The sequence below is a fragment of the Leuresthes tenuis genome, unplaced genomic scaffold, assembly GCF_036924035.1.
Source record: "Leuresthes tenuis unplaced genomic scaffold, fLeuTen1.0.hap1 SCAF_9, whole genome shotgun sequence".
NCBI lineage: Eukaryota > Metazoa > Chordata > Actinopteri > Atheriniformes > Atherinopsidae > Leuresthes > Leuresthes tenuis.
The window spans coordinates 24,417,096-24,705,453 of NW_027325363.1; the positions used below are offsets into that span (position 1 = coordinate 24,417,096).

Sequence of the window (288,358 nt, forward strand, 5' to 3'; positions counted from 1 at the left end):
TACAGAAGATTCATGAAGGAAATGAAAATATGTATTCATTCCAAACTAATCCCTCTGAGTCATGTCTTAATACCTATAGAAAGGATATACAGCCCTCTGCTGGTGATTGCTTTATTTTCTTTTAGATGTTTCTAGACAATAACATTTGAGCAAAGGGTGTGAAGACATCAGAAAATGACAGTATGTGAGAACAAAACAAAAAAAAATTATTTGTTAATTAAATTGATCAATTGATAATAGATAAACAGTAGTTTACACACGCAAACAAACACTGTTGGCAAAATTGTGACAGCCTCACTGTTAGGTTTAAGTTCCCCTTGTTCTGTTTTTGTGAAAGCTCATTTGAGATTCCTCCTACACTAAAAGATGCTGTAATGAATTGCTCATGAATGCCGAGGGGTGTCTGCCCTCTGCCCCTTTATGTCAAAAACATAAGACATTCTGAGAGTGGAAAAAACCCTTCCAAATCTGAGCAGCACTGAGGAGGCTGGAGAATGCTGAATTGAAACAAAGCCTCAGATGCTGCTGGATGCTGAAGAAAACACAGGAAGCATTATTAATATCATAAAGAGTCAGGCTTATTTAATCAGCCTTATATTCTCCTATTACTCTACTGATGTTCATTATGAACCCACAAACATGACTGTAAGACAGTACAGGACATTTACGACTCTGCTCTGTGTAAATTGCTTTATTATTATGAGAAATAATTGAATGTAGTAATAACCCACACTGTTTGGCTTTCTATGTAAACTCTGATGTAAATTATGTAAACATAAAAAGAGAGGACACATGACTATTAAACTGAAGACTCAAACAATGGAGCTATGCACCATCATTAGCTGCTGAAGAGCAAAATCGTACAGAAGATAAGACAACACTAAACAATTAACAGGCAAACTTATTATAACCTAAATTACATGTTCATATAAGATAATGACAGACAAAATTTGCCTTTGCTTGCCTTTGCTATTGTTTAAATTATTATTTTTTTAATCAACTTATAAATCAGTAAATTCTTCCTTGTCTGTGTCTGATGTGTCTTGACTCAATTATTACTGTTGCACAGGTAAAGCAGATACGCCTTTTTCTTTTATTTAATTATTTTGCCTTAACACAATGTTTTTGTCTGCCTCTAGGTTGCACTGTTGAGTTGTGATTTTAAGTTTAACCTTTTAATCACTATCTGAACACTAGATTATTCAAGTGTTCATCCACCTGAAAAACATTCAACAAACTGATGATCCAATCACTGATTGGCTGCGTTATCAACACTCAAAGCAAATAAATGACAAATTTGTCTCAATAGATACCTTCAAAGCCAGAAAACAGCTTCAAAGTAAGGCTCGAGACAGATAATCATTTAAGATGACACTCTTGAGTGACAAGAGAGGGTAATGAACTGCTGCTGTGCTGGATTTTGATAATGACATTTTCTGCTTTTGATTTGGACCAGAAGTTAATTTTAGTATGTTGCATCTTTAATGGACTTGACTGCCGTTTTGTTAGTTGTAAAGATCGCAGGGAGTTGGGTTTCCCAGATGCAGATTTAGCCTAATCCTTGACTCAAAGGCATCTTCAGACACTGCTGAAAAATGAGAGGAGACTGACTGTGGTTCAACAGGAAAACTGTGTATGAGTGAGAGGCAACCGATCAAAAAATAAATCACTGTTAAAGGCTGTTTAATTGGAAAAATGTATTTTACTCTTTTGCAGCCTATTTGTTTAGAAACGTCATGTGTGTTCATTTGCGTTGATTTTGGCCTCTTAAAAGTCAATGAATTTAATTTCTCATGTTCGAATGTGGATGTTTAAAACTTTAACAATGCTGACATTGATATTGATGACACGTTTCAAGACATTTCTGCAGAAAATAAGTGTTTTGTTTTTACCTAACGAGCCATCTTTGACAATATCACCATAACAACTTGTGAAATGATAACTAGTGTGGAGGAACATGCTTTCCGAAGGAAACACAGTGGAGTCAGGAATGAAACAGGTATAAATAATTGAATATTTGATAAATGCGTGCTGCAGAGTGTGCTAACGTTCTTGGAAAATAAGAAAAAAAAGTTTGTTTAATTTTTGTTTGTTATAAACCCTCAGGTGACTAACATTTAAACAAAAAAAAGTGGTCAATTATTTTTGGTTGGGCTCTTCCAGACTCCATGTGAAAAACCTTTTATATTCAGTATTAATCCTCCCAAATGCTAAATTTCAACATTTGAAGTTTTCTATGCTGTTATGCTTCTCAACCAGGAAACCATGGGACCACCGTGGGAGGGGTTGCATGGTAGAGAGAACAGTGTAGATAAAGGTGCACATTTAAAATGTGATTTATCACATTCATCAAGCATTCAACACTAGTTTGTTGCCAAAACTCACTTTTCTACAGTTTCTTTAAACTTTACATAAAAATACTTAAAAAACAATTTGACAAGAAATGGTTGGTTCTGCAATTCTAAAATATATCTTTATATGTGCAGCATTGAAGTTTGTGGAACCACAAGCAATTAAGGAGTAAAGCCTGGGTTACAAATGAATTATCACTGTCCACTAAGACTATCAGCATCTTTTTGCAAAGTATGCATTATTCAAAAAATGCGTCTGATTGATTGAGGTGGATTGACTTGGCCTTTTTTTTATGATAATCTCAGTTTGAGCTGCTGTAGTGAATGAGTCGAGATATCAAAGGAGTTCCTGCACAGACGGAGTCCAGCGCCGCTAAGGAGGCGAAAAGGTGAGACTGCATCTTTCTCTGTCTGCTCCAAGGACAGATGGCCAGACACACATCTCAGCCCAGACACAAGAAGTAAAAAGAGGAATTCATTCACACACCATGGTTGCCGTCCTCCATCCCCCCAAACCCCATTTCACAAGATATTCCCTCCTCTCTCCCTTTATCATTTCACTCATTCTTTTTTCATCTCTGTAAGACGCTTCATTTCAGATGCATTCATACATTTCCAATATCTTTATGTATGAGTCTGTCTCCCTCCCCCCTTCTCCTCACCTCCCTCACTGCCTCCCTTACCTCTTCCCCCATTTCTATCTCTCCTTCTCTCTTTCTTATCTTCCCATCTCTCCTCTCTTTAAACCTCCCTTCCTCTTCCTTCCTTCTTGGCTTCCTCCCTCCTTCCCTATATCCCCCTCTCCTTCCCTCCCTCCATCCCATTACTGTAATCCATCACTCTTCCATCAGCCACCATGCAAACAGGCCTCCTGGTTACCATAGCAACCACCTCCGGCCCGGCAGTGCGCAGCCCCTCTCCGATTGGCTGGCAGGACCTAGGCAGTCTCAGTCTGTCTGGGAGATGTGGTAATTGGCTGGGAACACACACACACACACACACACACATATGCACACATACTACATACACATAGTACAGTACTCACACTCTGACATATATTGCACACATATTCACACATGCACCCAAATACACACACATATAAACACTCCCGTACTTACTCTGGGCCTAGATAAATATATATACTCATATTCTATTGGGTATTAAAACACACATACACACAGCATAAACATCCTCAGAGATATGAAAGGGAGACTGAGGTCAGAGTAATGAAGCTCATAAGAAGATGAGAGCTCTAGGCTTTGTGTGTGTGTGTGCAAGAGATTTTGTGTGAAAGTGCATGTTTGCCTGCACACATGTCTAAATTTGTGTGTGGCACAAAGGCATTTCTGTGTGGGTTTCTGTATGCGCAGGGTGGCTGGGGTTGGGGGTAGTGTGCAGGCTTTTGGATAAGGTTGGAGCTCAGCCAAAACATGGATGGAGGAATTGGTTGGGTTTTTTTTTTCAGATTCTGTTTAAAAATACCTATATTCACTCCCAGGAACCAAACAGACCTCTAGATTTTTGTGTTCCGTCTCCTGGAAGGAAGCAAGGAAGGAAAAATTGGAACTGTTGATGGGCTTGACTTCATCCTGCTGCAGCTGCTGCACAGCCAGGTTTGGGCAACACAGCAGCTATGATGAATGTCTCATCTCCAGGAATACATCCCAAATAAAAATTGTACCTGCCCTGAATAGCAAAGTGTGTCCGCTTCTGCAGTGCTGCATGAAAACAATTCTGGATGATGGGGCTCCTTTGTCCCCCAATTCTAGTTTCTTAGGCCAGCTTGACAGAACAATGTTGCTCCTTAATGATTTCTCCATTTTTTTCCAATTTCATCCTTTTTAAAATAGGAGTGTGCAGTAAAAAAGAAAAGGGAAAAAGTCTGTTTAATTTATTTTATCTGAGAAGTGTTTAATTTAATTTGATAATTTGTTACTCTGGGTCTGAAAGCTGACTTTGAACACACTGTTCTACGATATTGAAATCTGCACAGTGAAAAAGGGAGAAAATGGTTAGTTTAAGCCTTAGCTCCCACCTGGCAAGTGTAATTGCATGACCTGTGTGCTTCCCATCTGAAAAAAAAGAAAAAAAATGATAAAACTGACTTTTAAGCTGCCCTAGTTGGCAACAATACAGACGAACAGAATAGACAGAGACACAATGCTGTCCAAAAACACACAATTAATCAAAGATTTTTACCACAGGAACTAGAGTAAATAATATACAGATACAAAGACACACAATGACAACTCAGAGGTAAAGCTCATTTTTCATTCTCATCTTTTTAATGGAAAAAAAATGAGTCAAGGGAAGAGAGAAAAATTGGGTAAATTGAGAGAGCTGAATGAATTCACAGAGAATGACTGAGAGCAGTGATGGCAGCAGTGCGGTCGCAGTCCGCATTTCAAAGCATTCCCAGGTACCAGACAGAGAAAGAGAAAGAGGGAGTGGAAGAAAGGGAGGGTAAAAAAATGTCCAAGAAGATTTAATCTTCCTCTCGAGGTAAAAAATACAAATCAAAAACTCATCTTTATCCAGTGTTGTTAACAACAGACAATCACATAAAAAAAATGTAAAGCATAAAAATAACAAGTGCGCCCGCACTCACGCACACATATACTTACAATTAGCTTAATATTTTTGAGAAAGGAAAAAAAATCAAATAAGTGCAAGCAAGATCACAGAACAGCAATTTACAACAGAGTGTGAACCCTCTGATGGAGTCTCCCCAACCGTTTCAGGTCAGGACAGATGGGGGTAATGGTATCAACTTGAGGCCTTGTGGTGCCTGGTGCGGCTTTGTTGACCCCATACCTCCATGCTTATTTCATCACCCTCACCTTGCTTTGTCCATTTGCACAAAGGGAAGGCTCAAGTCTCTTTAAATACTCACACACACCCCCAATACCCCAACATGGCTTCCTCAGAGAGTACAATCAAAATTACTTTGACTCCACCATGCTTCTCCTATCAAGTGCCAAAATCTTCAAATATAAAGGCTTTTCAGTCACTACTGACATCTTCATCACCCTCCATCCAAAACACATACACTTCCATTATTTTCGGTCAAATAATCATCTTTAAACATTTCCACTCAAGCACACTTCAAGTCTAAATGTTAGCTCTGATTGGTTAAAGTAAATAAACCGTTTTTCATTGAATACTATTGATTTTGTGAGAAAATATAACACTGATTTAACCCTTCATAAAATAAAACTGTGTAATCCAAGCGCTGTGTGTGATTTCCATACAGTCAAGTACACTTTTGTTGTAATCTGTAGTCAACATTCCACCCCTCTACAGTGCTGTGCCATGCAACTGGTTCCATTGAGGAAATAGTAAACATTCACCAATTTGGTTCACTTTGCTTTTTCACCGACTCTCCAGTCATAGGTGGTTATGCACAAATAGACACACATAATTACACACAGAGGCATTAACACACTTCAGGAGAAAATGCACCCACACTGTGCAATATGAAAGCCAGATATTACAAAACCAAACAAGGAAACAAACTGGAAGGTTTTTTTTCTTATTGTTACTTAGAAAACCATTACTGACTAGTTCCAAATATAAAATCAAAAACATTTCAGCAATCATTCATGCAGCAGTTGGATAACAATAAGATAAGGGGCAGCACAGAATTTGCACATATTTGCACCTCTTTCTGTATCAGATGGCCAACAGACCTATAGTTTAGGTAGATTCTCAAAAGTCAAGTGATCTTGAAAATGTACGTTGATGCAGCATTGAGATGAGACATTCATTCAAACTAAATCAACTAAGTCAACTAAATCCAAGCTGTTTCATATATTGATTTGCACAGAAGAATGAGTATGACATGGCAATTTGTTGCTCTTAATTCAATCTCATATTTACAGTTGTCTCCAAGCTTAATGGTAACAAATCTGTGAATGGATGGATGTCATCTCTGTACAGACAAGCAATTTAGAAATGTTGAATGCATACTCTTAACTTGCACTTCAGTTATCTGACATGTTCATTGAAGTGGCCTTAAGAAACCCAGTTGAACTGGTTGAGGATAATAAAATGGGTCCTTTTTTGTCTTTTTTTTGCAAGCTTCCAAAAATGCATGCTGGCTGGTGCACTAAGCCCATTATGACAAACTCAGCCTGAAGATTTATACTGGTCTTGAACATGCAGTAACAGACTGGCAGAAAGCAGAAATTCTTTAACAACATCTTCTCTCACCAATATTTACTTTCATATAACAGATGCATCCATATTTTTGTAGAACAGAAAATAGATTTCTTTGCTTCCTATTCAACTTGCCACTTATATTCTAACCTATGCAGCCTAACACAACAAAGATCGAGCGAATACTTTTATGCATTACTTTCATGAGAACCTGAGAATTTCAACCATTGAATAATGTTGTTGCTATGGTGATAGGTATCCAGAATCCTAAATGCAGATGTTTTGATCGGGTGTGAATCATGTAAACACTCAAATAGGGAGTATCTGCTTTAGGAATCATAAGACAGATGCCACTGTACTGCTGAAGATTTTGACTGGCATTTAAATTGGTGAGGAGCATAGCATTTTGAGGACAAAAGTCAAATTGCGTCTTATTTTGGGTAAGTCACTATGTTGCTGAATATTTAATGAGAACATGGATATCACTGAAAAAGTTTGGGTCAAAATTGATTTTACCAGAGCTGTTAAGCAAGTAAAGGACAAGCTAAACTCCACAACAAATATTATAGATTAAACATTCTGTAAATTGTTGTAAGCAATATTACAATATTATTTTATCATTTCTCTTATAAAGAACACAATTTAAGAGGTTTTAGAGGGAAAGCTTTAACCTTTAGCCATACCTTAATTAGCTTGTTGGGGCTATGGTTTTTCTACAGTGGTCTTGAGGAAAAACCAGGTGATGCAACTTTCAAAGCTTTATGAATATTGTGACACCACCAACTAACAACCAGCACCTCCAGGCTCCCCAAAGCAGCTCTCAAGCACTCATATTGATTATACCAAGAAACTATCTGAAAGAACTGCCTGAAAGATTGCTCAAAAGGCAAACTATAATTAAAGTAAAGTTGGACTTTGAAGTGCCATTAAAAGATTAAGCAGATATCTGAAAGAAATTTTGTGGACCAATAAAATTCAATCAGAACTTTTAAGCTTAAATAAGAGATATGTTTCACACGTCATTTCATGACGAGAACCCCTCTCTGACTGCTAAACACGGGAGTGGGATCATCATGCTTTGTGCTCGTGCAACAGCCAGCAACACATGGAACATCTAACTCATCAACAAATTCTCATTTTCAATTCAAAGTGGGCTTAAGTGTTTCAAGAGCCCTTTCACATCTTTTTCTAGCGCATGGGGTACCCTTTTAACATCGCTTTCCAATGCACAGGAAGCTGCTCTACGGCTGCATATTGCTAGTTATTCTGTGAAAGTAAGTAACACATACGCTGGGCCAATAATAACTAAGGGAAACTTTCCAAAAATGACACGTGTGCCATGTGTGTTCTACTCTGATGTCTCGGGCACGAGACCAGTGGTTAGTGTGTCTTGAGTTGGGAGTGGAAACAGGTTGCAATGACAGAAGAAAGGATTTACTTAAAAAGCAGCAAATTCGGAATTCAAACAACATGTTGTAATGTAAAAAAAAATCTGGAGATGAAAAGAGGATGGATTCTTCCACATGATAATGATACCAAATGCCTCAAACTTTATCATGGACAAAAGCCTAGTTTATGCTTCTCCGTAACGTCGTTGGTGTAGACGAGACGCCGTCATTGAGCATTCGAAGTTCTGCGTTGAGGGAACGCGTTGCTCTGCAATTCACCATGCCGCTAGAGGGGTGTGGCTGTGTGTTTGTGTGGTTTCAGGGGTTATAGCCAAATCCTTGCTTTTTCAGTTAACAACACTAAACAATGGCAACCGAGGTGGAGCAGCAGTATTTTCAGTTGGAGCTCATCAATATTGAAGAACAATTGCTTATATTGCAAATGTTGAAGCGCAGGCGACAGAGAAGACGTTTGCGGAAGTGGTCTGTACGACCACTAAACCGGTCGAGGCTGAACGGGTGAATTTACAACACTGGTTCACCCATTGAGGGACCTGGATGAACAAATGCACTTTCTGTACTTTCGAATGTCAACAAGCCGATTTGACAAGCTTTTTCGCTGTATACAACCATTAAAATCGGAAAAAGCAACTGCTGGAAATTACGTTCAGAGCGGACCAATCACAGCCCTTGCGGTCCGCATCAACTCAACGCGTAGGAAGGATTTTTTGGAGGTGCACGTCAGGCTACGGCGTCGAAATGATGGAGAAGCATAAACTACGCTTAACCCATAAGGTGCAAGCTATAAGATTTGGCATTGCCCTCACAGTCATAATTTAAAGATCATTGAATATCAAGGGATAAATCTCAAAATAATAGCATGATCAAGGGGTCCATGATCAAGTTACCTCCAAGTTACCTTTTTGTTATGGTGGATTATGTGCCCATCTATACTGTTTTTCAGTAGTCACTGCTAAAAAATAGTCTGTCCCAGAACCTCAATAATTTGCAAAAAATACCTTAAACACCTGTTTGTCTTTGCTGAACTTCCTGAACTGCCTGAATGGATAAATGCTTACTCTCCTTACATTCAAATCCTCTTTCTGCTACACTCACTCTTTCACCGATCCCTTCTGTTATGGAGCTTGCTACAGTTACTGTACTGCCCAAATAAACCCACACAAACAGACACGGGCACACACAGAGCTTAAAACACACAAAGGTTGGCCAAAGAGTTCATGTCACAAACACATTATTGCGAATTAAGTGTGCTTTCTTTTCCATTTCAATTAAAAGTTTTTAAAAACAATCAAAACAACAACATGCGAATAAACAGAATAAAAAAACAGAATTGTATAAAATGTGTTTTTAGGACTCGGCATGAGCCAGACAAAGATCTGCATTGTCCACACATCTATCCCACATTCTGAACACATACATAATGCACACCAAGCACCAGGAGTTTTTCAGTCTTGCACTGGCTTCACAGTCATTGTTTGATGGGAGGACACGGTGAATACAGGTTAGGTGAAGGATTTGTAAGAGGTGCTGGGTCTAAATTATTATTTTCAAATATACTGCTTGATTTGGGAAAGCTGATTTGAGAAAAAAATCTTCTATCAGAGGACCACATCTGTGCACTAAAACCTTCAGTGTGATCCCCAAAATGCACCATTAATTTGTGGAAACCCCATGCACGGAGAGAGGGAAGGGTGAGATCAAAGATGGTCTGAGCTCCTGACGGGATGCTCCTTGCTTTTCACGGAGGGGAGTCCTGTTAAGAGTGTGCAGTTCAAAAATCAGTTTTAATTCTGTACAATTCACTTCCCTTTTGAAACTGCAGAAAGCAGGCAGCCTGCAAACAAGTACCAGAGCAGAGTTCAGCGTCTTAGTTCTGCCAAAAACACTGAGGGACCGAGGGAGTGAATAAAATTTTGGTTTGTGTGGACATTTCACAGTTAGCGAACACTGAAACACACTGATCCATGGTTATCCGGCCTCTTCACTGCCTTGTCCTTTGCCTAACACCTAACCATCTTAATAATTCTCACTCACTACATGACTGAGTTGCAGCTGAAGATCATTAGGGCTCATCCGAGGGCCCTTATGAGGGTTCCTGTGGAGTAGTCTGCCTCAGAAGTGCCCTTGGCGGGCTGAAGTGTGTGTCTTGCTAGCAAACTTATTGCCAGCTGATGAATTCCTCTGCTGAGACAAAGATGGGATGAGGAAGGGGGTGCTGGAGTTGGAGCATGGATTCAGGACTAGCAGGGAATTAGAGTTACAAAAGGGAGAAACAGGAGTTGGTTTGCTGCTTGAGACACTTTCAAGAGTGGGCGCAGTGCTCTGTGTGCTTGGTCGTGCCAAAGGTCACCGGGACAGGCTGTAGAGAAAGGGACGATGAGCAGATCAGAACAAGGGAAGAGGTGAGGACACTGAAGCATGGAGAGGAGTGACAGAGAGGTGGTGTGGGAGAGGATGAAGGGCCAAGAGGATGAGCTCCGCAGATTAAGTGAGTGTGATGTAGGCTGAGGCCTTCTCCTTCAGTTGTCTCAGACACAGATGACAGCTCCAGCTCCCTGTAAAACACACAGGTCACATCACAGATCAGAAGTTCAAGCACAGCTATTGTAAAGCCTTGTGGATTAATCCTGCGTTTCACACAGAGAGTTAAGTAACACTGCAAATTAAAGCTCTGTGTTGAAACACCACACGCTGTGACTGTTTAAGTGTTTCTGTGGATGCAGGGGATTTGACAACTGGTTTGGTTTGGAATTTGACTTGAGATTTGTGACATTAATCAACTTGCAAATGATGGTAAAATGTACCTCTCAACCTCCACACTTCAAAATTAATGTAAATCCTATGTTGTGCAAGCCCACACGGTAAAATATACACCAGTTTAGCATCCATGTATCGGTCTCCATGAGAAAGTTAACCACAAATAAAATGTTATGGCTGACTTTCGAAACTTGTATCTTGTAAATCAAATGCATTGCATGTGTGGGTAGATCTTGACACTGTTGGTGAGTGTTGAGCACAAGTGGCAGTGCTAGTGTATCTTCAGCCAAGTGACACTTTTGCCATGGAAACAGATTATCTTTTACATGACAAATACATGACAATGCCATCAAATATCCTGAGGCAGCCATCTTATGTGGCAAAAATTGGTTTGATTCAAGTAGATGTTGCTTGAATTGAATTGAACAAAGACATGCAAAGTTGTGAGCGTTACATTTGCTATTTAAAAGGTTCAAGACAAAAAGAAATAAGAGCACTTTGACCAAAGTTATCACTATCAGTGTGACTGTCTCCCCATAGATAGAACAGACATTACAGTACGACCAAACACAAGTCTGAGGCCTCTTCATACAAAAAAACTCCACATGCCTGTATGAGAGTAGAACTGTTATACATACCCTCTGGTGGTTCGGACATGGGGGGACTCAGACAGTACATGTGGTAGCCTCTGTCACAATCATCACAGAACAGCAGCTGGTCCTGCAACATAAGAGAACAACAGATGTCATCACAAGGGGGCAGAAATTAAATTAAAGCTGAAGACCTAACACATGTAACGGCAGTGTTTTAGAATATGAAATTGCTTATGTTTAAATAAAGCAGCCGGGGTGTGATCAGCATGACTTGTGATTATTTTTGACTTGTGTGATTCCACCTAATTATTTAAAACAGCGTGAATCATGTGGAACTTTCTTTTTGGCAGACAGTAAAGAGTTGAGGAAAAGCAACTTGGCGTGTGTGTCATCACTTCCTGCATTACAGTGTAGACACAAACACACTTGCTTATTAATGTCTGTAAATGTGAAATGCAACAGTATAGCTCAGTGATTAAAGACCATCCCTCGGTCACTTTCAATTGTCATGCACCCAAGTGTATGATTAAGTCAGTATTTAAAAAATTGGTTTCAGGGTTAAATATCTTTACCGCTTCCCATAAATCTAAGCAAAAAGTTACAGGTTTATTCCACATCATGTGCTACTACATGTAAGTTACAGTGTGCATATGTGTGTATGTATGTGTGTGCAGCCACTTTTGTTCATAAAAAACATAAAATATGAAGAGAGATCCTACGTCATTCTCGGAGGTGCCACACAGGCTGCAGGATTTGCACTCGATGCACTGCCAACGATAAGTCCTCACTGCAGCCGTCATATTCACTGTGAACTGCAGACAGGATGGGTGGCCTGGGTGCACACACACACACACACAAAAATATAGCACACACAGACACAAGCACATGGTAACAAGTTTTTGACTATCACTGTCTGTAGTTTTAGGACAATCATTTACCACCCAGATATTTTATCTGTCCATCAGTCTGTCTATGTCCTTCTGGTAAAAGGGATTCAGCTTATAGGTGTTTTTGCAGATAACCAATTCAACCCCAGTGTAAATAAAAACAGAATGCGATGATTTACAAATCTCATAAATTAATATTTTACTCGCAATGGAACATAGAAAACATATGCAATGTTTAAAGTGAGACAATTTATTATTTAATCTAAATATATGAGCTTATCTTGAATTGAGAACAATAGCAACATGTTTTTTTTTTAAATCTGGGAAATGGCAACATTAGGCTGGGAAAGTAAGTGGTACTAAAAAGAAACAGCTGGGGTAGCATGTTACAACTAATTAGGCTAAATGGCAAGAGATAACATGATTGGATATAGAAAGAGCACACTAGAGAAGAAGAGTCTCACAGAAGTAATTGATCTCCAATCAATGTTGGATGGCAACGGGATTCATCATCATAAAACCCAAAATACGACAAAGATCCAGGACTGTTCAGCAGTTAAGAGTCTTATATCAGACAAGGATGGGACAACATTCCTCTCCCAAACGTCCAGCAGCTGGTCTCCTTAGTTCCCAGATGTTTACAGATTGTTGCAAAAAGAGAAGAAGATGCTACACAGTGGGAAATGTGGCCATGTACTGACATTTTTGGGATGAATTACAATCATCAAATTCAAGAAGAGCTAATATTTTTCATGAACTAGTAAAAAGACTCACTTTCAACATTTCATTTGTTATCTTTGTTCTATTTTGAATACTTTATTGGTCTTTATTTACATTTTAGGCAGCAGCTCAGTTTCTTTGGAATTGGGTTTGTCATTTTAAAATGACAAAAAATTCCCAATAAATTTACATTCAGAAAGGGAAACAAAAATAAATTGATTCAACTGACGTTAAGTCGTTTCATCAAGCTGTCACATGACCCATAAGCTTCTTCTTGGCTTTATAGTGAAAATGATTAGAAAGTACTACCATTCTAATCAAAATGGTCCAAACGCCCACATCATTTATGCTATTCAGATAAGACAAGACACGCTCATTTTCCACAACACTGCCAGGCTATCTAAAATGAATTTTTCTGTCATTTTATCTAATAATTTATTTCTTCCTCCTGGAATTTATCATTATATGATCATGATGATAGAAGAATGACGTCAATCCAACCCCACGACTCTCAGTTGTCTTCTTTATGAGCAGTTATAAAGAAGGGGACCATACCAATGTTTTGCATTAGCCCATTCATTACAAATCACATCAATCTTTTTTGTTCTCTTCTTTTATTTTGCAGATGAGAAGAAACAATTGAGGAGAGCATGTATATGTATATACAGTACATGCAGTCAAATGCACCATTGACACTACAATCTGTGGATTTACATATAGCCAGAATGAACAAACACAACCCACTGAAAAAAACAAAGTGAAAGTCTTTCCAAAAACTGTACTCAAATAGAACAAATACCTTCTGGTGTTCACAAGCAACATACAGCCTATCACTCTTAAAAACTAGTTCAAGCTCCATGCAACAGTCAGATACTATCTCAGAAGAAGAAATAGACAAAGTTTTATATCACACTTTGCTAATGAACAGGGTCGAAAGGTTTTAGGTATCAGGACATAATAGAAAAAAAAACATCCATTCTTCTTGAAATCAAGCAAATGGGAACTTCAGAAGAGCAAAACGACATGACATATGAAACAGTGCCTTTACAGTATTTATTTAACAAAAAATGCAAAAGCAGTGTGTGAAAAACTAAGTACACCCCATGCTTTAACAGCTTCAGCATCAATAACTTTTCTGTATGACGTTATCAGTCTCTTAGGTTGTTGTGGAGGAATTTCAGCCCAGTCTTCTTTACAATGTTGCTTCAGTTCACTGAGGTTTATGCAAAGTTCTGTTAAGATCAGGTTGAGGTCTGGATTCTTTCACAGAGGTGCTCACACTTGATGATGATCAATTAATCAAATGCATTTGATTAGCAGCACTGGGCTGCTACTGACCCTCTTAATTCCAATGGGAGCAATAAGAGTAAATATTTCATTTTCACACTCTGCATTTTTGTTTAGTTTTTGTTCAAAAAAATAATAATGCTGTAATATGTCATGTGATGTTGTTCATCTGAGGCTGTATTAACCCAAGAGATGACTTTCACTATGTCCTGATACACCTTAAATCTAAAATAAGGGTGCACTTTCTTTTTCATCTGACTGTTTGTGCATCTGTTTCTCCTTCATTAATTTAGTCTTATTCACTCAGGTGAACAAAATCCTATTCTCATATTTACTCTTCATTACAACTCATGAAAAATCATTTATATTTTCGTCATCGAGTGTTGATATTTTGGGAAGTGAGTTCAGAGGCATATATGCTGCGAAAGAAGTGGAAAAGTGTGATACTTAAAAAAACTTACACCACAGCCACATTTACCCAGCAAATCACACTGCTTTAGCTGTTGTTTTCCATGTGTTTTTTTACTTCCAGGCAGCCATTCTTTTCTGTTAATTGCCATACAGTGCTCAAATTGCAGAGACTTGAGATGTTATATTATCTTCAATATAAGGAATTCTTCTGTTTTTGCCATAGCTGTGTACTGATACAGCATTAAAAAGTGCGTATTCATGACATGTGCAAAACATGTTTGATGAACATCACCTTTAAGGTTTCTTAGTGTTGTATATCAGACATAACGGCTGCCAAAAGGTGAGAAAAACACCTAAAAAGATCTGGAAAATTACATTGAATTATTATCAGTTAGTTCAGGTAAAATGTACATGATTTGTATTTGATGGGCTCCAACAAATAACAATGGTATGGTCCATCAATATTAAGCTTCGCAAAAAGAATTAAAGTTTGTATTTGCTTACATATAAATTCAATACTCAACAAATGAAACATGTCAGAATGGTGCATCAACAGAGGACTGCCTTCCTCCTGCTAATTAGCCCCTTCATCGGTGCCCTACCTGAGCGTCCACAGTCTGCACAGGAGATAAGGTCTTCAGGGCAGCCAGTTTTCTTTGAGCCTCCGAGACAAAAGTCGCAGTAGCCATTGGCTATGACTGAGCCGTCCGGTGCTTTCTTGGCTGAGAAAAGAAGGAGAAAAGAGAAGTAGGTAAGAAATATGATACTTCACTTTATGGCACTCCTGAGAAAAGGAGGATGAAGAGCAAAGTGAAAACTCATAAGTCAGTGCAATGAAATGTTGTCCTGGGGTTAAAGAAGCTGTATCGGTCTCTTGACAGTAGGACAGATTGAAAAGGGGAAAGCTCTAACAGATCAACTCAGCAGCCATCACCGGGGTGTGCTGAGAAGCACCATCAATAGAGCATTACATTGAAAGAGTGTGATTACAGATAAAAGGCTGAGATGTAAGACAAAGATGAAGAAAAGAGACGTGTCACTAAGTCCCTGTTGTCTCTCTCTCTATGCTTTTATGAAAAGAATAAAATGAAGTTAAATAACAACAAAAAAAATCTGGTACAGCAGCCAGAGACTCTCCAAGCTCCAACTCACCTAGAAAGAAGTGGGGAGTCAGAGAGTGGGGCACCCGCTGGGAGCCCCTGGAGTCTGGTAAATATTGTCGGGAGTAGAGGAGGAGAGGGAGAGGGAAAAAAAGAAAAGTTGTAGGGACAGACCTGCTGTCAAGCAGAGCAAAGAAAGACGAGTGCTCCATGTGAAGCAGTTTCATGACAATTAATAAAAAAGAGAGAAATTCTGTCTGCCTTCCTGTGAGCTGTGCACATACAGTGTGTTGGCATATTTATGTGTATGTGTGTACATCTTCCTCATCTACCCCCCTCCAAATCTCTCCTGCTGACTGGTCTGCCTGTTTGTCTGCCTCCTGTCCATCTCACTGCTGTTAATTGCATAATCACTTTAATGGAAGCAGTCACATAACCACTGCAGACTATTTTGTATGTAGGCTTTCTTCTCTAAGATGTAATGCAGCGGACAGGTCCTTCACAATGAGTCACCAGGCAGCACAAAGCCACAGTGAATACAATACAACACAGGAACACACTTATAAACCGACATACAGATGCAGGTAGAAGACCATTCATCCTGCTGAAAAACACAAAAATGGACAGATACAACATGTATAGTTACACCTAACAGATATGACATTAGTTTATCAGTTTCAGGTCTCGCTTTGCAGGAAGGGAAGGAGAATGAGGAGAGGGTGAATTTGATGACATTTGACGGTGTTATCGGGAGGGAGAGGTGAGAGAAAGAGATTGAGTTTCTCCACAAAAAGGGGCAGATTTAATCAACTGAGAAATAAAAAAAATATTAATAATGAAAAACAGTGCCTTAATAAGGATGAGGAACAGTCAAACAGACAGACAGCGAACAGGGGAAGGAAGGGAAATGGTAATCTTTAGCTGCTTCTGCAGAACTTAACGTAGCTGAGTTAACACTGTATCATTGTTACTGCGCATAACAGCATAGGACATTAGTGCTGGGCTGTACACTTCTATATGAGTTGTAATGATAAATACCAATATAGCAATGTATACATATATGTGACTGACTGATGGCATGGAAGACATAATGAGCTATCCTTCTGTCCATCTTTCAACTAAGACTTCCATCATTATAATTCCGAAAAACCTATTTAGCTTCTGATGATGTTATGAAATACTGAGTATGGAAAAAATGTTTTAAAAGATACCTGCTCGACAGCTATGGCTTGAATTATTTCTCCTTAACTGAAAATTATCGGTCAGTCACTGTACTCTTTGTCAATCACACCTTTGAAATTAATTCCTTATAAGAACTACAGAGAAAGACAACGGAGCAGATTCGACAGAACTCACCAAAATGAACAACATGTTCTACACCTGTCTAATTGACATTAGACAGTACCCATCTGTATTCAAATTTTGCAACATTGAGTTTCAACCTACATATATGCAGTATATGTATACATATGCTAATTATATATAAGTAATTGTAATTACTTGTGAAAAAAAAATAAAAGTCTTATTGTGTTGTTTTTGATGAATAAATAAGCACATTTAAAAAAGAAAGCAAAATACATAATGGACAATATTAACCTCCTTGAGGAACCAGATGTGCCTGAAAACTCAAATCATTCCTCGTAAGATAAATAGATTGGAATGATAAATGAATGAAAACTAAACCAAGATTACATTATGAATATAATTAGTGTCATACCTGTGCGACAAACACCATCCAACATTCCCAGATTTCAAAACACTATCAATTTGCAGTCTAATTGACAAAGTGATTTTCTCCATCATATGTATGTCATAAACAATGTCAATCTAATCAGAAACTGTGGGTGTTTTTCTTGTTTTAGCCACTTTTTTTCCCTTGCTGGTAACACTCCACAATCTGGAGCAAATAATCCAAATATGGAGGAACATTTTGTGAGGGGAGAGAGCCAAATATTGGCACATTATTTGGAGTAGAATGCCCATTTGGATTATTTTTTGGAAAACTTAATTAACTTATTGCCCTTGGTTTAAAACCTGTACATCATTTACCCTGTTATGGTAGATTCAAATCATTGCAACTCAAGCAATGATAATATCATCTTCTATCACAGCTTAACCAATGTTATTACCTATTAACTAAATGGCACCAAATTCAGTTTTCAGTACCTACTCTGGTGCTTTTCTGTAGCAGTATTTAGATCATTTGGCACAAATCTGAACTTTATACAGTTACAGACTCACTACGCACCCACTCGTGTTAATTTGAAAAGATCTGCTTTTCATTATCCTAACCATTATTTGATGAAGTCTCTACATGTTTTCTCCAATAGGCTTGAGTCCAATGAGTGCGGAAAAAAACTACACACTACAAAGAGGACTGCAAACCAAGGTGAAGTGAAAGGTAACATTCATGTCTCATCCCTATATTTTGTTGCTGTGACTGACATGACATGACTATTCAACTGAATCTACTGGTGTTTTGATCTGCATTGGCAGATAATATCCAGTGGAAGCTGAAAATTGCCTGGTATTGTCAGCCTACTATCAAGAATGTAAGGTGGATGTAAAAAATGATTAAATAATAAAGATAGCATGGATAGAAACGTATAAGTTAAAAATGCAACTGTGAAAATGGTTGTTAATTGAAAAAAGAGAAATTACAAAGTCATTTGATTAAAGTTAATGTGATTAAAACAGTTCTGATGTGAAAGAAGAAAAAAGAGCCATGTTTCATCTCAACTGTTCTCATTTTTCAACCTTTATTGTCTGTATCAGACAGCCCAGTTGGCTCAGTTCCTTCAACGGGACTAAAAACATGTGAGGTAACAAAATAATAAACATATCTGTTAAGTGCAAGTTAAAAGAGATCATTGTTAACAAGATCCAAGAATACAGCAAATATTTCTTAAAAATATTGTGACTTATAACGCCAACTGACTTCACACAAAATGAACACATAGCTCAATGTATTTAAAAGTACAGTTATATTATAATTATATATAAAACTATAATTTTTCTAATTCATAATTTGTATAATTGACTTTATTAGATAGGATAAATGAGGGGGTTAGACTTTGTAGGAAATCCAGGTATATAGAGTCTCTTTTTCCACAACGTGCGAGTGGTTCATCCAGGTAGAAACAACCTGTAAATATAGCTGCAAGCAGCGATGGCGGGGTCTAGCACAATAGCAGGTAAGCCCGCGGCTGCTCAGGAAGGCATCATGAGTCCATAGACCAAGTTTGGTGTTTGAAATGAACTCGTCTTCATCCAGGGATTCCAACGGTACCTCATTTGTCCAATTTGAACCAACAGCTCCAAAGCTATGAGCAAAATGCAGTTTTTCTACTTATAGCGCCCCCTCTGGGTGGACGTTCACCAGACTTCTTGGGCCTCTTACAGACTTGATCATGAGTCTGTGTTAGAAGTTTGATGTCAAAAGAGCAAATGGTTGCTGAGATACGGCCTCACGTCCTGTTTGGCCCATCATCGCTGAATTTGATTGGCTGCTACGGGCAAACGGAAACGAAATAAAAAAATCAACATAATAGCTCTTGTGAGGCTTGGTCTGAACATTCTATATCTCAAGTCCCGTGGAAAGCAGACAATCTGGGTGACCTGTAATGCGTTTTGAAGGTTTTTGATATAATTCAAAATGGCGGACAATCCAAGATGGCGCGCATGACGTCATGAGATTGATTGACCTCGGCTATATCCAGGAACTCCAACGGTATCTGATTTGTGATATTTGGACAAACAGGTGTAAAGTTATGAGCAAAAATGCATTTTTGCTAAATATAGCGCCACCTATAGGTCAAAGATCACTAAAATTCTTAGGCCTGTTAAGGATCGAGTTATGAGTCAGTGTCATAAGTTTGATGTCAAAAGACCAACCGGTTGCTGAGATATGGCCTCACGTCTTTTTTGACGTTGTCGCCGTTAACTTTGATTGGTTGTACTGGGTGAACAAAGTCGAAATTGAAAAATCCGCTTCGTATCCTTTGTGCGGATTCGTCCAAAGATACTGTGTGCCAATTTTCATGAGAATTGGTCAAAATTTGTGACCTGTGAAACTTTTTGAAGGTTTTCAACAAAATCCAAGATGGCGGAAAATCTAGTTAGACGGAAAATGACGTCATATGGTGCGTTGGAATCGTCATGATCCAAGGATTCCAGCAATATGTTGTTTTTGAAATTTGGATCAACGAGTCAAAAGTTATTTAGCTGAATGGGCTTCAAACTTTGACATGTTGGTGGCGCTAGAGAGTTTAGAATTTGGGCACGAAATTTGTTGAATTTGCTAATGGGACTGTCCTAATTAGATGTGCCAAATTTCACAACTTTTTACCATTGCGTTAATGGAGCTGCCATAGACTTCAATTGCAGCGGAAAGTAGAAGAATAATAATAATAATAATAATAAGAAAAACTACTAAAACAATAGGGTTCTGCAGCTTCGCTGCTAGACCCCTAATTATGTTCGAAGAATATGAAGCCTCTGGTAGTTGTATCAACAACTACATATGAAGTGTAAAAATGAAGTTAATGAGGATAAGGGTCACATTGTATAAAGTCAATTACAGTCCTGGTCTTGGCTGTTTTCTTACCCTATCCAAGTAGTTCTGATTTATATGGAGTCTAATTCCATTTCTTTTAGTAAGGTCTATTTTCTCTTCCTTTTCCACCCTCCATCTCTGCCCAACTCCACCAAATCTGTTTTTTTTTTTTACCAAATTCAGGTAACCACGGTGGCAGGCACAGACAAAAACAAAGAGTTCCTTTACAAGATGGCGATTCTGTCCCAACATGCAACAGAGACATACCTTCATGTTCTCCATTAGCTTTGAACGGGCGATATCACTAAACTCTTTCTGTCTGAACAATCTAGTGGACAAGACGGCCAACTTTGCTAAAGAACAAGATGATGAACTTGACTGTGAAGTTCCTGATCCATTTTGAATGAGCGACACAATAAAGTGTATTGAAAACAAAATGTGACTAGACGAATATATGTATGTGTAAGTATGTGTATTTATTTATTAATAACCGGAAATCTGGTGTGCTGGCCTGGGGCCAGTGTTTGTCTTCTTTTGTTGGTCAAATTTCATTTTATCTTCAATGCTTTTATTTGGGCTCACAGCTGCTGATTGGGCCTCACAATCGCTGGTGAGATAAAGTAGACATGCACACATGTGGATAGTCACACAGGCACTCGTGTGTATGAAACACGCTCTGGCTGCTTTTTATCTGCGTCTGTGCGTATCTTTGTTTGCTTTGTATTTTCTGTGTGTGTGTGCCTGAAGGCCCCGGAGAGTGAATCAGCAGGTCTTGACGTACGTGAGTGAATCGGGGCTGCCCGCTGGCCTGCCTGCGTGGAGGAAAAAAACTCCATCAATGATTAAACGCCTGTGGCCATGTTTCAGAAGCTGCCTGCAACCACAGACACGCCATTGCTGGCAAAGGGAGGGAGAAAGAGAGAGAGGAGAACAGTGATGGAGAGAGAAAATAAAGAGGAGCGGAAAGTGAGGTAAAACTAAAAGAGATATCATGCCAAGCAAAAAAAAAGAGAGAGAGAAATTGAACCATAGAAAGACTGGCAATCGACAGGTATCCTTCCCTTTTTTTCCCTTTCACCTAATTCTCTATGTACTTTCTTCCTCTCCATCTCCAAATTTTTCTATTTTCCCCCTCCATAACTCCCTCCTTTACCTGACTGTCCTCTCTTCTACCGCCCCTCCTCTTCTCTTCCAATTACCAGGAGGAGTATGAGCAGAACCGCACACTTCACAGCTTTCAAGTGTTGAAGAGAGATCCTCCCGGGAATTATCCAGCAGGAGATGAATCCTCAAATGCTCCTCACCCCATCTCAATACCTACCCTTCCCCATCCGTCTTTCTCTGTCCCCAATTTTCTCCTCTTTCCTCCTCCATGCTGTTCCTTCATTAGTTTGTGTTGTTATTTTACCCTTTGAGCTCCTTTTTCAGCTAATCCCCCCCAATTCTTTGTCACTGTTAATAGAATCTACATTGTTTCGAATTTTGTCTTTTTCAAATGACCTTATCCAAATCAATGCTTTCAGGGGTGAATCAGCAATTTTTTTTACAAAACAACACTAAAAGCATTCATACTACCTGGAACATTACTGTCCTTGAAAGACATACAGTATATGTTCAATACAAAACAAAAACTTGGACTACACTGGAAGTAAGTGAAATGTTCTCAACTTCGATTTGGAGGCTTTATTTCAACAGTTCTATTTGAAAACCATACACTGTGCAGGCTGAGATATTAAGACACGGAGAGAAAAACAGGTGTGCTGAGATTAAATACTTGTGATTAAAACATTGTGATTTCATGTCAATACCCCTATCCTGAGAAAAATGATCACCAGCTGGATTAACTCTTATACCTATCTATCTTATATCTCTATGTTCTTCTAACCACGATTGAAAATGTCAAAACTAGTGCAAGGAAAGATGAGAAGGGGAGTTCTAAAAGGACTTTGGAAAAAAACAACTGTGCTGAGAAGAGTCGGCTGCGACTGCCCGTGGCTGCAATGTGCGTCTGCTTTGGTGGAACCCCAACTGTTTTATGCAGGCTATGTACAACCTGGCTAAAATGTCACTTCAGTGATAAACCTGTTAATTTGAAACACAAGAAGGAAATACAAAACAGACAAAAACTATATTGTTGTCATCGGTTGCTCACATTCACTGTTCTGTCCTCATTTTCATCCGGATGATTCCCAAATAATAGGATCATTTGATCCTATAACTGATCATCTCTTTTAATATGGGGGAGATAGGAATTATTGAGCATTATCTCCTTTTCGTGCATTAAGTGTAGTGCACCTCATACTTAAGGGGATAATGTAGGAATCACTGAACCTACTTTACTTAAGGCTTGGAGAACTCAACTGGCTCTTATCATGGCAGCCATTTACATACTTCTGAGTAATTTCTCGAAGGAACCTTCCTAAAAAAAAAAGATGATTCAATGTTGTCTCTGTTTAGACTCTGTTCATGGCTCTTAAACACCAAACTGACATTAAGAACCAGTGGCGACAAGATGCCCCCTGTTGTGTCTCCTCACATCACCAGCAAATCAAATAGCGCTAGAACACATCACAAAGACGTACAAACTGTGCCTGTGCAAGAGGACATGCAGTAAGTCACCAATGCAGAGGCAGACACGAGAATGTACACCATACAAAAAGAGAAAGCAGAAGACTGTGTAAAATATTAACATAACAGTGTGTCCTTGGATCTTTAGACATTATGGTAAGATATATGATGAACTAATTGAACACAGGTGGTGTGACACCTGGCAAGACTCTCCATAAATGGCCAAGGTAAAAAAAGAACTGAGATGACCTAGAGCAAAGCATTACAAAATAAAAGAGGAGGCTCGTTGTTGGCTCTGGTCGATACTCTGTCTGCCCTCCTATGACCCCTTGTGTGTGTATTCAGCTTTAGATTTTGAAATGAATATGAGCTTGAGTCATTTGTGGTTATGGGCCACAGCCTATCCTCCCAATATCTCTTCCCTCTTCCTTCCTTTTCTCCTTCTCCTGTCTTTCCCTTTTCCATCCAAGACTCTAACATGGAATCAGCGCCACAACCTGACTACAGCTAATAAACACTTCCTTTGGCCGACCACAGAGGAACCCTCATAAATTTAGCATTTTTATAGAAAAGGGAACTATCTCAACGCACCTTCTACACACACAAACACACACACGCACAAATCAGACTACCTGTTGACTTTTCCTCACTTTCCCCTATGAATTTTTTTTTTATGATTGGCTGATATTTGGCTCATCTCTGCCTATTTCTTGATTTGAACATTTATGCATAACATTTAAATGGCATTTACTTGAACCGACTGAAGTGATTTATCATGTTTTTTGTAAATGTCTATGCATTTGTGTAAAGATAAGTGGACCCCTTTAATACATAAAAAGAAAAAAGAAAAACTCACCATGGAAACACAACTTAGTTAATCAAGAGATGTTCAGATTGGAAATAACATGATGTGAGAATGTTTTCATCATTTCATTGTATCTGTTCTTTACAATTTACAAGAGCCACAAAGACTCCAGTACTGCAGGTGTAGATGGGAAGAAGAAAGAAAGAAGATTAGCTAGAAATGCTCAGAAACAGGAGAAAAACAATGGGAAGGGAACAGTTTGAATATTCTGGGTATATAGAAAAAGAGAGTGGCAAAAAAAGGAGGCAAAAAGGTGGCTCAAGTTGTATCGGAGCAGCGGTGTGTGAAAACACACACTCTGCACTCCTGTCGCCTGGCTGCTTAATGAGGAGAGCCTCTCAGGGGTAGCACACAAACACAATGAGGGCACATACACATAGCCAAGAACAAGCACACAGACAAGAAGACCCACAACCACAAACATACAGTATAGAGTGCACATGCACACAAAAAGATTTACAACCGAGTCTTTGCATAATAACTTCTGCCGTCCAGTTTCACTTCAGTCCCATCCCCCACTGGTTCTCTTTAATGTGATGAATGATAGTGCCTCTAACCTCTGTGCAGCCACACACACACACACACAATTACAGTCACAAATATTGTCCAGAGTATAATGTGAAACAAAGGGATACAGAAAAGGACAGCAAACATGGCCCAAACCACCAGCATATACATGCACACTTGCACACACCAAATCCCAAATGCTCAAGGAGACATTTTCAGTTTTTTTTTTATGCAGACAAGGAGGCAGAGATGCAGTCAGATGGAAACCGTCAGTCACAGATGAAAAGTCACTTGCTTCCACTCTCTCTCTTTCTCCATCTTCCACCTCTCAGTCTTTCACCCATCCTCTTCCCCTCTCTTTCTCCTTGCACTTTCATGCATTCTCATTACTGCTACTTCTCTCTCTGCTCGATTCCATCTCTTCTCCGCGCTTCATTGTCCTTTTTTTTGCTTTCCCTTCTATTATTTGTCCTTTTTTTTCTTCCTCCTGCTTTACTCTCAAACAGGGAAATTGGAGCTCTTTGCTGCAATCCATCTGTTGTCACACTAATGCTTGCACCAGTACTATGCTCTATATTCTGTCTCTGTTTTATCCCCCCATTTCTGCTCTGTCCCCATCTTTGTATCCACTCAACCTACCCCACCCTTCACCCGTTTACACACACACACACTCACACAACACAAAGACACAAGTGCTACCTCCACTCCTGTCCAGTCAGCAGGTTGCATAACTCCCAGTGCATTGTGGGACTGAATGCATGCGTTTGTGCATGTGTTTCAGAGTGTGCAATGTGAGCTTGTTTTCAGAGATGACATTGCAAAGTAAAGAGGACGGAGGCTGTTTTGGTGCATAGTAAAACTTGATATATGGTTTCATTGTAATCTCACTGACCCAAGGAAGAAAACGTACATGTACGCACACGTACACACAATCGGTCAGGCTCTGCAGTGTTCTGCTATGTGCACATTAAGCAAATAGACACACATGCAAATAAACCAAATGCATGCCCGCACACACTACTACCCCTACAAACAATGCATGTAAAGAACTCAGACATAGAAAAACTGCCTATTGCTGTGTGTGATACTTTGTGCACTTGTGTTCACATTTCCACACTTTCAGAAAAGGCCACTCAGCCAGCAGCACAAGCTAGTGTTCCTGTTGATAAAGAGTTAAAATGCAAATTATTAATCCCATTTTGTTCCAGAGAGAGAGAGCCGTCTGGGAATGTGACTGTGAAATCCTGTTTGAATTGTGCCCAGCCTCTCATGGTCCACTATGCTGTGCGTCGTCCCGCACTGTTCTGTGGAAATGTCAGAAATGACCACGAGGGACAAGGCAATATGGATAAAGGGGAAAATTTCACAAAAAATTGCAAAGCTGCATCCCATTTTTGTGGCATCTCTGCACTGGAATAGGAAGTCTGAGTTTCTGTAGTTGGTACCATTTTCCTTGTGTGTCAAGTCATGGTGACTATTGCTGCTTGTGCTAACCACCAATTAGAATTGTATTTCAAGCTAACACGTATTGCAAGAGGAACATTTTTGTGCATCAGGCTTTAATGCTGGTGCCTCATCAGTCAAACATCTAATGCAATGACTCTGTGATATTTTTGTTTTATTTTAAAAATATCTGTGAGAAATGATGTTGTGATGCTGTTGATTGTTATGTTGTCCTCTTCCGATGTACAGTTACTTTTCTGTTCAGTCACAGACAGAAAAACAGACAAGAGATGGAGGAAGAGGATTGATTTGGGGTGGGGGTGGTGGTGCAGGGGCTTATCCAAACATGGCCAACATAACTGAGGGACCACAAAAAAACCAACCGGCAAGCCACAGCACCACATCTTAAGACAGAATACCAAATGAAGCAGACTCCAATATTACCCTGCCTTCACCACTCCAACTGTCAGGGGGAATCTATATGATGAATCATGAAGAGATTTTTCTTTCTTTTTTTTCTCAACTCTCTGCTTCTGGCTCTGCTTCTCTCTTTGTCTGTTTTCTCTCTCTCCTCCCATTTTATGTTATTTTTAATGAACTCCTCTGTGCCCCCCCTCCGCTCTTCTTTCCACATCCAACTTCTTCCATTCTGCTTTCTTTCTCTCTCCTCCCCCAACCCCACTTCCGTACCTCCCTATTTCTGTTCTTTCCATAACTCCCCTCCATAGCTCCTCTACTCCCTCACTCTCTTTTCAATGTACATAACAGTGTACTCTTTAGGAGGGAGCCCTGTCGGTATCTATGGCAACCTGATTGCTAGGCAACAGCCATTTCTCCCTTCCTTTCCTGAGCTGCGCAGCACCGGTAACAATTAACCAATCAAAAGCTCAGGAGGAATGTCAGAAGGAAAGAAAGTTTAAAACACATGTACTGTCTAAAAGTCAGAAGTGTGTAATTGCACATCAAACCAGCCTTGCTTAGGAAATTAAAATAATAATATGTGATTATGCAGCGAAAGAAAACAATCTAGTCTAGCATTTGCTGCACATGCAAACATAAATGATAGGCACATATGTTCATTCAAAAGCAAACTGTCCACATCTTTTAAAAAAAGTTTAAAAGATGACTCTTCGTTTCCTTTCTTTGGGAAACATCTAACATAATTTGATATACATAGTACATGTATTTGATGTACATGGTACATGGTACATCAAATTACCATGGGAAAAATATTCAGTATGACATTGGAGGTGAGGTGGGTGAATTTCATTTATTGATTAAATTAATAAGTAATTATTAAGTATCATCTAACACAAATATATGTTTGGCATTTCCAGCAAACCAAAATTAAAAATTGGTCAAAGTTCCAATTATACTTAGTGTGCAACACCTTCTCATTACTAATCCGTCACATAGTGACCATTATTCAAGACTCCTTTACCTTCACTTTCCAAAGCACAGAAAATTGTTCTACAGCTGCGACAGCGGGTATCCTTCTGTGGCAGTAAATCACAGACTGTTGTTGGCTGGGCCAACAACTGGCAACAGGAAAAAGACATTCTTCAGTACTGGCTTATAGACAAGTAACAGAGAATCCATAAGGAGGTTGGATAACATGAGACTCTGAGTCCAACTTTTTGACTTTCTTTGTTCTACTGCTGTACTACTTAATTATACATTAAAAGTACTCAAGGTTCAAAAAAATTTCCAAGAGCAGTTGTTGCACTCTTAGAAAGAGTAAGGAAAGTCCAAATCATTGTGAGGGGCAGATTTTGGGTGTTTTTTGGTATTTCTTTTTCTCAACAGTAGAACATGTTATAGTGCAGGAAGTGGGTAAGCAAATTACCTATACAGTGTCCATTACAGGCATAACATAGCCATTCTGCAATTGAAAATATATATTGACAATGTAAATGCCTGTCTGGCCTGAGTGAAGAGCTGTGAAAATCCACAATATAGTGTTCACTCAGGTTGTTATATGTTTATGGGGCTTGATTTGTTTAGAATGGCAAAAATTCACTGCTCTCCTGTCACCGTTTTGGGCAGCTGCTTGCTTGGCTCACCCAAACTGAGAACGCTCAAACCATTTTCAAGAGACGCACAAGCTACATTACTATTAAATCCAAGTGAAATTCTATCGTGCATTGCTATCAACAACTAAAAGAATCGTGTAAAATTTTGGAACGGGATAGACACACGACTCCCAAGCAGACAACTTGTGCTCTGGCCCAACCTTGACACTTGTCTTTTTCACTTCCTTTTTTCTCCTGTCAATACTCTTTATTCCACTTCTTATTTTGACAACTTTCCCTCGACTAATGTTTTTCTTCGTTACACATTAAAAGTGCTTGATAAAAATTGGCCAATAAAGTACTGGTTGAAGTCATGAAAACATGGTTAGGCATTGAGATAGGCTACAAAATAGAAAACAATTTATTTTAGAAAGCTCACTGACATTGTCTGAGTTGTCATGAAAAAAACTCCAGAAAAAGAATGACCAAAGGTTGTTTTCCTTTCTGCATTGCAGAGTTGGCAAATACATGCCACTGACTGCAAAAACTTTAATATAATTATGGTGTGTAGCTTGTGGCTTGTGCTGTAGGACAATGCAAATTAGGGATTCAATATTGGCAGATAATCTTAAATGACTTGAATTGGTATTGGTAGCAAAAAAAATATTGATCGGAACAGATCAGAACAGATGGAGAGAGGCCATTTTAACTTCTCAACATCGCTCCAATAGATGTTTTAAAATTTGTCCTCTACTTTTCAGTCTGCAGATAGCAAGGGGAAGGACAGGGACACCATTTTGAAACACAAGGCCAAAAAGTGGAGAGAGGGGAAAAAAACAACGACCAACAATGGTGAGTAGGTACAGAGGGATGCTGACCTTCAAAAGGCTCAATTACATGTCTCTCTCTCTCTCAGACATACACACACACATGCACACGCACATGCACACGCACACACACGCACACACACACACACACACACACAAGCATATACACATTTGAAATTGGGCATGATTGGGCCATACACCACATTCACACAACTCTGTGGCACAGACAGGCACAAACACAAAGAAATGCACACGCATGTCTGTGTGCATTTTTAAAAACACACATATAGAAACACACACACTCAGAGTGTCCCTGCTGCTCCACACCGTAGGACCGTCTGTCCGTCCAGATAAAGTGGCCTCTGAATCTCAGTTCTGATTTGAGAGGGGGGGATTTAATGACAACTGCACCTCTCTTCCTCCTCCTCCTCTTCCTCCTCCCTCCCCAACTGTCTCGCTCTGTTTTCCATTTATTCCTCTCTGTCTTTTCTTTATTTCTCTCATTCATTCAATCTCAGTTGCTGTTTCTCTCAGTTTGTGTGCTTCTTGCAATCTATCTATCTGCGATTTCACCATTATTCCAATCTATCTCTTTCTCTGTTTCGCTCTGTCTCTCCAATTTTCGATACATACCCACAAAACCAGTTTTCAGGTGGACACAGCAACCTCTAACACAAGCCACCCCCCTCCTTCATGCACCTCTCCTCAGCCTCCTCATCTTCCACCCCCACCCTTCCCAACATCACATCAATGCCAAGAGAGACCTCGATACCTCCACCCTGCTCTCCGTCTCTCTACACCTCCAACCTCTTCTTCTCCTGTTTGGAGGAAAAGAAACACTATATGTGGTGCAGTCATGAATTTTAATGCAGATGCTCAATCTGAGTAAATACTATATCGGCTTGTATCCAGATATTTATATACATATACACACATATATATGGGGAGGCTCAGTAATAGCGGTTGACTTTAGTGATGGTATAAACAAAACAAAGGAAATAATTATTAGAGAAGCCAAAGCTGATGGATGAAGCAAACTACAGCGAGAGAAAATGGAAAACCGGGGGGTAGGGGGGTGTTGTTAAGTAAGGATGCAGAACAAGATGAGAAGAACAAAGTGGTGAAAGATGGACCAAGAGAATGAGCTGGAAGGAAAATCTTATCTCTTCGTTGAATAATCTGTCATTTATCACACTGATGGTAAAGCACGGGGAGACTATGGAGCTGAGTGAGGTTCAGAAATGACACACTTTTATAGCTTCTGTGATAAGTTTCTGTGGGTGTCTGCTCACACTTGTGTTGTGGATGCTATAGTGTCTAGACAGACAGAGTATAGCATAAATAATGCATGCAGGGTTCCATCTAACGGAGCTATATTAATATTATTACATATGTGGCAATATACTGAAGGGTGGAGGGTGGTGGAGTCTCATCCAAGACACTCAGCAGATTGGGATAATGTATAATGGTGCACACACACACGCACACCAGTGAGCCAACACACTTACATGTATTAACACACTCACAGAGCCTTGCAAATGCATGAGCACTTGTGCAAACGCACACACCATCCAAAAAGGCTAAGCTTCCTTTTTCATTTCAGCAGAGAAGATTGCATTTTCTGAAGCAGCGTGTGTGTGTGTGTGTGTGTGTGTGTGTGTGTGTGTGTGTGTGTGTGTGTGTGTCAGTATGTGTGTGTGGCTGTTTGGGAGGGAGTGTGGGGGATATTAAACGATTCAAATGCTGTCTCTCTTGCTCTTTAACTGTAGAGACCTAAGACTGCAGTATGACCACACAAACACATGTATACATATATAGATGTATATATATATATATATCTGTTTTGTTGAACAGGCCGATTTTAAAATGCACACTGCCAATTAACTGAAAGGCAGCATGATTGCAGCATGGACATTGTTGCAGTGCAGCATACACAGACAATGTGGATGTGTGTTTATCTGTGTTCTATTCTGAGCAAATTGCTTGTTTTATTAAGACCACGAGGAACAAAGACAGGGGGTATTTTGTCTGTGCGCTCTTTTCAAACATCTGCAGCTATTTCTCTTGCTTTTTTATTGTGAAAAAGTACAGCAATTTAACTAGAAATTACTGACCAAAACAAGATCTCCTGTAGCATAAATTAATGCTTTTGTTCTTAAAATAAATGGTCAAAAACAAAGTGCACAGGCAGAAGTCAATACTGAGCAAAAAACCCCAAGATGATAAAAAACCAGACCCAGGGGATGAAATAGCCCCAAAGTAACAAAGAGTGCAAGTAATTTAGATTCTGCAGCTGACAGCACGGATGTTTTGGGTCTGATTCATGAACTCTTCTTTGAAATCTGAATATCTGCTGTACTTGTTGCTAACAGGCATTTATTGCCCTCAATGGCATATTTAACAGAATCAATGTTTCTCCAGATTTTGCATTAGGTGACTTCAGGAAGTCTGCAAATTCTGAAGAACTGGCAAGTTTAGTTTCAGCATTTCATTTTATCTGATATATTATAGGGTGCAAGTGCCACAGTGATATAGGGTGAAGGATTCCAAGAGGAACTTTTTCAAGATGAGCTTTGTAACTCACAAAGCATCTTTATGCAAATATTACCTTCAGTGGACATGCAGCAGGACAAATTTGAATTGGCTTGACAAAGCCTCTGAGAAACAGGCCCTTGTTTAGTAAGTGCTGGCTTGCTGGAACAACAAAATGAAACAGAGCCATTACGTGGGTTAGACCAGTGTTGTACCAGATGCTGCATGTTTACAAAGGTTATAACTTGTCAAGTCAAGTGTGTTGTTGCTTCATGAGGTCAAATGTAGGGAAGCTCTGTGAGATTGGGCACATTTGATGCTTTAAGCTAATAACTAATGCTACCATGCTAAGAAGCCTACAGCATCAATACTGATACAACCAGATGTCACAACAGAACATGTAATGTTGCACAAGTACACTGGCCCATGGACCAAATTTTGCAGTTTGACATTTCATTACATGATGAAGCACAATTCAACAAATTTGACCGGCGACAAATGCTAAAAGAAAAAAAGAAGGGTAGTCAGAGGCATAACGACCAAACTTAAGAGGCCAGTTCCACACCCACCTTGTGTGTTTTTTGTTTGTTTTTTTTGTCCTTTCACTTTTCTACTTCATTCTCATTTAACATTCAGCACTTTTCTTCTTTACTCTCACTTGCGAATGGTTAGGATTAGGTGTTACATGTACATGGTCAGAATTAGAATTTATACACGTGGTAAGGGGTTACACATTTTACTATTCATTGTTCACAGTTCCAGTCATGTCACACGAATGCTGCCCCACACAAAATTACAGGCTGAGGTTAGGTGGTCAGATCTCACAATTTTAAACCATGGATGTGACAACCTAAAATGTTCTGCATATGTAGACAAAAGAACCGACTGTGTCACACATGTTTTGATGGTGCCGGTCTCTCTTATAAGCTCTGAAAGCTAAAAATAATTTTTTGTCAGGTTTATTATCTTTAATTAGCTTTGTGCTCATATTTGCTCATTGGTTCCACAGCTGAGGCTGTTTAGAATCTCAGCAGGCATTGTTGAAAAGCTAAGTAACGAACAAAAGGTCATTTTGACTTGCTGACGATTGAAAATAGAAGATTCAGTGTTGCACAAGTATAAAATTCAAATGGTTTCCGAATACAATTTAACTGATATTCTGTAGCTTTAAAAAATCTCCATGTCATTCCAGACAATCAATGCAGTTAAATTGTTCAATCTAGACCAACTTTTACAACATAACACTTGACAAAAACATCTACATCCCTACCTCTGCATAAACACAGTTGCCTACACTGAAGACATTAGCAAGCAGTACGGTGGATCTTCATTACTATCTCATGACAACATGCACCACTGAATTAAAAGACACTTAATAAGCTTTTGAGCCCTACTGAGTGCTATAACCGAAAGAACAAACTCTAGAAGTAGAGATACAAAGAGTGTCATGGAAATTTCCCTGACAGTAGAACTGGTATTTGTTCACAGGCAGTCCATTAGAGCTGATGAGTGTTGATTGAAGAGTTGTTTGTTCACTCATTGAACTGATGTGTCCTTGCAGCAGTTGTTGAAACTGCAGCAAGGTTACAGCGTGTTACATTAACTAAAGCTGTTTTCACACAGGCGCTGCCCCTCTGAAATGTCTTTAGACATTACTCAAAGCAAGTGTATGTAAGAGGGAAAGTGTCCAAATCAGTCAAATCGGACACTGTTCGAACCTCATACAGCCAATCCCGTTGTACAAAGGTTGTGCAAGTAATGTTTGATGGAGCCTAAATATGAGCACAACAGGAATGTGGTGGTAGAAATCAAGGCATGCAAGCTGATGATATTAGCTGCTCTTTACTGTTTTTCTGATTGTCTGTATGTTGCTGTACACTCTTTTGTTAATATTGTCTAAATACAAGTATGACTGATTTCAATACAGAAACAGTTATTGCCTCCCCCTCTATCCACAATGTGCTGTAAAAAACACTCACGTGGGGGGTTTTTTTGAACATATTCTGCATCCTGTAAGCTATACCCAGGCAACAATCTGAGCATTTTCTGTAGTAACAACATTTATTAGGTGCCACTCTGTGGCCATCAGAGTGAGACCTTCAGTGCAGGGTGTAGTGTGTCCTATAAAGCAGGTCTTATAAAATTACCCACATTTGTCTGAGTTAATAATAAGGTGCAATCATTAAAAACTGCCGTAAATGTTCTTTACCTGATGATAACCTAACCCTTGTTCAACCCATTTAAAATGGGAGGAAATCAGAGAGAAGTTATGAAATCAGCTGAACTCACAAATCCAGTAAGAGAAAATCATCACACAAACAGGAGCACCCTTTGAATTTCACTCAGTCAGCACTGTATCTATTTATTATGCTCCAGGACAATCAATAGTTCTTCATTGCACTCTTATTATGAAGGATAGTTGGAATGATTGTGAAACCTCAACACCAGAACGTCATATCTATTCTTTCTTCATTCACTTCAAATAAAATGGATAAGGGATGAAGATGGATAATTGTCAGTAAGTTGATCACACAGCAGACTCACGCTTGTGGTTGTTCTTGCGCTGGAAGGGCAATGTATGTCGCTCTGAGTCTTCCTCACCCTCTTCATCCGCCAAGTGTGTGTGAGTGTAATGGTAGCTCAACCCTGGGCGGTTCTTATATCGCTTTCCACAGACTGGAACAAACACATGCAGCGAGAAAGCTGAGTTTTCAGTATGTGTGAGTTCCAAATAAAAGAGATGCGAGAGGCAGAAATATAAAAAAAAAGATACAAGGCTCACTGTCACAGACGTAAGGCTTGTCTCTGTCTTCAATGGCAGGCAACTCTTGTCTCTTTCTCATGCCCCCGACACCACAGGCCTGCAGAAAGCACATACAAGTACATGTAAGAACACATACATGTAGAGGTAAACATGTATGATGCAGGTAAAAAATCCTAACTTTCTTACTCGTCACATGAGAACATACATACAAAAAATAAAAAAAGTATAACAATCCTCATTTGTGTGTCCAAGTGTGTCTACAATCACACACACGTTTGCATTCTAATCATCTGCTCACAGTGTAATGCTCCACTTCCAGCAGGAGGGGGCTGATGACACCTAGCAGGGGATCAACAGTTCCAATTAGCAACCCTGGTGTCTCTCTGCGAGTGTGAGTCTGTGTGTTTGCACTGTATGTGTGTGGGATCGTGATTTTCAGAATACATTGTTAACACTTGATTATTTGCCCATGGGATGCCCAAAAAGAGTGGGACAAAAGACCTGTCTGCTCCAATCAAAGTTGTAAAAAAACAAAAGGAAGACAGAAAAAAAAGAGACCATCCCAGCATGATATAATCTCTGGATCTGTTTGCATTTAATTGTATAAAGTTTTGGTTTGTCAAACGACTCATTATAGATCCTTGCATACAGGGAAAGCATAAATAATTAAACTGTGTTCAAAATTATGCTCAGAGCTACCATTTTCTGAGATGCGTTAACACAAAAGTCACAGTTTCAGACCTACCATTGTTCGACTCTGAGTTCAATCCGAATCATTTGCATGATGTTGACTTCACTTTTTAATGCTGACAGCCACCAACCTCTCTATCAGCTAGTTGATTAAGGGAAAACTGACCAGGGAAAAAAGACATGAGAAGAACGAAAAGTTGTTTCTGTCCTACCCGTGCTTTGGTACGATTCTTGCGCTTCGGCACGTCTTCCTCCATTTCATCCACCTCAAGTTCATGAGGAAAATCCCCAACAAGCAGTTTCTATGTTGTTAGAAAGAGAATGTTGGAAAATTACTTTTTGACTTCCACTTCCATTTACATCAGTCATGTCAGTCTTTATTTGCTTTCACTCTGCTTTGCATGAACCCATACGTTGTCATGGAAAGGCATGTTTAAGGTTTTGATAACCACCTTAAAACCTAAAAGTTAATAATAAATGCAGCCAAATGTATCATAGTTTCTTTGCAATGGTGTCTGATAAAACCTGAATAACAATTTCCTCAATTAAACAGTCACACTAAGAGACTTTGTAAAGCAGTTTTATAAAGTTAGGCGACTCACATGAGCTACATAAAAATGACTGATAAAACTAAACTGCAGAGGCAGATATAGCCTTTTTTTGGGGTCGAGCTCTATAAACAGCGGAGCTTACACTTCCCATAACAGAACTCGATAGCTTCTTTTATTAGACTCTCCTGTGTCCTAAATGTCTACACCCTGTGTAGCACACCTTGTAATGAACAAACTGAGCCTTGTATGTAAAATTCGCTGAGTGGCCCTTTTAAGACAAAATCTCTTGTATCCTTGGATGAAAAAAAACAGATTTTGTCTCAAAAGAAGCTTGATAAAATCAGATTATCAAGGATTGGAAAACAGTGATAATGATGGAAGACTAAAGTGTGGACACAGAGACTCGATAGGGCACAGTGGATTGCTGACCTGGAAACAAGTGAAGCCCCAGGTTTAGAGGCCCTATACACCATTCTATCTCTCAAAGGGCCTCGGTAAGTGCTGTTCAGTCAAGTGCCGATCGATTAGCCATCCGTCTGAGTTCAAGAGCAACAGCTTTGAAATAGTTAAATACTCCAGCCATGTATATCTATCTAGATAGATAGATGGACACCCCATTAAAACCGCATCCTTTTTTAACATATTAAGTCTCGAGCCAACCTAATTTTTTCACATATCAACAGGAAAATAGGAAATGGTGGCAGACATGTAAAATATAAACAGAAATAAAGTATTTAATGTAAAATAGAGTTCATACAAATTTAACTAACTTAAAAGTCGATTTTCAGTATGAACACTTTTATCTTTCAACACAGCCTGAACCTTCTTAGGGAAGCTTTCTTGTAATTTCTTAAATTCATCTTCAGGAATAGTTTCAGGCTTCTTGAAGGACATTCCAAAGATGATCCCACACTGCTTCAATAATGTTGAGGTCCATGCTCTGGGGAGGATTCATCCCTCCATCAGACCTATATCACTGATTTTCAGGGCAGTTTTAGTTTCATTTGATATATCTTTGCCTTTTCTCTCTGGTTCCCTTCCTTAAGAATGGCTTCTTGACAGCCACCCTTCCTTCTACCCTTTATATCTGAAAAGGCTTCAGTGAATAGTAACTGGATCAACTAAATGCCCAGGTGCATCTCTCAGGTCTTGTGTCAGGTCTTTGTTGGGTTTTTCCCTATTTATTTGGGGACATCACTTTCAGACACCGTTCATCTGCTGTAAATAGTTTTTAGGCCTGCCACCTCTTCTTCTGTCTTCGACTCCCCCAGATTCCTAAAATATTTTAATGACACACTGCACTACATGCCAACATATGTCAAGTTTTTGACTAATAGCACTATGGGAGTCATTTGGTCAGTTAGTACACCAGCACATGCATTACTACTTAAGAAGCACAGAAATAGATCAATGCAAACCACATCAGATACAAATGATTCGAATGACATTATAGAGCATGTTTGGGGAAATGTTTGTGGTATCTCCATGGTGAGATTCAAAGACTTCTCTGATGCCTTCAGGAAGGAGATTGTAGATGCAGGTGCTATAACAGGGCATGACTAATTCACCCTCAAAGAGTCTTTTATCAGTTCTTCTAAGTATTCTTGAGGAAAATATGAGACCACCCATCCAAAAATGGAAATTGAGGCAGAAGTGGGCAGTGCAACATTACAATGAACCAAAATATTCCAATAAAGCAACCAATTTATAGCAAAAAGAAAGTAATTACAGAGTTCTCGAATTGCCTGGTTAAGAGATACTGTGGGGGGATCTGCTAGTCAATGTCAGAGACAGGTATGAAACGTGTCATTGTTGTTGGGATGTTAGGGCTTAAAGCGTCTAGTAGGAATCTATTAAATAGTGTTATTGCATCACTTTTTACAGGGTCATAATTTACATCATATTCATCTATGGATATTACATGAAAAAAACATTTATATGATGTTTCTTGGTTGAGGAATAACTTTTTAATGGGATGTTAAGGACTGATAGGACTCTAAGTTTTTACTCTTAGGTTAGCTTGAATGTATAGGAAGAAAGATAAAAATGTTTTTCAAAGTTACTCATTAAAACTCATGAGAGGGAATCCCTGTAAACCCACAAGCTGCCGCATGATCACACAGAATCGAAAGCACATGCCCACACACTCTGTGCCAGGAGGGAGCTGTCAGAGTCGCGGGAGCCTGTGTCACCGCCAAAACACACGCTTCGAGAGAGACAAAGACAGACACAGACAAAGAAACACAAACACAGTGGGTAACACAGACAGATAAAAAGAGGAATACGGCCTGCACTTTGAGGGAATTTTAAAAAAAACATTGAGAAACGCAAAGCACTAAACAGACGGTGGGAGAAAAGGAAAGAAAGATGAGGCAGAGCCTCACCTGACATTCGCTCATTGGCTCTTCTTCCTTAGTTTCCACCTTCTTATCCAGGGTTTCCCCAGCGAGCAAAGACTCCAACACAGGACCATCTGGGATCCCCCCTTCCTTCTTTAGAGAAGCCTCATAGTCTGGGGATTGAAACAATTACAATCAGGAAACAGCAGAGATCTCAAATTCATGTTGTCATGCACAGCTGAGCTAACGGTGCCCTGGGGAAACTATACTTGGCTGCTTCATGAAGCAACAAAGACTGCAGCTTCTTTACTGTACACATTACCATTATAATAACTATGATAGCTGTATACTAAAAGGATTTTTCCAATCAAGACTCAAGCACAATGGTCAAAGACCCCAAAAAGCCATTAACAATTATTCATTTTACTCTCAGAACACTAAATACACCTTACATAGTACACCATGTAAAAGTCAGTATCAGTATAAAATTTATTTGTAGCACACTTTCAGAAACAAGTAGAGTTGAACAAATTAGAATTCTGTGTTACTGTGCCATAATTTAATTAAAAAAAGATTGAAATTGCACTCATAAAAGAAAATTAAAAAAACCTAAAAATAGGCTATAAAGATAATAAAGAAGTTATAGATGTAACACCCAAAATAGTAGGATGAAATTGAGAATGTATTACACTATATATCTCTCATACGCCACAATATTTGCTGAATAGGATTTATGAATCATTTGAAGTAATCAAATTCCTGGAAAACTACAGCATTTAAAAATATTATTGACATCAATCGCTCAGGATAATTTTGCCTCATATTTTAAAGTTCAGCAGAACTGATGTGGCCTGATCCACCATCCAGTCAGAGAACAATGGGTTTTCATGTGGTGGAGGTGGACCTTTAGCTTCTGTTTTTACTCACTCACTTTGTTCTGTTTATTCTGTAGAATGTAAAGAAAAACTGAATTCACTTATTCACATATCTCATGAACTAACAGTTTATTCACAATAGAACACAGAAAACATCACCTGTTGAAAGTGAGACATTGTACTATTTCTTGAAAAATATCAGTTCATACTTAATTAGACGTTACCAACACATTGTTCACAAGTTGGGACGGAGCAACAACAACTGGAAAAGTAAATGGTACTGCAAAGAAACAGCTAGGGAAAAATGTTTAAACTAATCGTGTTAATGCAACGGGGCAGTAACATAACCGGGCATAAAAAGAGCACCTTAGAGAGGCAGAGTCTCTCAGAACTAAATGTGGGCTAAGGGTCAGCAATCCCCAGAAGTTTTTCATGTAACATTGTGACTAGTTTAATTATTCCGGTATCTACAGAACATAATATAATCTAAACATTCAGAGAATCTGGAGACATCTCTGTGTGCAAGGGAAAAGGGCCGGAAATCTGCATTAGATGCTTGTAAACTTTCGAGCTCTCAGGTGCTACTGCATTAAAAACAGCAACAGTGTTATTATGTCAGATGATTCCCAGAGAATTCGCAATTTGTGCATGAAAATGCTGGTAAGAGCTGTTGCTTTATTTTACTTTCTTCTGACCTCTATGTTGCAGTCTACTCACTCAAGATATTATAGGTATGTCAGAGTCCATGCAGTATTGATAACAGGTCATCCCTACTGACAAGTAGGGAGCATCCATAGTATGAATGCTGTGAAAACTGTATTCAGAAATTTTGCATCATACCCTGCCACCTGTGTCCTCTACACTCCATGGCATACTTACAGTTCTGAGATAGCATGTCACTCTTAAAAAAAAACTCACACTGTACCATGTGTGAAAATGGCAGTAGATAGTAATAAAAGTTCTTGATTTACTCCATCCTATTTCATACTTACCAATCTTAAACTCGATTGGTACAAGCCGTGGGTCCTCCAAAATGTTTAGCCGTCTCTTCTTGCGCCAACAGCGAGCGGGGTATGTGTACAACTGACCTGGAGCATGACCTGAAACAGTTTGAATAGACCCTTTCACAAATGTATTTTCAAACCAGGACAGATGCAGCTTTGTTGTACATCATGTGTGTTCTCACACATCAAGCCTTCATCGCAAAACGCATCACTTTAACCAATGGTGCTGCCATCACACGGCTGATTATGTGACGCCGGTTTGATGTGTGTAAAGACACAGTGATGCTATCTATCTATCTATCTATCTATCTATCTATCTATCTATCTATCTATCTATCTATCTATCTATCTATCTATCTATCTATCTATCTATCTATCTATCTATCTATCTATCTATCTATCTATCTATCTATCTATATATCTATCTATCTATCTATCTATCTATTGTAAAAGCTTCCAAACCAAAAATTTAATCATTGTTATGACTTTGTTGGTTTTTGGAAAGCTTCTGAATTTTGTTTATGAAACACAGACACATTTGGTGAAATCATAAGAAAAAATGAAAATACACTTCAAAACTAAAAAAATAAATGAATCAATTCTTTAAAATTTCAGCCAAAAGTAACATACTGCCAGTTACCAGACATAGCCTACAAACTAAAATTGTTAATGCACCAAACACACATACACACACACACACACACACACACACCAGTGCATTCTCTTTGGAGTAGTTGGTGCCAGCGGCATATCATTGCCTACAGGGGTGTCTGATTCACTGCCAAAACACACTGATGTTACAGAGAAGTATAAAACACTAAGGAAACACCTTCTGGGGAAAGCTAAATACGTGAGGAGGTGTGAAGAATAGAAGGAGAAAAGGGGTGTTGGAAACAGAGAAGAGGGAAAGACAGATAGAAACAAGCAAAGGACAGAGGGAAACTGGGAGACAAATAAAAGTAATGAAGAACTTTTGTAGCTACATGGTTGGCAAGCACAATACACACAACAATGAAGAAGAATATGCCAGAGAGCTTCTCAACCAGCCACGTTAGAGTGCCCAAGTAAACACAGACACACACATGCACACACCTGGTCCACGGTGGTTCTTCTCCATCCAGATATAACAGTTGCTCTGGGCCACACCGGTCTGGGAGTCCAGGAAGGGGAGACGCATGGAGCGCTCTGCGCACAGGCGGGCATTGTAGCTGCGACAGTGTTCAATGGCCTCCTTGTAAAACTCCTCACCAAGACTAAGGGCAAACAAAAAGGGGAGGAGAATGAAGGGGTGAAGGACAAGGACGAAACACAGTCCAGCATCAACCAGAGAAACTGTGTCAGTGTGTGTGTGTTTTTTATACATTGTGGGATTCAAAAAATGCACACAAACTTTTTCTCTAACGTGGGAACAGCATTTCTTTCCCCAATGTCATTTTTTGAGGGTGAAAGCGATACTTGAGAATTTATTTACATTTATCTCTTAAGCTCTCCATAAAGTTGTGGGATGTACTTTTGTTAAAACAAACTTGTGCTTGAGCCCTGCCACATGCACAGCTATACATGTGAATGTGCTGTCATACTTTAGAGGCTGACAAAAGACACTTAGAGAGGCACCACAAATGTAAAGAGATAAGGTAGGGTAATGTTATGGGAATTAACAAGAATCAAACGTAAATAGTACATCTTCCATATGTAATGATATATGTGATGAACAAACATGCTCACAAAAAGACAAAAATGCTCTAGTTTGAATAATATAATTGTGGCAAATGTATGAAATCAATATATGTGCAACATAATGCACATTGTATACAGTGCCATGTATTACAAGATCTGTGTGTGAGAACATGTGTATAGACATGCCATAGAGATTCAGTTCAATTAACCCTGGTCACAGCAGACGAGCTTTCAACTGTGCACATTGCTGAAGCCACACACTCACATGCACATGGTGTACAGTAAGAGAGTCACATCTCTTCACTGCAAGAACAATGTATGCAACATATTTTCTCACCTATAGAAGTGAGAGTATGATTAACATTCAGTGTAATTTTTTTCTCTATGTCCCTCCCTCTACCCCTCCACTCATTCCCCCCTACCTGTTCTTGATGACTGCACCTCCTGATTGCCTGCAGGGGGATGAAGAAGAAAAAATCAACAGATGTGTGGTGAGTCACTCCTTCACCCCACCCTATTTCCTACACAGTTTATTTGGTTTCTCATTCTTTCGCACTTTCTTACTGCTTCACTTCTTTTCCTGAAATGTCTCCTTCCATGTTCAACTTTCACACTCCTCCTTGTTCTGCTTCTTTTCTCTTTTTTGTTCAAATTTTCATCCCTCTTTGCACTTCTCTCCCCCTTCCTTTTCTCTCTCCTGTTAATCACTCCTCTCTCGTGTCTTCCTGCTGAGCGTAGACATCAAGGTCACTCGGCTCAACAGACAGTAGATACGGGACACACAAAACTACATGCTCACGCACACATGCACACACATTGAGCTACAGTGCAAGAGAAGAAAGCAGCCTTGCAAAAATAGTTCACTGAAGCTGATGGCAGCTATTTGTTATTGGTTTATTTTGCTGTGCAGCCACTAAAAAGCAAGACTGATTAATTTATAGTGCAAGAGAGCCCGTAGTATATTAAAATGTGGTTGCACTTGATTGCACACTGGTTTATGTATTGTAATAGTACAGAGCACTTCAACTATTTGTCATTACCCTCTTATGCACACACTGCTCGTCCAAAAACTCACACACTCTAATATTTCGTTGGACCGCCTTTAGCTCTGATTACGGCATGCATTCACTGTGGCATCATGTCTACAAGCTTCTGCAATGTCACAACATTTATTTCCATCCAGAGTTGCATTGATTTTCCAAAATCTTGTAGGGATGATGGGAGAGTCTTTTCCAGCACATCCCAAAGATTCTCAATGGGGTAAAAGGTCTGGACTCTATGGTGGCCAATCCATGTGTGATTGTCTCAAGCTCCCTGAACCACTCTTTCACTATTTGAGCCCGATGAATCTGGGCATTGTCATATTGGAATATGCCCATGTCATCAGGGAAGAAAAAAATCCACTGATGGAATATTCTGGTGATTCAGTATAGTAGTAGTCATTCTATGGGCTTATAATGTTCCTGAACCTAGACCTGAACAACTGAAGCAACCCCAGATCATAGCACTGCCTCCACAGGTTTGTACAGTAGGCACCTGGCATGATAGGTGCATCACTTCATCCGCCTCTCTTCTTACCCTGATGCGCCCATCACTCTGGAACAGGGGAAATCTGAACTCATCAGACCATATGACCTTCTTCCGTTGCTCCAGAGTCCAATCTTTATGCTCCCGAGCAAATTGAACCCTTTTTTTCCCGATTAGCCTCACTGATTAGTGGTTTTCCTAAAGCTACACTGCTCTTTACTCTTGAGTTCCCTTCGCATATTGTGTTTGTGGTAATGCTCTTACTTTCACCATCAAACATAGCCGTGAGTTCTACTGTTGTTTCTTTACGATTGGAGTTCACCAAACGTTTGAGGGATCGCTGATCACAATCATTCAAGATTTTTTTCCAACCACTTTCTTCCTCGAAGATGATGGTTCCCCACTATCGTTACAGTTTTTAATAATGTGTTGGGCAGTTCTTAACGCAATTTTAGTAGTTTCAGTAATCTCCTTAGATATTTTCTTTGCTTGATGCATGCCAATAATTTGACCCTTCTGAAACAGATCAACATATTTTCTCTGACCACAGGATGTGTCTTCCGACATGGTTATTTAAAAAATGAGAAGCTACTCGTTGCATCAGCTAGGGTTAAATAACTGGTTGCTAACTGAAACATAATCTTCCATGTAGTAGTTGTCCAATGGGAGGCTCTTACCTATTTCCTTAGTTAAATCCAGGTTTTTTGGGGGATGGGAGGTGTATTATAGCATGTTTACATATAACTGTCAAGCCCCATTTTTACCCTCACTTTATTTGTAATGGCTACAAGGTCTTTTTTTCTTTTTCATTTCATCAAAAACAGTAGTTCAGTAGTTGCTTATGGGTAGCATGGTAAAGCAAAATAGTGTCCCGATTTTGGAAACCACAATCCCCTCGGCACTCCAGCGCAGTTTCAAGCTTGGGAATATGCATCAGGACGGTTGGTACATCAAAATGAGTCAGAAGGACACATACTTAAAGTTCACAAACTTCTTATGTTGCTTTAAAATGCATGTAAACATGTTAGTCTAAGTATGTATACATTTAACTAGACTCAAATGAGCCAAGGCACTTTAGACATGCTCCAAAGATCATAGAGACTCTCCGTCAAGCGACTGTTCACCATCACTTGACGCATTTCCAGACTGTCACCCTGCTCTATTAAAATCCTGATTTGCCAACAGCATCATTATCTGACATTAAAACATTGAGCATGAAGTCCACCTTTCAGTAAATTTAAGGCAACATCTGTGCAGTGAATCCGGCGATACTTACATGTACCATGATCTTCCACAGAGAATGTGAGAAGCAGCAGAATGTCTTGGGGCAGAACATTACTTTACATTACATTATTCACTCATTCCACAGCATTGCAGAATTGGACATACTTCAGTCAATAACTCAGTTCTGCTCCCTTGCATATATACTGAAGTTGCATGGATGATGGGGCAATTAAAAGACCCAGTTAAGCTGTAGCCATAACTGGACTCAATTGTGCATTTGTAATTGTGCTCCATATTTGGAAAGCTATTTTAAAACTCATTGAAAGTTTTTTTTAAAAACTGGAAAGATGCATGTGGCATAGTCACAGATGCAGTACGTTCTATTGTTTTCCTGCTTGAATTGTGTCAATTGTGACCTTTGACAGTTTAAAGACATCGATGATGGCGGCACTTTCAGCAACTTAGGATTTATACAACTTGCCAAGAAAACCTGTGTGTCTGTCAGCAGAAAACTACAATGGATATTTCAGGCACTTTGGAGCAGGATCAGCTCACAATCTCTAAAACTGCACAACAGGGTCTTGCTGGAAGATATGCTCTCTGAGAACAAATCTGTTTTCACATTAAGTAGGTAAAATACTACAGCCTCTTAAGCCTTTTGGTTCAAATATGAAAGTAAGAATTTCAAAGTGCAGAGTGAAAAAAATCCTCTTGAAGGCCGACAGCTGGACTTCCAACTTGAATTGTCAGACGAGCTTCACCAAACACAAAATCCAAGACAATAATATTCACATTACTGTCTATCTATTTTTCTTTCAATCAATCACACACACAGATTTTCTGAACATCTATTATAGTGCTGTAGTGCAAAATACTGTATGCCATAATGCGTTGTCATCAACTTGTATTGCTAATAATAGCTTGCCATGTCAGGTCACTTGGAACTGGAACCCAGTCAACTTGGATGTGATGTCTTTACCAGATCTGAGTTTTAACTTCCGAAGCAACTGAAATAGAGCATTTGTCACTAGAGCATAAACTTGTGTTGTTCTGGAATGCAGGTGATGCTGTTGTTATTGGAAAGACGGTCTGAAGACGGTAACGAAGGTAACAATTCTGATCAAGTTAGTTCTTAATGCTACATATTCTGGGGTTTGAGCCAAGTGAAAACAGGCTATATCAAAAAGCATCTGGCAAACAATTACAAGAAAAAATAAGATATGTCAAAACTTAGGGCCCATCTATTATCTGGTAATGACTATTACATTTGTTGATGTAAAATAATTGCGAAGAACAAATAAAGCAAGCACATGCTCAAGGATCTATCTTGATCAAGAAAAAAAGAATTAGCATTTGCCCAATCTTTTAAAAAACAGAACAGGGCAATCTTTGTTAAAATCTAATCAGTTCCTTCTTTGCCCAAGGCCTGAATTTCTGCCAAATTCACATAAATTTGTTAAATATTTTCTTAGATACCAACTAATTAACAGATAAAAAGCTAACTTAGAAGCTTAAAACTTCAGAGTTAATTATTGAAGTCTGCCTCAATAGCACGCTGTGCAATGCTATGGAAGTACAAACACAGCATGTAATCACAATCAGTGCCAAATAAAAGCTGAATTAGGTTTGAAAAGATCGGACTTCATTCACATGAAGAAAGATTGTCACAATGTCAAGTAAAATCAGCAGTCCTGGGTGGAAATAAGGACAGGTTTAGACCCAGCAGAGACTGGTGAGGTCTGGGAGCTTGTGTATGGCATAATCAAAACCTCCTAAACCAGCTCTGCAACATCACATGCCATCACTGGAGCTGTGACATTTAAAGGATGTGACTTAGGCGTCAATATACTGCTCCTATGTACACCAATGTGTCACTTGGAATGAGCAGCTTGCCCCCTTCTGAAAAGAATATGCTTCTTTACAGTTCTGGGTTTGCAGTTGGACACACAGATGACCATTGTTTTGGGGGTTTTTGTTCATTTTAGAGGTGCATCACCAAAACTTTGACACCTTAAATCCTTACTTGTAAACAGGCCCACAGAAGTACCTGCTGTTTGTATATATGTAGTCATGAAGAGGGAGAATAAGCCCTTACACGCACGCACGCAAAAAGGTGCTCAAACAGTCCTACACACAAGAGACACAGACTCAGAAAACCACACATGCTGTGTTTTAAAATATGAAGGTATTAAGCCCCCCCTCCATCCCTTGACAATAAACTGATACCTGTAGAAAATTGTGTCTTTCAATTTGGGTACTTAGAATGCGGTAGGGGAACTGCATAACAGTTTGCCTGTTTGGAGCATTGAAGTGGAGTCTGAGCGGAATGAAGAGAAACGAGAAAGAGAAAGTTGGGAGACAAGGCTTGATGGAGGAGAGAAAAGAGAACAAGTTTGGTAGAGAGAGAAGAGGATCTGACACAGAAGAAAGTGACATCCAAAGTGAGAGAGGCAGAAAATATAAGTGGGCAGGGGGAAAAAATGGGGACTGGCGGTATTACGTTCTCCAGTAACAGAGCACAGTGACCTGTGATTTTGGATGTGGTTCACAGATAACAGAAGACATTTTTCTGGACTAACAAACCTTCAAATTAGCCAAAGGCAATGAGAGTTTGTCAGCTCTTAGGTTTGATTCAAAAGTCAGATTGAGTGGGTGGCAACAGCTGAGAGAAAATGATCAGCACACATTCCCTCAAATGCAGTCTCTCACTGTACTGGCCAGCCTGGAAAGCAGAATTAATCTGAATTGCAGAGGCATAAAGCTATTATTAGTGCAGCAAGGGGCACCCTCATGAACCTGTAGGTGCAACACAAATTCTACCACCTAAACTAAGCCAACATGGATAGTTAAGTCAACAGGAGACTTTCTTCTGCAAAAATATTAAAGAATTTCAGCATTTTGAGAAGTACTGCCTCCCAAACAGCTGAACTATTTCTTTTACACAGACAAAGAAGAGAGACTTAGCTAGCTACTAAACAGATGTTTATCAGATGTTTATCACAGAAGATTTAGACATCGAAGCTCTCACAGCTGCAAATCTCTGGCTTGTGGCCATTGTGGTCCTGCAAGCCAAGCATTCGCTGAAAACAGACCACAGGAGACACACTGAGAAACCAAACTGCCTATCATCAAAACCACACAGCCGATGAAGGAAAGCTGAGACAGAATTATACACCAACACACACACAAACAGTGAGCCTATTCCTTGGTCAGCATGAAAACTCCACTTTTACAATTACAATCATTGATGATATCTTTCCACATTTAGTTCTAGGTCTAATTTTTTTTTCAATTAAATCTTACACTAGTGGATATAAATAAACTCACAAGCACAGAGAGAAATACTGCAGCTTTAGTAATGAACTGGCGAGGAGCCAACTCTCCAACAAACTGGAGCTGAAGACCAAAAAAGTCAATGCAGACATGACATACATGACAATTTTGTGGATCTGCACTGTGCAAGGGCACAAAAAGACAAAGGACAACTGTATATGCATGCATGGACAGAGATACACACAAAGTAATGTAAGCCTCAAACACAGATTTAAGCAGTGTAGACACAACAAACAGGATGTACAGCAGTAAGCATGCAGACAGAAAACATGCATGCATACACAGTATAGACAATTATGTGAAGCTTTAAGCACATGCACACATGCCAACTCAAAATTAGATAAGGAAAGAGAATGAGAATGCCTAGAGCAGGCAGACTGTGTGTTTGTACATGTGCATGAATCCTAAGCCCACACTGAGCTGTCTGCCTCAGCCTCCACAGAGCAAGCAGCAGGGAGGGAGAGGCCTCCACAAAAACACTGAAGGAACTGGTATCACTGGGAGCACACACACAAATAAACATTCATGTGCGGTCGACAGGCAGCAGATACAGACCTATCCTAGAAAGCACTGCTGCCCCACCAGGCCCACCCTGTGTGAGCCATTGTCTGAATCTCTTGGTGATCCCTCAAGTCCCTTCCAGCTGAAGCAGTCCACTTCAGTGCATACTGAGTCTCAGTCCAGTGCATCCACACTCAAAACACACACACACACACTGCCAGCAGCAGTTCCTGACTGGGGTACAATTAACCATACCAATTAGCCAGCGCCCTTACCATTAGGGATACAGAGGGCTCCCCCTAGAGGTGAAACCACATCATTGGAAAAGCCAAAAAAGAAATATGAGGGAATAAAAATGAGTCCACAATTACAAGAAATACCCAAGCCAACAAAGGATTTCAGTTCGGTGGTTTCCAACTGAGGGGATTGAGGTAATTAAACTAGAAGGAAATGAAGTAGTTTGCATGTAAATGGCTTTTAAAAGGGCTGAGGGCAGATTGTGTTTTGCACTGTAGATTTGTTAGCAACTACCGACTCTGTGGTTGTAAGCTGCGCACTTACGTGTGCGTTTGGGTAAGTTGTAAGACAGTAAAAACGCTTGTGCCTGCATGCTCAAGTCTGTGTGCCAGCTCTACACACCTGCCTCGTCCACCATTGTCCATCTGCGCAGTTACTAACGCAGAGACGCACATAAACACACACACATGCATGACCCTACGAAGCTTTATGTGTGAGTGCAGAGAGGAGAACTGGAATCAGGCCTCCTGCTACTGTTCTGTTCCTCCCCTCCCCCCACGACGGCCTTTCCACGGCTGAACTCAACAGATTAAACTATGCAATATCACCCTTACCAAGTCACCCCTCCTCCTGCCTCCCCCACCCCCAATTCAATTTCTTCTCCATTCTCCCCCTCTCTCAGTCAAATGATTTCTCTTTTTTCTCTTTTCTTCTAGTCTCTGTGAGTGTCTGTGTGTGTGTGTGTGTGTGTGTGTGTGCACAACACACAGAGACATTCTACCATTCCTCTGATGTTCGAGGCTGCAGTGGTGGGACACAATCTGGCTCAAACATACGGACAGAGATTTAAGGTAACATAGTTCTTTAAAAAAAACGGTAAATGTTAACACACACACTTCAGAGTACACACACTAATGCCGCCCAGTTCCAATGCAAGTTTTTGTTTGCATATGTCTATGACACAGTGCTTGTCGCTTGTCAGTCAGGAAAAGACAAAGAGGCCACACACTCGGTTTGACAGTGACAGACAGACAGATGGACAGACAGGAGTGTGTGTGTGTGCGTGTGTGTGTGTGTGTGTGTGTGTGTGTGTATCTGTGCAGGAGATGTCTGCCACAATACCAGCTGGAAAACGTCAGTTTCCTCGTGTCGCTGTCACAATACCGGGTCTGTTCATGTGTGTGCAAATGTGTGTGCTCACATATAACAGAGAAAGGCAGGGTGTGGAGAGCAGACGTGTGGAGCCATGCAACAGATTGTGTCATTTCTGTCAGCGCTTTTATGTTACCTGCTGCTCTGTGTGATTTTAATGATGAGTTGCGTGTTCTTTCCAGTGTGTATTTCTCTCATTTTCCACTGGGTGTGGTTATCTAGGAGTCATTAAATCTTTGAATCGCAGGTCTTTTTGTGCATGTGTACGTCCGTGTTCCCTTTTTTGAGTGTACTTGCGTCCACAAGCAAGTTGTTATTTGTGCACACCTAGTTACATATTCTATGTATTTGTATTTGTGTGTGCATGCATTGCTGATCTAAGTGTGTGGGTGTATATAGTCCATGGCTGGCTGCAGTGGGTATTGAGGGTAGTACATCAGGGTAAGGCAATCTGCCTCTGAACAGCTCCTTCAGGTGAGATTTATCACCACTGCACTTGGCCTCTTATTATGGCGATGGATTCCCTACCTCTGAATCTGTGTGTGCACATGTGAGTGAATGTGTGGTAGGCTACAGTATGTGTGTGAGTGTGTGTATTTTGTGCCACACACAGCCCCCATCTCGTCCCAACCTCTCCACCCCAGTCTACATCCTTATTAAAGTGCTGCAGAGGAAAGCAATCATTGGTTTTTTGTTGACTCCACCCTCAACAACTCCTGTTAGGAACCCACTAGACATGCACAGGGAATAATATCAATGGGGAATGACAAGAGAAAAGGAATAATGTTCAGAGAGGAGAGGAGAGATTTGGGTTAATTTAGTCTCTTCTTTTCCTTACCAAACTCATCGAAGACTCAAAGTTGCATCCAAACAGAGCTACAAATTCCAAATTCACTGGCTGGGAATCACGCAAGGTCCCCAAGCAGTGGCGCTGACTGACAGTCAGTTAGGTAGCACTGGAGAAATAGGTCATAGAGCTAAAAATACTTATCTTTGCTTCTCTCTTTCCCTTTCTCAATCTCTTAATGCTGCCTTCTTAAAAAATACAAGTAAAACAGATAGAAAGTCTAAATAAGAGGATGATGAAAGGGATAACATGGAAAAAGTAACATGCTTAAAAACATCAGACTTCAGGCGTGCTCCCATACGAACACAGAAAAGAAAACTAAGAGCAGAAGAGGAAACGAGCGAGTGCAACAGTGTGTGAGCTTCTGTGTCTATGCATGTGTGTGTGTGTGTGTGTGTGCGTGTGTGTGTGTCTGTATAGACACTGGTGAGTGAGAGAATGAAAGAGAAAGAAAGATCTAGAAATGGATGCTCAGGCTGTGGCTTCAGCCGTCACACGGGGCTGTTTGCACGCAGAGCCGGTTATTACATGGAACTCATTTAGCTCGGCTCAGTCAGGCAGGGCAGAAATAATATTACACAGGCCCTGCCACAACTGCCTCCAATACCACAGCACACGCTTATCTGCATCTCCCCCTCTAACTAGCACAAAGAAGTAATATTGCTGAGAAATATGTGACATCCATTGCAATTTTGAAAAGTTCTGCCTCCTGTGCCTATAATTTGATTGACATAAAGCCAGAATGCTTCATTTAATTTCACTTTGTTTATAATATTTTGTCACATTTGACATATTTCATTACCTTTGTCATCCAAATGAAATGTACACATTTACAGGTCTGTTATTTGTGTCTTCTTTGCAATGCCACAAATTTGAAACAATATACAGTTTGGTAACAGTACACTATAAGCCTGCTCTGTGAGTAGATTGTTCAAATCTACAGTAAATCCCTCTAAAGGAACTCTTAAGTATAAGCTATCTAAAAAGATTTAAAGGGATCTAATAAAACACATAGAAAGTTCCTATCAGTATTTCTGTTTAATGTCAAAATAGCAACATGACATTGATTCAAAGTGGAGAGAAGTGTAGTGGAAGTGGAGGGGTGGGAGGGCCTCCATGGTTTGAGGCCAAAAAGATGGGGAGATGGAAGCAAGACATAGAGGAAATGGCTGAATAAAAGGGAGCGGGAGAAACAAGTGATGGATGGAGAAAGTGATGAAGAAGGAGGGAAGCAAAGAGGAAGATGGGGCAGCAGAGATGATGGGAGAGGAACAGAGATGGAGGGAGAGAGAAGCAGAGGAAAGAAGGATAGAAAGAGAGATTAAATTATTCTCTAATCCAGCGACGAGATAGACAGGCTGGTAGGGAAATGCACAGTAGATTGGAGCTGGCTGCTCTCCTCCACTGATTTGCCTCTGCGCACACACGAAGCTCCCACTGTACTTCCACTTCCACACACGTCAGCTGGCAATCATGCTGCATTGTAAGGCCCACTATATCTGGCTGGATTTTGAGCATCAGTAAGAGTTAACATACATTGATTCAATTGTGATTTATTGCTGAGATTCAACAAGATTTCAAGACAGTTAAATACATAACAGGCATTGTCTCTGCTTCCGGCTCACAACCAGCCACCTTCTTAGGGGCTGACTTCGAACCAAATATTGCTAGTTGTTTAGCCCATTTTGCAGGATAGATTTCTAATTTGTGACCAAGTTTGTTTGCAGACATGACAATTACAACAGCTTGTTTAAAAGCTCATTTCAGTGTGGTAACTAGAAAGTACTTAAAGCTATACTGCGTAACGATGCCATTTATTTAGTCGTGAGATGTTAAAGACAGCTTTGATTGCTGTTGACTTGTGTAATAAATACATTCAAGCTTTAGATTTTCACAGATGCAGTACTGAAACAGTGATCTAACATCCCTGCAGAGCCAATACCGGCTGACAATTTGGCTGCTTTGTTATATGGTTCATTTTCCCCCCCTTTGTCTAACTTACAGCACTTAAAAATCAATGTAAGATCCTCATTTAAAATCAGGCTCTAGTCACTGGCCTTGAGCCTGGTGTTTCCTCTGCACTCCTTGTGCAATTTTTGCCATCCTTTCCTCTTCTTCACAGCACAACTTCTGCTCCCTCTCAGTCCTAGTATATACTCCATGCAAATCAGTCAATTTAATCCTCTGACATGGTTTCACTGAGGGGCTCTGGGAGCAATCTGGCCACACTTTTGCTTTGCTTGAATGAGTATGCCATGGAGGAAAGCTGGTAGAGGGATGAAAAAATAAGAAGTGGTCCTCCTAAAGGTTCAACATACAGACTCTCATCCACTTCACCTGTCTTATTCTGTCCCATCATAATGCAACAATGTCGTATACTAGCTTGTGTTACTATGTTACAAAACTGAAAATGATTCACCTTACATATGATTTTACCATCTCTAGGATCTGTGCTGTGTTCAAATAAAGACGCACTAAACAAAAACATTAAAAATGCCATCACAGCCAATCAGAGCAGTTACCCAATCAGCACCATTGCCATACGGCTTCCTCTCTCCTGTGAAGTGCTCCTCAGAGGAGGCATGCACTGGCCAGTCGTTCATGGCGAAATGTCGCCTGTCCGTACCTCCGAAAAGCCCACAGACAGACAGACAGTCTATATAACTGCTCAGGTAATCAATCCAACGTGCGCGCCTGCCATCGCACACAGGTCTCCAGACTTTTCTTTGTTTCAAACTGCTATAGCTGGAGCGTTTGTGTGCTCAAGCACGTCACAGTGGGTTTGTATTGGGGCTATTGTGGGTTATTTTGGCAGGATTAGTGTAAGTACGCGCTGACAGACGCACATCAGCCACCTTTCTGGCCGAGAGCCCAGGCAGGCAGCAGCCACCGTCTCTGCATTCCACTGAAAGCAGTCTCAGAAAGAGAAAAAAGCGGAAAAAAGAAAATATCCCGAAAACCCCTGAGCACAGCGGATCATTTCTGGGTAAACTTCACAGTGAATCCACCGGGTTGAATTCCCCTTCATACAAATAAATAAAATACTATGGTGCATGAGTTAATGTAAAGCGTAGGAATGCGATTTGGATGCATAGATGGATGGATCATAAGCGGAAGCCGAACGCGAGTCTGCCCAGAGTATTTAACTCTGCCTATCCATCTCCGAGGGTCCGATAGGTAACGCTGCAGACGAAAACCTCCCCCATTCTTCCCCTCTCTGTCCGGAAAAATGTGCACACATGTAGTGTAAACCTATCTAGGCTCCGGCGAGCCCGCCACCCCTGCTTGGCTTTGACCGTGGTCTTGGCTGTCTACGCCGACAAGGGACATACCGGGTCACCCAAATCTACCTCCAGCATTCCTCCATATCCCTGCACACACGCCGCTGTTGGCTCAGGAAGAAAAAATTTTATGAATAGCATCGGTGCTCACAATAACACATTAGCCTACTCATTAAAAAACTATATAAGCATCAGCTTTAAACACAAGTTTTCTTTCAGGCTGATTCGTTGACATTATCTTACTGTCTGCTGTATGCATTGCATGTATAAACGTGTTGATAACCATGCTGAGAATAATCAGATAATCTAAGGCGCTGAAAATTCACTGACAGCGTGCATAAACAGAAAAAAAAGCAGAGGCTCAGTAAATGTGTTGTACTTACGATTTGAGGGGGTTCTGTACCGCTGTAGCCATTTTGATATAGTATGATAGAATGCAACACTGCAGAGCCCGGTATTGTACATGTAATGTAGCAGCTATTTCAATTTCATTCATTCTCTGGGGCTGCGGCTAGAGCGGACAGCCAATGGCAGGCGGGAGCGCTCCGTGACAGCTTTGGGGAAGTGTAGTTTTTTACGCATGTCAACATGACACGCATGGGGGCAGAGCTACTACAATTACCAGCGGGGATAGCGGTTTCTGTGGACCACAGGCCCGCCTCGGACTTGTAAAGGCAAAGCCCCCACCCCCACCACCCCCCAATCTGAATTAACAGGGGTGGGGGAACGTCTACAGTTATGTCAAGGTTGGGTTGTAGGGCCAGTCAGTCTGGGGATGGCAGGTAGCATGTAAGAGTATGAACATTGTTGCTTTAAAGCCTATGGGTGATGATGGGGTACGTTTGAATACAATTTCTTGTGTGGTGGCTGCTGATGAATAAATCAAAATAAAAATTATGTGAAGGAAGTTCAACCAATCCTGCTTGTGATCTGGTATAGCTATTTAAAAGGAATGAATATACTGGGTTCGAATGAAATATGTAGGTGTGGTAGGTAGGGTCACCTACCTGTAAGCCTACAACATTACAACATTATCACTTGGGGGCTCAAAAAACACAAATTAACCACTTGTATATATGTTAATTGCAATGAGAAATAATTGTGAGAGCCTTGATTATTGTCATTCTTATTATAAAGTTTAATAGTGTATTTAGCAAGTTGATATAGCAGTTTAAGGGTAGCTCATTTAAATGCTAAATTTCTGCATAATCTTACATCAGTGGAGGCATGTAGACAGGCCCATGCTTAATCTCACATTATCTATGCCATGTCCTGCATTGAGCAGCTTTAATTATTAATTTATCAGGGGTGATGTGTTGGGAGTGGGCCAATAACTGATTCTCTCAGACATTTGTCTCTCATGCTTACCACACTATCCTTGTTACGCGTTTCGCGTCATTTTCTTGCCTGTTGCTGGATCCAGCCCACACAACGCATTAATTTCACGTGGACAGCGGACAAATGTGTTTACAAACAAGATTTTGTTTCCTGTGGTCTATGAATTTGAAGTGTGCCCAGCTTTAATTATGCAAAACTAGGGGGGGAGAAAGGACATTTAAAAAAGAAAGCAAGAAAGGGGTGATATAGATATATATATAAGGGAGGAAAAGTCTTGTCGAGCCCAGCAAGTTAGCTCCGATGCTGGAATTTCTGTCTCCATGTCATGTTAGCAGCAGTGGCGCCACTCTGAAGCCTTTCAGTGACATGTGATATTTATAGATCTGTGCTAACAAATATTTAATGAACATTAGCCAGCAGCTCTAATGTGGTAGCACTGCTCCAATAAAACTCTCTGACAGATAAATGGAAACTTTGATTTCGCGCGAATTGCTGTAATTATGAACAAATTGCTTAGTAGGAATATGCATAATTTATTGCTTAACGTTCCGGAGCAAATATATAGACTTGAACTATATTTTCTTTGAATGATTAATCCAAACGTAAAAACAGAACACAATCTGCTCATGGACGCGTACATGGGCCATCTCATTTCATTTTATGCTTTGCTATTCGTTGAGTTCAGAAGTTTCATGAATGGCAAGGTTGCATGCTGTATTACATTCTCACCACAAGGTGACGCTAATGTTCCAAACAAATGTATAAACAATACGTCTTACGTAACGGCCCTACGTGCTCCTTGGCTCCTCCCTAGACGTCAGCAGCACACGCGTTGTTGTTGTGACTGACGAACAGGAGTCATGTTGAACTTTCGTTTTGCCTTTCGCCGTCACAAATATGTTTTAAGTTATTGAGGGGCGATGTCGGAAATATTAATGAAGGAAATGGATAGTTTATCGATAGGTCCAGTGAAGCCAGAGGGGCGCCATGATGCCACCCGGAGCTTCCTGCTTGTGGACGAACAGGAAAACCTGAAGGTAAAATGAGCTAACGTCAGCTGAGCTAATAGCCGCTAACAGCTAGCTGCGGGGCGGAGAAGAAGATTAGAATCTCTTTAATGAAAGCCAATACCTATATTTTGCTACAACTGAGCAGTTATGCTGATGATGTATGAGCTTTCGGAACACCAAGATGAAGTTAGCTTACTCTTTTTAAAAGACTAAAGGAAGCTCTTGAGCAATATATTTCCTTATTAATGATCTTTTGTAACATCGTTGTGTGGGGTTCCTATCTCTTTGGCTAATGTATTCTAAAATAAAAAGAACGGAATGACCTAATCAGAAGCTGAAGACAGCAGAGCAGCATATTGGATTCTCATTGGGAAATTCCCTGGTGATTCATACAGCACAGCTGACCCGCAGGGAGGCAACCTCACGTTGTGTTGTTGCCACCGTTGAGCAAAGGGCAGGAGATTAAGGCTTTCTTTCTACTTTTGCACCCAGCTGCATTAATTGATGATTGTATGTTAAGGCTCAGCAGCGCATTTATGATGATTACAGCTGTGATTTCTGGGATAAAGTTCAGAAAAGCAAAACTGTGTTCTTTTGTTAGACGCTGCTGTCGCGGAGTAATGTACTGCTCATGCAAATGAAATCAAATCGAGTCATCAGAGGAGCCATGCCATGTTAAAGTGGCCAAGTTATTCATCTCCTGTACACAAATGGCTCTTCTTGGTTTTCTTCCTCATCTTCTTTTAGGTCCATGATGAGACTGAGTTTGTGGAAAAACTTGGCTGTGCAGATGTTGCAGGTGTAAAAGTCCTCTCCATCTTTGGCAACACCGGCGATGGCAAGTCCCATACGCTCAACCACATCCTGTTTGGTGGTGAGAGTGTGTTCTACACCTCCAAGTCTCCAAGCTCCTGCACGGTGGGAGTGTGGGCTGCTTACAATCCTGCTCTCAGCTTGGTCGCCCTGGATACAGAAGGCCTGTTGGGAGCAGCAGCCAATCAAAACCAGAGAATGCGACTGTTGCTGAAGGTAAATGTAGTGGTAGCTTCTGCCTAATGAAAATAAAACGCCTTGTTGTCAATTGCTTTAAATGATTCTAATGCGAGCTACAAAAATGACTCCACAGTCCCTGTGTTGTCACAGATCCTGAATGGCATTTTGGCATCCTGAAGGAGCACACAGGTATAAGAGATGTACACTGTTTTGGAACTTTGAGCTTACATTAAATCCAAATGTGTATTTTGGACTCATGTTAAGGAATTCCCTGGAGATCTGACATTGATTAAAAAAAAAAAAAATTAAAAATATGCAGAGTAGTGCTTGGGTGAAGATAAGTTGCTATTTATCCAGTATTACGTGCTTAATTAATTCATATATAGTTCCCTTTGTCACTTGATGTTATTTATGTGTTGTGTGTTCTGAAACACTTTTAAGAGGTTGCACCTACGCTATAATTCGAATTAAAATCCCCTGATTCGCACAAATGAAAATACGCTTGCTGGCGCCGGGTTTTGGTTGATTAGAAAGGGATGAAAACAGCTGTGTTTGCATCAAGTCTGACTTAGCGCACTTTCACCCCGATCTCTGCTTAGGCAATTATGGGCATTAAATAACACATCTTGCCGCCTTCTCCTCATGACAGCCCCTCTAATCGCCAGGACTAACTTGGCTGACTGCTCCAATACCACTTGCCTGATTCTTAATAAAGGTTCAAGTCCTGTCTCCATGGTGATACACTCCGGGTCGGGAAGCCGGTAAAACATTTACAGGCTGGATGTCATACCAACCTGCAGGAAACTCGCGCGAGTTAGTAGTTTCAAGTCCGTACTTTTGATGGAAACACACATGATTCGAATTTCTTTTAATGCACATTTCCCAATGATTCGAATCACTTTTGGATGGAAACATGACTTATGAGACTGTTGGTTGTAATATTTATTCGTACCATCTTTGGGGTAACTTGTTTTAACAGACTCCATGACCTAAAATGGACTAATTTAAGGAATATACTTGCTTGGGCTGACAGGCCTGCAAAATGTTTATTCAGTTCAATTTAGTTTTATTTTTGTAGCACCAAATCATAGCAATGTGCCATCCAGTTGAAGCCAGATAAAATCCCAATTATTTCTAATACAATCATAATCCAGTCAAATTAATTCAATACAAAATTGTTTAAATTCTTACAGAGCCAGTTAGAAACCAACAGATTGCACAGAAACTTCTCTTTGGTCCAATGAGCGTGTAAGAAACAAACCTCCATCAGAACCAGACTCGGGGAAGGTGTCAATCTGCCTCGACCGGCTAAGGGGTTGAGTTGTGGGCAAGAGTCAAAGTAACATCCACGAGAATGCAGGGTGATGGTTTTCTTAACATAGCGTTACATTTGAACAAGATGAGCCATGTTACTCACTTATCTGACTTCTCTGTGTATTTTCCCCACGTATAATCCAGGAACTTTTTTTTTTGTGTGTGTTTTACACCTCCAAACTACGATGGAGTTTTGAGTTTGGTGAGATCTGTACATTTTGGAACCTTTCCTCTTGCTTACCAGACATTTCTGCAGTCTGCCAAAAGAAAACAGCCACATCCCTGTTTATCAGCAGTGGAGTCACAACTGACTGGAGTTTGTCCAGCTATAACCTCGTTTCCTTTGAATTTACATGTTACACTGGTTTTATTTGTAGTCATTTCCAAAATTGTCAATAAGATTAAAACTATAAATGTACTCTTCAGTGAACATGAATTAACCATCTTTCTACAACTGTCATATTCTGTACAAAAAGAGATTTTCCTGAACAAATGATAGGTTTGTGCTATAGTGAAGCATATTTCTTCATTTGGCATCTTTTTTTGTTTACCACGCTGGAGTTTGTTGTGTTGCTTCGCTGATGCAGAGTCCCTCAGACTACACGGTCAGCATTATTTAATCTCACTATCCAATCTGCATTTTCCAATATTTTCCAGTTTAGGCATTTCATTGGCTAGACCATACAACTTTGGATCTGGTAAATCCAATCTCCCATCGCCTAAGGAGCACACATTTTTCTTCATTTTAGAAATTTGTTTTCATCACCTCCGTTAAAGACCGTTTATGTCACCATAATGGTTATGGAAGTCTTTATTGTAATTGGAAGCATATTTGAGAATTTCAGTACCCCTTAAAGCTGTGAATAAGGCTTTAAACCTGATAGGTTTTATCTGAAAGTCAATTCAGCCGGACAAGTCGTTGCCAGTCCATGTTGTAACGTGAAGATGCCATATCCAAACAAAAATGTGTCAATAAACAAAACAGTCTGCCTGTATCTCTCTTCCCTAAACTGGCCCTCTGCTCCACACCATGTCAGGCATCCAAAGGGCATTTATATCCCAATGCAGGACCCTAAATGAGTTAATGACAGCTCCCAAACAGAAGCTCAGCTAAATTGTTTAACTAGTAAAAACAGTAGTAAGCACAGATACTCCTGGCAAAAAGTATGGAATCGTCACTCATTCATTCAGCTTTTTTATTTGGTAAAATGGTAAAACACAGAAAAATAACTTTTATGTAATAGCTCATTAGAAATTGAGGTAATTTTTCTACCTTTTTTTTCGTATGAATTAGAGGAAAAAATATGGAATCACCGTGTAATTTGCATTTCTAAAACAAATACCTGCACAAGCCTGAATATGCAAATAATTCTCCAGTTAAAAGAGAGTGTTTATAAAGTTTAACAAGCTGTTGCACCTGGCTGGTTGTCAGGAAGCATTGCCCCAGTAAGAGAGGTGTCAGTGGAAACAGTTATAAAACTCCTTCAATCAGCTCCTTTAGTGTCGGATCAATGGCTAACAAACCCCTCTGGTTAAAGATCTGTGACTGAAAAAAAGATCTCTCTAAACAGTTGGACTTGTGTAGCAACACGTGAATAGGCCTGTCCTATCAAAGTGTCGTTATCATCACTCACTGAGACACAACACAACACAATTGCAGCCATTTTCCCAACACAGCCGGTGTGTACTGACATTGATCGAGACGGATTTAGTGGCGCTTATCACGGCTTTTTTCAGAAATTGTCAGAAGTCATGGTACATGGTATCACTGCCAAAAACCTCAAAGAAGTCTGATTATTGATTCATGCAGATAAGAAAATTACTCCAAAGCAATGGAGCTTGTGAATTTGCTGGATAGCTTGAAGCTGACCCTCCATGTAAATGAAGCCACTCATCAGCATGATAACATTCAAAAAGCTTAGCTGGAGATCCTACTGTTCCACCGGAGGTTAATGCAGACTCTTGCACACTCTTGATCGTAGCATTTTGTCCCTGTTTTTAATATAAAGTCATAGGGTAATACATCTTCATAATTGTAAAGCACAATAAACTGCATTTCTTACTTTTCAATGGTTATTCAGAGCTAGAGTTTAGTTATTCTTGTCATTGACTGTTTATCCACCTGTTTTGATGCTTTAAGCTAATAAGAGAAGACTTTGCGGCTAATGTGTTCCCTAATTTTTTAAGGTTTACCACATCTTTCTTGTTTCCTTGGTAACAGCCACAAACGTTACTTCCATCTTATTGCCTTGTGCATCTTCTTGTGTCTTTACCAGGTTTTGGCAGTGTCTGATATAGTCGTCTATCGCACACGAGCAGAGCGCCTCCACAACGACATGTTCCACTTCCTGAGCAGTGCCTCAGTGGCCTACCTGAAGCATTTTACCCCAGAGCTGAGGGCCTTGTCCAGCCGCTGTGGTCTGGATGTGCCTCTGTCCTCTCTTGGACCTGCTGTCATCGTCTTTCAGGAGACTACACACACCCAGCTGCTGGGCCACGGTAAGGGAAAGAAATACAGTAAACCATATCCCTTTTTAAAAATCTTTGCTTGCAGAATGATTTTTTCCTGGTGTCAGCTTTTCCTCTTTCATTCTCATGTTCTGATATAGACTCCAAGGTGGCCGGTCATGCTGACACGCTGCTCCAGAAGCGTTTTCATGACCTGGGTTTGGGGACTGAGGCCTTCAGCTCGGTACAGTATGTAGGCACTCAGACCATCACACCTCCCACAGACTACAGCAGGCTGCTGGAGGCCGTCAGGCAGCAAGTGAAGAACACTCACACACGCTCCCCCCGCCAGCCAGGGATAGTATTTCATGCTCTGGAAGTAAGTAGTACACTACAATCTTAGACCTTTAACAGATGGATGAAAAAAAGAGGCTTTCTTTTAATTAGTCTATTGGGTAGTCTCTCTTTATCTCCCTTTCTGCTCTCATCTGGTTTTATGTCCACTTTTCCACTCTCTAAGCCTTCCCTTTTATGTTTCCAAGGCTCTGAGTGAGCGTTTCTGTGGGGAACTATCAGATGAAAAGATGACACTGTACTCCTTCTTCCCAGACGAGTACTTCACTTGTTCCTCTGTCTGCCTCAGCTGCAAGTAAGTCAGTGCCTTCGTCTTCACCCAAGGTTTTCAAAGAATGACTGCAGGCTTTCCTTTTAAAAAAAAAAGTGCTATTAAATCACAGCCCCCCCCAGGAAAGGGGGCAGAGAGACCCTCACTTAATGGCAAATAAAGGCCACTAACACCCAAAACACATTTAAAACATGAAAAAAAAAACCTGAGACGGGACTCTTCCTTCCTTCCTCTGAGGGTTGGAAGTCAAAGTTCAGCTGATAAATAAGGCTGGCTGTCTTCATTACATTTGCAGTCATTTTGTCAGTGAAAGTGGCAGTCTTCACATAACTCTGAGTTAAAAAAAAAAATTTTAAAAAAAGAGACAACGAGGTCGGCCTATCTTAGTGATAACACCTGTCTCCAACATTAGCATAATATGGAAGATAATCTAACTACTTCCTTTCTTTAGTGTTTCACGCCAGTTTGTGAGATCATCTGCATCAAGATGCATTAAAGAAATTTCCGTACCTCTAACCGTACCTGCACAACTCTTAAAAGGGAACTCCGATATATTTTAAACTTTGACCTTATTTGTGGCATGAAATACATTAATCTACTCACCGAGAACAGTTTGGCGAAAGTCGGCGTCCTTCGGAATCTATTTAGATAACTCGTGATCGGTGTATCTCCATATAATGGAGTGAACAGGGCAGGGACGATGCAGCCTCTAAATAAGGTATTATCTGTCTTTATTTCACCAATACTTTAAGAAGAATGAATGAACGAACGCGTACTATAGCTCTGTTAGCACGTAGCTACTGTTATGTGGCTACTTGCAGCTATAGGAGAGCTAACGGAGGGAACTCTACACACACCTCTACTGGGACCACTTCATCCACAAGCATGGCTGCAGCACAGCTCATTCACTCCAGTAAGAATGTCCATCTTACTCAAAGTCGTCGTTCACGTTGTCAAAATTTGATAAATATCCTGCCATGTTGCACAAAACTAGCAGTAGCAAACTCCGTGTGAAGTTAGCCGACTGTCACAGAGAAAGGAGTAAATAAACTGTGTTCCGGTTGGGCGTGTGGATGAAGTGGTCCCAGTAGAGTGCCTAAAGTCTAGGTTTAAAAATACCGGAGTTCCCCTTTAATTTGTTTAAAATCATTTCCCTGCACTTAATATACAAAGGAATGTGTGTGTGAGATGTTTATATCACATCTGTTTTTGTTACCAAGCTACAAATGGTCTAGCTTTGTCACCCCGGGTGCTCTGGCAGGGATTCCACCTGTCAAAAACGAATCCAGTTTACTCAGCCTGCACTGGTTCAACGGGCATATGACCCCAAAGTATTTTTCACCTTCAGGAATCTCTCATAGTTAGTTCAACTTTTCCATCTGTGAACATGTACGAAATCTTTTTCAGGTGTTGAATTAAAGATTTGTAATTAATTCTGTAAAGGCAGACCGCTTTTGTTGTTCTTCTCACCCCGAGTGGGGCATAATTGATGTCTTCTCCATGTTAGTTGGAGAAAACCATGCCACGCATTCTGAAAGGATTTTCTCCTGTATTAATAGAAAAAATCCCACCGTTGAAATAAACCGTGCCCTCATCACTGACTCTTGACTTCCTTCTGTCTGAACCTCCAGCATTCGCTGTAAAAATGGAATGAATCATCTAAGAGACAGGGTCCCCCACATGGCAGATGGACTCTGCCAGTATGCACACCAATATAACAACAAGGTCCTCATCTGTAAGGTAAGACAGGATCGTCACAGCGAGCTCCTGTTGTGTGAGACCTTTCTCTGTTTCTCTGCTCTCTCTGATTATTCCTTAAGACTGTCTCACGTTCTTTCTCTTAAATGTTTTCTGTACTACCTTCTGTGTCTCCAGCGGTGCTATGAAGGGGGCAGAGAGGTGATTGTAGTCCCCAAAACATCCGCCTCCTCAGACAACCCATGGTTTGGACTGGCCAAATTTGCCTGGTCAGGGTAGGTAAACACACATATACATTCCTTTCATTGCTTTTCAAGCAGTTATCTCATTTTCACCCTCTGTTGCCTTGTTCCCCTCTTCCTCTGCCTCTTCCTCCATCTCTTTTTGTCAGATATGTGTTGGAGTGCGCTAGCTGTGGTGTAATCTACCGCAGCAGACAGTACTGGATGGGAAACCAGGACCCCGAGAGCGGCGTGGTGAGATCTGAGGTCAAGCATGTCTGGGAGGGGGTGAGTATTCTGCTTCTTTCTTTTTCATCTTCAGAGCTTTTTGCACATATTTACACTCTTCAGTATGTAGTCATGCAGAAAGAAGATTTCACAAACAGCTGAAATAGTAGAGAGTTTTGGAAACTGGAACTGTATCTGTTTTGTGTTACACATCCCTCACATAACTCTGACCAATCAGGGATGACCATGTATGAAATGCTTGATTGTCTTGTTGTTTGATCCCTGTCTCATCTCTCAGTCCGACACCTTTCTGACCAACCACCAGAATGCTGCCCAGAGGGTGCTGGATGGTATGAACTATGTGATTCAGTCGGTGTCTGAGTATGGTACCGGCCCCACTAAAGCTGTCGCAGCCTGGCTCACTGACCAGGTGGCGCCTCCATACTGGAGGCCCAATGCAGAGATCACAGTAAGTATTAAGAACTAAAGCAGAGGCTCACAGTTCTTTCATCAGTAATGACTTGATGTGTGTTATTGTGGTACCTCCTACCTCTCAGGCCTGTCATGGATGCCAGAAGGTGTTTGAGGAGGCTGAGAGGAAGCATCACTGTAGATCATGCGGTGAGGGTTTCTGCCATCCCTGCTCCAGCCATAGGATGCCGGTGCCAGAGAGGGGCTGGGGAAGTAGTCCTGTAAGAGTGTGTAAGGCCTGCTACCGGCAGGGAGGGCCACCTGACAGTAACAGTGAGGGTAAGACACAGATACAGTCGAAAGATTTAATTATATTAGAACAAAGAGGAAATATTCTCAATGCTGCTTTTTGTGTTTTAATTTCTCGGTCTCTTCTATATGTTCATGCCCCCTTTATTCAGTGTGTAAGGTGGAGCCTCGGGGTCTGATAGCTCGCAGGGTGACGGAGGTGGCCCAGTCTACATTGGACATGGTAACTACAGCTGTGGACTACCCTCTCTGTGAGTACAGCTGCATCTTTATCAGAACACATTGTTCAAGATAATTCTGATGACGGGCAAAGCTTTGAATTGTATTAATGAAGCTATCATTTAGCACATATTAGCACATATCCGCATGGGAATGTGCAGAGTATGTCGACAAGTAGATTTCTGGTTTTGGTTTATTTATCGTCTGAAAAATATTGACAAATTCATCTTTTAGCAGACTTGAGTTGCATGCTCCTAAATATCGTCTGGGGAACCGGAGACGTGGAACACAATGGCAAAATAGAATCTCGAATCCATCGACTGTCATGTTCTCATCACAATGATTTGTTTTTATTAGTTATTTTGAATGTCTTTGTATTCATAAAATGACTGGCGCACAGAAGAGAAATCTGGATATCTGCTGGCAACTCACGAAATATCAGAAAAGAAAAAAATGACTTTTAAGATTGACTACAGTTGAGTTTACGTGTATATACTTTGTGTTAAGAGGGATTGAATATGCCATGGCAGGTTTGGTGAGCCCACAGTTTGGGCTGATCTTATTCTAGATGCTTGCCATAAAGCTGGACTCCTCCTTTCCTGAATTCTGTCAGTCTATCAGACAGTAACTGTTTTCACGCATGCCCTGAAGTCCTGACATTTTCAAGAGATGTTGCGAGGCAGTGGCATGTGCAAACGCAAATGTCCACATCATTTTCATTTCTTTCCACCTCGTCCCCCCCAGTCAAATCAGCAAGTAAGACAGTGTCTGAACATAGCAACAAACCTGCCTGAACATTTACTCCTGATGTGCATGGATGTAAGAATCGCTGCTTCATTCTTCTCCTGCTGATCTTTATGCTGCCTTCTTCTCGCTCCTCACTGTTGTGGATGCACTCAGATACATGCAGCACTGGTACCAACACAACAAGGAGCCTCTTCTGCGTAAATGTGGCAATTTCCACAGCGTAATTTCTGTGTCACATCCTGCATCCTGTGCGCTCTGGACAGTTGAACCTTCCAGATCCACCACCCTTCCTTATATTTCCAGCTATAAGAATATATCTCCAGCAGAAAGTGAGAAACACGAGTGAACAGCAGCTGCAGCAAAAGTCTGGAACAAAATGTCCTCACACTTTGCTGAAAATCTCCTGTGTTCATGTCTGTGTACAGCTGTAGTTGGGTGGTTATTTGGAAAACGACTACTTAAGCAGTTATTAAGTTGAGAGCCTGTTTAATTGTATCAGTGATGCTGCTCAGACAATGTGAAGGATGCATGAACGGACAGTTACCGAGAAGAAAACCACTGCAGGCACAAAAGTGGCACAGAAACTGCACAGTTAAAGTATACCAAGAACACCAAAGCCTGATAGATGTTGGCTGCATCTTCTCAGTCAGTTCAAACTAAATCAGTTTGAATCAGATGGGGTCAAGCTTGGTTAATATTGAACTCACCAGACCCCCCCACAGAAACTGAATGGAGCCAACTGCAAAATGCAGAGGTTGGAGTGGTGGCATGAGTGCAAAGGTCCTGACCTGGTGAGCAACGTGCTGTGTGTTTAATCCAATAGGACACATTTGGAGCACTTTATTTAAAGTAGGAGGAGGAGTGTGTGTGAGGAATGACATCACCATTTAGTGTTAGAACAGAAATGTTCCCGGCTAAGCTGTATATTCTGTAACGATATGCGGTGTGTATAATCCCTGCTGAAAGGCTGAAACTCATTATTTACTTTTCCATCCGTCCTCCTCAGGTTTTGTGAAGGATGTGGCTCGACCAGACTACTGGGTCCCAGACCAGAACATCACCCAGTGCAATCAGTGCTCCAAAACCTTTACCCCAGCCATGTCTAAGCACCACTGCAGGGCCTGTGGGCAGGGTGTGTGCGGTCCCTGCTCCACACACAACAAGCCGGTGCCGTCTCGAGGCTGGGACCATCCAGTCAGAGTGTGTGACAGCTGCCACGCCCGCACAGACAGCCTGTGACCACCATAAACAGGAATACTTCTCAAAGGGCACCCAGTCTTCCCCAGATGATCCACAAAACACTGTGAATCCCAGCAACGCTGCTGCAAAACACCAAGAGGGATCAGCTTCTCAACGCTATTTGACAAAACTGGAATCCGCTTTGTTTCTGTTTAACTAGATGGGCCGCTCAGATGCTCGCAGTGATCACCATCTGGATTGAAGACTGTTTGCACTGACAAAGTATCTGCTCTCCATCTGATCTGCCTTCTATAACCAACTGATTCTGTATCAGTTACCAGGCCAACAAAAAAAAAAACAAAGCTGCTATAGATCACTTTCACTACAGCTCCAATTGACAAGTCAAACTTCTTTAAGTCTAACCAGACCAAGGCAAGCTGCGTATATATTTTTAACCGACTGCTTTTAAAATTTAAGACATTTAGTTCTCTTTACATCACAGCGGAGCTTAAACTCTTAACAGCAGTCAAGTGTTGTGTTTATCCCTGCAGCAGGCTGCCCGTTTTCAGTTTGAACACTTTGTTAGCTTAAAGGACAAGTAAAAGGGATCCACTTGGCAATAGTAGATTTTAACATTTAAAAGTCCCTGCTTCAAAAGCCCAGCTATAGCAACCAACCTCGTGGTCTCGTTTGACTCTTGCACAGACTTTGGAAGAGCTGAGATGTATAAGATTATTTCTTTTATTGTCCTGGATTGACTTCCTCTGAATTGCCTCTTTTGCACATCTCGGCAGAGAGGAGTATCAAAATCACTGTTAGAAAAATGTAAATTGGGTTGTTCCTGTGGTAGCCAAGGCAAAAAAAGAAGCAAATATGTAAGACACAATTTGTCACAATATGTGCCTTAATGGGAATGTTATTACCCGTTTCTGTAGTCCCTGAGGGTTGTTTGGGGGGATTACTGCATATGTGCTAGAACTAAAGATACTCGTTTTGCCTAATCACAGAGAAATGTCACTTAAAGCCTTGATCCTTAAACTCGTATGCAGTGGTTTTTGCAATATGATGAAACGTATCGAAGAATAGAATCTGTATCTCACCACATTTAGACATTCCAGTGTTTAAAAACACATTTGTATTAATGTAGATATACCTGAAGTGTAGCAGTGATGCTTGAGGAAGCTTTCTTCAAATAAAGAATCACAATCACATTAAATAATTTATTATATCGTTTATTATATAGAAATTTGTTTGAAAATGACACAGTCAAAGGAAGTTTCTCTGTGTAACAAACTGCATGCTTTAGTGCTGTTTTCAGCGTGGAAATAAACTAGTTTCAAAGGTTTTCCAGCCAAATCTATAAACTGACAATCCTGATTTTTTTTTTTCTTCTTTAAATAGAAGAGGCTCATCAAATAAAGACAACCAAGGAAAAGTGTGCGTCTACATGAATAACTTATAGCTTTCCTTTTTTTTTCACAACTGAACCTTGTAGATCAATGTGAAAATGAAGGCTTGTCTGAAATCTCACCACTGAATCCACCATTCTGTAAATTATAGAAACTCAGCAGTTAAATGTGACATATTACCCTGAAGACTGCAGAGACTAATGTGTAAGTCATGGACAAAGTATTTAGACAGCACAAAAGTGCAATGAATCAACATATTTTACTAAAATTTAGTACTGATAATACATTATTTAACCAAATCCTAAGTAATGTATTAATAAACCTTTATTTAAGTAAAAGCAGTAGGTTTAAACATTTTTTTTTTCAAATTCAATATGGCCTGTACGTGCTGTTAAAGAAACAAATCTTGGTAACTGAAAAAACTGACTGCTGATTTTATAAGAATATAGGTCTGTAGCTAAGTTGAAAGATGGCCGTTATAGCTTTGTAAAAAAAAAAAAAAAAAAAAAAAAATGTCTGGATAAGGCAGACTATCCAACTCAAGACTACAACATCTAGTGGTGAGTGAGGGTTTTAAGGTCTGTAATGAACCTCAGCGCTCCAGGGTGGATGGTATCAGAGGCATTATGAAGAAGCATGCATGTAAATTACATCACCATAATCCAGTGGCGAAAGTGGCTGCTACAAGTCTTCTGGGGTCAAAAGAAAGATGGGATTTGATTTGACACAGCAAAGACGTGGAAGTCGACAGTGAGGGCACTGACTGCGGCTCTGATGCAGGCTTCGCCCACTGACATGGCTGACATAAATGTAGATGCCTTTAGCTGATGTTTGTTTCAAGGCTGTCTGTGTTTAACCTGCTTGTCAGCAGGTAAAAGTAACTCCGGAGCCTGATAGAAGCCTTGCATTGACTGCCAGTTTGGCTTCATTGTGTTGTTGCAGGGAGAAGACACTGTAGGAGCTGCTTTGGATATATCTCACCACAGAGAGATGGCAAATGTGTCTGTACGCTTCTCAGCTCATCCTGCGGCTGCCATAATCTGCTTCATCTACAGTAATGACGACTGAGTGAGGTCCAGAAGCAGACATAATAACTCAGGTTATAACATGATGGGGTGGAATTAATTGGATCATGAGCATATAGTCTTTCTCTACACTTTGACTTTATTTAGCTTTTGTAAAGGTTTATTTTGGTCTCATCTTTGTTTCAAACAACTTTGGTGACTGCCTCATACACGATAAATTGTCACTTACAATATGTGAACACGGATCTCCATCTAATTTCCCTCCATCTCCCTCTTTGCTAACAACCTCTCATTGGATAAAGGTTATCTAAAGTTCATGGTTCTTTGCTCGGTGCACTAATGTGCATTGAAATATATCTGCAACGCAAAGCTCATTTCCTTCAAAAACCAATTACATTTTATGTCAACATGGAGGTAGGGACATCAGTGGCGAGACTGTAGAATCTAATATGAATTATCTGGGGCTAAATAATCCTAAAGTGATGGGATTTTAAAATAGCTTGTCATATATTTGTGACTGTTATCTTTATGTCCGTAGATCATATTTATTTTATGTAATTCTACAACTCATATCTGTCCAGCGCTCATTTCTCTACCAAAAAACACTCGCACATGATGCTGTTGTAAAATTGAATTAGACTGAAGCTGTGGAAAAAGGCTGGAAGTGGTGTTGGTGGTATTGCTGCGTTTCCCTCCAAACCAAAGTGGAAAGATCATGCAGGGCGAGCTTTAACAAGACACATCCAGTCAGTTTATTGCAGTATGGCATGAGTATGTCCTTTTCTTCCTAAAGAAAATGATAGTGGCTAAATCTTTTTTTGTTTTCTAACCGTTGGCATAATGAAATGGGCTCTGCCATGAGTTAAGCAGACATTTTTGGTAAACTCCTGGTTATGTTTAAGTCTTCTTAAGCAAGACTTGGCAAGAAAAACCGAGACTGGAAGCGCTATATGGCTACTGAGGCTATATGGTCTCTATTCTTATACATTGTTAAATAAGCATTTTGAGTTCGAGAATCAGATTTTAAGGCAGTTGGTTAATTTGAGCAGCATTTAAAAAAAAAAATCAAAGTTGAATAATGAACCTGTAAAGTTATTTTCACATTATCTGCTGTAGTTGATGCCTTGTTGTTCTTCTCACAGAGCACATATAGAAAATTTCGAAAATAAGAACAGCTGAATTACATTTGCTATTTGATATGTCTGTACAGTATTTTGTCTTTTTTTTGTTCCGTTATGCAAACAGAATCTGTTTTAGTTGCAGCAGCTTCAAACAGGTGGGCAGATCCATATTGTGCTGCCCAATTTAAACACAGGGGGGCGCTGGATGAGCATTAATAATGCAGCTGCACCAGAATAAATTTAATGTGACACCGCCTACAAGTAACTGTTCTGATTAGCTCCCAGCAGGGAATTTTACTATTAAGCTCTCCTATTTGGAGATCAGAAATGAGCATTTTTTCAGCCAGTAAGTTATAGGATTCTCCTCACATACACACACACACACAAGGAGGAATGTATGTGTATAAGGGATGCGTAATCCACGGCAGTTTTGAGCCACATGTAAAGCAAGAAGATGTGATTTTTATTGTAAGTGACACTCGTCCAGTACAGAGCTCGTAAAATTATTCTTTTAGCAGCAATGTATCATCACCATACAGAGAAAAAAATTTACAAGACAACATAAGTTGTGAGAAGTGTTGTAAATTACACAAGACTCTGTCTTTTTTAATTGAGGCATGATAATAAATATGCCACTTAGAAGCCACACATGAATATTGGATGATTTACTCATACTGCCGACAATCTGTCAGTGGCGTGATGTCAAATGGTGATTAAGCATATAACTAAGCACTGAAGTGACTGGGTTTATTTCAAACAGTTGTAATCTCCCTTAGGCTCATTAGGTATGAGACAGCACACAGGGAAGCCCCTTCTGATTCAGTAGTATTGCAAATAAGTGATTTACATTGCTGTTCGGATGCTTTGAGCAAAGAAAACAAAGGGTGAAAGCAGATTGGCTCTGGTGCTCCCTGGCACCCGATGCTGATGAGTGACAGTTGCTGGCAGGGGGTGGTAGAAGCTGACACTCATTTCACTGTGTGTGTGTGCGGGTGTGTAAGAGAGAGAGCGTAGACACGTCAGTCATGGATCCAGCCTCAGGACCTCTGCTTCGTAGGACCGAGCAAATGATTATTACCCACAGCTCTGATGAGAATCCCACAGTAGATAGTATATGGTCCTACATTTTGCTTCATTAGGAGTGTGGTCGCATTTTAATTCTTGTGTACTGACCAAACTGTCCATGACGAGTCTCCTCGAAGGGTTTGCCTACATTGTGGGCATTTTTATGTGTGTGCAAACACATACACACACACGAAAACACACACACGCTCTTGTCAAGAAACAGTAAAGAAGGCCCTTTGGTTTGAGGCCGCCTCAACTCCAAGGCGAGTGTACACAAATGCAGACACAAACAATTAGATCTCCATCGGTACAGCACTACTTCAATCAAGCATTAAGTTTTCCATTAATGCTACTGATCCTGTTGTGCTAATGGAACTAGCTTCAAAATTGTTGATAAATTCCTGCTCTGATCAATAGCCAACACATGCAAGTAATAAAAATGTAATTACTTCCAGCTGGCTTGAAGAACTCCAAAGTTACAACTCCTACACTATATACATTATGATTAGTAGTGTGACCTGTGTGCGTGTGTGTGTGTAATTCCTGGTATGAGTTATGGAGTACAAACAAACCTGAGAAGAGTTTGAAGGGAATTCAGGTAATATCAGTGAAACTCAAGTGCTAACAAATTTAAAGCAGCACGTGCAGTATATTTGTGTCTTTGGGATGAAGTAGTGAAAAGAATGATAAATTAGTGTGTATGTGTGTGTGTGCACGCTGATCTGACAATGGAAACACGGTCCATTACCCAAACACCATCACAGGGTCAGTTCGTACTCTGATTAGATGTTACACATACACACAACACATTAACTGAAAGCGGTGACTCAAGCTCAACTACACAACCTACAGTTAGATATTTTCTCCCCAAACTCACAGATTTAAGATAGTAATGAAATAGTTTGTTGTTGCAAAACAGCTAATCCATAAGGATTATATTGCCGCCTTTGTAAAGTGTTGTGTATTTGAAGCAGTTTTGCTGATACCAGAACTTGTCAGGTGACATACATTAATCTTCTACTTTGTCACCATGGCAACCACACACCACCATTTCCTATATTAGCTGTTTTGTCCAACATCAATTGGACAGACCATAAGTAGGTGGAAGAGAGGAGAAACTGTGGCTGCACAACAGTTGAAAGTGAAGGATGTAACATCTGCAGTTGTTCAATTTATTCAGTCTTTAGTTGAAACCAATGGGCACATTACTGGGTTTGTTGGGAGTGCAAAAAATGCTAAATGATCTATGCATTACTCAGTCTTAAAAGTGTACTGACAGTAGTCACACCCTCAATAAACCTGGAGAGCTATTGCTCAAGACCACTTTAAAAAACAAACAAAAAAAAGTTAGCTCAAAACTCAAAAGTTTGGCTTCTTTGAAACAAAATGTGAAGAAATGAGAAGTGTCTCAAGACTTTTGCACAGTACTGTATGTAGCCAAGTCTCGAGGTATGTCATCCCAGTGCTAAAAGATCTGACTTTGACCCCTTTCATAAGCAGGTGGCCAAAGTGGGGTAGAAAACTCCCTTTTAAGTGAAAGAACTTGGACAGAACCAGACTTGGACTGAGCAACCACCTGCTGGTTGAGATGAGGGGAGTGTGAAACGAGAATAGAAGAGCATCAAAAATGCCTGACACATCATCGTGAAAATGATGTTTTTTCTAAAACTATTTATTGATTTGTCATATCAGTAGCATGTTGCACTGTAGCTGATTTACCAAGAGCTGGAAAAGAGTAGGGCTGGAAAAAAAAGTTCCAGAACACTGCAGATTACCCTTTACTCTTCAGTAAACCCTCACTCATTGACTGTCATGAGATCAGAGGGCAAAGGCTGGGAGAATTACTGCAACCACTGCTCGAGAGCTGTGTGTGTGTGTGTACATTTGCTCCGTTTCTCATGGCCCTTACAAAGAAAAGAGGCCTTGTCTGGTTCCATTAGTGGTCTGAGTTGCTGCAGCAGCACCACTCAACCCAGCTGACTGTAGGACAGTGCTGATAAGACAGCAACACATCCAGCAGCAGTTGGGAAAGAGACGGTAACAAGTGGCAGGGAAAGATAGGGGTAAGAGTTGAATAAAGTGGAACGCAAGTGTAATAAGCTTATGAGCTGTCACCAGCCATTTCTAGCTCCTTCTTCGTTTGATATCTCATGGATGATTTGGATAAATATGATACAGGGTGGATTGCTGGTAGTTCTTTCATCAGCACACATGCTGCGACTTTGTTTTGTTTGTTTATGCAATGCTGCCTTAAGATTCCAGCTATTCACTGTTGGAATTTGGTCTCGTGCTTGCTGTCAGTGTTTGAATCTTTTAATAATATATGTTTTGTCTTGTAGAGGATAAAATACAAAGATTTGTTTCAGTTTTTTACTGAAAAACGTTATATTTAAACAGCTGAACTATTTTTCCACACAGTCTTAGAGTGGTGAGGTCCACTCAACTATTAATACAATTATATGTGACATGTTCAACCAGGTGTTCTAGGTGTGCTACATTTCTAGTGTTTGTTTTGGGTTTTTTTCACCATCCGAACTTTTGTTTTTCACATTTTATCTGTATTAATCCACTTCAATCTAGCTGATGAAAACATGCAATTGTTTTCCTTATTTAACTTTTAGAAACTAGACACGAATTAAAATTTTAAAAGTAAGAGTTGGATTAACAGCAAGAGACAGCAGCTGAAATCCTGGAAGTGCGAGTTGTGCTTGAGGACTTCACATACAGGAATGAAAATGCCACGAAAGGTTGACACCAACAAAACAAGAGCAGATGTAATATTATATTACTTTATTTATCTTTTGTACAATGTAATTACAATACAAATATGTTGGTTTAAATACAAAAATTCTGTAAATAAAGATTAAAAATAAACTCCACTGGTTTGCTTTGTTACCATCACTAAACTATGGTTTTACAATCAAGTTTATGAGGTCATTTAGTTTTGCTTTAATGCAGAACACAATTTACCTACATTTATAATTTGGAGGGCGTGCAAACGAGTCAGGGGCTAAAATATACTTACATTGTCACAAAACAATAGATTTCATAAGCAAATTGGTCTCATTCTGTAGAGAAATAAAGGTAGAGAGAGCAGCTTGGATTTGTTCAGAGAAGAAATTAATGTAAAAACAAAAGGCTAAATCCTGGGAGGATCTGAAGTGGTGTAAAGTAGGCCTGCTGTCAATGAATTTGGATTCTCTGAAAAGTCAGACCATCAAATGGGACTGCTGCCACAGGAAGAGACCAAATAAGTTAATCAAAAATAATGAGCAGGGAATGTAAAGAGCTGTAGGACATATTCATAAGTAACGTAAGAGGAGCATCTGAGATCAGCCAGCAGTTTATATAACAAAGAGAAAACACCTGTGGAAAGCCCTTCAGTGATAAACATTTTTCCTTTTTGTAATGCTGCATCTTCTTAAATACAGCCAAACTCAAATTTCCGAAAGCTTTTGTTGACATTATTGGAGTTTAAACTATATCATGAGTTGCACATAGTTACAAAAAATCTTGTTTATGACATTGCAATAATATAATAAGTAACATTTATTTTAAGTATGATCAGAATTGTGATTCGAATAGGTTCTGGAAGATGAGGAATATGCTGCAGAAGTGTAAACGGCTCAGCCTTTAAAAAAAGAAAAAGCAGACAGTGCTCATGTTGTGTGATAAGTAATGAATGTGTCTTTGTTCCTCAATATTTTCACACAATCTGCCTCCCTCGTGTGTCCTTTTTGTCACGTCTCATCTTATTTTCCTTCCCTTAGACTTCCCTATTCACTTTCTTTAAAAGGTATGGCTTCTTGCTCTCCCTCATTCTCACGTACAGCTGCTCCTTTCTCTTTCTCTCTTCTAGCAAACTGTTGGCTCTTACATTTTTTATTTCGTAATATGTCAGCTGAATCTTTGTTTTACATTCACTAATCGTGATTATTTCATTGCTCATGTGGTTTACTTCTTTTCACCTCTCACCATCAGTCCCAAAATCTGTTATGAGTGTAGCACTATGACAGCAGATACAGAGGTTGCAAACACAATCATATTGTACAATGAGACTATACCCTGTGTTTGACACGTGTAAGAATTTATGAATGTTGGAATGTAGTGCATTTGTTTTCAACCAAGTGCACAGTGTTATAGGAGCTTTTTTTTTTTTTTTGTCACTGAGTTGTTAAAGTTCCTTGGGTTTGTCTGTTGAAAATGGAGTCCAAAGAATCGCTGTGTGCTATGTTGTCCAGAGTGTCTGTGTGCTGGTTATCCTGAAGCGATTCCTCATGTTCTGGTGCCCGTTTTCTTCGGCATTAGCAATAGAAATAAGCAACACAGCCAAGTGAAGCCAATACTAACACAGCTGGCCTCAGCAAATGTGAAGCATATATAAGTTGGGGGCAGACGGGTGTAAGAAACATGCCGCTATATACACTGGTCTGACATCTCACACTGCACAACTGTACTGCAAGCCCTGACTATTTGGTTCCTGTCACATGATTCCAATTCCCACAGTGGTTCTCCTTTTCTACAGCCGAATCTTACCTGTTAACTCACTGTTATCTGTAGTTTCACTGCACCTTAAAAAATACATATGGGGGGTTTAAAAAAATAACCAACATGCTCCTGAAACATTGCTTTAACTTTTGGATTTTTAAGTACACAATAACTTGTTAAAAGGAAAAATAAAATACAATAAATAAAATAAATTTTGGCCATAAATCTCTACTATTGGTCAGTCAGTCCTTTCAGACATCCAAAACTTATGCTGTGCTTCGTAAAGATCAGCATCAGTCTGTTCATGAAATCGCTTCCCCACATAGTTGGGATGTAGCCATATCTGCTAAAATCTCCACCTAAAATCAAGCAAAACTTCCAAAAACATCTCATGGGTTTGGAATGCAACTGAGTGGAGTCCTCTTTTAAAGAAAGAAACCACTAAACTTTGTCCCCTCGCTGTTCTCTCAGAAGGGTCTCGTGCAGTACATCCAGGGGCTTAGAGCAGGAAAAGCCAGAGTGGAGAAGTGAAAGCAGGGAGGAGACGCAGGTAGCGGGTGGAGAGGAGGAAATCAGTCCATCAAGGTAAGAGAGCTTGAGACCTGATTCTTATAGTGCAGCCCAGCAAACTGCTAAGTTGTTCTCTGTCTCGCATGAGAGCATAAAGAAAGCAATTGAGATCATTGTAGCACTGACTCCTCTGAGAGCTTTCAGCAATTTGCTAGGCAGCCACAGGGTGGATGCTGGGTCAACTTAAAGGACCTGCATCCCATTTAAGCAAAGATGCTGGATTTTAGTGCCTAACTTCCTTGGGCTTTAACTCCAGAACTAGTGCTACGGCTTTGGGAGACCAAATCTGGCTCAGAGCTCAATCTCAAAAGTCTTTTGCAGATTGTTAGAGAAAGGGTTGGCTGCGGCAGCTGGCGGCTTGTTCCCTTGTGGCTGAGGTGCTGGTTTAGTCTCCAGTGCCGCCCACTTGGCCTCAAAACGGTCATCATCTTGGGAGTCGCTGACCACCGGTGCTGTTAGCTGACTGCCCTCTGGTGGCCAGCTGCTACTGCTGGCACCATTCCCACCACTGATGGAGGTCCCATTCTGGAGGGCCATTGTTGCGCTGCTGTGTATGGGGAGGCCATTAATGGCTGTTGATAGAGGTGGAGTGGAAGAAAATGTAGCTGTGGAGAAACCTGGAGTGTGCCCAACTGCACCTGGTGCTCCTGGATAGGAATGGTGGTGTCCGACTGCTCCTAGTGCACCAACTTTGGATCCTACAACAGCTGAGCCCATGGTGACGCCTGAGCCTGACGAGCCTGTGGCGGTGCAGAAGACGTTTGCCACCATTTGTGATGGTGTGATGCCTACTACAGGAACGCTGGCGTTGGGATAGGTCATACTGCTAGCCAGACCTGGCATGTAGGTCTGCATGGGCACAAAAGCAGGTTGGACAGGCTGGCTGGCAAACATTCCCGCAGGAGCTGGAGTTGCATCAAAAACCAGGGGGAACGGTTGCATGGAGCTTGGAAGGGAACCGGGGGGTCCAGGAAGAGAGGGCTGTAACATAGGGGCCCCGGACATGCTCGGACCCGACATGGTGGGGATGGACATGGATGGAAGAGACATAGGGGGACCTGACACTGGAGGGCCTGGTATTAAAGGAACAGATGATATTGACATAGGTGGGAGGGGAATCTGGGTTTGACCTGAAAGAGCAGAGGGGCCCGAGATAAGAGGTTTGGACAATGTGCCCAGGGGCATAGGGACAGTGGATACCGGGGCAGCTGACATGGTTGTTTGAGTGGATATCTGATGACTGGTCATGGAGGGTGGCCCAGGGATAGCGGGGATGGTGGGGCCTGGAGGAGGCGTCTGTTGGGCTTTGACAGCTTTAGAAACTTCTTCTAACCATCTCTCGGCTTCTGAGGGCGTGCGTTTGTGGCCACTCGCCACGGAAACCGAGGGAGGAGAGTGGAGTGAAGCCTCAGGCTGCACCCAAGATGAAGTGGCTGAAAAAGAAAAAGCAAGAGTTTTAGAATGCTATCACCCCTCCCACACACACACACACACACACACACACACAACTCAGTGTAGTTCAGTGAACTAATGTATCAGTCTAACTTAGTTTTTCTTACCCTGCATCGGTGCAGGTGGTGGAGGCAGAATAGGGGGCACAGTGCAAGTTGACGGTCCATTTGCAGACATAGAGGGGTTGATGTAGAGCTCATCCGACGGCTTGGTAAAAGAGTTGTTGATCTGGCAACACAAAGCAGTAATACTACCATCGCCCTCATCTGGTAATCCCATGTCCATCTCTAGTACTAGCAAGAAAGGAATACACAAAGGGGAGGGAGGGGGTAGTGGGGGGTGGTGGGAGATGAAAAGAAGAGGGTGGAATAGGAAAAGAGGATGATGGAGTAGTGAAGCAAGCAAAGAGAGGAAAAAAGAAATATCTATTAAATTGTGTAACAGACAAAATTGACACCAAAAGCAGGGAAAACTGGAGCAGATTAATACTTTAATAAAGGTTTCTCAAAACAAATGTGTGTAGTGTGTATTTCAGTTGCTTTGTTGTGTCTTGTGTTTGAGACAGCTTCCAAAAGTAAATTTGGCTTTCTTTCACATGATTTTAAACCAACTGTAACTGACCTGTACCCGACCAGAGAAGGATTAGATTACTGTCCATCTTTGTTTTGGAGTACAGCTTTAAACCTTTCCAGCACAGACTGCCGATATAAATAGAGGTTACTTTTAATTCCCCATTCTTTGTCCCCTGGATATTTGCTTCAAACCCTTAGAGACAGCAGAAGCAGAAGATTTGTCTTTATTCCTCTCCTCCCCTCCCTTGCTGTACCCTTCCTTGTAAAAGAGAAGAGTTTGGTGATGGCTTTCACATTGGAGTCGAGTTTTATAACATGGACAAATAAAAATCTTGCATGTGCAGGATGAAACTGAAGTGGAAGAGGCATTAAAGTCGGATAAATGAATGTTATTTACCACAGATGGGCCCATTGTGGAGCAAACCCTACTGCTGTGCCATTCAAGCCCATTCTTCTAATACATCTATATCTCTTTAAATGAGTGTATTGTAATGGCTACAGGCCTTGAATTATATTGGAGGGTGCAGAGGGTGCTGGAAGCATGTGTAAGGTCTCCCACTGAGGATTTATTTGTGCTTTGTTCCGAAACGATCGACCCTATGATCCATCTCTTTTCCTCTTCATGTCCACATCCCACAGAGTTCATAGTAGCTCAAAGCACTTCACATGTGTGTCTGTGTGTGTGTTTGTGAGTTATTCTCAGTGCAGTGGCAGGTTTAAGGGCTGGTAGAGGACTTGCTGAAGGCTAACTAGGGTAGCTGATTGACTGCACGAATCAATACACACATTGTCTGGAAAGTCACAAGGGAGCAGGGAAGCAGCGGAGTTGGCTGTTCCTATTTAGTCAAAGCTTGTGTGTGTGTGTGAATGTGTGTATGAGCACTGCGTATAAACTATGGGACTCAAACTGCTTTAGATCCAACACCACTGCATACATATGCTGCCCTTCGGTGAAAAATGAGAGATGGAAATCAAAGGGTCGACTATGACACACGGATTCTGAGTGGCTGTTGAATGTTGTGGTTTAATATTCCAGTAACTGGAGTGACTCTCATCTCTACTAATGACTATAATCAGCCTTGCTGCTGAGCACTCTGATCCTGTGGCGCCACAACTGAATGGGTGTGTCTATGCCTGTGTGTTTCTTTACATGTGTAGATGAACCTGTCAGAGCTAAGTCAATTCTCATTAATTGTCCAGGAAGAACTTCGGAAAACTGCTTTCTATCTTACACACACAAGGATAAACAAGACTAAACTGCAGGCTTTACTTCTTGTCCTCCTTGAAAATATTAATATGAATGCATCCAGGATGAGCTGCAGGTTTATCCGGTAATATGATCTCCCTAATCTCTTCAGATAAGGGTCAGTGATGCAACATTGAAGCTAAACAGAAAATGTAATAAAGCTCCAACAAACAACCATGACGCAGGAGGATCGCAGAGTGCCCATGTGTATTTGTGTTTATGTGAAGTCAGTGGCAATGTTCCTTGACCTCTTAGGAGTAACAAAAATCAATTTGGGGATTTGAGTTTGCAGAATTCATTTAAAAAAAAAAAAATCCTTTTTGCATACGTAAGAGCCATCTCTTACGTATGCAATCCCATCTGATTATCTGTGAGGCGCTTTGATACGAGATTTAAATTAAATGTAGATCAGTAAAATCTAGACACAAAACAGAACAAAGCAGATGATGTTAGTGTTGTCTTGGCCTTATTTGATTCAATAACATCTGCAAGGTAATATCATTAACTCCTATAAAAAGACAAAATTAGGTTCTTGTCTTTTATAGCTTGGTGAATATGCTTCATATCAGACATCTGACAAGGAACAGATCTGAATTAGTATATTAGTGAAATTTTCCTTGGCTCCTCTTCCTTAATTAAATAGTTACAAATCACTATAAAATGTACAAGAAAAAATAAGCATGGTCTAACCTGTGTAATAATCATTTTCACACAACCTACAAATTGCATATCAAAGTGGGTAAAAAAAATTGATACAATTATGGCAAACATGACAAAACAATGCATCCTGTGTACGTTGAAGTCGTTTCAGTCCTGTAAAGGCTCGGCTCGTATTACTGTTAATGAAGGAGTGAAGTGGGCACAGGATTAAACTCTGTAGTTTAAACACTGTTATTGTTGAGGAACTTAAGCCCTGTTGGTGGACACCTACATACCATAAGAAACAGATGTTACTAAGCTCTGAAATGTCAGCAGGTGTCTGTATTTGGCAACAGTTGCGAATCCAACTTAAAAAATGTCTCACCAGGGTTCTTGGCCTGGAAGTCAGTCTTTCGTTGCAGGGTGGACGGCAGGTCGTTGAGGCGGAGCGACAGCTGTCTCTTAAAGGGAGAATTCTTCTGACTGAGGGCTGGAAATCCCCGGAATGAGCCTTGGCGCACCAGCTGCTCAATCGGCGCGTGGCGGCGAGGGATGGCGTGAGGCCCGCCTGGTTCTGGGCGCTCCATAGGAGACGCTGTCCCCTCGGGTGGGGAGGCGGTGCCAGGTGGGAGGGCTGGGATGGCAGAGGGCTGATCTGGAGGAAGACAGGGATGCAATAATCAGTGCTGTTAAATAGAGCTCCTATAATCTATCAATATCATGACTTCTACTCAAAGTGTGTTTAAGCAACATGTTTGCCCTCAATGTGCTTGATATTTTAAATATGTGGAACTAAGTCTCACCTTTCTTCTTATCCTGCAGCTTGTCATCTCGCTCGCTGCTGCTGCCCTGCTGGCTGGAAGATGAGTTGATGCGGAAGGAGCCCTCACGCACAAACGAGGTGCGACTGGCGTCGAATGACGCCGTCACGCCACACTCCTTCTCTCTTCGCTGTTTCCTCTCCAAACAGGCAGCAAAGGCACAGCCAACTGCATGGCTCAGTCTCTCCCCCTGGTACAAAAAACATTAAGTTGTCAAAACATCTAAAACAATATAAACTGTACAACAGTTACAATTTCTGTGACTGAACCTTTTGTATCTCCACTGTCAATCTGACTCAATTACATCCTTGAACATTCACCCACTGATGAATCACAGCATTCAACAACTGCAGGACTTTCTGTGTGCAACAGAGCTGTTTGAATTATTCATTTATTTTAATAATGTCTATGTCTATGACAGATATTCACACACTGATGGATACATTAGAGGTATCTTAGGGTCCAGTATGCTGCTTAAGGACACCTCAGCATGTAGACCAGAAAGCCAGGGTTTGACCCACCAATATGTCTTAAATGTATCTTCTAATTTTTTTTACGAGCAACCACTGAAAATGTACTGCTGCTCCATAAAATCAAGACAGTTTCACATTGATGGAAGTGGAGGCCAACGTTTACATTTCAGGCTGCCAAACAGATTAAAACATTATCTGCCCATCAAAATGTTTTTTTTTTTGTCCAAATCTCTGACAGAATAAAATTACTGAAAGAAAAAACTGCAAAGTCACACGCTTTAAAATGTGTTTTTCTATCTTTATTTCATTACATTATGAATTTGATAATAGCCTATCAAATATAGTGTCTAAATATTGTAATTTAACTAACTTCAGCAAAGCTGAACAATAAGCTATTGTATTTAATAATATGTAGGAAGTATCTGTTAAAAGCCCTCTTTTGAAAAGAGTTTCTGCTAAGATTGAATGCCCCTGGACCTTCCTAGATGTCCCAGCTTCACAATTTTGTATTTCATACATACTTTCAACCACCAGTGACCTCTTGCTACTATCCTTAAATGAAAAATCATAATTTACGACTTAAAGCTATCATTTGTTTGGTGGTTGGCCAACAATCAAACTCACGTTTCATAAAGCTTATTAGGCCTGTCTGTCTTAGCAGTGACAGGAGAGGTAGTTCAGTTTAGGATGGGCGTGTAGAGATATGCCGAGTGTGCGGTGGAAACAGAGACAGACAGAGATGGGCAGATAACCCTACAGGCTCTTGTCTAATCCCCTCTTCTAATCCCGCAGGTCTGTGCTCCCTTCTCTCGTGTTCACATTCATAATCCAACCCACTGTGTACTTTGAAAAAATGCAAACACAACTGATTATTCAATCAGCTTCAAATGTACTTTAAGACATTAGTGCTACAAAATGGGCTTTAGCATGGCAGATTGTAGTGAGTGTTAGTACTGAATTTAACTGCTGTTTTAGTCCATAACTACTTTTATTACTTGATTAAGTGTTAAGTGTTTAAAGTGTCACAAAAAGTGTTGTATTCTGACCCGTAACTGAACCATCAATCCACCCAAAAGAGTACAAGTCATAACATACAGTATATAAATGAGTAAAATAATACATATATATATATATATTTATATAGATATATATATATATCCTAAAGACTAAAGATCACCAATTAGAGAAAAAAAAAAAGTTGCTACGTCAATTCCATCTGAATTATAATCTCATTCAAAATGCCCTTGACATTTGTAAAAATCTAAATGACTTTAAATCCAGCCTTGAAACAAAACCGTTTCAATGGCGTGTTTTCATGGTCAAAAAGAAAAAAGACAACCTGTTATGTTTTATTTGATATTTCTAATAGCAAAGCTTTCTTAAACACAAATTTCCCATGAGCCCAATACAACTGTGAATAAAATGAGTGACTGCTGTAGGTGATTTTAGACAAGGAACATCAAAGCAAGAAAGTTAGTGTGTTGATAATATTGTGCTTAGGGACAAAGGTAAGTTATAATGACACCAAAATACAAGCTGCCATGCTGACACATTTTCATAGGAGATGTATTTTTTTTCTGGTATTGCACATGTGTGAGCTAACCAGCTAATACATTTTAGTTTAACCTCAAAAGGATTCCAATACTAGATGATTTGTCCTAGAATTTTTGCACTAACTTTAAAACAAAAAAACCCAGAAGAACAGAGGCTAGCCAAGAAATTATGTCAGGAACTGGCAATGTAGATAACGAGGGTTGTATAGAAGGTTAGCTGTGCTCTCACCGAGTCTTTTAGAGCCATGAAGCAGTGGCACATCCACCGTCTGGTTGTCCCGTCTCTGCAGATGTAAGAGAAGGCCTTGTCGTAGTTGCGGTCAGGGGCGCAGAATGAAACCTTCTCTATGGTCTGGTCCACAATGAGGTCCTGAGGGTGGCAGACAGAGGAAACAACACAGGTGACAGGGTGGAATCAGACTGGACATATAATACGGTAAAATTGAATCAAATGAACATTCAATTGTCAGCTTAACCGGTGACAATCAGGAAATAACAGCATCAGATTTTTGCAAATCAGCCACCACCACCACCACTACTCAGCCACTCACTCTGAACGTATTTACCCATTCACTGATGACAGTTAGAAAATAACTAAAAACTAATGACACCGAAACCTCTTTAAATCTCCGGGATGTTTCCACTACTTGCCCTTCCTTTTATAAAAGGGTTATTCAGGCAGCCTTAGTGTCCACAGTCACTAAAGACGAAACTAAGAGGGGGCCCCTGCCTTTCTCTTCATGCATTAATGGGCCCCCGGCTCACCATTTTGACTCACCAAATACAGAAGAAGGAAAACAAGAGGCGAGAGGGAGAAGAAAGGGAGAATGGTTCACACACTTGTCCACACACTTCCTTCCTCTCTTTCAGTGCCACAGAAAACAAAATGAGGGGAGGATGAGGAGAGAGGAAGAGGAGGAGGTTGGGAAAGAAGGAGAAAGGAAGGAGGGATGCGAGGAGAAAGAGGTGGAAGAATAAGAGTCCATTCAGTGTGGGCCAATTAGAGAATCTAGGGGGATGCTGGTACCGAGGTGAAAGGCTGAGCGGAGACCAGTGTGTGTGTGTGTATCTCTGTTGTAATAAACTTCTGTGTGCTTCTACTAACACATAAAGCTTTATGTATTGCTGTGTTTTCTAGAAATGTATGTACTTAGAAAGAATATTTCGGATGATGTCTGTGACATTGAGGAGGAGAGAGACAGACAAAGCCCTTAAACAACTGAAAGGAAAAGCACTGTTCTACCGTTTGTGACTCAGGCTGTGTCATCTACGGAAAGCCTCTCAACCTTGAGCATAAAAAAATGCTGAATGGAGCGAGAAATAATACTTTACTGTTTCTTCCACTGATGATGCATTTGAAAGGTCCTCCAGAATTGTTGTGTGTAACCCCCATGCAATAGTCAACCTTTGGCACACATTGAGAGAGTGTGGGAAAGGGTCTGAATAATAGCTCTATAAAGTTAGTATGAGTGCACTGTCTGATTCATAGAAAGCTGGTAAAGAAACATGTCCAAAAGGCACTGAAAGAAGAGGAGGGCAATGCCAAGAGCCATTAGCACTAGGTTTAATGTTATATCCACTTTTTATGCTCACCTGATTCTCTTATAGAGTCTTTATTGCTACCCAGTTTATTGGTGGTTACATAACTAACTAATGTAAAGCAAAATTCAGTCAGCATTAATTTCCTTAGGCTTTGTTTTGGTTTCCACTCTTTCACGCAGAGAACTATCTGACTATCTAACAGCTAAATGCCTTATCAGCTTGTTGCTTTGTCTGGAAGACATTTAATGCGGAGGCAATAAGGTACAACAGCCTTTTTGCTGAAAACGAGGTGCTTCCAGAAACTCTGCAGACATCAGTGAAAGTGAATCTAAACACTTGACTAAAACACACGGACAAATTTGAAAAATCATCAATATTATCATTAAAAAAAAGATCCATGGCATAACTGTTCTCTGGGGTTTCATCACTGAGTTGTGATGAGTTACATCTTTCATAGCTGTCATTGTTTCACGATTCATTGTTCAAATAAAAACAAGAATCATAGCAGCTTTAACCAACCTTGTAATTATAGTCTTAAAAGTAGTTGTGAAAGTACTCCAATTTTTGTTTGAAATCCACCTTCCCATTATAGAAGGAGTGAAGATGTTTGTAAAGGAGAATATAATTTAGAAAAGGTGGTAGAACATGAAGAAAAGGTGATGGATCAGCTTGAATACAGTTGTGTTTTGCATAGAGTATCTCAGTGTTAAAGCTGGTATAATGCTTTGACTTACTGTCACAAATCCTATGAAAAGACCACAACTTCTCTAGGGTCACTTTCGCCCTCTGCCTCAAGCCTACTTTTTTCCTGCTCAATATTTATTTTCCAAGATTCACGATATAGTTTCATATGTTTTTCCACTGCAGTTTTTTAGCAAACGGGAGTAAACAGCACTTCTGTTAGAGACAGCGTCATTTGAAAATAAACTACAGTGCCTATGTTCGTGGTAATAAAGGAGCATGTCAAACAACGTAACAGTGCATGATGGCCTTGGGAGAACACTGGAACAGAGGATTCTGACTGAAAAGGGAAAAAAAGGAGGTGGTAGATTAAAGCGGAGAGAGAAAAGTGGAGTGGGACTTAGTGAGTGGGAGAGGTGAGGTTACGCGTGTGGTGTCTAAACAAAAGAAAAGTAAAGTGAGGAGGCCTCTTTATTGGGCCCGCTGTTCTTTATTCTGCTCAGCGTTCAATAGAGCCACAGCTAACTGCACTAACTGTAAGAGGCCTCCCTCGTTGCCAGACACACAGCATGCGAGTCAGTGTGTTTGTAGGTGTGTGTGGTTCTATGTTTACTCGATCTTCCCTCCCCCACTAAGCACCTTCAGCAGCCATGAGTCACACATGTAGCTGTAAAGCTGCACACACATGTGCACAAAATAGCCTGGAAGAAAAACAATAGATGAACGGTGAATCCCTTTGTCCTCAGCCGGAGGAGACTACAGTTCAGACATTTGTATGTGGTCTGAGGATGGAAATGTGAATAAACTGTAAAATATGTGTTAGTGATAGCATGTTGGTACCAAAGACATCGGAACATCTGCCTTAAGAAACTCTCCTAACAGTTAGTGAGGTGCTAAGCTAAAGGCTACCTTCCTTTGACCAACTAAATCTGTAAAAAAGCTGAGACGGAAGCTGTGGATAAAATACCTGTGGGTTGTGTACTCTACATGAAGAGAGGAGACAAAATGATCCTTCTTGTCCTTGTTGCCAAGTGAGTGATAATGTATTAATAAAAGGAAGAGAGATGAGGACTTTAACAAGGAGATGCAGGTGATACATCACAAATACGTTTTCTTACCTTAGTTTTGTCATCCACCACCCTGAGTCCATCAGCTGAAACCCACAGCACTGCTTTTACTGTCTTTTTGCCACTCTAGAATGAAAAAGAACAAACAAGCTTCAGCCATGTGCCCATTCTCCCAGATGATGTGAGGCGTGATCAACAAGCTTGTAAGCAAACAAGCATGTAAAGCCTTTTTTATTGCTAACCAAAGCAGTGTAAAATGATGATTACATCCTTAAAGTAGATGAGGTAGTGGAGGGTAAAGAGTGGAGAGTCTGGTCGATGTAAAAACTGTGCCAGCTGGACCATTTTTCCAGATGAGGGCACCAGGCAGTGGTAATAACACACTCAGCACGGGCCCCGCTAAAAATACATAAAGTCCATGTGAGCGTGGAAGCGTGCGTGAGAGTGCACGAGCGCATAAGTCTGCATGTGGGTTTGTGCAAGACAGCGCATATAAGTATGGAGCATGGGAAATGACTTTGAAACCAACATTGAAGCAAGAAGGAGTCACAATTTTTGCATAATAAATAAGGTAACAAGAGCAAGGTGTACGAAGAGAAAACTAAATGAAGAGGCGGAGCAGGGAATCAAAGAAAAAGAAGAAGCAGAGTTAATCCAGTTGGGAGAATGAAAACACGAGACAAGAATTGATATGTGAAACATTTCTACGGTGTGGGATAAACTGGCCGTGATTCTTTTAAGTTTTCTTCGAGGTGAAGTTTGTTATATAACTTAAACTTCCCTCTTGGGGAATGTAACGGTGACTAGCTGGTCACTCCGTTCACACGCTCCCTTGTCTGCATTCATCGTCCTATGGGTATAAACTGGAAGTATGTCAGTGTGTTTATATGTATGCATATTTAAACAAGTTTCATTCTCTGCTGTCTTTTCCATGTTAGCATCGGAGGGAAGACTCTGACAAGTAGATAGACAAACAAATATGGACTAAGACCCACCAGGGAGATGAGTTAAAACAGTGAAGAAGAGAAAATAATGAAAAACATGGATTTATCAGCTGAAAGTATTAAAAGAGCCTGTGTTTATGTTTAATTGTTTTTCTATAATCAAAGGATTAAAAAAATGAGAAATTAGCTAATAGTTGGGTAAGCGTCTAGAGAATGCATTATGCCATTGGTGAATCACCACAAACAGAAAAAACAAGTTTGTGTGTGTGTGTGTTCCATTGGCCAATACACCGATGCATGAGCTTTGCGCAACTATGCATGTAATGAGTTCTAGTGAGGTTTGTAATCCTGGAGTGAATCTGCAACCAACTGCATCCTTCACAACAAAATCCAGCTCAAGTAGAACATTTTTGTGTGCGTGTTTAAATATGTGAGGGATACTTACAACTTTCAGCTTTTTCACTGCCTCCTCACAAACATGCATCCCTCTCGACTCCTCCACCTCCACCAGCCCCAGGTACTGCAGCAAAAAGAAAGCAGAGATATCAATAACTGTAACACAGCAGATGTGCACTGCCAAGTTTTCAACAAAACTTAGCTGACTGAGCTATGTCAGGGCTAAAGACGCACACAATAGTAACATAAAAGCAACCACATCCTCATTAGCCTCAAGATTCAAGAAGCTTTATTTATTCCGAGGGCAATTGCTCTCAATCAGTATTTCAACAAGTGCTTGGAAATTGACAGGCAAGTAGCTAATATGCATCGTACTGGATATGCAGCTGTATGTTAGTGCTGATAATGAGGGCAGGAAGAGAGAGCCAGAGGAGGATGGAGTCATTTATAGCCTCATATCCTCTTTTGTTGTCTCTCCAGTGCTCTGCTCAGTGGCGCACACAGTGCCCATGGGGACACAATTAAAGCTGCCATAGCTGCACCAGAGTCAAAAGCCAAGTAGCGTGGAACCAGGAAGATGAGCTTTCAGAGAAAGGAGAAAGTTTCAGTAGCATTTGTTTCTGAACTATATTTATATATAAGTATATGCTGTAAACAATATGTGATCAAGTTAGACACATATACTCACATATATTGTAAAAAACACTTGTCTTCTATGTAAGTGAGATATACTGAGATCCATTTGGGATGGACTGCGTTTAGCTGTAATACCACTTTGTACCACTAAAGACACTGTCGTGTCTACTCTCCCCTCGAGCTAACAAGAGAAAGCAGTAGTCAACGTTCGTGCAGTTTGTGAAAAGCACAATAATCACAACAATGGCAAGTGAACAATACCTTTGCCACCCCACCCTAGTGCAAAAAAAGGCAGCAAGACTGCAAAATCACAAAGAATAAACAACCCAAAACCAGAAAATCTGATGCAGAACTTGCAATTTTACTTCTGGACTGGTAAATGAAAAGCTTGCATTTTGAATATTGTGGATGCAGCTTATGTTGCTTCTCAGCTGATTCCATGATGTCGTCTTGCTGTGTCTAAGCACGCACTGATGCAGTGCTTATCCACATGTTTGGTATGTGTGAATCACCGAAGAGGAACAGCAGCAGGTTTACGAGGATGTATTTTTTCAAATTATAAGAAAAATAACAGTAATTTTACAGTGACATGGTTTAAACAACATGCTGCTGTCATCAAATATGGAGTTTTAATTCAGTGTAACACATCTGGTATTTATTTAGAGTCAAGATAGTAATTGGAAATTCATATTTGATATGCCACCAATGCTACCAATAAAACCTAACCTACCTAAATGAGGCTGCTGTTCTCTTAGCTTGAGCAGGACCAATGAACAGGCTCATATCTATCAGATAACATTGCTCTCTTGACTGGTGCTGCTTGTTTGTGTTTTTAAAAAGAGATGCTTGATTGTTTGTCGCAACATATGGTGAGTGGTCAGAGTTGATACAGGGTGTATGCCTTTTCATTCTGTCTTTTTCTTTTCTATTTTTTTTTGGGGGGGGGGTTAAGAAACCTGTCTACTACTTTTCATAAACTCAAAAGGTGACAGTGGCAGGAGTTAAAAACACAAACATCCTGTTTTTGTTCCTCTCGTACAGTTCATAAACTTTTAGGGAAGTATAAATTGTGCGTGACTCTTTAACACAAAAAGAAACTGGAAACTGAAAACTGAATGCAGATAAAGGAAAGATGGCTGAAGGAGCATTGGGGAATAAATTACTTTATTTTTATACATTAACTATTGCTGTGAAGCTCAGAGCGCTATTCTAACATCTATCACATTGCTGGGAATGAACACCACATTTACACTTCATTCTCTCTCTGTCTTGCATCTTTCTTTCTCCTCTTGCTTCACTTTTCAGTCTACAGCATTGTCTTCTTACCTCTTTTATCTTGTTCCATCCCCGTCTTTCTCTTTTCATATCTCAGAATGTGTTTCCATCCCCTCTGTGTGCCCTCATCCCTCTCCTTGTCATTTCCTGCGGTGTCTGTAATCTATAACTCAACCTTGCTGTCACTCCTCCTTCTTTGTGCTCCATTTCTTTCCGTCATTGTCTCTTCAGCACTTCTTCAAATCACCTCAGCTCTCATACAGTTGATGCTCACGCTGAGACTGGTTATCAGGAAATTGGGCCATTATTAATGTCACTTTTTGTTTTTACTGCACTAAAAACCTCGTCGCACAAAGAACAAAAGCACAATCACTAAGATTTATAACTACTACTTTGAAAAGAACAAAAGCTGCTTCCCCTCCAAAGGCATGCTTGGTAGGCTTATTTGTGATTCCAAGAGGACAGATTTGTGATGGTGTACCCCACCTCTTACTCAGTAGCAGCTGGAATTAATTTCTACATGAATGAGCAGATGTCTGCTCAAAAATGCAAATAGCTGCTGGCAAGAGACACGATTTTAGTTGCTGAAGCATCTTGCTTTCTATTTTTAGTCCATTTATAGTGCAATTAGCACTGACCAGTTACATTTACGCAGACTATAGTCACATGCAACTGAACATATAAAACAAGTTCCTTGATTTAACTGGGATAAGCTGCAGACCCTGTGGCCCCTTCTACAGGAACAAAGTCAACATATAGCAAGTGCATCAATATTTAATCATATGGAAATCAAAACAATGTGGCGCTACCGTTCATGTGATCCAAAAGTTGTAAATAGAGCATTAAACAGTATTTTCCTTTGGCAGATTCTGAGTTTGCCATTCTTTTGTGATTCAAAGACAAGGTACTGACAAATGTTACTGTTGAGTGTCTATGCCTGAACCTTTTTGTCTTTCTTTAATTATTTTGTTCAGACTAAGTGAATATATGGGAATCAGGGTAATTTTCATACAGAGCTGAATTATAAATAAGGAATAAAGTCACCTTTTGACAGTCAACATATTTTGCTCAAAAGGCACTTGCTTTCTACAAGAGCTTTTTCTCTTGGAATAAGATTTACTGACTGCAAGTTAACCCGCTGGAGAGACTTTATCTCTCATTTGGCTTGGAATGACTTGGTGTCCCCCTGAAAGAGCTGGAGGAGGTAGCTGGAGGTCTGAGGATTTCTGCTTAGACTGTTGCCTTTTTTTATCAGAGTTTTATCAGACCCCAGCAAGATGAATATCTAAAAAAAAAAAAAACTTACCCGAACAGCAAAGTTACATTTGCCCTTGCGTACAGCTTCCTCATCAGCCTGCCACTGATGTGGTCTGCTGGCTTCTGGCACATAGGTGGGCTTCTTCCTCCTCAGACTCTGACGAAGCTTGTTCATCTCCGGGGTCACGTGCTCCCTGGAACTGCAGACACAGAAAGGAACACTGGTTAAGTTGAGCCGCACATCTCGGACGACTAAAGAATATCTCAGAGATTTGCTTGCATAAAGACAAACTTTATTAAAACCAACCAATCCCCTCATGCACATGCACAAAACTGGCAATGAAACCAAAGCACTATCATAAACATAATGATCATTAAAAGCTATTTATATGCAACAGTGGCAAATTATTAACAATACAACTTAAAAGATTTGCACTCAGGTCGTCATGTGTTTCATTCAGGATTATGTGAGTGAAATGGGAAATGTTTAATTGATTAGCTTAAGCTCGTTATGCTGTAATCATCTCTAACAAGGCAGTACATTAATGCCGAATGCCCTTTCCAACATGATGCTCCATTGATTCTCCATACACAGACAGACTGTACAAACCACACAGGTAGAATGTTAATGAACACAAAAATGAGGCACAGGGCATGCTTTCATCTCTCCAAGAAGCATCAGGAATGCTGATCAGCAGATCACGCACACGCAGATAAACACAAGGACACACCCACACATGCTCATACACCTCTATCCCTCTCTGAACAATCCTCCTTCCACCACCTAATTAGAGCTTTGAGCCTGCTGGCCTGTTTAGCTATGCTAATTTCCCAGCATAATGAAACACAACGCCATCAAAACATGACCTGTTTAAAAATAATAATTACCATTTCCATCCCTCTACAGCCACATTTCCCTTTTATATGAAAATCTAGGGTATCTCTCGTGTGCATCCTCTGTCCTCAGAGAGGCTGAATTACCGGCTCTTTGTTGCTTGTCAAACGTTTTAATCTGAGTAGCCTCTTGTGTTTAAATTCATCCTCAATACTCACTCAAACTAGTTCTAAGTCATTTTGGTGGCAGACTGACCGAATGACAGAAGCACCAACTTCAGCTCTTAAATTAGAGATTGAGCTCTTAAATTATTAATATCAAACAGTTTTTGCATAACATGCCAAAATAAAGACAAAGTGTAAATATATATATATATATTTATATATATTCCCAGTTAAGGGAAATGAGAAGTCTTTATCTCTGTTCTTCACTGCTTTTACTCCTCCAAATTTCTCGGGTTAATCAGAATTGAAAGAGAACTTATTTCCTTACCACCTGGTTTCTCTGTAGACCGTCATGTTGGTTTTTAAAGGATGCGACAGCACCCTTATCTTACACTGAAGACATGTCATGTCCACACGTAGGTTCTGTAGACTGTTTATTGAAATGATCCAAACCGTTCTCTACTCTGTTGCACACAGTTCAGGAGCTACATGCAAATATATACACCCTCTGGCACATCACTTCTCATAATCACAGCCACATTGCTGGTAATGGGTCTCACATACACACTCAGATGTGTGAGCAATGCAGAGTATTCAAATGCAACAGCTCAAGTGGCTTCACTCATTTCCTGAATGTGAGGCCTGCACCCTCTGCCAAGAGCAGGCACAGGCGCGCACAAACACACACACACACACACACACATGCAGTTCACTATACATGCATTGAGGCTTGTGCCAGTCATTTCTAGGCAAAATGCCATCTGACTGGCACCTGGCAGACACCAGAAGTGCTGTGGCAGGTGCAAATGTGTGTGTGTAAGGAGGTAAAAGCAAACTGATGCGTAATGGCCCACATGGGATGTAAAAAGAGTGTTATGGGGGCAGGGTGTGGGGGAGGTTCTGGTTAGGGAATACCGGATGCCTCTGCAAGTGTCCTCATATGGTCTGGGACAGTGAGAAACGAAGAGGAGGAGCAGTGAGTGAATAGGACTGGCAACTGATGACAGGCTGCTAGGAAGAGACGCAGAAATGAAAGGATGTAAACTGAGGGTACTCAGTGTAACAAGGACAAGTGTAACAAAACAAAACAAACTCAAGCAAAACTAGACAAATTATACCTGAATAGGTATACATATCTCCATATCGTTTAGTCAGATGCTAGCTATGCAGTGTATTGTCTCTGGTTCAGTTAGTGCTGGATTAGTATTTTATGTAGGCTGAAAACAGGTGGTAGAATCATTGGTTGATTTCTATAAAAAAAAAAAAAAAACTGAAAGAAATCTAGCAGAGAAACTCTCACACTCCAGACATTTACTGTAGTGCTCAGCATCAGAGCTATAGGTATGAAGCATTATGACAGCAGTGTGTTCATCCCTGTCATGTTATTTATAAAAGACTCAAACATAAGTTCTGATCTCATCATCATCTTCCCTGCCGCACAGACAGAGCCTCGGTTGACCACATCAGACCCGTTTCAGACTTGGCAGCCTTTCGCTGCACAGGTACTGATTTCACACATATACGCCACAGTCAAATGCCTCAAAAATGTAAATAAACATAAATCAAGCCATACAGAGAAGCCAGAACTGTTTACAGCTTTTTGTGAGTCCGAGTAAAAAAAAAAAAGCAGTCCAGTAACTTCACCCTGCTTTGTTTCTAGACATCTTTGGTCTTTGGAGATTTCTATGCCATCTTTTTTAGCATGACAACAAATTCATGTGTCGTTGTCATGACAGCGGCCATACATCCCACAGCTGTGGGGGGTGCACCAAGAGCAAAGAACTGCCAGACTGTCTGGCGCTACTTTAATATGTAATGTAAATAATCTTATTAAGTTAACTATTTATTGTTAAAAATTCATTGGCAAGAATTAGCTTTTTTTTCATGCAGTATAAAGAACACTGTTGACAAGTTTAATTTGTTGATTTGTTGAGTTAAAAAGTAAGTTTCAACTTAAAAAACAAAGCTGCCATGTGTGGATCTGAAAATGCAGCTTAAACCAGACTCCGCTGAAGTCTTTCTCACAGTGTGAAATCTGGTTTTAAATACTGGATAGACGTTAGGGTGGGGACATGCAAAGGCCTCTCATAGCTGTGACCTCACCCTGTGCAACATCTGCATAAGTAAAAAACAGACAGAGGGGTGAGCTGGCAGGCCGACAGGCGAGGACGCAAAACATCAAAATAAATCTATAAATCAACAGCACAAATCAAGTCCCTGTGCAGTCACAAGCCCACGCAAAAAAACCCTCAAACAAGAGGCCAGTGCCAAAAAACACATAGTTGATCCCCATCCAGAGTTTGAGTTAGCAGCCATCTGGGATGTATTGTTGCAGAAAAGATGGCAAGATGCTCATATGATGTTATATCATAGACATTCAGATTTGTTCACCCGAGACGACCTCTCATCATCACTTCTTCCTCAACGTGTCCACCCTGTTCTTCTCTTCTTCACTGCTGTTTACACCTAAGATCTCTCCTTTGCTCCCTTCTTGTCCAGAGCTGATGTTTTAATTTTCCTAACTTTCTGCTTATGTGAAAGGGAGGAAATGGGTTTCACAGGGATGAATTTAGCGTGAAAAGCTCGCCTACACAGACACAGCCTCGTAAAAAAATGTTTTCAAAAATTGCACACTTTGCTCCAGCTTGTTAAGTTGGTATTTTAACTGTTAATTGGTTTCAAGGACTGCTCTTCACGACGTGGGTGGACGTGTTTTTTTTTTCAGTCGTGTCAGTTTATTTGTGTAAAAGCTGCCAATTTCACATGTCATGAGTTTGTGTCACCTCTGCATTTACGCCACCAGATAATCTGTGTTATGACTGCGTGTGTGTCCAGCTGTGGTTAGTCCTTGCCAGATGCAAGTCTGATATTTTTGTCACTCCCTTTTTTTTTTTGGTACTTAGAAGAACTCTCCCCGATCCAGATGTTCTGTTTTCAACAGTGACTCAGAGATTTTTGGAAAAATGGGACACAGTCCTCCCTTAAGCGTCCTCACAACCAAATGCTCACAAAACACCTAACACGAGGAGGGAGAAAGAAAGGGAAAAGGGGGGTTGATTTTTCCATGCACATACACACACACACACACACACACAGTACGCACACTGCAAACACAGAGAATGAGTCACTGCCACTTCGCATTACAGCAAGCCACGTGTCTGTGAAGCTCCAGAGAAACAAGGAGCGGACAGATAGAGGTGGAGTAAGTTTCCAAGTAAGCGTGTGTGTGTGTGCGAGTGGTAACTGTCTTGGCTTAACAATCATCAAGCCAACCACTTATTATTGACACCTGTTTCCCCTCTCTTGGTCTTTTTGGCGGTACAGCTGAAGAACAGTGTTTTGTCAGCTCTCTGAGTGTGATTCAGGGTAAGTTTAAAGTCATAGTGGTTAAAAAAAAAAAGGGGGTCAGCATTACCACAGCTACACACAGTATAAAAGGGATTATTGTACTTTCAAGCTCAATATTATTCCTCACATTATTCTGGACAACTCAGCATTACACAGTGTTCTGAATGGAAAGTTTTTTGCTATCTTACTGCTCCATTTCCAATTCTTTTTTGCATTTTTTTTAAAGCAGTTCAGTTTACAGCACTTACAAAATGCACAGACCTATAAAGCTGCCCACTTCACCACTAGACGTGGCACTGACATGGTACTGACTTGCCACCAGTTAAATTGTTTATCAGTTCTTTTGCTTATCATTTTAAGCTTAAAGCAGGCATATTGCCACCTAAATGTGTCAATGTTCAATGATTCCCCTTCCATGCATGTATAGTGGGACAGGGACAGTGGTCCAATTAAATGGCCGGATCGAACTCTGACCGCAGCTCGACAAAACAGTGCATGTAAATGTACTAAGTGTTTAGGTAGTTGGTACAAGTCAAAGTGCCATCCACAGTAATGCCAGGACCTTGTGTTTACCGTCAGATCATTGCTGTGTGACAAAATGCTAAGTTGTTCATTTCCCTGACAGTATGGCTGATCACAGAATCTGCACAATGTTACTCCCACTTTCTGATAAGGTTTAAATTAAATTATGGTAAGTAACAGTTTGTTGTGTGGGAATTCAAAACTCCTTTGCTTTTGCTTTTTTGCTTTGCTATTAATTTTTCAAACTCTCCTACGAATATAAAGCTCAAGAAAGTAAAAGCACTTTAATCTTTACCAGTTGGAGGTTAGAAATTCTTATTCCCCATTTGTTATTTAATGCCCCATCAGTAGCCAATGTTGTTTTACTGTACAAAAATTAACCTCTACACAAACATCTGTCAACCAAACACAACAGTTTGTTACCCTCAAGGAAAAATAAATGAACACAGAGGAATGGAGCAACCACGAAGACCATGGTTTATCCAGCCCATTTGTATCACCAATATTTACCAATATGGGCCAGTTCAGCACATGATTCACTACTGGATTGTGGCTAAAAGAGGGATCAATACCAGCTGTCCACTGTTGAAATGCTGATGACAGAAATGTAGACATTTGAGGATGAACAGTTTTGCTTGTGCTGGTATTAGCTCTCAGGCAAGGTACCGCATTCTCTCTCATATGGTAATAACATGTAAGTGTAATTTGTGCTTACATGGTAGCTTGAAGCTGTGGGACAAATCTTAAATAAGGCACAAACCATGGAAAAGAATGGTGGAAGGGAGATGAGGGGCTCATTCCACTTCCTTAAACCAGTTGCTTTGAAAATAGCTGTAAACTCGTGAATGAAAAAGAAGCCGTTGTACTGTCTCTCTGTGGTAATCTGACCAAAGCATACAACGGACATTCCACTAAAACCACAGGAAATTGTTTTAACTTGTGAAAAGAGGGCATAATATGTCTCCTTTGAATGAATACAAAGTCTTTACACTAATACACTCCACATTCTCCTTCATCATGTTACAACCACAGCTAAATTTCTTCTTTTCTTTTTTAGTGGTTAGTTGTTGCATGCGTAATCCGAGACGTCACACAAACAAGTTAATAGGATTAACTCAAAATCACAAACAGATGAGAGACAAGCCTATCATGGTGACACATACACTCATTATATTGTAATGTAAATACAGTACCTGTAAAGTTTGGACAAGTTGACTTGGTGTATTCAAACTCTTAAATTATAGTGTATATGTAAACATACACACACACACACCAAAGGCTGACCCAGTTTCTGGGCCCTGCAGAGTTCTGCTGACACTGCGTGACCCACATAGGGACATGGACACTATCATCCAAAACGTACTGTTTTTTCCTTCCTTCCTTCCTCTTAAACACACACAGTCAGTGACAAGTGGTTTGTATATGAGTCCATGTGTGTGATTAGAAAATAAAGGAGTGCAACATAGCGGAGATAAACCAGTGCATTTGTGTTTAGACTGAAGACTGACCCAGAACAGGATGGCCTTATTCATTGCATGCTTTCTGATGTTGTGTAGAAGTGTGCATGTGCACAAGTGACAGACAAAACAGCCAGAGAACAATGTCAACCCGGCTGAAGAAGAGACCTTTCAAAGGTCAATATCATCACTGGAAAGCAACTTAACACCAAAAACAGTTCAGTCAGTATTCAAATAGGTAATTTCCACTGAAATACTGGTCATGTCTCATCTTAAATCACAGTGTTGGATTATTAAAGCCTATATGAAATATTAATGCCTTCAGCTGCAACAACTATAGCTAGAAAATTTATTTTAAAAAAAAAAGAAAAAGAAAAGCTTCTCCAGCAATAGCACATAAAATGCAGCAGAGCACTGTGCAAGTATAAGCTGTAGGTGGCTTATGGAGGATACTTCTGATAGTGAGGAGGCAAAAATGACCAAACTACATTCAGAATGGCTCTTGCTGTTGCAGTCATGAGCAGATGCAGACTCATGTAGAGTAGCAGCTAAAGCACATCCATGTGTTCATTCATCAGTCTGACACCCACTGTTACTATTGTCGCTGTCACTGTACTCCTAGTCAATACTGCTGGTCACATCATTTAATATGACCTTGATTTATTTTCTGTGCAGCACTTGTGCTGTTAGATTTCCTAGCATACTTCCTGCTTTGTGTGCAAGGATCATATTTTCAAAAAGTAACTAAGGAATAGCAAAGCATGTCTAGAATCATTTCTTGGGCATTTCTTTCGTTATTAATAAAACAATAGTCACTGACTTGTTAACTTGATTAATTCAGTTCACTCTGCACTACATCAAACTGGTCATGTTTTCAGGTACCTGCTACCACCATGTGTTCTTTTTTATTCTATTGCTGTTTGCTCTGTATCACCAACCACTCATATTGACTGTTTAGATCAGCTAAGATCACTCATCGATGTCATAGTTAAATCAGTTGTATTAATTAAAAGGAAGAAAAGTATACCTAAGTGTGGGTGTGCATGTGGCACAACATCAAAATACTTAACAAATGCCAAGCAGAGTGACTAGCTGGGAGATACTTGACCTGTCCTTTCCAACCCACTATTGAAACATGATCTTTCTGGGGGTTCTGCATAGAGTGGACCATTACGGAAAGCTGTCCTCATATAATTACTGTCAGTGTGTGTGCAAGTGTGAATGAGAAATAAAGCATTTGAGCTGGTGGTCATCTTGATTAATGTGATTTAATGGCTCAATGTGACTCAGGCTGTATTGCAGAGTGGAAATTCAGGGCATGATCACAGCAAAGGGTGAATGTAGTGTGAAAGAGAAGCTGTCATGGTGACGATGGCCACAGAGGTGACTCATCTTGCTGATCCAGAATAAGCCGTTTCATTTCCGCTTTATGAAGCTGACAGCCATGAACAACTCACAGTGACTTGCTGTGTAATCATACTGAGTTTGTAGTCCAAAGAAAATGTTGAACAGATCAACTTTTGCTCCTTAGATACAACATCACAATTAGTCCATGATCAAACCATGTTGCAGGTCAGTAAAATTTGATGGGATATTTTCATTTAACATCATTGCTAAAAGATTTTTGTGAGTGGAGCTTCTCAACCACTGGATTTCTATTTAGCAATGCTGTCACATACTAAGCTCACAGAAGATAACCTGGTGTTCATAATGTCATTATTACTGACAAAAATGAAGCTCACTTCTGCAAAAATGTAAATGAAACCACAAAAGTTGGACTCTGTCAGAGGTATCATAGCAGAAAACTGATCTGCTTTATTAAAAGATAACCAGGACTAGGGTCAATCCTCTTATCAGAACTCTTCTATTAAGCAAGTTATATTATCTAGGCATTAAAATGAAAGAGTAACCTTAATTAAGTCTTTGCTAGACTCTCTTTGACTCTACAGAACAAGATTGGTTTTGATCCCCAACAACCAGTCGAAGGCCTCCACATGTATGGAACGCCATGCAGATGCTGACCTTCACCTTCTCCTGAAGTCAATCATATGCCTGTTTGGTGAGATGGGCTTCTCCGGAAGAAAAAAACAAAAACTTTCTGTGTTCATGAGTTCTGTTGGACTCTGTGTAACGCTGGAAGCGGCTTGTTTGTTGATGTGAGAGGGCTGCATTTATACGATAACATTAGCTAGTGTTGCACATTAAGAGCTTTTATACAAAAACACCTTTAATGGGTTGCTGAGGGTAATGGGGTCTGAAGAGCTCCCCAAAGGACAAGATACCTTCAAAGTTGTTTTTTGGTTCCTTTTTCTTTTGCAGATAGGAAAGCTGAAAGACATCAAGAGATTGGTATAAGATTCAAAATCACACTAGAATTCCTTTGTTGCGCAATAAACCCATTTCCTTGTATCTTATTCCATTCTAAGGCCTAGCATGATAACTTTCTTTGCGACAGGAACTAAAAAGAAAAAACAAAAGGAAGCTCTATGAACAAAGCTTGTTCTGAGAGCGTGGAAACAAAAAAGGAAGGGTACTTCCTCCAGCTGGAAGTACTATGAACAAGTTCCTGCTGTCCAAAAGCAGCTACTGCTGGTGATGGAAGACCACAATACGTGTTGGTTGGCACTGAGGGGAACCAACCTGGAACATAAATGGAAAATGAAAAATTTGTTCTGAGGGATTTACATAGAAACGGTGCAAAGACTGTTATAGACACCAGAAGAAAACTGGAAATTTCAAAAACCAAACATTGCATTAGAGCACAAACGCCTTATAACAACTGTCAAGTACAATGTTGGAGGGCTGACGATTTGGGCTTACTTTGCCGCCACAGGACCTGGGCACTTTGAAGTTACTGAGTCAACCATGAATTCCACTGTAGACCAAAGCGTCATTGAGTCAAGGATCCCTAGCACAGCAGCAAAAATCTACATTAGGATCTCCAAAACAAAAAGAATCAGGGTGCTGAAATGGTCCAGTCAAAGTCAAGATCTGAACCTGTTTGGAATGCTGTGGCGGGACTTTAAGAGAGCTGTGCATAAACAAATATCCACAAAGTTTAATGAACTGAAGCAACATTGTAAAAAAGAGTGACCCAAAAGTCCTCTACGCTGATGTGGGAGATTGATATCGTCATACAGAAACTAATAAAGTTATTGCTGCTAAAGGTGGTTCTACACCTTGTAAAACACAATTTATTGTTCTGTTTGCCTAACTTCAAGATTTGGTCAGGACCAGATACATATTGTTTATGTCCTGACACATAACATCTTAGAATTAAAACGCTTTCTTTTTCACATGACAGTACAATTACAAATTAGCACATAAAAAAAAAAACACATGCAAACTGTTTCACATTCTTACAGTTTTGCATATGCAACTCATACTGCACACCGTGTCTGCTCCATTTCCAACTGAAATTCGAACAAACTTGATATCACTATGATAAAGAACCAGAGAAATAAACGTAAGAGAACAATCGATGGAGGCAGCGGATTAGCGAGGAGGTCAGTCTGGCAGAGCTGGGAGTCTGAGAAAACATCCTGCAATTAAAAGGATCTGCTTCCCTGTCTTTTGCCGCAAATAGGATTTGAGTGGAAATTTCAAATTACATTATGATAGCCCTGTAGAGGATGCAGAGAGGGGCAGAGTGTACTTTCAGACATGTACATATGCTTGAACTGTCTCCTTAACACCAGGAGCTTCCAGTTATCCTTTTCCTCCACACGTGTTACAGTGCTTTGGCGTTGGTTGTACGGGTTTGTATGCATGTTTCTACTGGGTGACTTGTGTTGGCTCCATCTTTTTTAAATTTCAAAAAGAGGTGTTTTTTTTTTTCATCCTTCAGTTTATATAAAAAAAAGTTTAACATGCATGAAAACATACCTATGTGCCAGAGCTTATGTGCACGTGTGTGTATCCGAATGAGTTCCAAGATGCAAAAGAGAGGCAGATTAACATAACAATATCCAAATCCTCCTCTGCCCTTGGAACAGCAGGCAGTGAGGGCACAGATCAGGCATACTTTATCTGTGCTTATTTATGCAGTTAGAAGAACATATTGGCATCTGTGTCGAAGCACGTTCACATTTGCATGCCTGTGTGATTGTAACTGTAAAAAAAAAACTGTGCATCTGTGTGTGTGTGTAGGGAAAGCTAATCTAAACACAGGGCAATCAGGCATGAAGTGGAGCAGTCCAGTCGATATGCTCCAGTATCATATTGTGGTGCCATGTAACCACTTTGTATTCCCTCCTGTCAGTCTAAACCAAAGCCAGAGGTCAGCTTATCAAATATACTACACTTTTAAAAATGGCAGCAAAGTGTGAAGAGCACTTTCATCTCCAGAGTCGGTAGAAAAGACTAAATAACCTGAGTGTATTCCAATTCACACCTCTTCTTTACAGTTGGTAAAAACGTGAAACTCGAGCTTCAAAAATCATTTGTGAACGCAAAGAAGCACTTTCAAACACAATTAAAACCATGTTCCCAAGCTGAAGGGCCTTTTGTTGCCGCTGTATTGTGTCAGTGTCTCAACAACTCCGCCTTTGAGTTTAACTGTTCAAATTTAACGTCACTCTCCCCTGTCACAGAAGAATGCCAAGTGTCCCAATGTGGCTTTGCTGGCTTGGTTTGAAGAAGTTGTGTGTGTCGTGTAAACTGCTGCATTAACATTGTTCTCATGTTTCTTTCTCCTCCCTCTAAACCCCATTTCGCCAAACTCTTTAAATTCTTTTGGAAACCAAGTAAGATCCCAAGTCGATTATCAACTCCTGCTTCCTCTGCTGACAAAGGGAGGAAATTCATATTTCTTCCACTTTACCTAGACTTTTCCTCACATACACTTTCTTCCTTCTCATTTATAACCACTTTAAACTCTCACACCTGACTTTCATTTTCACACCCCTCCTCTCATCTCCACCCCCCTGTTGAGCCTCTGTTATGCTGATTTTGAATTTGTCCTCATTTCACATATCACGCAGGTCTCTGTCTTGAGCACTGTTCTCACTCTTTAGCCTCGTTCTCTTTCCTTTTTACAAGACGCATGAGAGCTGCCCTCCTCAGTTATCAAATCATGAAGGCAGGACAAGAAAATTAGCAAGAAAAAGAGAGGAAGGGTTGAATGCCAGAGGGAATGTAAGCAAAACCCACCCCTTCCATTCAGCTCAAGAAAAATTTGGACACACTTTCCTAAAAAGTTCAAGCACCTCTTGACAAAACCCTGGTCGCTGCGTTTTGTTTGGTGAGTCAAAACTAAAATGATCTCAAAGAGGCGTATAGATTCTAAACACTTGAAGCGAGACATGCATGTTATATAAATGGAGTGCTTGAGCAGAGTGTGCACACCTGCACATAGAGTTTAGGACCTTGATGGCCGAGTCATCAAAGGAAAACATCCCCTTCATCCGCACCACAAAATTAAATGTCAAAGGTTGCAAATGACCGTCCACACAAAGCTGATCCGTTTTGATGAAATTCCAAAACTTTGGCTGCATTGAGCAAAGCCGTGTTTGGACAAAAAGGTCACCGCATTTCATAAAAAGAATGATTCATTTAAGATAAATAAAAACACCTTTCCAAATGTTGAGCATGGAGGTGGATTCATCATGCTTTGGGCTTGTGTTGGAGACAGTGAGCACGTTTACATGACACGAGGAAAAAACAAATAACTGCATTAATCTGATCTAGACTGGGCTTTTAAAATGCATGTAAACCTGTTGGTCGGACCAAAATCCTACTAACAGACCTAGATGATACGGCTAGATGATACCTAACCAGACTCAAATGGACCTAAGCGATCCACACATGCTCCAAAGTTCTTTTTATATGATTCAGACTGTGATACTTGCCAATAGGAGTGTTACTGAGTACCCACAATGCAGTGGTCCCAAAGTTGAGCTTAAAATCATTTTTAAGGTACAGAAATGAGTCATGTTTTTCTGAATTTTGGAAACAAGGCAATCTTTCACCCTCAAGGGGGGGGGGGGGGACTTTGGAATGGCCCTGTTTAGCAGGTGTCCACGCACAAGCATGAGCACAATCATATCCACAGATGCACACGGCACATGCACAGGCATGAAAACTGCAAAAATAAATGTTGGGTATTGGTATCAATTTAGCAGGTTTAATCTCTTCCATATGGGCATGGGGTCTAATGCATCTGCTAAGGCTATTAACTGCTATGAGCTCTGTGGATACAGGCTAGAGCTATTATCAGTGATTGAAAACATCACCGTGGCCAATAATTCAACAAAAACAGGAAATTCACAAACAAAAGAAGGAGGAAAAAAGACAGATATCAGAGTTGTCAAAGCCACAGAATTTTTTTTTGTTGACCTCTATAGAGCCTGCAGATTTCTCCCCTGCTGAATTAGGGTCAACTTGATGGACAGAAAATAAGGTGAGGCTGAAAGAAAAAACCTAAGGTGCTCAATCCTTTGGCAAGTACTGACCCAGTTAGAAACAAAATTACAACCAAGTGCGTAACCATACATCACATGAACAGGAAAAAATGTTCAGTGTATTCACAGATCAATTCAAAGTGAATATGCAAGTGTATGTTGGATGTGAGCTGCCAGGTGCTGAGTTCACGGCCCCTTCTCTGAATCTGACTCACCTGAGTTCGATAGCCTCCCCCATCTCGCTCTGAAAGCTCATCAAACACAGGAACGACAGCAGATGAGAGACAATGCAGAGATGATAAGCTGAGAGAGAGAGGACTCTCTCAGACTAGTGACCGCAGCGATAACAGCGCAGAGGAAGGATGAGAGGAGGAGGGCGGAGAGAGAACATGTGATGATACTGCGTTCAGAGCAAGGGACGGAGAGGAGAGTGAGCCCAGAGCGAGGGAGAGAACCACACCTCTTCTTAAGGGATTAACTTAGAAATAGGAGCCCTGACACACTCGCAAATACGCACATGGAGATGCACCCAAACACAGCCGAACAACCCACGAGCAGGCGTTTGATGTGCTTCTGGTACACAGAATACGGTAAACACACAGATGTATGAACACAGTAGCACTAAAAATAAGACAATCAATGTTTGGCGCTCCAAATCCCGGGAGCAGGGAGAGGAGGGAGCGGGAGGACAGAAAGAGAACGAGGAAAGGGGAGGGGTGATTAAACATGTCATGGGTGGTGACACAGTTTTCTTTGCTCTCCATCTGCTGTGGGTGCACTGGTCAAGAGTGTACTGGGGGAGAGGGCGAGAAGTGGAGCTGGAGCCCGGGGACAGGCTCTGTAGCTGGAATTAGGGAATAGGGCCAAAGATGGAGGATATGTTTAATGTGAGCACTGGAGCTCGGTCATGTACTGTGTATTCACAAGGGTGTAAGTGGGCACGTAGTTCAGTGTTGGATGCTGGAGGGAAGGTCACAGATGTACAGCAGGCAGGGTTCCCGGCAGCTGATTAAGAAATGGTTCGCTCCCTTTTGCAAAATGTTGAACCCTACAGGACCGCACCCACTCAAACAGATGGTTGTACAAGTATTTGTAATGTTTGGAGTATTGTGGTTTCTACTCCAGATTGTCTTGCCAGGAAAGCATTTGCTGGCAAAGCTGGAGAAACATATGGATGATCTGAATTTGTCAGAGCTTTTTCTCAAGATTGAGATTAGATGTTAAAGTGAAAACTAGCAGGCACAGTCACAGCCACACAAATCTTGTGTTTACAAAGGTTTGACTGTTACAGAGGTTTCTGGGTCAAGCTGTCAAGTGCCGATTTATAAATTGTTTAGTCTAAAGTTGAACAGAACTTTTATATGAAACAGTCTTAAGCCAGATCAGGAAACTTTCACAAAAGGTAATCTATCGATTTAAATTCTGGGACACGACTTTCTCCCTCATCCCCCGTCAGAAAAAAAGAACAGTGGCTAAAGGTTTGATTACAGCTTAAGATAAAACGAGGTTAGGATTATGATAAACCCCATCATTTACTCAGTGTAACTACCAATCAGAAAACAATGGAACATAGTCTCAGTATATCACTTTACAGAGAGATCGTCACATTTCTACTATGTTACTATATTATGGAGTTTTGGCTCTCCTGCTGCACACTGCTGTTAAGAGCCAGTATAGAAAAGAGCAGTGACAAGATGAGAGCCGGGGGAGTTGGCTTGAATGCCAAATACAGGAGGAAAATTATTGGGTCTCAGAGGAACTGGACTGACAGAACAGGATGAGCTAAGCAGGCAGAGGACTGGCAACTGAGTTTAACTGGAGGACTGTGAGCTGTTTCTAGAGGTGGGGGATTAAGGGCTCACACAGATGTAAACATGAAAGAGAATCTGACCTTCAGGCCGTGGGTGGTTTTTCTATGGAGCTTGAGGAAAATTACATTCCTGGACTTGAAAGGATGGTTGGAGAGGAAAGGCCTTTGGCTGTTGGGGGTTGGGAAAGATTAGAGGAAAATGACAGCATAAAAAAAACAAGCAACCTTGTATTTTGTTCAAAGTTGCTTTATCTATATGGATGGATTAGTTTTAATCCATCTTTACCAACTTGTCATGTCTTACTCTAAAACACATGGTAATGGTAAATGGTAAATGGACTTGTACTTGTATAGCGCTTTTCTAGTCTAGCTGACCACTCAAAGCGCTTCACTACATCTCTCGAATACAATACAGAAGTGAATAGACGTGAACAGGCAGTCACCTATGCTCAATTACCTTAAATCTAATTGTTACAAGTGATGGAACTCATTCCCAAAGGGTATGACTTGATTAAATCAAATAAAAAAAACATTATCCTCAACTCTAGCAACAGTTTGGCAGCTACCACACTCATAAAATCAAATGTGGATCTATAAACTGGCCTGATCACATAGATGCATTTGAGACACCATCTGAGGTCAGTCAGGGTCTAACTGGATCTGGAAAAGAATCAGACGGTGGGTAGCCGGATCTGGGGCTGAGTCTAGAGATACTACAACTCAAAGTAGTGTTGTGTGTTCATGCTATCTCCCTTTTGCTCACACATTGCCCGGTTTCCATGATGCCGTTTCATCCCCTAAGCTGTTTGTACTCCAACACCCAGAGCCAGAGATCAACGATGGATGACACTGAAAGGGATCAAAACGTCCTTGTTGTGCTCTGGCTTTATTCGCGTGTTTGTAACATACAGCACTCTGGCTATTTGTGGCTAACTGGAAGCAGTCAACGCCATATCTCTTTATGCTTATTATTGTCAATTATTTCCCTTTCACAGTCTGCTGACAGAAGTAGCATTCCATACTTACAGCCCTAACATCACTGTGATTCTGATGTACTTGAATGCCCCCATGGGGATATGTCTAAACGTGTGTTCAGACTAGACCACAAACAATATCTGCACAGATTATATGCATGGATTGTATTCTAGTGTTTTCTCCACATAGCTTAGGTAACTTCTCCTTGTAGCTTGCGCTAACCTCTCATTTCATCGGTTCCTCACATTACCTGTTAAGCTCCACAGAGGAAGACATTAGATGATGCTCTGCAGGTTCAAAACAGAAATCTTTGGCCATAGATAGCTTAAAATCAGCCACAATGGCTGATTTTGCTCAATATATTAATTCAGCACGTAAAAAGCATCATATGGACACATTAACCAGGCTAAAAACTTGATTTCTATCAGAGGTGCCATATTATGAGACTGCCACATACTCACATCGTCTACTTCATCTGATGTTTTACATCAGCAGCAAGCATATAACCAGTTAGTATCCAACATTTATGACTAATTTTCATAATCAATAGACCATTTATCTTGATCACCATTAACTTGTCCTCCTCCTCCCCTCCTTTCTTTTGCACCCCTCCAGAGAAGAGGAGGATGAGAGAGAGAGCAAGATCTAAAAATACATGCAAACAGTAGAAGACACAGCAACAGACGAAGACAAAGAGGGAGATAATTTCTACCAAATCGGGGGAAGGTACAGTAGCTATTATCTCTATTGTTCTGTGACCATTCTACAACTTTGAACATATGTTTCTGTGTGTGCGTGTGTGAGAGAGAGCGAGCGTCTGTTTGTGCATATTCATCTATCCAAATGTGTATCTGTCTATTAGACAGACACTAACATAAGCCTATTAAAGCTGCTGTGCAGTTATGAAACATGATGACCTCACTAGCCAGGTGGTAGCAGACACACTTCCTGCTCGCAATAAGTAAACCCTCCGGCATGTGGTCCGTGTGAGCAGCTCCACCAGTTGGGAAAGGAGACAGAAACATAATCGGGCTGTCTGCATGTGTGGTAGTGTGTGTAATATGTTTATCTTTTGCAAATGTGTTCAGTCTGAGACTGAGGTTTTACAGCCATGTTGCCTCAAACAGCCTGTTATTTTAACCAACACGATCTGAAGATAAATTAGACTCCTTCTGACACACACTCACAGAAACACACACAGCCACGATTAATGATCCGTGGAATTACAAACAATCATCAGATCTGGCTGTGCAAATAAAAATTCCTCCAATTTACCACTGAGCAAAAGGGCCTAAAACTCAGACCTTAATATAAACAACTGCCTACTTGCTATGGCCTCACTGAAATCTGTGACAACACTAAAACATCTCAGGTGCGATGGATTCATTTCTATCACATAGAAATTGTGATAGAATTGTGATGGCCATCACAAGATCAGCTGTTCCTCTGGGTTTGAAGAGAAAGCTGAAATTCAGACTTTCATGGACAAAATTCAAAGATGTACACAATCTGTGCTCCTGTTTTAACAGAATAAGCACTAATAAATAATTAAGCCACGATTTCTCAAAAATTAAAAATGGTTCAAAATACATAGACTGCGTGTATGTATGTGTGTGTGAGAGTGTGTTGTTCCACTGCGTGCAATGATTGGTCTGTAATGCAGCTGTATCAAACTGAAAAGTTGGGGAAAATGGAGCATATGGAGAATTTTGTTAAAATCCTATGATACTGGCCGCTGTCTGTCATGATTTACTTGGCTGTTTTTGGGAGTGTGTATTAGGCTCTTAATAGAACACTGGTATATCGTAACCTCATTATGTTCTTTACTGGTATACGTCTGCAACTGCCTGACTTTTTCATGGGGTCAGCCATCTGCTTTTCAAAATATTCAAAATCTTCTCGTCTGCAGGAAACAAGCTAATAAACCAGATGTCAAACAGCTGCAAGTTTTAATGCAGATTTAAATCTTCCAACAAGGCAGGTTTGGTTTGTTCATTCAGCGACTTGTTGTGCAGATCTAGGAAGAATATGTTTGTAACAATTATTGTTCAGCTGATTTTGAATGTTTTCCCGACTCGTTGCAACAATATTCCACAGGATCCTTGGCTTATTGCGTCAGGTAACAAGTGTGTTTCTTTTGTTTGTTTTTACTACAAATGAAAACGGCTGTTTTAGCTCCACACCAAGTATTGAAATTAGGTTAAAAAAAGAACTTCTTAACAAAAACTAAGCCAAATGCAGAGGCAATGTGTGACATAGTAAGTACACCTTACTGCTTAGGAATTAAGAGGCTAAGAACCAGCCTGGTGCTGCTGATCAAATTCACTTGATTAATTGATCATCAGTGTGAGCAACTATGTAAATGCAGAGGTTTAGTCAGTCTGCAGGTTTGGAGCGTTCAGGTGTGTGTTAACACAATGCCAAGAGGGAAAGACTGCAATGATCCTATGAAGAAATCAATCAATCTGGGAAAGGTTAAAAGGTCAAATAGTTTGGAGTCCATCATTTTACAGTGAGAAAGATTATTTACAAGTGAAAAATATGACCGTCGATCATCCCAGGAGTGGATCAGAATGTAGGAATTTCAGTTTCAAAGAAAATAAAAAATGTTACAGTTCATGACAGTAAAATTATAAAGAGACTGAATAACTATGACTTATTTGGAGGGGTTCCCAAGATAAAGGCCTTTGCAAAGTGGCACTTGGAACAACAACAGAGTTCGGCCATAATGCAAGGTCCCACGTTTGGCAAAAACCAAACATTTTATGAGACTATCCGCTGCGCGTCATGATATATTTAGCCATTTTTGGGAGTGTGTATCAAGCTTTAAATATGTCACTGATACATTAGAACCTCATTAAGTTGTGGAGAGTTTCTCAGCAAGCTAGCCTTAGACTCCAAATGTTGAATACTAGTTTAGGTTAATGTCTGAGAAAATGTTGACAGTTGTACGCAGAAATGAGGGTACACTTTGAGACACTAAAAGGCACCCACAGCTCGTCTTATAAACCGAGGGAAAGCTGTGGTTTTGTGGTATTCACATTACATACAGTCATTAAATGTTTTTACAATGTTATCATAGAGATATTGATGAGTACATTGTAACATATGCTAGGACATGTTCAGTGGTCTTCTTAGTTAAGGGTATTCCCAACTGGGTTCTATAAAGAAATAGATGGATTATCTTTAAGTGTGTTTCCGTTTACACCTTAAAAGGTGTAAAAGGAGGGATTTGTTGAGGGTTTAATAATGTAAAATATGCATTGTGCTTATACAGAGTTGATACACTCCCTTTTGAAGGGAACAAACATTGATCCCACAGTGTGAAGGCTTAAAACAGGAGTTGAGTGTTGAGAGAAACTGCTACATGCTAACAGGGGGAGTCGAAACAGGTGGGATGAAGCTTATAGTGGAAAAGTAGCGGACACAGGGAGATAGGGAGAAGTTCTAGGGACGAGGCATCTGGATGGAGCAGAGATGGGGTACAAGGCTGATATCGGACCAAGGACCAATCAGGGAAAGCCAACTCTAAACCACAGCTTCTCCCCATCACATTGTATGGAAATATAAAAGCATATTTTGAAAAAAATGGTACCCTTTTTCTGATCAGACTGCCTGACAGACAGAGGTCCACAGCACTGAACTCGAACCTTGAACCATTTAATAAATTCTGAGCTAGACTTGGAGTTTGTATATCTTCTCTCAGACAAAGAAACACAACGTTATTCTTCATGCTTCGTTAGTAGATTTGATCCAGGCCAGCTTATCATTAAACTATCTCACTGCTTCACTGACTTCGACAGAACCAAACACAAGCTATCCAATCCTTCACCGATAAGAAAGCCGGATGCATTTTGATGAGCCAACAGGCAAAAAAAAAAAAGAAAAAAGAAACACCTTTTTCATCCTGTTACAATCCACCCAGATGGACATCCTGTCTAAAAGCGAGTCATGACAGCCAAATCCACTACTTTATCCTGACAAGCTGCTCAATTGATTCCTACCTCTGGTCAATACCACTCTCTTTTTCTTCATTCTCTCTTCTCGCTCATCCAATCTCCATTAACTCATCTTTCTCTACAGACCAACACACTGCATTACAGACAAATCCTCATTCACTAACTGTAAAATGACAGAAGAGTTTGTGAGTGCACCTTGTAGCGGCTTTGAACACACACAGAGACTGGTTTATGTTAACCGATCAAGCTTTAGGCTAGATAATATGATCAATAAGTCTCCATACTGTGCGACGTGTGTGCATGCGATTGTCTGTAAATTTCTGCACGAGTCTGGTGTTTGGGGCCAACGACATGGCCATGCCTCTTTCCCTGATTCCAATTTCTCTATCAGCATGGCACCATAACTCTGTCATGCTACAGTAGACACACATACATGCAGGGCCATGTGGAAACCTTGCTGCTGCATGGCAACCAGATCCCATAGCAACCAACATTGTGGGGGTTTTTTCAATTCTTTTTTTTTTGTGGGCTAGGAGAGTGAGAGGAGGATGTGGGGAAAGGGGGAGTGAACCATATTTGGGAGGAAAAACTCTGGAAAAGAACTAAAATACAACAAGAGAGGAAGTGAAGAAGTAGCATGAATACACAAACACACACACACACTTGTTTCTTTCACTGTGCTGAGATCAGATGAGGGTGAGGAGAGGGAGACAGACACTGACAACATTGTGGGTGAGAGGAGGCCTCCCTTCTCACTGTTCACAACAAGGTCAGCCGAGCGAGGAGCAGAGATGGGGAGACAGAAGACAGAGCGGTCATTCTGTGAAATAATCTTCTGCTGTAATGGCCACCAGCTACAGTGGTAATATGAGGTATCAAAATATGTACCTTAATTAGGGGAAAGAAGCAAAGCGGTCATTTAAGGGGGCCCGAGAAATTACTTTAAACACACGAGTGCTTATTTCACAGCCTGTGCAGCCGACCACTCTGACAGTGTAATGAGAGAACTCTCTCCTTCAATTCTTCATCCTGATGTCGACTCGTCGTTGTTATTGGATTACAATAAAAAGGATAAACAAATCATTGCTTTACACTGCAGCCTACACAGCGTGTACAAAGGATGTAACAAAAGACTTTTCTCCCACATTTTCATATCGTCATATTCGGTAAAAGAATACATGTTGCACAGTTTCAATCAATCAGCTGCTTTACTGTTACTGATGTGATGATGTGACAGGACATAAAAGCTCTCACGTACATGGACTCAATCATATTATAGGATTATTATAGTAAAACCACAGCAATTTATAGTCTCTTGGATTTAGTTATAAAGTAAAAATGTCCTTGAAGTCATTTTTTAAAATATTATTGTTATTAATCAATTAGAACACATTAATAACACGTTAATTTGAAGTGATTAAAACCGTAAGATTACAATAAGATGTACTTTTTTATACAAAAACCACCATCTACTGTGCATAAAGTATCTTTCTTTTTTTTTTAAATCCTTCATGTCATCAACAAATAAAGTTTGTAAACCCTAACCCTTAACATGTGGAAAATGAGATGAATAAGTTAAAAAAATGTAATGTGATGTAACAACATGTAATGACTGAAACAACATAACAAGTTTCATGGTGCTAGATGCACATAAGTTTCAATTCCAAAATACAAAACATCATCATGATACTATGTTCCCTAATGAGCTTTATGTATTCATAAACCTATATCTCAGTTTAAATTCTTCAGTCAAGAGCAGTGTTTAAAGGCAAATCAATGTACAATTTACAGATAAACTACTAAGATTTTTGATAATCATTGTTGCTATCAAATGAAAATAAAAATGACATATAAATGTATTTCCATAAATAATTAGTACCCTTTATTTCTCAGTATCAGAACAATGAACCTTACAAGAATATAGTTTTACTATAATGTGTCTCATTCTCATACATGGACACCACACACTGCTGATAAACTCCATCTGCTATCAGTGCTGCGGAGAGGAAGGGAGAAAGCACAAGGCTTTGTTGCCTGTGTGACAGCGTCTCTGCTGGAAAGCAGAGGTATCACTGCCATGGTAACAGAGCAGCTGCCTGTGCCCATATTGCGTATCTATGTGTGTTTGTGCGTCATTCTCCAGGTCACTTTCACTAACCTCTCACCTCTGACCTCTGGTCCAGACAGGAAGAGTTTTTCTTTCTAAATCCAATTTGCTGAAGCATGCACAAACGTGTAGTGAATACAAAAAGCCCCGCTACCTACGTGTGCTCACTATGCCAAATCAGATGTTGACTGTCACTACAACGCACTCATGCATAATGCACATTTATGCATGTTAAGCAACAACATACAAGGCCCCAAAATCTAAAATCAATAAGGCTTTTAAAGCTTTTAACATCTGCCCCGACGCTCTCTGGCTGTCGGTTTTTGCTCGATGCATTCCTGAACGGGAAATACTAGGAAGATGACTTCATGTTAATATGATAGCCTGTCTAGAAAATACAGCTTCTGAGTTATAGTTGAAATAACATATTGCAGTTTGCTGCAATCTTCTTCGCCAAAGATCCATTCTAAACAGCCGAAATGCAGCTTTTTAAATAACGTTTCTTACAGAAGGTCCAAGCTTGCTCTATGTAAATATATACGCATATATTATTTGTCTGTCTGTTAATCCATCTGTCAAACTATCTACGTTTGCCTGTGTGACACCAACCATCTGTCAGCCTGCCCTCAAATCTGTCCTCAGAGAGTCAGTCTTGCAGCATTTTCTGGGCCACAAGGAGACAGTCACATCCTTTTCTGTTCTTCTACATAACAACAATCCTCCTTACAGCAACATCTGGTGACACCGAAAATGTCTACAGAGGAAGAGAGAAAATACCTCCAAGGCAGAGTTGATTCATTTAAATAAATTTAAAATGCACTCAGTGTGGGACATCATCGTGGCCTGCTTTGCTGTGGTTTGGGACTTTTGGTTTCTGTGTAGAGGCCAGACAGAATGACCTTCACGGGGTGGTCGTGTCTTATCGACCGGCACTAAAAGCCGAGGCTGGAACGCAGAGACACAGGCAGAGGAAATGGGTCCAAAAATTCCAGCAGACATGCATTGTGGTGGCACTGCAACACACAGCTCCTGTGGGCTACTGATGCCAGAAAACTTGGACTGGCATGTCTGACAACTCATTTTTGAGTTGATAGTCAAAGACATGCAGAGGACCGTAGGTTTGTCCAAAAACATGTCCTGTGTGAGCTTTCTGAACAGAAAGGTTAAGGCGAGAGGTTGATTTGGAAAAAAGAAGGGTAAAATTTTGAAACACAAATTGAGATGTGAATAAAAAAAAGACAAATTAATAACAACGAGACAAAAAGAAAACGAAGAGTCGGGGCGATTAACACAATATAACAGCGACGAAACCAATTAAGGTTGATGAGAAAGACCACAAAGAAAGGGAGGAAGGAAGGAAGGAAGAAAGAAAGGAAACAACAAAGGACAACAAACTGTGAGGTTATCTCATATTTCAGCTTCGTGGAAACATTCCATGGTGACTTCCAGAAACATGTTATAGCCCTCAGTATTAAGAACATCGGAAAAAGGAAGTTGAGGCAGATTTTGAAGACGCAGAGTAAACACAGCTGAGGTGAAGAGACTGGGCCGCAGAGAGAAGCAGACGACAAGGACAAGTGGACTGGTGTTTGGGCCTGTTGCTAGAAAACAGGAACTCAACAATGGCCACTTTGACACAAAAAATGAAAGGAGAGGGGAAAAAAGGAAGAGAGAGGAACCTCAACATTTTTACAGTCAATTTCTTTTTGGAATAGTAGCCTCACTTCAACCCTGTTTTCTCAAACCCTTCCAGGAAGTGAAACAAAACTTCATCAAAAGCAAAGTGAAGCCACGCTTCACTAAAGTGTAAAGTGTGGCGTGACAAAAGAGAGGAAAACCGAGGAGTGTGTTTCTGTGTGTGTAGTCCACTACCCCCCCGAGTCGCTACAGATTACAGACACGCACCACAGATGGCCAGCGTGTCTCGTCTTTTCACTGCCACCACCACCGAGAATAATGGCCAGTGGTGGCCCCTCCTCCTCCTCCTGCGCGCCCTTTCTCTTTGTCAGCACGTGTGTCCGTCAAATAGAAGTGTGTGTCTGGAACAATGGCATCCAGACAAAGGGCCCGCCTACCCCCCACCAGGATGCTGAATAGGGGGGCACGTGGGGCTTGTCATCGAGGGAACAAAAGCATCAGGGCAGAGGGGGAGAGAGAGGGTGTGGCACCCAGGCACCGATGGGAAGGTGCAGCATGGGTGGCCTCGAGGTCAGATTTGAACTTGAAGGATTTTAGTTATTTTAATGGCGGGCATAATATCAAGCATAATAGAGAGAAATCCGCAAATAGGCCAAGTGATATTTAATATTTTAACCCAACAGCTGTTCTGTTTGAACAAAGTCTATTCAGTGAGCAATAAGTTATTATGAATTCACCAGATGATTAGCAACAGCTCCACTTTCTGGTTTGAAAGTTAATACAGGAAGTTTCATGTTTCCGTCCATCAACTGTGCATTATGCATGTTACATGAGCACCTACTGTGAGAGATCTCATAAGGAAGTGCGATATCGTGTCAAGTTATGTTGCCACACAAAGTGGACTTGCAACCGAGGAATATTAGGCTACTGCTGTTAATTTCTAACTTCCAGGGAACCAGTGATTCCGCTCGTTTCAAAGCAGCAGAGAGTCTGTTCGAGATCAGTTACACATTACAGTTACATCCCTTTGTAGCCTTTTGTGGGTGCGTAGCAGGAAAGTCGGAGCAAGAACGTTAAAGCTCTGGTCACTGGTGCCTTCCATGAACAACAGCAATGCTCTTAGTATTAACTGCTAAGATGCACCATTTGTAATTTGGGTTTATCCAGTGGGCTACTTCGGTTCAGGAACAAATACACACAAAATCCAACTTCTCAATTAAGTTTTTGAACATATCAACATGTCAGAAGGCTAGCATTAGCTCAAAGCTAAAGTAAAAGTGTTTTCTCAGAAAGATGCTCAGTTTGATTTAAGGAGATTTCTTTTTCTGTCATTTTCTTCTTATTTTTGCTTGCTTTTTCCTCTTTATCAACCACTTGATTCTCTGTATCCCGTATTTGCACTATTGAACTAGTTTGATACCAGAATAAAAGTATTCATTAATTTACTGGCACTTTTCATCAGTCAACACTGAGATCTCACAACTCAGCCCCACATAGTTTGCCAGCCACCCTTGATGATAATCTGTAAGGGATGAATCATTGCCTGGGAGTAATTATACATCTCAAACACATTTTAAGTCTTGGCAAGTAGGTTTTCATTCCACATATTCGGTAAAAAGTAACGTCATTGATTTACTGTACTGAGCAAAAGTCTTAAGTCACACTTAATTTATTTGTATTTTGCTTCCAAAGAGCTTACTTATAATTTCTTAAAGTGATCTTAAGCAATGTTCTCCAGTAATTATGAAGGTCTATTGTCTTCTTTGGACATTGGCTCCTTTTTTCACTCATTTTCAGACCAGTCCATGACCAAATCAGTTTAAGGGATCAACCAGTGTTGTGTCAGCACATAACAAAAAGCTTAGCAAACAGTCAAGTTTAGCCATTTTCTTACTAGCAGCTTGTCTTAAAGATGCATGATTTGTTCAGAATTCTTTAGTTGCATTAATGAAAAACACCAAATTTAACACAGTTTGGCAGACATGAAGAGGGATTTTACTTTTTCCACCAGCGAGGTAAATTCTAAAATCCTAAAGACAAACTGGACAAGTGGAGGATAAAAGAAGAAGTAGGAGGCCTCAGAAACTATCTACAGCAGTTGAACAGTATCTGAAGGAGAAGTCCTCAAGAAACAGGAAAACACAGGACCTGAGAGATGCATCTGGACCTATAGCTGATCTATCTATTGCTCACTGAAGCCTCATCTCAAAACTTTTGCACAGTACTGTATAACTCAACATTGATTAGCTCACAGCATGCGAGTTGCACAGTGGGCTCCTAGGTACTGCATCTGACACAGATGGGGAGGCTTTGCCCTGCAGATAAACTGATGCTCATGAACAAACATTAACCAGAAGTCAATCCTGAAGGGCCCAGTCACAGCTGGTGGATTTACTCCAGCCTCAGGCCTCCACTTGCTCCAATAGGGCCCTACAGATACACCACCACTCTTGGGACAGCTTTGATGCAACTTATTGGATTAAGTCCTAAACAGGAGGAGGGTCACGAGGTGCTCATGTGCATGTGTGAGCGCTCAAGAACATGCACGCTTCTTTGTAAGTGTAGTTTTCCTTTGTGGTGGTAAGGGTGGAACCATGGCAGGGGGAGGAGGGGAGACTGCTTGGAACAGCTGGGTTGAGTCTGCAGGGGGACACACTTGGGGGAGAGGTGGGGGAAAGTTGGAAGACAGAAAGAATAAGAGAAGGAGAGGGGCATGTAAGTCCAGGCAGGCTGCTGACAGGCTCTTTTGAGGCAGCAGCTGGTTAGAGTGGGGGTCTTACCAGCTGTGCCTTCGCTGACCTCTTCTCACAATTCTCCACCTCCTCTTCCCTTCCCAAACCCACCTTCCCTCCCCCTACAAAATGGAATCCTCACCAAATGCAGCCAGAAATACACACACATACACAAACACACATACCATGCAGGACCATCTGTCATTAGGAGGACAGTTGTCTCTGATAGCTCCAAACTGGTGTGGAGACAGTCTTGGTGAAAAAAAAAAAACAAAGCCCAGGAGATATAGAACTATTCTTAAACTGGCATCTTGTAATGAGCCTCCTCTGACATCACAAATCCATTGCATCATCACGACCCAAAGGCTGTGACTCAAAAATAACTGAGACAGAACAGGATCAAAATTAGCAATGTTGAAAATAGGACGCATGCAGTCTTTTACAAATCTCTCCCTTATCTTCAGACATAATTCACATTACAAGGATTAAGAGTAATCAATAAACTTGATACTTTGTCATCTTATGAAACAAAAAACTGAAAGTCATGTTATATTGACTTTTCTTATTGTGTATTTGAGATAAAGATACTTAAGTATAGTGGGTGACTCATTGCCATAATTGTCTAAAAGTATGGAGTTAGTCCAGTAATAAATCCCAAACATTCTGACTCACCACCTCCCTCCTTGCTGCCTCCATTATGATCTGCATCTGGCCTGACATCAGATCAGCACCAACCAGTTTTGATTTATACAAAAATGGAAAAAGTTACTTTGACTGATGCAGGCAGCATCACTTCAGAGGTGCTTATTCAGAGCAGCACTAAATCGAGCGCATCCGGAGAAATTGATTGTTGCTCTGTTCGTGTTTTTCTCTCTGCAGTGTGTAGCTGTGTAGCAGTGAATCTGCTGTATGTCAGGAGGACGACCCAAAGACAGAGAGCGGAGAATAAACAAAGAGGAGCAAGCTGATTTCTTCAGATAAGCTGATAAGCTGAAAAAGAAAATATTAGGCTCACACTCAGGGAGAGGAGGAGAGAGGAAGAATAATGCTTTAGCTGCGGAGAATCTCTTCGGATTTTTGTTTTACAGTTTTACTTGATAGGTTCACAATCCACTGGCCGCTCTGCGTGGGACACTCACAATAAAAATGTCTGTATTCGCAATAATCTTAATAAGCAAAAATGAAATATTTGGCTGGTAAAAAACTACTTCCGCAGTCAATTTTTTTTATTTAAGCTTTAACTTGAGTTCATCTGTATCTAAAAATGGCTGCTGGCTGAAGAGTTTAGAACGGGCAACATCAGCAAAGAACAACAGAACTGTCATCACATTTTTGACAGAAATTTTGCAAAAACTGCAATATGTAATAGCATCTTCATCCAGCTTACTCAGCCCAATTCAAACCAATTAGAGGAGCGGGGATGTCCCTGAGGTAATATATCTAAAACTGTTCAAACTTGGCAAGGATTTGTATTTATGTAGGACACAGCTGCCTGTAGTAAGATGCTGATAGGTTTTCGGGACTTTCAGAGCTCAGAGGGAACGCACTCTACACAGCTCTGGGATATGAATGTGTGTGCATAGCATTTACAGCCCTTGCACAAACACATTCTTCTGCAGCTTGTGTTTTCATCCATGTGAAGCCTCTGCAACACAGTGTTGACATACTGTAGGAGCTAACTGAGCAAAAATGACATTTTGCCAGCATGTGCAACTTTTTTTTGGGCTTTTCCATATAAAGTCAGGAAACATCAAGGAAGAGTTCTGTATTTTGGCGGGTAAAATCTTCTCCTCTTCTTTCTTCTGTTCTCCTATCCCTGAAGGGTTAACTGTGTGAATATTAAATAGGGACAGATTGTATTAGATAACACAGACCTACATAAAGCCATGCACAGATTCACACTCACACAGGCAGATTTATGACTTACTAATTCGCAGTAGATGAAGTGTGTCCTTGAAGAATATGTCACAAAAGCTTAATGACTTAAGAATGCTATATGCCAGTCAGCCACAACACTAAAACCACTGACAGGCAAAGTGAGTAACACTCCTCATCTTGTTACAATACAATGTTCTGCTGAAAAACTGTGCATCCTGACACTGATACATCTCACCAACCCAAACATTCGTACAGAGAAACCATCCATGGCAACACTGCTTAGGAGGGGGGTGAAAGAAGATGACATAGAGTTTGAGATTGGCCTCTAAAGATCCCCATCGCCAGATACCAATCAGATGGGATCTGATGACATCTGTGGAAAACAAGCCCAATCGGTAAAGACCCCTTCTCACAACAAACAGGGCCTTTTATTTTATTTTTTTCCAAATCGCTGTTTCACAGGGCTGCACGGTGGTGTTCCAGGTTTCATGTTCTCCACAGGTGACCGTTAAGCTCACTTTGGTCTATCTTTAACATTAATATTCATTTCTTAATACTGAGATGTTTTAATGTGTTTTGTCTCATGATGAAAACACATCAAGAAACGTGTGTAAAAATTTATATTTCTGTTTCATATCTAGTGGATGATACACATGGGAGGCAGGAGCCCACACACTAAAGGCAAGCCCATATGAATTTCTCCAAAATTGAGGCTTGGGCCTCAGGCGAACACTAAAATGATTTTTTTTTTCTTTTTGATGTTAGGCAAGGTGGAAAAACCAGAGAAGTACACAAGGGGATTGTAGAAAAACTTGGGTGTGAAATAAATCAGCGCTGAGTGCAGTAGACTCAAGTATAATGAGGACGTGAAAGAGTATGCATAATACATGTGGAGGAAGGACTCTGTGTGTGCCTCAGCAGACAGACCTCTGAACCTCTGAATGTTCATTCACAAGACGCAGAAGCACACAAGCATATCACATAAAGAGCAACATTATCATAAAGTTAATACAGGGATCAGGCTGTAAGACATAGTGTGGATGAGGAACTGTGGTGTGGCAGCCATCGCACAACTACACTGACATCATACATAAACATCCCTACACTTCGCAGGCAGGCAGCTGCTCTGCGAGCTGGTGATCTGTCCATCAAAACAAGACTCCGCAGAACAGGACAGGTGAGGAAAAAAAGCAAACATAAAACAGCAGGTCAGTTTGTCATTCTTCCCTAAGCTTACAACCAGCCAGTCCAAAAAGTCATTCAAGATGCATTTGAATAGAAACAGGTGGCGCACTTTGTAGTAATATCATCATCTCTTGATAGAGCCACACCTCAGTAAAATAACACATCTTCCATACAGCCTGTGTCCAAGGAATGAACTGCAAGAGTTGGCTGCCAGGATGTAAACACAGTCCATGTGAAGAACAAACCTGCACGGAGTGTGTTACAGTGTGTGTGTGTCAGTGTGAGCTGGAAGAGAGAAGAAGAAGAAGAAGAAGAAAAAAAAAAAAGAACTTCAAAGCTGGGCTACAGCTGAGTAAAGGGGTTAAAAGGGGTTGAATTTTTCCTCTGGCTCTCAGGAATGTGGAGCAAGAGCAATAAAACATTGCCTGAGTGGAGCACAGTGAGCGTCATTAGATGGTCAACACACTCTCACGCACATACACGCACGCAGGAACAGAAAGTCTGGACTGTCTTAGTCTGCTCGCCCTGCTCATATCAAGCAGCCATCTGGTGCACTGGATGGTCCAGGATGTGACTGAGTCAAGCTGTTGTCTATCCCTGCAGCCGTTTATTTCTATTCTTTTCATTACCACTTATTGTCTCAGCCAACCTTCTCTCCTCCTCCATCCCAGTGTAACAAATACAACCCGGTTACTCTTAACCATCCCTGGTAGAACAGGTAGAAAAGGGATGCCAAGGGATGGAGGAAAGCTGAGTGAGCATAGTAAATGTAGGCTCATCTCCTCTGTCATACTGGCTTCACAGAGTGAAGTGGTGGTACAGGGTGATAGATAAAGGGAGACAGGCTTCACTAATCACATCACAGTGTTCCCATTACATCAAATAATTTCCACGCTGGCTGGATGTCGCTTTGGCATCCCCACAATATTTCTCTGTGATCCCAGGCGGGAGCAGACAGAGCCTGTGGGAGTACAGTCTATATACTTTCTATTGATCTCCTTGTTAAGGCTTGTTGAGGCCTGAGGTCCTCAAAGTCTCACCCATTAAAATATGACTGTAAAAAGAAAAGGAACAAAAAGAAGACGCTATGCCTTTTTCCTTGATTTCATTATGCTTGTAGAGTCATTTCAGATATTGCACAAAAGAACGTTAAATAGTTCCAGCTTTGAAGAAAGAAAATCATTGTTAGTGGATGCGTTTGCTTTATTAATTCAAAAGGATCTTGAGTGTGGTTGAGACAGGAAATTCTTGAAGACAGAGAAAACTTTTTGAAAGAAAAGTGTGATCATTTTAGTTTTTAAAGACAGATAAGGACATTATCTGCCAATAAACTGGGATTACAGTTTCACTGCTTCTGTATGCCTCTCTTTTATCTTTTTTTTCAGCAGTAAGGCAATTTACACTGCCGAAGCAGACATCTGAAATGTTATTTCTGTGGCATACGAAAAAGATTAACCTGCTCAAAAAGCTGAAATATTGACTGTGCAGTTTACTCAGTGGGATACTCAAAGTTCACTGTCTTTCGAAGAGTTTAATGAGCAAATCAGTGCTGCTCTTGTATCTCTCCATTAAGTTAAAAGCTACAAAGAGACCATTAGCTTACTTTAATTTGCAAAGCTATCACTTTTCCGTGGAGCAAGAGGCACACTCAACACGATGTAGTTTCAAGACTAAAACTGTGCACAAATCTGCCTTTAAGCATAAAGCTGTGCATACATATAATCTTCCTCAATAAACCTCAATCATTGCGAAATTGTACACGTGCAATAGCCTGATTTTCACTCCCATCTTTTGTCATGAATGGATACAGACACTTCCTTAATAAACCTCGGACTTAAAATCAATTTCAATGAATGCCAAACTGAGGCACTCAATCGAAAGGTGGCAGGAACTGTTGACATGTGGGTGAAACAGGCAAAGCTTGAGCATTGTTTACACATCTGGCATCTGAAGTCCTTCAACAGTGTGGTACATACAAATGTATAAAAATACATCTCGTTTCTGTTCAGTTATTTTGGGCAACTATAAGTAAGACATAGTTAGCGTCGTACAGTGATGGAGGATTTAGCAAACTTGGTTCTATCAACAACTTTTTCAGTTTAATGCTGCTTATTTCTGTTCATTTATTTTGTTTGTAAGATAACCTGTAATGCATAAGTAAGCCTTTTTAGTGCTGGGAAGATTGTATTACCTTCAGGAAAGGCAACTGGCTAGCTGTTGTCCTCCTTCAGTCTTTGTGCTAAGCTAAGCTTAGCTGAAGTGGCTAATGAATGTGGCCTAAATTTTAACATAAAGATGCGAATGATATCTCAATGCCTTCAGATGCTGTTCTCTTTGTCAACAAGAAGAGTCCATTGCATGCCCCCGAGGAGTATTCTTAAATGCAGATGAGTGTTTTAAACGTTTAGAGCTAAGTTTAGTCACATGTTTGCTGACATTGCAATTGAAGTTCAGGTTTTCATGGATAGTAATTTAATATACTGTCATTTCTGCTTTCGAATTTTCTTTTAAATATTCTGGTATTTCTGAGGAAGTGTTAAAGTTCCCAGCAGCCGCATCTTTTCTTTACAGCATTGTATTTCATCCATTATTCAGCGAGCTAAATTGTTAGCCTTAGTGTGATGCTCTGCTGAGTCGTTCTCGCACCAACCACCACTTGAATGCACCATATCCAACGAGCTTTCAGTAGAAAGCATACAGGTCAAATTCTATTTCCATTAAGGTTTTTTTTTTATCTTTATTGTTATTAACTTTTGTACCTTCGTTTTTTTTACTTTGACATAATGTTTTGCCTCTCATATCTGAATGTAAAGTTTAGAAGACGCTTTTTTACCTCCATCACACTGGCTATCCATACACTACTCTGTGGAGGTCACGAGACACCAGAGAAAAGCAAATATGTATGTGTAGTACTTGAGTGCCGTCCTGTCCTTTTAAATTGTGACGTAAATCATTTTACAGTTCTCACTGGTTGTTCTCCGTTTGTCCCAATGCAATGAATTAAGCTTCTGTAATTTCACATTTTGGAATTCCACAAAGTAGGGGAGATGTAAATGACAGTGCTCATGCTTCAAAGTCATTGTATTTTGATTATGTTTAATGAGTGCCTGTAGTCCTCTGTCTCTGACTGCACTGAGCTTTCCAGCCCATTCTTCCTAACAGTCATGCAACATAATACTTGACTGTCTGGCAGTACAGGAGGCCCTGGTTTTAGCTGCGTACTGATTTACAGTCGTTCTGGTTGGCTGAACTGCCATTGAGAAACCCTGACATTCTACTGGACGTGCTGGGCTTACTGGGTAGACTGGCTACTCATCTTCCTACAGTTCAGACAGACAAAGGCAAGCCTGTTCCTCCGGGAGGCAGCAGGCTGAGACTGCCACTTCCCCTGACCAAAGGAGACAGAGGGAGAAGTGGGAGAGTGAGACATATGAAGAAATGTGAAGATGGGGAAGAAGGCGGAAAGACAACAAGCATAAAAGAAGAGAGTAAAACTTGACTGATGTTATAAAATAGGATAATAAAAAATGTGACGTAGGAGAAGCAGCGGTAGGGAAGAGAAGAGGTTCACAGGCTGCGGACTTAGGTGCATATTGTTCAAAAGGGTTCTTGTATAATGACCTAGAATCAGTTACGATGGAACTTTTTAAAGCCCATTTCACAAAGTATTTGCCTAAGCCCCTAACTATGACTGACAAAGTCCTCTCTAAATGCTAACGCTGTCGAAGATGTCCATCTTTCACATGCTTGGTTCTTTTTTTTTGTACAAAGGTATTTTCCTGCAACTTGCCTGTGAAACAGGACACCTCTCCCTCCTCCATTTTGCCCACTTTTAATCTCTCTGTTTATCACAGAGCACCTACTATGGTTCTTCACCTTTTCTCCTCTTGGCCTCCACCTTCACCCATCTGCTACTGCAAATACCTTCTGTCATGTGAAAAGCAGTTTGGAAGATTTGGATTGCCTAGACCTCATTTTTCAGATGTCCTCTTTTCAGTGTCTGTACTGAAAAGGTAAAATAGCTTTTGAATCAGACAGAAAAAAAATTGTTGCTTATTTGAAGCACACAGACACATGATCCTCAGGACTGTGAGAAAACTGTGGGATAAAAATAAGTTAATAAGCTAACTAGTGCCAGTTAGAGACTAACTTTTGGCAAATATTGAAGTCTTTCTTTATAGAAACACATCAACAGTGATGTTTCCCATGGTATCTCTGAAACTGATGTCAACAATCACAGGAGAAAAGAGACAATGCTGATCCTTTTTAACCCATCTGCAAGACCAGATGCCCAGACAAAAATAAAACAAGCCAAATTATCTCAGAAAATCAGTCCTGTGTGTGTATATTGTAACCCTCAGAGCATGCTTCTACTGGAAATGGGAAAGGATTTAATAGTCTTGTTTCAGCAGGTCTATATGGCTTTTTCATTTTCCTTAATAGTTTTAAATTTGCTATTATTGGTTTAAAAACGGTATTTTTCTCTTGTTGGGATGTTGCAAATCCCTGTGCATCTCTGTGGTTTCTAAGGTAGGCGGGCTTCTCGTGTCTCTATATCATTTCTTTTTCATAGTTCTTATAACTAACCTCTTTTTTTGTACACTTTTGCACAAAAGTAACCAAAGATGATTATAGTTTAATCATATGTCACAGAACATGCCGTTTCTTTTAGCCCCTGCCATGGAATCGGCACTTTCTCAGAACGTAACTGTCAGATGACAGGTACAGATGAAATGCAACATGGCCAATCACGGTTCCAAATGAAAAAAAGGTTCTTAATGTCTGCCTTAACGGAATAACCAAAACCGTTAAATCCAGGCTTTTATGGAGCATATACATTACCAGTTGACGAATATGAACACACTTACCCCTTTAATAAAAGGCCATTTGGAACAATAATTGGCCATGTTGCATTTCATCTGTACCTTTAATAAAGGGGTAAGTGTGTCCACCCTTCTTGTTGCTATGGTGTATTATGGAGGAAATACAACAGGATTTTGACATGCCCACCTGAATAATTCAATTCAGGTGTTCAAATAATTTCCATGGCCACAGGTGTATAAATCCAAGCACCTCGGCATGCAGACTGCTTCTACAAACATCTGTGAAAGAAGAAGAAAAAAGAAGAAAGCTCTCAGGAGCTCAGTGAATTCCAGCGTGGTACCATGATAGGATGCCACCTGTGCAACAAGTCCCGTCGTGACATTTCCTCGCTACTAAATATCCCACAGTCAACTGTCAGTGGTATTATAACAAAGTGGAAGCGATTGGGAACGACAGCAACTCAGCCACGAAGCAGATGCTGAGGCACATAGTGCGCAGAGGTTGCCAACTTTCTGCAGAGTAAATCGCTACAGACCTCCAAACTTGATGTGGCCTTCAGATTAGCTCAAGAACAGTGGCCCCCTTCTGTTTCAACATGACTGCGCACCAGTGCACAAAGCAAGGTCCTTAAAGACATGGATGAGTGAGTTTGGTGTGGAAGAACTTGACTGAGCTTCACAGAGTCCTGACCTCAAATTGATAGAACACCTTTGGGATGAATTAGAGCAGAGACTGTGAGCCAAGTCTTCTCTTCCAACATCAGTGTCTGACCTCACAAATGTGCTTCTGGAAGAATGGCCAAAAATTCCCATAAACACACTCCTTAACCTTGTGGAGAGCTTGTCCGGAAGAGTTGAAGCTGTTATAGCTGCAAAGGGTGGGCAGACATCACATTAAACCCTATGGATTAAGAATGGGATGTCACTTAAATGAATATGCGTATAAAGGCAGATCAGCGAATACTTTTGGAAATATATATTTATATTCACTACCAGCTGGCTATTACATAACATCAGCATTCCTGTAAGAGGCACTATTTCTGTATTTTCAAAAAAGCCACTGTGTAATTCAAAATTACTTTATAGCATTTTTATCATTAGTAGCATCAGCTGTCCTGAAAGGGATTTATTGTGCGTCTGTGGTAGTCAATATACTGTTGATCTTGTATGGCTTGTCAGTTTTTTTAATCTCATAAAGCATGATATTTCTGTAAACTTTAGTTGGGCTGTGGTTATTAGGCTTCATGCATGCTATTTCTTTCTTTCTGCTTTGAGATATTTTTATATATTTATCTGTCGTACATGCTTTAAAAGAATTACACATCTTGTCCCAAAAGTTATCATTTCCTCCATCCTTCTCATTCTTCTCTTGCTTATGATCATGATTCCAACAGCTGGCAGAGGGGGGCACATCTGGCATGCAGATGGCCACTATAGACAGACAGGTGACTAGAAACAAATGTAGGGGGCTGTGAGTGGCAAGGATGTAAAAATAACTTCTATATAGGGTATTTTAAGGGGTAACAATAACAAAATGTGCAATGAAAGAAGAATAATCAGGGAAGACGGGTTACAAAACAAGGAGCAGTGAAAAAACACATGGTAATACCTGCAAAAACCAAGTGTAGCAAATGGTGAAATAAAGGAGGATGGAATGGAGGTGAGTTAAAGATTACAGATGAGACGAAGAAGACAGCAAGAGAGCAAGGAAGAGAGGCACAACTCAGGAGAGATGAACTGATGGAGGCAGAGGGGGAGATGAAAGGAGGACAGTCATGTGGAGTCAGATGCTCCTAATCAGCTAGGTTGCTTGTCAGAGCTTCTCGCCATAGCAACCATGAGTCATAGCACCGGTAAACAGAGAGAATGTTTTATAAACCTAAAGCCTCGCTGGCACATTTGCTGCGGCATCACTCTACATTTTACAAGCATAAAGCCCTGAGGTGAGTAACAAACAAGAGGGAACAGAAGATAACGCACGCACCCCGGAGGGGGGGGTATCCTTTTCTTTCACTTGACCCGACACTTGCAAAGGTGACTGACATAACAGTAAACAAGAGAAAACAATAATAAAAAAAAACCTTTGTTTGATGTCAGTGGTGAATTTTAATGGCAAAGTTACTACATGCAAAGAATTTTTGGACAAAGCTACAGACACTGTTTAGTTTTATGTGGTACGAGTGATCCTCTTATGTCCTTTTAATTTACAGGCATTAGTCTTAAACATTTTCTATCAGTTTCTTTTTTTTCTTATATTTTCTTGCCATTACATTGACACAATGAGAAAATTAAACCACAAATTTTGAACTAATTATTTTGATCCCAAAAAATGGCCTATTACACGATGACTTTTGATTTTTTTTTTAGGATGAAATCATAAGTTTCACATAGGTTTGCCTTGGGGTGTACTTTTGCTGATATTCAACTTTGTCGTGGTACAAGACGGAGCTGCACAGAGTCTGATAAACGGCCTCAAGTGATGTTAAGCCCATGTCAGCTGACAAGCTTTTCAGTCAAGCTCTACTAAGTACATGGAAAGAGAACATTTCAGTTTGACAAATGCCATGCAAAATATTCACTTTCCCCATGTGATATTTCTAAAGTTTGTGAAGACTTTTCACTTTTTTACAGTTTCCATCCAGGCATGTTCCTTGAACTTTATTTTGTAAGGTCTTGACATATTTTCTCACACATTCACTTAGGGAAAATCCCAATTCCTTCCCTTGGCCCTATGCCAATGTTTCACAGGGATAAGGTGCCCCTTCCTTTTGGGATCATATAGCCATAAAGGCCCCAATGCCATTTGAGCATATAAAGTATGCGTCAGAAATGTCGGCACCTACTCTAGTTGAAATCAAGCAGTGGTGGTCTTTCACTTGAAGAGTTAAATGACCACTTCTCATTGGTTCTTAAAGTAAAAGTGGCACCTTATCCCAGTAAAATGGAGTGATAGAACAAGTGGTAGAGCCAAAGGTGGAGGAGGACGGAATGGGTTTGAGCCGTAGTATTTCCAGACAGACATGGATTTTCCACAGCGACTGATTCTTTTTAGCTGCATTTAACTTGTGACAGCTTTCACACATGTAAGGTTTGTTTCCTATGTTCCCTCCATAAGATGAAGACCGACATCAGCTGCCCCACATCACTCTGTCTGTGTGTCTGTTTAAGACAGTCCTGAAGAGCCTTACAACACACACCAAACAGATGCCCATCGCTTTAAGTGCTGTCACTTGCTCCTCCATCCCGCCCCCACCTCACACCCACACTCTTTTCCTCTCTCTCTGCTCACCACTCTTCACATAGCACGGTGAATAGGCCCCTCTGTCCTCTGGAAGATTTAACTTGGGTTCTGTCTGTTGTTAACAATCTCTCTCCCTCTGAGTCACTCTGATATAGTGCAGTGGAGAAACCAGCATCGTTGGACCTATATGGACTGTTTTTTCGTAATCCTGCGCTGCGATAGAAAAGCTCACCAGCAAACATGCTGAACATGTAAGCAGTAAGCAGAAAGTCACTGTATGTGGGCAGAGGATAGTGGAAATAACACAACATTAGAAACTAACAGTGTTTGCCTTCCTCTGATTCTTTACAGTCTCAACAGACCATTTGTGCTCATTTACCATCTCTGTATAGGTAACACAGAGAAACCTGATAATGCAGTCGTGACATCCTAGAAAAGTTAAAAGCATCTACACCCTACTCTGTCATATTTTGTTATCCAATCTTGTGTTTTTATTTTATTTTTACACTCTGTGTGCTGACTCTTGTTCTATTAGCTGCTGGAGATTTGATTTCTCAGAGGGAGTCATCCCAGAAGGATCAATTAAGTTGAGTCTAAGTCTCTAAGTCTAAGTCATATGTTCACACAGTTAAATGTAATCAGACAAAGCCAAGAACAGATAAATGAGGTGAGGATGGCGGATCTATAAACTGGGACCTCACTTAATCAGTTTTCAATCCCAATAATTGAAGCAGCCTCAAACAATCAAAAAAAATCTATTAACCCTTTTTTTTTTCCTATTAGATACCATATGCATATTATATGTGTACATATAGTATGCACGTATACATCCCCTTCAAGATTTTCACCTTTAGCAGCAGATATATACAGAATATACGCCAATTCATCTGAGAATGTGAATGTTAGTTAGGCTTAGCATAAAAACTGGAGACACGAAAACAGCTCCAATGTCACTGTCAAAAGACATTCTGCCAAAAGCCCCTTTTTATCTCACCACTGGGGACACAGGGGCAACAACAGGTTATGGTTTTAGATGTGTTTTTAATTTTTAAAAAAGTAGCATATATATTGTCTTTGTATTTATGCTAAGCTAAGCTATTATATTTAGCTATATTTAGGCATAAATAATAAGTATGAAACCATCAAATGCAGTTATAATGAAAACTTTATGAAAGTGTATTTAATTAAAATCGCATCTGGCTGGCATGTTATTCCCTATAAATCTTTTTTTTCCTTTGTTTGTTGAGGTTTTCAGTATTTAGAATAAGCTAAGCTATAATAATTCTCCTGGCAGAAGCTTCATTGGCATGTAGACATGAATGAGACATACATTTTTACTCATAAGGAATGTAAGTGTGAATATGCCTATTTATCAAAATGCCATAATGTGAAACTATATCTTTACCCCAAATCTAGTTGAGTCCATGTTTTCCTTTTAAAAATTAGTTATTACAAACTTTTTTTGAATACACTGTTTTACTGTGACAGTAAAATTGCTCACCCTGAAGAAAGAGATATGGGATTAAAAGGTTTCAATATCTGACGCTCATTCAGTGGGAGCTCGGTGTAATTTGGGGCAATCCATGAGCAAACAACTGACGTGGGGCAACCAACACAGTTCCTAAAAGCTTGGAAAATTACATAGATCAGATCAGACCCACTGGAAGATAACTAATGTTTCAGAGGCTTGCAGAGATTTGGATTTTTTTTTAGATACAAGTCCTTTTGTTTTTTTTTTACAGTTGCATCTGAGCTTCAATAGCTAAATGGGTTGTGATGAAAAAATTAATCAAGATGTCAGTGAGATAAAAATATACCACCCATTTCCATTTTTTTGTTTTTCCTCAGAGAAAACGCCACCAAAGCTATCAAAGATATAAACTGCTGATTGCCTGGGAGACAAGTATGCACACATGTATGGCCCAACACACAGAGCTAACACACTGCTGCTGTCACACATGAATCCCCCCTAGAAAGGCACTCAAATCCATTGCTCCAATCATTTATCAATCCAAAATAACATAATACATACTAGTAAGAGCACATTATATGTGCAGAAACAGACTAAACAATTGGCCTATGTCTTTGTGAGCACACCATTAGTGTTTGCAGTAATGGAACTATATAGGAAAAAGGAGTGGTTGCGTTTAACAAGGCTGCAGAAATCAGATAACTCCACTCAGCACATACTGAAGGCACTCAGGCATTAGACAGCAGAGTTTGTGTGGAAGACTGTGTGTGTGCAAGTGAGAAAGAAAAAGCAAGACAGACAATGACGAGGACGGAAATGTCAGAAGGCATGTACAACCTCTGGATCAAAGTTCTGTGCAGATTGACGTGATCATATTCAATAAAAAAAAGAAGATTCTGTCTAAACTTACAGACAGCCTGCCTCCCTCTGTTTGGTTCATCGTGTTTCCTCTCTTTATTTCTATCATCTCATCTTTCCTATGCTCCTCTCTTGTTCAGCTCCTAACTCTGAGCACGTCCTCCTCCACTCATCTCCTTCCATCCATCTTCTCTCCAACATCTGTCTGCTAATTCACATCTAATTTTCTTATTCAGGTTCTTTAATTAATCCCACCAGCTTGACTGTGTAATCAATTTAAGGAATTTAGGTTGAGGTTATGGCTTCGTTCATCAACACCCACACATCTACATCAAGCAAATGTTGTGTACACAGGAGCCCGGTCCTGTAACTGCGGAACATTGCAGTAAACTTAAAAAAAAAAAAACAGCTTTCATAGTTCCAGTCATAATCTTTTATGGCTGGAATCTTTCACCATGAAGTCTTAGCAGTCCAGGCTTTAAAGATGCAGCACTTTCAAAAAGATTACAAACTGTTCATAAACCAGTAATGGACTGTCTCTAAACTGGACCCAGAGCAAACACGGTCAGTCTGGCAACAGTAGCAGTGCCGGAGCTGGAAGTGGAGCTGCTTGTTTAGCAGACCCACCCTGACTAACACAAAGGGGGGCAACGCCCTCCTCCTCCACCAGCCAGCACACACAGCTCCCTGATTGGCCAGTAGGGTGACCTTTGATCCCCGTTGTATTGTGGTCGCAGCAGGGATAACCCTCCCCCCTTCTGTGTGCGCGTGCGTGTGCTTGTATGTGTGTGTGTGTGCGTGTGCATGGACAACAAAAGACAGCTAAGTCCTAATGCAGCAATCAGAGCAGTGGAAGAGGGGAAACAGTCTAAGGGGAAATGGAGTGTGTGTAGGTGTGAGAGTGTGCATACACGCGTGTGTACGCTGCTGTGTTGAAAGGGGGTGGTGGTGTAATTATGCTCTGCTTGTGATGGCTGAGTTGCCGTCGTGATTAGTTACATCACAGTCAATTAATGTCCACCTCTGGACTTCTATCTTTTTCTTGTTCTCAGATCGCCAGCTGCAGAGCAGATCTCGCATTTCCTTAGCTCAGAAGCAGTGGTGTCCTTCCAGTCACATCCTCAGACCAAACTCAGGCCACAGTCCATTCATTAGCCGACTTTTAACACAAGCATCGGGGAAAGGACATATGTGAATGATGACAGAAACCACACTCTTTATTCATCAAAGCCTTTTGGTTTCCACCAGTATGGAGCAATAATTTTGTAACAACTTCTGCCATGACATTGATTGCAAGTGTGCTATAATAATGCAAGTTATGTAAGGCCAAAATGATAAAATGATGGCAACGGTGGAGAAAACAAAAATGGTTGCTGATCGTTTTTTTTAGTTTTTTTTTTTTTTTTTTTTTTTTTTTTTAAATCAGACTTCAGGCTGATTACATACACAGATATCTAAAAATGGAATATCATCATTGGCCCAAAATGACAGTCAGTACAGGTCAAATTTGCTGTGTGGCTATTGTCAGTACTACAGGTGCAGGAAGGAAAGAAAAGCTTATCATTTTGTTTTAAAACATGAAAATCATGAAAATCTGTATGACATGTCTCACACGTAAGTTGAAGTAGGTTTTCCGTTTGCCTTTGAATGTGTTCACTTGCAAAGCATCAATGTGCCAGTTCCAGGTTTCACAAATCAGTGACAAGCCTCATGCCTGTAGCCTGGAGACCAAACTTTTCACTCCTCGGTAAACATCCTTGAACAAGGTCATACGGAGGCAGTCCCTGAGGAGGAGCAAGGGAGCGGTGCAGCCGAAAACACCTCCGTAGTTACTGTGGTTTATTAAAGTTCTTCAGGTAAAAAGGATTTGGACACTTGCTCCTACTGTGGACTTGATTTCTTACCAGCCAGAACCTTGGCAAATTTTTTGCATTGATGGAATCGATCCAAATGTCACTCTGGGGTCAAAAAACCTCAATCCAGTCTTAGAATTAGAGCCTCCCACTAATGCTAACCTTCCATTGATCACACCTAAACACATTTAAAGCCAAACTTCTCATTCTACAACCCAATCTAAGGCCAAATATAGAGAATGACATGTCCCAATCCAAAACCTCCTTTTCAACCCTGCTATCCATGGAAGTGGTCCATGGCTGGGAGGGGTGGGGGGTGAGAAACATACTCTCTTAATACATCTCATATGACTTTGTCCTTGCTCTGAACCACTTGTCAGGCAAGACCACCCCTTAACAGCATGACTGGCTGTCTGAGGAATGCCGTGTCACGGAACAGATGGAGACCCACAGACAATAGAGTCGTACGCACTTACTGGGCCCTACATATATATATATATATATAAATATGAAGGCATGAGCCAATTGTCTGAATATGTGTGCCTGCGAGAGAGAGAGAGAGGCAGAAAGACTGTTCTTCCAGCATTTTGAATGGCATATTGAGGAAAGTTTGCTCTCATGAGCCCCCCATTCATCTCACGGAAGAAGGAGAGATCACATACATTTCTCCAACAAAGAAACGGCACCAAAAAGCTGTGAAAATGATGCAATTAGACCCAAAAGACACAATTCACCAAACAGCATGATGCAATGAGGAGAGATAGAGGAAATCATGGAGAAATGTATCAAATGGTCTTAAATGCTGAAAACTTTGGTTGACTGTTTCAGTGGCCAAGCTGTCCCGGGGGGGGAGAGAGGGAGGGGGGTCATTAAGCATCACCTTATATGAGTCAATAATGACGTAATGATCCTCGTTTCCGGACAGTAACTGCTGAAACAGGTTGACAATAAGCTGTGTCTATATTCCAATAACAAGACTGCAAAGTTTTCATTTTCCATTTGAAGCCTACTCCAGGGCAGCTGAGGCCGCCTGTGTGGTTGTAGTTGTGTGTAAGAGCCGATCAAGGTCCTACAATGATACAGTCGTGCTCTTCGGTTATGGATCACGGCTTTAAAGCATCAGAAAGCCTGGAGGTGCCACAATTCATTCATTTCACAAATACGGGCCCGCCGGCGAGATACCTATCAAACGCGACGCAGTTCTATCCGAACCACAGCCTGTAATGAACCCGGAACACACCGGAAATTCGGTATGCAATCGATCTGGGTGGTCTTATTTTGAATAGGATCGACAGATTATAAAGACATTACCGGTTTACCTAATAACCCTGAAAGTGTCAGTAGGGATGCCAGATTGGACGTGAATCCAATGAACTCACCCAAGAGAACGACGGATGATCGGCTCCCCGCTCTGCTTCTGTGTAAATCCAGGACCCCGGGCAGAAATGTGTTATTCAGAGGAGGAATCTGGTGTAGGTGATTTCACAAAATCTTCTTCATCCGCGCTATGAAAGCGGTGTAAGGAGGCGACGCTGAATCAACCTGATCGGTGCAGGAAAACTCCTCGACAAACAGATTCAGAGCAGCGATTCTGTCTTACTCATCCAGTCAAAGCGATTTTTTTTTCGGGGTTCCGAGGGTGATTTCGTTGGAAATTGGCGTGTATGTAGTAATCTCGGATGCTTTGGTTGTTGACTGTGCACTTACTGGGCTGCTTCTCCCGGCTCCACCCGCTAACCCAGCCTTCGCAGTGCGCCCATTGGCACAGACCGCCGGACATGCAAATCCACTCTTCCCATTGATGTTTTCCAAAAAAGAAAGAAAGAAAAAAAAAACCTAAGGTTCGGTTTCAGTTATTCTCCTGCGCCACCGTGTGGCACATGCCCTGTCAGTCTATATATACCTGCAGGAAAGCTCTCCGTCTGCCACGAGAAACCCGTTTCATACCAAAAAGGCAGCACAGAACTAAACTGAAAGAAATGTTCCTGGGTGGCACCTCGGAGTTTTATACCATATTATTCTTCTATTGCACTGGGTCAGTCAATTAAGAATGGAATTGGCCCTCAAACATGTGTGTTTACCAAAGGGGGAATATATCCATGTGTACAATTATTAGGCAGCTGGACAACCTGCCTGATTTCTCTGAACTTTAAGTTCCAAAAGTATCAAACAAGCAACACAAAATGGCTTTTTCAAATATGCAATGACCGATACAGCCCCGTTTCTTTTCAGTATATGCCCCAAATCTCCCATTCGTGTTATGAGCTGTTAGGACCCACATCAGTTTGACCAGATTCAAGTGAGGAAGCAGATCAGGTCATTTCTCTGAGATTTCTGCCTGGTAGCCAGGCGTGAGATGGAACATTGTCCTGCATAAAAATTCATGGTTATCTTTAAGGCTGCAGACTTATTTTTGCTCGGGAAAAGTGGCTTTCAGAAACCGGGACCAAGTTTGAGAGTTGAGTGATAATCCATCTTCAGCATGAAAAACGCCCGTGCCAGCACCCCTTCTCTATCTGGCTGAGGCTTTACTCAAAATGGTACTCGTTTGCTTAGTAACTGTACGTATATAGTGTACTTGTCCTTCTTTTTTTTCTGCTGTAGCTGATAAAATTCTGAAATCTTAAAATATGATTATACATAAAGTTTGTGGAAATTTTCTAGTGGGGATAGATCAGGACTGCAGGTCTGCCATCCATGAAAAAATATGTTGTCTTTAATGAGGACTTCTTCTGTAAGTGTGCATTTTTGTATTGACACTGCCATCATAGAAGAGTACCGTAAATGATCTTTGCCAAGGGCACTGATACAACCCTATACCATCACAGAGCCTGGCACTGGGACTTGTCGCTGATGACTTTCTGGATGGTCTATCGCAGTCGGCGCCCCTTTCTGCGACGACATATCTGGAATGCTGATCAGTCTGACCACAACACACATTTCCACTGTCAATGTCAATCCCAGATGCCTCTAAGCCCAGAGGAGTCAACGGCACCTCTGGACAAGATCATCACAGGGAAATCACAAATGCCACTTAAAACATTAGTTCTAATTGGCATTAGTGATTGTGGCTCCATAATGCAGTGCTTTCTTGTCCATGTGGTTAAATCAGCTATTGAAGAATGATGCAGAGGGATAAACTTAGGCTTAAGCTCTAGCACTTTACACTCTCTAAATTCCTCCAGATTCCTTTAATCGTTTAACAATATCAGACACAGTATGAAAAAGAAAAGATGCCAATCCTTTCTAACCTTTCCTTGAGAATCATCGTTTTTTTAAAAACGTTTGAAAGATTTTGCACATATTCTTGGACAAAGTGAAGATACTCTGCTCATCTTGGTTCTTGTTTTTGTACCCAATTTTTTTTTCTATAGCAGCTACTAATTTGCTCATCCCAGCTTTCTTTGAAATTAATTGCAGACCTGGAAAAAGACAATTTCTTTCAAGTTGATGAGACATAACTCAGGTTTGTGTTATATGCAGTTAAGAAGAGTTATTGGAAATGTATGAATGACACCTTTTTTGTCATTGTTATTGTTTTTCATTCATCAGCCTGATATCTTTTTTGTACAAACAAAATGTTAATTCTAAATTCTGTGTCTCCCTCTGTACGTAATATTTTAAACTTTATTATTGAGCCGGTATTGGTAGAAATCACTGCACACTATGAGACACACATGAGGCCCATTGTAAACCTCTGAGACTGAACGTCAAAAAGAGCCGATTCTGTTCCAGAGAACTGTGGCCAGCTGCCTCATACACGCAGAGAAATGCTCCAACTTTCCAGAGGAAAGAAAAGAATGTGCCTTTTCTTCTCTCAACATGTGCTGCAGTCATTAAACGAGGCCGTTTCCCAAAAGTCAGAAAAATAAACTGTGATCTTGATGCGCTGTGAGAGCCAATCACACTATAAGGACAGCTCAGCAGATGTTCTGTGTAACTAAGCTCAGTGAGAGAATGCGAACATGGATTAATGGAATCAAGAGTAAAAACCTGCAACTTTCTCCATTAGGTTTAAATGTCAGAGAAAGCCTCTGACCTCAGTGAGAAGTCTGCCGACAGATCAGTTGTGCTCTAATGGCTTTTTTTGGAAAAACAAAATGGGCAGTACCACCTTGGAACAAAAAATAGCTCCTGCAAAGCCGACATCACATCAAGCCTTACGGTATTTGAGCTCATTTGACTATTATTGGGCACAATGTCAGTATAAGGAAACAGTGTGGTCGAACATGGCCTCCAGTCAGTGACATTTCCGAAACAGGTCGAAAACTGAAACGGAAAGATCAATATGGAGGAGAAATAAATCCTTGGCTTGTAGCCTCTTGACACCTGCCAGGAAAGTTCTATTTGTGATGGTATCTCTCAAGCACACACACACACACATAAAAAAAAGCTTTCCCAAGTTTTATTAAATAAAGAAAAAAAACATGCACAGCACACTACAGTAAAGGAAATAGTACACAATAAATGTGTGAACAGGTTAAAATAAGAGCAATGGCGTTTTAGGTCAAGTACACTTTAGAACGCAAGGCCATTATTCTGCGGGGTTCCATTAGACTGTCTAATTCCTCTGATAATCTGCTCATCTAGTCTGGCAGCCATCACTTTCAGAGGAAAGCTTTATTCACCTACTCTGCCAGCAATATATTCCTCCAACAAAGAAGAGCACTTGGCAGCCACAACTATTCTGTGCAGGGCTTATTATCTGCACTGGAGACATGATATTCATTCTCTTATAAATATCGTAAGGCCTTGCTGTCAAAGTGAGTTTAGGTTGGAATGAATCAATTCTAGCCATGACACAGAAAATGGAGAAATTGCAGCCTTGTGGTGTGCGTTTGTTGTGATAGAAATGATCATACATAAAATAATCAATCATCAGAATCTATTGGGCTTCAACATGAATTACTCCCTTCATTTTCTCAATGTTTAATTTGACAATTAGAATTTTTCTGATTTGAGCTCCGTCACACCTCAGTGAGATGCTGAGCTGTGGGGTAGGACACCCCAAATTATATCTTCACACAGATGTAAGTGAAGTGCAGCACAGAGAGACAAGCAGAAGAAGTCAAGAACACGCACGACCCTCATTAGTCCATCTGCAGTGTATAACACATCAACATCAAGTCCCATCCAGTGTCTCCACCTGTGGATTCAAGACTTTTCAGCTCCTGTGTCCGAACGTCAACTCTGAAAAAGTTCCAGGCTAATGAAGGCAGAGAGCTTGTCCATCAAGCACTAGCCTGCGCCACCAACCGCGCCTGCCTCCTCTGGCTGTAGGCGTTGTACACATCCAGGAACATGTCCTTACAGGCTATGCTCGCCTTCAGCTTGGAGCAGATGAGGAAGGAGCCGGCCATCTTCCGGTGGAGGGAGTATGTCTCCTCGGGGGGAGGAGTGAGGCGGTGGCGCAGCATGACGGGGACGAGGTTCTGGATACGCTGGGTGGTGCTCTGACTGCCAAAGTCGAAGGGCTCAGCAGACGCGAAGGCTTCGCCCAGGATCATCACTGCCTCCACGTGGGCATCTTTGAAGGCCTGTTGCAGAGAGGATGAAGGCATAAGAGGTCCCTCATTATAAATAAGGACAAAGCTGTGTCAATACCTTACTATTTAGCATTTGGTAAGCACTCAGTGAATTAAGGGTGTGGTTTGACTTATTCAGAAACATGCAGATGATAGCAGTGATAGAAGAGGGATGGGATACAGGGAAACAATGTCAAGCACGAGGAACACAAACAAATGGAAGAGACATATTAGAACAAAAATAACCCACCTTGGTCTCAAAGCCTGTCAGGAACTTCAAGTCCTTCGATTTGGAGAGAACTGTGTCGCGATCTCCGACGGAGGCGGCGTAAACCACCTGAACACATGCCACACAAGCTCAAAATAACCATGATTGATGCACACTTTGGTCTGAGTGCTGCCAGTAGCTGCAGATTTACCACATGCACAAGACTGCTGCCAAATATAGCCAAAACTCTGATGTTCCAATTATTCACAGAAATCATGTTCAGTAGTGTGCATTCAAGTGTTTTACAATCAGCCTACCTGTATGTAGTCATCTGTGAAGTCTTCCTGGTAGTCTCTGCATGCTCCGAAGTCTAAGAGAATGATCTGAAGAAAAGAAAAGAAGAAGAAAATTAACTTGATGTTGAGAATCTGCTTCGCATAATAAAGTTCTTGAAGTAATTAAAAGTTGCACAGGACGCCCCTTTTGTCATTCGTCGGTTACTTGAAATGTGGATTCTTCTCACCTTGTTGGTGTCTGAGTTGTAAAAGAAGTTGGACCAGTTTGGATCCGTCTGCATGAACCTGAACTCAAACAGTTCCCTCAGACACAGCTGGAGGATGTTGAAACAGATCTGGGGAGCAGAGAAGAGACTTGTTGTGCTCATGTTTCATCTTTTTCACCGAACTGCACACGCCAAATCTAAACTGTTCAACATAGTGTTCTCACAGCGATAGTTTCATCTCACTGCTGCCGTCGTTGTAACAGCTACCAACTCGTTTCTAGAAGCATCTGGTCTGTCATGGACTCCTCTGATAGCGGTACTTTCCCGTTTAAAATCCCTTTAAAATATTCAGTATTTCTGCATTCCTTATTTGAAACTAAATATTTTCACAGTCTTGAGAGTAGATAAAAAGACTCAAATCAAACAAAAGCCACATAAGTATCAGACGTAATTTCTCATCGTAAATGATCATTCATTTATTGACTAAAAAAAAAAAACTCAACATCAGATAAATGTGAGTAGCTAAAGTTTCTGAATTTCTACGGCTTTGGCCATGTTAAACACAGATTGTTTTTTTTGTCCACGTGTAAATGCAGTTTGTGGTTAATGTAAATGAAGCTTTCTGAAAACATTTAGAAACTTCAGGTGTTGATAGAGGACAATCGACAGTTTTTTCTTTGCCGCATTAGACTGTGGCCTGTTATCCCCTTTGTTGACATGGCTTTTGCACATGCTTGTACATAAACGTTCTGTTGCTCTACACCATGTTGAAAAACTGAGGCATCACAATGCACCATCGATATAGCTGCACAAAACCAGCCGCCAACGTTGCCACTTTTGGATCAAGTTACCTCGAATGACTTAAATAATTAAGTGAATGTTGCTGCAGAATGATGAGAGAATTTGCTCTGTTGCCTCTGAGCGACCTGCTCCTCCCACACACTGAAGGAGAAGACAACTGCACTGAGATGAGACTGTACTACAGTCAAAAAAGTTCAGCACACTGAATCTTTTAGTATTTGATAAGGCGTTAATTTGATGTTAAAATTAGAGTCCGGTGTCTTCAAGCAATGGGCTGACAGTTAGGTTTGTTGTATCTGATCCTCACAACGTATGTAGAAGTATATTTTAGGATGACAAAATTCATTTTTGGACCACCTCAGAACAGAACATCGCCACCGGATTGCTAAAGATCAAGCGGACAGGCTACAAGGACTGCGGATCTGATCCCAACCGTTTTGCAGGTCTGATCAACGGAAAAGTTAATTTGCTAAACGTTGGCTTAAATTGGATCATGCAACGGGACAATTAACCCAAACACACTCGCAAAGCTGCAACAGAATGGCTGAGAAAGGAAATAGAATCTAGGTGTTGCAATGACCCAGTCATAGCTGAGACCTCAGCCTGATTGAAATGTCGAGGTTGGGCCTCAGGAGAGCTGTGCATAAACTAAACTCATCTAACCAAAACAACTTTGTAAAGAAGAGGGATCAAAATCCCTCCAATCCCAGCAATGTGACAGACTGATCATGTTAGAAAAGCTATTATTTGAGGTCTACTTAGTTTTTGCTGCCTCTGTTTTATGTCACCTGGTAAGAACCAGATGATTAAAACCATAGAATTGAAAGCAGATTTAGTTTTTTCACAGAAAGAAAGCCCAGTTCAGCATCAGCATCACAATATCAGACTATATTTAGACAACCCTCAGATCTATCATTCATGCTCTGTTACCGTCATGAGTAAACCACTCACATTTCAAGGAAAATACCCCAACAAATGGGATCTGCGCGCTTGCTGAGCAGAACTGTACCTGGTTTCTTGTTTCCTGGTCCAGGTCCACACAGCGGTCGAGTGGAACTCCTTGCACCAGTTCCATGGCCAGCATCCTGCGCCCTGACAGCTCATCGATCACCTCTGGGACTTGGAAAAACTCGTCTCCTTCCAGCAGAGACCTACAGACCAAAACAAGACAAAAAAGAAAAAGTTCATTAGAAATTAGTTAGGTGGATTAAAAACAGAATATAGCTTCAAACACGTAAAATAAGAAAAGTCAAACACAGTGTATACAGTTAGCTGCAATGCAGTACGAGGTGACAAACCACTACACAGCTGCCGTGTGAGTTTAACGGCTTAATAATTTGCATAGTGCTACCTGAACTTCTTGGCACACTGCGCTTCCCTCTTATAGTCGCACTCCCACGCCAGTTCTCTCTGAAGAACCTCCAAACTGCTGTCTGCAAACAGACCTGTGGAGAGACGGAGCAAGACTCAGCGGGGACCAGCAAATAACGCAGACCGTGTCATATTAAAAACCCAACAGCGCCGTCTCATGCCAAGAAACAAGCACACAAAAACCATTCAAATGATGCGTGTTGAGCTGTAAGAAAAAGGAAAACGGTTAAATCAAACCTCGGTGTGGCATTGATTTTAGCATCAAGTGTATTTCTGCACCTCTCTGCAGCTTTGAAAATTAAAGCTTCAAATGCATGAAATCCAGACACTGACTGTATAGCTAGAAGAGCTGCTTGTTCCACACTGAAATGAATCCAGAGCACATGGAAAACCTCTCCGTGTACGATCAGTTACTATGACTACCAAACAGACCGTCTGCCAGCAGTCACTACGCACACATTACTTTCAGCAGGGGTGGATAAATTGTAAACCTTTCTTCATTTTTGACACTCTGTGTTTTAAATGTAGTTGGCATGCAGAGCACTTCACTGACGATCACATACCACCATGTGGCCATTAATGAGAATACATCTAACGTTTTGTGGTTTGGGAAAAAGAAAACGCAGGAAGCAGCCTCTTGGTTTATGATGCGCACTTTCGTGTTGTCACTCAGCAGTAACCATCGGCTAACTACACCGGTTTCTATCTGCGGTTGCAGCACCACCTCGTGGTCTCATCTGTAATGATTACAGTGCTGGGAAACTTGTTGCAACAAAGAAAAAGCAGAATTTTGATGAAAATAGCTGTATGTTCATACTGCCACAAAATGGTTATACTCAAGCTAACCTCAGCAGATGGATTTGAAGTAGATAGTTTAAGATGCGTAGCATGAGTGTATTCTTTAACCTGAAACAACAGACCATGACAAATGCCTCAGTCTTCATCAGCAACTGAAGTGACTCTCTGTCCTATGACTACAACTTTCCAAAAAGAGCTGAGATGCTGTGTAAAATGTAAACTAAAAACAGCTACCAACCCTCTCCAGCCCACGTTGAATTAAAAATAGAACAAAAGTCTCTCTCTCTTCATGTAAATCAGAGCAGATCTCATTATCTAATGTGCACTAATGCACCCTTCTATCGCCACAGATTTTGGCTTTTTAACCGTGGGCTGATAACAAGCCAAATGGTCCTTCTCCTCTTTATTCTGGATGACACAGGCACCATTATTTCCTCTGATTTTCCCAGACTGCAGGACCGTGTCCTGCTTCATCCAGTCTCTTTCAAATGAGCTCAAGCCCAGAGAAGGCACCCATGTCTCTTGTGTATATCTGTGTTTTTCTTTGAATGGCGCTTTTAACTTAGCATTTGATGATTCAACAACCAACCGCGTCCACTGACGAGAAAGTTTTTTAGTACAAAAACGAACCCCATGAATCTGTGTATTTGAGCCCATAAAGTGATTTCCACAGCAGAACTGTGTCTGTTTTTAAAAAGCTGCCTGAGCATAGCAGGTATATTGAGATTATCCCATACTTCTATCATTATGCAACATCCATGATTAAATCCACACATTTTTGCTCCTTTATATTGAGAAACGTTATCCCTACATTAACGAGCTATTGCCCACAGCCATTCACCAACAGTTGATATGGTACTTCTGACAGATTAAATCTCTGTAGGAAGGTATTTTTAACACAGGTCTGACCAGAAATTTTAATCTGAGCTGGTATTTGCCAGGGGAAAATAATTAAATAACTTTGCAATGTCAACATTTGATACGTTGTCTTTGGCCAACTTTTGATCAAATAAAGCCTTTTGGTGAAAAGCCTGTGGTGGAGTTTAGGAATAACTCTTGTTAGTTGTTCTCAGAGAGAGAGGAACAAATAAAAATAAATATTGATGCAGCTGTTACCTTCTGGCATTGCCACGCTCATTCTCAGCACTGACATCAGGTTGTCTATGTCACTTTGGATGCTCTCTGCCACTCCAGGGTACTGGAAAAGACAACAGTAACAGACACTCAAATCAATATAGACACTGAAACAGAGACTGTGAGGGAAGAAGAGTATCTTTTATGCACGCCAGAGTCCTCTCATACCTGGATTTTCATGGCAATCTCTCTACCATCCTTCAACACGCCGTGATGCACCTGGCCGATGGAAGCTGCAGCAAACGGTTTATCCTCGAAGGACGAGAGCTTCTCTCTCCAGCCTGGCCCAAGCTCCTCGTCCAGAACTTTCTACTCAATCAGAAACACACACTGCAGCAATGTCCTTTGAGGCTTTTAGCACCGTTTAGTGTCCAGCTGTGTCAGGGGCATATAATGCTTACGTTCATCTGCCATGTGGGCATGAAGTCTGCGCTCTGCCGCACCCTCTCGAAGATCTTCTGCAGCTGGGGGTTGATGAAGGTGTTGTCTGAAAGAGGAAAATAAACTAAGAAGTTGTAGGAAAACTGGCTAACTGGGAGAACACGAGAGAAGTCATTGTTCCAGTGAGTTACCTTGTATGCTGAGCATTTGGCCTATCTTGAGTGCAGCCCCACGAACCTTACACAGTGTGTTGACTATTCTCTCAGCGTTGGCCTCCGATAGGAAGGGCGAGTCTAGCAGGGCATTCATGTCTATAAATCATCACACATACAGAGTACGAGAGGTCAGAAGAGGTGCAACATATTAAAGCACAACAGCACGAGCGGGTTAATCTAACCTTGCAATTATCTTCAAAGTGTTGCATTAAAATGAAAACGCTGTGGACCTGAAAAACTGGGGCAGTGGTACTTCATTAAAGGCTATCTAGTGTTAATTTAAGACTAAATAAAGCCCCTGTTTCAGCCCTTGTTAAAATGCTTGATTCAAAGCCAGTTTGTAGCCAGACAGAAAGTTCAGGGCCGACCATTTGACCGCTGAATCAGCTCTAAGCACAGGATCAAAGGTTGGAAGAGAGAGAAGTGAGGATACTTTTACCTCCTTTTTGTTTGCCTCCTAGTGATTGTTTGGCCACTTCTGCAATGGCGCCAATCCCCAGTCCTACTGCCAGGCCTGCAGCAGACACAAAGTAGCAAAGGGTTCTAAATGTGGATGCCTGAAGAGCACAGAGTTGCTCCATACACTGCTGCTTCCTGAAAGGTCAAATCTGAAGAGTCTGCTGAGAAGCATGTTTAAAAAGCACTGTTGAAATAATCTATACTATTCCCTTCTCTTTGCAAACATGAGCATCTTTTCATCATCACAGTTATGCAGACGATACACAACTTTATGTGTCTCTGTCACCAGGTGACTGCAGCCCAGCAGACGTACTGTGTCAGTGTCTGGAGGAAATAAACTCCTGGATGAGAGAGAATTTTCTACAATTAAATGAAGACAAAACTGAGATTGTTCTGTTTGGTAGCAAAGAGAAGAGGGTCAGCATTGGTAAATACCTTGAAACTCGGGCCCTTACAATCACTGACCAAGTTGATAACCTTGGAGTGTTGATAGACTCAGATCTGACTTTCAGCAGCCACTAAAGCTGTCACCAAGGCAGCTTTTTACCAACTCAGAAACATCAACAGAATTAAAGGTTTTCTCTCCCAAAAAGACCAGGAGAAACTCATCCATGCATTCATCTCCAGTAGACTCGATTACTGTAATGGTCTTTTAACTGGACTTCCCAAAAAGAGCATTAAACATCTGCAGCTCATCCAGAACGCTGCTGCTAGAGTTTTAACCAGGACTAAGAGATCTGAACACATCACACCAGTTTTAAAATCTTTACACTGGCTTCCAGTCAGTCACAGAATAGATTTTAAAAGCCTACTGATGGTTTACAAATCCCAGAACGGTTTAGACCCAAAATACATCTGTGATTTGTTCAGAGAATATGAACCCAGCAGAGCTCTTAGATCCAAGGACTCAGGTCAGCTGGTCCAGTTCAGAGTCCAGACTAAACATGGAGAAGCAGCATTTAGCTGTTCTGCTGCAAACAAGTGGAACAAACTGCGAGTGGAGATTAAACTTTCACCAAATGTAGACATTTTTAAATCCAGGTTAAAAACATTTCTTTTCACATGTGTCTATGCATGAAATCTGCACGGTATCTTTTAGCTTATCTAGACTGTTGCTTGTATTTAATCATTTTATTCCTTTCTCTTCATATTCTTTTACATATTTTTAAATTCTTTTTCTGCTCTCCGCTGCAATGCTTTTATTTTATATAAAGCACTTTGAATGGTTTTGTACATGAAATGTGTTATACAAATAAATTTGACTTTGACTTGGCAGTAAGAATTTACAGTGTATCTATACATTTCAAATAAACTGCAAGAGTATTAAAAGTCCAGTGAAGGGAAATAAATGTCCCATTAGAGCTGTGTTTCAACAATACTTTAGACTTTAACCATCTTCTACAACAAATGGATTTTCTTTCATTTGTTACTTTTCACTGCAGGTGTGAGATCACCCACAGAGATGCCATTTATATCGTTCTCATCATCTCGCCATTTCCTAAAAGGTTTGGATGCTCTGGAAAGCTTAAATACAAACTAGATGCACTGCAATTACAGCATATCAAATGCTGAAAACTGACCCGTTTTTATCAGATCACATTTTCAATTTCATAACATACCCAATGTCTGAGCTGATGAACCCAGAGGTGGGAAAGAATATTTTTTTTTGTAATAATAGCATTTAAAGGCTTTATTTCAAAATGAGATGCTATCAACACTTTAAGATGAGTCTATATCTCAGTTTCAGTGTTTTCAACGTTGTCTTTGCACTATTTCCAGTTACACAAAGGGTTTGAGTGGTTTGTACGCAGGTGTAGCTAATGGATAGATGGATGCATTCTGTTTTAACTCACATTTTAGACTGCATCCTAACTTTGATGAGGAAATGAAGAGACAAATAAAAAGTCCACCATATTAAACGCAAACACGTTATTCTTACCTCCAAAATTAACGAGCCGGCTGATCCTTGTAGCGGGGACCTTCCTCTCTTTGGCGTGGTCACTCAGCTGAAGGAGGGTGATGACAACAATTACTGCTTGTACTCAGTCATTTTGTTACTATTGCTTGCTGTCTTATCTAAGGCGACAGGACTTTCATGGATCTAGTGCAGCAATTAAATTAATGTGATACGTGTGAAAGCTGCAGAAAAAACAACATAAAAACATCTGTGATAATTACTTGCTTCTGCATAAATAATACTATGAAAGCATCACTTGTTGAACTAATTGTAATGACGGTTACAGACTCATTATCAGTATCTCTCTCTTTATACAGGAGTATAATGTATAATTATGCAAATGTATAATCTAAAATGATCAATTTGAACAATCTCTACTGAATTAAGTCTAAAGATGGGAGTCCTAAAACCAACCTTCTGTCTGACTGGTTTGACCAGCGCCTGCTTTGCCTCCCTGGCTTTCTTGATGTCTTCTGGTGTGAGTTTGGCCACTACCGTGTTGTGGACGGACCTGGTCTGGTAGTAGTACCGCTGGGGGCCGGTGGAGGTGTGGAAGAGGCGAGTGCTCTGTCCAGGCCAACCGGTCCCTCCTGCTGCTGTACCTGGAGCAGGAAATGAGGAGGGAGGCATGTTTCACTCAACCAAAACATCTTGGTCGTGGCTGTAAAATCCTTTTGAAGTCATATCCCTAAACAGCTACTTATGCAAGTCCTGTAAAAGGTGGGACTGTTGTGACTGTATTCTGTTTCTAAGGTACACAAAGAAAACTGAGGCCGGGGGGGGTGTGTGGAGGTAGTGACAGGGAGCCATCTGTGTGAAAAGGATGTGCTGTTAAAAAGCTCCATCTGTGTCATAATGGACTAATGTGTGTGAGTGTAGTGATAAGGATGAAACATTACATCCAGTGTCTAATGTAGAATCCTAAAAATACTTGAATACTGAAAGTCCAACACTGACATAAGCACATTTTCAATATATCTGAATATAAAGAGATCATCTCTGGCACACTTACAGCTGGATTCAACATGTTTTGCAGCGGATATACTGTCATCCAAAAGATGTGTTTTAGAGGGAGGGCCTCACAAAAAATTTAGTTTTTAGTACTGAACCTGTTCTTGAGCAAGGAGTTGTAATTCATTTGTACAAAACATTTCACTACTCCTATGGATATGAACTGACTATTTCAGCCCCACATTATGATATCCACGCCTCGTTTGCAACCATTTACCTCTCCCTCTCACCCTTCTACTCTGTTCTAGAAAACTACTAAAAAGTTCACCAAAGTAAAACAAAAATATGTATTTAAACAAAAAAAAATCCAACATCCAGCAAGAATTGGAAGACATTTGAGTTTTATTACTAGAACAACTGGTTCTCTCAGTCCCAAAGCTAAAGCGAACAGAATGTGTGCAGCAGCAGTGATAAACATGCCCTTCTAACAACTTTTCTGCAAAATGTTGCTGGCATCAAATTCAAAATGAGTGCATGTTTATCAAATGTCATCACTTCACCGTTTGTTTGTTTTCAATCAAATATAGGGTTTACAGATAGATAGTTTACAAATCATTCCATTCTTCCTGGAAACGGGGTTGTGCAACAAGCTTGACGTGACAATACCTGTGTGCATCCCCGACGTAGGAACAGCTTCAGTCTGGCTTTGCTCCACCGCATCGGGAGGGAACTCGGATCCCATGGCCCACTTGGCTGCTTCATCCGGGTCCATATTTTCCCAGCCCTCCGCATCCGGGAACACATCCTCTTTTATGGACTGCAGCAACACAAACGGCACGGCTCGATCACTCATCTCACCAAACGAAGTCACAGTTACGTACAAACCTCAGCAAATTCGTATGCTATGTCATCGTCAAGTTATCACTGTACCTAACTCACCTGATTGGAGCTGCCCATAAAAGCATTCACCAGTCCTTCCACCACATCCTGAGCAGCTGTGACTCCTGCACCCAGAGTAGAGTTGCAGGCCATTAACCGGAGCTGCTCTCCCTGGGTGGTGACCAGTGCAGAGCCCACTTTACCAGCACCACGGAGCACCTGCATGACCTCTGACAGCATCACTTTAAACACAGAGGGGGACACAAGAGGAATCCAATTATACCGTAGCTTGAGTCTGAATAAAAAAAATTAGAAAAACTTAAGGTTGGACAAACATATCAAATGAACTCTAAAAATCCCACTTATTATAATTGTAATGTGTGTCGTGGTACAACTATCCAGGATGATCTTCACCCAGTTGAAGGGTTTAACCTTGGATGTATCTGGACGCTCATGTTTCAAGACATGTGTCGCCCCCACGTGTTCTCTTATAACACCGCGTCGCAGTAGTCACTGATGCTTATTTTCATTAAATGCACAGAAACACAACTCTCACACACTCTTGAGTGCGTCAACTAGCCCATTGGTTAGCTCCTAATGCTCAGTTTGCATCTACCATATTGAGAAGCTAAGGCAGTTGCAGAATGAGGCTTAAAATCGCAAGCTAGCTACAGCTACATACTTAATTCTATGGTTCACAACCTGTGAAAAATACGAGTAAACTGTATGGGCAATACCACTACAAAACAAACGCGGGTACTTACTTTTCCCGAAAAAGAGTTATCCAGCCTTTTCTCTGTGATTGTCCTTTTCCACCGCTGTGCAGTCTGTTTTGCAACGAAACCCCACCCGGAAGTTGGTCTTTGACTGACTCGACTGGTATCCAATCATTGTTACGAATAGGCAGGGCCTAACTCACAGGAGGAGGGGCGTATTGTATCAACCAATTGAAGAGTACAATAACGCCCGACGAACACTGGCATCAAATCTGTTTGTCCTATCACCATCAGAAAAAGGCGGGCCCAAGAGGGAACAAACATCCATTAAGAGTTAAGGGGTGGTATCCTTTAGGAGGAGAATTCCTACATGCACGTGTTGCGAGGTACAGTTACCAAACTGGACATATTTACATAAACTTATACACAGAATAGATTTGTCTTTTTATTTTTTTTTAAATCAGAGATTTCCCGCTCTAGCTTAGACATTTTTGTTAAAATTCTTCATGTAGTTGCCTACGTGCTCTTTCCACGCTATTGTGTTTTTTGTTTGTTTGTTTATGTGTGGACGACATTGTGCATGCCAGAGAGTAGAAGAAAAATCCAACAACATATATTCTTTATGTGTATTAACGTATATTTTAAAAACATACCAGCTGTAATGATGTTGAGCATGGTGAGCTGCCATGGCAACTCGTGTATTTAACTGACATTGAGAGCCATGGTGCATTACATAAAACTCAAATGCCTTCTGCTTGTCAAGTTTTCCTGACGATATAATTAATCATGTAAAATAGAATAAATTAGCGTGCTATGTGTTTTGTGCGGTACATGGGGCGTAGAATGAATGTCTGCAATTCTTCAAGTTTGTTCTTCTCTTTTTTTTATATAAGTATTTAGAATTGGTACATCACGGAAATAGTCACATGATAGAAACAACAGTGAAGGTCTGCCCCAAACCAGCGGAACACAGCGGTCCACCAGGGTAAAGCAGGCCAGAACAGTAGTGTTGTTCTTCTTAGTTCCTGTTACTTTTTGCTTCATTTTATTGTTAACCGTGATACACCTGTACTTTAGCAGTTAAGACTCGTTTTGTGCAGTTCCCCTCAGACCCACACAGAAAAGACCTAACCTGTAGCATGGTCGCTTCCAAAACAGCTCCCAGTTGCTCTATGCTGTCTCAGAAGGTCCATCAGAGGACCATTTGTCTTTGGTTTCAAGCAGAAATTACATGAAATTGTTATTATACTAATAATCTTTAATGCCATGGTGACAATGCATATGGTGCCAACTGTAAAAACCTATGGTGTTGATATAATATTAACTGTACCAGTAATTATTGGGTATAGATATTCTCATGATAATCAATCTATAATCAATCTATCTAATAAATAATTATCTATCTATCTATCTATCTATCTATCTATCTATCTATCTATCTATCTATCTATCTATCTATCTATCTATCTAGATATCATTATTACTGTCATATTATAATGCCATCAAAATGATTACTGCACCTGTTATACAAATATAACAGTATAGTGATATATAATAATGGGTATAGTACTATGAACATTTTATAATTTAATGATAATCAGTCACAAGAATATAATAACAAACATAAGAAACTACCAAGACGCACAGAACATAAGATGTAAAAAAAACATGATATAATAGTCCATAGAGTGGAACTGATTCATTTCTTTTCCAACCTTATGTGGATGTAGATAGTGCTGTCATCTGCATGCTGCATCATGCAGGGGTGACGGCATTGTGAGGATCCAGTGCCTGTGAGTCGCTGCTCAGGATGTGTGTCAGCTTGTCTCTGTGCCTGGGGAACACCCCATCTGATGTGGTGGTTTGTAACATGGGAGCACCACAGGAGACTGTTCTGTCCTCTTTCCTGTTCACACTGTTCACCTACAATTTTTTTAACTTTGTGGGTCAAGCCACCTGAAGAAGTTCTCTGATAACCACATTTTTGTGGAGTGGTTTTGTGAGAATCATTTACTCCTAAGAGTAAATGTCACCAAGACTAAAGAGGTCATCTTCAGCGGGACAAGCTCTCGTACCCAACCCAGAAATATCATGGGGAAGGAGGCTGAAGTTACAGGGCAATACAAGTATTTAGATGTATACCTGAATTACAGACTAGAGCGGAGGATTGAAACAGATGCAGTGTACAAGGAGGTGATGAACAGACTCTACTCTGTTCAATCTGTACATGCTTCCATTAGGCCAGCTAATACACAGTTATAATGTGTCCTACAACATCTATGCAGATGACACTCAGATCTACGTGTCACTGACAGCAGGAGAACACGGGCCTGTAGATACATTGGGTCATTGCATCGAACAGATCAGTGTGTGGATGCAAAACAATTTTCTCCAGACAAACTCAGACAGAACTGAAATCATTGTCTGTGGCCCACAGAAACAAAGAGAAAGTGTCACCTTTGAGTCACCTTGAGACTCTCTCTCTAAAACCTAATAATCAAGTTAGAAATCTAGAGGTAATATTGGACTGTGACCTGAACTTTAACAGCCACATTAAATCAATAACATCAGCAGCTTTCTACCATCTAAAAAATGTTTCCAGAATCAAAGGAATAGCGTCTAAACCAGACTTAGAAAGATTATCCATGCGTTTGTCTCCAGCAGGTTAGACTACTGTAACTGCTCACTGGGCTCTAAACGGGCTGTAAGACGGCTGCAGTACATCCAGAACGCTGCTGCTCCAGTCCTGACTAGAACCAGGAAATACGACCAGTAGTCCACTGCTCAGATCTCTGCACTGGCTTCCTGTCGCTCAGAGAATAGACTTTAAAACATCTCTGCTCGAGAACAAGTCTCTTCATGGTCTAGCACCAAAGTACATCTCTGATATGTTAAAGCTATATGAACCAACTCGGACTCTGAGAACCTCAGGGAGGGATCTCCTGCTGGTGCCCAGAGTCAGGACTAAACAAGGTGAGGCTGCGTTTTAGGTTTATGCTCCTAAAATCTGGAACAGTCTTCCAGAGGATGTGAGACAGGCCTCAACTCTGACAATGATTAAATCCAGGCTGAAAACAGTTGTTTTTGGCTGTGCATATGACAACTGAAAGTATTTTATCTGCACTCTTCGCTTTTAATTTAATTAATTAATGATTATGTTTTATGGAATAATTTTAGTTGCCTTCTTGTGATTGTATGTAGCTGTAAAGCACTTTGAATTGCCTTGTGTGCGAATTGTGCTCTACAAATAAACTTGCATTGCATTGCCTTGCCTTGCCTTACTCTGAAGAAGCTTAGAAATTGTGCAGTAAAGTGCTGGAGATAGTCTAACTGCCTGCGGTGGCGAGCGCCATCTACTGCTCTGTGGTCTTCTGGGGGAGCAGCACCACTGCTGGACTTTAAACTGGAAAAATTATTGAACAGAATTTTGAGACATTTAAGTCTGTGAAGGACAGAAAGTCACTGAACAAAATACTCTTCATCATGGACAATCAATCCGACTTCCTCTACAACACACCACAGGGACAGAGGAATTCCAATGCCCCAATTTTGGAGCAATTGTGGAGCATGTTCACGTTTGGCTTCCTCTTTGCATGATTTAACCTGCATTTGTGGATTCTAAGATCATACAATAATCTAATTTTCGGAATGCACTTTTCTCTATGCATTATAAATCTTTGTGTTATTGTAAAAGTTTACTGTAACTGAAGGGATGGTTCGGGTCTTTGTTAGATTTTAAGAGAAGTCTCATAACTGTTGTATTCATATGTAATGGCAAAGCGGAGATAGCATTGATTTCTGAGATAATGGTGATAAGATTAATCAGAAGTGCTGTGAGAAATCCATTAGGAACGAGTGACTTTTGATTATTTTTTTTTGATTGTGCATTTTATCTTGTGCATTGTAGACAGTGACAGCTAGAGAAAGACCCTTTAAAGACCACATTGACATATAAAATACGCATACATTGCAGTGGTATCTGACCTTCTTCTTGACTCACATGATAGTGCTTGAAGCGTTTAATTCTCCCCAGCCTGTTAGAAATGCCGGTGTGTAAAATGTTCCAATCATATGTGTCACACACATATATTTCTCAGACAGAATTTCTGGTTAGCGAGCCTTGTAAAGATGATTGTTAAGCACTTCTGATGCTGGGAGACTGATTTGCTCAAAAGTACCTGAAGCTATTGAGAGTTAAAATGAAACTTAGATTATCCCGGTTAATTTCGGTGCCAGTAGAAAGTTAGTGATGTTAGAGTGTATCGTGCTGAAAACGAAAGAAATGCAAACTGAAAGAAAAGGCAGAACAAATTATGAAAATATGCCAAAAACATGTTTATAACTGCATGAAAATGTTACCTCCTTGATGAATTAAATTATGGCTCAAAAAGGCATCTTCAATTGATTGAGAACGGACACACAGCGAACCAAGTCTTCACACTATGAGTATGGTTTAAGTGGATTTAGATTTCCCCACCTGTGTATAACACTGTCATCTTTTAACGTTGCGATTTCATTGTGTGGTCAGTGTAGTGCTGTGGGGGAGTGGCGGGGCAGTAGAGGGAGGGAGCTGTGCAGACGCCATATATGGGCACACCACCGACTCTGCACTGCCATTGGCTGTGGGCCCTATGCTGCTGCTTGTCAACAAGATGGCCTTCCTCCTCTCGCCGTTTTGACACTGATTATTTTGGTATCCCAAGAACATACCGTAAAAGCTTGTGTCACTTCTAAATAGATAATGGGAGAGCGATTTTTAAGAGTCCTAACAAGGCGCACAGTCCACTAGTCTGTGTTCAGAGAACTGACAGGCACACAAGCCGCGATACCGGCCACCACTAGACAAGGTTGATAATAGAAAGTAGCTGTAGGCTAATGTCGACGTTAGCCTGCTAGTGAGCTAGCTTAGCTACGTGGACTCGGATAGTCAACTCGTGTCACCTGCATTTGACTAAACAGACTGGTTTGGTAAGAAGAAAATACAGCGAAGAAATACTCGTCACCGATTGTCTGCAGATCAAGAGGATTATCTGTGGAGGTTAACATTGGCAAGGTAATTCAACAACTAAACTATGAAGCGGAGAGATTTTTTTCTTTTTTTTGACCGTAGCTTGTTAGCAAGGTCTGTCATGTTATTATGCAGGTAAGTTGTGCTTATCAGTTAGCCAACTCGTTAGCACAGGAAGGACCTGTTAACGCTCTAAGTAGTCATTGATATGCTACACGATGGTTTAAAGTTTCACAAACCCAGTTGATTTAGACGTTAGTTGGTGAACAATAACACTGTAGGTTGGCAGGTTCTGTTTGACCGATTATGCGCTGGACATTTGCGTTACTACGACGCTAAGTAAGCTAACAGTTTAACCAGCTAGTCTCCCAGGTATTTGTTGGTTAGACGCTCAAATGGGATTGCGACAATACAAAATAACTGTAGGGTTGTCGCTGGTATTTTTGTTGCATCCAGCTTTTTGTTGTCAGCCGGGAGCTTGTAACATTTCAGTTCGCCTGTGCAGGGTCATGAGGTTATCGAAAACACAGACAGAAAAGTAATCGTTAAGTGACTCGTAGGCCTTCGATTTAGACGTATACTCACAACAACGTTGGCGTTTATGTTGCTATAACTCCATAGTGTGATACTGCAAAATAGACTACTTCCTTAAATGTTGTTATTGTAATTAAAAGTCATGTTCAGACATGTAGGCTAAAACCTTTGTGACATTCTTAGGTAAACAAAAAGACATGTCAACAGCTTGGGAAGTATCATAGTACATCCTTTAGTACGTCAATATATGAACATGTTCTGTGGTGATTACATTATCAGAGAATAGGTCAATAACATGATAATCACAACGAGCCCAAAAATGAAGCTGCACAGTAGACTTAATCGCTGCCTTCTATGACACATTTTACTTGTTGCAAGGAGGTTTATAACAACAGATATTTATAACTACGTGAACATGTTTATAAAAAATCAGTTTTTATGACAGTGGCACAGTACAAGTTAGCGTTGTTATTGCTAAGGTGGTGTTAAAGTGGTTGATATGCCAGTAATTAACTCGCACAGTATGCTGTTTGATGGGGTTTTGTTAGACAATGCATGATTGAACCTCCTTAAAGGTGTTCAATAGAAAAGAGCACTGTGTTGACACAATGGCTTTGAGGATTGTCTTATCAAAGCTTGCTTCAGAGTCTGACTTGTGACAGTGTTAGAGCAAAAAAACATGCGTATGTGCGCGCACACACAGTCACAAGCCAGTCAGCCACTTGCCAGCCACTTGTCCCAGTTGAACTGACAGACTGCCCTCATGTAGCGTTCCTGGGCAGATTGCTGGAGTAATGCACTCAACTCCATTGTTCTGTTGACAGTGTGAAGCAAAGCTGGCCGGCTGGTTGCTTGTCTGTTGCATTGTCTTCAGAGAGGCGCATGCCGAGAAGGAGACTGAGCTAAGATTCTTTTGCATGCTTCTGTACAGTCGTTTATAGGATTTCTGGCATCTCGAGTCATAATACAGTTCAGAAAGGAAAATGGAGGAGAGCTGGTGGATTCAAAAGGGCTGATCTGGAATTAGTTTTGTGCTTATGAGGCTGATTTACTTTTGTTTCAATCTATGTATGCATATACTTACTTGCCGCAAGAGAAACTTTGAACGTAACACTCGGTTCTAAGTGGAAAGCTTAGACATCGATGCCAAACTTTCTAATCCAACGTGTTCAACTTTAAGTTGGCATTCAATTGGGATCTTGTGCATTGTTGTCTGAACGCACACATCAGATGCAGTTTAGTGAAACCATTATCCTGGTTAGGGTTGATTTGTCAGCTGACATTACACTGTCCAGCAGAAATTCTGTTTCACTTGAACGGGCCAAAACAAGGCATTTTTACACATATTAGTTCCTTGTTAATATTCCTTTGTGTGCATATTTGCGTGGATTATCACATTTTTTACTGTAGCAGTAATGTGGGCCTGTGACTTTAAAAACTTGTGTATTCAGACACATTTTGCAATCTTAGAAACATTTAATCGGTGTTCAACACAGAGGAGGAATGATGTACTCTGTATTATTGACATAATTTACGTACGTAGGTAGATAGCAGAACTGCTATCTAAACTCTTGGTCTGGTCCAATTAACAAATCTATCTGGTTTAAGCACAGACCAGTGTGAAATTTGATTGGACCTATTTTGCCTGTTACATGTTGTGAGAGCTTGATTTGCACCATCCTTAAATAAGATTCTTGTTGACATGTCTGCATACTTTAAGAGCTGCTCACTTCTGTATGTGGATTTGAGTGTTAATGCATATTAATGAAATTCACTTCTGACCCAACGATGCAGTCCTGGGCACTATGGTGGAGCTGTGGGGTCACTCGCTGCCGCTGTGCTTGGGCAGGATTTGAAGGATTAGATTGTTGCAGAAAGCTTAGAACCAAACTTGAGGCTTTATTTGCAGGAACTGTTATTAAATGGTAAATGAAAAAGCAAAAAACATCCAACTTGGATCAACTCACGGGAGCAATGCAGTGCACCGAAGACTGAATAAGAGACGCTCCTTCAGCTGTGGGATACTCTGCGGGAAAGGTTAAGTCACATTGACTTCTGTTTTTACACCTCTTAAGACATTTGGAAGACGCTTTTCAGATTTAATTCAGCTGAAAAGTACTGGACTGTGATGTTGGCTAAGAATGGCACCTTTTCAAAAAATGAGATCTCACCACTGCACAAATAAGGCTCTATGCTGTGTGTCATTTTAAAAAGCCAATGGTCTGTAACCACTTTATATCTTTGATCCCACATTATGATCCCACACAGTGAGTTTCATTATAAACTTTTCTTCTTTTTTTTTTTTATACCTTTTTATGTTGTTGGATGACTTTTCAGTGTTGAAATCTAACTGAACTGAAACAGTCCAGAAATCGCTGTTTCCTTTTTAATGGCCTGTGACATTTTTGTACTATTCTGTTCTGTAGTCTGACAACAGAGACCAAAACAACCTTTGAAATTCATTATGGAGTTTCATTGAAACAAAACACAGTGAGCAAATATCGAGAATAACAAGTGACAGGATGGGGTTTTCACCTGATGACAGCGACATGAGTAACCTGACTGTGAGTGTGTTGCGCCTCAGCAGATTTGACCTAAGGTGTGTTTGGGTGACTTCATAGTAGGGTGCAGCTGTGGGTGGACTGTCTATCATCTGGCTCCTCTTATAGTGTCTTCCAATATGGTAACAGCGATGCAGTGCATTCTGTGAGAAGAAAAGGGAGAGGCGCGGATGACTAGTAAGGTGGAGTGGTTTCAAATATTCTTGATGAGGTCATAGAGACGAGGCCAATAAAAAGGTTCTTTAGGGTTTTTGTTTTTTTTCTCTCCTCACAACGGTATAATCTGTCCACTCTTAGTTGAGTTGTTGCTCTGTGATTATAGAGGAAGCATATGTAATGGTTCACCACACTGTGTGGGTGGTGCTTGCTCTTTGCACCTTTCAGCCAGTCCATTAGTCCAAATGTACAAAGCACTTCATAGGCTGCTTTTCAGAGAAAAAGGCACAAATGACCCGTTTTAAAGCATATTACTTAAACCTTACAATCGCCAAAATGGAGAGCAACAGGCTAACGTGTCATCTTGAACATGTCAACAACTTAGTGGGTAAGCTCTTTGATCACCTTTTGTTGTGCAGCAAGGTTGCGCATTCAACAAGAGAAACACTGTGAGAATTTCAGGCTGCAAGCTTGTGTTCCCCTTTTTTTTATCTCCTTCTTTTGGGGGATGAGTTCAGCAAATCAGTTTGCATTAGAATGATAAATCACAGCAGAATAGATTAATGGTGACTTTGCAGATTTTTTTTATTTTTATTTATTTATTTATTTATTTTTTAGCTCAGTTCATTAAATACTGTCAAAGGGAAGCGTCAGCAGTCACAAAAGGAAACGGGCTTCAGTCCTAATTCTCACTGAAGTTAAGCTTGCTACATAATAAGACCTATACTGATCAAATATGATGATAAATAAACGGGTCTTTCTGCTACATTTCTGTTGCCACACTGTCCAAATCAGACATGACCAACATTTAGTTAGATTTTATACAGCCCACAGCTTCAGGCTCACAGTTATTTAGGACCTGCCAAAGGGAAGGATAAAGAAAAACGAAGAGCAGAGACCAGTCATCAGAGCTAGACTTTGAGCAGTAATGTAACTGGTAATGGGTCATATGAGTAAAGTTGCTGTGATTGCTCAGGTACATGTTTTTTTTGTTTTTTTTTACTTGAAAAACAGTGGGATCCTATTGTTTTGAGTGCTGTAATTAACTTGGAATTTATGTATGTGAGTTCCCCGTAGGGACAAGGTGTCGCAGCCACCATCTAAGAAGCCATTTCGTTAATATTTTACAAGAAAACCATGTGATGAGAAGTGATATCACAGAGAGACACTTGATGACTGCAACTGCTGCATGAACGGGGTTAGTAACTATAAGATAATTTCAGATTGGAATTGGGTTTGCTCAGGTGAGCAGTTTAGATAAGTATGACCATGGTCTTAAAAATTAGTATTTGGAAAATGATGTGTGAAATCTTCCCACTAAAGCCATGTGCTCAGATTGGTTACCCTGATGATGTCAAATTAGATGACAACTGGTTCCTGTAATATAAACTCAGTTACTATGTGGAACTGTTTTTTTTTTTTTTTTTTTTTTCATGTGTGCAGTGGTGTATATGTTTTTTTTTTTTTTTTTTTAAAAAAAGCTGGTACTTTATCCACAACCATTTTATCAAAGCTTTGTAAAGCGAGGATAATTGGACCTAATTGGATTTCACTATGGTAGAAGGGACATTGTTGTCAGTTGTCCTGCGAGTGAACAGGAAAGCCTTAGTTGTGTTGTTAAAGCCAACTTCTTGTAGCTTTGGGCTCGACAGTATTTTCTTTCCCTTGGTTATGCTTTAGGCAAAGCTAAAGAATCGAGGGAGAGTGAAGGTTTAAGGTCGGCTAACGCTGTTAGAAAGACAGACTTCCTAGTTTACGCGTCTGCATTGAAGGCATCACTAAAACATTGGTAGACTTCATGGCTGTGTGATTCCCTTAAGAATCGAAAAGAGGCCAGGGTTTAAGGAACGCCTCCTAATTATCCGCGACACAAGGGATTTTTTTTTCAGGTTACATTTTATGATGATTAATGATTAGGCCTTTTTGGAGCTTTTGGTTCAGTTGCTCATTTGTTTGTCTTTGTAAAATATGATTCCGCTTGTTATCTTTGTGTTCACTCTCACTGAGTTCTGTTTAACAAGTCGCCACACTCTTATTTCAGATGTCATTCATTTCCCTATCAAAAAGGAGCATGCAATAAAATCTAAAGATAAAGGCTTATTGGAATTTTTTTACAAAAAGTGTATTTTTTTATTTTTTTTTTGTTTCCATTGATGGTGCAAAAAGTATCATTGTCATGAATTCCTTTGGCCACCATAATGAAGTCAAAATCTGATAGTCTCAGCCCCGGTGTAGATACCAGCCTTGTATGCTTTTACTGGAACATTTGCAGACAAACCAGCTTCCCACAGGGTGCGCAGGGGTGTAGACTCATGCATAACTGCTATGAAACAAACATAAAGTGTGTTACTAAGTTTGGTTAATTTCTTAAACTCTCTTACTTTCGCATAAACGCTTCACTGCCACACATAGTTGGCACGTTTAGTTCAGTAAGAGTTTTTTTGTTTCGATGAGATTGGCCTGGGATAGTAAAACCTCTTCATGAGGAAATGGTGCAAAAAAGTCACGGTTAGAAAGCCGCATTGCTGCCTTGTGCCAATGTGAAATTGGAAGTTTAAGTTGGCTCTTCTGGTGGCTCCTTTCAGCGTAGCAGTTAGCTTGGCTCAGAAATGCTTTCTGATTCCCGAAATTGGGAGTAAACTGACTATTCATTAGTACTTAACACAGCCCACTGTAAAAAAGCTCAAATATATCTTTAAAGCCGGATGAAGATTACACATTCATTAATTTTTTAATCTTGACCAAGAATAAATGTGGCATTTTTTTACATATATATTCAAGTATTTTCCTTTTTTCCCCAAGTAGCACAAATATGCAATGGTTATAGATTATTGCTCCTTATGTTAGAAGCTGCATTGTACTTTTTTTTTTGTTGCTGTCTTGAATTTATATGAATTATGACAATCCTGTCCATTTAATCCATTTTAATCCTTTAATGCCGCTTAAGTATGTAATGTATAAGAAGTAACCTTCAGAATGGGTGTGTTTGCATTTGAATGGGTTGTAAAGTGCTTTGTTGAACTACTTTGGTTAAGAGGCATTATATAAGCGCAGACAATGTCGCAGTGAGTGAAACGAGTTGCTGCGTTGCCACTTGTGTCTGTCCTTAAGTATGCCGGCACGTTCCTGGCATTCCCTACAGCTGGCCTAGCTACAGAAGCAAAGCATGCTGGGTGGACGAAAGGCTTCCCCCTCCTTATTTTGTAGTATAGGCTCATTGGCATGGAGAAAGGGGTGAGGACGGCAACAGCAGTTTTGCCTCTACCCCACCCCCTGCTGCCGTTTGCTATAAATAGGTCCAGCATATGCCTGCGTGCTCCTCCCTATGTTGCCTCCTATTAAGCAAGTCCTCTTTGAAACGCTGAGATGCAGAGGGAGAGAGGAGAATGCATTTGGTGCTCTTGTGTTCCATCTTTCATCCCTTTCATCTGCTGGTTGCAGACCTCAAACCTGAAATGTAATCTGTTTTGATTTGATTTGTAGGCTCCAAAGTGGAGGATATTCTCTTGGTATGCATTAGCAAATGTATCTGCTAACTGAGTTTGGCAAAAGTGCGAGGCAGGCTATTTGCGATTAGTTTTAATAACAGTATGATAGCTGTGTTCTCTGCATGCAAGTGGTCTGGCTGCAGGTGCAGAATGATCACAGCTTGTCTGAATACCTCAAGGCAACTGTTCAGTACAGCCCCAAATTGCTATTGATTGTCTAAATTAAGCCTAACACTGACAGGGATTGCTACTCTAGTGATCTGATCTCTGTTTTAATTTCGGACTTTTTCTTTCCCCTCTCTGCCTGTGCCTCACCCTTTTCTCCCTATGTCTTTGCATTGATGCAGGTTGTATGCCCGGTGCAGGTGGGGAGCTTTGTGTTTGTGCCGATCGGGTTGGCATTGGAACAAGGAGTCGACAATGAGAGCTTTTGGTGTTTGCTGGCTAGCATAGATGCAGATATGCCACGGTGGTCTCCATCCTGATGGACCGAGACACCTTCTCCCACATCCGGCTGTGGTGCCCACGCCCATTTGGCACCTACTCCCAGAACAAAGCCAGGAGTCCAGGCTCAGGGAGCAGCAGTGGAGGTGGCAGTGGTGCAGGGTCCCCTTCGCTCTGCAAGCCTGAGCCATCTCAAGGTGCCCGAAGGACAGCAAATGAAAGTGAAGATGTAGGGATGATTGTTGGGGTGCAGGAGGGAGGTGGAGAAGAGGAGGATGTGGGCTCAGAGAACACTCCACCTGAACCTGAGCTTGAATCCAGCGCCCTGTCGAGGAGCCAGACCCCACAGCCCCCTTCAGCTCCTCCCTCACCACCCACTTCAGGGGCCCAGATGGAGGATGGACGTGTGCTGTTAGACACCTGGTATGTTATAAAGCCAGGCAACACCAAGGAGAAGATTGCCTTCTTTGTTGCGCACCAGTTCAGTGGAGCAGGTCAACCCAGACCGAGCGCCATGAAGGTAAGAAGCTGACACAAAATGAAGCAGTGATTTCTGTGTTTGTAAGAGATTTTAGTTTGATTAAGTTCTTTCTCAATTAAAGATGGATTACTTCTTCCCCACAGGTTAAAGGTAACTGGGCAACTGACTGCAGTAAAGCCAAAAGACGAAGACGATGCTCATCCTATGACCCTCCAACACGCTCCAACACTGTCAGTCATGACACCACCATTGCGCCTCCCAGCCCTGATGAGCCACAGCTTGGCGGTGTAAGTGAAACTGACCTGCTTTCTGTGGCAGAGATGGTTGCCTTGGTTGAGCAGAGGACTGCCATGGCCCTTCAGGGGATTGTGGCTGTTCATGGAAGTCAGCACCATCACCAGCCCTCTACCACTACTCACAGTCTGGGCCTTACTCCCAACCAGCACACTCTACTCCGAGGCACAGTGTCAGATCCCTCTCCAATGGTATTTGTGTCGAACAGTTCAAATGGTCGGCCCTCCAAAGAGGACGAGAAGCCGTCATCTCCAATCCAGACAGACCAGGAATTCGAGGAGCAGCAAGAGTCATGTAAGGTAGCTCAGGCCATTGCACATTTCGAGTCCCAGAACCTTGAGAATCGTCTCCATCTCGGCGCTGGTCCTGGAATCCAGTCTTCTAATCAAGACAAAGATGGGGAGCAAAGGAGAGGAGGGGAGTCTGACACTGTATCATCACCTCCACCAACCAACCGTAGTCATGGGGAGGTTAGGATAGCTTTCAGAGTATCAAATCTGGACCCACGTTCTCAGCTGGAACCAGCTGGTCGGTCCCGGTGTATGTTTATGAGCTGTGGTGGTGGGAGTAATCAAGCAGCAGCCAGGGCCAAAGAGAAAATCACCTGTGACCTGTACCAGCTTGTAAGTCCCTCATCAAGAGACCCCAGCAGTCTGCTGCTTGCCGCCACTACTGCTGCCCCCAAACCAGATGGAGACCTCCATTACTCAGATAGGCCGGCCTGTAGCAGCCCAGACCCAAGCCAGGAGCATTCATCTGGGGAGAAAAAGGCTGCAGGTGTGGGGAGGGAGCGTGTGACTGGTTTCCATGTGGAGGTGGTGGTGACTGGTGCTGTGGACCAATGTGTTTTTTATGGCAAGGACAGCACAGAGAACGTGCAGGAGGAGACGGTGTGTTTTGCTGTGCCTAGTGGGGGAGGGAGTGGTGGAGGAGTTGGAAACTCGACTGACCCTTCATCAGATGACCCCCCTCCAGGACAACTCTTTTTCTTTCAGCCCCCTCGGGGACCAGAGGAGGATGTAAAAGCTAAGGCCACTGGCAGTGGGTCAGGAATGTGCTCTTTGGACTGTGCCAACAACAACAGTCCTGGGGCAGGGGTGGCAGTGAGCTCAGGGGAGCGGGCAACTCGACCAGACTCGCCAAGTGTTGGGGAGGACTGCTCAGACCCTTCACTGTGTCGCCTCTACCGCCACGTGTCTCATGACTTCCTGGAGATCCGCTTCCAGATTCAGCGGCTCCTGGAACCACGACAGTACATGCTACTGCTCCCTGACCACATCATGGTCAACATCTTCAGCTACCTGCCTACACGCTCTTTGGCAGCCCTTAAGTGCACCTGTCACTACTTCAAGGTGCTGATTGAGACATACGGGGTGCGCGCAGTGGATTCACGCTGGAATCAAGACCCTCTTTACAGGGATGACCCCTGCAAACAGTGTAAGCGACAGTATGAGCGCGGGGACGTTTCTTTGTGCCGTTGGCACCCCAAACCTTACCACCATGACCTGCCTTATGGACGTTCCTACTGGATGTGCTGCCGGCGTACGGACAAAGACACGCCAGGCTGCCGTGTTGGGCTCCACGATAACAACTGGGTCCAGCACCCTGCTGACGGCTCTCAGCCCATTCGCACCAAGAGGGAGGACAGGAGGGAGGAGGCCAGGTAGTCTGAGCGAGTACACCGCGCACATACCTACTCTCATCTCATTCAGTGTACCTCCTCCTTTCTCTCCCATCACTGGTCAGAGGACGGGGAAACAGAGCGAGCATGAGGAGGAATCAACACTCTCGGACTTCATTTTTTCTTTGCGTTCATCTTTCTTTCTCATACTTGCCTCAGCAGACTGAGGTTGAGAGGTAAAGAAGTAGGAGAAGTGTGTCACACTCCTTGCCTTTTTTTTTTTTTTTCCAAGCCCTCCAGAATCCCTCTCTCCCCTACTGTGCTCCACAGTGGCTGTTTTAAGAGTTTGTATACCAGGGTTGGGGTCCTCTCCTGCTGCTGTCAGTCAGTCCTTTCTCTGCCCCCCCTAATCATTGGGTTTTTGTCTAATTATGCACATGGCAGTTTCAGTAGGTCGTTCATGTGAAAACATTGCTGTGTATTTCATGGAGATTAGCATTCATAAAGAGATGCATAGAAATGTAATGCCCTAGAGCCTGCTTACTACTCCACTTGTTGTGTTCTGTGTTGTATCACAAACCTCCATGTTAGCTGTACAGTGGTGCTTTAAGGAATGAGCTGTATGGAGTCCAGCAGATGTCAAACTTTTCAGTGATGGAATGTTCAGAGTTACAATAGAAATGTGATTGTATGAAGCAAACTTGATTTATTATTTTTTTCCATTGTACAAGATGCCGTTCTTACCTGTCCTGCAACATGCGTTTCTATTTTTCTGAATGTTCTGTAATGTACTATGTTGGTCAGTCCCCTGATGATGCTGCTGAAATCATTGCTTCTTTCACTGATTTTGATTCTGAAACAGCCATACCATTGGTTGATGACAGGCACAGTCTTGTTGAGACCCTCGTCATTGTTTTAGAGTGGACCCTAACCTTGCTGACCAAGCCATAAAGAGGAGCCACTGAGTACTTTCTGGTTTACAGAGAATTATGGGAGATGGACTTGAATGGGATTAAAAAGAGAAACTTGATGTCACTTTGGAAAGGCCTGATGTCACTTTGTATGGTTTGATTGATTTTGCTTGTTTGCCTTTTTTTTTTTCTTTTTGTTTGGCTGTTTTTATTGGGTTGTGTGTCAGAATGTTTGCTGTTGTATTTGCTTTTATTCTTGAGGACTGTGTTCTCCTTGTATCGGTCTGTCACCCTACTCAACCTGCAAAGATGTTTTTTTGTTTGTTTGTTTGTTTGTTTTTTTTTAAATACTCCATTTTGGAGTATTTTATTTTAACCCCCAGCTCTCTTCTATCCCTCCATCCCACCGTCCTCCGATCCGGCCGAGGGCAGCGTTTGCCAAAGCCGTCATTCGCGGTTTGAAGAGAGCGAAACCATCCACCACAGTCAGCAGAAACTCTATACACCAGCTTCCAGCCTTAAAAGCCCCCTACCTCTTACCCACCCTGCAGGAGACAGAGGTGTCGGATACCTCGCAGATGATCAAGAGTTTTGGGATTTGCACAGACCATTTAAGTTGCTAGGTTTCAGATGCTTGATACACTCCATCCAGCTTTACTGGATCCACCCAGAACTCCTGGTGTTGGGAGTGCAAGATGAACAGTGCCTGGTGATGGCCTCTGACTCTTCCTTAGGAAAACAGAAAAACTCTCTTTATCTGTCCTTCCCCTCTCTCCCTTGCTTTTACACTCCCTGACCCCTGTAAGCTGACAGACTGGACACTGAGAAACTGATGTGTTGAATGATGTTGAAACTGCATGGAGATGGGAATGATGGTTGGGTAGTCATGGGAGACCTCTAGGTTGCAGATGTGTACAATGCTAATGGGAAATATCTGCTTAAATAAAAACAAGTGATGATTAAAACTGGAAATCTGAATCCCTGGGTTGTTCGTGTGGTGTGTAAATAAATACAAGGCTCGCTGCTAATGACTTTCAAACAGTTGATTATTATTGTTATTTCTTTGAAATGATGCTGTTCAATCTTACCAGAGCTGAATTTGGGGTGATTAACAGTTAAACAGCTTGTGAGTGTGATACAGTTTTGGACAAAAGGGGAAAAATAACACTCGAGTCACGAAGTCATAACTACAAACTGTTATTATGACACCATGTAATGAATTTGTCTGCTTTAATGCAAGTAAAATCTACAAGCTGCCCGGGAAAACCAGGTCCCTAATATGAACACTTGAGTAAATGTGTCTGACAATCAGCACTTTGTCGTTCTCAGAGTGTGGAGGTGGTTGGTATGAAGTCACTGCAATCTTTCATTGATCGTTTTATAAGAAAAAGTTTTAAGGTTGTCAGAAAGAAAAAAAAAAAAAAACAATTTTAGGGCTACTTAAAGCTTTATTGATTTAAACTTTCCTACACAAACTAATTTTGTATTTTCCCACCTTTTAAGACTGACTTGTGATCGAATGGACACGTAACTTTATACAGTAATGGTTTTCTAACTTGATAAACGTTTCCAGACTCTGCCTTATACGTTCTCTTTAGAGTGCAGTGGCGAATCACTGCCAACAGATGGCGACACTTTTGTTTGCATCTGAGTTCTTTGAAGGCTGACTCGATTCAATCTACATCAAATTAACAGACAAATCCACACGTTTTGACATCCATTTTTCAGAACGAGAGGACCCCTTCAAGCAAAGTATCCCCACATGAAAACGGCCACAGCCATCATGATGGTGGCATTTGCATCCACAGTGTACATCCACACTGGAGCCTCACTGATGTCAGGCATCTGCTGCTCTGATTCCTCAGGTTCTTCTTGCTCGTGAGCTTGCGAGTCACCACCTGGGACACAGAAACTACGAACAAGATGACAGATTCCAGACTTCTCCTGCTCCTCAGACACTGAAAGAGAAGAATATTTTGTGCTAGGAGGTCTTCTTTAGCTGTCTCTTTCAGTTTGAGTTCTTTTCTTGTTTACCTGTTACCACGTTTTTCTCCCTTGCCCTCTCCTTAGCCTCTCTCCGGGCTCTCCTCCCTTTTTCCTCTTGCTCCCAGTCCAGATCTTTCCTCTCCTCCTTTGAATGTCGGAGACTGAACACCAGGCGATGAAGCTGAAAGGAGAGACACAGATCTGTTTCTTTGGTCTCCATTTTGAAATGTTATATTGTTGCAGAACAAAAATTCTTACATGTTCTCATGTGGACCTTTTGATAAACTAGCAGCTGTCTGATCTGGGGTCTTAAGTCTTAGTGAATCAGTGTAGCTGTGAGGTTAGAAAGTCACTTACATGTTGATCCTCTATAGGTTTGGTGCAGCAGCTGACCAGCAGCACCAACACGGACGTACAGAAGAAGAGTATGATGGCGAAATGCAAGTAGTGGATTCCGCATATGAGGAAAGGGCACTGAGAAGGGAAAATGCAACTGCCAGAGCCAAACCAGAACTCCGGCAACATCCGACACAGACCCATCATAAGACCACCTATCAGGCCCCAGAAAGCACCCTGGAGGTGAAGACAGATTGAAAGTCCTGTATGATTTGGAATGATATAATCCATGCAGGCAAATGCTTTCTCACCGTTTCATTGACCCTCTTAACGAACACAGCCAGCAGAAAGACAGAGGCGATAGGGGGAGACAGATAGCTGGAGACTGACTGGATGTAATCAAACAGCTGACCGCTCTGGGCTGCTTGGACTACTGGGATCCAGCAGATACTGATGGCTACGATGCACAGAACCCAGACTCTAAAGTGGAGAGGAATGATCATAAGATATGGGAGGAGGCCAGTCCATATTATTGGTGTAATAAACCATGTAAAAGTGGTTCAAACTGCAAGTTTTGAGTAAAAAAGTGCAGAATATAAACGCTTGTATCAGTCTAATCTGCCTGAATTTCAGCTGATAACTTTCATCTATTCATTTATATAGTATTCTATGGCCTTTGCTTGATTGATAAGTCCTTAGTGAAGCCTTAATCGTATAAATTGTGTGCATAGAGCAACAGCATTGCGTCACAGAAATATAAGAAATAAATACAGATATAATGATTACAGCACAAGTCATCTGGATAGACTACACACGGATTCGATTTTTGTCATACAGAAATACAACAGTGGAAACTTCTAGAGAATAACAGCAAACATCCATATTATCATCTGTTTACCTGCCTACAATGATGAGCTCACGCTCAGCGGCCTGTGGTCTGATGCGGGTCCAAATGTCCATGGTGAACAGAGTGCTGCTGCTGTTAAAGATGGAGGCCAGAGAGGACATGAGAGCAGCCAGCATCACAGCCAGCATCAGGCCTCGCAAGCCTGGCCAGAGAGCAAAGAGGAACAGCAGGAGGTTATGAAGGGCGGGACGTGGAAGGTAATGTGCAAAGTAGCTCATTTGTCCTCACCGCTGGGCATGACTGTCACCACCAGTTTAGGATAAGCAATGTTGGAGCAGCCCACCTCAGTCCCACAAATCTTTTTACAGTGCTCCGGGATCACACAGCCAACCTCATCTACAGGTGGACGGAAACACACACATGGACACAGACTTCTGTGGCTTATCTACAGTAAGTCATGCGTGCTCGTATCAGATGTGAAAACTTCATGTTTCTTATCAGTTGTTCTGCTTTCTTGCCGTGCTGACTTTTATCCTTTACAACTTTTGCTTTACAGGCAGCACTGCTTCACAGCTCTTAACTGTTTGCTCAACCACTGATGAGTATTTCAATAAATAGAACATGTTTTCTCTGTAGAAAACAACATGTTTTGCACAACATCACTGGCTGGTGGTTAGACCTGCATGATACAGCAATAACTTCAAAAATGTGCTAACGATCTGTGGGTGTTGCCTGAGATGCAACAAAAAATAACTGCAAGCATTTAAACTTTATACTTCTCATATTCTTAGACCACCAACATAACAAGGCAAGCTCCAAAGAACCAACAGGCCGCAGCGTAACGGTGTCTACAGAGGCTTGTGTCACTCGCTCAGATATTTCTTTTGTTTTCGTCAGCCTTGCTTTAACGGGGTGTGACAGATGATGTCCATGCCACAAACCTGGATAGAGGATCCTGCTGATCATACCGGGGAATACCATGAGAAACATGGGCAGCAGTTTGAGGTAGCCGCACAGGATGCAGCCGGCCTTCACATGGGTGATGCTGCGAGCTGCCAGGCATCGCTGCACGATCACCTGGAGGAACACACATATGCAGACTCAGAAGAACATCAGCTTCCACTTTTCTAAGAAGTTTGGATCCGGTTTTTGAAGGAGTCGTAGTTCATCTGATAATTCTGTGCCTTGTGTCCTTTGGTTCCTTCTCCTTGTAATGTTTACTGGCAACAGGTTCAACAGGTTGTCTGCGTCACTTGGGTTAGTTTTAACTTTGGTTTTTACTTTTCCAAAGCAAATAGTACGAACCCAAGACATTTCATTGCATTTTTGACTATGTATCCACTCCTGCATTGCAAAAAAAATTTAAATCATTAAAAATATAGAAATAATGATCCTGTAAGAGAAACTGTAGAGAATAATCCCATTTCATATCTACATCTGCATATTAGCATTAAACATATTAGCATTAAACAGTTAAAAAATCTAGTGCTATTACAGAGTAAAAAGTCCAAATGAGCAATCCTGAGGTGGGCATCTGTGACCTTCCATCCGTTGGCACCACATAAAAAAACAGTTGTTCATCAGTAGCTGATGAGATCACATGGATGAAGGATTTTGTTAGGAAACCTTTGTTAAGCACTAAAATTGCATTCACAAATGCCACTTAAAAGTTTATTGCAGCAACAACAAACAAAAAAGCCTAGTGTTAACTTTGTCCAGAGTCATCATCTGGGATTGAACAGATAAGGAACAGGGCGCCGGTTCTGGACCGGCCTGCTTGCAGTCCTGACCAAATCCAGATTCTTTTAATGAAAAATTAGATGATGATGACCCTGCATTGTTGCACGCTTTAAGTGGCGTTCACGGGAAGAATGGAACAGAGTTCCACCTGAAATGCTTCATCACTGTTGTTGTCACTAAACGAAGAGCGTATTGTAACAGCTGTGAGAGGGAACGGCAAAGTGGTAAAACCTCTACCGTCCTGACTTTGTTTGGAATGTGTTGCAGGCCTAAAATGCAGGAACAGACATGTACTAAGAAATGAAACTGAGTTGATGAGACAACATGAAACATATTGAGTTCATACAGTCTGTTACGAAAATGAAAATCTGAGTAAATCCTTGTGTTTTTTTGTAAAGCCTGACTTTTCTATGTCTTTTGTGCCAACTCCAAATCCCTGTTCCAAACCCTGAATAAACATTTCACTGCTGCACATGAAGAACGAGTGCTTTATCATGTAATGATCCAGTGTAGTAAGAAAGTCTGCTGTGAAGTGATTCTGCGGTCAGAACCTGTAAAAAGAACTGTAGTCACTGTAACTATGCTTAGCTATGCTGGAATTGTGCCAGAACTACTTCACTGCATTGTTTACATGGTACGAAAAAAAGAAATTGTATCTAAGTTGGGAGATGAAAACAAATTTTGCAGATATAAGAAAAACGTGGAGAAATGTTGGTTTCATCTGGCAAAACACACACACACATTTTTTTCTGTGTCCTAATGGTGATACTTCATCAACATAATGTATTCCAAAGCCCCTTATCCTAACCTTAACCTTTACAGTTGTATTTCTAATCTTAACCTAATGCCAGATATTAACATCCAATAAGCTGAACTCCAAGGCCCACTCTGATTAGTGTATTCTCTATTGTCTACACAGAGATTGGGAAAACACACACGCACAAACCTGGGAGGGCGATCGTGATTATGAACCGATAGATTTAGTTCATGTGTACCATTTACCTCTTGGAAAAGGATTTAAAAAGTTATAGACTCCTTTTTAGTGAGATTTCAACCACAAGCCTCTGAGAAGCCTTCGTATACCTCAGGCAAAAAAGAAAAAAAGAGATTTCTCCCCCTGTATCTCTCGCTGTTATTACCCAGAGTCCTGTGACCAGAATATTCACCTGGTCGGAGCACCAGTACCAGACTCCTCCTATTGTGATCCCAAACAACACCCCCGGCCAGGGCAGGTCCCCTGTGGTCGGGTCCCTCAGCAGGCTGAAGGCATCCTGTCTGGGGATGTAGCATTGGGGGGAGATGTTGTAGCGCAGGGGGTCCATGGAGGAAAAATTACTCGGCATAGCAGAGCTATATTTGGCAAGCAGACCACTGTAGCCTCCGACTTCAGCAAAGGCTGGAAGGGAGGAAGAAACAAAATGAGTTCTTTGTCATTAAATCCAGAGAAAACAAAAATGTATACAGTACCTTTTACTGTCTGATGACACAACACCTGAACTCCCAGAATGCATAACAGCATGTTATAGTGAGCAAATAAATGGCGTTGTTTTGTATTTGTGTGCTTTTCAGAGCTCCCTTGTTGTGTCACACCACCCTAACTGCTTAGTCAGCACAAACTGTTCAACGCATCAACACTTCACAAATAGTTCAGACGGCAGATTTCTCAGCCGCTTTGATCTTGTTCTGCTTCCTTCTTGGACTTTGTCTTTAACCTATACCAGAACTAGATGCCAGTCAATATACAGTTTTTTGACCTTTTGCTTTAAACAAGGCTGTCGGGGCTGGTGTTGTGTCATCTGAAGGTGGAACAGTTTTGCCCTTCTGCAGACTCAGCATACCATTAAACTCTACAGGAAAATTAATAATTACAGAGCTTGGTTAAAGTCTTTATTGGTGTGAAGTTGCTGGAGATAGACACAGACACTGGTCTGAATGGAAAGAATTTGATGCAATGCTGCAAAGTTTGTACTTACAGAATCCGGTGAGGACGAAGGCCCCGGCAATGATGACAAATGTCTGAACTGTGTCGGTGTACATCAGAGCCGCCAGGCCACCTGGTAATACACATGGATTTAAATACACTGTAACAGATCATGTCCTGAGAATTAAAGGGACATTCCAGCAACGCACTGTAGCATTTTGTTTTTTTTACGATCAGATTATGAGCAAGCTCAAAACTCTTTACTTCTTGATATCCCAAAATGCTTTTCATTAAAAAAAAAGAAGCTAATTAATATTAATTCTGAAAAAAAAGTGCTGTTTGACTGGCCAGAAAAACATAAACACATCTAAAAAGATGATGATGTTGCGCAATCGACTGGACCAACAGATGTGGAAGAAAGCATGTTTATTTTAACTTTAATTTTTTTAACAAAAAGAAAGAAAAGCCAAGATAAGCCAAATGCCTTTCTACCATTTACTGAGACAACTGGAATTCGGGCTCAAAACGTGGATTTACATTGAATACATGTCCAGTACGTTAGATTCTGAGTAAAAATCATTAGTGTACAATATCATGAAGAACCCATCAGCATGTGTCTCCCATTCGTAGTCAGTGACTTATAGCCCTGATTTGCTGTTCTAAACAATACAACTTTAGGCCCAGAATGTTAAAAAAAAGACAAAAGAAACAAAGCCTGATCTCACATTAACATCTCCCATGATTTGGAAATAATACACCCACAGACTGCCGCTAGTCTCCTAATGGGGCATGTCAGTTGTGGAAAACCATGTGACAAAGATGCAGGACACAACTCTTGAGTGGGGGATCTTGTGTCTGTGCAGTCTCTGATTTGGATTAGCATAAAATGACCAGGATTGGCTGGCGTAATGGCAAAAGTATCAGTGGGAACCAATCAAGAAAAAAAAATGTTGGTCCTTCAGTATCCACTTTCTTTTCAAACTCCCTGGCTGCGTTCCATTTGGAAACCCTAGACTACATATCAATATGGGTATTGCCTTAAGGACTGACAAATGAAACCAACTTCGTGCTTTAAACAAGTGCTTTAAACCTGCATTCTATCTAATGTCCACTAGGTGGGGCATCTCTGGTAGTTGTTAAGGATGCCCGATTGTACACTTCTCAATCAATCAGTTTTTTTCATATAATGAGTAATCTAAAGAGATTACAGAGTCTTCTTCATTCAATACAATTACATACAATTCCATAACCTAAGGCTTCAAAATGTTGGTACATATACCAAAGGGTCACATGCAGTCTTTGTTTGTAACTCAGGCTTCGAATATGAATTTGTAGTTTTCACACATCACTTTAACAACTTCAGTGTTGTTTCAGACTGCTTCTTCAAGAGCCACAGAAGTTTTCTGTCGAACAGTCCGACGACATCTCAACACAGGGATTTCTTCTTTAAAAAAAAAAAAAAAGTACATATCACACATTCACAGAAATCACTCATTTGACCACATACCTGTAACAGTGTACAAAGCTGTGATTAAAAGAAGAGCGATGACGGACACATACATGTTCCACCCTAACGCCTGCTGTATGAACACAGCTCCTGAAAACATATCCACCTGGAGAGAGACACAGTCGAAAAAAAACCGTTGTAGAAATATACACACAACAAGTACTTTTTCTTATGTGTGCTCAGACTGAAGGACTCACTGAGATCTTGGTGAAAATGTACAAGAAGAGAGAGATAATGGACAGGTAGAGGCTGATTCTGGTCCCACCAAACCTCTTCTTCAGGTACTGTGGCATGGTGATCACCTAACACAGTACATCATCCCAACACATTAGAGAATTATGTACTTTTGTATGTTTCCAGTTAACTATAATGATCTTACAGGAAGAACTTCTCACCCCAGCTGTGAGGTAGACGGGTACAAACAGCCAGCCCAGCAGCAACACGATGAACAGAGCCTGGCATATCAACAGCACACAATGACATAGGCCACATTTAGAACTTCTCCCTGTTCGTACATGACCATGTTGCATTGGATTACAGTCATTTTTAGTCATGTACAGTGGTGCCTATGAAGAGCCCCACAAAATGTGCGGGTTATCAGCTTAGGTGCGGAATTGAATCAAATGGAAACAGTGACTTACATTCCACTCAAACCCTCCGACAGCAATGCCACTGGCTGCTCCAGTTCCTGCCAAGCCCACGAAGTGACCACTACCGATGTTACTGGCAAACAGAGATGCACCAACCTATGACAGGAACATGGAAGCACACCAAAGGTTCAGCTAATCCTGTAAGAATTTAGAGGAGTGCAGTCATCAGAGGACGTTTGACATAAAGGCCACATTCTGAAAAATGTTCCTGCTTGCATGTGTTAAGATAAAAACCCGAGGCTGACACAACATTTCCCTCTTCTTCCATCACAGAAGTAACTTTTTAGTGTACTTGAAGTTGTTGTGAAGACTCAAAGCAAGTAAATACCGTCCAGGGTTATGGTTTCTCTATAAATTCAAGGACAGTGTGACCTTACAGAGCTGCGTCTAGACATGGTAGAAGAAAAGAGGATTTGTCTTTGAACACGTGAATCACAACAAGCAGAATCTGTTTCAGCGCACTCAGACACCTGACAAGTGTCTTGAAAATAATAATAATACAGAAGCCTGTGTAACTTTATTCAAACTGAAGGTTCTTCAGTTTTTTTTCCAAAGCTGGGCATGCTTTGGTTGAAAGTTAATCTGATAGTAAAACCATCTCCAGAATTTCTGTTCTACAGCTTCCTGCTGTTCTCAACAAATAAGCCGATATCTGTAAGCTTATATCAGCCTACATGGCGTGTTTATTCACTTTTTTTACATTGAACTTACCGGCCACCAGCTCATGGTGCGTCCTGCCAGGAAGTACCCCCCCACTGTCCCACGATTGGCTCGAAACATGGACTGAGCACAGAGAAATATTGTTACTCAGTGAAATTCAGCTATAATCCTCTGAGAATCGAGCACTCTGTCAGGAGCACTTACCCAAACGCCAACACCTATAACGACCAGGAAATATCCAACAATGACAGTGATATCCGCCGCGTTGCTGATGACCACCTTGTCTGATGAGAGGCTCTCCATTGCTCTACTGAGACTCACTTTGTTTTTACCTCAAACTGAATCAGCTGTAAAGGCAAAGCAGCCTGCCCTGGGTTTATCTGTAGCTTTGTGTGAAGCTTGTTCTGTACCTACAGTTCTATGGATGAGATGAAAAATCTGGGCAGCAGTGTTGGGATGGTCAGCTTAAGTGAGAACTTTGGTCAAGTGTGACATTAGGCAGATTCAGCAGGTTATTCATTAGAGTAATTATTAACACCGAACCATGAAAAACAACCTTCTTGTTGTGCAGTTCTGATGGATTTTTAGTACATATTATTGTTTTCTGTCATTTTTCATGCCCAGACAGCTTCAGTCTGTAGCCTTAAAGCGGAAAAAGTAGTGGTGAATGATAAAATACAGAGAAATATGATAATCAAGCATCACACTTAACAAAAAATGCACAATCAGAAAGTATTTCTCCATCCGATCATTGATGAGCCAACACTAAAATTTCTTGGCAAATAGTCCTTTATTCATTTTACAGCACTGCTATCCTCAGAGCATTCGTTTCCCTTTTGTTTATCATGGGTTGTACAAAAGAGGGCCGCTTGTTCAAACATGTGATGCCTCATGTCAAACAGATGTATACTTCGACATGGAGACATACAAAATGTAAGCACATCAAGGAAAGCAGAAATCATATCATCTGACATTTCAAAACCTGACGATGATGTAAGAAATAAAACACTCAGTGTGGGGTCTTTTCAACAACTTGAGGCAAAAATGATCATTTAAAAAAACTCTTTAACTGGTGCCTAAACAAAGAACCTTACCAAATAAGCAAATGTGTTACCTACTGCATCTATTCAATACTATTTGTTCAGTCATACCCTTTGGTATGAATTTGTAAACCTTAAAACGGGCACCGTTACCGTCTCTGTATTAGAGGATGTCCCCGCCTCCAACACCTAACACCTCCATTATCAAAAACATCGTCATCATCAGGAGTTGAGTAAAAAAAGGGGATCCTGCAGTATTGTTTAATTGTATGTACGATTCCAAAAACTATAGGAAACTGTGGTAAAATTCAAATATAAACCAAATGGAGTGATTTTCAAATCTCATAAATCTTATATTCACAGTAGAACGCTGAAAACTGAGGCGGCTCAGTCCGGCATCACCGTGTCCATAAAAATATCAGCTTAGTGACAAAAAGCAGTGGCAAGTTCTATGATGCTGACTTGATGTGTGAAGCAGGCAGGATAGTTTTGCCTCTGTTACAACCTCCCTTCCTGACTCAGGGGCATATAACTGGTGAATTGACTTTGACCTCAATTCCATCTCTGTATTTTTACACATTGCGCAGCAAAGGCACATCCACCCCGGTTTGAAAAGGCCCACGTAAAAGAGCCAGGAAAGCAAATTCAGATGAATGTTTCTCGATGTAAAATTGCAAAGACTTTGAATATTCCATCATCTACAGTTCATTATATCGTCGAAAGAGAAAGAGTCAGAAAATCATTGATTTGAAAAATCAATATTGAATGCATGTGATCTGCAGGCTTTCAGTCATCACAGCATTAAAAAAAACAGGCACGATTTTGTCATTGAAATTACTGCATGGGCTCAGGGACACCTCCAGAAATCAATGCCTGTGAACACAGTTTATCGTACCATCTACAACTGCGAGTTAAACCTCCATCGTGCAAAGAAGCCAAATATGAACATGGTCCAGAAACACTGCCGTCTGCCCTGAGTCAGTGCTCATATGGAGGCATGTTGCTAAATTCAATTTCAAGAAGAGCAAATTCCTTATCAAACAGTTAAATGTTTCCATTTTAACATGTTATGTCTTTTATGTTCTATTGTAAATAAACTAGTGTTGCAAATCATTGCAAATGGTTCTTATTCCCATTTTGTATAACATGCCAGCTTTTTTGGAATCGGGACTGTATTTTGCAGGTTGAAATAAACAATGTGAAGAGGTTTGCAGACCTTAGTGTTTATTCTGGAGGTGATAGGTGAAACAGTAGTGTGAATCACCAGAAGTAATGTTCTATTTGTGGCGTTAGACAACTGCTGTTAGCTGGGAATTGTGGGGAAACTCCACAATCCTGTCATCTCTCAAACACTTAAGGCTTTGAGAGATGGAAAAATGTTTAGACTTTAGAGTTCATGGCTTGGCTGTTTAAGTATAAATTAGTGGAAAGCGGAGTTAGGAGACAAACCACAGGTGTGTTTTAGCCACAGTAAATCAGCATACTTATAATTCTGGGCACACGTCTGCAGCCATCGTACAGGGTTGTCCTGGCACTGCGGTCAGAGAAGAAGCCATCATCTCAAAACGACCACCAAAGATTTCTAAAATACATTTCAAAACACAATATGTGGTGTCACTTTGTGTAGCTCCAAACAGCTGCTCAGTCTTGGTAAAAAGAAACAACTGTCAATCTGGCTCCAAAGTTTAGGAAAGATGCAGGACAGACGGGTCAGAGTGTTGTGACACCGCTCCTCCAAAACTCCACAGAGTCAAGCAACATTTCCTTCAGTGATGAAGTCATGACTCAAAGACACGGCTGCATGTTTACCTTTTTATTCATGGTGTAAAATGTGCTTTGACACTGTTGTTTAGAAACAAAGGAAATCTTCTCTTCCCACTGACTTACTCGGGGAAATGCTTACTGATTGTTCTCCACATCAGTATCAGTTCTTCACTCTGATCTGACCAGGACCTTTAATCAAACACTTATCTGAAAGTCACCTCTGGACCAATCCATTCTTAACAGCTTCCTCTGTGAATTCCCCTTCTTGTTGCTAAGCAGATCACTGATTAGATATCTCATTCTCTAATCATATCATTTGCACAACTGATTGTGGCACTATTGTTGGTTATGGCACATAAATCATTCCTAGAACAAATCCTGCAGAACCTTTATAGTAGTTCAAATTTATATTCTGATTGAATCACACGTGGGGACATAGACTGCATCCTGCATCATGTTAGAAGCATTTTCGAAGGTCCAGACTCTGCCAGTGAGCATGTCTCCCTTTGTCTCCCCTTGAATCAAAACCAAGTGCAGGAATGTAAGTGTCATCTGGGATGGTAAACTTGATTCTGACAATCAGGGCAAGTTGGGTTGGTTATTCTTGCGTCTTAAAACTTTGAAAATATCGGATCAGTTTGTCCAAAAGAACTTGGAAACTGGTGAATTGTTAGAGCACTCGGTTTGCCTGTCCGAGGTAACGTCACACACCCAAACGTCAACTTGTCCCAAATGCTGCAGAAACACCGGTGACAAATCAAAGCAGCCAAATAATGTCAGTGTCCCTCCCGGTGTTCCCTGAGGGTTCGAGCCTGTGCCATTTATCACATCAAATCTCATGAATCCTGATGGAGGAGCTGGAGTCGGACATGGTTAGAAACCTTTCGGTTGTTAAAACTGCAAAAACAGGGCACTGGCTCTGATGGAGGATCAATAAATCTTTGTGCTTACCTTTACGGAACGCTGCTGTCCGTGATTACATCACCAGCATGTTAATTCCTTACAAACCTGAATGTAGCCTGAGATGCTCTGACGGTGATCTTATTATCATTAACTAATGGGACAAGAAAAACTGTCTAAAAGCCAGCGGGTTCATGAAAAATATGCAAGTTTCTAATTATGCCATTTTATGTAGCCCTTAATTGTAAAGACACAGGACATCACAGCCCACATTAGAGATTAAAAAAATAAAAAACTTAGAAAACATATTTATAATAAAATAGAACAAAGCATTAGAAATGTGCCGTTAACCATTTGAACAACAGATCACTGACAAATTCACAGCATTAGGTGATTTCCAAACAGCTTAGTCATAAATCCTAGAAAAAAAAACAATTTACTTACCTTTAGATTTAAAGTTTCAAAGTTTTAGCCAGGAGAAAATTTTTTTTTTACGCCTTTAAAATTGCTGATCTTATGACTCTCCGTCTGCTTCCGTAAATGGGGATCTATTCATACGCTAACCTGGCCCCACACGCCAGCAACTGGCCTTTCCCGTCTCTGCAAAGCAATCATCAGTTCTAATGCGAATGTAATTCAGCTGTACATTCAGTGTGTTCTGACACACGAAAATAAAAATCAGCCCTACATCTCTGACCCAGAGAGCAACTCTCCAGAAGGGGGAAGAAATTGTAGGTCATGAAATATCCTAATGTTAATGCACTTTTCTACGCTTTGAACACTTCAAGAGCTGCTCACCGGCTATCTTAGAGCCGCTTGTTAACCAGCGTTCCCAGAGTTAGTCTCGTTCCCTGATTTATTGGCACACATTAGGAGAAAGGTCAAGCAAGGAATCATGACACGAGGTGAGCCAACCGGCAGCTCACTCGTTACGGAAGCTCCAGGCTTAAGAAGCTACCCGCATCCTCAAGTCGATCTAGCATGATGCCCCCGAAACTAGCAGCCTCCACATTGAGCAAACTTCCAGTCAGCTGCAGGCCAAGCCATGAGTTTGCTATGAAAGTCCCCACTTTTGCCCACTTTCCAGCACTATCAAGCTAGACACTCCCCGAGTGTTTCCTTTGCCATCTTCCAGGGTCGTCTGGTTCCCAGCCTGAGTACTGCCAGAGCAAGCAGCTTAAATAGGACTTTTTTTTTTCCAGTGGGCTTGCAGGCCAGCTGAGGCTTTGTTCTGCTACCTCCCGGGCATAATAAAGAACTAGCGGTTTTTACAGCAAGCAAGCTTCTGGTTGGCTCGCATGGCTGGTCGAGTACCCCAGCTTCTTGCTTGGTCTTGCTTCTGCTGTCTGCTAGCGCTTAGTTCAGCCCAGCACTCCTGGATCTAATGGGTACCACGGTTCGACCAGCAAGCTTCTCACCAACTCTTACGGTTTGCCCCGTCCTGTGGATCCTCCCTCAGCCTTGCTTATGCTGTGTTCCCCACCTTGCCCGTACTAACATCCTCTCAGCTTGCTGGCCTCTCATTTAATCTGTTCCTCACAGAACATGGAAATGAGCTGTACAGACCCACCCCACAAGTAGTCAAGATTATTTGGTACCAATTCCTCCAAATAGTCAACATAGAACACACAAACTGTTCGACCACACCTTTCTAAGACTTTTCAGTGATGCTAAGACATGAAAACAACCTCTTATAAGCATGTTCAAAAGATTTTAAAACTGGATTTTCAGCAGAGGGGGACTCAATCAGCAAAATAACATTATATCCTTATAAAATTACAAGGCTCTATTCTCTCTGAAAGGATTTTATTCTTCTGACAAAAGGTGGAATAGGTAACATTCAGGTACATGTTGCCCAACTTTTAACCAGTTTCTGGCTCAAATGTTTCTCTGTCCGACTATGGATTTCATAGGATCCAGTATATTATAGGCCTGCTTGGTGGCTGCACACAGTTTGTATAAAATTATATATTTTCCTCTAGAATTCATTTCGAACACAAACATTGTATGAGCTCAAGGACAAGCTCATCGATAGTCACATCAGTAAAATGCTCCAGTCGAGTTAGTCAGTGGGCTTCTTGCAGTTTTCTTTGGCTAGTCTCAGTCTGGACAGGATGTGTTTCTTAGGGAATTTAAGAGTGGTGCACCCAAACTGGCTCACCCCTCCAGTGTCTCCAGGGAGTTTTTCTCTTCTCTGGACCCAGCTGCGCCAGCCCGGTTTCCAACAGTACACACTGTCGTAGAACCGCGAGCCATTTTCTCCTCCCAACACATAAATCCTCCTTTTCCACCTGGCCACGCCCCCTGCTGCAATCCGTCGTGGCAATCCGGGAAAAAGAACCGGACTTGGGGCTCTGTCACTCCCGCCACCTGCAACCCCCCGTTGCTCTGCGCTGACCATCACACCTCCCCCCGTCACCTCCCTCTCAACCCCGGATCCCCTGCCCTCTCTGAAAAACAACACACGGCCAGTAGCGTCTAAAGTCTCCAGATTGGTGTAGTTTCCATCCAGGAACTTGGTGGTATCCCTCATGTATCCCCCAATGGCGCAGACTCCCCCTCGCACTGCCACGCCTCCAGCGAGGCAGGTGGCACCAGAGTCCAGCGCCACTCGTGTCCAGCAGTCTGTCAGGGTGTGATAAATAAGTACACCAGAGTGGACTACGGCCCGGTTCTGTTCAAGTGTGGTTCCACCCAGCAGGTAAAGTCGTCCTCGTAATGCTGCACATGCAAAGGCGCGCAGTGGGAATGGTAATCGAGGACCAGGGCCCCACTGAAGTGTAGTCAGCTCCAGGGTCTCACTGGAGTCCAGCAGAGCTGAGCGGTTACAGCCGCCCAAGGCATAAAGTGACTCTCCGCAGCCCAACAGACCCAGCATAGCCCGTGGCTGTACCATCGCAGGGCGCTCTATCCATCTGTCCAATACAGCATCGTATTCATGCACAGATGCAGACACAGAGCCTGTCCGCAGGATCCCGCCTGCAACAAACAGCCTGTCGCCCACAGCCGTGCAGCCAGGACTGACAAGTGAACCAAGTGCTGCTAACTTCTCCCACTTTCCAGTTCGAGGATCAAAGCAGTCCACTGTGTAGTCCCTTGTAGCTAAATTCTCATCTTCCCGAGGGGTCAGGTCCACGCAGACTATCTTTTTCTCAAACATTCCCTCCCGCGGTCTCAGAGGGCCCCCGAGGCCCTCTCCAGCTGCAGCAGGCCCCAGCTCCTGGCTCAGCCTTCGGCTCTCTTCCAGGGACAACAGCCCCGGACGCAGGTGGTGAAGCAACGCTGGCATGTGGGCGTAGCGATCCAAAGGCTGGTGCTCGGCCCAGCGGCGCGCTGCGTCGTAGACCTCCGCCTCAGAGTCCACTCCCAAACGGTCAGAGCTCAGGAGGCTTCCCAGAGTGCCATGGTCGAGCAGGAGGAAGTCTTTCTGCCGAGCCACTCTGGGAAAGTGCTGGGCCACCAGCCGAATAGAGGCACGTAGCAGAAGCTGGTCATGATGAGACCGAGCCAGAGAGTACATCCCCAGGCAGTTATCCACCGAGAGGTGCTCAAATAGAAACCTGAGGGGGGTAGAGAAGAGGAAGAGACAGAGGAGGTGACAGAGGCAAATAAGAGTAATCAAAACAAGAAAACAGAATTTGATTAAGTAATTACACCCTAACATCACAGTAATAACAGAGCCTTCAAATCCTACTGAGCCTGGAAGTTTTACCTGGAGCACAGGTCCTGAAGGGGCATGACCTGAAGCCGGTTGGCAGCCACAAACAGATCCTCAGCAGTGTCCAGTGAGAGCCCTGCCTCGCCGGTGTACACAAACTGGATGACAGTCTCCATGACAGACGGTGTCACGTCTTCAAGTCGGATCTCAGTGAGGCGTGATTCCACCAAAGGGCTAGTGAACATGGCCCGGAAGTACGGGCTCACAGCCGCCAAAAGGACTCTGGCGGGGGAAGGGGGTGCGAAAGAGAGACACAGAGGCGCATAGAGTATACTTCCATTCTTATCACAGACAGAATGCCTAGTTCCAGAGCTTAACTTTAATCTGCGATCACACAACGTGGCTCACTCAATTGATTTGTAATAATAATGTTTTTAAAAGTCAGATGTGACTGTGAATTTAATATGTTCGGTCAGTAAAACAAGTCATCCATACACGGCCGGCGGGTAAAACTTCTACACGAGCAGTAGAGCAAAGACACCCAGTCCTACCTGTGACACATGAATTTCCTCCCCTCAACAAGCAGAGTCACATCACACAGCTGCTGTGCGTCCAGAAGCTGCTTTAGTCCTAAAAACGCAGGAGACAAAGGCTGGAGGAGTGAAAGGAGAGATAAACTGGACAAAGCAGATCGGACAGGGATAAAGAAAGCCCCGCTTCAGCATTTGTCTGTCTCACCATGTGTGATGTAGTCCCCCAGCGGAGTGGTGCTGTCGTCAGGAAAGTCCTCTTCTTCGGAGTCGCTGTCTGATAGAGGCTCCCCTCCTCCCCCGTCCCCGTCCTGCCACGGCTGGGGACGCCAGGTGACTGTGCCCCCCCGCACAGCGTTCATCTGCGCGGCATTACACACATACAGCACGCCTTTAAGTAAAGCCAGAAAACCTATTTAACACTGTCACCTTTCTGCAAACACGGCCGAAGGTTTTCTCTGTGAAAAATGCTGGTTTCTAACAAGAAAATCTATGATAGCATGTATTAGTTTTAGTCAGTTGCCGTGGCAACATGCAGATTTCTTCAACCCTATTTATTCCTCAAGTCATAATTATGTCTCCAAACGTCTCTTTAGAAGTCTGGCTGTAATAAATGAAAAATCAGACTTTTGTTGAGCCTCGGTTTATCGCTACAAGACTGAATATTTAGCTCTCCTTACCTTTGCTCTCCTTCTCGTTTCCACCGTGAAGGCTGGTTGGGTCACTCTCAATAAGAATTACTGAGGCAGTTAGAGGCAACCTATCTGTATCCAGGTAGCCGGTTTGCTAGCAGAAACTTCCAAGCATTTGGTTGTCTCGGTCTTCCAGGCTCAGTTGACAAGCTCGTCCCGGCCTGTGGTGAAGCCGCGTCAGGCTACTCGCTGTTCATCCAGCCCGCTGCACACCATCAGCACTAACCGAGGGACCAAAATAGCTGACAAAGAAACACTTCTCTTCCCGTGGTAAACACGCGTCTTCGTAACACATATCGCGCCACCATAGCAGTGAGTCCACAAGTCCAGCTTGGCCATGAAACGTTTAAAAGTGTATGTTTTAGCGCTGAAGATAAGAACTGAGTCCAGTTTCACTCGGCCGCACTTGTCATGTCTGAACCGGATTACCGCAACGTTAAACTTCCCCTCATCTGATTGGCTGACCTTTGGCTCGTGACGATTGTTTGGGGCTGAACCGTTTTCTGTCAAGCAGCGACAAGAAAGAAAGGAAATCCTGTGTCCCCTCCGACCGTGGTATAAAATGTGCTATTTTCAAATAACATTTAATTCAGTAACGCTTTATTTTTTATTATAATCTCCTCCTATCTACTTTCCTTATTCATGTGGCATTCAGTGCAGATACGGGTGATTTGCACCTTGATATATTGGTAAAATAGACTAGAATAAGGGCAAATAACTATCGGTTAAATAAACATAATTAAAACAATCACGCTTCAGTTAGATTTCTATTTCCAAACATGGATACAGACGCATAAACGCAATAAAGTCAAAGGAGAACTGACAAATATCTTTATATTATAATAGCTTGGATTATTCTTACACCCATTGAATGCAACATCTGTCACTCGGCAAACATGGCGGCCCGTATAGGCATGATTACAAGAGTTGGAGGTATTGCACTGACTGTGTTACACCCGGTGGCTAGACGATGTTCAAAGCGGAGGATAGACGTGTTCATCCCGCACCGCTTTTCGCATGGAGTCCGGAGCAGTTTGTACGAGCATGTCCGCGAAGGCTACAGCGACAAGCCCGATCTGGACATGAGAGCTGTGTGTGAGGAGACCGACAAAGTCATCGCCAATGTAGAGAGCAGGAAGGGGGACCTACGGGGGGACGATGTCAGGAAAATTGTAAGTAATTTGGCAGTCTGTTTAAATCGCAGCACGCAAACAGTTTGCATGCAAGAACATTATAATTCAATAGCACAGTTCTATTGGCTTTTCCACTTAATCATACTGATTGTGTCTTTCTCTTCATTGTAGGTATGTGTGTGGCAGGAACTCCAAGCAGTGAGAACAGAAATCTTTGAGTTGGAGGAGGACAAGAAATCCATCAGTGACACAGTCAAAGCACTAGTGGTGAGTAATTAATCTGATAGCACTGATTATACAGTGTCAACGTATAAAGCTGTCTCTCTAAACAATCTTTTCTACACAGAGCACGAGGGACAAGAAGGCCCTCGCTAATGTAAGTTAAATGCAATAAAACAAACACATTTGCACACACGGATGGCAAATATCACACACGCAGAGTGGCTGTCTGTGTCATAGGTATAGCTAAATGATCTTGAGGAAAAAGGAAGTACATCCTCTTTCAAATCACAGATTTTACAAATCAGGGTATGATAAACAATCACCTGGTCCTTACTAGATCTTAAATCAGTTACGACCTCAGATGATGTGATGTACACAGTGTCATTATTATTGTCATTTCTATTCTATTCTATTATTTATTTAACAAAAGATCAAATAGAAAACAAGTATAATGTGCAAAAAAAACCTAAGTATGCCCTTGCTACTTCTGTAGGAATTAAGAGGGTAAGTCGCAGCCGGGTGCTGCTAAACAAATGCATTTGATTTTATCTCAGACTCCACAAGCGTCAAATAACATGTTAAATGTTTAAGTCAATAACCATATTAGAAAAAGACTGAACACATTGGGCTTGTTAGGAGGGACTGCCAGGAGAAAGTTAAAGCTTGGGCGAAATTGGATCATGCAACAGCACAATGATCCCCAAGCACAGCAGTAAAACTGCAACAGAAAAATAAAAAGAATCAGAATGTTGCAGTGATCCAGTCAAAATCCAGACCTCAATCTGACTGAAGTGCCATGGCAGGACCTTAAATGAGCTGATGCAATGTTTTAAAGAAGCTATTAAAGCACAGGGGATGCTTAGTTTGCCACTTACTGCTTCCACATTTTGGCTTAGTTTTGTAAAATAAATATTGACATGCTGCTATATGCTACATATATCTGTTGTATTTCCCTAATTCTAAGGCCTGGAAATGACCAGATGTTTTATTTCTATCATGTCCTGATACATCAAACATTAAAACTAAAAGAATTGAAAACTTAGAATTGTACTTTCTTTTCCCACTTGAGTGTATAATGTGTTTAACAAAGCTTTTCTGGCAAAAAGTTGTCATCTTTTGAAGGCATAAATGAAGGTAGTGAGACCAGTAAATAGAATTTAAAAAAACAAAAAAAACAAAAAAAAAACATAAATTTGCAGCCACTTTTTTTTGCATGTGTATATTCGGATGACACAGTACAGTCATATGTTGAGTAGCTCCTGTCTGAACAAGGCTGAAGTTGTCGATCCCGCAGCTTCCAGAGTACTCCCAGGCCCTGCAGAGGGGCCGGGATATCCGCAGCAGACTCAATCAGCTGTACCTCAAAGAGACTGAACTGGATCGGGAACACTACAGCCGAGCGCTCAGACTGCCCAACACCTCACACCCTGATGTGGTGAGGACACCGTCCACCTTTGTTCTGAGTATTTTGTGCACTGTGAAGCTGAAGTCTTCTTTCCTCTCCTTTTTTCAAGCCTGTTGGAGATGAGAGCCAGGCAAGGGTGGTGGAGCTTGTTGGGCAGAAACCAGGTGACTGCTGGAATATGAAGTGTGGATGAATAGAATTAAAATGTTCTAATCTCAGATTATTTGATGAATGCTTGCATAAAAATCGGTTTCCTCATTGCTTCAGAGTTTGACTTCAAGCCCAAAGGCCATGCAGAGCTGGGGGAGGAGTTGGGACTCATCAGGCAGAGGTGGGAATCGCTCACCTGTTGTTATTAGCTACCTGTTCTTCTTACTTTGACTCATGTATTTGTCTAATTGCTGACAGAGCGGAGATGTTTACCCTTCATCTCTCTTCTGTTGCAGGCGTCTATCTCATGTCTCAGGCCACAGGTCTTACTATCTGAGAGGAGCGGGGGCCAGACTTCAAACTGCACTCCAGAACTTTGCCCTCGACACACTGCAGCGACGGGTACGCTTGTGTTTGGAGATGCCGGATATAAGTGCATTGTCATATTTCAACATGTTGAAGAGTCAAAGCTGAGTTGTCCTTTCGACTCGTGCAGGGCTTCATTCCCATGGTTGTGCCTGACATGCTGAAGGGGGCGGTGTTTGTAAGTAGTTCCACAAGAACAGCATACTGCTTAACTGCAGAAGTGGGATCTGGATGATCGTAGATTTAACATCAAATTTAACATTGCGCAACACTAACAAAGTGCTGTTTAGTTATTGTACAGCCCCAGTGGGAGGATGACATACACTTACCACTCAGTTAGGGGGGAGAAAGGTCTTTTCAAAAGTTTAATGTTTTTTCTGTTTGATCTGTTCTACAACCAGCTTTGACGTGTGTTTGGGGTCACTGTCATCATTTGTCATACAGTCTATCAGTCCCACTGGCAGCGAAACAGCTCCAGAGCATGATACTACCACCAACATGCTTACCAGTTGGTTCAGCGTTGTGTTGTGGTTGGACGCCTCACCTTCACTGCTCCATCGTGAGCCAAACATGTGACAGTAAAACCTTCCAGGTAGCCTACCAGGTTACGTCAGCAGGTGGCATAGTTGTACCATTCAGTACCATTTATGATTGGCTTTAATTATAAACCACACAATTATTTTCACATGGGAAAAAAAAGTGTTTACCATGAAAATGTTTTCAGTCACACAGACATTCGTATAAAGTTCTGTCAGGATACACTCTACTTAAACTTAGAGTTGATCAGTGTTTCCAGTGGAATTTAATGACAGGACTGTAGCTTATGTAGATCCTTTTATTTCACAACGTCAGGGATGAATTACTCCTCATCCATTTTATGACTGCGTTTGATAGAGGACAGCGCTAGGGGCAGGGATAAAAAAAAAAATGGTTTAAAAATGGTAAAAGTACCACTGAAGATGAGCCTGCTGCCGAGGGGAGCCAGGATATACATATACATATATATAAAATATTTTCTATTTCAGGGGTGGCAGCACTTAAAAAAAGGATGGTACCAAGACGTGACACCTGGTGGAGAGGGATAGAGCACTTTGGCATGCTCAGCTGCTGCTGGTGTGGGGTGTAATAACTGAAAACAACACTGAAATGATCATGTTAGTGCATGTCTTGATATTTGACCCCATTTTTATCAGCACACCCACAATTATGATCACAGTCAGGGCTGTTGTTATGTTAAAGTGGATGCAACCATACAAATTCATTCTTATTTCTCACTCTCCCGTCTGTCTCTTCCACTTTTAGGAGGGCTGTGGGATGCAGCCGAATGCACATCGCTCTCAGGTCTACTCGCTCGATCCAGCTCGTTTCCCAGACCTCAACTTGGCTGGGACTGGAGAGGTCGGCGTGGCAGGTGAGACTGATCTCCTCTGCACCGTCAGAATGCGTTTCCATTTTCTCACAAATGCCCATGAGTGTTTGCCAGCATAACAGGAGTGCAGATTTGTTTTGGAACGACTTTATCTCATAAAGTTGCAGCTTCAGAGAGCCTGCGGTAGAAAGCAAATAGTGATGGTTTTTGAAGCGTCACTAGAGAAGTTTGTGAACCTTAAAACCACGTTTTGAAGTACAGCAACCTTTGTTGTGCACATTACCGGGCCTGAAGCTGCCCCGGAGTGCTTGGGGGCTGAGATAATGCGTTTCAGAAATTCAACTTCAGCATCTAGGCCTAAGTCAACCTTATCATTTTCATCTCCATCTCATAGATGAAGCCTCAGTTAGCCACCTCAGTTCCATTTCAGACCAACATGGAAACATGTTTTTTTTGTTTTTTTTACATCCGACAACTGTTGGGGGAGCCAGGGAACCTGTCAGTCCCAGTCAAAACACCTGCATTCTGCTCATGGCCTAAACGCGCTTATATGTACGTTTCCTTTTTATACACGTATCAGTGTTGCATAAAAGGAAAGCTTGTGTTTGTGTCTCTCTTCCTCAGGCTATTTCATGGATCACGCCGTTAACTGGAAGGACCTGCCCGTCAGGTTAGAAGCGCCCTCTTGGCTACAGATAGAGTGGTGTTGGAGTAAGTGTAACTGACACGACTGACCCAATCCATCATCTGTCACTGCAGGACGGTGTGCAGCAGCACCTGCTACCGAGCAGAGACGGACACAGGCAGGGAGACGTGGGGGCTCTACAGAGTTCATCACTTCACTAAAGTAAAACTGATGGCAACACACATACAGGGGATGTTTGACTTGGGTTCTATGAATTAGCAGTTTCATGCAAACTGAATATTTTTCCATAAATGATGTGCGTGGCGTTCAAATAATTGTTGAATGACACGAAACAGCGTACTGTCTGGTGCTGTGCTAACTGGCTTTGTCACTGACTGTGTGTTGATTCAGGTAGAGATGTTTGGAGTGACAGCTGATGAGACTGGAAAGGAGAGCTCTGAGCTGCTGGGGGAGTTTGTCTCTTTGCAAAAAGAGCTGTTTTCTGCTCTGGAGCTCCACTACAGGTCAGGACACACACGGTTGCACCACATCAGAGGCTTATTTAGAAGGAATTAGAATTAGAAGATAAATGTGTTTATCCAAACTTTTGTCAGCTGGTATTCATCTGTCATACCTGCAAATTCAACCTGTTTATCAGCATTGACAGATTTGCCTGCGTACTTCTCATCATGTGTGTTTACTTTAACGAGTAATGAGAAATGCCTCGTGTTTAATGCTCAGGTCATGTGCTGGGTGTCTTTTGTTATATGGCAGAACAAACTCCTAATAAACAAGATCATGCTAGCATGTAAAATGTTAAAAAAAACAAAAGGAAAAAAAAAAGAGACCCTGTCGCTATGTGTACCAATACCTTTTTACTCCAGTTGAACAGATTGTTAAGTTGTGCTTTTACATCTCAGTAAGAACTGAGCAACTGTAAGAGCGAAAACCCAGAGTTAAACCCGAAGTTACCCTGCTGAGCCACTAGTCCTCCTTAATTGGGTTATTTCTGTGAAACATTGCAACATGTAAAGACACGACAGCCTGGCCAGCCGTCTTTCTCTGTTGTTGGAGCTCCCTCTAATTGATGGGGCATTAAGGTAAACATATTTTTAGTCCTCTTCTTCCTTCTTGTAATGTAGAGAGAAAAAACAACACATAGAAATCTTTTATCATCAGTTGTTGTCGGATCATTTAAATTTTTTGGGCAGCTTTCAGCCAGTTTTATGGCGTCACTTGTTTTTGTGCGTTTTCCTTCAGAGTGCTGGACATGCCCACTCAGGAGCTGGGTCCTCCAGCCCACAGAAAGTATGACATCGAAGCTTGGATGCCTGGGAGGAACGGCTACGGGGAGGTCAGACCCTGTTAATCAGACTTTATCCACTTGATCATTCAGATGCAGGAAGCAATTGAGATGGAAGTGATGGTCTGCTGAGTGACGCACAAACATGCTACCTGTCTTTCCTGAAGAAGAAGAAGTGTGATGGTTTGTGGGAACGTTGTTGTTTTTCTCCATATATCAGATTTCCAGTGGATCTAACTGCACAGACTACCAGAGCAGGCGCCTCAACATTGTGTATGAGAGGGAGGACGGCAGCCTGCAGTACGCCCACACAGTAAGACTGCAGATGGGGAAGCACTGCTGCACACTCTGCTGCTCTAAGCTGCAGCATTATACCACCTCCGTAACGTGTGTTGTTCCGTCTGCACAGGTGAACGCTACGGCGTGCGCAATCCCCCGGATTATTATTGCCATTCTGGAGACTCACCAGACCAAAGTAAGACTCCCAGCAGGTGATTTTAGAGAGGTAGCTTTGGTTCAGAAACTTTACATTTTAATGTCAAAGATTTATGTTCGTAAAATTCGACCAAATATTCTGCATTCAAATCTACATTTTTTAAATGGATACATATCTGAGCCTTCCTTTCGAATAAAGCACTGCCTTGCCTGCCCAAACATTGTTGAGCATCAAATAATTTAACAGTAATTAAAATACAATTTACAAACTCCCAAGTCAGTGTCCATCCATCCATTTTCTATACCCGCTTAATGCTATTCAGGGTCACCTTGAAAGAGTCTCTTCAATGGATGAACCTTATTGATTAACAGACATTTTTAAACCCTTATGGCGTCATGTGTCCCCCCCCCCCCCCCCCCCCCCCCCCCCTTCTCCAGGAGGGAGCAGTGCGTGTCCCCCGAGCCCTGCAGCCTTACTTGGGTCTGGAAGTGATCGAGAAGCCAAAGCACACTCCACTGAAATACATTGGACCAAACCAGCACAGCCGGCCACCCAGGCCTGCTCCTAAGAGCAGATGAGACTTGTGCACGTGGACTGCTCTGACACCGACCAAGATCCTGAGACATCTGTGGCAGAAAACATTCAACGCTGTTGAGTCGGAGAGAAAACTAATACCTACATAACGGAAGTGGATTTGTTTGAATGGCCATTTGCCTAAAATCCCACCAAACATACTTGAATTGTGCAGGAATTTAGTGTCTGCTTTTGGGGAATGTATCAAATCTGGCAGTAAGTGTATTTATCCATGATTTCACATGCAATGAAATCATAAATATATGCTCAATTGTCTCTTGTCCTGAAAAGAGTAACAACAAAGAGGGGGGAATAAAAGAAAAAAGAATATCTTTCATGAACAATGAATTTCTTTCTTGTGTGTTGTTTGCTGCTAGTGTTTTTTGTGATACAACCCTGATTCCAAAAAGATGATTTTCAAATCTCCCAAAGAAAGGTTTTACTACACTGGAGAGTAGAACACAGAAAGCATATCCAACATTTAAAGCTCGTCATCTGACTATTTAATTACAAATATAAGCTCATCTTGAATTAGTTGGCAGGAACACGTCTCTGAGAGTTGGGTCAGGGGCATGTTTACGACTGTGTAGCATCCCCACCTTTAACAACAAGAAAAAAAATGTCATCAACAGTTCGCTGCCGCCTGGGAACTGAAGGGAGCAGTTGTTAGACCTTTGGGAGAGGAATGGCAAAGTGTCTGCTTGGACCGTGCTAATGAGGGCAGGATTTGGTGAATGTAATTCTGCTGTCTGTTCTGGCTGTGAGAGGAACTATTCCACGCGCCAGCATTTTGTTAACATACTGTAACCACAGGAGGAGCTGCCAGGCAGCGGTCCGGGCTTTGATCTGAGCTCAGTCACCTGACACACACACACACACACACCGATACTCACACAGCGGCTCAGCTCGGCTCCACTTCATTCGGTGGGTGTGTGAAGAGGATCCCGTCCATCATTTCAAGGTTATCTCCTGCAGGAGCCTGACTCTTCGGATCCTATGGGAATTCTGATAACCGCGGTTTTTCTTTGGGCTGCAGTCGGAGGTAAGCGTCCAAAACATTAATCATACAATCACGATGTGTGTATTTCGGACTCTAGTGTGAAAAGACGGTTGAAATTGCGGGAAAGCTGTAGCCTCGGCGGGCTGTGCCGAAGTCTTTTACACATTCAGCTCTCTCAACGACGTGGTAAAACCGGACAAAACACATTTTAACAGCGTAGCGACCGAGGTATATGCTAACCTAATGGCGCAAGCTTCGGGGGTTTTAAGTCTTAATACGCTTAAGGAGCGGTGTTATATAATTTGATATATATTTTTATTTTTTCTGTTCCTCTGCCAGTGGCTGATACACTATTGTTATGTTTAGTTTGTGTTGAGTGACATAAACTAGTCCACAGAAATGTACATTTAAAGCGCCACACAGGTGAGCTGTGCGCGTGTAGTGGCGACACGCGCCAACCGCCTTGAAAGAAAGCCGCTGTAATTAAACAAGTGCAGGCAGCTTTCAGACGGGGAGAATTAGAGGAAATCTGCCTCCCACAGAGGCACGTATGTCAGCCGGGTTAATATTGGGTCGCAATGGTGTTATGCTGCAGCACAGTCGATAACCTATATAGCGGAGACGGTATAAACTGAGAGGTTCGTGCTTTGTCGCAGTGAATGAATGAAATAACTCCACCCTGACATCAATTATGGAATTCACCTAAAGCTATAATTAGATTAAACGGGAGCTTTATTTCTAAACGCCACTGCAGCTCGCCGCCAATCGGATGCCAAGAGAGGGTGTAATGTCAACAATGCCATGAGCCACTGCGCATCCTTCCGCCTCCATACATACACACACTCTGCCTCACATGGACATGGTGGAACAGGCCATGCTTCACTGTGAGCAGATCACATGTCTGTGTGCTGGTTGCTCACTGGCCAAACTTATCAATTAGTCTTATCGATCTTGGTCTGTACTGATCAGACTTTCACACACCATTTAGTTTAGGTAAAATGCACTGATTTCTTTTGTGTTTTGTTTTAACTTGAGTTAATTTGTCACATTTTGTATCCACATAGGCTACACACACAGTGGTTGTGGATGAAAAGGCACAACGGGTCAATAGTTCCATGTGAATGCTGGATGATTTTAACGACTGAACTGACAGCCAGATGAAAACTGAGCGTGGTCCGCGCTGACTCTGAGGCCCTTGATAGGTTCAATGTATTTCTGTGGGAAAAGGCGCCGATGGGGCTGCTTAGTGTGCTTTTAAGTGCAGGCGAGGGATTGGTGACTTATTTAGCACTGATGGGGAACTACCTGCCAGCTAAAGCCGCTGGTAATGTTTGCATCACAGCAAGAGGAAGCAAGAGGTTAAGCTTCTTTACTGAAGTAACTGTTCTCAACTCGATGAGGGAACAGCTCCACCTATGCCCCTGCAGGACAGAGGAGACACAGTGGCTCCTCTGCGGTGCTGGGTGAGGTGTTTTGGTGCTGCTATGCTGCCTCAGAAACACTAATTGTTCTTTCTCTCTCTCTGCACCTCCCTCCATACTTTGTCTCAGTGGGAAGCCGGCCAGTAACCTCACCCCTTAATGATGCAAAGGTCAGAAACGAATCCATTTTATTTCTGCTATCTTTCAGTTTCTTCGTTTTAGTTACTTTAGTGTTGATGGTGTGTATATATATATATATATATATATATATATATATTTTTTTTTTTTCAATTGTGCCAACAGGTTGAATGTATTATTCAGGAAACACTGAATGAAGATGAGTCGCACCATGAGTGTGGACCGCAGCTTGCAGGTAATATCCTGATTATCTGTTCAGCAGTGCTCAGAAAATCTGCGGTGGAAGGCAGCTTTATTTCTATTTTATGCCACGTTTTACTTCCATCTCACTACATTCGAAGCGGTGTATTTTAAACCATGACTGATATACTAAGGGGCCTTGCTTTTGGTGTCAATATTGTGAGTTCTTGTGCCTGATTTTGCAGAGGAACTTAATGAAGTGCAACGACATCAGGGTCTTCTCAGAGAGCTACAGAGGCTGGCTGAAGACGGTAAGCACAAATTCACACCGACAGTCGTTGGTGTTGGTGTGTTTTCAAGCACATCACTGCTAGAAAACATGGCCCGGTGGGTTCATTGTGTCATTTGTTGTGTTATATAATGCTGTAGCTAACACTGACTGCTGCAATTCCAGAGAGAGAAAAGGAGCAGGGGAACGAAAGGGAGCGATACGAATACAATCTTGCCGATGATGAGAGCGACTTTGAGCAGAGGGATGACAAGGAGGACGAGAGAGATGTGAGCAGTGTTGAAAAAAAGACAGAGGAAACGAAAGAAGACATGACAGAAGAAGACGATGCCAAGAGGAAGATGACAGAGGAGCCACGGATTGAAAGCAGAGGGACGGATGATGAAGAGGAGAGAGCTAAGGAGCTTGAGGAGCTGCTTGCCGAAGAGATCACCAAGAAAGGCAAGGAGGAGAGGAATGACGAGGAGCTTAAAGAACTACTGAAAGAGCTGAAAAAGAAGCGATATGAGGCTGTGAAGGAGAGGGAGATCCAGAAAGGGTCTGAAACGGAACAGAAGCAGGAGGCGGAGGACGAGAAGATCAAGCAGAATGAAGAGAAGGAGGAAGAAACGGCGGAGGATTTGGAGAAGCTGAGGTTCGAAGAGAGGAAGAAGAATGAGGTGGAGCTGATGGTGGAGAAAGAAAAGGTGGAGAAGGAACTGAAGGAGCTGCTCAAAGAACAGGAGAGCAGCAGCAAGCCGGAGCAGGAGAGGGAGAGGAAGGAGAAGCAGGAGGAGCTGGAGGAACTTGTTCGAAAGATGAAACGGGTGCAGGAGGAGGAGCAGCAGGGTGGGCAGGGGAGGGAGAAAGAGGACGGGGTGGATGATAAGACGGGGGACGAGCAGAGCAGAGAGAAAGGGGATGAAGAGGAAAAAGAGTCCGAGGAGAATGACGTCGAGGAGAAGGATGAAGTGGCTGAGCTGAAGGAGCCACAGCAGAAGAGAATGATGGAGAAAGCCAGCGACGAGGCCACGCGGCAGTTTGAGCGGGAGAGGTACAAAGATGAGGAGGACGGGGATAAAGATGGGGAGGATGAGGAAGATGAGGATGAGTACATTAGAGAGGACGAGGAAGACGAAGAGAATGAAGACAACGAGGATGAAGAGGATACTGTCGAGGACGAAGGGGAGGTGAGTGAGCGCAGATAATTCTTGAATTATTTACACTGTAAACAGGTGTTTTTGCAACTGTGGCCATTCTTTAGACCCAGGAGTAAAACTTGTGCTGTGATTCATACGCACTCGAGTTCCCAACAGCATTCATGTTCACGTCTCAGTTCTGAGATACATAAGATGAGCTAATTCAATTACAACATCTTTTTTTTAATCTTAGCTTTAACTTATCGTATCTCTGAAACATCATCTTTTTGTGTCGTCTGTCCATACTTCCTGACAGCAACACTGTACAGATGTATTTCTAATAACACCGTTACCAACTGTACGTAACTGTCACTACATTTAAAGGCAGTTCAGACGGTTAAATACTGAGACAGACCCGTCCACTGCGGGCACCAAGAAGAGACTCCTCAGCCGCTCGCGTTGCAGTAAACTCACGATCAGAGTATGGCGTTTCCTCCAAAGTTAGAAGCATCGAATTCAACTCGATACAGTGGCTGACGAGATCTCAGAGAGTGTTGTCAAAGAGGACAGAGAAGCTCAGCAGCTGAGGTGTTAAGAGTGGATCAGCAGCCTATGGGTTCGCTCGAGGTGTTGTGGCACCTTTCAAACAAGTTTCTGAGGGAATGGCATGACTGGATGCTAATAAGCTCGTCGGTGTTTCTGTCCGACTGTTCGGGCTGCAGAAGGATGGGAATGTGGCGTACGCTTTGTTTCCGAAGGCTTTTGCTGATGGGCTCAGCTTGTTGTTGGAGCTTGTGTATTTGCCAAACAAAGCTACATGTTACACTGCAATTGAAAGTCTGCGCTGCTTCTAAGGCACTGAGAAGATGACCAGCTTCACCCGTGACTAAACACCCAACTCAGAGGGCATCGGAACTTACCTCCAGCTTCCAGAAGCATGCTGGAATTTTCTTAAAACTGTCAGCGGGAGAAGAGAAAAATTGATAAAGAAGCATTTTGTTGCAATAAGGATGTTTTTTGAGGAAGAAAAGCTCTAGATTGATATTTAGCAACTATATACAACTATGAAAACAAAATTCATAAGGTTGATTATGCTTTCTTTTGATGATTATTCAGGAAAGTCAAAAGTGAAGCTAGTTGCAAATGATCGTTTGAGTTCTTACATCAGAACGAATATCTGAGTGCATCCCGGGGCCTTTTTCATTGGCCTCTTTCAGAATATTATATTTCACATTTTAAAATATTTAATCGATCTGAAATTTTTAGACATGCTTACACACACACACACACACAGTGCAGACGTGTGTCATTTAGTTCCCTTCTTTCTATCCACAGGAGCTCCTGGAGATTGAAGCAGAGTTGCGCAAAGTGGCTGCAGAGCTGAGGGAGCTTCGCAGAGGATAAGACTCCCACGCAGCAGAATGACAAACCCCCCCTTCTTTTGTCGCAGTCACACAGCAAACCCACACGTTTCCCATTCAGCAGCCTTCGCTGTCTTTAAAACACTCAGAGAAATGTCTTTAGACGTGAACCCGTACATGGAGAGTAGTAGAAACTGTACATTCTCCTGTATCATGTCTGCTTTTAGATTGTCCAGAAAACCAAAAAAGAAGCTTTCACTGTTTTCCGCAGCTGAATAGTTCAAAAGAACAGCGCGGTTTTCCGGAGAATCTGAAAGCTCGTGTCCGTCACCGGTGTTTCTGTCTGAGTAATTGTAAAAGCTGTCTGTAAGGTAGACAGGGTATTTTCACTTCAGTCGCACTTTTAAAAGCCGTTGCACTTTCGTTCCGATTTTTATTTTGTCTGCAGATGGCCAGCCGTCACGGATGCTGATTAATCAGTGATTCTTTCATTCTCTGTGTACTGATTCCCAGCTGGGAAAATGTAGATATTTTGTGCAATAACCAATAACTTTTATGTGTACACTGTTCTGACTGTTAACGATATGTAATGCTGATATTTCTACACTCCTCTTCATTTCTTTGACGATCGAGTGGAAACGAGGATTGCGTTTCATTTGGCTCACGCACTGTTAAAACTAGACTGTTTGTGACGAACCGGAGTGACACAAGCCAAACGCACGCAAAAACAAGGCCGACTGTAATTCTGCACTCCCATGTCGGATATGAAGGTAGTCCTCTGCGCAGTAGGTGTTGTGGTGACAGAATGTGCTGTACTTTAGAGCTTACAAGGTCTAAAAGTGTCACTTCAGGTTCTCAGCCAGCTTTGCACTCTTAATGTCAACAAGCCAAGGAGGAGTCGAGGGAAGGTGGTGGGGACACGCTTAAAGCCATTTGTTGTTTCTGTTGGTAACAGCAACACTGAAAGTGCTCCCTGGTGTTTCATCAATGATTTCAAGGCTGTCATCTCATTTGTGTAAATATATGATATGTGGTCTGTAAGCCAAGGTTATAGGTAATGTGAAGCAACAGCGCCCCCGTGAGGACGTTAGATAGAAATGCAATTTAGAGCAGCATCTCCAGGGTTATCAGTAGAGGTCCAATTACTGCAGTAATATAGAGCAGATTACAGCACATTTGAATGCAATAATTACCCAAATGAGTTATTTCATGTGTTTTAAGTATTCGTATAGCAAACACATTCCCTCACTTTTCTACAAAGCCAAGATTTACAGTACATTCATGTATTTGGCCAAGTAGCTGGTCAGCTGGTGTAAACAGTAATAACACGTTTTGAGATTAGCGCCGAGGAGCTCATCACACTGTGTCCCAAAGAGTAAAAGTTCGACCACTAGGGAATAAAATAAAAATGAATGTACTGTAGTTTTCTGGGAGAGGGGGGTGTGTTTTTTTTGTATAGGGGAGCAAAATGTAACCGACAAACCAGCAGGAAAGCTGTAGAAAGTGTCTGTGCGTTCTGGGATGTCGGGAGGCAGTGATGGGCTGGACGTAGAGGACAGTTCAAACAACAGAAGAAAAAATCAATCAATTCTAACAAAAATATGATCTGTAATACACAATTAGTGGCCAATCAGAGCGCTGTATTTTGTGCCTGCTGTATTCTCTTCGATGCTACCTGTCAATCAATAAACAGTATCAAACCACTTTGTGCTGCCTCTTGTCTGTTGGCGTAAAGTCCTACGAAACAGTGGAAAAGCTTTTGCCTGTGACTTTTGTATGTCCTCTGATTTCTTCAAAAATGTAGTTGTGACCTAAGAAGAGCTTGCGCACAGGAGTCCGGCAGATGTTCATTTGTCGAACGCTTATTTGATGTGGCTGAGGAGAGGAGAAGGCAGAGGGGAAAGAGCATAATTGTCTTTCTGTGAGTTTCTGTACTGTTGTGTGCACCTTGAAATGCCTGAGAAGATGATGTGAGCGTGAGTATGTATCACACCATACAGGGACCACATTCAGCTGAATCTGAGCTCTTCCTTCAGGTCTGACACACATGGATTCTAACAAAGTTATTATTTACTTTAAATTCAGCTTCCAACATCGGGTTAACTTAACGCCCCCTTTGGAGAAAGTGGATGCTGAAAAGACTTCCACACACACGCAGGTGTATCCTCCCTCATAACTCCTCCAGCAAGCTTCCTCTCACCTTCCCCAGATGCACTTCAGGGATTGAGACATCCTGCAGAATATTTGGCCGGGAACGAATTCTGGGCAGACAAGGACCCTCATTAGATGAATGCAACCAACCTTCTTTTTTTAAGGTGCATTTTAGAAACCTGTGCTCTGCTCCCATCTCAGGGAATGTCAGTAGAGAATATCTCAAACATCCATCCATCCATCATCTGCCGGGGGTCGGGTCGTGGGGGCAGCAGCTTGAGCAAAAATATCTCAAACAAAATTCCTCAATTCAAACACAATGTCACCGACATTTTGATGGTTGTACATTAATTTAAGATCATTTCTCCACTACTAGTGTGGTAATTTTTTCCACCAGAGGATAGCCAAGCTAATCAAGCCAATTGCAGTTTAGCTAGCTCAAAGACTAGTTTTAATGTCAGAAATAGCTTGTTTTTCTACAGGTAGTAGATTTAGTTTCTTTAGGGTTTTGAACATGGCTGTTTGGGGGTAACTTAACCTCTTAAATCACATCTGCAATGATAACATTAGTCAATGTGACTAGAAAAGTTTTTTCAGCTCGCTCTCTTCTCTGCAGTTTGGATCAAGCTATGGCCCATGCTATATTCAAATGAATGTGAAATGATTAACAGTTGCTGTTTTCTTCTTTTAACAGTTCACAGATCCTTTGAAGCGAGCACTTCGGCTCCCTACAGTTTGCTATCTCACACGGCTTACAAAGCAAACTGGAACACACCCCCAGAGATCGTTTGGGTCACAGGCAGAAAGGAGGGGAGGAGAGACAAGACGAGGAGGCACAAATTAGATAGAACGGATAAGACTTCGCTCCATTTTTGTGTGCATGTGTGCGTACACCAAATTGCAAGAGTGGAAAAACACGTGCAGGAGTCGGAGCTCAGCCCCACCTGTTGTATTCAGTTCAATAATCAATACTCTTATACACATAACAGAAACTCTCATTCTGCCAGGCTATCACACCTTAGCATTAAGATGTTTTCAGATAAATCATCCACCAGTTTTTTGTTGCCCTAACTTCAAGTCCTGGTTGGTTCCTTGTTTTTTTTTTCTGAGTTCATCCTGTGCTTTTTGTGGTCCAGTCCCTTCCCTCACCTAGTTTGTGTCTACCTTTTGCTTTCACCTGCTTTTACCTTTTCTCTGATACATCCAACTGCAGCAGAGTCGTCAGTGGGACCGCATTAGCGGTGTTCATGGTGGATGTAACAACTTATATATAGGGGCGGCTGTAGTCACCCACCAATCGGAAGGTCGGTGGTTCGACTCTGGCTTCCCCAGGATACATGTCGAAGCGTCCTTGGGCAAGACACTGAACCCCACGTTGCTCCCCCAGTGTATCATTGGGGGTATGAATGTGTGTGAATGCTTAGAAAGCACGTAGTTATATCCTAAGACGTGCTGTATGAATGTGTGTGAGTGGGGTGAATGCGGCATGTAGTGAAGCGCTTTGAGTGGTCAGCTAGACTAGAAAAGCGCTATACAAGTACAAGTCCATTTACCATTTACCATATGATAGTTGTCAAGAGAGAAGGGCAAACTGTATGAAAAATTAGGACCAGAAAAGCAGAATAAGAAATGGAAAAATAAAACTGGTAAAGGACTCAGATGTGTAACAATGGCGGTCCGGAAGGGAAAGAAAACTTACCAAAGCAAGTATCTTATTAGCGTGTCGCTGGATTGCAAAATGTTCAAAGGGGAAGGGGAGTGAGATCTGTGTCATTTCCAATCAAGAAAACACGTGCTGGTTGAATAAGAGTAACTTTAAGTCAAAATGTGCCATGGGTATGAATAATTTCAGGCTGTATATATATATATATATATACACATGTTATATATAGTTAAGATCAAAATTATTGTGACCTTTATTATTGACCACAAGCCAACTGCTGGGAGCTGCTGTTTGTCACCTGTTGAGTTGACAAAAACAGCTGTTCCAAATTAATCAGGACGCTTTAAAACAGTGTGGACTATTTAGAATGGTGTAGAACCTTACATTTCCCCATAGACTGGGACAAAATGCAATGGGTATGAATGTCGGACACGATATAAAATGTGGGTCAAACATAGAAATCTATCTATCTGTTTTGATAAGACAATGTTTGGTTATTTTCTTAAAAGAAACATCGGTCCAGTTCCCTTCCTCACATTTCAACGGACATTTTACTGTAAATATAAATTACATCAAACCCAGCCATGCTTATTTCAAGAGTGACAAATATATATATTAATTTAATTTCTGAAATGAATGTATTTGTGACTATTTGTTTTCTTTCTTTGGGAAACTATAACAATTATTTGTAAGACTGGATTAAGACGTTAAGAGTCTTCAAAAAGAGCGCGACCCTGTAGAGTGAAGCGCGCGCACAGGGGCGACGACACTCCGCTGACATCCATCCAATGCAAGCTGCTGACAAACCCTGCAATATCTCCTGTTTTCATAAGAATGTGTTCCTCCAGAGCCCTGACGCATTGTTTTAACTCACAGGTGTAGGGCAGAGGGCCAGCAGTCTAACTTCCTTGTTGCTGCTGTCCAATAACAGCGAGAGATGGAGCGGCTCTGAACGCCAACTGAAAGAGAAAGTAAATTTTTTCAGGGAAGTCACTCCATTATCCTACTTACCGTTTAGCAGCAGCACAGGCATGCCTTTCCCCTTGTACTAGCGCTTAAAAACTCTATAACAATCGATTATCCTGTTACATACAAGGACACATTAGGCGCTCTCAGAGTTCATCTGAGGTCACGAGAAGGAAAATGTCCCGCGGGTCCAACGCAGGCTTCGACCGACACATCACCATATTTTCACCGGAGGGCCGCCTCTACCAAGTTGGTAAGGGAGTTTTTTTTTACAGGCGTTTTAGCGAAGACTAGCTAAGTGTGTCTGCTGCTTAACAGGTGGGTAAGTCATAACACCGTCTACCCACTGCCAATTTATACTATAGACTCCCTCAAAAACAGAATGAGGTGGTTAGCATGTCAGGGTGCAGTTAGCAACTCAATGTAACAGTTTCTTTTGCCTTGAAGAATTGATGTCTAATTTGTAGTCAAACCTATCATTACACCCCACAGCCATTCAGCTAAGTTTAGTGTTGACTTTTTTTGTCCGCTAACTCTCATTTTAGTGTTTAAATTCCGTTTAACTATCCTGTTTGCGACATTTGGCTGTATTAAATGTTGCATGCCGGGACGGGAGGTCGCGTGCGAGTGAGCTTCAGAATCAACTGAAGTAAGGTGGCTCTGCTTTGGGTGCCAAAAATAAAGTCATTTCCGATTTGGCGCAAATATTGGATACTGCAAAAAGTCCGGAGTGAGCGCTGACAAAAATATGCCAAATTACCAAATCTGACGTGGAAAGTGTTATGACACCAAATCCCCTTTTTCCGGCGGTTCACCGAAGTTTTTTGTTTTTGTTGGTTACGTTTGGCAACAATAAAAACTGTATTGTGTTCTCTTCTGCTATGTTCGCTGGCTTTCATGCAGAGTATGCCTTCAAAGCCATCTCCCAGAGCGGGTTGACATCTGTCGGGGTCAGGGGGGCGGACAGTGTCGTGGTGGTCACGCAAAAGAAAGTGCCGGTAGGATGCCACACACACACACACACACACGAATACACACACCCCGCAGGGATGAAAGTGAGCTGAAGCCAAACAGTGAAGCCACACAATTCAAATCAGCGAAAAGCTGCAACAAGATATCAGTACTGGAATGGGATCCGGCCAACAGCCATTACTCACATTATCACGCTAAAAAACACTTTGTAAGCTTTGTGACATAGATGAGGTGGACAAATGTTTATATGGTGAGATGTTTAGGCAGATTATGTCATTTCCTGTCATCAGATTGTACAGTAGGAGTTAGTTACTCTATGTTAGTTCAGCTTCTTGTTATCTTAAAATATTATAGATGGTTAAGATGGATCAAACTGAGGCAAAAATAACATACATACACATAACCACACAAAACAAATGTGAATCATACACAGGTAAGTGTATCTGTTTAAAATGCTGTGGTATGTGGTTGTGTGTGTGTGTGTATGTATAATGTGTATGTGCAGAGATAAAATTTTCCTCTTTTTGTTTCCAGGACAAGCTGCTGGACACCTCCACTGTGACCAACATGTTCAAACTAACTCCTCGCATCGGCTGTGTCATGACCGGACACAATGGTGTGTGTTCTGTTCATCATGCGCACGCCGTGCTTACATATTACTGTCTAAGTACAGTGTAAAAATGCAGTCCTTGTGTCCTTGTGGTGGTCTTCTGTGTTATTGAGGTGGAATAGAATTGTATTCATCCCGGAAAAAAAAGCCACGGGTGTTAAATTGTCCCACGCTCTGGTTTGTGCAGCGGACAGCCGCTCGCAGGTTCACCGGGCTCGAGTGGAAGCTGGAGAATGGAAGTACAAGTTTGGCTATGACATCACCGCAGACGTGTTGTGTCGTCGGCTGGCTGATATCTCCCAGGTCTACACGCAAAATGCAGAGATGAGACCTCTAGGCTGCTGTGAGTGAAGGGTTTTTTATTTAAGATTTCTTTCTTTCTCTCTTTCTATCTGTTTTTTTTTCTTACACAGGAATAATTGATTCATGACCACTTGTGCTGTCATGTTGTATTGCACGTTTCCTGAAGCAGCCTATTTTCGGCACATATTTGAGCTTTCCCTCACATTCTAGGTATGATCCTCGTGGCTATTGACCCCCAGCTCGGTCCCGTTCTGTATAAATGTGACCCGGCAGGCTATTACTGCGGCTTCAGAGCCACAGCGGTTGGCGTCAAACAGACAGAAGCCAACAGCTACCTAGAGAAGAAACTCAAGAAGAAGCCAGAATTGACCCACGACAGGACAGTGCAGGTAAAGTGAAATCTGATTAAATGGGCTGTGTGAACATTAAAATGTCCTTTTTTTCAGCCAGTGGTTACCTTCTTAGATAGCATCAGCCGCATTTATTTCTTCCATCAACACTGAGCTGCCTTGTTCTTGGCAGATGAAGTAGTTTTGATATTTCTTTTAGGCAAGAATATAGATTTAGAAGCTTTTGGTATAACTTTTGCCAACTGGTTTCCACTCTATTTCAGCCGTGGATCTTGCTGCCTTTTGAATAAATTCCATAGTTGTTTTTGCACTTGTTGTGCTGGATGTTATTCAGCAGTAGAACTAACATAAGAACCAGGTTCACGGTGGTGTGGTGTTTAGCACTGTCGCCTCACAGCAGGAGGCTGGGACCTCTCTGTGTGGAGCTTCCATGTTCTCCCCGTGTCTGTGTGGGTTCTCTCCGGGTACCCACACAGACGCAGGTTAATTGGTGACTCTAAATTGTCCCCAGAGGTGAGCGTTCATGGTTGTGTGTCTTGTTTGTCTCTGGGATGGACTGGCGACCCATCCAGGGTGTACGCCGCCTCTCGCCCAATGACAGCTGGGATAGGCTCCAGCCAGAGCTTCTGTGCTCTGATAGATGTTTTTAAGTGTTGACATAGAACTTGTCAGCGCCCTCACCTCAGCGCCTCTGTCATTTTAGCTGGCTATATCCTGTCTGTCCTCTGTCCTGTCGCTGGACTTCAAGGGCAGTGAGCTGGAGGTCGGGGTCGTCACCAAAGACAAACCTAAGTTCAGGTAACTTAACTCAGACTCTGTGTGAATTAGTCAAGAGTTGTAAAGGGTCATTTATGTAGGAATTACTATAGTTTTGATTATAGCTTCTTTTCTGCTTGAGGCACTTTTCTGTGTCACTCTTTTAATCTCGGTTGGGTTAATGTTTTAAATATATCAGCTTAATGTGATCAACCTTGATCCTTGTTTCTTTGACTTATCTTATCTTCCTATTCCCTCTTCTCTGTCCTGCAGGACAATGTCAGAGGCCGAAATTGAAGCACATTTGATTGCCATAGCAGAGCGGGAGTAGAGGCGCCCTCGCAAATGGCTCTCTGCGATCATTCACAGCATTTCATGTTCAGTGTGTTTGATTCAGCCAGTTTAACTAAAGTGTCGCCAACAGTCAGAAGTGAAAAACGCAGTCTTTCGCCTGTGCGCTCAGGGAGATGAATCATGTGCACCTGATAAAGAAACGCTATTAGATAGGATCAAGATGGGTTTGATTTATAGTGATTAAGAAACATCTCTAGTGGATTGCATTTGGAAAAAAATCAATATACAGCAGCAGCACAGCGTTTGAATCCTGATGTTGCATAATAAGCCACCTTTCATAAACACACAAGTGCTTCAACTAACATCGTTCCACCATATTTAGCCATGCATTTCCATGTGAGACTTGGAGAAATTGTCGGCTGTATCGAGACTATTTCTCATACAGCTTATTCAATACTGTATGTTCATACCCTTCAAAAATCTCATTTTCCAAGGAACTCATTGTCAACTCTTTTGCAGTAAAAGTCATAATAAAACAGTAGAGAACGAAGACTAAACGGTGTCCTGTGTTGATTTGAACAATGAGATGCAGAAACTTTTATCTCTTAAGATTAGCAGATTGTGTCTAAGGTGTCCTGAGTAGATTAAATTCTCCCTGATGATCAGCAGATCTCAGGTCACTGCAGTGTTTTAGAGAAGAAAGGAGACACAACCACGAATCTGCACGCATACGGTGACGTTTGCAAACGAAGCATCAAACGTGAAGATCAGTTCATTATTTTTATCAGCGACAGTAGCAGCTTTTAAATGGGGAAAAAAAGGTGTAACTTGTGTCTGTCTGCTGTCCTGAACTACTGTGTGTCACCACCAGATGGCAATGTTGTCTACCTCCAGCTTCCTTTCTCCTCCAGAACAGAATTCTGTTTCTGTTTTTACTTTTTTATTGAGGGAGACATATTTTAAAACTGGTAAACATTTACACTTGTGAGACTTTTGAGAATGTGTGTGTAAGTCGTCATGTGCCTTTATTCTTGCTGAGTTTCCACTCTACCTGGTGTACAATTACCAAATGTCACCAGCCAGCTAAAAGAATAAGTGTATCGACTTGCAGCCCGGCACACACACAATTCATTCTTAATCATCAACTCATACGGAGACAGTTTGCTTTGTCTTTATTAAAACTAGAAAGTAACAGGAACGTTATACAGTTTACATGATTTACATTTTACTTTGTTTAAAAGAAGATGTTAAACAAATTTTCTATACTTTAAAACTGTGTTGCTTCACTTCCAGAACCTTTAAAACGACTTGAATAATCGTTTAATATACTTTTAACTTAACATTTCAAAAGTAAGACCAATTCTGAGGGTAATCTTTAAAAACATTGACAAATACTTAGTCACAATTTACCCTGGGAATGGGAAGACAGGTGTTTAAAGACTGGATCCTCATTTTGTTTGCAGACACAGTCAGGATTTAGACTGAGTGGCTTGTATGTGACCCTCCGCGAGCAGCAAAAAGTCCCGCTAGTCTCATTAAAGTGACAAGTGCGAGACGTCCCACGTTACATTGATAGGCCTCTTAATTCCTTTCAGCGTCCGTTCTCCACTTACCTGACGGGCGGGAGGACTACGTGTGTCTTTTTAGATTAGGACAGGATGTGCAAAAAAGACTCAAGGACTGGGACGAGAATTCCCCCAACCTACTTTAACACGATGCCAACTGCCAGCTCGGCCACAGTGTTGCCTCAGGTCAAGGAGGGATACACGACAATCATTTTAGAAATAGAGTTGATATACTTATTGGGAACAGACATGTTCAGAGCCATGTTTGATTCTTCATCCTCACGGCGCCCCAAAGAACCTGGAAACACACAACAGTAGAGAAGTTGTTAGAACCAGCCGATGCGACAGTGAGACTGATCAGTCTGACTCTAATGTGATGGTGCAAGCAACAGAAATCCTGTGTCATATTGTTTTCTGAGACATTATACTGGTGGTCATATGTTGTACCAATGCCTAAATATATAATATCTGTTCTGGACTAGTTACTGAAGAAATGGAACTTTTATGTTTTGCATTCTAGCGCCTAAATAGATCAGATAAGCAGACACTGTCACAGCTACTGATGATCTCTTCTGTTCAAGCCTGCCTGTGTGACAGTGAGCTGCCGTTCATTTTGTTTACGCCTGTGATTCCTTCACTTGAAATATCTTAAGTGAGAGAGGCCCGTTCATGTTTGTCCACGTGTCCAAAATGTAATAGTAGCACAGAAATGTGAGGTTATTCAAATGCTTATCGTTTGGTCTAAGGAGGCATAAAGATGGTCTGATGCAATCCTTTAACCATATATTCATTGATATTTAAACCTAATCATGTGTTTGTATCACTAGCTCACAGCAAAAAGCAGAAGGTTGTAGGAAAATATTGGGTCAGATGTGTTTTTAGATGTAAAATATCACATTTTTGAGAGTTTCACACAACAACAAAATCTGAGCCTGTGCGCCTGTTCGCACTTAATCTTTGAGAAGCCTTTGAAATATAGTAGTTTTATCTTTTTTTTGAGCATCTCTGAGAGTTTTTGACGTAATGCAAATTGTAGGTGTGTTGAGAGGCAGATGAGACATGAAACCTTTGAGTCGCTCTGAAATGTTGATAATATTACAAAAGCTGCTGCTGACCAATGCAGTTATGACAAATTCTGTTGTGAGACTGATATCAAAACAGAATAGAATATTTATTATTTCCAACTGTCTCTATAAGATGATGCAGTTCAGAAGGCATCATTTGAACCACCTTTTGGTGATAAAGAGTCTTATGTGGATTTTTAAAAATCAGAAATGATTAACGTTCATTGTATCTTTGAAGGAAGCTACTCCTGATAGTTTTACCTCTTTTTTATCTGTTGCTTGTTGAGTAAAAATAGACAAGCCTAACATTTTGCATTCTATTTTTTTTGTTTTTGTTTCTATAAATGTAATTATTAACTTTAAGTGCAGGTGCGGTGCTTTGACTTGGCCTTGATGTGGTGTCTTCATTGCTGGAAGCACAGTTAATGTTGTCTTTGACACAAACAATTCTACATTTTCACATGCTGTTTTAGGGTTTTCTATCTGTCAAACACCTGCAACTCAAATATATCCCCATGTGTTGTTGCATTCTTCTTCTCCTCCCTGACCACACAACCGTCACTTCCATCTCCTCCTTGGATTCTCCTTCCCTGCTTCTCCTCTCCGACGCTCAGTCCCTCCCCTACTCTCTTCCTGCTCTTGCCTTACTTCCATCACAGCCTCCACCTGCCATCCAGCGCCTTGCCTGAACACCTCCTCGTGTTCCTCCAGATCACCCTCTCCCCCATCACCCCCTCCTCCTGCTACCCCTCCACATGAAATGTTGACCCTGTGCCTGGTGTCTCCTGGTACTGGGACTGGCTTGCCAAGCTGAATTGGGCCCACAGCACTCGGCTGTGTGTGTGAGTGTCTGTGTGTGTGTGTGCTTGTCTGTGTTGGGTCACAGCGTGGGGATTAGGTGTGTATGAGTGATTGAGGGTGACAGCGGCCCTAGCATTAGGTGCCCTGTGGCAGATTTCGTAGGCCTGTTTTAGACACACTAAGCTGGATTTACCAGCAGCAGTGTGTCAGCAGTGATGCAGCCTGGCTGGACCTCCTACAGAACACACACACACACACACACGTAGACCCTACCTGCCTACCTGTTGACAGCCTGGCTGTCCTGTAATCCTTTTTTCTTTGTCCATTTTTAGTCTTTCCAGACTGGTTGCAGTTAAATTGGGATCGGTGTGATAGCATCTTCAGTTTCTTCAAACACATCTACTGTAAACACATTGAGTGATGCTAGCAAGCCACTGCCACACAATTAGCTTTATTATTGTTATGAGGATAACTCTCCACAGTTTAACTGTATGCTGGGCTTATCGCTCTGTATGTGTGGTCACTTTTCATCTGGACGTGTCTCTCTGGCCCCCACGAGTCTGTACACAAATACATTAATGCACGACTGTGTGTTACTTTGCGCGACCTGTGTGCTGCAAAGGTTTACGTGCACACCTTTGTCCCTGTGTGAGTGTGTGTGCGGCCGTTGTGTGCGTGTGCTCCCTCGCAGATCTCTATTACAGCGTACCCATTGTGACCAAAAGTGTTGAGCAAGATCCTGACCCACCGGCGGGTTCTAATCACACGCATTCCTTGGGATTAAACAGCCAATTAACAATAAGAGAGCCATTGTGGCCCTGTCTCCTTGTGCGTCACAGCTAAAAGGTTTTGTGTATATGTGTTGCAGTGGGTGCGCGTGCACAAGCTTTTGTATGTGCATTAGGCCAAGGTGCTTTTTGCTGATCAAAAAGGACTCTTTGTGTTGTTGTATTGGTGGATTTTATTATATTAATTGAACATGGAGTCTATGGCTTGATGACTGACATTAAACACAAATTGTGTGCACTTATACAGTGGATTGAGATAGATGTGCATTTCTGGCACTGTGCAAGTCACCTAATGGTGCAAGTTAAACCCAGACCTGTTCAGGCACAAGTAGCAAGTCCATCTAGCTACATTATTTTTACATAGAGAAGCAAATAATGTGGTTATCATTCTGTTCTGCGCTGCTCATCAGTGAATGCGTTTGTGCGATGCTGTGTGAACGTGCATCTAAAGTGCATCTCTAATGACCGTGTGTGTGTGTGTGTGTGCAAAGGGTGGGTATATGCATCAGTGTGGCACGTGTCGGAGTGTGGCTGAGGATTAGTGAGGCTCAGGGCCTGTTGCTCCACTTCCATGATTACTACTGCTGCCTTCTGCCATATGGGGTGGTGGGGTTGCTGGTGGGGGGAGGGAGTGGAGGCTGATGGGATGGGGTTCAAACTACTGTACCACACTGCACACTCAAGCTGACCCACACTAACAATGACCCCCACATTTACACACACACTGCTCCCAAAACACATGCCCAGAGGCCTGTTACTCACACACACACACACACAGTCTTTCATAAGGCAGTGCATATGAGGCCATGCATGAACGCACATATGAGCTTTGTCCTAACAAGCTGAAGACCGCGTGTGTTTGTGTGACATAAATCTTTTTACACAGTCCCAATTAGTTGGACTTGTTCTGGGGAGTCTGTAGCAGAAAACATTTAATTTACTTTGCATAAGGTTAGAGGGACTCGAGAAGTGGTGAGGTGTGGGATACACTGAATATGGATGTTATTATGCCTCATTATGAATAATATTTCATTAGGTAACAGGAAATAATCACTTAGCTATACACAAAAGAAAAAAGTACATTTATACTGGCAGAATTTGCAGGTGCATATGTCCATTGAGCTGCTTTTTATCACATCAGGCATGTACAGAGATGTTAACTGCACTTAAAATGCTAAAATAAAATATTTTCACATGCATTAATAGCAGCCTGTTTCCCAGCATATACTGTAGAAGTGTATGAGTATGAGGGCATGAACAGGTGTTAATAAGCTAAAACCCCAGACAGAGGTCAAGGAGGGGGCTAAATGATGACAATTACCAAACACACACACACACACACACACACAGCGTGCAGAGCCCACCTGCTGCTATCTGCAGCAGATTAGAAATCTGTCTACTCTTAGAAGACAGCAGGACACACACATACTCACACCAGGGGGTCTGCAGTCTGTGAAATTGATCAAGATGCTGGCCAGACATTATTTACAGATGAACTCATGTTCAGACTGGCCCCCCCCTCCTCTGTCACATACACGCTGAGCATGACACACAGCTAGCTGTAGGCTAACTTAACATGCTGAAATGCACATCAGACCAGTTCAGCCTGGCTGACTAAAGGCCGTCTTTATTTGAATAATCTATCCCCAAACTTAAGGCTTTACATTACTCTCAATTCACAAGAAGAGGCTTTGAACCTGTTTTACTGCTACAAATTTGAATGTTCTTTCCTCAAAATTGATAAAAACTGAAATAAGTAGAAAAAGCGTAGAAAAGTACGACTGGCATGACTGAAGACTTTTAAGTTACTTAATTAAATCGTAAATGTGATGAAATATGGCTTCACTTGAACTCCAGCTGTTTTTTTTCTCTCTTTAATTTTCAGTTTCTTAAATGAGCAACTCTTCTTTACCAAAACAGTTACAATTACTTGCTAAAACAAGTATATAAGTATAGATAAAATATATCATATTATATAATCACAGAGCATAGTTATATAAGTGCAAGTAAACACAAAATGTATATAGAACAGTGTTGCTCTATATACAGTCCCCTATATATAGTGTGTATACTCTTATATTTGGTTTCTCATTATATAAATGACCGGAGTCTATCTTTAGCTCAGACAACCCAAATCCTTCCAGACGGACACGCAACCACAAACCCATGCATATGCATGCATATACACTAATGGCATGTAAAGGCTCCCTAACAGCAGGAGCATTCAGTGGAACCTACAGACAGCACGGGACCTTCATTTCATACTACTATTGTGTTGCTGCAGATGTAAGACATGTAAGCACTATGCAGAGAGACACATGGTGTAGCCTGGACTCACGCTGACTAATCCTCACATTACTTAAATGAGGAGTTAACACACACTGACCTCAATAAACACACACACATAGCAGCATTTATGACTACAAAAAGCAGAGCAGGGTGGAATAAAAAAAAAATACTATCACTTATAAACGATTTTTGTGCGAGTCATTTAACTTTCTGAGTCTGAAAACATTAAAAGCAGCACAGCAGACAGAAAGACCCTTTGACTAGCTCTGTCCCAGTGCCCCTCCCATACTCCCCCTTCCCCATCTGCCTCCCTTCTCTCTGCTCCCACTTTTTTCTGCCCTGTTTTATCATCGCACTCCTCAACTCTTACTTCCTCCTTCCCCACCCCGTGCGCTCCAACTTTCCACCCAGTTTCCTTCCAGTTAGAATCTTAACCTCCACCAGTTCCTTTCAGTAAGCCCACATTCCTTCCCTCTCATTTGCGTGTCGGCCTCTCAGCCTGCTTGTCCCCCCGTCCGTCTCTTCACAAACACCACTGTGGCCCACTCTGCCGACGCCTCCCTTTCCCGTCCCATAAACTTGAGTTACCTTATCAATCGTGATCAATCCAGCGATAGAAGTGAAGGTGCAGCTCTGCGTTCCAGTGTAGCGAGCGCTTGGTTCTCTCCATCCACCCTTCCTCTGTCAATCTGGCCACAAACCCCTCTTTCCTCCCTTTATCCCGAGGTAAGATACTTACTTTTCAGATAAAGCATATTATGATAAATCGGCTGAACTCAGTGCGTGTGTGTATGTGTGAGTGTGTAACTGTCTCACACACTCACACATGCACTATAAGCACACTGTGTGCCCACAGACATGCGAAAATACACTATGTGTATCGAACAACATGATATTAGAGGTGCCGAACAGCTGGGGAAATGTGTCTGTGTTTGTTTGTGTTTTGGATCTCGGAAGAGGTGGTTTTCGGTCTATATCATGTCACAAATCATCCTGTGTTGAATACCTGAATGCATATGGTCCCTTTTATCACACAGCATCGCACAGACACATCAAACATCAAATAGTGGTTTGCCAGCCATGTCAGCAGGGGAGGATTCTGGGAAAATGTTGCGTTTATGTTCTCAAAACATAGGGGAAACAAAAGGAATTGTATTTTTTGTACAATCAGGGCCCCGGGATAAATTCATCAGAGTGATTGTTCAGAAGCCATGACTTATTCGAACTTCATTTCAATTTCAGTTTGAAATCCTTTTCCATTTTTGATCCTTTAGAGTGATTGTTCAACTAATTTAGCAATAAAACAGGCAGATGAAACAGTCAGAATCACTCAAATATGCATAGATGCACTAGCCAAATGGATAAGAAAGATTGACTAAGTATTTTTTCTTGTCCGGCACAAATGAGTTTGCTTTTGGCCTCTTAGTTCACTGAAGGCCGTTTGCTAATGAAATAGGATGAGAGAAATCGTGGAGCATATGGGCAAATGTTCTCCATCAACGAGGGATGGGAGTTGAGGTCAACAAGGGGAATAAAAAGAGTTTGGAGAAAATGAAAACTAAATGAAAATACAATAGCAGTGTTTGCCTTCGGGACATGCATGCGTGCTTGTTTCAAAATGGGATGTTTATGAAATGCTATGTGTGTGAGTCTGTGTGTGTAGCACTATAGATTAGATGCACTAAGCCTCTTATGTGTTGGTTGTCCTTAATTTGCTTCTGCTCCGGGTCCTAGTGCGTCTAAACTACCAGCAGACCTTCATCACGAAGCAATTTCCTCACAAACCACCGAGAAACACTCGTCATAAAACAACAGCCTAAAATATGCTGTCCCAGTCAAAGGATATTAATGTATGCACTGACCTCAGGAAGAACATAATATTAAATGTTGCAAAGTAAATTCACTGGAAAAGAGAAAAATTATTACACAAACACATAGGGACAATTCTAACTACTAGTGATAATGAATTGCTCAAGAAGTGCTTGCCCCATAAAAACAGCTACACAGAAATGCAATGTAGCAACTATTTTTCTTTTTTAACCTAAGGAATGTTCCTCGGGTATTTCTTTGAGTGTGACTCTGCTTTCCAATAATTTCCAGTGATCATTCTCATAGGCCTGTCTCATAATCTGTTATTTAACATTGTCATCGTAAGGCTTCTGGTAATTACTCATCAGCAGCACATCCTAGTTTTATGATGTCATGATGTTGTATGTCCACATAAAGATCGAAAATGAAAGATTTGTTTTAAGTAAGCATAGGCAACTGCTGCTTTCAGGCCTTCTGTATTCTTCATGAGGTTAAAAGTTTATTTCCCAAACTATTTTGCAAGAATGAATACAGATTCAAAGAGCTATTCCAATGACTCACCAGGCCTACCACGAGGATCTTGTAAAATTAACAAAAAAAGTATACTAAAAAAAGTTTGTCAGTGTTCAAACTTGTTTGTCTTTTCACAAAAATAAAATCCCAGGAAGGTCGCAATCAACGTTGCCCCTACGTGATGAAGAATTGATTAAGAAAATAAACTATTTCCAAGAAGCTAGCTTCCTGCAGTAGCCGGTTCTTGTAAAATAGCTAAAAAGGAAAGGAGCAGGTACGTCTGTGCGCGTGCACCAGTGTCCCGCGCGCTCTGAGGCATATCTGAGGTCGCTCTGTTCCCGCCGTTTTTTCTACTTTTTTTCATGTCAGTTGGAGGTCTCCAGACATTCCTGTCGTCGGACTCCCCACCGTTAGCTCGGTTTAGCTGTCCTGGTGATGGTTAGCTTAGTTCAGGTTACTGTGACGACACACCAGCGGTAAAAACTAAAAATAAATACAAAAAAAAACGAATAAACAATACATACCTGTACAGGAGTTGAGGAGTCTATAAGGTATCCAAACGTCAGCAGAGCGTCTACACACACATAGGCTGCACGCACACACGCTCGCACACTGGCCTCACAGACCACAACAGTCGCACACAACCTCAGCAGCAGGTGAAGACATTTTATTCGAGAAATTGGAAACGTTCAAACACGCCGGTAAAGTCTCTCTGTCGCTCTGAGTGTGTCTTTATATCTCCGCTTTGGCTTTACAGAGCTAGATAAACCCCTTATACAGTTTGGGCTGCAGCTACATGGGTCTGTGTGTGCGCGTGTGTGTGGATTTTAAACTATAAGAAATCCGATTCAATTAACAAGCGCAGAGAATCGGCTTTGGACACTCTGAAATTGTCTCGACGCAGAGGATGCCACAAGTCAAACCAGCCCTGTGCCCGGGGACAAACAGCTCAGTGTTATTAAGTACACACCGGATCTGACTAAACAAACACATAGCCGAAATAAAAAGCCGAGGCATCCCCTAGAATGTTGTGTAGAAGGTAACAAGATCACCAGATAACCCTCAGTTCCAGTGATCCAGTGACTAACTGGCTGAGGTTGAGTTAGAAGAGAATAACACAAAATGCTTTCGAGCACAAAGGAACAATCAGCCTGCCGCTGTGTCCTTTCAGCAAAGTTCATTTGCTCGATTATTTTACATTTTACATTTTTTTTACATTTATAGGGTCGATTTTCTCTTTTTGCCAGTTTATCAAAGGTATTTTCTAAACACCGCGCAAGTTTGTGTTGTAGAATAAACCACCTGCTTCTCCATATTTTACGGCCTACCTCTTCTATTAATCAAACAGGAGGAATAGATATTATTATTATTATCATTATTATTGTTGTCATTATTGGCTGCGGCGAATGAATGGACGTCGAAGGGAGCATGTTGGGGATCAGAGGGGGGATTTAATAGCAGAACAACGAGGCCTTTGTGTTGCTTTTAATCCGTCCTGTACCCCCTTGTCCGCCTCTCAGTTGCTCTACCTCTGCCTCCACTCTCAGGCAGAGTCGCCCAATTATTTTAGGAGGCCAATTGCAACAATAGCCCGAAACAATAATGGCGTCAATTTCCCGGTTAAGACTCACAGCATCTCAGATGTACCTTGGAACTTTTCTTCTTTCTTATTCCGTCTTTACATGACATGAACTTGCCAAAGGCCTTGATGAACTTGAAATGAAGTCTTTGTGTGTGTGTGTGTGTGTGTGTGTGCGTTTCATTTTTGCGACTATAAACATGTGGGCGCTGCAGCGAAGTTTGCGTGGATTTGGGGTTTCGATGTTTTCGATGGACATACAAGTGGCATGAAAAGAAAGAAAATGTGTGCAAATTATGATGTAGAAAAATAGAATAAAATAAAGGGGCCTAATGGAGCTCACAATGAATAATGGTAAACTTGTGGGCGAGTGTGTTTGCGTAAGAGAGAGAGAGGGAGAGAGAGAATGAGAGAGAGGGAGGGGTGGGTGAGAGGGAAGGAGGGAGGGCTCTGGGTGTCTACTTGGTTAAGAAGTTACTTCTAATTAGCCAGTCTCTTCTCGCTTGCCTCACTTGTCCATCCTGCAGATCCGCATCCTCCTGTCAGGGACCAGGGACAGCCACGGGCCCCTTTGCCTTTTTCAGCACCCATCAGACCGCAGGCGACGAGCCACTGAGGAACTGCTCTCTTCCGGCACTGCGGTGCTCACTGCTATTACGCGCGACTTTGATGGAGAAATAGAATTACAGCACGGGTCTTGTTTAATCAATTTCCACAGATTTTAACCTGTTTTATTATTTTTTTGTTCCGTTTATAGCCCTGGGTTGACTTAAATTGTACTTTTTTATCTGAATAGCGGAAGCGGAGCGTACACTCTGTCCCTAAATCTACTGAAGTTTTGCGCGTCAGGTGAAGACAGGTGTAAAAGGCGCACCGCGGTAAACTAGTGCAGTTGGAACCTCTGGTGCTTGGCTGTAACGCGCAGGGACTTACAACAAAGGTGGTTTAGGAGAAGTCAGGGGAAAATTACGTGACAAACAAGCAGGGAAAAGACAAATAGAGGGAGGGAGTGAGAGGAAAATAGGAGAGGGAGAAGGAGACACCCCCCTGGAGACTGGTCAGAAGAGCCGGCCCCCGGTCTGAGAGAAGGAGAGAGAGAGTGAGGGAGTGAGGGAGCGTTTTAAAGCCGGCAGGAGGCATGATGTCCTACATTAAGCAACCCCATTACGCCGTGAACGGGTTAACGCTGTCCGGCCCGGGCATGGATCTACTCCACTCCGCCGCCGTTGGATATCCCAGTAAGTAAAATCTTTTTTACTTCTATTTAAACCTGTTGTTTACAGTGCCAAGTGAAAAGGAAACACTGACACTAAAGGAATTCACGTTTTTAAGAAATATCTTGTGCGTAAATTAGGCGACAAAAAAAGAAAAAGGGGAGACAGTTTCAGTTGCGTTCTGTTTCTTAACCTTTAACTGCAAGAAACAGCCTCATGTGTACAAATACTGACTCTTCACAACATGTGCTCACATGACCTATAAATTCAGCGGATTACAGAATCAAAAAACAATGAAATTGTGTGTGAATGGAAACACAGCCTGGTCTCACACCGAATTACAGGAACCTGCAATCTGTTGCTCTAATCATTTAACCTATTTAGAAAAGGTCAGTCTTTGAGTCTTTTTTTTAAATCGAACGAAGTCTTCTTTTGTTGTTCGGATGCGCAGCATATTCTGATCTGCATCTGTCATCCATCATCCAGAGTTTGAATGAAACGATGCCGAGGTTTTTGACACTGTGGACAGAAGGCGCGTTACAAAGCTCGGCCTTTTTTGTGGCAGATTAACAGAGTGAATTAGGGGTGACAAAAAAAAGAAGAAGAAGACATCATAATCTGTGATATAGAATGAGTTTTGTTTGGTCGCTTCCAATATTTCGATTCGCACACACTCACTCAAATCTATGATACATTTTGTATTCATTTGTTCGATAATAAACGGATGATGGAGGGACTGTTTATAGTCAAGGTCGATTATTATTCTATTATTTTCTATTATTTATATGACGCTCGCAAACGGGCCAATGACAATGTCCTACAATTTCTAATTCCAGTTTTTACGCGACATGTTCTGGAGAATAACGTCCAAAAAATGAACAGTTTATACATTTAACAATGTTCGAGTAATAATAATAATAAAAGTATAATAATTCAATAATTTAAAGGGTTTTAAGCTGCTAATATTTATTTTTATTCGTATTTATTCGTTATTATTGTTCTTGTCGATAGATCTTTCGAACCATTTCCATCCTATCGATCAGTCAATTAGTCAAATTTAAGTCTGTGTGTTCAAATACGGACGCAGATAAATGGCCTCCACAGGCCCGTGGCGAAAATTCTTCTGCATCATTGAAATAATTACTTCTAGTCCAACGAGGCAGCAGTTAATAATAAGGATAACGATAATAATAATACTGATATTGATGGTAATATTTTTCTTTAACAGGCACCCCACGTAAACAGCGTCGGGAGCGCACCACCTTCACGCGCGCACAGCTGGACATCCTGGAGGCTCTCTTTGCCAAAACCCGCTACCCAGACATCTTCATGAGGGAGGAGGTGGCCCTCAAGATCAACCTGCCAGAGTCTCGAGTCCAGGTAACGCATTATAAAGCGTTTTGAACGGAACTTTAATGATGAAGAAATGTTTGTGTAGAGAGAAATGATTTGTCGAGTTGCTGTGACATACTGGTATTTTAACGTCTCTCATTCCTCTTTGTTACTCATTAGGTCTGGTTCAAGAACCGTCGTGCCAAATGTCGCCAGCAGCAGCAACAGAGCACAGGCCAGTCCAAACCAAGGCCCCCTAAAAAGAAGGCGTCTCCTGCACGTGATACCAATACCGAGGCCAGTGCCAATCCCACCAATGGACCCTACAGTCCTCCACCCCCTCCTCCAGGCACTGCCATCACCCCTAGCTCCAGCTCTGCCAGTGCCACCGTGTCCATCTGGAGCCCAGCCTCCATCTCTCCTCTGCCAGACCCCCTGTCTGTCTCCACCACCCCTTGCATGCAGCGCGCCACCACCTACCCCATGACCTACACCCAGGCGCCGGCCTACAGCCAGAGCTACGCAGGCTCCTCCTCCTACTTCACGGGCCTGGACTGTAGCTCCTACCTGTCTCCGATGCACCCGCAGCTGTCAGGCACCGGAGGAGCCCTGAGCCCCATCACAGCCTCCTCAATGGGTGGGCCCCTCAGCCAATCCCCTGCCTCGCTCTCCTCCCAGGGCTACACAGCCGCCTCACTGGGCTTCGGGGCTGTCGACTGTCTAGACTACAAAGACCAAGCTGCCTGGAAGCTCAATTTCAACGCCGCTGACTGTCTGGACTACAAAGACCAGAACTCATGGAAGTTCCAGGTTTTGTAAATAGCAAAGAGTGGGATGTGGGGAGGGAGGGAAAGAGGGAGTCAGGGGAGGAAGTGAGAAATCAAACAAAATCAAAGTAGGGTGAATAACCCCAGATTACTTTTGGTGTTGTAGAAAAGAAGGACTTGGGACATGGAAATGTATTAATCATATCAGTTGAAGAACTAATCAGCTGAAATAATTTTCTTCGTGTTTGTTCTTTCAGGAAAATAAGTGTGGAAGTTAAATGATCTGTTAATGCTTGGCTTTGTGATTGTAACAGAGACAAATGTTGTGTTTCTACATTAAGCAACAAATATATCAGCCTTCAAATCATTAAATGGCCACATGTAAGGATAACGAGACTGATTTGGTATATGTACGACAAAATCTGACTAGTTAGAGGATAAAAGCTTGACTTATCCTGCTCCGTGGATCAGAAGTTCGAGGCGTGAACTAAACACTGACAAGAGAATTTACAGTGGATACGCAAAACAGAGGAGGCCAGATGACTAGCTGTTAGTAGAGGCTTTGCATGTTTTGTTTGACAGAGCAGAAAGCAGAAACTTTTCCCTAGCTTTACCTTCACAAAATTTGAAGCAGAGGCTTTTTTTTAAAGCTCAGCAACAGTTTTACCATCAGTAACATACAGTCTTTGCTTGACTAAATAAGACAACACGGGGACTGACATGTTTAAGCAAAAGAACCGATGAGAGAGGCCATTGTCCATCTAAACTGTCAAAGCTGCTTTTTTTCCCCCTCCTCCATCAGCGAGCTGACTCAAAAGCACCTCGATCAACCCTAACTTACATCAGAAGAAGGTGTCTTAAGACGCCCACTTATTCAGTACCACGTGAGAAAAGCATAGCAGGCACGAGCTGATGGTTCCCGAGTAGCCTTGTATGATGCTGACCCTCTGTGTGCGATACAAGCGGAGGGGAAGAGTTAGTCACGCCAGTGACTGCAGTACAAACCTGTTGCCTTTGAGCATGGTTATAATTATTAGCACAGTGGCTCGTACTTTGATAGTTTATTAGGATCACTTCCACACAACAGGGGCAACAATGGTCACATTGTGGCCACTGGCAGCCGAGTAACGTTTCCCCCCACTTTGTCTCACGGTCGCTGCGTGGGATAAGCAGATTGCCGAAGCAGTTCTTCAGTGTACTGCTCCAGTGAAGAATTTGATTGGAGAGAAGACTGCACCAGAGAAAGGGAAGGGACCGGGGCCACCATGCAGCTCCCCCTTTGCACAGAGTGTTTGGTGCCTCTCTCAGCTTCAACCTGTAAAGATGTGACACCACTTTTTGTGTTTGATGTTTCGTTTGATTCTTCTTCTTTTTGTATTAGACTTAAACAGCATTATGTTTCTTTTAAAATTTGTGAATTTGTTTAGGTAAAAATTGTGGTAATTTGTTTTAAGTCGATATTATCAGTATTATTGCTATCACCATTCATATTATGTCTTCAGCCGACGCAGATATTGCTAATATACGTTTTTGATGTTGTTTTGTAAATATTAAAACTTGAAAATGCAACCATGTCTGGTATCAGCAGTGTGTTGTTACGCAGACAATCCATCCAACAGACTCTCTTCCTCTTTCTTTAAATCTAGAAAACTGCCAACTTTTTACTGTGTATATTTCTCTGGTTTCTGCTTCTTATTCTTCTTTTCAAACTCAGGGTTTTATCCAATAAAAGTAGCAGTAATAGGACACAATGCTATTTATGCTTCTTAATCATTTACTGTACTTTTATCTTTTGCTTTATAATCTTCTCTGCTTATTTTTCTGACATGGTTTATTTTGTATATTTCATTTGTCTCCTGTGCTTGACCGGTCTCACCACTACCATGCTAGATAGCTCTGATGTTTCTGAGACATTAAATGACTTCATTAAAAACTCTGGGGTCAGTGTTCTGTGAGTTATTGGATTTAGGAGTTTAGTCCGAGAATATTATTTTCAAGTGTCGAACGAAGGCATGATTTTACCTGTGACGTGTTTCATCCTTCTATTTCTCTGCCCTTTGGTGATGGAAAGAGAGAAAAGGAAGTGTCAGGCATCTACAGAAGCCAGATTAGGAATCGTATGTAAGGGCGTTGCGCTTATTCATACAAGAGTGTCAGTGGGCACGAGGCAGAGATGAGAGGGAGCAGGGCAGAAAGGACAAAAATCTAATTATAATTTACCATTATATTGAGTCCCATCGCTCTGCCAGCCCCAAACTGAAGTACAAAAGATGGGCAGATTACTTTGGATTGCCAAATGTTTCTGTGTGTTCCCGCCACCAAAAGGCCAAAGGGTCACCTCTATAGGGGTTATGAGAAGTGCACTGGATGAAAGGTTTTAATGTGCTATCAGCTCCTCTGTGTTCAGATGATATCTTGAAACATGACTGCAGGTCTTGTGTCACGACACAATGCACTTATGAGAAGAACAAAGTTAAGCTGTATTACAATTATGTTGAAAGGTTTTCCCCTACCTCCCCGCTCTTTCTGAGTGCTCATCGGAAAAAAGAGGAGCTGCTAAGCCAATACCGCAGCCTACAGGGATCGCAGAACTGGAAAGAAAGAAATAAGAAAGAGAAAATAACGATGCATCAACAGTACAATTCATCACTGTATTAGAGAATTGGAGCCTTCAATACACTTTTTAACAAAACGATACGTCATCATTATGGTATAGGACATTTAAAGTATGCACTGCGGTCGTGAAAATTTGTAGAGGTTGCTAATGGGGTGGTTTGTGAGCGAGCCAGTTCAAATGGTCGGTGGTTCAATGGCATCCAGGCAACATGTCAACGTATCTATGTGCAGGACAATGAGCGAAGGACAAGAACAATAACAATGAGCGCAACTTTTATTAAGTGCATGTATGACATTTGGATAGGCAAATGTGGCTTGAAGTGTAAAAGTGCTTTAAATGGTCAGCAAGACCAGGAAAGTGTTACATAAAGAGGTGATTTACACGTTTAGCTGTGGGGCGGGACAGTTATTGTATGTCTGGTACTGCAGAAAAACTGAAAGTCGTGTCTGGAAACAAATCAGCAGATTGAGTTTTTGTTTGTATTCCACATCTTGCTGTGAGTCCAAGTTGACTTTTACACAGCGTTCCTCTTCAGACGTGTTCTACCCTGGCGTTGACGAGTATTTCCAGTTAGGAATAGGTCTCACTTGCACAGCCTGCTGTACTCCATATGTGTGTCTGAGTAAATGGTTGAGTTTATCTGCCTAGCTATACAGTAGCTTCCATGCTCTCATGTTTGTCGCTAGGTCGCTATGGCATGACATTACTTGGCAGTTCCTTCAGCTTTACTTTTTAAAGTTTATAAAACCATTGTTTCCCAGTGCTTTTAAGTTAATGGCCCTTTTGAGTTGGTAAAATCAGTTCAGAATGAATTTTTTAACAGCTACCAGAGGAACAGCTGCGTAGTCAGACGTTTATAGTACCCAGATTAAGTCCTAATGACTGATAGATTCACAGGACTTCTAAAGCAGTATCAGAGATATATGTTTGTAGTATTAAGCAAGATATCTTCCCAATTGTCAGCAAAATCTGTTTCTACATCTACAATTTAATTTGAACGTTTTCAATAGCACGTTGTGTTGAGTGCTAACAGCAAACACACCAAACTTTGAGGTTGAATATGATAAACATACAGGTTATGCATATATATGTTAGCATTGTTATTATGAGTATGCTAGCATGCTGATGTTTACCTCAAAGTGCCACAATCTCTACATAGGTCCAGAGATTCTCTACACAACAAGATAGCACATTTCAACTGCTGTTGGAAGATGGAGGTTAATGACATTAACTCATTAAGCAACTGACCTCTAAAATCATACTGGCCAGTCGGTTAAGCAGCAATTGTCGAAATTCACATGGAACCTACCTTGATTACTTCATGTTCGAGTCATATGTTTAGATTTTATTCTACCAAGAAGTGTTTTGTGTTGTCGAATCTCGGAAGAATGGGCTGCTGAAAAGTAGATTTCTTCCTGATTTGCTTGTCTAAACAAAACCAGGTTAGAATCCAAAAAATCAGATGATACATGTCATGTCGAATATTTCCATCAGAGAATGAGGGTAAAAAGAATTTATAAGACTCTATGTTCACATTTACATGATCCATTAGCTGCAATTACACTATGGAGACGGTGTGAGTTAGGACAACCTTTGCAGATATTGGAATTAATAGAGTCATGACCTGCTGTTGGTCTTCCCCAACAATGTGTCAGTCAGGGAAACCCATGAGACACAGGTACAGGAAAAAAAAACTCGTCAGAGGAGCCTCCTGTTTCTCAGGCTCTGGTAGCAAGACTGAGTACTATCAGTTTTGTTCGATGCTGTTTCGTTCTTTCTGTTTTCTCAGGATAGTTTATCCTTTGGATTGTGGTTGACATGAAACATACAGAAAGTAGTTTGTGATGATTTTTTAAATATTTGGATTAAAAAGTATGTTCTACATTGCTGTTGCCATCAGCTATGTTCTTCAAAGTTCAAAATATAACATGTTTACAGCAAGAAGGCTGTAGAGAAGTAATCAGATCTAATCAGCATTACCTAGGTTCTTAAATGACAATTCTTTTTTAAATGTATGTTCAGACCTCTAAACTTTTAAGTGCAGATTCAACAAAGTACAATTATGAGTTCAACTGTGCACAATAACCATTTGCATTGGGCTTGCATTGGGCTATCCACACTTAAAAGAAACACACCTCAAGAACACTCCTCCACTGAAGCAATTTTGTTGGTAGGTAGTTTCCCCGTTTATAAATGATTTGTCCTAGCTGGTTGTTACACTTTGGTAGCAGTGAGACTTCTGACTGGGTTTTAAACCCTGATAACACAAAGCCAGGTTCAGCCTCATGGTGACACAGCATAACACTGGGTTGTCCAAAAGCTCTTTAACAAAGTGCAGCAGACTACAGTCACTGACAAGCTCAAATGGGCTCATTTATACAGTAACACAGACACAAAAATGTTACACTGTTTGATAGATAGATAGATAGATAGACAGACAGACAGATAGACAGATAGACAGATAGACAGATAGACAGATAGACAGATAGATAGATAGATAGATAGATAGATAGATAGATAGATAGATAGATAGATAGATAGATAGATAGATAGATAGATAGATAGATAGATAGATAGATAGATAGATAGATAGATAGATAGAGCTCCTGTAATCCCCCATTGGCAGCATATGGACTGCGAGGCACAGAGACACAGACAGACACACTCAGGACTTAGAAATATGATTCATTTCTTTCCCCTCTCTAATCCTTTACAAACAAGCTGGTGGCCGGCCTGCTCTGGAGGCTTGAGTAATCATGCCACAGGCGGCTGCTGCCTGAGCTGACTGGCCGTCCCATCATCCCTCCCTCCCTCTTTACACCCCTTCCTCCCTCCTGCCCTCAGTCCAATTTCCTCTTAATCGATTCCTAATCCCAACACAGCCAAATGCACGCGCACCTAGCATGCAGCCAAATACACACTCAGATTCACGCGTGTGTACACGCAGACAGCGGAGCATCAAATATGCATTTCTGAAAGCTGTTTCTCTCAGACGCAGGCGTGCACACACGTACACGTAAGGGATGGAAGTCATTACAAATGCACACAAACGAGACGCACACAACAAATCTTCAAGAGCTGTTTCGAAATGTAGACTGGCCTGATGGTTTTTATTGTGCACTGAGAAGAATCTTTTAATACTCTTTAACAGATGTATCCAGGTCATGACATCCCCTATGCTTTAATATATTATCATTTTACACAGTAGATTATATATTGTTTTATTTTTCAACTATAAAGCTATTTAAGAGAATTGATCAGAAAACAGAGAGTATTATCATCTCCATGGTTTAATTTAGACATGCCTCTGCTATAATGATTCAAGGACACTGTGACTAACTGCATTTAGCATTTAGATAAGACACAAGCGAATTGGGTTGAGTTTCTAACAATTTGGGATCATCATAAAACTTTCCCTATTGATTATTTAAACTGAGAAAATGAGCTTCTGTGAAAACAAACAAACAAAAACACTCAAAATGTGGTTTATTGTAATGGATATTTATAATTTTGCATGAATATTTAGAATAACAATCTTAACAATAGATAAAGCCAGACATATATTGATTTTTTTTTTTGATTAATCAAGAGCTAAGAAAATCCCATCAACGGCAAGTTTTTCATTCTAGAATGTTTTATAAAACATGCTATCAATCAAAAAAAATTTGGGAAACTTTGTGCTTGTAACTGTTGCCACAGTGGAAATTTGTGTCTTAAGGCACGACAGGTATCGGTACCTGCAATAAGAAAACGTTTATTTGTGTTATGTTTGTTGTGTTAAGTTTAGTGAAATGCTCAGTTTGAATATGCCAATGAGGCATTATCTAAGTAAATACGCTCTGATCTTGATGTGCAAATGCAGCACATAGTGCAACATACAATAAGTAGGTAATCTGTGTATTTCGTTCTTGTATGCAAGACAACAGACAAAAAAATCTTAAAGTGTCAATGCTGACCGAAGCACGAAAACACAGTTTTGTGCCGATGATGTGTTGGTTTATGATAATCATGTCCTAATCACTAACACATTTTTACAGCACAATTAATCCACTGTTGCTTGTTAAAGGACTCATTTGCAGTTATTAGCTGCCAAATTGTTCTCATGTTGATTTTGTGTGTTAATTTGCATTAATCATTGAATAAGATTTGTAATACCGCTGAATCACATAGTCCTGCAGTGTAAGTAGGTATGCGGGATCTGCGGCTGGCAGCGGTAACAGGATCAGTATTACACTATGAATGGATCAACCAAGCACTGTCAACCTCAGTATACACTTCTGCTAAGGGCTTTACTGCAGATTACAACTTAACACCTAGTTAATATCACTAATAGTAAAAGTCAGTGTTTGGAGCCACAGATTAATGATATATTTGACTGAAACATTTGTTGGGATTATAGCAGAACTTGATGTTCAGTGCAAGTATTGAACACGGATTGCAATCTGAGCACGAGGCAGCAGGTACCACTCTGATGTCTGTGCACGCTCCGAGGATGCAACTATAAACACTTCTGATCGAAACGATTCAGAAAAGATCCATGTATTCTGTCTCTTTCCCCCTTGTTCTTCTGCTCCACCTCTCCTTGCAGTTTGTTATTCTTGCTGATCTAATTTAGAGAATGTCTCAAATCCTCTTAGTGTCCTGCTCCCTCAGCGCAACACTAAGTGAATTATACAGGATTACTGTCTCCCTCTTCCTCCTCTTCCTCCTCCTTGTCGTCCTCTTCCTCTTCATCCTCGCTGTCACTCTCTCCTCATCATCTCTGTATGTCTATCTTTCTCTGGACATGTCTCTTTTCATCGGCAGGATTACAGCATACGACAAATTGGTTCCAATGTTCCCCCCAGTGACAGATGCTCTCGCAGGCCCGATGCATCATGGGGCATAAAGTATTGTAAATTAAACTTTGACCTCTTGTAAATAAAAATAGTTTGAGAGCCTGACATAACACTGATGAAGTCTGCCAAACATCAGTATGTACAGGAGCAGGAGAGAGGAGAACCATCTGACTATGGATGCTTCCAACCTGGGTTTCCTATCGCATGCCACATTTCTTTCTGGTTTTTACCCTCACAGTAAATAATAGTCCATTAAAAAGAGCAGTCCTGGAATTAAATTTTCTAACCTTTGTAATTGTGTGCTGCGATCCAGTTCCAGTTCAAGCCAGGGTAATGTAGTCTAATCTGGCTCCAACCCTATGGTCTGCCATGCCAGTGTGGGTCAGTCAAGGTCCTGTTTACTGGGATGAAAACACAGCCATACAATTGAGCTGTGTTTTATTTTCTTTAGGAATGTGTCCTGGATGGAGTGTTGAACTGACTACTCAAACTTTTTTTTCTTCATTTCTGTGGTTCTTGTTATCTAAAAGGTTTCCTTGTACAGTGTGTGTCAGCTTGGTCCTGACAGTTTGGTTCAGTCATGCATTTAAACCTGTTAGTACAAACGAAAACATACAAAATCAAGTTTCTATAAACTGCACAAACACACCCAGATAATACCATTGGGGTTCAAATCAGTCTTATTTGTGCTGTATACACTCATCTAGACTCAAGTGAGCCTAGGCACTCCACAGATGCCCCAAAAGTTGAATCTTTCTGCATTTAGAAAAAAAGTAGAGCACATGCATACAGTTGAATTTACAAAAAAAGCTGCTGTCATTCAAATATTTCTGTAATATTATTTGACAGAAATGCAGCCCATCAGTAATATGTGTCTACCTGCGACTGCTGAGAGCACTTGTAGAGAGCCTCTCAAAAGCAAAAGTGTCACAGTCGGCTATAGAAGTTTATGTTATGTCACAGTTTGTTTAATCATGGTTTCAGTTATGTTCTAGTCCTGTTTTTCCCCTGCCACCTCAGTTCACTCAAGTCACCTGGTTAATTGTTCACAGCTGCACCTCATTCACTGATCACTCCCTCCACAGTATTTAGTCTTCTGGTTTCCTTTCAGTCACTGCAGAATCCTTACCTCACTATCCCTTCATGCTTCCACGACAAAAGATAAGTTTGATTGCCTGCCTCATAGCCTGTTTAAGATAGCCTTAGTCATAGTGTTTTTTTCATAGCCTTGTTTTGTTTAGTGTTTTTTCATGTTAAGTATTTTTGATAATCCGGCTCTGCCGCGCCTTTTGTTCCTGCTCCCCGTTTTATAAATAAACCTTTTGATTTTTGAGAAGAACTGCATCTGGGTCCCTTCTCGCACCACGCACCGTGACAAAAAGAAGCTATGGCAAAAACCTCTTAATTACCAAACTGTTATATGCCTTGGTCTTCCTCTCCAAATCATAAATTACCTAGGTTTTGCATGATGAGAAACGGCTTATGCTTGATTAAAAATTGTTCAATACCTACATCTAATTAATTAATGATTATTTTTTATATTTATGGAATGATTTTATTTGCCTTCTTCTGATTTTATATAGCTGTAAAGCACTTTGAATTGCCTTGTGTACGAATTGTGCTCTACAAATAAACTTGCCTTGCCTTGCCATTATCATAGCTCCAAGGAACATTACACCCTTAAGTTTGCCTTGGAGAATGGAACATGCTTTGTTTTGCATGACATGAAACTGTCACAAATGTGATAATACACAATTATTAGATGTTCCAAAACTCTTATGAGTGGGTGGGACAGGTTACACAGTGGTGCTACACCGCTAAGTGTCATACAAGGTAACCGAGTTTGAATGACATGAAACAGATTATTTTCGTGTGATCATCTCACATTTGTCAGGAACGGTGGTGAAGGTGGGACCCAGATGCAGAACTTCAGATAAAAAAAAAAAGGTTTATTCCAAACACAAGACAAGGAGCACAAACAAAAGGCGCGGCAGAGCCAGATCTCAAAAATACTAAACTATGAAAAAACAAAACAAGACTATGATTTAACAAGACTGTGAATAAATAAAATGACCGTGAATAAATAAATAAGGCTATGAGGCAAAACTTAGCGTTTCGTGAAGATCATGAAAGGGTAGTGAGGATTCTGCAATGAGTGCAAGTGAACCTAGAAACTAAATACTGTGGGGAAGTGATCAGTGATGACATGCAGCTGTGAACAGATGCAGCTGTGAGCAGAAACAGGTGACATGAGTGAACCTAAAGTGACAAGAAGAAAAGCATGACCTGGAACCTGAAACATGATGAGAAAGAAAACATAAGAAACTGAAAACAAGACTATTAAAACATAAACTGTGACAACATTTTGCCGTGACACTGGGTTCCTTAACATAAACTGTGCAATTGCATTTTCCTTTAAGTTGCAGTTAGTGGATGGATTTTTACTAAAGACTCATTTTGACAAAGGGAGCCGTTAAACTTTACATGTACACTGGATTTGATATTTGACAGCTGCTCCTGATTTAAATGAACAAACATTAATTTAAGTTTTTAAATAAAATGCAAACACACTCCCAATGCTTAGAACTTTACTTACACAGTTATAATATGTTTGGAAGGTCAGAGCACGAGATAGCGGTGGTGTTCCATCCCAGACCTGAAGCACATGTTGAAATGAATTCAGATCTACTATCAGGGCCAGACTGAACAACCTTGAGCTACCAGGATAAGAGAAACAAGGAAGAAGTTGATATACTATAGGTGTCTGAAATTATTTTCAGATGATACAAATATATTTAGTTGCAGAAGGGTTTTAAATCAACTTCTCGATGCAATGAGAGTAAGAACTTTGAAACATTGTTAAAAGTCAATTGCAATAATGTAAAAAACAACATTTCCATGAAAAAGATTGATTTTTTAAAAATGAACTTAAATCTGTAATCAGTTCATTTATTTGAATCTTTATTTATTTTATCAATTATTTTCCCACAAGATTACACAGTAAGCAGAGAAGAAAGAGGATATTTCCATGATGTGGCCTCTTTAAAAGTCAAGCACAAACTTACAAGACCAACTTCACTATATGCAAATCTAAAATGTGATGCAGGCAAGTAAAAAAAGCTGGGGGATAGGCAAAGAAATGTATGGAATATGCAAGTGAGGTCATTCTAGAAGATTCTACAATCAGCAGGTTAATTTAAACGGATGAGGGTGCCTGGATTGACAAGAAGGAGCCTCAACCGAAGGCGTTGTCTTTCCAAGAAAGGATACGTCACTTTAATCATTTAGTAATAATTTTTGGAGTCTGCAAGAGGCGTCCATGTTCATTCTTTCTGAATACGAAGCAGCTAAACATAGTCATCATTAGCCAGGATATGAATGAATGGAAACAGTAACAAAAAAGAAAAAGAACCGAACTTCCAGTCATGTGCAAAATAAAATGAAAAAATTAAATAGAATAAAGAAAATCGATAAATATAAATGATATGCTACCGTGAGGTAAAAGAATATCAGGTATTGAAGAATACCTGTTATGCATAAAAGGGCATTTTAGAAAACTTCCCAACTTTTCTCGAAATGGGGTTTGTATAAAATGAAATAATGCTTAATCATAGCACGTAATTTCATTCCTATATACTCCAATAAATAACATATTCATTGCAAATGTGGGAAATACACAGAAAACAAATTCCTATCCGGCTTTTATACATCAAAAGGGAGCCATAAGAATTGTGACTAAACTTCCCCGAAAGGCAACGAAAACGAATCTAAAATTTTGTTAAAGCTGACACCTTAAAGTTTAAACACAGATGAGCATCATACATATATTTCACCGTGACTATCCAATTGTCTGAAAACAGAGGAAAGCTTTATTTTCAGAAAGTCTTCAGTGAGGACTGATGTTTAAAAAACGCTGGACTTCAGTCAAGGGAAAAAAATACGTAATAGTTCCAGTGACAAACTGAAAAGATGTATTTAGGAACAGCAGCTTAGCTGCATACAGACATAGATGAGCAGGGGAAGGCAAGGCGATGGAAGAAAGTGCATAAGATGGAAGATTTTAGCTAGTTATTTGTGTTTGCTTTGATTTCATTGTGTAGAATTATGGAGTTTTATTGTTTAGATTGGATTGTGTTCATTTTGACATACACTATACGCACATATTTTGCTGGGCCACATTTAGCTTTGAACATGGCATACATTCGCCATGGCATAATTTCCACGAGTTTATGCAACATTCATTTCCATTCACACCTCCAGTCATTTCCCACCAAGATCTTGTATTGTATCGATGATAAAGTCCTTCTCTGGAACATCCCAGATATTCTGAATGGGGTCACGCTCTGGACTCTGTGGTTAACGATACATGTGTGAATATCATGCCTCAAAGTCCCTGAAACAATTTAGGCCTGCATTCTCATGACCAACCGAAGCAACCCCAGACACGATGGCTCCAGAACTTCATCCACTGCTCTTCTTACCCAGACGCACCCAACACTCTGGAACAGGGTAGTTATGGACTTATCCAATCAACTTGACCTTTTTTTTCATTGCTTCAGAGTCCAATCTTTATGCTCCCAGCCATATTGAAGCCTCACTAATAAGTTGCACAGCTACACAGCTGTTTCATCTTAATACCTTGAGTTCTCTTCACACTGTGTGAAAAGGCTTTTACTTTCACCACTTCACATCGCTGTGAGCTCTACGGTTGATTTCATCACACGTTTCAGTAATCTCTGGTATTTTCTTCCTGAGACTGTTCATGTTGTTTCTTGATTTTCTGAGCTTGCTTTCGTGCAGGTCTTTGCTACTGAAGTTAGGCGCAATCAAAGCTATATCCATTCTATTCAAAGTATTTCTAGGTGGCGTCTTGAAGCTGAATGTGTGTGACAGAGAAGAGGAAAAGAAATGTCATAACAAATACAGCCAGACCCAAAAACCCAAAGTGGGACATAAAGGTGAAATATCTAAATTTCACCTATAAAAATATTAAAACTTTCTCTTAACTGTTTAGAATATCAACACTGAATTTATGAGGAAAGAAAAGAATTTATGTTAGCCACTCAGACCCAACACAACATGATACCAGTTGTTCCTTTCTTTCTTTGGGTGGCCTTTATTTTAAGGGATCTCTACTTCAGACCTTCAGTCATTCCCGGTGAAATTTGTGTTAAGTTTACTTTTTCCTTTATGAGGCTACTGACAGACTTCCAGTGGAGTGTGTGACTTTAATATTTGACCCTGTCATTTCCCCACATGTATAATTCCCATTGTTTTCTATATCTGTCTTACAGCACTGTAAATTCATCTGTTATCTTCCGAAAAAGGTTTGAGAAAAGAATAGATATATAAATGGAGTTCCACTCTTTGCATCATAGCACCCCACACAACACCATGGCACTTTTGAATTTTTCAATCCTTTCAGTCTACAGCACCTTCATATCTTCATCCATCCTCTTTGTCTTCCTGCACTCCCTCCGCACTCTTTATCTCATCTCCTCCCTATCCCCCATCTCTTTTTCCACTCTTTATTTTTTCATCTGTGGGACATCTGAACCCTCCTCCCTCTCAACTCTCCTCCTTCACTTTCAGTAATTCCAGCGTTGCCTCACTCACTCGCTCATGTAGATCGCCCTAATCCAGCTCTGACCTCAATCCCGTGATGTAACGGATCATGTGATGTGGGGAGAAGGCAAAGAGAAATGGAAAAGAGAAGAGGGACAGGAACAGTGGATGGAAAGTGGGGAAACATGGCCTAATCCGCAATGCTGGAGCCCGCAGACCAATCACAAACTGAAGGGAGGTCGGGGGGCCTCAATTTAGTTACAAAATATTAGTTGGACGAACGCTGATGCTATCACGCACACACAAGCACAAACGCACCTTCCCTCTGGAAACAACAAGTCAACATGTTTGTTTCATTTCTGCGACTCAGTGGCTGTTTACACGGCAGTTTGTCTGCTGTTAACACATCAACAACCACTTTGTTTGTGACTGACAGGCATTCACACACTCCTACAAACGGCCACTGTCTGACTTTGGGAATATGTTGGCATTTATTTACATTTTCCCTTGAAAGAAGCATTCCTATCAAATCATTGGCTTCAAGCCTAAAGTCTAATCTTCATGTTTATGTTTTTCATACTGACTGTGTGGTTGTTGTCAAAATCTCTTGAATGTTTTTATTTCTGAAAGAAAATATAGAGATATTAAAAAATAAGCTTATAAAACTAATTGAAAGTTAAAGTTAGACTCACCACTTTGAGGAACATCTCAACTCTGATGTTTATCGCTGGGTTTTATTCAGTGGCTGATTGTAACTGAGTACAATCCCAATTCCAAAAAAGTCGGGACGCTGTGTAAAATGTAAACAAAAACAGAATCAGATGATTTGCAAATCTCATCAACCAGTATTGCATCATGCGCATTTCTCATTTAGTGTGTTCTTGACTAAAGAATACATGGGCTGAGGCCATTGTGACTCGCGTCAGACATGCTGGGTAGCTTACCGCTGAGTGTTAGCTTCATTGCAAAGCATTAAAAGATGGTGTTTCCAGACTTTTTATTCATTTTTACTTCTTGTAGAAGGTGTTTTGGGATTTGACCGTCTGACTTCTGAGGCAGAGCCAATGTAGTTGCTCTGGTTTTGGTTGAGAAAATCATGAAACAAAGTGAACAAATGTTTGATGCATAAGTGACACAGTGTAAAATTCACTATCAACTGTGTTCGCTCAAATTGTTTATGAATCTTGGAAGTTTGAGTTGCTTAAGATGGTGGAAATTTCAGTTTCTGTGGCTGTGACAGAATTGCCCCAGATTCACCGAACTGACCAATCTACTGCAGATAAGACTCTGACTACTTTTATGAACCTAAGTGGACTTAACTGGATCGATTTTGCAGTTGTGATTTGTTATTAAGGTGTAGTTGTTTCTGCTGGAAAATCTTATAAAATTGTGAAAAACATTATCTCTTTCAATGACAGAGATGACACTCTCATAATAACATAATTAAAGATATGTCCAACTAACCTATAGATATACAGCAAACTATCTTATAGGAGAAAATATTCAAATTTAGGCAGCTTGGCCATCATTTTTATTTTAAATAATAATAATAAAAAAAGATGAAAACAGTTCTATATTAGTTGAATCCAGACATATTTGCAGCTTTTGTATGTATATGTATGTATAACAAATACGTATTAGTGCCTTTACTTGTTTTCTGCTTGGTTATTTTTCTGGACATAATTGTTGTTGCTTTGGACAAACAGATAGTTTTATGAACAAACTGGTGAAATGGAAATCAATATAGAAGAGCTCAAGCTGGGGGGTGGTCGGTGGCGTAGTGGGTTGTGCAGGTGCCCCATGTATAGAGGCTTTGCTGCGTGTCATGCCCCCTCTCTCTGCCCCCTGTTTCCTGCCTCTCTTCTACTGTCCTGTCCATTAAAGGCATAAAAAGCCCCAAAAAATCATTTTAAATTTTTTCTAAAAAGAATCGGTGAAGCTGGGCAAATACAGATAAAGTACACCTTCAAATTCTGGTTGGGGAAGTTGCAGTTCTCCATCACCACTGTCATCCGCAGGTCAACAGCACAATCGTGCCTGTATGGCTCTGTAATGCCATAACTGGTCATCGGAGGGGGCTGTGTAGAGAAAACCCAGCAGGCATAAATAGTGCAGACCATGTGTTTGTCGAGTGTATGCACCCCCCCCCCCCCCCCACCCCTCCCACCCCTCCCACCCCTCCCACCCCTTGACTCTGATAGCAGTGTGACCAAAGAGGCACATGGCCTGATCAACACAAGCCAGCAAAGACACACACACACACACACACACACACACACGGCGAACTGCAACTCAACTCAGTGAGGTGAGATAGACAGACAGAGTTCAATCCTTTCCGCTCTTCGACATGTGTTTTAATCATTGTTATTTCATTGGTTTGAGCTTCACTACACATGATTGATGTTTATCTGCTCAACGGGAAAGTTTTGCATCTTATAATATGATAATAAAATACTGACCAGTATGTTACTGATTACAATTCTTAAACTTTTAAATTCTTTGTGTGTTCGCAGGTTTTGAATTTTCACTGAGGGAGACGGGGATTGACAGTTTGTTTGTTTTATGTGGGTGTCTGTACTACCACCTTTTGAAATGGAGTCTTCTAACATGTTGTACTCCACATGTATTTTAAGCCAGACTGTGATGTGGTTTGACTGGCAAGGTGGTTTATATGATCTAAATTAAACTTTAAAAAAAGTGTGAAATGAAACGGAATGAAGGAGAAAAAATGAAATAGCCTCGAACATAAATGGCCACCAAGTGCGCATGCTGACTGACAACAGTTGCTGCTTAGTACTCTTTCTTGTTAACACAGTCTGTTGCTGTCAACACACCTGTCATTTTATCAAATACATCAGAATAGATGTGGTATTAATACCCAGGCCCGGCCTTGTCAGAAATGTGTAATACACACATTTGTATATCCACATCTCCAAAAATACTACATGCTTAATCCATGGTCAGAAACTGTAGATGGCAACCTAACCTGCTATTTTGCAGGCCGTAGTACATTATATTATATTGTACATAATAATTACCCTTATCAGGTACAGCGTTTTCTACCCCTGAACCCTAACCATTCAAGAGTGAGAGTGGAGTATAAAATGGATCTTGAACTGGACTCTTCAGCATGACCGTCAGTAGACTAATGCCTCCAACCACCCCTGCTGTTCGCTAACAACCATTTTCAGCCAAGTCAACAGTGTTGAAAGTGTACATCATCGTGTAGCGAGAAATTGGATGTCAACCATAAGCGCTTGACTTGAAGCCAACTTGATTTATATTCTTGGTTATTAAAGACTTTTCACCTTTTTATCTAAAGTCCAGCTGCCCTCTATTGAAGCACTAATTATCACGACCTGGTTACCTGAGAATCTACAACAACATTCAACATCAACATTGTGATGGAAGAAGTAAGACATTTACTACATCTTTCATAGGAAATAAGAGAGGAAAACAGTCATTGTATAACTTAGCAAATAGAACATTGATTTCCTCTGCATATTTATCGCACCTTTACCTGTGTCCTGTGCACTCTACCCATGTACATGTGTGAGATCTAATTCTGAGCATATTGTTCAGAAATGGCTATAGCTGACTCTCAATCAATGCCAGTAGGTCCTCACAGTTATTTCTCAGGGTCCTGATTTAATATTCCCTAATGAAGGGGTAGATTTTTATTTATAAAAAATAAAAAAATTTGATACATTCTTTTTTTTTTAAATTAAAAAAACAAACATTCTGGCTTTGAAAAACAAACCTTAGAAATATCATTGCAATCGGAACATTGTTTTATTTTGTCTTCATTGTAAAAATGAGGAAATTGTCCCTAATTTGCTTTTCTAAAACGACTACCTGCACAAGTCTTGAGTATGAAAATGAGTCAGCAGTTAAAAGAGAGTGCTTGCAGAAATGAACGAGCTGTTGCTCCTAGCTTACGGACAGGAAACATGGCTCCAACAAGAGAGCTGTCAGCGCAAACAGTGCAAAGGATTGTAAAAATCCTTCAAGAGGGTCATTTAACTTGGAGTGTACCAGCAAAAGGTGTGGGGTGTAAAATTTGGATCAACTGCCAACAAAATGATAAGGTTGTGATGGGCTGAGTGTGGTGATTCCAAAAATTTAGCCAAGGGTTGTACTCAAGGCCATCGTCTCTTACAGGAAACCAATGATAACACAAAGACAGCATTCAAAGAGTGAGCCTTTTGTTTTGAGAACTGTTTTCAGAGCTGTGATTGGCATTTTGGATTCTTCCAGTTTAGCACACTTTTTGAGTCAGATGAGTTATAGCAACATGTTTGTGCATAAGTGTGCACAAAGTGATTTCAATGGCTTCACAGTATGAAAGTATCCCTTATTGAGCTAGCTCAGTTTATCGGTATTTAGGATTTTTTTGTTTTTTTTTCCATGTTTTCCACAGCTTGGATTAGAAGCTCCAGTTCTTGTTCAATAGCATGTGTGCCTACACTGAACCCTGCTGTGTTGCTTGCTGACTAACAGGTTGCACTAATGGCTGAACATAGTTAATCCCTGCAAGTAATTCTGACTGCCCCCACACCCTACATTGGAGTTCCTCAGCCCCTCAGCCCCTCACCCCCTTCTCTCTGGGTCTCTTTGTGCAACTAGTACACTACAGTAACCTCAGAGCTCCACTCATTTGTCAAAACTTAAGCACATAAATCCAAATCTTCTGCCAGATCTCCCACCTGATATTGGTCACATGGTGCTTTGTCTTATTTTGATGTTTATCATCTGATTACAGTATAGCTTATACTTTATGGTTTAAACTTTACTGAAAAACAGAATCTGATACACAGTCTTTTCAGGCACTGGTTGAGCATAAACACCTCTGAGAAAAGGCTGTACAAAATCCTCATTGGTATAATTTACTGCATCCTGAAAGCTGGCTTTTTGCCACATCTTTGTTATTTGTACAAATATTCTCGTGTTTCAGTGGTCTGAACTTCACTCACTCTTGTTTCACCAAACAGACTTAAACTTCAAGGTGCAGTCACGTACTTCAATGCATACTGAAGCCTTGTTACTTTACAGCCTGCCATGGCCTTTATAATATACTTGGGTGGCAGTTTTGTAAATATACTAGTGTTATACTAGTAAAACTATATCTGTAAATATACTTGTGTAGCTGACAGCTACTAAGAGCAGGGATGAAAGAAGAGCAAACTTTCTCCATTTAAAATAACTCAAACCTCAAAATTGTCATGGCGGTTCAGTGAATGCAAAATTATAGATGACGCATCACTATTGGATCTGACAGCTGAACAACTTCTGAGGTCCTTCGTGTCACTGTGAACACAGCGGCCATCTAGCATATCCTGTCGCTGCTCAATTTTTGACGTTGGAGTTGTTTTAGATGGTGAAAATTTGACCTGCTTTTGTCCCTGCTCTCAGTAGCTATTGACTTGGCTCCCCCATGACAATTCCTTCCTGCTTCTCCAAACAACTTTGCTCTGACTGCTGAATACTGCAGGAGAGGTACTAACTACTTACAAGTACACACAACAAAACTTCCAAAAACTTGAACCATTCCTTTAAGTTCTGGCAGCTGGCGCTTCATGGTCATATACTTGTATCTGTTCTTCCACCTTGACGACAGAATACTGTGTGAGCTACAACCCCCTCCATGTAGATCTGCCCCACTTCCTTCTTCTCCTTCTGTCCCTCTGTAGTCTGTGTGACGACCCGCTTTCATTAAGAAACATGTCATACACACACATGAACACGCACACACACTGTGCCAGTTGTGTGCCAGTCTAGAGCTGTCCCCATACCCTCATTCACCACCACCCCCACTCCTCCCTACCCAACCCGTACACATCTCTCTCCTCCACACCAACATCCATCCACTCCTCTCTCCTACCTACCCCCATCACTCCATCTCTCCTCACCCTCGCTCCACCAGTCATCCCCCACCCCTCCCCAATCCCAGCACTGTGTTAATCTGGTGCTGGTCTGACGGTCAGCACTTTGAGCGGCAGACAGACAGATTGGCTGTAATCCCCTGAGAGCCACAGATGGAGCGGCACTATGCAGACCTTGGGGAAGGTGAATGCACTTTTGTGAACAAACACACACACACTGAAACACACATGAAAGAAAACATACAATTATGGAAAAAAAACAAAAAACAAAACAACAACTATGTGCATACCTCTTCAGATGGGTCCATTACACAGGCAGCAATTAGGGCGGCATGCTGGTAATCTGTGGCCGCAGTCTCATGAGATGCTCCTTTAACAAAAAGAAAAAAAAAACACACGCACACACACGTTTCTTCTAAAAATAAAATACACTCAAACAATAAAAAGAAGAGACTCATGTTGGTCTCATTTGCACTTTTTTGGGCTCCAGTGATAGTTTGCTGTGGGATGTGTGTGTTCCAATTCTAAGAAAAGCTGGGAAATATTTGAGGAAGCAAAAAAAACTCAAATTTGCAGTTTGTTATTTAATTTGAATCTTTATCCAACAGACACAAGTACAAAGAAATAATGCTCATTGCCTTCACTGACAAACCATGGATTCAGCTAAATAGAAACTAATCTAAAAATGTGATGTCAGCAACACCCTCACAGAAAAGTTGGGGTAGAGGCAGGTTTACCATTGTGTTGCATCAGCTTTCCTTTTGATCATTTGGGCGCTGAGAAAGCTAATTGTCGGAGTTTTGTAAGAGGAATCTGTGTTGAATAGAAGATTTCAGCGGCTCTACAGTATGTGGTTGCTGGTGTCTGATTGTCCTCCACAGAATGCATCATACCTTCTCAACAGAGGACAGATGTGGACCGCAGACAGGCCACTGAAGCACAAATGCTGTGATGTGTACAGCGAGGTCTGACATGAACCTTCTGAAATAACTTAAGTCCCTGCAAAAGACATCACCTTCACGGTGGCATATGTCTCTCCAAAATGACAACGTAAGCCTCTGGTACCCTGGCAAGTTGCCCATGCCACAGACACTGATGCGTCCCCAAACAACAGAAAAGCTGGCTATTGCACCTTTACTTTTACCCACCTGGATGCTCTTTCTCCCCTTTGACATGTAGAACCAGAAGTCTTTTTTTGTTTTGTTGGATTTATCCGACCCCCTGAACACATGTCCACTGTCCATCTGAAATTAGTTTTTGCCCAGAGAACTTGCCCAGTTTTGTGTTGTTAGCAGAGAGTTTTAAATGTGTTTATATTTTCTATTGAAAACTAATATATGCTGACACGTTTTTGTTTCCCAACTGGTGTCTGTTCAATAAAGGTTCAAACAAATAAACAAGTAACAGATTTAGCTTCTCATTGCATTTCAAATTTTGAAATAAAAAATCAGGTTTGTATCTTGAGTTATTACAGTATAAATAGATAATCCAATCATAAAAGCTTATTTAGAACTACAAAGGCCCATATTTCGGCCCAAAGTTTGAATGAAATCTTGAAAGAAATACCTCTTTTCATATGCCGCTTTATAATCCTGCTGTTAGATTAGCAAGGACTTGGCTGTTTTAAATCCAAACAATGAAATGATTTAATGCACAATTGACTATTTAACTGTGTGAACCAACATTTTACAGCAAACTGCAAAATATGAGAGGAATGGGATGCCTTCAAAAGCCTACACAGGACTTTTGAAGCTCATACTGCTACTTTCAACTTTCAGTTAGTAAGCAAGGAGCTTCAACCTAGGGGAGGACTACGCTCAATGTTTCAACAGGAAATGTGGTAATATCGTGGAATATGGTTTTGTGCTGAAGAACTGGAATGATTTGGAGGTTGTGAGGCTATTCTTATTGTTCTTATTGTCCCACAAGCTAATAGACAACCAGCTATGACAATCAAGTTCAAATACAAGAAAACATACAAAAGAGCGTAAAAGTTTCCAGTGTTTCTCCCACTTTTGTAGCTGTGCCGATACAAACCTTCTCGGACCAAAAAAATTGAATGAAATTGGATACAAAAAGGAAACCGGGAATAAGGATGCAAATGCCACGGGACAAAATAATTCAGATGGATTGGTTTTTAAAATTGTGGCTCACTTCACTGCGATGAAATGATTGCTCGCCTGTGGGAGGTTTGTGGGTGTACATGCGTTCTTGTAACACCATACCAATGTTCCCATTAAAAAAACAGGATTAGAAGCTGGCGTTTGATTAGATGTTTGTTTGTCCGTGGGTGTTTCATTGTGTTGAGCGTAGCTCAGGCTGCAGTGTCACTGATGCATCTGTGCGCACGCATGTGCATTTCACTGAAATGAATATGGCTGAGAGCACGTCTTTATCCCTTTTAATCAAGGAAGTGGAAGGATGAAATGAAACCCTGATGAGAGGAATGATGTCAACCCAGAGAAGTACATCAATTGTAATGTTAGAATCTGACATCTCCCTGTGTGTTTGTCTTCCTGTGTTTGGTGACATTTGACTTAATTGTGAGTCACGTTCCGTTAGTTGCATTTTGTTTTCTTTTACCTGTATAAGAAAGATCAGAAGCAAGAGAATATACATGTTTACAGAATAAGACAACTGTGACAAAAGCAAACAACTATTAGGAGTAAGAACCATTTTCATACAGATAAAGCAAATGCTAATGCTGGCATTATCACTCAAATGTGCAAATAGTGAGTGCGAATAGAGTAAATTAACTAACTTATGCAACCTTTGACTTTACTTGACTTACTTTTTGTGTACATATCCTTATATTTAATTAATTTAAGACATGTAAACTGCAATATTACCATAATTACAAGTCACTGCACATTGTAGGTACTCTCAGCAAGTAGGAGTGAGGACAGTGGAACTTATAAACACTATTTTACTGCCATCTAGTGGTGGAACTAGGTTTTGTGTGAAATCAAGACATTGGTGCAGGATTCCATACTGGCAAAAGTAATTCGGCCTCTGCCATCCCTGGCAAAACGCTCGTTGATTTCCATACATAATGATGTGTGACACAGTTTGTAAAGAAAAAAAAAACTTGGGGCTGGTTATTCATGGTCTGTACTGTCTACATGTTGCAGCATGGCCTAACAGCAAGATGGTTGCTGGTTCGAATCCCAGCTCGGGCCCTTCTGTGGCTTCTTTCAGAGTATTCTCGCTTCCTCTGAAGCTAGCATTTTAGGAGATTCTGAACTGACCCTAAAAGTGAGTGAGAATGTTTTCAGTTGTCTCGTTTGTGTCTGTGAGGTCATGTGATGGACCAGTGACCCGTCCTGGGTACCTCAACTCTTGCCCAATGGCACCCAGGATAGCTGCCCCCCCCCCCCAAAAGAGGGATCATCTTAAGGTTACCCTTTGTAGATCCAAAGCTGGTCTATTATTCTATTTTCTCGAGACCACACGACTGCGTATTTATGTACTTCTGACACAGAGAATGTGTGTAACATCCATTTATTACCATCTCATATGACAAATCTGGAAATTACAAACATTGTTTAATTGAAACATTATCTTCGACGCTTCAAAACGGAAAAAAAATTGAAAAAAAAAGAATTAAAAATTAAGTTAAAAGGGTGACGAGTGAACCTGAGAAACAGTGTACAGATGATATAATGATCCAGACGGAAAACAACTGAAGCACAGGGGGGACGTATACAGAAAAAAGTATTTGTATTATTAGACCTGTCACACTGATTTATAATACATTTTATTTGAACCCATTACTTTGCTGTTTTTTTTCCTTTTTTTCTAAAAAAAAAAAAAAATCTTTTTTTTCACACTCGTAAGAGTTTTTTGGTTTGAAAGAACAATACAAACCGCTGCGGACCTTTGCTATAAAAAGGTCCTCTATTTAAAAAAGAGCTGCTGCTACAAAAAGTATCCGACACCGTTCTTTAGCTCTTAAGCTTTGGCTTTAAAGAATTAGATGAAACCAATTTGAATACCACATAAACAGGTGAGGTCAAACTCTTCATAAAGTCAAAAATGAGCATCAGTGGAATCAAACTTTGGTGTCAGAACTGATCGTTACATTTCAGTAGAAAAAAATAGCTCATATCTGCTTTTTTTTTGTTCTGCGTTTTAATCTGATTCATCCCCCCATTTCTGTCATCCACAAATAGTTTGAATTAAGAAATAAAAACATCTCACGCTTGAGACTTATTTCAAAGAAAAAAAAACCAAACTACATCATGAATGACAGCAATTATTAATGGTAAGCATAAATGTTGATGGACTGTATGCAAGTTGCTGTGGTGATCAGAGCCAACACTCATGCAGGCATATACAGGGACAGAATATCCATGTTTCCTCTGAGCAGAGGCAGCAGAAGAGGAAGCAGGAAAGTTCTTCTAGCACCCTGCTGCAGAGACCATGGTCCCTCCAGCGGAAAAAATGCCTGTCCTCTTCTACTGTTAGTCCCTCCCAAATCTGCATTGTTATAATCTGTGTTTTTTCCTAATTGTATCCACAAGTCATCGACTCCCACAGAATCAAAAACAGTGCAAACTAGGGAATATGTGCTTGAGGACGTCTCGTCACCAATGAGTTGGTACATGCACAAAAAGAGTACCCTAGAAGTCTGCTGCAGAGAGCACTAAGAAAAACACAACTATACACTTTAATCATAATATAATCAGTTTTCATCTACACACTACTAACACGGGAGGGGGCGGGTGTGGAGCAGAGGGACGGATAGATAGATTGGTGAAGGAAGGAAAGACTAGGTGAAAAGGAGAAAGATTGAGAGGAAGAGAGAGTGTTTAAGCACGCTCTCCACGGATGCGACGTGCCAGCTGGATGTCTTTGGGCATGATGGTGACACGCTTGGCGTGGATGGCGCACAGGTTGGTGTCCTCAAACAGACCCACCAGGTAGGCCTCGCTGGCCTCCTGCAAACAGAAACAGAAGAACAGCGGTGGTCAGACAAAATGATTGATTACTTTCGTCTTTCTTATCCTATCAAAGGCACCTTAGTTTGGACACTTTTTGGCTAATTTGTTCATTTAGCCACAAACACATTTATTGCAAGCCTTAAGAATAGCAACAAGCATTACAAAACACTGCGTTCATCAGACCAGGTTATATCGGCTGAGACTAAATCCCACACCTGGTCGACAGTGAAGCAACGGAAGAGAAAACTGTCACTTGGGGTCTTTCCTGGACTCACATTAAGACTGATGTTGACAAGTTTTCCTTTACATATGTTACTTTTGTTTTGTGGGTCGTGCCTCTGCTGTTATGCCTGTGCCGGGATCCTTCATAGAGTGAGTGGTTTGTTTATGAGTCGTGCTTGCAGTATTGTTTCTAGTGTTATCTTGGTTTTTGTTATGTGACACATATTGCTTCCACCATTTTAGTTTAGAAGTATTTTAAAAATACTGCAGACCTTTTGTATTTTTGAATATATTCACAAAAGTATTTTATAAAACAATCTCATCTTAAATTTAAAATCATTCAGCTATAAAACATCTTTCCCAGTTGAGTCTAAGTCTAGTCTTACTTCAAATACACAACCCTCTCAAAATCTGTGTGGCAACAACTGAAAGTGTCGGTGAAACTGACTCGCAGACTATGACATCCTTTAATGCTGACCTGCAGAGCTCCGATGGCAGCACTCTGGAAACGCAGATCGGTCTTGAAGTCTTGGGCGATCTCTCTCACCAGACGCTGGAAGGGCAGCTTGCGGATCAGCAGCTCGGTGGACTTCTGATAACGACGGATCTCACGCAGAGCCACGGTACCGGGCCTTCATGCAACAAACAGTCTTTTTTTTTAACATCACAAAATGAAACAACGGAGTCTTTTCATATCGACGAGATTGAAGTCAAAGCACACAAACCAGGACACCGTAGCTGGTTTTGGGAGTTTATTTTGCATAGTTTGAGAATCAATTTGTACCTTTCTAAAAAATGCTTTTTTAATACAACCTAAAAAATAAGTACTTCAATTACTTATGATGCAGCATTTCTGTCTGTTCTAAGCAAGGGATGGAAGCGCAAGTTTGAGAGGCTTTTTTGTTTTTTCTTACCTATAACGATGGGGCTTTTTCACACCACCAGTGGAAGGTGCGCTCTTGCGAGCTGCCTTCGTGGCCAGCTGCTTACGTGGGGCTTTGCCTCCAGTGGACTTACGGGCAGTCTGCTTGGTACGAGCCATGGCAACGACAGATCACCTGAAGAGGATACGTGCATGACATGACGTGTAATACACAACAAAAGCCCTCTTCCATGATCAAACTGTATTTCACCTTAAAATTTTCATGTTAAACACTTATAAATTTTTTTTTAAAAAAGACGATAGCGTTTAAACAATTATTGTACAAAATTTACTTTACCAAAGGTTTTAAAATTTTGCCATAACTTCACAACCATGGACAAAATTCTATGTAAATCTACTTTTGATTTCTTATATTCTATTTGTCATTTTGACTCTTTAAATGTGATCAAATGCTTTCAAAGGCAATAATTAAGTGAATGTGGTTGGAAAGTTTGCGTTCTTGCACTACTTGATAACAGTATTTTGTTAGTCTAATAGTTCTACAATTGACATGAATATATTGTTTTGCACGACACCAATAAAATACTGATCATGGCAATATGTGCTACAAAACACATTTAAAACAGGAGTTGGCAACTTTAATTAGGTTCACCTTTCTCTAAGTAAACACACAGCACATTTCCGATTACAACCGGCCTTAAAAAACGTCAATCAAACACAAATGCTGATACTATTGGCTAGTAGACAAAAACGCATGAAAAATAATTATCTCAAAGCCAATCAGCATACCAAGTTTCTAAAGTAGGCGGGCTCTATAGCTGCCTGCCACTATTGCAAGGTCCGCCTCTTTCGTTCTGATGATGGCGGCGGTTTGATGCGCAAACGGGATAAAGACCCAGGGCAGAGGAGCAAACGAGTAGCACATAAACAACTTCTATTTTACAAGTAACCGTTGTTCCAACGTATCGGAAAATAAGAAAACATCACAGAAGACATTTCAAGGAACTCATAAATACACACAGGGGAGCTAAACTGCCCCTAACGGCTGCGTAGAACCGAGCTGAACCGGCGCATAATTTGAAACTGAATTTCCCCTCATCTGAGCGGCTGCAGAGAAGACTGCATTTCACAGCCGCTCCGACAACCATGTCTGTAATTACCCACACGACAAAAATGACAGCTTTTTGCTGCTTAATATCAGCATTGTTATAAAATAATACAACTTAAAAAAATGTTAAGTTTATTTACAAACACAAAATAACCCATTTTAAGAGGCTTACCTTTAGGGAAACTGAGTCGAAATCGTCAGCAATGTTTCGCTTCTCTCTATTTTGTTCTTCGTATCTACAATGGGAAGCGGAGTCCAGCGGGAAAATGGCCGCCGCGTCAATCATGTGTCCCACAATGCATCAGTGCTCACACATCATTTCGGTGAATACAGTTTGACAGATGCTTCTTAACATGTGAATGTTGTCACCGAATGTTTTTGTATACTGTTGTTCTTGAAAAAGAATATATTTTAAAAGATAATAAAAAAGTTTTCCACATGCTTGGCTGACGGGGTCTTGAGTTTTACTGTTTTTTAAAAATGTATTGAACAAGTTGGCAACTCACATTTTTTAATCGGGTAAGTTAACTATAAAGAAACGATCTGCTTCGTGGAGTATTTTCAACTTTTTTTTGTCCATGTTCAAAATAAAAACATGCGTTTAAAGGAAAAGGTGTATTTAAGTTAGGTGTGTGGCTCTTTCGTAGTTTTTCAAAGATCGTTTGTGCGCCGTTATGTGTGAGAGTAAAATTGAAGCAGAAATTAGGAATAAACTGATTTAGACGGATATTTTTCTTCCAGGACAATATTAGACCCTTTTTTTGTTAATTTGTAAATCTAACATTTATGGCTAAAATCTATGTCGTCTGTGGATATGCATTTGTGGATGTTTGACCACTGATATTTCTTATTACAGAGCACTGCTTTCTCGCGTTTGTCTGTCAAGCACCCTGAGTTAATATGTAAAAAAATGTGCTCTACGAATAAAGCCACTGCCATGATTTTGGTTGCATAAATTGGACTCTGGGTTTAAAACAAAGTCTGTGTGAAATGTAAATTTGATCCATTTGTATTCTTAAACTGAATCTACAACTGACATACAAAGTAGAACTTGAGACTTATTACAATTCTTTAGATTTTAGAGTGCATTTGACTTTGGTATTAAGAAGTAAAAAACACGGGCTTCTACCTAATGACAAGTTTGACTAGAAGATGTTTAACAGTGACAACTATATTATTTAACCTCTTGACTCAAGTATCACGTGTTCACCTCACACAGATCTGCACTTACACTTTTTAACCACAAGAATCTTTATTATGGTTGAATGTGAATTTCAGAGTAAAAATATTGTTCTTAAAAATAACTGAAAACATAAATCAAAAGCACATTAGAAAAAAAGGTTATATCAACCTGAGAAAGAAACAAAAAACATCACCAGGACATAATACCGTGGCTGAAAATCAAAACATGATCAACAGGTTTGCTACATATATGCCGCTCATAGTCTCTCAAACCATGCAGTGTCATCATAGCACAATGACGTTTCCAATTGACAAGAATCAAACTTTTGCATTTCGATACACTGAATAGTAACAGTAGAAATACACTATTGTGTTAAAAAAAATCACTACTTTAACAACTAATTTCTATAAAAAAAAAATAAATCAATACTCAATTCATGTATCTGTTCTTAGAGGAAAATCAACCTTAATGCTAATTCCTATACCCATTTCAGATCATTCACTAATCTTGCCCTAATTCTTCGAGGTAACAAGGTACACCTGTGCGTTTACTAATAGGAATTTATGAGTGTATTCTGATTTAAAGTTTGAAAGATACATGCCTCTATGGAATATCTGCTACTAGTAGCACCAAAGCAGACATGATCACACATTTACGGTTATCACACACATATGATACATATATAGAACCTCAAATCAAACTACTAAGAAGAGAGAAAGGAGAGAGAGAGAGAGAAATAAGAGGACAGCATTTCATAACTCAGAAAACATTTTAAGCACGTTCTCCACGGATGCGACGTGCCAGCTGGATGTCTTTGGGCATGATGGTGACACGCTTGGCATGGATGGCGCACAGGTTGGTGTCCTCAAACAGACCCACCAGGTAGGCCTCGCTGGCCTCCTGCAGATAACAGAACAGACCCTTTAAGTATTTGATAGAAAAGTTGAAAATAGTAACAAGCAATAAATCTTCAATAAGCAAGAGCAGCTGACCTGCAGAGCTCCGATGGCAGCACTCTGGAAACGCAGATCGGTTTTGAAGTCCTGGGCGATCTCTCTCACCAGACGCTGGAAGGGCAGCTTGCGGATCAGCAGCTCGGTGGACTTCTGATAACGGCGGATCTCACGCAGAGCCACGGTACCGGGCCTGGAGAAATGAGTGGAGGAACAGGGAATAACAAATGAACATTTCTGGATAACACCACTTAAACCCCAAATTATCCAAGACACTGAGCTTCAATATTCTCAGCTTCACAGACACCAGTAAGGGTTTGGGAGCTTCCACAACACTTGTGTTTTCCTGTTAATTTTTTTTTTTTTACAAAAATTTCAAGCTAAGCTTATCTGCCTAAATAAAAAAGCTAAATCTGGGTTTTATTGAGAGCTGGATGAAAACAGATGAACTCATCTGATTCAGCTGTAACTTCTATACGGCAAATACAACTAAAAGAATAAAATGCGGGGCTCTGCAGCCTCTATCTCGCACAAAAAGAAGCACTATGTGAGATGTGTGTTACCTGTAACGATGGGGCTTCTTCACACCACCAGTGGAAGGGGCACTCTTACGAGCTGCCTTCGTGGCCAGCTGTTTACGTGGGGCTTTGCCTCCAGTAGACTTACGGGCAGTCTGCTTGGTACGAGCCATGGCAGCTACAGATCACCTATAACAAAAAAAAAACAAAAAAAAAAAACTATGTTTGCTTGACATTAATAAGTCTTATTTTGATTGTAACTGCATTTAATGAAATGATTTGAGGAATAATACCACATTTTGCAGTTGTTTATGTTCAAGAATTACATCCGCATAAAGAGTCTAATTTTGCTATTCAGTTACCAAAAAAAAAGGAAATAAATAGCGCACCAAAAGCCTGTTTTTTTAATAACACCCTAGACAACTTATGTAATTGCTATACGGAAAAAGACAGCAAATGTATCCAATCAGAGCAGAGTTCTTTATCGAGTCCACCAATCAGACTCCCGTTACAGGCCTATGGGGCGGGATGTTTTGAATCTTTCGTCCACTCAAAGTCTGACGTTAGTCTAACAAACCCCACCCCTTGCATACTGAACTTGGGTTTGTTCGTTTCTTTTTGATGGGCTCTCCGGTTGTGCACGTGTTTTAATTATTTCCTACAGAATGATGTATTTTAAAGAAAAAACAAGTGACCCCGCCTGCGCCGGCTTCCCTGTATACGCAAACCAACGCAACAAGAGATGATGGCTGGTCGCTGGCTTGAAGAATGTAAACGGGAAGGAAAAATCGTTGTAGCGAACGAAGAGGGTGATAATTAAAGACGACGGAAGAATATAAAAACTGCGGCATTAAAATGGGATTTAATTTTTGAATGTAAGACTAGACTTATCGGAGTATCAATTGGTGAACAATATTTTGTCAGATGGCCCCTCACTTTAGGCGCATTTCCGAGTTAAATTCGAGTAGATCACAAGTGCTGCTCAGGTCCCTGACTCCCCGAGCAGGCAGATAATAGCCCGGCAGCTCTGCGTTTTCTTTTTCACCGAAAATAAAGGCAAATACACTTCTGTTCGAAACAATCGTGACATTAAAGGATAGATTGAAGTTTTATTAAGATAGTAACACCTACCTTTGAAAACTTAGGCAAATAGTTCGGCTTCAAAATAGGAAATTACTCTTCAGTCTCTAAAGCGTTGTTCTCGCAATAAAATGAAGGGAGGAAAAAAAAAAGAAAATGAACATAGGAAACCAAGTCGAGACACGTTTCCCATGATGCAACTGGGTCAAACATATTTCATACATGCGACTGCATGATAAACAACTGCGTGCCCACACTGACGAGCAGCTAGTGCAACAAGTTTTTAGTATTCATTACGAACGCCTTTTAAAATGTATTTTTTATTAGTTTGAAGAATTTTTAGAACTCTTTTTGAAGTCCAATATAATTTACTTAGCGGGCAAAAAGATAAAACTTGCACTATCTGTTTCTCGTAGTAAATGTAGAGGGAAACGGATATTCAGTCCTTAAAGCTTTTATATACGTACATAATTCATATTGAAATATATTTATTTGTGTATCATATCATTCACATTTCACTTAATAACTTAAACATAATAAGAGCCCCCACTGATTTACATTCACGCCCAAATTCATAATATATAAAGTCTGGAGTAAGTAAAAATAATTATCCTGATTTTCTAAAATGTGATGCAATAAAAAAATTACATAATTTATTTCCAAAGGTATTTAATCGTTATTTACACCAAGAGTCCTGCAGGTGGCGCTACCACCGTCTCTCCCACTTTAGAGAAGAAGAAACGTGTTCCTGTTATCATTTTTTTTTAACTCCCTTTTTTTCCAAAATGGCGGCTGCCAGGAGATTGAAACGCGTGGTAGCCTCCCAACGTGGTTTCTTAACTTTAAAGCCTTCTTTAGACCCCGCAGACTTGGTCAGCAGTCGGAGAAAACGCGTAAACAAGAATAAGAAAAAGAACTGGAACAAACACAGCGCCATAAATGACGTGGAAGACTTTTTAGATGACGTCAGGCACCAGGAGAGGACCACAGGGTGAGTACGAGCAGATTAACAGAAGTTTAAATTTCGTCTGAAACGCTTTCTGAATAGTGTCCACCGTCACTTAGAACATCTTCGTTCAAAAAGCAATTTAAAAGTGGTATATTTGAGTGTATTTATTGACCAAGCGCAGTAGATTCGGGTTAAAGCTGATTGTCAGACGCCTGATTAGGTTCATCTGGGGATTAGACTGTACATATTTGTGATGTTTTACATCCGTAAATCCACTTGTTTGCCCCATCGGACTTTGTGACAATCCTGTTCATATGTTTAACTCATATCAAGCACTCGCTAGAATAATCTGTCTTGTACTTTCATTACTACTTATTCAACAGATTAGCCGCCGTTGTGTAACAGTTTTTAAAGAAGGCTTTGGCATATATTTGTGTTTTCAGCTTTAAACCTGACATGATGTGATCTTAATGTATTACAGGGGGCTTCTGTCTGAGAAGTCGGACGACAGTCTGTTTTTTCTGGATGTTGGACAGACAGAGAAAGCCGAACAGAAAGGTAAAAACAATTTCTTGCTACCTATAGCGGTGAAATATTGCAGTCGCTGTTTGTTGTGGCTGTATTCAAGCTTGGTTAAATGCTAATAATCTCCTTTTCTGTGAAGCACCAGAGCCTGTAGCAGGGAAGAAGAGAAAAGGAAAATCATCACGTCCTCTGAGGATAGACCTGATCCTTCAGCATGACTCTCTCGTCCCACCACCCAAAGAGTGAGGCTCAATCATGACACTTTGACCTTTTTCCACACCTGAACCCAAAGCTGTATTTTAGACTGCAGGGACTTTTTCCCAGCAACCGTTACTTATTGGTGCAACAACAAAGGTTTTCTCATTAACCCAACGCTTTGCCTTTTTGGTAATTCATACATGCTGGATAGAGGAGCCTCAGTCGTACGTTGGTGTGTGCTTACACCCATCAGGCCGGCGTAGCAGAATCAGCTGAGCGGAGATAGTGTTGTTGGTTAGAGCACCGTGGTAAGGGATGTTGGCTTGCCCTTAAGCGTAGTTTATGCTTCTCCGTCATTTCGACAGCGAAGCTGAGGTGTCGACATGGACCCCTACGCCAACCTCCAAAAAACTATGTCGCGTTGCAGCGGACTGTAAGGGCTGTGATTGGTCCGCTCGGAACGTAATTTCTGGCAGTTGCTTTTTCCGGTCTTTATGGCTGTACACGGCGAAGAAGCTCATCAAATCGGCCCATTGACATTCAAAAGTATCGAAAGTGCATTTGTTCATCCAGGTCCCTCAATGGGTGAACCAGTGTTGTAAATTCACCCGTTCAGCCTCGACCGGTTTAGTGGTCGTACAGACCACCCCAGCAAACGTCTTCTCTGTTGCCTGCGCTTCAACATTTGCAATATAAGCATTTCTTCTTCAATATTGATGAGCTCCAACTCTAAATACAGCTGCTCCACCTCGGTTGCCATTGTTTAGTGTTTTTAACTGTGACCGGAAGAAAAAGCAAGGATTCGGCTGTAACCCCTGAAACCACACAAACACACATGATGGCATTCCCTCGACGCAGAAGTTCGAATGCTCAATGACACCACGTAACCATGACGTTACGGAGAACCATAAACTAAGCTTTACGCACGGAGCTCGTGTAGCATCATGTGTGACTGCCACCTCTGAACTGTCACACATGATACTAATGTGGAGCAAGGACGCATCAATCCTGGCTTGAAAGGTATATGTGATAGGCCTGCTGATACACCTTTGAGCTGACTGTGAATTTATGTGTAAGTGTTTCTAAGGATGGGCAGGTGCAGTGGAAGACACCATCCTTACCAATGACACTGTTGTCACTGATCTCAAACTGATCCGACTCTGATTGGTGGGAATTATGATTTGAACACTATGAAAAGTGCCCCAGAATCCCCTGGTCAGCTTAAAACCTTTAGCTCCAGGAAAAGTTCTCTGGGCTTTAAAATAACCTATTGACGCTGAGATAAGGGATGAACATAATTATCTTCCTCGGCATTTACTGTGGGTGTGCTGGTAAAAGCTTTTGCTTCATACTCGAATTCTGCTGACCTGCGAGTTGCTTTCCACTTTCCGCTCTTAATGTATTGACATAAAAACACAGATCAAGGGTTATATCCACCATTTCCTGATGTGTTTTGAAAAAAAAATAGAATGCATCAATTTCAACCGCACACTTTTTGCATCAGGTCCGGCCTCCTGTGCTCGAGGAAGATGCTCCTCCCGCCGCTTCCTGCAGCAGCAGTGAACAAAGTTCAGACCAACAGCTCACACTCCCTTCAATTTCAAGAGAATATGCATATTGATTGACCTCTCCCTTACTTATTAGTGTGTACATCATTGCCTTTAGCTTAGACCAAGTACATAATTGTGTTTTATCAGTTTAGTCTGTCCGAAGTTAAACAGTTTGTTCTGTTTGCATTTGAACATTAAGTAGTTTGCTTGTGAAATAATTAAAATCTGTTATGAAAGCAATGTCCACCACCCAGCAGACATCTAAAAAATTGCTCTCTTGCACTTGTTTCCGGATAAACATGACAAAGTTGGGTGTATTGAAAAGATAAGACCGTGTCCTATGATGATCCCATCCTTGCGCTCCCAGTATTTCTTTCATGGAAATGTGAAGACTACACAGAGGAGCTCGGGAGACGGTTGTGTGAACCGTGTCCTGGGATCTGAGGGCTTGGAAACTCGCCACACTGTTGCCCTAAACATTGAGTTCACTTGTCACTTTTTTTGCTTAAACATCTGATCTGATATTAGTCTCCCATCTTCAAATTCTAATCATCTTGTCCGCTTTTATACCAGTGTGCTGTCCTACCAGCAACCAAATGCCAAGAAACTTCGTCGCATTGCCCAGAAGGCTGAGGAGCTGGCAGCCAAAGGCGTGGTGCCACGGAGTCAGAAACGACTGCTGAACAGACGGCCTGTCGACAGGACGGTCAAAAAGGCGGTGGTGGAGGCCAACAACAACCCAGACAGAGATTATTATGACATATGGGGTCAAGAGGGTGAGTAGAGTACGTATGAGTGTGTGTGTGCGCGTATGCTTTCATGTCCATCCGGTGATGATCCCATCCTTGCGCTCACAGTATTTCCTTAATGGGAATGTGAAGACGAACATGGAGCTCAGATGACTGTTGTGTGAATGCTCATCTGGGGTCTGAGGATACACAAGAACAGTATTTATTTACTATTTTCTAAAGCTTGTTTGAAGATGTCAGTTTAGGTAAAGTTCTGTGCAACAGAACATGTGGTCGTTCCAGTGTGCTTTAGCCAAACGGTTGCTGTCAGCAGTATTGGACTCAGTGTTTCAAATATTTGGGTCAGAGGACCCAGGTTGCTTTTGTCCTGTGGTGCTTAAACGTGCCTTAGTAGTGACAAGAAGAGGGGAAGTTTACATTAATTTTTTCAGCTGTAATATTACTATAATGAAAGCATTTAGGCTTATTAGATAAGCTGAATGTTGTTTTTCTATTGAATTGATCAAATGTTCCAGGAAATGAACAGACTCTTACAGGCTGAGATGTTTGTGTGCCCTTCTACATCATTGCCCAGAATCGCCTTTAAGAATGAAATGTTAGATTAAGGGATTGAAAAGACGAGGCCATCCTTTTATTATATATTCCTGGTGCTGTGAATGCGGATCCGCTATATTATGCAGGTCTTCATACTAACACTTGAAGCTTAACAGACTACTCTGATTAGTTTTGTAGCTGTAGAAAAAGTGCGGTTTAGAAAATGTGGCCATGTGCAGTTAATTAAGATTATAATACTTCAAAACAGAATGTGTAAAGCTTTTTAAAAACATCCTTTTGCATACAGTCAAAGACTCGGCTGATCCCTGGTATCTTCAACAGACGGGCAAGAAAGACGTTAAGGTGAGACCAAGTATTTGTTAGATGGGCAAATATGTTTAATTTGAGTGATGTAAGGCACCTTATATGTGTGGTTTTGGAGTTCTAATGTGGCATTATTTGGTCAGCGTCCAGCCAAGCTGAATCAGAAGCCGTCTGTGATCCCGGCCGTGGAAGTGATCGCTCCTGGAGGCTCCTACAATCCAGACTTCATCTCCCACCAGGTAGCCCCCACCTCTGTGACTCTAGATGTAGCTACTGATGCAACATTTTGTAATGTAAAGACAAGGCGTTAGTAATGCTCAACTTTGTTTAATTAATCTTTAACTGGACAGTTTGAGAACCACAGTCTAACTGATTCAAATGGAATTGCCGTTTCTCCCACACTGTCTAAAAAGCTAATTGAAATTGCAGTCACTGGTTATCTCTTTGTGCACAACAGGCTTTGCTTCGGGAGGCCCACGAGGTGGAAGTCAAGAAACAAAAGCAAGAAGCCAAAATAGAGAGACAGGTGGCTGTCAACAAAGAAGACATCGCTACAGAGGTGCAGAATATTAACCCAGTCGTCCATCATCAGCGTCATCTGTGGCTTTTACCATTCTTTTCTAATTCAGTGTGTGTATCTGTGTTCGTTCTCAGGAGACGATCCTCCGTGAGCAGGTAGAAGGTTTGGTAGAGGATGTGAATGACGAAGAAGCGGCAGCTCCTAACGAGGCAGACGAGGAAACGGCTGTGGCAGCCATCGCCGTGGCTGAGAAGAAGACTGAGAGACAGAGAAAAAGAGAGAGAGCAGAAAAAATTAAGGTACGTTCATAATTACTAAAACATCAAGTAATGAATTAAGTTCAGTAGCTCTCACCCTGACTGGCCCAAAAAAAAAAAAGCCCATGCTAATATTTCTGTTGGACCACATTTAGCTGTGATTCCAGCGCACCTTCACTGTGACATCACCTTGATGAGCTTATGCAACGTTGCAGCATTCATTCCCATCAAGAGCTGCATTTATTTGTCACCAAGATATTGTATTGATGAAGGACGTGTTGTACAGTTGCATGAAGTCCTGTGCAACACATCCCACAGAATCTGAATGGGATTAAGGTCTGGACTACGGTGACTAATCATGTGTTTCATCATTTTACTGAACCACTCTTTTACAATCTGAGCCAAATGAATCCTCACATTGCCAACGTGGAATATGTCTGTGCCAAAAGTGAGGAAAAGATATTGATAGTAAACATTCAGATAGTCAGCAGATCTAATTATTTTAGCATTATTTGGCCATTTCAGAGCTTAGCGCTGACTGATCGAAGCAACCCCAGCTCATAATGCTGCCCCCGCAGGCTTGTACAGGAGGTCCTGGGCATGATGGGTGCAGCACTTCATCCTCTGCTCATCTTAACCAGATGCACCAGTCCCTCTCGAACAGGTTAAAACTGGACTCATCAAATCAACCAGAGTCCAATCTTTACGCTCCCAAGCATATTTGAAGCTCATCACTCTGGAGCAGGGTAAAACTGGACTGGACTAAAATGTCTCGTAAAATGAAGCCTTTGTGTGTGGAAACGCTCCAACTTTCTTTGATTTGATTTCGCAAAACGTTTGAAGCGATTTCCGGTCGTGATTATTCAAGATTTTCTTGCTGTGCACTCATTGCCATTGCACTGCACACTGGGATCTCTGATAATGTGTCCCACAGTCTTCACTGAACCTTCCAGCATTGACTGTGCAACCACAGACATCACTTGAAAAATCTATTTATTGAAAAATTTTGATGTGAACGATAAAATCAAGTTGTTTTTTTTTAATTATTTTTTTTAAGTGAAGTTTTTCATTCTGAAATGTGATTTGGCCAGTGTTGTATTGAGAATCAGTCAGATCTCTCGAGAAAAAGACGCATAGATGTCTTTGGAAGAATTTTTATGATCTAATGGAACCTGTCTTATGGGAAAAATAATCGGATTCAAGTCGCAGCGTTGGAGTCCAATATTTAATGTTCTGTTGTTTATATCTTCACATAAGGCACGGAGGGACCTTTTAGATAAAACTACCAAAAAAAGAATTGAGATGGACTGCTTAAAAAGTTGCCATATGGCCATTACCATTAAAGCATTAATCTAAGTGCTCCTCCCTTTTTTTTTTTTTTTAATCCTATTGCAGGAGCAGCGGCGGCTGGCCAGCAGACGGCAGGTCAACCAGAAGCAGCAGCTGTTCCAGCTTCGCTCCATAAAGACCTCCATCAAACAGCAGGAACAGAACACAAAGACCAAACAGATCAAACGCAAGGCCAAGCAGGAGGCTGAGAAAGCTCAGCCCAGACGTCTCGGCAAACTCAAGTACACATCTAACCCTCTTTTTGTACAGCTCTGCTCAATAAATGGATACTGCGGGGATTTAGAGCAGAATGTATGAATTTTGTGTCTTGAGGCTGAGCCAGGATAATATCATCAGGGATATTTATTTATTTAGATTAAGGAGGGGCCTCGGCACGGTCAAAGAAGACACAGATCAACAGTAGTTCTCCTCGTGACAACAAACTGCTCTTTGTATGGAATATTAGAGGAGAAGCCATGACAAACTTCCCAGTGTTATCTTAAACTTGGATTCTACAGGCCATGTAGAAATGTTAATCGGCAACAAAATGATCCATATGTCCAGCAGTGATGAAACCGTTAAAGCACTTTGCTCTGTGAGTTACTCTCTGGTGCCAATTCAGCAGCATGAATGATGATTTCTGCATAAATCCAAATGATTTCAGTGCACTTCATTTCCAACACCTAACGTCTGGAAATGTTAGGATCAAATTTATGAAGCTATGCCTGAAGTCACATCTGCAGGAGATAGTTTCCCAGTGAACAAATGTTTTGATCTTCTTTGTAAATGTTTTCTTTTCTTCCCTTTTTGCAGGTTCCAGGCTCCTGACCTGGAGGTGCAGCTGAGTGACGAGCTGGCTGGTTCCCTACGACAGCTCAAGGTACTTCATCACGAACATTTGTAATTTGTACTTGCTCATCCACCTTGACCCCTCTCTAAGTGAGGGCATGATTGTTTTTTAAAGAGTTTTGCTTGATTCGGTTTGTGTATTACCTTCAGCACCCAGTATTGTCCTATTCTCAGCTTTATCCTGTTCTTTAATACGGGAATGACCCACTTTTTTCTTAATGAATATTTAGTTTAATTGTTAACTGTCCCTTTTTATTTGATCTCCTTTCATTATGTTTTTGTATAATACCTTAATCGGCCTTTGTAGTGTGAAGGGGGATTTAATGATTCTGGTTGGAATGGCCTATTTAGAGCAGAGCGATCTGACGTGGACTTTTCCCGACTTGTCGCTCACCTCTCATTTCTTGTAATGTCATGACTCTGCAGCCAGAGGGCAGCATCCTCAAGGACCGCTTCAAAAGCTTACAGAAGAGGAACCTCATCGAGCCCAGAGAAAGAGCCAAGTAAGGGCCTCCCTTTTACTTTTACATGATGTAACAATCTACTGTATTGTATAGCTTTATAAGGTGTTGGTTGAGAAAAATGTATGTATTCACCTTTCCCTGTCTTTTAGGTTCAAGAGGAGACTGAAGTTGAAGTATGTTGAGAAGAGGGCATTTAAGGAGATCGCATAATAACCTGTAATAATGTTAAATAAAGTCTGACAAATAAGCATTGTTTATGAGTGTTTTGTATCTTCTCTTGTTGTGTCCGTTTAGCACTGTTGATATAATTTCTTACAGGCAATTATAGTTACCTTTTGTGTTATGTAATATGATCCCTATGAAGCTATGGCTATCAAAGGATTTTTTTAGAGTACAACTGAGGCCACGTGTCAGCGTGCCACTACTGTGCTCACACACGAATGAAGAGTCACAGTTCATAAAAGGGTCAGCAGCCATGTGAAAATGTTAATGCAACTTCACGTACAGAAACCTTGTAACATGCATGCTAAAATGTTTTGTTTAAATGTGAACCGTTTGCATTTCAATATCACAAAAACTAGTCATATTTCATAGAACAATCAAGTCGGTATTACAAAGTGACTCACAGCATCCCAGAGACTGATCAGGGGAAAAACTGCATCAATTAAAAAAATAAGATGTATATATTCTTTCTCTCTGTCTTCTTTTGAGTGTTTTAATATTTTCTAAATTACAATTGTTTTTAACGTGAGACAGATGGGCTTGAGGAAGTTGGCATGCGATAACCGATTCCAGCCTGCTGGCTTAAAAGCATAATTGCCTTCGGTGTCCCGCTGGTCTGGTCTCACGGTACCCTGAGCTATGCCAAAGCTTCTTATCCAATAATCAGTGTGAAATTGTAATCTTTTACCCTCGGTCTTAAAGTGCCTCCCCCTGTCTAAATCAGTTGGTTTCTTGTCACTTGACAAAGTACTCTTCACATTCTGGACCACATCCCATTATGGTGTCTTAGCAGTGTTTTTACATCAATTGCCTGTTGATCAATTAACCCGTTGACTCATAAAGCCAGTTTGTCCCCAAGGAACCTCATCCAGGACGTTTTACTGATAGGATTTACTGCAGAATGCATTTAAGCACTTGCTGTAGGTGAGGCTGAAGTGAATCATTTAAGTCTCCAAGCTGCTTGTGTCGGACTGTGATGATATTAGAAATTGTAATGTTGAAGCAAACTTTAGCAGATACAGTGTCGTGGTTAGTGTGTTCACCATATTGACAACTTAGTGGGCTAAATTCCTCCAGTGAGCACTGAGTAAAACATCACCTAATGTCGTTACATTTTGGACTTATGGTCCTAAACCAGGATTACACTTTGTGGGTGACGTTAATCTCTCTACCTTTTAAAGACAATCACAAGTTGTCTCAATACTGAACTTAAGACCACAAGCAATCTGTTCTGATGGGGCTATCCTTCACAACACACCCTTTACCACAACCTTAAGCTTACGCTACTCTTAACATTACCGAACATTGAAGAGTTGATATCATAAAATGACCAAATTTTTTAAATGATAAGCAAGGACATTTCCAGGTTGGCTAATGATCTGCATTTAAATAATCATTGTTATGATTTTTTTTAATATACCATTTTTTTTTAAATACTAATTTTTCAAATACCATCAATACATTTTAACTAACCAATTGACCATATTCAGTTGTATATGTGATGTGAAGCTCCTATAGCAAGAAGCTGGCCCCAATATTGAAACAGACTGAACACATAGCATTGACTAAGTTATGTTAACCAAACAAAATTTTGCGGTTACATGTAAAATTAAACTGCCGCGTTGTTTCAATGCTGCACACTTGTTTAATGACAGTAAGACTGAACTAAAAAGAGTTCATGAGTTGAACAAATAGTGACTCATTCTAAGCAGGTTCGATCGCTAGTTTGACTTTTTCCTTCTACACTGGGTGTGTGCACCGGTTGCTTTGGATTAATATTCCTGGTTTATGTGGTAACTACCCATATCACCTGTACAACTCTGCTGATGAAAGACAGCATGACATTGTGGTGTTGTTCATAAACAGGTGTGTCTCTTTCTCTACTGCAGTCAACACAAAACGTGACATACAAACAGTATCATGCTTCAATCTGTAAATGACAGCTATAGAAACAGAACTACACTTTATATGGAACGCCCTCCAAGTTGACTCCATTCAAGTACCATGGTTAGACAATTATAGGTCTTCATAATGGGTCTATTTTCAGGCCCTTATTGCTTTGGGGTGTTTTATTGTAAGCAAGTCATGAAGTTCTGGGCACAGATATACCTCCTTGAATTTGATGGTGGCCTTATCGAGGAGTCAGGGGAGCTCCTGTATTAAAGGGCTAAGCTTCTGCAGCATAAATATGTGTATCAGACACAGTGAAAGTGCTTCTTTAAAAGTGGCTGAGATGTTCCAGTCTTGACCAGGTTGGTGTAGCCAGCAACAGACCAAGCATCATACTGACAGAGCTCACTATCACCTTACAAGGACAGAGGGTTTGAGAATCATCTTGGTTCCATCTTGTGCTTCGTGCCAGAGACAGATTGCAGCCAAGTTGTTTTTTGTTTTTTTTCTCCCCCTGTTTTTCCTTCCTCTCCTCACATGTGAGACATGGTACTGCCAGATTGTCTTGACATGGGGTAGGATGGATTATGTGTGTGCAGTCACTCATTACAGAATAGATTACCAGTCCTGCAGTCTGAGGAGCTGGAGAGCGGTGGTGGAGGTCACTAAAACATTCGGCCACACTGCATAATGAATGTGTGTAACTGTTACTACTATATATGTGAGATCCCAAGTTCCCAAGTTGTTTTATAAAAAATGACAGTCTTTTACATTAATGTCTATTATGCCTCTGATAGATGCCTCTATTATCTCCTCACCCACAGGTACTATAGTGGGCACACGCAGAGACACGTGAACACAATGAGCTCTGTGCTGCAGGATAATTGAGGTAATAAACATCCTAGAATTCCCCAATTTAAGGTAAAATTCACATATGGAAGCAGCACTGAAATAAGTCAGTGGTAATACTATCAGCAGAAAAATAGTAATCTTAGAAAAATAGTAATCTTTTTTAATATGTTAGTAGTTAACTAAAACCTGCAATAGGAATTTCTTTTTTTTCTTTTGGAAAAAATGACACATTTATACTTACAAACATCATCATTAACAGCAATAAGGAATCTCAATCTATAAAATCCTGGGTTTCGATTTAGTTTTGAATCGGTGCTTTATGAATAGGCCTACAACTGAATTGAATTACCATTAATTTAGGGGGGGGGTTGTTTTACTGTTTGAGACGGCTAGTTTCAGCTGCTAAATGCTACACTGTTTTCACCAGCTAACTACCAACAGTGTGTCGTTTGGTAGTGTACAGTGTGGTCTAAAAACATCTACTTTTAGAAGCTGAGGGCATCTGCTGTGTTTGCAATTCTCAATTTATAATACATTGTATATAAATGTAATTAATGCTCATAGTATTATAGTGAATGTTTGCTCATTTTTGTCAGGAAATGATGGTGTGAAGGGAGGACCCAGATGGAGAACTTGAAGCAAAAAACAAGTTTTATTTCCAAAAAGCAAGAACAAAGGACACGGCTGAGCCGGATATCAAAAAACAAAACAAGACTGTGGCTATGAATAAATAAACAAGACTGTGAATAAACAAGACAAGACTATGAGGCAAAACCTGACCTGACAAAACGTGACTTGGCATGAAAGGTAAGGTGAGGATTCTGCCATAACATGAGGGAACCTGCAAACTAAATACTGTGGGGAGGTGATTGGTGATGGAGTGCAGCTGTGAACAGAAACAGGTGACATGAGTTAAACTTAACATGACAGGGGGAAAAACATGACAAGAAATTAACCTAGAACCTGAAAACAAGACAAAACAAAACAAGGCTCAAAACGTGTCGTGACAATTTTTGGGGGGGACAAAACAAACTAAAGGGCTTCTGTCATTAGGTAAAATATTTTTCCCCCTTTACTATTCACCCATAACACAAAAAAAGGAAAGATTTTGTATAGCAGTCAACGCTTATTAAATATTTTTAATAAAATTAGGAAAAAAAATTCAAATCCTCTGCAGGAATTTCACTGTTGTGGAAAAAAACACAACAAGCAAATTAATAATTTGCACTATGTTTGAATATTTAAATTAGATTTGTGTAATTTTTTTAATTTCCCCAGTGGGGGAATTTATTCTTCTAAAGTAATTTTCTATTTCTATTTCCTATTTCTAATTCTACAATATCCATATTGTAAAATCTACTAAAGATTTGAATATCGTGAGAAAAGCCAAGGGCATGGCTGTAAAGTTGTCAGTTTCAGTAGTGACTTTAGACAATACAGGCTCACTGTTTCTTGTTATTTTATTGACCAGATCACTGGCCATTATCACTATTGTGAGATTTATTGATAATGAAAACACTGATGTTTGGTCACGCATGACCCTCTTGCATGTTTGCTGACTATATGCTTACTTGACTGATACGGAGCATCCTCTGAGTAAACTGCTCTAAATTTTAATGACTTCCACTAATTCTGTTTGCATCGCCTGCACACACTGATTGCATCACGCTCTGGCTTGTCACACACTCCCCTGTGTAAGCTCACTATCCTTGTATAGCCTCAGCATAGCACAGCCTCCAACATCTCTATCTGAATGAGAGTGTATGTGTAAGCAGCAACGATCATCCTCGTAGTTACAGCAGGTTTAAGGAATGCACAGAGGATTACCAAAAAAACCCCAGGAGAAAATCATTGTGTCGTCTGAGCAAAAAGTGGAAAATGTTTTTTTTTTGTGGCATAAGAACAGTAATAGATGAAGAGAATAGGGAGAAGGAGGAGGAGGAGGGACAATAAACATGGTGATGGAGAGTGAGTGAGAGGAGCGAAAGGGGGGGAGGAGCAGAGAGATGATTCCTCTCTAATCCTCTAGACACACGCTCGGTCTGGCTGCCCACTGGCTCAGAGAGGAAGGGGGAGACGGTAGCAGGTGAAGGCAAACAGAGAGAAACCAAGAGGGGAAGCGGGAAAAAAAACAAGATGAAGGGAAGAGAAGAAAGGAGCGCCACCGCTCATAAAGCACGCTGAGACAACCATAGGGACAGAGGGGGAGGCAGTTAGAGCTGGACAAACCTACAAGTCTCACAGCACAAGGAAGGAGACAGAAGAAGTACGATGCTTTAGTCCTGCTCTGTCTGAAGCAAACCAGGAGCGAAGGAAGGAGCAACAGGGAGGAACCAAAGAAATTAAGAAAAGAGGGAAAAGAATGAGTGTGTAATGATGGAGTGTTAGTGGCAAGTGATGGATGTGCATTTGCACAAACTGTGACTGCTCCTTGAAACTCAGCTGAAGTAGATGAGAGCTTGTGTTAGATCAGGTGTGTGTAAGAACATATGACAGCCCGGCTGCTTGAGGTTTAAACAGGGTCAGGAGCAGCCAGAGGAGGAAAATAGAGAAGAAAGTGGGAAGGCACGCTCACGTGTGGAAGTACATGGGCAGAGAGGTATACAGACACTAGAGGCTGTTTGTGCAGTAAGCACTGTCTAATCATCATAGAGTTGTACTGTGGAGCACTGCGGTGCGCTTTGTTACAGCGCCTTAAAAAAGACAGAGAAAGATCCCTGCGATGTGTCACAGAGCTTCTACAGGGTTTCAAACACAGCGATAGCCACCTGAAGCCACTTTCTACCTCAACTCAACACAACAAGTGGACTTGAAGACTCAGTGTGCAGGACTTTAACACCAGCCCTTGTTCTCCAGCTGACTGGCAAGCCCAGTGTGGGGGCTTCTGATTTCCTGTGCCCAGTGGATGCGTCCTCACTCCAACCATGGGAGAATGGACCATCCTCGAACGCCTCCTGGAGGCTGCCGTGCAGCAGCACTCTACTATGATAGGAAGGTGAGTGGTTGACAGTGTGAGGTGTTATTGTGGTCTTCAAATTGATCTTTTAATTGTCCTCAGCTATGCATGTTCCTGCAGTGGGTCTGTGTATGCCGTATTTCAAATACAATGACTGTAACGTGCATGTATGAATCCCTCTCTGCTGCCACTTTATGATTCCTGGTTCTGAGCGGCTGATTGTGGAGTGAGGGGAGGCTTTAGCTTCTTTAATCCCTCTGAGTGACATGATGGGAGGGTTATGCAGCCAGGAGAGAGAGCATTAGTCCGCACAGAGGCTTTGAATATCAGGGGATCCGGAGCAGTGAAGACATCTCCCCAGAGAAGTCCAGCCTGCCTACATTTAATAGCTTTCTGCTGCCTTCCCGTACAGATGTTTTATCTCTTCTTCTTTCTTCTTCCTGCTTTTACACCAAGGCACTTGAGAAAGCCACCACGTTAAGTGTGCCTCATTTCACAGCTTACCACAATATACATCACCCCTTCCCAGTTTTACTCATGAAAATATTTTCCCAACATATAAAAAAGAAAAGATTCAGTGCACAATCACGGTAGTTATGATTTATGTATTCTGCTACTCACAGGGAGGTGTTTCGTAAAACTCATGATTGTCAACTGCAGCAAATATTCATGAACGTTTTCCTCCTATTGTCCAAAAACATGCATGTTAGGTGAATTGGTGACTCTAAATTGTCCCTAAGAGTGAGTGTGAGTGTGGATGGTTGTGTGGCGACCTGTCCAGGATGTACCCTGCCTCTCTCCCAATGACAGCTGGGATAGGCTCCATCTTCTGATGATAAAGTGTGAATTTTGTTCAGTGAAGTTGTAAACTTAACCTGTTCAACCCCAGGAGTCTTTCTGCTGCTCAAAATATACATGCCCCAAATGAATGAAGTATTTCTCTGAAATGACAAACTCTGTGTAAACCACCTTAGTATCAAAATAGAGCGAAGACTTATGAGACTTCATCAGAGCCGAATCAAACAGGATGTTCCCATCCTGCCCTCCGTACCGTGGGCTCCGGTGGGAGAAGAGGTTAAAACGATGTGGAGAGCTATTTTCTGCGCTGTAACCATAAATTATTGGTCGGCGTTTGTTTCCATTCATTCATGACACATTAGAAGTTCACTGTTGCTCATCAACCTGGCTGGTCATACTGGCTGCAGCGTTTCAGCGAGAGCAAGAAAGAGAAGAGACAGCGGATAGAAGAATCAGAATATGAGATGTTGAAGACAGTATTCACGCAGACAAGTAAACAGACACTTATCTCAGTCTGCTGGCTCTGGGTAGGAAAACAAGAGGACTGGCTGTCATGAGATGCTGCTGCATGCCATGACCCAAGCAAAATAATTTTACACAGATTACATCTGTCGTCCAGCCGGTTGATACGTTCACATGACCAAAGTAACTCGCCAACTCTGTAACAACATTCCCAAACAGGCTTACCTGCAGCCACGAATGATTTCACACTATATATTTTGTGTCTTGTGCGTAACAGTAGATTTTATATTTCATATTGTATCACAAGCCAGTGAATTGCAAGAAGGTCAAGAGTATCATATATCATAACTATTTTTTTTTAACAAACTAAGCAATTGGACATGCAAAAGATGCTGAGTTTATGTTCCTTTTTCATGAGGAGTGAGCAATACTGAAACAAAAGTGTGTATTTCAGTGAATGACAAGGGCTCATTATAATTGAGTTAATCTCCATGGGACAAACGATGAAACATGCATATAATTTACATGTACACATGGTAAATGGGGAAAAAAAACCTGTTTTTTTTACATTTTGAATCTTGATGATTTTCTGGTCATATTCTGGCAGTCCCATCACTCATGATAAAAAGAATTAGCAATAAACTGAGATTGTATTAAGAAACATGAATTGTTTTTGGTAAACAAAAAAACTTTTTGGTAAAATACATTGATCCCTATGTTTATTTATTTATTTTTTAAAGCCCCTGATGGGTCTACTGTTGGACTGTTTGAAGCTCTAACAAGGTTGTAGTTTTACTGAAGTGCCACCATGACCTTCAATTTGTAGTTTTGAATGACATGGATAAAAACTACTGGATGGCTTGCTACTAAATTGAACAAGAACAATCACATTCTCTCCTCAAGATGGATTATGATAAACTTTGGCATGCTCTTAATCTTCTATACATTTGGTCCAGAGTTTCAGTTTAAGTTTGAACGCTTGCAACACGATGAGCCTTCAATCTCAGTTCCACTGGTGTAAACCGAATGTGTTGACTTTTCCTCAACCAGATTACTTAAAGGCTCTGCTTTCATTATGGAACATCTACTAACTTTATCCAAGTTGTTATTTTTGTGGTCTCCATACTGAAAAAGTAACTTCTTGAATGTCTATTGGCTTCACAGCTCAAGCGACCACCAGCTAGTCTGTTTATTGGGGTTTATTTCTGCTACTCTGAAGGACATTTATACCAACTTGTCCAGTCAAAAGAATGGATAAACAAATGGTTCATGTCACTTGTGGTATTTATGTATTTTCTAAAGATTAGATAATTTTATGGGCTCCGTGATATCACTCTCAGTGAAAAGTGCAGAGAGCCAGTCATCATAGTAACAATATGCACGTTTCCACAGTAACATGCCTTCCGTGCATCAGGCTTTTCTGCAGCTCTGAACCATCTAATCTGGGCCATCTCTGCTGACATGAATTTTCATAAACGCACGTTAATACTCCCTCAGTCCTGAAACCCATTGGTCCTGTTGCTGCGGCTTTCTCGCTTCTCATTGGTTGATGAAGGTGCCATCCGATGTTTGGAGGCCCTGGACAGGTTCCTGTCCCTAAGGCGATGCCAGCGTGTGCTCTCGTGAGCCCACCAAGACAAACAGCCTGCATGTTTGAGTCATTTGTCATACATGAGTCACAAGCACATTAGGGGGAATGTAACACTCGTTTGTGTTAGATTACAGAGGGCTCGTGAGATTCCCTTTTTCGGTCAGAGTTTGTGTGTGTCTGTGTGCATGTGCAGATAGACTGTGTATAAAACGTGAGCTCTCAGCATATCACATGCGTGTGGATAGATGGCAGTCCTGTCCTTGTGTGTTTGTGTATTAGTAGGGATATATTCCAGCTATTATGAGTTAGTGGGCAAGGTGATGGACAGCCTGATTAGCTGTGGCACTGCTGAGCCCATTGTGACACTCAGCCTGTGAGGAAAAACTATGATGAAGAACTCTCCACCTCACTACTGTCAACACATCACTCATGCTGCCTCTGTGGTCTCTCTCCCACAGGACAGATTTTCATTTGTGAGCTGCCATTGGTCAGGCTGACACTACTAAACATGCATATCTATTCTCCCTCTCTCTCATATTGATCTCCAATAATGGAGCAGAAAGTAGAGCGTGATAGAAGACAGGGCACTTAATGAAACAGTGTTTATGCCTGTGTGTTTGCAAAACAAATGGGCTCAGAGGTCGCACCGACTTGAATGGTTAGCGTGTGATTAAAACCGTAAGTACCTCATTGACTTTTTTGCCAGTTAAAATAAACCTGAATAGTATTAGCGGCTCAAATATTTACTCTCACAACAGCTTTCTTAGTTAGAAGGCCAGTGGTTAAACACTTAAAACAATTAGATAACTGTTATAAATGTCTTCATGGTCGCTGTCACTACTTAGTAGAGGCAGCAGTTAACTGGATCATTATAACTCCTCATTAGACAACCTTTATATAAGCCTGTTTAAAAAAAAAAAAAAATTAAAACCTGCTAAACAAGTCGCTGCATGTGACAGTTAGTTCAAGGATATGACAGTCAATGAAAAACTTGCTCTACAACCAGATCATAAACGTCACTTTTTCTCTTGGCTATCAATCACGTTCTGTGAGAGTCTTGAAATCCTTCAGATATTTTTCTCCACCATTTGTGGCAATGCTTATTTTTGGCAGATCCTTTTGACCCTGTTGGACTTCTGCAGCAAACACATAAGAAATGTAGGAAGATGTTGGGGACTGATTCTTCCTGTGGCAGAAAAAACAGACATGAATAATTGCTTCAGCTCTGCAATGTTAAGCCTACAAATGACGCAAACACATCACCGTCTCTATTACAGGGGAGCACACAAATCATCTGGGCATGGGATGCGAGTACAGAAAAATATAGTCCTCAAACATATCTCACTTTTTCAAACATTAAAAAAATGTTTCTATCAAACAGCAAAAAGCTAAAGACGCAAGCATTAATTTCTTTTCTGACAGGTAACAATTAAAACAGGTTAGAAAGTAATCTGTGTGTCATTTTTGTCTTTTCTTTTGGTGTCACTTTAGATGATTCAGAATATTTATTGCATCACACTTGCAAAAATTAAGACTGTCAGTAAGGGCTTTCAGATGCTGTTATGTGGTCTGACAAGCACTTTGATGCACACTGAAGCCTCAAAACAGCTCAGGAGCACCAGATGTTCATTTGAAATAGTCCTTGCAGCTTTAGTTCATGTCAAGCAGTTAATAGAATGCCTAAAATAGAACAAATAGTGGAAGGTTTCCTTGTATCTCAGCGTGTCTCTGCAGGCTTTTCAGTGGGTGATCAAACACGTATGTGGGTATGTTTCCAAAGAAGTTTAATGTGACAGCTCAGTCGTCTAGGAAAATGCCCATTCATGTATCTGTGTATCCCACGTGCCCCATTTCTGCACAGTGTGATGCACACACTGAGCCAAAAATTATATTTACCATTGAACTGTGTTAACAGAAACTCGCAGGTTACAGCCCTGTCGCCGCATGACCTTTCGCTTCCGTGCTTTTTTGGAAAAAATCCCTGTGGAGCACTCACAATCTATTTTGGGTATGATGGGTGATTGTGTTTGTGCAGACTTAAGCTTCTGTTGCAAATGTTTGCTACACTGCAGAAAAGAATAAAGAGGCTGTCCGATTGCTTTGCTTGCAGCAGAATCCCCAGAGAGGTTGTTGAAAAGACACTGTCTCAGAGACTTCCAACAGTTATTCACACTATCCCTCACCATCTTTGCTTTCACAGGTCCTGCATCCATAGATAATGACCCTTGAGACGTGGGAGCTGTAAAGTTAGTGCCCTCTCAGCTCTGCTATAACAGGGTGGTTATTAAGATGACCTCACATATTCCATTGGGAGATTATGAATCTCTGATGGGAGGTAGGCGCGTGTTCCTCCTTCACCATCTAAAACTATAAAATGGCAACTACCTGCAGATAAAACTTAGATTATATTAAATGTTAAAAGATGGATTTTAGCATTTATGTTAGTATTCATTGTGAGAACGACCCGCTATAGCTGTGATATTAGAGATTAGGGCTGTAATCAACCAAATAATTTCTCACTTTTAATGAAACGCTCAAAATAAAAATAAATATTCAACAAACCACCGGACGTTGAATAACTTGGACATTGTTCAATCTACCTGTCTCTAGTAGGTTGGGATAATCCAAAAAAGGGGAAAACAAGGGGTTGTTCTCTGAAAACATCCCCATTAGCACGTGGTACTTTCCTCCTGATGAAATTAACCATAGACTGTATGAAATTAACACGGAAAAAAATCGACCAATCTGAATTTTGGTCGACCCAGAACGTATCAACTAATAAGTTGACCCGTCGACTAGGACTTTACAGCTCTATTAGAGATGCAAAATTTCAGAAGACGAGCCCCATGAGCAGGAAAGAGCTGCTCTGTAGCCTTTCACGACTGAGTATTACAGCCAGTCCCCATAGGGACTGCTGGAGAAGCAGGGTTGTGACTGGAAAAGAAAAAGGGAGAGTAAATGCACATAATTATGCAGCTTTAGATTTTTCACTCTGATGTGACACCTCTCATGTACTATCTCTCTATCCTCCCTCTGTATCTCAGTGGCTTATTCGACCTCTCTTCATCCTCACTGTTCACATATGTTGAGGTCAGAGCTGATAATAATAAGTTGAGGTCAGAGCTCCTAATGTAAGTGTATGTGTGTGTTCAACAGGCATTACGCTGGGATATAAACTGTCATCCCTAAGCTGACTGTTCATGATAACCTTGGATCAATTTTTGCACCTATGAAAGTAGACATTTAGGGAGAAAACTCAGATGAGGCCACAGGTGAGGGATAGAGAAAGTGAGATGAGAGTCGGCGAAGAGGTCAAAGTTCAGACAGGTTTTACCTCAGGCCCTCGGGGAGAAGCTGTCTCTGGCAGGGTGACTCAGCAAGGCTTATAGGTTTCGTGTTCGCACCACGCTGCAGGTCAGTGCTAGAACGATACTGGGAGGTGAGTTTAACCTGGACATTACCTCACAAACAAATGTAGGACAGCATCCCTGCAAAAACAGCCACCCAAAACAGTCCTTTCTGAAGTCACCTTCATTAAGTCTCCATTCTTTTTAAAGTATTAACACATTAACTGTGGTGCCTTGGAGTGATTACTGTTAAAAAAGGAAAAAGAAATGGTTGAAATAACTAGAAAGTTTCCATTTTACCCAGGTGTTACTGAATCTCCTCATTAGTTCATAGCATTTTAGACCTACACATATTAACCGTCTTCCAGACAGCCATTACTTTCATTTCACTTGAGAACTGCAAAATGGAAATCATCTTGCTAAAAGCAAACTCTTGCTTGCTATTATGAATCCATCACAGCGATCAGATGCCATTTGTCCCTTGTCACTTAGTTCATAGCTGAGAGCTAAATCAGGTTTAAGAGTATGTCCTGTCAGTCTTGCAACTACAATTTATATCAGAGCAGTGAGAATCACCTGGCAGGCTGCATTGTATGTTGAATCTTCATACCTATTGGCACGAGCTGCAAGCAAAGTTGTCAGAGCGTGTCACTTTTTATCATGATATTGAATCATTTGAAATACTAGTTGGTGAGCTTTTCCCAAAGGTAAACTATGGTCAGAGGAGATTTCTTGGTTTTGGGGTATTAAAGTCACTTCAAAACACATCCAAATTCTTGCTTGCTTTTGTAATTTCTCTTTTGTCTAATTTAACCTGCTAAGCTCACAGTTTTTTCCCAAGAAAAATAGCACATGCAGGAACCAGAAAGCACGAATAAGTAAACTGCAATGTCATGATAACATGTCCACATTTTTTGCTTACACATTGTGTATTATCAGTATAATTGCTATAGAAAGTACTCAAACTCTTTACTTTTTGAACAAAAAATTTAAGTTTGAATTTGAAAGAATGTTAAAAATCTTCATTTTTCTATCAGTGTTTACATGCAATTACCCATAATGCTCAGTTTTTAATAAAAAAAAAAGACCTTTATTTATTGCTCTGTGAAAGACCCTTTAGCTCATTATATGTTTAAGTTTGTGGGAGGTCCTCATAGATAATATAAAGAGTTTAAGCCTGAGATTTTATATTGCAATTCAGGGATAGAAACTTGATACCTCCACCATCTCCACCAATGCTTCAGTTTAGGGAATTTTCTTCATGCTTTGAATGGAGTTTGTGTACGGCTCAGAGGTTTTCATTCAGAGTGACCACTGTCATTCTGCTATATTAAAATATTGTCTTTGGTTACGTCCCTGTTCGTGTACATCTTTAAAATATTCCAACATTTGATAACAGGGTTAGGGTTAGGAACAAAGACTCCCGCAGGACCATGGCAGAATTATCTTTAAGTGTACAAATGCACATAATGCTAACAAAGTACAGTGAGGCAATAGTTTAATGATAAAGAAACACATGAAAAGCATTGCTGAACTGACTTTAGTCCTCACAGAGATAAAAATGTATGATAAAGAAGTTGCATAAAATATGAGGTCTGAAATAAAAAGAAATAGCCAACTTTGATCTTTATTTGGCACAAAGCAAAGCTGCGACTTTTGAAGTCTTCTCAGTTGGGTCTATTTGTGTGCGGCTGTGGCCGTGAGTTTTATTTAGACTATCTGCTTTTATTACACATGACTTGCAGCATTTCTGTTCAGGCATAATAAAGCTGATGCGCTCGTTTTGTTTGATTGATCATCATGTTTGTCTGCTGGTGTTCAGATAAAACTGCTCCTTTTCACAACACCACGTATGCCTCTTTTGTTTTTAATTATACTGCCTCCCTCCGTGTCTCTCTTTGTAGATAAAAACAACACTCCTCAGCCGCAGATTTCTTCTTTGTTTCCCCGCCAACCCCAACTCCCATCCCTCCTTCTTAACTGAGGTCGCTAATGAACAAGGTTAGAGTGTTAGAATCACTTTGTCTCTGGTTCTACACACAATGTGATTGACTCAAGATGAATAACAAACAAGGAGTGCACACCAGGCACACACTGTCTCCACCATCTCCAAAATGCTGTATGAAGCCATCTGATTCACTGTTTTCTCACATAAATGCACCCTTGCTCACACGAGCGCACTCTCTGAACCAGATGGTCATCCTAATATACAAACATGTGCGTAAGCATACGTGCAGCATGGTTACTATATTTACACACATCTCAGGGGCAGGAACGTACACATAGACTCGCTCTCTCACACATGCATTTTGCCAAAACTGTCACTGTCTCCATGTTTGCAGCAGATCTTATGAGCAACCACAAAAGAGTGTGACAATGCATTCACACCTCACCACACACTATCCCTTTTTGCAGATTCTTCAGTTAAGCAGCAAAGCCAAGCTTCAGGGAGAGCACTTGACTCTCGGCAATATGCTACATTCACACCACTCACGCAGCCAGTTATAAAAAGAAGCACTCGGTAGACAGCACTGTGTAAAAAAGGATAAATTTAGACTTCACAACCTGGAGGAAGACAGGAGCGCTAGCTGCTATTTACTATAAAATGTATATCTTCCAATAGGCATCTGTGTGACCTTTTATGGAATGTGAGGCTTCATTCACATCATATTAGATTGTGGAGATAGCAGAGGTAGAACTTATAAAAACACATGGCTCAATGCTTTCACTGTAAATCCTATGTGGGTTCTCAACAGACTTCAAGTTTATACAATAGCTTTGATATACTGTCAAAAAGTTAAGTGCAACTGTCTCCACTCTGTTGATCTGATTGGTTGAAGCTAGCAGAGATGGACAGATGGTTAATCCAATCACTTGCCAAGTATTTTTTTAAAGTGTATGCCCTGTCCAAAACTGCTCCCATCAAGGGTTCTCCAGATGGTTCTGTGTAACAAGCCATCTGGGTCGTCAGGTTAATGTTTGGGCTGCCTAAAACATGAACTCAGATCAGTTGGCACAAACAGCAGCATCAGAACATCCGCTAAATAGATATTATGAAGCTTTCTGTGATATCACATGATTTCCCCCAGCAGATGCTGAGCTTTCATAGAATTCCAGATGTCCTATTTTGCAAGCTTTTTAAAGACTTCCTGTTCATTTTGGTTCACAAGTTAACGGAGAAATATATAGACACAAGTTCAGGCACTGACTGGGCTTACTGATAAGCATCATCTAAAAAAATGCCGGAACACCGTCATAAAATGTTTATTTTTCCAAATTTATGCAAAAGTCCCCACTTGATCATACATTTGTTTAAGCATGGTAACACATTAAATCCGCATGTAAATACATGTCTGAGGCAGTGAGAACCCAGTATTCCTTCTTAGACTCAAAGTCTTTTTTTGTATCAATATATGTCTGCAACAACAGATATAATAGCAAATGAGATGTTGCGAGAGTCCTTTTTGAAGGCTTGAAATATAGAGTGTAAATTGAGTCACGGTGGAAAGGAGATACCCACTGTGAACTTTAGATTTGGTAATGTTAAATTTAAAAAACATCTTTTTCAAGTCATTTAGATTTCTTAGCTATTTCCACTGGAACAATGATGATGAGTTGGAACCATTATTTATCAAGGGTAGATGTAAGAATAAGAGACAAGAATATTTTCGGTCAGCTGAGTGCTTTTGGGATGTTCCCTGTGTGGCTAGTGTGCCATGGAGGCTCCCTCCATGTGCCAGAGCAGCTGATTGGGCTTGGAGCTTGGCACAGGAAAACTAGGATGGGTGGGGAGTTGGCATGGATGTGATGGCCCAAGCTAGGGATTGTCCAAAACCCACTGATTTAATCCAGATTACAGCCATCATTTCTTTCTCTCGCTCCGTATTTCCCTCCATCACCCCACTCCCCACCCATCCATCCCTCTCTCTCACCTTTTCTGCTCACGCTTTCTCTTTCTTCCTCTCTCCTTCTGCTCTTACTCCTGCTCATGCCTTAATCCTCCATCAATCAGACCATACAATCCATCCCAAAAGCCAGTTCTCGTGAAGGCTGATCTGTTGCTGTGGCGATCTCCTTTGTCATTCATTTATAAACATCACTCAAACTAGATTTTAGACAGTCTATTTTAAATTTCACGGTCTCTTTCTTAACTCCTACTTATTCACTTAATATGTTGCCAAGGTAACTGCCATCGTTTTTATCGTCATGGGGACCCTGGTGCACATGTACCTGTGCTCGGGTAGGAAAGTGAAGTATACTCAATCTGTATCTTTGAAGTCAAATGAAAAATAAAGATCAGTTGATGACAATTAGAAATGGGTGTGACGTACTTATTGGTACAACTACGCACAAAAAATACAGTCACCCATGTGCATGTGCACTGCTATATATTTAGAATAAACAGTACTAAAATAATGCTCTCCTAGTGTAGTGTTGGATGCATATTAAAACAGTATTAGAAACATACCAAAACTCACAGAACCAAGACTATGTACAGTAATATAAAATAGATCTTGGTAAAGATCACAAATGACTCTAATGTGGCAGAAATACGCAGTGCAGTACATAAAGCTAATGAATATAAATAATAGTTGCATATTTTTACTCATGTGCACCATATGCATGGCCTCATCATGTATGTTGAAAAACTGTTGATGTAATGGTGAACGCTACTTTTACATCCCCACAATGATTTATGTACAAAATCTCTCATTGCATCCTGATGGCATCTCTTGACCGCTTACAGAATGTGTGTAAAGTTAAAGTCTTTCCACATATTCTTATTGGTGGAAGGGGCATTCAGACCCTGTACTTTAGGAAACATCCACGATCTAAAAAAACAAAACAATATGTCTACCTAAGTCTCAGTCTCAAAAGTACCTCAAGGCTGCAACAGGTAAATGGACTTAGTTACAGTGCTGCATGTATGTTTCTTCCTGGCATTGTTTTATTCAAGGAGTTTTGCATACAGTATATTGCTTATTATCCATCCAAAGGAGCCGCAAAGGTAAATAAAGGCCCATAACTCAGAGAACCAGAGTGAAGACAATAGACTGAACAACAAAAGGCCCCTGACAACACAATGGTAAAACCGTTATCACTGGTTAGTCTGTGAGAAATTCATCTTCATCTTTTGTGTACAGGTGCATAGAGATGGGTACTTATTCTGTGTGAAAAAATAATCAGTGCACACACTGGTATGATATTTGTTGGTCACAGCATTCCAGCATGACAGTGAAAGTCTTTGTAAGTGGGAGATGAAGGTGGGTGGATAAAGGGCTGTCCACAGGAGAGAGTGTTGTCCCCTCATCTCTTCTGTTACTGGCCTTAAGTAAAGAAACACCCCTTTTGGATCTTTGTGCATGTGTTTGTGTGAATGTGTGTCAGGGGGCTCCTGTGTGAAGTTGGATTCAGCTTTATGTCAGATGACCTGCCCCGAACCACGAGCTATTGATAAACCTTGGCAAAGGAACACACAGAATGAGCGACAGAGAGAGAATGACAAGTGTCAGTCCATATTTTATCGGATAGGATTAGATGTGTCAGTGCTGTCGGTGTGTTGATCTGGGTTACAGCTGGCACCCTTAATACACATTTGAGAAAAAACATCAAAGCTCTGTGAAAGAAAAACGGGAATAAGAAGGCAAGATAAAATTATGAAGAAGAGATTTTAGCAAACCACTGCTTACTCAGTTGAAAAACATTTACCGATTTTCTATTGCTACTCACCACTAAGTCTTTCTTGTCTCACACGTCTTCCAACCTATATATTAAAAAGAACCCAAAAATTACTTATAAGAGTTTTCTTTCTAATCCAAAGCCCCATAAGAGAAAGACACAAGTTTTATTGTCAGTTTAACCAAGGATATTTCACATAACCCTACAACAGACATAAAATCATTCAGTTCAAATAAAGAACAGTCAAAATCACTGCTCTCACCTGGTCTTTTCATACAATTTACAGCACATAAAGCCTCCTACAGAAGGACATACCTCAAGTAAACAGCACACGTTTTAAGCCACAAGTCCTTGTTTTTTTCCATCTACACGTTGTAACAACGCTGCAAATCGATTCTTTACATAATCTCACCCTAAAAAGAGTTTTTGAAAAGTTTGTTTTTAATGACCTAAAGCCAGGTTTGAGTGCATCAAATGTAAAATTGACAAATGAATAAGTCCGTCAAATCATTTGAGAAGCTATTTCTTAAAAACATACTATAAGGCAAAATGATATACAAAATAATCAGGTATTGCAATGAAAATTAAAAGTAAGAAGTTATTTCTTGATTTTAAAGGGAATCAAAAAGTATTACAGATTTTACAATAAGGCTTCTAGCACTTTTTGTTAGAGGCATAGCTACCTTAATCTTTGTCAAACTGGATATCATATTGTATTGTATGATGTCCATCCATCCATCTTCTATACCGTCAATCTGTTAATCAGGTAGCGGGTGGGCTGGAGCCTATCCCAGCAGTCACCGGGCGAAAGGCTTGTATGATGTCATTCTTTAAAATAATTTGATTGCCTAGCTCTTGCATGCTAATTAGCCAGAGATATGATAAGATGGTTACTCTTACTAGTTAGCATTTTGCAAAATCAGAGTCATTTTCTTGTTTTCCCTCTGTAATTAGAAAATTTAGCAAACTTATGCTTATGCTTAGCATGAGCTAAAATGCTTTACAAACTCTAGAAACAAAGCTAATGACAACTCACAGTCATTTTTTAAAATCATTTTCTGAATGTACACTTCTAACATGGATCCAGCACACTATTTCACAAATTAAACCCACAGTCTGCTGAAGAGGTTAATTGCCCACTAGCCCATAGATACAGCAGTCAGATACTTAATTGAGCAGCCCTTCTGAAATCTGGTCCCTTGTGAAATGATGGTGATGATAATGTAATACAAGAAAAATAATTCCACTTTATAGTTTTATATTTATGAATTAAATGGTAACTCAGTGTGATCATCAGGCCATTTCAGGGGCATGAGGTTGTGAAAAAGAAGGTGTAACATGGCAGGCCCTTTGATAAATATTGACGTGGGGCATAAATGAAGAAGATTTAATTAATGGTAGAAACAAGCAGCATCAAGTCTGTGATGAAACAAGTAGTGACAGAGACCAAAGGTGAGGCTCTGAAAGGAATTAGCAGGTGAGGTACGGAGCTTTATCACAACATAGAGCAGCAAAGAGACTCGAGCCTGCAGAGACAAAGCTGCAGAATGTATAGATTTCCAAACTGAAATAAGTAACTTCACCACAGTCTGGTCAGCTTGGTGTTGTCATTTCACTGAACTCTTTAGGCTTTTGAAATAAAAGAGCATTAAGTTCTTTGAGTGGTTAAAGCGTGGCTGCTCCCCTTCCCAACAGGAACGTGCTGCTCTTTAGTTGACTTAGCTACTAGTCGGCATATTTTTCTCTCTCTTTCTCTCTTCTGCCCCTCGCCTGTTGCCGTGGTAACTAGCAGAGCAAAGTTAAGTGGAGGGGATTGAAGGGAACAGGGCTGGGGGTGATGAGGGGTGGCGTAGCTGCTCTTCCTCCACCCAACTCTTCTTCCTCCCACTGACTTTATAACCTCCACTGCCACATCTTTCACTCTTCAATCCTATGCTCCTTATCGATCCCTGGAGTAATTTATTTCCTGTCTTTTGCCTCCTCTTCATTATCATACCGCGCACATCTACGTTTTTGCATTCTCTTTATCTACAAGATATGAATTTAGTATTTTTTTGCCCTATGACCACCTTCTCCTTTTTTTTTTAACCTCACAGCATGCATTTCACCAGTGACAAGAACAAGAACAGTGTAAAAGTGTGTACCTTTTACATATGCTTTGCCTCATTAAACCTAAAACTAAGCCCCAGCCCTATGTACTGAGCAACACTTAACATCCATCACACCACTACTTCTGCTTTTATTCAGCTCTTTCTCACTAGTAGCCTTGTAAACAGCATCGACGGTTTAATTGTAAAAGACTAACGTTAAACATTTTTTTGGAAAGGGAGACTTTCGATGACATCAGATCTGCTCAGTGCACTGCATTTTAATTTCTTTGAGAGTTGAATAATCCAAAGCGTATGATCTTTTTGGGCATTGTATGTGTGTGTGTGTGTGGGTGTACTGGCACGTGTTTATTCATTCGGAGAGGCAGATGGAACTGGATTTTTCCTGCCAGATGCTGAAACTGTGATTATTTTTTCATATTACTGTGCATGTTTGATGTTTGACATTAACCTGTGTGTGCATAATGGGAGGTTTGAATATGATGGTGCAAGACCTCTGCTGACTGACAATGAGGAAAACAAAGAAAGAATGCGAGTCAAAGGCACACAATTGCCGAAAGAGAGGAGGCGTTTTGCAGTTAGCATAATGTTGTAGCATAATCACCAGTACCTGTGTGGTAACAAAGTAAACACATTAATCAATGGGGAACAACAAACAGTCTGCTGGGGAAAAATGTTGATTATATTTATTTGAAGCATATATATATATATATATATATATTGTAGGATTGCTACAGTATATAAATACAGTATGTTGGCTGGTATTCAATAACCAGCAGCACAGAACACACACTTTAGAAACTAAAACCAGGACATTTTTCTGCATTTTTGCTTTACTATAAAGAATGATTCATGTGATTAGCAACTATTAAACTAATTATCTTAACGATACACACAAATGTAGTGTAAACATTTTTGGTGCACAATATCTTTGAGCATTCACAGATGATGGCATGAATTGGATGCTGTTTTTCTATTCTATTGTGGGAAACCACTAGAGACAGGACATAAGGCTTTTCATAGAAAACTATAGCCACAAGCTGAAGATTATTCCTGCCATAGAGTTGGAAGATGAGGTGGGGAGGGGAACACTAAGTGAGAGGAAAAGTCAGGGCAAATGAGAAAAAAAGAGAGAGAGAGAAAATACAGCAGGGGGTTGTTGGGTGCGGTACAATAACCTAACGCTATTCGATGGTATTAACCAAAAAAAAAAGAAAAAAAGAAACCTAATGCATGAGTCCTCCCTCGGCCCAGCTACAGATTAGTGAACTGGTTTTGCGTGTGGAGGCTATTATATAATTCATTCTCTGTGGTGAGATTTTCCTCTATTGCTGCTTTCTCTTACCAACCCCCCAAGTCTCTTGTACTTTGCCTCAGAACTGGCAGATTTCTCTTTTAATTTAAAGACAATATGTTTGAGACACACTCATGTATTTATTCTTTTTTGGGGGGTGGGGGGTGACTTTGTAATCCATCCCTGTCTGGAACTGATTAAGTTCAGTGTCAGTTTAATGTTTTCCCTCAGTTAGAAATGCTTTCCCATCACTGTCAGGCTTTGTTGCATGGATATGTGCTGGGAGTACATGTGTGGTGCTGTGCTGCATACGCGTTTCTCTGAACGTGCGTGCACATAGCGCAATATACTCTCACTCCGGTATTGTGAATTCTCTGCTCAATAAGCTCCTTAATGGAGTCACGACAAGGGCAACAGCATCCTTTCTCCCCCTGGGCTCTGTTCCCACCCCACTGCCCCACGCTGGATGATCACAGGTGGGCAGACTGGCAATAACAATTTTTTTTATTCTTAATTTTGGAGGCCATTGCTGATGACCTGCCGCTTTGATGACGGTTACATGTGAACCTCACACTGTCGCTCTCTGGAAAGGATTAACTCTGCCCTTCAACTCCACATCTGTGCCACACGAGTCTGGCAAAACCACTGTCTGAATGGTAGATTACCCTTCACACAGCAAAATGTCATCTAATGACTATCTGGCTGTATTTACGCTTTAGTGTAAATTCCCCTCAATCCACTGTCCAGTCCCAACTGTGTTCACATAAACAAAAACTGAAGTACATTTAACTAAATTTCAACTTCAAATGAAGTCCTAATCCTTTGCAATTATTATGTAATTTCCTTACAATGGAAAAATTTAAATCTTTTTTGACTTTAAGGAATTTGAGGAAATCTAATGACAACTTAGATCATATTCATGCAGCTAAATAGAAAATTTAATTACATTCAGGAAATGTAAAACACAATTTTAATAGCACACAATCACCAAAATGAACCATAGCTGCAATGTGCAATGCCATGTCACTATTCTTACCAAAGCTGTATTTCAGAAGATTAATTCAATAAAACATGCAAATCTGTGTGAGAGCTCTATTAAGATTCCCTGACAGGGTGCATTAGGGATTTTTATGGTTTATAAGTGATCCTGCGGTGGCTCAGAGAAGTGGTTTGGAGTGTCATCACACAACAAGAATGTTTCAGGTACAAATGTGGGCTGTGGCCTGTCTGTGTGGAGCTTGCATTTCCTTCCTGAGAATGTGTGGGTTTTCTGGATTTATTCCACTGTTAAAAAAAAATTGTACTTAAGGTTGATTGGTGATTCTAAATTAAACATAAGTGTGAGTGGGTATGGTTGTTTGTCTCATTTGTTTTTGTATTAATGACAGACATGTACCCTGCCTCTTGCCCAATGACTGCTGGGATAGGCTCCAAAAATCTGATAAATGTCCTGCCATGTTGCACAAAACCATCAGTATGATAGTTAGTCGGCTGTCACAGAGTAAATAAGCTGCACTAATACATCAGGTAGGTAACGTGGGGTTCAGTGTCTTGCCTGAGGACGCTTCAACATGTAGCACGGGGAAGTTGGAGTTGAGCCACTGACCTTCTGATTGATGGGCAACTGCTCTTCCTCCGGAGCTACAGCCACACTGTACCCAGTTACTAACCCCTTTTAAAGTGACGCTTCAAAAGTCCTTGCCACTTAATGTGTCAAGTACCTATGTTGTCATGCCGGACTATTCAAATATTTGTAACAGTGTAATATTTGAAACTAGAATTTCACAGTGACTTTTGCTGAAAACCCTCTTTGAAATATCACTAACATGTGAAATTGGTGGAAATAAAATGCAATCATATATTCTAAACACACTAGCTGTTTCTTGTGAGGTACCATTCACCTGTCTGACACAGAAGTACCCATAAGTATTTTGTCTAAATATATCTAAATGTCTAAATCTATTACCTTGCATGCAGAATCCTTAAATTTATGATAAATGCAATGAGGTCAGATTTCTTTGGGCTACTATAGTTTTCTGAGTTCCTATGATGTAAATACAACAATTGGTCATAGTGTTATGTCTGAGAATATCATTAATATAAATAGTGGTGATTATGGGAAAAGGATCTTGTGAAGAACTTTGTCTGAACTGCTTATATCTTTGAGAGAGAACTCCAGTGATGAACAGTAATGGTGAGTTTGCAGTCTTGCTCTAGACTTATTCACACTGTGAGGCATGCAGCAGACTCATAGAACTGCAAAAAGCCTGCTTTCTAAAGTGCTTGCTTGTCTAACATCTAAAAAATGAATGAGGTATGAGTAAAGTAAGAAAAGAACAAAGAGAAAGATGTCTACAGGAGAGGAAACAGCAGAGGGGGAGGAAGATAAAACTGCAGTCCATATACTGTGTGTGTCTAACATCATGGAAGCACACAGACAAATTGTGCAGATACGCCAAGTCAGCACATGTAAGCATGTTTGGATAAACACTTGTTAAAATGCACACACGCACACAGATTGAATTAACCAAACCATTCAGGCAACAATACATTTTTTGTCTCACCACATCCTGCACAGAAATAGCAGATAATCCGAAAACCAGACTCACTTAAGTGTCACCTGTTGCCATGAGATTTAAGGCAGAGGGTTTATTGTTTATAACAAAGCAAACAACTGAGAAGTTATTCTGCATTTTTGTGTGCGTATTGCATTGTTGGAATCATTCACAGACACGTGTGTCTAAACTGTGGTTGCCAAGCTAAATGAATCTAATGAAGCAGAAAACACTAAAATTAGACTAAGGAATACGTCATTTCCTCTTATTTACCTTTAAGCATCCTCACAAAACGTGCTCTCTTAGGTCTGAATAACAGGTACCAGTGTGAGTTATGAGGACTGACGAAGTGTCGAGGCTCCAGCACTCATGACTGTCCTCCTGGAGTGTTTACGTTGGCTGATAAATGAGATTTAGAGCACTCCTCTTCTCTGATTCATATCAGGAGGAACAGTGACCGAACTGTCACAATGCCCCTCTCCTTCGTTAGTCTCTCCCCCCGCTTGTCTCTGCCTCTGTGGCTTCTCTCTGCAACTCTTTTTCTGATTTAGGAGTTTAAGCTCTTCAACCCCGGGGCCCCCAGCACCGGGGGCGGGAGGGGAACATCCAGTTTCATCCAGCTCTGATGAACTGATACCAAGATGATTTACGCAGAGTTTGTAATCGCAGAGAACTACTCATTTAATTTTGGGCATGTCATTTTCGAGCAGAAACCCCAAAAAGACTCCTGGTACTGAACAGGTTAAAGCCCATCTTTAGGACCCCTGTTTTGAAAATGTTATCTAATTTTCAAATTCCTTCTCTCAAACTTGATTCAGACTGAAATGCTCTGTGTCCTTTGTCAGATTTCTCTTGTATTTTATTCTTGTCTTATTATTATTTTGTCCTCATTTATTGTTAATTTACTGTCCTTGCAAAATCTATTGAATTGCCTTTATTTTTTTCTAGAAAAAAACTCCATTTAGTTAGAATGTCTTCATTTAAGCCGACATGTTCTAAATGGACTGTTTTAAAAAGCCCAGGCGTAGCAGCATGTGCACTCTTCAGGGCATGACATGTTTAGAACTTAATGGAATGCCTGAGTTTAGAGATTTTTTTATTCTTTTATTTTTTCTCCATTGTCTTTCTGAACTCAATACCAAAGAGGGTCCAAACACAACATTTACAAATAAATGCACCTGCAGCTCTGCTCGAAAAAAACATGTTTATGATTCATATAGTAATGTAGGTAGACTCATCATAGACTCATCTATGTCCAAACCAAAAACTGTAGCTACGACATTGTCACTGAGAGAAGCTGACGTTTGTGTGTGTGGAAGTCCATTCGAGAAAAAATCATTTTGCAGCCAGCGCCTAGCAGCAGTCACAGGTAGTTTGGTCTTTGATTTCAGCAAGGCTGATGTGGAAAGGTGGGCAGTGCCCACTCAGGCCAGTAACCATAACTGTGATATGAGTTTCTGTTTTTATAGGCCACAAGTAGAAGTGCAGAAGTAAATAACACTCCACTATGGTGTCTCTGGACTGTTTGATGTTTGCTTTTGAAACAGTAGCAACACAGACATCATTCTGCACTTATATCTTCAACATGTATGGTTATATTGTACACTTTTACTCCTTTAGAAGTTGAAAATATGAAAATTTGTTCAGTGCGTTTTCATTTGTGCCAGCTCTCCCGTGTCCTCTGTTCTAAACATCACTTTGCATTAGCTGCCCATCTATAGTCCCTGTTGGAAAGGACAGCTCATTATATTTTGTCCTCTATTACAATTCATCCCTTTATACCTCTGACCATATTAACCTCTTCTGTTGGTCTGTTTCTTTCCTAGGATCTTGCTGACAGTAGTCGTCATCTTCCGTATCCTAATTGTGGCCATCGTGGGAGAGACTGTATATGAGGATGAACAGACCATGTTCAAATGTAACACTCTGCAGCCAGGTTGCAACCAAGCTTGCTATGACAAAGCCTTCCCAATTTCCCACATCCGCTACTGGGTTTTCCAGATCATACTGGTATGCACACCCAGCCTGTGTTTTATCACCTACTCTGTCCATCAGTCAGCCAAGCAGAAAGACCGGCGCTACTCTTTTCTCTATCCTATAATGGAGAAGGATTATGGGGGAAGGGACGGGACACGAAAGCTGCGCAATATAAACGGAATTCTTGTTCAACATGGCGGCGATGGTGGGGGAGGGAAGGAAGAACCTGACTGCTTGGAAGTGAAGGAGATCCCCAATGCCCCACGGGGCCTCACCTATGGGAAGAGCTCCAAGATTCGCAGGCAAGAAGGGATCTCCCGCTTTTACATCATTCAGGTAGTGTTCCGTAATGCACTTGAGATTAGTTTCTTGGCAGGTCAGTACTTCCTTTACGGCTTCAGTGTGTCTGGGATTTTTGAGTGCGACCGCTACCCATGTGTCAAGGAAGTGGAGTGCTATGTGTCCCGGCCCACAGAAAAAACGGTTTTCTTGGTGTTCATGTTTGCGGTGAGCGGCATCTGTGTGGTACTCAATCTGGCCGAGCTCAATCACCTGGGCTGGCGCAAGATCAAGGCTGCCATCAGGGGCGTCCAGGCCCGCAGGAAGTCAATCTGTGAGATTAGGAAGAAGGACATGGCACATCTGTCCCAGCCGCCCAACCTGGGACGCACTCAGTCCAGCGAATCCGCCTACGTTTGATGAGGATGATGAAGAAAAAAAAAAGGAGGAGTGGGATGAATGTGAACGAGAGAGACAGTGAATTAATTACGATTTTAATTTCATGAGGAGTGGAGGTTAAAAAAAAAGGACAACCGTTCCTCTGTAATGATGGAATGAAATAGAATGTAAAAAGACCAAAACTCTTGCTCTGTGGCTTTCGGAGTCAAGAGAGTGCAGAGGAAGAGACACATGACAAACCTTAAACCAGGACAAAAAAAAGTTTTGTTCTGCAAAACGAACATAATTAACACAGTGATCTTATGGGAAAAAAATTCCTGCCATTTTATACTTTTGTGTTTTTTACCCAATTACCTTTTCTGACCCTTGTAATAGAAAAAAATCAATTCCCCAAGGGGCTGGAGAGGGAATGACTAGAGAGTACAGGACGAAAGAGGAAAATGTAAGAGAGGGTGTTTTGTGTTCTCTAGAATATTGGAAGACAACTGTGGTGTCTGATGCATCCCATTGTGCTTTTTGTCTGGACTGTATCAACTTCAGAAAAAAAGAATGGGGGGTGCATGATATAGAATGTGACAAGTAGGTTTAGCAGCAACATCATTAAAAGAGGAACGGAAGAGCTGTCAGGGCTGTGACAGACTTTAGAGGACGAAGGCCTGTTTGGGAGCCAAGTAAAGCGTAAAGCTCTGGGACAATATATGAAACAAGAGACTAAGAAGGGAAGAGAGGAAATGTTTTTCTTTTCCTACCTCTCTTTTCTGGAGATTTGGAGGTAAACTGAAGCCAAGAGAGAAACAACTGCCACTGAACATTGTGTCTGGCCTCCGCTGGAACATCGACACAAGCCAAACCAAGAGAAAAGACTGACGATGTTTAGGCTTTGTCGCTTGGCAAAAGATGATTTCAACACAAACACAGAGAGTAGCTACCATAAACACTGTTTCCCCCTCTCCTCTATCTTCTGCTCTCTCAGCTCCATGGTTGGCAGCACTATAGATGAGAGGTAGGGAGGTTTCGAACGACAGTAGTGACCTCTTGCTGCTCTCCTGCTGGGTGAACCATGGAGAGGACTTGGTGAACAAATGGACAGGTGACTTGTTAGCGTCAGTTTCTCCAAAAGTGCAGACCAAACTTCTGTCCTTCAAGCTTTTTGGCGTGCTAAGAAACGCAGGAGAAACAGAACGACAAGAGCACAGGAAAATGAGAATTTGCAGGGGAGAAGCAGCACATCACTTAATCATAACTAAACAAATTTTCTAAAATAGATCACTATGAGTTATGATTTTTCTTTTTTTTTTGAGAAAGCGATGGTGCCATCCTTGAGATATTTATTATTGAAGAGTTACATAGAATATATCATGGTAATATTATTTATCCATTTAGAGTATATCCAAATAGATCTATTTATCTTTTGGGGATGGGTTGGTTGGGAAATCATGTGCTGTTTTTTCTGATGTATAAACTGTCTGTCTTTTTTTCATTTTTGTTTAGTGTAAAGCATTTCTCACTGATGGAACAGACTTATGATATGTAAAGGGGGTGGGAAAGGACAGGTTTGTGAGCTTTGTTATAAAATGCTCTGAATGTGTGCAGCTGATTCATATATATATATATATTTTTAAAAAACTGAAATTAAATTAAGTTGATTTACTGCATTTATTTCAATGCAGACCAGTGCCGCTTTTAAACAAACATCTGCAAGATACGTTTCCTGCACGGAGAATTGGTTTTCCTCAGAATCAGCTGCACACGTTCAGGCAGTTAGGGCTTGTGAGCCATTCGATAAAGGCATGTTTACAAAACGCAATGTTTCTTGAATGATCAAGCCGTGTCACTGATGACTACTTACTCTGTACGGACAGTTGTGTTTTCCAATCTCAGTGGCTTTTATGTCGCATTTCTTTCCTGACTGGATTTCCGCATGCATGTGTTGCAAGAGAAAAGCAAGAGAATGACGTGTAAGAAACAGAAAAAGATGATAGTGGTGCACCTTGATTAATGCAGATGAGTGGAAGAGTGGCAGACTGTGGGAACTCATGTTTGAATAAAGGTTGTGTGTCTGGACACTCACCAGTATGCACAAATACATACGTTTAAACTTAGAGAGAAGACATTGTGAGCTAGATATAATGACCGTTTGGTAGACTACATACGTATACTTTATAACTCATATGGACTTAAACCAGCACAGCGTCCTCTCGTCAGTGACTGTGGAGAGGAGGCTCAGGTGTGTGTGATATGCAGACACAAGCATGACACGATCTCTTTTCCAGCTCATTTACAAAAGCATGGTCAGGAGCCCTTGACATCTCATTACACAGTGGGCACACTTTTAGCAATGTAATGTAGTCCACTAGCACGCAGGGCAGTCCTCAACATCTGCATTTTGGAGGCTGAGAACATTTGATGACCGGCAAATCCAACGTCAGCAGCCTGGAGGGGTAATGGAAGAATAAAATACAGGACATCCGACTAAGACACTTGTTTTTGTGTAATGTATTGTTACTTTCTAGTATTTGCTTTAAAATGACTGAATGTCTAGGAGAACACGGTGGTTTGGATTACCCAAATATACCCTTTAATAATGCAACTAGCATGTTAGATGGCAAACTTCTCCCATCTGGAAGAATCCTCATTTTAGATGATTTCATGGTGACAGAGTCCTGGATCAGATTGTTGTAGCAACATAATATATTATAGGAATAGTTCTTTAAATCAAATCATACATGTTTAGACCTCACCCAAACATTTGAGAAGTATGAAAGGCCAGCTACATCATTTATGATTGGTTTCAGACTGCGTTTTGTGGGAGACATTCATAATTCACATTTGGTTGTCAAATTCAGTAAGAGATGCTCCTTCCACAGAAAACACTTAAGAACACCCAAATGTTATTTTGTTATCAACATTTAAAGCACATCTTTACCAGTGCACAGAAAAGTGAGCAGATGTAAAATGGATAAGTTTTGCATTTAATCTTTTATGTTATATTTGGGCACAACATAGCACCATGTGCACCATGAACACAATGCAGCCACAAGCACAGTTTGTTTCTATTTCTCCATTCACTCTCATGATCTCTTGGATTCTTACCGGTGATTATCTCTACACTTAGTCTCCTCAGAGGATGTTTATAGGGCTTAGTGCACGGTCATCAGCATGCTATAGGAAGGACAACCTCGCTGACTGGGCATGCCAGAATGCCTAATAATAGAGGCAGTGTCAACTCTTACTTATTGTGCTTCTTGTGAGAGCTTAAAGTGGTGACCTTGAGCTTAAAAGCCAAGCCAACGTCCTATGCTATGTGCAGCTCCTGCTGGAAAGTCGTTTCATAGTACATTGTTGATCTAATCTCCACAGAGTACAGGTCAGTGCTGGTTTGAGAACCACTTTTGCTGAATGGCACAAATACACATCCTCAACATGGACTCATGTTTGCAGTTTGAGTTGAGTTTGTGCACTTGGACTCTGTGGTGATGTCTGGCTTCATTCAGGTCAGAAACACAAACATGTATGGTGTGAGGACACAGAGGGGCACAAATGTATCCTACTTTTCATCAGTTTACGTTTACCCAGTGTTTATTAATGACTCAAACCTCCTGTGGTTACACAGTCACTGAGTCAACCACTTCCACAGCAAAAGCAAGCCCCGGTTATTCCAACAGTCCACTACTCTTCACAGTCTGCTTTTTTATTTGTCAAATGTGAAATGAATTATGCAACCTTTTCTTCTCATTTGCTTTACTTTTGACTTGTGAATTCATTTTGTTGTCCGTTGCTCTTTTTGTGCAGTGACATATCAAAAAAAAAAAGAATGATGTTTTTTTTTTCTATGTTAAGGAACAAATTTTCTAAATGTAAAAAAAATCAAGGGTAGAGTGTTTAAATATAAGAATAGCAGAAATATACGTTATATTTCCTCCCTTGCCAAAGTGATATGCAAAGCTTAATTAATTTTCAAAGATTTTTTAAACTGCATGTGTAATGGCTATAATAAGCATGTTTCTATGTTTTCTTCAACAGAACCTTTAAAGAAAGACTTTTCTAATCCGAATTATGGAGTGAAGCTATTACGTCTTGATGCCAGTGTGTATAAAAACCCAGTTTTTCACACCGTACAGAGCCAGGCAGACAATATCAACTCAGTAATGTTAAAACTACCTATTACATTTTATCTATTTCAAATTCCAAAAGACGTTTACTGCTAACAATAGTTAATCTCCTACTTTTTTAAAAAATGCACATGAATATATACCTTTACAATCAGTAGCAGAAGATGTTTCTATCATTAGCCAGTCACTCTAATGAACTACTGTAAAACACGGGGTACACAGGAATATAGGCATACAACTAAAAAACTGGCACCATTAGATGTCAGACTCCAGAACATTCCAGGGTTTAGCCTCTAGCACAATGTGCATTTTAAACTATGATTAACTATATTTAGCATGATATAATTAAATCCTCAGAGAAGCACCATAAGGACAAGTTTTTCCAAGTACAGTGCACAGACAGCAGACTCAGGAAAGAAAACAAAGCTGATCTGTTACACCAGTTTTTACTTGTAAAAATGCTGTTTCTTCTTTAACACTTTTATAGAAACAGTACGTCTGCATAATTTCCATTTACCATCAAACTTTGTACTGTTAAGCCCACCCAAGAAAATTGTCCTAAAGTATGACCATTTGCTCTGTGGTGCTAATTGAGTTTAAACTCTTTACCAAAAGCAGGCATTCAGATACATTCCCTTCGCTCCAGCAAACTACTGCCCCACACTCTGCAGGTCATGTAGCAACGCAAGTCTCCTTGAAAAAAAATCAAGCTTTTTACTCTTGACTGTTACTTACTAGTGGGCATGGCTGTGAAAGCCTTATAGCAGGTATTGTAATTTATTAAAACAAACTCTTGAGTTACTTTCCACTGCAGAAATGTAGCAAAGAAATTTGATTCCTCAGGAATGCAGCACCTAATGAGCTGTTTCATTCATCAACACAGAGCTTACTGCTACTACAATGTTACTCTTTAAATCTGCTGCCAGAAGGACCATAGATTAATTTAGTAATCACATTATATAGTCAATCAAAAGGGCTAGTTAATGGCTCGTGTGTAAGTTTTTTAAAACGCCCATCTTAAATGTTCAAGGGCTTTTTACTCATTGCAAACTAAAAAGCCATAGTTTAAAGAACAAAACAGGAAAAAATTCACACTTGACTTGGCACACTGTTTTGAAAGAGTACAATGTGTGCTTGTGGGCCAAGATTAATACATTCATAGGTAGTCAGGCATTGAAATTATCATTGCATTTCAATTGAAAAGTAAATTGTTTCAAATTAAAAGCTTTTTCATGGTGTTCAACGAAACAAAAGAGATGTAAGTTGTAAAGCTCTTTAACCCAAATGTTCAGCTTCAATTTATTTTTGTTGTGAAATAAAATGCTCCCTTCTCCCCGCTTCGATCCCTGTTTTATACTGCTGCTCCTGGGCTAAAACCACCATCCAGATTTTACCAAATGGATACCATTTATTTTTTGCAAATTCAGTCAATTTCAAACTGTTGATTCATTGAGTTTTGCAAAAAAAGAGGAATTCTGAACATATGTCAGGCCAAGGCGTACCTTTTCTACTCTTCGTCCAAGACCACCCATCACGAGCTTAGAGCAGACCACCTTTGCATCATGACGTGTGTCTGCGAACATAATGCTGCAGTCACAGGGATGAAACAGACAGGGGAGTGGGGGAGCAATGTCAAGTGTGGCCAATATTTGGCATCATAATGATGAATGATTAAGGGATCTGAAAGAGAAAATAGTTAGATTTTAGCCCTAGGAACTTGTCATTCTCCAGCAAAGCTTCTACATTTATCTGTACGGATATAAAAACGTGGATTGAAAACAGGAGCGATAGACTGCACACGCAAAACACACTCACACACGCTTTGTGACCTTCATCAGAAAATCTGTCATTTAATGCAGCAGATTATATGATGTACATGACGGACCTTCCTTGAAGGTTCCCTGTATATTTCTGACTGGTGTACTGTACGTAAAGACTGTATTAAACCTTGAATGTTACATCAAGCCCAAGCTTGCCCTGTGCCTGCTGATTTGTGACCTATAAGCGAGTGTGCTCTTGTGTTTGTGTGTTTAGGTTTGTGATGTTTCCTGCACATAAAGTAACGTGTGTGTGTGTGTGAGAGAGAGTTTGTCTGTGTGTAGAGAACGTGAGTGGGTGGTCATGTGACCATGTCGCAAGGATGAGATTTACGTAGTAAAAAATCATTCTGCGGTGTAAAGGAACATAGGTGACACTAGGTCATATTTGTACAGGTCTATAAATAGTAGATACAAAGCAGCACTTGCAGAGCAGCGCAGCTGGTTGGCGTAATGACATTTCTGAACTGTATAGGTGAAATATTTCAACAGGATTAAAACATTTATAAGATGTCACTTATGAGATGAAAGGAGGCCCATCTGTCTGTGTGTGTGCTGTTATATTTTCTCATGACCTCCCCTCTTACTGAGAGCACAAATCATGTTAGTGCAACAGTATGTGTGCATTCACAAAATGCAGTGTATTCAGATATGCTCCATGTTTCTAAACCTGTTTGTGTGTGTTTCCAACCCCAGTTCTGTCTCACTAGAGAGGTCACATGATGGCTACGTTCGACTGGGATTGAAGGCTTGTTGCTACGGCGATAAGCCAGCCGGTAATATCTCTAAGCACAGCCAGGATTAATCTGCCGACAGATGGCTTGCTGCTCAGCGTCACTTCCTGAAACACACACATACACAAGATTCATATTCTATATCATCATCCATATGACCATTTTCCCCTTTCACATTATCCTCACTGCTGTCGATATTCACACACGTCATCATCTTCTCCTGCTAAAGCCAAGATCGAACACTATCTGCAACATTTATGCTTTTATCATTGCAGCATCAACCTTCATGATGAGTTTTTGTTCCTCTTCCTCATGATGACCTACCACAGCCACCACAATTCTTACTCCAGTCATCATATCCATTATTCGAAACCCTATGGCCATTATGTAGAACTATCTGCATCCCACTGAGATCAATACAACAGGCAGCAGTTAAATTACTGCGCATGCCTGTCCATTTATCACCACAGCGTGATGATAATAGAGGCAGGGCATTAACTCATGGTTTAGGGGGTCTGTACCTCGCCCACACGAAGAGTTGATTTACTTTCTTGAGAATTTCCAGAGGTGTAGAGAATGAATGCTAAAAGGAGATCAAATCTGAGACTCGAACAGTTTTTTCTGATCATTGATCAACAAATAAAAATCTACTCTTTTTTATCTTACAGGTGTCTTGTCTACATCTGTTCCTTCTCCATCCATACATTGCACAAAAATTATTATTTTTCCATTCAACTGACCTTTCAATTCATCTTCTTGTCTCTTTTTTTCAACGCAAGGATCTGTATTTACTGAATTGTGCATGACAGTTTTTGACAAAGGCCATTGGTTTTGGACTTAAATCCACCATGCACAACACAAAAAAGAAAGAATAAAAAAAAAAAACCTACTTCAAATGGTAACAAGAAATTAAGTTTATCCAAAAGGACAAAGCGTAATTTCAAGTTGACTGAATCCAAAAAAGTACACTGCTATCATCAAGCCAGAAAAAATGTAACTTATGTAACTGTAACTCTATTTACAGTGAAGTAGTCACCTCCGATTTCATACAGCTAGTTTCATATTCACAATCAGAAGGAATATGGACTGATAGTTACAGTCTGTGCTCTACCCATCAGTCCATCTATTTGTTACTCACAAGGGGCCGGAGCCATTCACAGCCTGTACCATAGACAAGTCACCAGTCAAACATAGAGCTGATACACTGAGACAAGCAGCCATGAACCTTACCTTTGGAATGGAAGTATACTGAATGAAAAACACGCATAGTAAACAATGATATAGTGCAAGAGATCCACTCTTTTATCACGGGCTGCATCAAGTTATTGGCATTCAGGGGACAGCTTTTTGGCCAGTTTATCACATTTGTCAGAGGTGTTAATGTAAACTGAGTCTTTCTTTCACACCAAAGACACATAGGCAACACTGCACACTGCATAAATGCATATGTATATATATATATATATATATATATATATATATATATATATAGACATATACTGTCTATATATTAAACCAGTCATATCTTAAAA

At 41.0% G+C, this 288,358-nt stretch overlaps 15 protein-coding genes across 19 annotated transcripts; 8 read left to right on the forward strand and 7 right to left on the reverse strand.

Moving 5' to 3' along the window:
• Positions 1-4,659: 4,659 nt before the first annotated feature.
• dpf1 (double PHD fingers 1) lies at positions 4,660-53,480 on the reverse strand. Its single transcript, XM_072392948.1, has 12 exons — positions 53,368-53,480; positions 41,305-41,334; positions 40,298-40,458; positions 39,194-39,301; positions 37,372-37,499; positions 34,649-34,738; positions 33,765-33,843; positions 33,527-33,658; positions 15,176-15,295; positions 11,988-12,100; positions 11,314-11,395; positions 4,660-10,473 (listed from the first exon to the last, which is right to left on the reverse strand). The coding sequence occupies exons 1-12, from the start codon at positions 53,478-53,480 to the stop codon at positions 10,403-10,405; spliced, it is 1,227 nt and encodes a 408-aa protein (XP_072249049.1). The 3' UTR covers positions 4,660-10,402.
• Positions 53,481-55,144: 1,664 nt separating this feature from the next.
• Positions 55,145-66,947, forward strand: LOC140314632 (zinc finger FYVE domain-containing protein 1). Its single transcript, XM_072392949.1, has 12 exons — positions 55,145-55,359; positions 56,080-56,361; positions 59,916-60,138; positions 60,249-60,466; positions 60,630-60,736; positions 62,344-62,452; positions 62,588-62,685; positions 62,802-62,919; positions 63,158-63,328; positions 63,417-63,609; positions 63,732-63,830; positions 65,552-66,947. Exons 1-12 carry the CDS (start codon positions 55,243-55,245, stop codon positions 65,782-65,784), a joined length of 1,968 nt encoding a protein of 655 aa, XP_072249050.1. The 5' UTR covers positions 55,145-55,242; the 3' UTR covers positions 65,785-66,947.
• Positions 66,948-73,119: 6,172 nt separating this feature from the next.
• On the reverse strand, positions 73,120-133,031 carry numbl (NUMB like endocytic adaptor protein). Of its 3 annotated transcripts, none has more exons than XM_072392959.1 (9): positions 132,593-133,031; positions 90,006-90,156; positions 86,838-86,912; positions 85,500-85,574; positions 82,388-82,528; positions 80,115-80,322; positions 79,697-79,966; positions 76,962-77,147; positions 73,120-76,835 (listed from the first exon to the last, which is right to left on the reverse strand). In XM_072392959.1, the coding sequence occupies exons 2-9, from the start codon at positions 90,129-90,131 to the stop codon at positions 75,694-75,696; spliced, it is 2,223 nt and encodes a 740-aa protein (XP_072249060.1). In that variant the 5' UTR covers positions 90,132-90,156; positions 132,593-133,031; the 3' UTR covers positions 73,120-75,693. The 3 variants fall into 3 exon arrangements, with proteins under 3 accessions (XP_072249060.1, XP_072249058.1, XP_072249059.1); XM_072392957.1 differs by lacking the exon at positions 132,593-133,031 and adding an exon at positions 102,899-103,047; XM_072392958.1 differs by lacking the exon at positions 132,593-133,031 and adding an exon at positions 102,899-103,046 and having other exon boundaries at positions 76,962-77,141.
• A 2,584-nt stretch (positions 133,032-135,615) lies between these two features.
• On the reverse strand, positions 135,616-147,250 carry coq8b (coenzyme Q8B). Its single transcript, XM_072392962.1, has 16 exons — positions 147,159-147,250; positions 146,455-146,636; positions 146,182-146,332; positions 144,979-145,166; positions 144,547-144,613; positions 142,588-142,662; positions 142,125-142,244; positions 141,954-142,039; positions 141,721-141,861; positions 141,535-141,616; positions 139,601-139,694; positions 139,259-139,400; positions 137,470-137,577; positions 137,264-137,329; positions 136,989-137,075; positions 135,616-136,750 (listed from the first exon to the last, which is right to left on the reverse strand). Coding segments are annotated over exons 1-16 (1,896 nt in total). The 5' UTR covers positions 147,160-147,250; the 3' UTR covers positions 135,616-136,444.
• A 4,494-nt stretch (positions 147,251-151,744) lies between these two features.
• On the forward strand, positions 151,745-163,586 carry fbxo46 (F-box protein 46). Of its 2 annotated transcripts, none has more exons than XM_072392963.1 (3): positions 151,745-152,163; positions 159,205-159,821; positions 159,926-163,586. In XM_072392963.1, exons 2-3 carry the CDS (start codon positions 159,342-159,344, stop codon positions 161,741-161,743), a joined length of 2,298 nt encoding a protein of 765 aa, XP_072249064.1. In that variant the 5' UTR covers positions 151,745-152,163; positions 159,205-159,341; the 3' UTR covers positions 161,744-163,586. The 2 variants fall into 2 exon arrangements, with proteins under 2 accessions (XP_072249064.1, XP_072249065.1); XM_072392964.1 differs by lacking the exon at positions 151,745-152,163 and adding an exon at positions 156,486-156,567.
• A 271-nt stretch (positions 163,587-163,857) lies between these two features.
• slc5a2 (solute carrier family 5 member 2) lies at positions 163,858-172,558 on the reverse strand. Its single transcript, XM_072392965.1, has 15 exons — positions 172,460-172,558; positions 172,307-172,378; positions 171,587-171,691; positions 171,341-171,400; positions 171,143-171,247; positions 170,946-171,051; positions 169,491-169,571; positions 168,684-168,913; positions 166,719-166,854; positions 166,066-166,173; positions 165,829-165,979; positions 165,242-165,410; positions 164,952-165,167; positions 164,643-164,775; positions 163,858-164,566 (listed from the first exon to the last, which is right to left on the reverse strand). Exons 1-15 carry the CDS (start codon positions 172,556-172,558, stop codon positions 164,352-164,354), a joined length of 1,986 nt encoding a protein of 661 aa, XP_072249066.1. The 3' UTR covers positions 163,858-164,351.
• Positions 172,559-177,748: 5,190 nt separating this feature from the next.
• LOC140314644 (kelch repeat and BTB domain-containing protein 8) lies at positions 177,749-181,293 on the reverse strand. Its single transcript, XM_072392966.1, has 5 exons — positions 180,828-181,293; positions 180,356-180,509; positions 180,169-180,247; positions 179,672-179,899; positions 177,749-179,519 (listed from the first exon to the last, which is right to left on the reverse strand). The coding sequence occupies exons 2-5, from the start codon at positions 180,507-180,509 to the stop codon at positions 178,022-178,024; spliced, it is 1,959 nt and encodes a 652-aa protein (XP_072249067.1). The 5' UTR covers positions 180,828-181,293; the 3' UTR covers positions 177,749-178,021.
• A 407-nt stretch (positions 181,294-181,700) lies between these two features.
• Positions 181,701-188,759, forward strand: sars2 (seryl-tRNA synthetase 2, mitochondrial). Its single transcript, XM_072392967.1, has 16 exons — positions 181,701-182,011; positions 182,144-182,239; positions 182,319-182,348; positions 183,489-183,629; positions 183,709-183,763; positions 183,867-183,930; positions 184,046-184,151; positions 184,246-184,293; positions 185,418-185,526; positions 186,109-186,154; positions 186,244-186,331; positions 186,521-186,633; positions 187,370-187,463; positions 187,633-187,725; positions 187,822-187,887; positions 188,286-188,759. Exons 1-16 carry the CDS (start codon positions 181,736-181,738, stop codon positions 188,424-188,426), a joined length of 1,566 nt encoding a protein of 521 aa, XP_072249068.1. The 5' UTR covers positions 181,701-181,735; the 3' UTR covers positions 188,427-188,759.
• A 476-nt stretch (positions 188,760-189,235) lies between these two features.
• Positions 189,236-195,631, forward strand: LOC140314647 (uncharacterized). The gene is made up of 6 exons (XM_072392968.1): positions 189,236-189,463; positions 190,972-191,012; positions 191,146-191,215; positions 191,406-191,471; positions 191,615-192,618; positions 193,903-195,631. The coding sequence occupies exons 1-6, from the start codon at positions 189,418-189,420 to the stop codon at positions 193,969-193,971; spliced, it is 1,296 nt and encodes a 431-aa protein (XP_072249069.1). The 5' UTR covers positions 189,236-189,417; the 3' UTR covers positions 193,972-195,631.
• Positions 195,632-198,697: 3,066 nt separating this feature from the next.
• Positions 198,698-202,550, forward strand: psma6l (proteasome 20S subunit alpha 6, like). Its single transcript, XM_072392969.1, has 7 exons — positions 198,698-198,961; positions 199,612-199,706; positions 200,215-200,296; positions 200,478-200,633; positions 200,804-200,982; positions 201,647-201,741; positions 201,973-202,550. Exons 1-7 carry the CDS (start codon positions 198,886-198,888, stop codon positions 202,028-202,030), a joined length of 741 nt encoding a protein of 246 aa, XP_072249070.1. The 5' UTR covers positions 198,698-198,885; the 3' UTR covers positions 202,031-202,550.
• Positions 202,551-213,539: 10,989 nt separating this feature from the next.
• On the forward strand, positions 213,540-215,766 carry LOC140313794 (homeobox protein otx5-A-like). The gene is made up of 3 exons (XM_072391773.1): positions 213,540-213,639; positions 214,844-214,995; positions 215,128-215,766. The coding sequence occupies exons 1-3, from the start codon at positions 213,540-213,542 to the stop codon at positions 215,764-215,766; spliced, it is 891 nt and encodes a 296-aa protein (XP_072247874.1).
• Positions 215,767-238,101: 22,335 nt separating this feature from the next.
• On the reverse strand, positions 238,102-245,643 carry LOC140314650 (histone H3.3A). Of its 2 annotated transcripts, none has more exons than XM_072392972.1 (4): positions 245,558-245,643; positions 240,696-240,839; positions 240,260-240,413; positions 238,102-239,556 (listed from the first exon to the last, which is right to left on the reverse strand). In XM_072392972.1, exons 2-4 carry the CDS (start codon positions 240,821-240,823, stop codon positions 239,428-239,430), a joined length of 411 nt encoding a protein of 136 aa, XP_072249073.1. In that variant the 5' UTR covers positions 240,824-240,839; positions 245,558-245,643; the 3' UTR covers positions 238,102-239,427. The 2 variants fall into 2 exon arrangements, with proteins under 2 accessions (XP_072249073.1, XP_072249072.1); XM_072392971.1 differs by lacking the exon at positions 245,558-245,643 and adding an exon at positions 241,945-242,057.
• LOC140314651 (histone H3.3A) lies at positions 243,006-245,644 on the reverse strand. Its single transcript, XM_072392973.1, has 4 exons — positions 245,558-245,644; positions 244,472-244,615; positions 243,948-244,101; positions 243,006-243,855 (listed from the first exon to the last, which is right to left on the reverse strand). The coding sequence occupies exons 2-4, from the start codon at positions 244,597-244,599 to the stop codon at positions 243,727-243,729; spliced, it is 411 nt and encodes a 136-aa protein (XP_072249074.1). The 5' UTR covers positions 244,600-244,615; positions 245,558-245,644; the 3' UTR covers positions 243,006-243,726.
• Positions 245,645-246,267: 623 nt separating this feature from the next.
• Positions 246,268-254,001, forward strand: nop53 (NOP53 ribosome biogenesis factor). The gene is made up of 12 exons (XM_072392970.1): positions 246,268-246,497; positions 246,937-247,013; positions 247,120-247,222; positions 249,302-249,504; positions 250,319-250,374; positions 250,479-250,574; positions 250,793-250,894; positions 250,990-251,154; positions 252,508-252,683; positions 253,255-253,321; positions 253,717-253,793; positions 253,904-254,001. The coding sequence occupies exons 1-12, from the start codon at positions 246,292-246,294 to the stop codon at positions 253,962-253,964; spliced, it is 1,389 nt and encodes a 462-aa protein (XP_072249071.1). The 5' UTR covers positions 246,268-246,291; the 3' UTR covers positions 253,965-254,001.
• A 4,755-nt stretch (positions 254,002-258,756) lies between these two features.
• On the forward strand, positions 258,757-286,208 carry gjd1b (gap junction protein delta 1b). The gene is made up of 2 exons (XM_072392974.1): positions 258,757-259,713; positions 279,335-286,208. Exons 1-2 carry the CDS (start codon positions 259,643-259,645, stop codon positions 280,182-280,184), a joined length of 921 nt encoding a protein of 306 aa, XP_072249075.1. The 5' UTR covers positions 258,757-259,642; the 3' UTR covers positions 280,185-286,208.
• Positions 286,209-288,358: the final 2,150 nt, after the last annotated feature.

Coding starts and splice junctions, on each gene's coding strand:
- fbxo46 (XM_072392963.1), top strand. CDS start 159,342: ATGGACCGAGACACCTTCTCCCACATCCGGCTGTGGTGCCCACGCCCA. Junction 159,822..159,925: donor CCAGACCGAGCGCCATGAAG/GTAAGAAGCTGA, acceptor TCTTCCCCACAG/GTTAAAGGTAACTGGGCAAC.
- LOC140314650 (XM_072392972.1), bottom strand. CDS start 240,823: ATGGCTCGTACCAAGCAGACTGCCCGTAAGTCCACTGGAGGCAAAGCC. Junction 240,414..240,695: donor AAAAAGCCCCATCGTTATAG/GTAAGAAAAAAC, acceptor TGTTGCATGAAG/GCCCGGTACCGTGGCTCTGC. Junction 239,557..240,259: donor CTGCCATCGGAGCTCTGCAG/GTCAGCATTAAA, acceptor TTCTGTTTGCAG/GAGGCCAGCGAGGCCTACCT.
- LOC140314644 (XM_072392966.1), bottom strand. CDS start 180,509: ATGAACGCTGTGCGGGGGGGCACAGTCACCTGGCGTCCCCAGCCGTGG. Junction 180,248..180,355: donor GGGGGACTACATCACACATG/GTGAGACAGACA, acceptor CTGCGTTTTTAG/GACTAAAGCAGCTTCTGGAC. Junction 179,900..180,168: donor AGGAAATTCATGTGTCACAG/GTAGGACTGGGT, acceptor TTCCCCCGCCAG/AGTCCTTTTGGCGGCTGTGA.
- slc5a2 (XM_072392965.1), bottom strand. CDS start 172,558: ATGGAGAGCCTCTCATCAGACAAGGTGGTCATCAGCAACGCGGCGGAT. Junction 172,379..172,459: donor TTATAGGTGTTGGCGTTTGG/GTAAGTGCTCCT, acceptor CTCTGTGCTCAG/TCCATGTTTCGAGCCAATCG. Junction 164,776..164,951: donor AACCTATAGAGGATCAACAT/GTAAGTGACTTT, acceptor CTCTCCTTTCAG/CTTCATCGCCTGGTGTTCAG.
- numbl (XM_072392957.1), bottom strand. CDS start 102,939: ATGAGCTTTCAGAGCGAGATGGGGGAGGCTATCGAACTCAG. Junction 90,157..102,898: donor GGGGAGGCTATCGAACTCAG/GTGAGTCAGATT, acceptor CTGTGTCTGCAG/TTCCAGGGAGCACGTGACCC. Junction 80,323..82,387: donor TCATGGCTCTAAAAGACTCG/GTGAGAGCACAG, acceptor TTTTTGTACCAG/GGGGAGAGACTGAGCCATGC.
- psma6l (XM_072392969.1), top strand. CDS start 198,886: ATGTCCCGCGGGTCCAACGCAGGCTTCGACCGACACATCACCATATTT. Junction 200,983..201,646: donor CCCACGACAGGACAGTGCAG/GTAAAGTGAAAT, acceptor CTGTCATTTTAG/CTGGCTATATCCTGTCTGTC. Junction 201,742..201,972: donor AAAGACAAACCTAAGTTCAG/GTAACTTAACTC, acceptor TCTGTCCTGCAG/GACAATGTCAGAGGCCGAAA.
- sars2 (XM_072392967.1), top strand. CDS start 181,736: ATGGCGGCCCGTATAGGCATGATTACAAGAGTTGGAGGTATTGCACTG. Junction 184,294..185,417: donor TGCTGAAGGGGGCGGTGTTT/GTAAGTAGTTCC, acceptor TTCCACTTTTAG/GAGGGCTGTGGGATGCAGCC. Junction 187,726..187,821: donor GCCTGCAGTACGCCCACACA/GTAAGACTGCAG, acceptor CCGTCTGCACAG/GTGAACGCTACGGCGTGCGC.
- dpf1 (XM_072392948.1), bottom strand. CDS start 53,480: ATGAATGAAATTGAAATAGCTGCTACATTACATGTACAATACCGGGCT. Junction 34,739..37,371: donor AGCCAATGAGCGAATGTCAG/GTGAGGCTCTGC, acceptor CTAACAACATAG/AAACTGCTTGTTGGGGATTT. Junction 11,396..11,987: donor GTGGCACCTCCGAGAATGAC/GTAGGATCTCTC, acceptor CTTATGTTGCAG/GACCAGCTGCTGTTCTGTGA.
- LOC140314632 (XM_072392949.1), top strand. CDS start 55,243: ATGTCGGAAATATTAATGAAGGAAATGGATAGTTTATCGATAGGTCCA. Junction 55,360..56,079: donor ACGAACAGGAAAACCTGAAG/GTAAAATGAGCT, acceptor ATCTTCTTTTAG/GTCCATGATGAGACTGAGTT. Junction 60,467..60,629: donor TAGTATTTCATGCTCTGGAA/GTAAGTAGTACA, acceptor TATGTTTCCAAG/GCTCTGAGTGAGCGTTTCTG.
- gjd1b (XM_072392974.1), top strand. CDS start 259,643: ATGGGAGAATGGACCATCCTCGAACGCCTCCTGGAGGCTGCCGTGCAG. Junction 259,714..279,334: donor CACTCTACTATGATAGGAAG/GTGAGTGGTTGA, acceptor TTTCTTTCCTAG/GATCTTGCTGACAGTAGTCG.
- LOC140314647 (XM_072392968.1), top strand. CDS start 189,418: ATGGGAATTCTGATAACCGCGGTTTTTCTTTGGGCTGCAGTCGGAG. Junction 191,216..191,405: donor GTGTGGACCGCAGCTTGCAG/GTAATATCCTGA, acceptor CTGATTTTGCAG/AGGAACTTAATGAAGTGCAA. Junction 192,619..193,902: donor CTGTCGAGGACGAAGGGGAG/GTGAGTGAGCGC, acceptor TTCTATCCACAG/GAGCTCCTGGAGATTGAAGC.
- LOC140314651 (XM_072392973.1), bottom strand. CDS start 244,599: ATGGCTCGTACCAAGCAGACTGCCCGTAAGTCTACTGGAGGCAAAGCC. Junction 244,102..244,471: donor AAGAAGCCCCATCGTTACAG/GTAACACACATC, acceptor TCATTTCTCCAG/GCCCGGTACCGTGGCTCTGC. Junction 243,856..243,947: donor CTGCCATCGGAGCTCTGCAG/GTCAGCTGCTCT, acceptor TGTTATCTGCAG/GAGGCCAGCGAGGCCTACCT.
- LOC140313794 (XM_072391773.1), top strand. CDS start 213,540: ATGATGTCCTACATTAAGCAACCCCATTACGCCGTGAACGGGTTAACG. Junction 213,640..214,843: donor CGCCGCCGTTGGATATCCCA/GTAAGTAAAATC, acceptor TTTCTTTAACAG/GCACCCCACGTAAACAGCGT. Junction 214,996..215,127: donor TGCCAGAGTCTCGAGTCCAG/GTAACGCATTAT, acceptor GTTACTCATTAG/GTCTGGTTCAAGAACCGTCG.
- nop53 (XM_072392970.1), top strand. CDS start 246,292: ATGGCGGCTGCCAGGAGATTGAAACGCGTGGTAGCCTCCCAACGTGGT. Junction 247,223..249,301: donor CTCGTCCCACCACCCAAAGA/GTGAGGCTCAAT, acceptor CTTTTATACCAG/TGTGCTGTCCTACCAGCAAC. Junction 250,575..250,792: donor CAGACTTCATCTCCCACCAG/GTAGCCCCCACC, acceptor TGTGCACAACAG/GCTTTGCTTCGGGAGGCCCA.
- coq8b (XM_072392962.1), bottom strand. Junction 144,614..144,978: donor TCAAACCAGTCAGACAGAAG/GTTGGTTTTAGG, acceptor ACCCTCCTTCAG/CTGAGTGACCACGCCAAAGA. Junction 137,330..137,469: donor ACAACTCAGACACCAACAAG/GTGAGAAGAATC, acceptor TCTTTTCTTCAG/ATCATTCTCTTAGACTTCGG.